This window comes from Phaseolus vulgaris, chromosome 10 (genome assembly GCF_000499845.2).
Source record: "Phaseolus vulgaris cultivar G19833 chromosome 10, P. vulgaris v2.0, whole genome shotgun sequence".
In the NCBI taxonomy this organism is placed as follows: Eukaryota; Viridiplantae; Streptophyta; class Magnoliopsida; order Fabales; family Fabaceae; genus Phaseolus; species Phaseolus vulgaris.
In genome coordinates this window covers 8,386,612-8,674,969 of record NC_023750.2, presented here as the reverse complement: position 1 = coordinate 8,674,969, position 288,358 = coordinate 8,386,612, and the positions used below count along the sequence as shown (strand labels likewise).

General features: G+C 35.8%; 9 protein-coding genes, 1 long non-coding RNA gene and 9 pseudogenes across 19 annotated transcripts; 7 read left to right on the top strand and 12 right to left on the bottom strand.

Annotated features, from left to right (window-relative positions):
* The first annotated feature begins 43,608 nt into the window (after window positions 1–43,608).
* Window positions 43,609–44,328, top strand: LOC137813889 (uncharacterized). Its single transcript, XM_068616359.1, has one exon. The coding sequence runs from the start codon at window positions 43,609–43,611 to the stop codon at window positions 44,326–44,328; it is 720 nt and encodes a 239-aa protein (XP_068472460.1).
* A 12,557-nt stretch (window positions 44,329–56,885) lies between these two features.
* On the bottom strand, window positions 56,886–66,253 carry LOC137813872 (disease resistance protein RPV1-like; annotated as a pseudogene).
* Window positions 66,254–67,417: 1,164 nt separating this feature from the next.
* LOC137819312 (disease resistance protein Roq1-like) lies at window positions 67,418–74,532 on the bottom strand. The gene is made up of 6 exons (XM_068623113.1): window positions 73,563–74,532; window positions 71,209–72,322; window positions 70,832–71,104; window positions 69,906–70,690; window positions 69,305–69,789; window positions 67,418–68,433 (listed from the first exon to the last, which is right to left on the bottom strand). Exons 1-6 carry the CDS (start codon window positions 74,114–74,116, stop codon window positions 68,336–68,338), a joined length of 3,309 nt encoding a protein of 1,102 aa, XP_068479214.1. The 5' UTR covers window positions 74,117–74,532; the 3' UTR covers window positions 67,418–68,335.
* Window positions 74,533–123,594: 49,062 nt separating this feature from the next.
* On the top strand, window positions 123,595–124,491 carry LOC137813864 (uncharacterized mitochondrial protein AtMg00810-like). Its single transcript, XM_068616325.1, has one exon. The coding sequence runs from the start codon at window positions 123,595–123,597 to the stop codon at window positions 124,489–124,491; it is 897 nt and encodes a 298-aa protein (XP_068472426.1).
* A 3,305-nt stretch (window positions 124,492–127,796) lies between these two features.
* Window positions 127,797–136,815, bottom strand: LOC137813860 (disease resistance protein RPV1-like; annotated as a pseudogene).
* Window positions 136,816–152,328: 15,513 nt separating this feature from the next.
* LOC137819310 (uncharacterized) lies at window positions 152,329–154,722 on the bottom strand. Its single transcript, XM_068623111.1, has 2 exons — window positions 154,065–154,722; window positions 152,329–153,866 (listed from the first exon to the last, which is right to left on the bottom strand). Exons 1-2 carry the CDS (start codon window positions 154,684–154,686, stop codon window positions 152,626–152,628), a joined length of 1,863 nt encoding a protein of 620 aa, XP_068479212.1. The 5' UTR covers window positions 154,687–154,722; the 3' UTR covers window positions 152,329–152,625.
* A 3,380-nt stretch (window positions 154,723–158,102) lies between these two features.
* On the bottom strand, window positions 158,103–162,320 carry LOC137819314 (disease resistance protein Roq1-like; annotated as a pseudogene).
* Window positions 162,321–165,123: 2,803 nt separating this feature from the next.
* Window positions 165,124–186,782, top strand: LOC137813853 (uncharacterized; annotated as a pseudogene).
* A 5,459-nt stretch (window positions 186,783–192,241) lies between these two features.
* On the bottom strand, window positions 192,242–196,569 carry LOC137819311 (toll/interleukin-1 receptor-like protein). The gene is made up of 3 exons (XM_068623112.1): window positions 195,295–196,569; window positions 194,520–194,615; window positions 192,242–192,936 (listed from the first exon to the last, which is right to left on the bottom strand). The coding sequence occupies exon 1, from the start codon at window positions 196,531–196,533 to the stop codon at window positions 196,018–196,020; it is 516 nt and encodes a 171-aa protein (XP_068479213.1). The 5' UTR covers window positions 196,534–196,569; the 3' UTR covers window positions 192,242–192,936; window positions 194,520–194,615; window positions 195,295–196,017.
* Window positions 196,570–199,343: 2,774 nt separating this feature from the next.
* LOC137818648 (uncharacterized) lies at window positions 199,344–217,400 on the bottom strand. 10 transcript variants are annotated; one of them, XR_011082114.1, is made up of 8 exons: window positions 204,089–205,697; window positions 202,754–202,949; window positions 201,428–201,654; window positions 201,277–201,311; window positions 201,118–201,167; window positions 200,403–200,536; window positions 200,179–200,295; window positions 199,535–199,956 (listed from the first exon to the last, which is right to left on the bottom strand). XR_011082114.1 is itself a non-coding variant. In XM_068622191.1 (3 exons), exon 3 carries the CDS (start codon window positions 214,919–214,921, stop codon window positions 212,789–212,791), a length of 2,133 nt encoding a protein of 710 aa, XP_068478292.1. In that variant the 5' UTR covers window positions 214,922–215,958; window positions 216,117–216,637; window positions 217,029–217,400; the 3' UTR covers window positions 212,643–212,788. The 10 variants fall into 10 exon arrangements, 1 of the variants encoding a protein (XP_068478292.1); XR_011082111.1 differs by lacking the exon at window positions 200,179–200,295 and having other exon boundaries at window positions 199,344–199,956; window positions 201,277–201,324; window positions 202,792–202,949; window positions 204,089–204,333; XR_011082112.1 differs by lacking the exons at window positions 200,179–200,295; window positions 204,089–205,697 and adding an exon at window positions 200,993–201,024 and having other exon boundaries at window positions 200,328–200,536; window positions 201,277–201,324; window positions 202,754–202,907.
* A 677-nt stretch (window positions 217,401–218,077) lies between these two features.
* Window positions 218,078–237,552, bottom strand: LOC137813844 (disease resistance protein RUN1-like; annotated as a pseudogene).
* LOC137819567 (uncharacterized) lies at window positions 231,721–234,451 on the top strand. The gene is made up of 8 exons (XR_011082333.1): window positions 231,721–231,903; window positions 231,978–232,526; window positions 232,608–233,264; window positions 233,349–233,584; window positions 233,661–233,828; window positions 233,907–234,011; window positions 234,115–234,155; window positions 234,230–234,451. It is a non-coding gene; the product is annotated as an uncharacterized lncRNA (long non-coding RNA).
* A 7,512-nt stretch (window positions 237,553–245,064) lies between the features above and the next one.
* Window positions 245,065–246,507, bottom strand: LOC137813834 (disease resistance-like protein DSC1; annotated as a pseudogene).
* A 109-nt stretch (window positions 246,508–246,616) lies between these two features.
* LOC137813825 (disease resistance protein RUN1-like) lies at window positions 246,617–250,354 on the bottom strand (annotated as a pseudogene).
* Window positions 250,355–253,011: 2,657 nt separating this feature from the next.
* On the top strand, window positions 253,012–253,665 carry LOC137813816 (uncharacterized mitochondrial protein AtMg00810-like). Its single transcript, XM_068616259.1, has one exon. The coding sequence runs from the start codon at window positions 253,012–253,014 to the stop codon at window positions 253,663–253,665; it is 654 nt and encodes a 217-aa protein (XP_068472360.1).
* A 5,627-nt stretch (window positions 253,666–259,292) lies between these two features.
* On the bottom strand, window positions 259,293–261,182 carry LOC137818599 (disease resistance protein Roq1-like; annotated as a pseudogene).
* A 3,550-nt stretch (window positions 261,183–264,732) lies between these two features.
* On the top strand, window positions 264,733–265,313 carry LOC137818600 (toll/interleukin-1 receptor-like protein). The gene has a single exon (XM_068622122.1). It carries the CDS (start codon window positions 264,798–264,800, stop codon window positions 265,311–265,313), a length of 516 nt encoding a protein of 171 aa, XP_068478223.1. The 5' UTR covers window positions 264,733–264,797.
* Window positions 265,314–269,395: 4,082 nt separating this feature from the next.
* Window positions 269,396–275,362, top strand: LOC137813809 (uncharacterized). Its single transcript, XM_068616245.1, has 9 exons — window positions 269,396–269,937; window positions 270,505–270,693; window positions 270,820–271,854; window positions 271,960–272,267; window positions 272,427–272,513; window positions 272,619–272,669; window positions 272,771–273,399; window positions 273,586–273,648; window positions 275,270–275,362. Exons 1-9 carry the CDS (start codon window positions 269,396–269,398, stop codon window positions 275,360–275,362), a joined length of 2,997 nt encoding a protein of 998 aa, XP_068472346.1.
* A 7,191-nt stretch (window positions 275,363–282,553) lies between these two features.
* The window catches only part of LOC137818598 (disease resistance protein RUN1-like), a 12,344-nt pseudogene continuing 6,539 nt past the window's right edge, over window positions 282,554–288,358 (bottom strand).

Sequence of the window (288,358 nt, the reverse complement as noted above, 5' to 3'; positions counted from 1 at the left end):
GGGATGAAGCTGGGCGGGGGCGATGTCGAGCTCAGTTAATAATTCCCTCTCGAAGCGAGTGAAGGGAAGTCAGAGCTTCACCTTCTTGAAGAACGTCGCGTAGAGGAAGCAAAACAACTCGCCGTTGTTTTCTTTATCGTCAGCACAGATTGGTTCATCCGGGTGGCAGGGCAGCACGACCATTTTGCGGTCATGCTCCTTATGGAATGAAAGATCAGATTGGTCCCCATTTCTTAGTCGGTGCACGCCCAACTCTGTGTTTATGGAAGAGGTTTCTTTCAACAGAGCTGAGGTGGCCCACGGGTAAAGCTTCTTGTAGTCTTGTGTGGCAACGGAGGCTCCTCCGGCGACTGGTGGAGTTGCCTGAGCGAGATTGGTGTGAGAAGTTGCAGGCCTCTCAGCCTGGGTAGAAGGAGCACCAGATGCTCGTGGTAGGTTATGTGGTTGGGGTGGAGGGTTTCGCAATGAAGGAGGAGGGTTCGCGGTGGTTTTCGTGCGAGCCATCGCAGGAACTGCAAAGGAAAAAGGAAAAAGGATGAACAAAGGTTACAGAGAACGACTCGATTGTGGACGAAGAATGGAGAACGAACGAACGGGAGTTCGTTGTGACGAATGTAATGGAAGACGAAGCCCTAAGTTACGAGAAGGAAGAAGAGGAGGAAACAACCCACAGCGTATGCACCAGACAGATAATGGATGATGCGAATCGGTTAAAATGCAGCAAATATCAACAGAGGAAGTAAAAGAGGTACTTTTTGATGATCAGATGAGCGTTGAAGGGAGTTGGAGATTGAGAGAGTTGAGGAGCGTCGTGGGTTTGCAGAGAAAACTCAGAGCGTTTTGAGAATGCAGAGAGATGATGAAACAGTGGAAATGAAGGGGTTTTAAGGGTTTTCCAAACGTTTTTGGAAGCGCAAACGACAGCTGAAGATGACCGTTGATGAAGCCACGTGTCGAGTGATTGGAAAAAGGGGTTTGGTGGAGCGTCAGAAAAGCAGAGGGTACGAACGTTTGGAATTCCGTGCCAGCGCCACGTAGATCGGCAGTGACGTGAGCTCTTAGTCTTTTCGCTGGACAAGTCTTCGCTTAAGACTGGGGGGCTTGTGTACCGCCCAGGTAGTCGGAATTGATGACGTGGCCGCAAGCAATAGTATAGGCGTGTTGAACGGGACACCTGGCTGGCAGAAGAAAAGGACGTCGGGGGGCTCGTGGGATCGCCAGTCGTTAAGTTGGCGTGCCCCGATCTCTAGCATACCTAAACCGGCGGTCACCAAGTTGTGTTGTAGTCGCCGGGTGTGAACCCAGGCGACAAGGCGATCGGAGATCGCCGAGAGGAGGACATCGCCGAAAGATCAGGAAAGCTTGTTCCAGGCTTTCCAAGCAAAGGATGAGGTCGTCAGATGGTCATTCCCTAGCTGGCCAGAGGTTGAGGTCGGGGAACAACTTACCCGAGCATGCACAGTGAAGTAAGTAAAGTAGAATATAATGGAGGCCGGCGAGACCACAGGGAAGGTGTGTATGAAGACACCCGTACTCGCCACGCAGAAGAGATCGCGCTCCAAGGCAGTTATACGCTGAGTTGATTCCTGCATAAGTAACTTAGTCGAAAAGCCTGAAAAGTAAGAGGTGACGCTCAAGTCAAGGATGCTTCAGATGGTGACACGTGTACAGCTGGATGCGAGCCACGTGTCCAGATGTGTAACTGTCAGGAGAGAGAAAGTGCACAGGTATATAAGGGATCCTAACGAACTTCTGAGGTACGCGCGTTTTAGAATACTTCTTTTACGCTTGCGAGAACTTGAGTACGCTGGGAGAGAACATTGCACGGTTCCTGAAGTTCTTAGTTTTCTCTTAGTATTTTGGTGGTTCAGTCGCTGACTTGGACGTCGGAGCGCGATCGGTCGCAGCGGCGCCATTTTGTCTTTTGCAGGTTCTTGAGGTGAATCAAGGCGAAGGACGGAAGCTAGCACGGTGCAAAGTCGATCCAGATTCGACGAGGCAAGGCTCTTGCGTTCTGGTCAACAGGCAGGATCAGTTACTAAATCTTTTTAGTAATGTTTTTTTAATACAACAGTAACATTATAAAAATATTATTAAAAGTTTTTAGTAACTTTTTTTAATAAATAAGTAACATTTTAAAAATGTTACTAAATCTTTTTAGTTATATTTTTTTTAAAAAAAGAAACATTATTTTTTTAGTAACTTTTTTTAATAAAGAAGTGACATTTAAAAAAGTTACTAAATTTTTTTAGTAATATTTTTTTAACAAAAAAGTAACATTATAAAAATGTAACTAAAAATCTTTAGGACGGTGCAAAGTCGATCCAGATTCGACGAGGCAAGGCTCTTGCGTTCTGGTCAACAGGCAGGATCAGTTACTAAATCTTTTTAGTAATGTTTTTTTAATACAACAGTAACATTATAAAAATATTATTAAAAGTTTTTAGTAACTTTTTTTAATAAATAAGTAACATTTTAAAAATGTTACTAAATCTTTTTAGTTATATTTTTTTTTTAAAAAAGAAACATTATTTTTTTAGTAACTTTTTTTAATAAAGAAGTGACATTTAAAAAATGTTACTAAATTTTTTTAGTAATATTTTTTTAACAAAAAAGTAACATTATAAAAATGTAACTAAAAATCTTTAGGAAATTTTTTTATTAGAAAATTATACAAATTACTTAAATTTAGATTTAGATTGTAAGATGTCAATTATATTTACATGTTTTTATTTTATAAACAAGCTAGTAATAAAAATCTATCAACACAAAGGCCAATAATTTCAATGGATTTTCAATCGTTGAAAATGAATTTAGAAATATTTTTTGAATACATTGTCACTTTTGTTTACCATCTAGCACACATAAAATTTCTAGTATGTACTATGACTAAAGTCTCACAATCACACAATCAGTTCATGGGAATGACAATGACAGTCATTCACCAATGGGATCAAATTTGGTGACACTGGATTTGTGACATTAGTCAGCAGATATCCAATCTGAAAGAAAAACAGAGGTAAATTAAAATATCAACTGAATTCAATGCAATACAGGATAAATACCAAGAATAGTTCTGAACCAACTAAACTCATAACATACATGTGCAGACATTTACTATAAGTTATTTAGATATTCTAAGAAAGAAACAAAGACAAAAATTCTAAAATTACACACTTCAAATATAGCTTGCGACTAGTCAACAGTTTATCTCATCTCAAATCCTAAGAAAGACAAATGAAGTGTTGATAGTCAGAACAACAACATTTTTAACATGATTTTCAAACCATGCTTGAAATGTAAGATATTGATATTTCGTCGTATTCCAATTTCTTGTTGAATATTCACAAGCATTACTAGAAAGAAATTCTTCATGTTCTCTGCAAAAATATAATTTTTTTTTAATAAGCTCACAAAAGTTAAAATCTCATACAAAAAGATAAAAATATGGATATTGTCTTACGTGACAAATGACTTGATGAGCTCACAATTAAACAACACATAACGGTGAGCTTGTTCCCACTCAAGAGGTTCCAAACTAGTCATCACTCCATTCCCTATTGGACCATCTAAATTCCTTGGCAGCTTGTTGAACTTTGTTTGGACATTATCATTCAAATATCTTGAGCAAAATGTCAAACACTCATCCGCCAAATACCCTTCAACAATTGAACCTTCCGGATAATTTCTGTTACGCACGTAAACCTTTAACCTATGGAGAAATCTATAAGAATATAAAACTATGATTAGGAATAAAATAGGAGAATATAACTTTACAAAAAAAAATAGTCAGTTAGTAAAAGAATTACCTTTCAATTGGATACATCCAACGGTAATGTACAGGTCCAACAATTTTAGCCTCATACGCTAAATGTATGGATAGATGAACCATTATGACAAAAAAAGATGGAGGAAAAATCCTCTCCAATTCACATAGAATTAAGGCAATTTCTGCATCCAATGAATCAAACTCCTCAATTATGATGACTTTAGAGCATAAAATTTTGAAGAAAGAACTTAACTTCATTAAAACTCTTGCAACTTCTTTTGGCAACACTTTTCGAATTGCTACTTTTAGCAAATCTTGCATCAATATATGGAAATCATGACTTTTTAGTCCAAGAAAATTTTGTTGTTCAAGATTAACACATCTAGAAACATTGGAACCATAACTTTCTAGAACTTTCACCCCTTTTAGAACACGACAGAAGATGTCTTTTTCTTTTATCGAAAGTGAAAATCTTGCATGTAGAAGGAATACCTTGTTTGGTCCTATATTTATAGGATGAAGGTCTTTCCTTATACCCATCTCTACCAAGTCAAGGCGGGTTCTCAGATGCTCCTTTGGTTTCCTCTCTATATTCAATAATGTTCTTATTACATTTTCACATATATTCTTTTCAATATGCATGACATCAAGATTGTGACGAAGCAGATTAGTCTCCCAATATGGCAAGTTAAAGAATATACTCTTTTTGGTCCATGGATCATGTTTCTTTCTTTTCTTTTTCTGAGTATTTCCAAATACATTTTTCTATCACCTAATATATCCAATATGTTAGACCCTGTTAATGGAGTAGGTATTCCTCTCAATTCTTGGTTACCATCAAAACACTTCTTATCTTTTCGCCACTTATGTTTTGAGTCTAACCATCTTCGATGACACATATAACACATCTTTTTACTATTGTTTAAGTACCTAGAGCATGTGTGGTAGTTACATACCGGGCATGCCAATTTTCCACTTGTACTCCAACCTGATAACATAGTATAAGCAGGCAAGTCACTAATAGTCCAAAGTAATGCAACATGTGCCTGAAAAAACTGTTTGCTAGAAGCATCATAAGTTTCAAACCCTTTCTCTCACAACTCCTTCAACTCATCAATAAGAGGTTCTAAATAAATATCAATACTACTTTTAGGGGAAGAAGGACCAGGAATTACTAATGACAACATTAAGTAAAGTTGTTTAATACAATCCCATGGAGCTAAATTATAAGTCATTAAAACCACAGGCCAAATACTATGTCCTTTGCCCATCATCTTAAATGGAGTAAATCCATCACTTGCTAACCCAAGCCTCACATTTCGAGGATCTGATGCAAAGTTAGGATGTAGAGAATCAAAGGTTTTCCAAGCAAGTGAATCAGCTGGATGTCTTAGCTTCCATCTTTAGTACGACCTTCATCATGCCATTTCATTGACATAGCAGTTTTTTATGACATAAATAACCTCTTTATCCTTTGTTTTAAAGGAAAGTACCTCAAAACCTTGGCTGGAATTGGACGTGAAGCAACCTTACAGGAAACTTTTCTTCTAGAATTTTTATGCTTCTTTTCTTTATATCTAGAAGAACCACATTTAGGACACCTAACTTCATTCTCATACTCCTTCCGAAATAAAACACAGTCATTAGGACATGCATCAATCTTTTCATAATTAAAACCCAAGTCCTTAATTATGAACTTGCAATCCTGGTATGATGATGGCAAACAAGAGTTTTCAGGAAGTAACTCTTCTAAAAATTTCAGCAACATATCAAATGAAACATTACTCCATCCATGGAGATTCTTAATATGTAGCAATCGAACAATGACTGATAACTTAGAGAAATATTTACAACCTGGGTATACTTCTTGATGAGCATCACGTATCAATTTGGTAAATCTAGTTGTTTCAGTATCAAGCTCTTCATTATCTTCATCTATAATATCATTGAATTCATTTTCTTCAAGATTTGTGGGCATCATACAAGTTTCCTCCAACAAACCATCCAGAACCTTAGACATACTATATTTCTCTCTATCAGCACCATATATCTTCTTTGAAGATCCACCCTCTCCATGAAAAACCCATCTAGTATAATTTCTATCAAATCCGTCACAAAATAAATGCTCATGCACATACTTTCGGTTACCCCAAGTACAATTATTACACTTTTTGCAGGGACATAATATCTCATTTCCTTGTGCAGCATTTTCAAATGCAAAATTTAGAAAAAAATTCCAAACCATTTAAATACCTAGTAGATGTTCTATGTGCTACCACCCAATTCTTGTCCATGCTTATATTGTCTTGAAGCTAAAAATGAAATACCTGATAAAAAATGAAAAATTATCTATTGATAACAAAATTATCTATGAACTTGAGAAATTAAAGGAGAGTAACTATTCAACAATTTAAATTCTAAGAATAAAAAAATATCAAAACTTGAATACAAGATACAACCAACATGATGTGAAATAACAATGAAGCATTGAAGGTAGGAAAAATGGTAGCCTCGCTAGAGGATAAGGAAGATAAAAAGCCTCTGTTTTACTCAATCCAATTAAACCATTCAATCTATTTTTGAGAATTAAGTAAAGTTTTGAGATTCATGAAAGGCGTTTTACATTTTTTTCCAATTCTTTTATTTTTGTAAACATGTTTCAAAAATTAGAAAATATAAGATATAATATTTTAAACTTTAATATTTAAAATTCAGTATATGTAAATTATGATGACACAATATTCCATTTCCATATATAATCATGGTTAGGTCGAGTTAGAATAGTTAAAAAGATCATAATATATCAACCTGTTTTTATAAAGATGAATGATTAGATATCCTTGTTGAAACAGAGGAAATACTTTGAAAGCCTATTACTGTGGTCGGCCTTAGATGCAATTTTCATGCTAAGTTTCTAACACTTCTACATATTTTAGACTTTGAAAAAGAAATACTTTTTCACGAAAGGTACCATGCATGTGCCTTTTTTTTATTCATTCAACAGGTTTTGCCAATTTATTTACTCCATAAAAATCATTTTCATTTGATATTTAAAACTGTTTCTCATATTTCACGCACATCTAATCCATTTTTTTGTCTGTACAGTTAAAATTTGCTCAATTACATATAAAGAATCAGATTTGGATTCACTTCATGGTAGTTATGAATTGATGTTAAATTAAACTTCACGTGATTATAATAATGTAACATGCTGCTACCAAATTATATTATTTAGTTACATCAACTGTGTTGTACCTAATTGTATTATATATGGCTTTTATATACAGTAACACTCTTCTTTTCATCCTTTTCTGTTGTTATCTTCTTCTCTAATTTCTTTCATCACTCCACATTCTCTTTATACGTACCAATTACACGTTTGCAATAATACAACTATATTTTTTTAGTCTATGATTTGTCACAGAAGCACTAAAATTGAGTTTAATTTGTCAAATTAATTTATGAGTATAGACATACTGGTAACGGTTAGGTATGCATAGTTGATAAAACCCCTTGAAATTTTTTTAAAAATTTGGGTCCTCTACTTATTCTGAATTATATGTATCCAATATAGTGGTTTGGTTGAGCTCTGTGACAAAGTTAAAATTCAGTTCCATGGTTATCAAAATTGACACACAGCAATAAAGGTTCCCCTCTCTTGATTACACCATCCACCGAATCTAAATAAGCATGTTACTTAGAATTCCATGGAGTGTTTTTTGCCAATGTTTCAAAAACTATTTCTATCAGTACTGGACATGCCACTGGTTTCGGTACTAGCTATCTAGGGTAGACTTTAATTTGCAGAACACAACACTGACTATAGGCACTGCAACGAGAAATTAATTGAGTCCCGATGTATACCAGCTAGCTAGGCTCATTATTTCACATGCATAACTCTCTTATTTGTTATGCAATCCTTAAATCCAACATGTTACATATTCCCTTTCATTAACAACATTATTTCTAGTTTTCCACAAAGACATCCTAATATTGAAAATCATTGAAAAGGCAGGGAAAACATGGAAAAAGAGGTTATACATAGCAACTGGAACAGTGATGTTCCGAGACATACCTTCAGCTGTATTCCTAAATAGAGATCCATAGTTATCACTTGAGCAAGAGCCGAAAATGGAGCAGAGTTAACTACATCGAGAAATAAATAAAAAGCAAATCAACAAAATCTCCAATTACCACTAGAAGAAAAGATCTATCAAATAAAAATAATTAATATTATCATAACACTGCCAAATCAGAATCAACACGTCTTGTACCAAATCAAGGAGAGAATCACTAATTATTAACATTTTAATACTAAAATCAAACACAAATTAATCATTGAAAATGAAACCGCAATAATCGCCTACTAAAGAAACACTAATCCAAGGTTGAAATGTGAGAAATAAAAACTGTAATGAGAAAGCGTTTGAACAATAGAGAAAATCTTTACCTCCGAAAGAATGAGACAACGCACGTAGCAGTGGCACACACGCACGTAGCAGTAGCAACGACACACACGCGCGCACGTAGCAGTAGTCGTTTGACCGAGCGAACGAGCAGGACGTAGATGAAGCACAGAGAACAGAGTGAAACCTGAGGAAGAGAAACAACGAGACTGAGAGAGTGACGAAGAGGAACGACGAGACTGAGAGAGTGACGAAGAGGAACGACGAGACTGAGAGAGTGACGAAGAGGAACGACGAGACTGAGAGAGTGACGAAGAGGAACGTGAGAGATTGAGATTGAGAGAGTAAGCAATGAGGACAAATCAGTGACTTCGAAAAAACACTATTGAGTGAGAAAGAAAAACAATTTGAGAGATTGAGAGTATATTTTGTATAAATTTAATTAAGTGTAATATTTAAAAACTTTACTAAGTTAAAAAATTTAAGAGATAGTAGTTTAAATTTCCAAATTATAATATTTATTTATAAAACGTTACTGTTTGTTTTGTGTATAGTGACATTTATATCAAAATTGTTACTATAATAATTAAAATTTGTATTTATTTTATTTATAGTGACATTTATGTAAAAAAGTGTTACTATAATAATTCAAATTAATATATGTAACATTTTAAATAAATGTTACTAGAAAAATGTTACCATAGATAGAAAATGGTGTAGTGCTTGAATGGCTTGCAGCAGCTCGGGTGCAATGGATTCACCTTTTTTGAGATCTTCGTCATCTTTGAAGACAATGATGCCTTTTGTACGGAGAGCCTGAAAGAGAAAACTAGTGAAGGTGTTGCGCGTGTCTTCACCGCGGAAGCTGACAAATAGGTCGTAGATGTGAGTTGCAAGAGACGAAGAAGAAGAGGTGTATTGGATAATGGCGTTAGAAGCCATTGGAGAAAGCAAAAGTTGTTGAGAGTGAGAGAGAGAGAAAACACGAGAAATAGAAATAAGTGTTGTGAGTGATGCTTCTCTTACTGAACTTTTGTAATAGAGAAATCCCGCGTGGATGTGGTTGTAGTATTATTACGACGTTGATCGTGTTTCATTTTTCCACCCTCTTTCTATCAAGTCATATTAATTATATAAATTTAATATCAATTATGACACTGAATTTAATATAAATTTATAAAAAAATAAAAACTTCTAAAATACAGAAAAAATTTCCTAAATAAAAAATAAATGCAACTCCTGGTAAAGTTGAATTGAAGGTGGTGGAGATGAAGAAGATCATAGGACTTATATCCTTTCTAACTACACTGTGAAAGAAGGTAGATTCTTAATATAAAAAAATTATCCACTTCAGTTAATATATCTTTATGAGAAAAATAAATATAGTATTGGTGTTAATTTGATTCAATGATGTAAAGGTTAATTGGCACTGTAAAAGATTAGATTGTTCGATTTATTCACAACTAGCTCTTAAATTCGTGTGATTTATTGTTATTTTTTATTCATGTTCATTGTTATTTGTTAGGGATATACACATATATAATTTGTAATGTATAGATGTTTCTTGAGTTGTTTTTATATTTTGTTTTTCTATATTTAACATTTCCTTTTATATACTTAATTGTTTCTGTTAATTTTTTTCTTCTAATGATGAATTTGTTTTATCGTTTAAAAGTTTTTAAACAATATAATATAATCTGTTTTAACGATAAAAATGTTAAATAACATGTTTATTAAAAATAAGTAACTTTAAAAAAAACAGAATTGCTCTTAGTCATCTACTAATGCAATATAGTCTTTAAATCGTTAATAATGTCTAAGAAAATATAGAAGAGGAAAATTGCTTTTGTGAAGTAGAAAATTAAATATATTTCATATGAGGAGGGTGATTTAATTCAAAAGAAAAAGGCAAATAAGACTTGACTCGATAAATATCATCTGAGTAAAAGACTAAGAGAGTCTTAATGAAACAAAGATTTTGAATATATTTAATAATTACATGTGTGTTTACACCTTTTAACTTTTCTAATTTTCAAAGGCAGAATTCATATAGAACAGAGCTTGTAAATTAAGTTAAAAATGTTATGATGAAAATTATTCAGTATTGAAATTTTCGACTAAAAAAATAGATAAAGATTGAGTATTAATAAAGAGATTGTAAATTTTTTTCTTAATTTTATAAAAAATTGTATAAAGTATTGAAAAAAGTGTTGGATATGAAGCCAGGACCAATTGGGTTGGGCTGACTAGACACATGTTTAGTGAGTGGGCTTAATTATTGTGTCCCTTTATTATCTCTATTTAAATACATGTGCTTGTAATTTTGTACGCAACAGGAAAGAAATAAAACTTAATAGTTGCTCATGTGGATGTAGGTTGCAGTTGGCAACCGAACCACGTTAAATCTTGTGTTGTTTATTTTCTGCAGTTGATTCGTGATTGTGTTTGTTGTTTCCGCGTGCGTTTTTACTATCAAGTGGTATCAAGAGCTTTGGTTCGTTCACACACTAGAGATCCGATCAGTAGAAATTAATCAACTAGACGTGAAAATTGGGACTGCAGTAGTGTTCCAAAGCTAGGGTTTCGCAGAGGCGGCAGCACATCCCAAAGCTAGGGTTTTGCAGGGGTTGCAGCAGCGTCCCAAGGCTTAGGGTTTCACAGCGGTGCAAGGAGAGGCTCCTAGATCTGCTTCACAACAGCGGTGACCAGTAACGGTGGTGGTGCGGAGCGCCAGTGCAGTGGGGACTACGACCAGGTATGTTGGTGAGTGATTTTGGGTGGTGCAATTTTTGTGTTCTTGATTTAAAAAAAAAAAAGATTGCCAAGATCTGAAATCAGTTGTACCGAGTATCTCGTCTAGTCATTTGAGATGACAGAAGAAGGGAGGTTCCGAATTGAAAAATTCGATGGTATAGATTTCAGTTGGTGGAAAATGCAAATTGAGGATTTGCTAGTTCAAAAAGATTTGGACGTGACTTTGGATGACAAGCCATAAAAGATGTCTGATGCAGAATGGGCAGGTTTGGATCGGAAAGCTATGTCTGTTATCCGACTCTCTTTGAGCAAGAATGTTGCATTCAAAATTTTGAAGGAGAAGACAGCGAAAGGTATCATGGAAGCATTGTCTAACATGTACGAGAAGCCATCTGCTGCAAACAAGGTGTTTCTGATTAGAGAATTGGTAAACACAAGGATGAAGGAAGACAGTTCAGTTACTTGAGCACATCAATAAAACGAATTCGATCTTAGCCAGACTTATGTCAGTGGGCATTAAGTTCGATGATGAAGTTCAAGCTTTACTACTTTTATCGTCTTTGCCTGATAGTTGGTCCAGAACGGTTACAGCAGTTACCAGTTCAGCGGGATCCGATGGATTCACTTTTGAGAAAATTCGTGATCTCATTCTTGGCGAGGATATCCGAAGAAGGAGTTCTGGGGAAATATCTAGTTAATCGCTATATGTCATGAGAGGTAAGAGAAATATCAGAGATAGTGGGAGCAAGAACAAAGGAAGGAGTCAGTCAAAGACTTGGGATTGCTCAAGTGTAACATGTTGGAACTGCAAGCAGGTGGGGCATTTCAGGAATCAATGCCCAAATGATAACAGGGACATGAAGTGAAGTTCGGAAATCAGCAGTGGAAGGTTGTCAAGGGAAATCTTGTCATGGCCTGCGGAAGAAAGAAAGGTTCGTTGTATATGGTCGGATTACCGTCTGAGAGTGACCATCCCAGTTCAGAAGATAAACAAAGTCCGGTTCACAGAATCTCGTGGGCAGAAGAGGGTTGTCTTTACAAGAGAGAAACCCAGAGCCACAGGTCAGATTCAGGATGAACGAGCATGGAAAGGTTCAGGTAGACGAGTCAGAGATACTTGTGGCAGTGGGAGCACGGGTCGTGCTTCAGCTAAAGTTCCTAGAAAATTTCTTGTTGAATATGGAAAATGTTTGTTCTCAGGTTGTTCCAAGATCTGACAGTTCCTGTAAGTGGGAGTCAGTAGGAACAGAAAACGAGAATAAGAAGAGTGTTTGTTCTTAGGTTGTTCCAGGATCCAGCAGTTCCTGTAAGTGGGAGTCGGTAGGAACAGAGAACAGGTCAGTGACTGACGTGTTGAAACTCAGGGGAGTTTTAACGAAGTCTTCAAAATGATTAAGAAGGCTGGTGGCAACTAGAGTTTCGTCGACAGATTACAGAAGTACATGTACACAGTTGAAGCGTAGGTTGAACATTGTTCCGTGGCTTCAAGTGGGAGATTGTTGGGTATGAAACCAGGACCAATTGGGTTGGGCTGACTAGACACATGTTTAGTGAGTGGGCTTAATTATTGTGTCCCTTGATTATCTCTATTTAAAGACATCATTGTGCTTGTAATTTTGTACGCAACAGGAAAGAAATAAAACCTAATAGTTGCTCATGTGGATGTAGGTTGCAGTTGGCGACCGAACCACGTTAAATCTTGTGTTGTTTATTTTCTGCAGTTGATTCGTGATTGTGTGTGTTGTTTCCGCGTGTGTTTTTACTATAAAAAAGTTTTAGATTTTGTATATAGGAACAAAGTAGAGAATAATATAAATAAAAAAAGAGTAGAGTGTAAATTAGTAAAGAAATGATGCAAATAGAAATGTAAGTAAGGAAAACATATCTCCTTTTTTTTTTGTTTTTTTTCTTCTAATTTTTGTATTGTTCATATTTTTCTTCATTATCTTATATTTATTGATTGATTTGGTGTTTTTTTTTATGTTTTTGTGCATTGAAATTGTTTGATGAATTGTTTGCATCATTTAGCTGTGGGATTGGAACGTGAAATTAAGCGGTTGAGAATTTTGCTGCTGAAATTGGTAAATGTAAACTTGAAGAAAATGAGAAATTGTATGAATCCTGCTGCTTGAATTTTTGAACAACAAATAGAGATGAAGATTGAATCAAAATTGATTCACATTAGAACAATTGGTGCATGTTAAAGTTTTGAGAAATTAATTTGGGTGAGTTTGAAAACTCAATTCAAATAGCAAATTGAATTCATGAGTTGATTTGTGAGATTGGAGAATCCTGGTGGGGCCGCGAAAATATAATTGCGTAAAATTGTTTTCATATGGTGGGGGCCATCAATATGAAGTTAAATTTGTGATTTGATGAGAATGTAATGAAGCAATCAACTTGTAAATTTCTTGACTTGACTCTCCGCAATTGAAGATTATTGGTGTGGGACCCGCGAGAATTGAATTGGAAAAATATCTTACAGACAAAAACAAATGTGCTGCAGCATAATTGAAGATTATTCGTGCATCATTGTGCACCATATCAATTCTATTCTAACATGCACCTTATCATTTTTCTATATTTCTAAAATTACTTTTATTTTGAATTTAAAAATTTGGCATAATAAATATAATTAATATATATATATATATATATATATATATATTGGATAAAAAAATCCGAAACACAAAATTAAAAATACATTTTGGATAGAAGAATTTGGAATTAAATTTTTTTGGAAAAAAGGTTCTCGAAGTAATTTAGGGACTACCTTTAGGGAAAACTATCTTAATACATCCTGTTCCAGGAGAGAGTTTAAGAGGGAGGGTTACCCCTCTAAATCCAGGTATTATGAGAGGAAGAAAGGGAAAGAGAAATAGAAAAGGAAAAAAATGTCTTTTTCTAGAACTAAACCAGATATTGATAACATTTTTTCTTTTATTAGAAAACCTTATTATGATGTGCTTGAAGAAAAAAATGTGTGTGGAGTTGAACCAAATATAGACATAAACTCTTCGTCCACATAAAAGCCAACTAAATAATTGATTGAAAAAAAAGAAGAGGAAACCAACAAAGAAGAATGACTCCCCTGCAAGCATAACTAAGAAAGAACCCTTAGAGAGGGATTACGATGCTTTGAACTCTTCTTTCCAAATATATAATGCTCATTCATTTTTCACAAAAATATCAAAAGCAACACTTTTTGATGTTGTTGCCCAACTTGGACAATGAACAACACAAAATGAACAAAAATACTTTTGAAAAATACCCTATTTTTTTTCTTACAAAACTTTTATAAAAATAATAAAAGGCCTTATTTTTGCTTTGTTTTCTTTTGATTTAATTTTTTTAATAAAAAAACTTATCTCATACTTGTTTGATGTCTATTATAGATTGACATATTATCCAAGAGAAAAGTAACAAATAAATAGAGGTTGCAGTCATTGAGCATCCTTCAGATTCGAGGACAGATCCTTATCAAGAGGGAGGAAATGATAAAAATCATCTGACCTTGAAACTTTCTATAATGAAGATAGATGAAGATTGAGCTTTAATGAAGAGATTATAAAGTATTTTTCTTCTTCTTATAGACTAGTTAGGAAGTTTTAGGCCATGTATTTTGGACAAAAGTATATAATGATGTAAATAGAAAAGGAAGTAAAGTGCAAAATAGTAATAAAACGGGTACAAAGAGAAATGTAGGCAAGGAAGACATAAAGTTCCACATGTCTTCTCCTCAATGGAGAGAATTTTATAATTTGGTAGATAACCTGTCAGTAATGTTGATTTACTTATGAGTTTTTTCTTTTACGTATGAATTTTTGTCGTAGGTAATACCGTTTTTTTCGTGTAGATTTCATAATTTTTATAAAATATCATGAATTTTAAAACCTTCCTAAAATTCATAGGTTTCAAACTATAAAAATTTATTTTTTTAATAATTTATCATTTAAGCATTCATGTACTCTTTTAATCATAATTATTAAATCTATTGTATTTATTTATCTTGTTTAATAAATAAAAAAATAATATAACAAATAAACCTGAATCACTCAGATCAATCTGGCCAACTTAGCTTTTCTAATAATTACCTTTCCAACCTTACGAAGGTCATATAAATTATATAAAATTGAAAAGTAAAAATTATATAGAAATTTTGAGTTCTTTTTATTTAAGATAGTAATTAAATATAATTTTTAATTTAAATATATTAAATTAATCAAAGATAAAAATTTATACTAAACGCATTATTTTACTGATAAAAATATGACTTTTCGCTTATATGAGAATATAAATTTCATTTTCTTTACAAAAGTAAACACAATTTGTATTTGAAACATTTTAAATAATTTATAATTTGAAACATTTTAAATTAGTTGATAATTTAGAATGAATGAAATAATTGGCACTGAATTTAATATAAATTTATACAAAAAAATAAAAAAGCTTCTAAAATACAGAAAAAAGTTCTAATTTATTTTAATCAAAATTTATGAATTCTTCGTTACTTCTAAATCTAGTCAATTCATATAAACTTAATTAATTTATAACAATAATTTATCTATTTCTTATCTTCTATGTTCTTTCTTTTCTTATGTGTGTTTGTGTGACTTGATTATTTCGTCAACATTTTATGTTTTCTATACTTGTTATTATTCTTAAATTTGTTATTATTCTTAAATTTGTCTTAGAAAAATGTAGAAAAAAAGCCTAAAGATGCATGGTGCATTTCCACCCTAAATAGACCGAAAGAATACTACTACAATAACATAAACAATTGGGTGCAATAAATTAGGATTGTTCAAAAAATCGACTCTATTTACGTCAGCTAAGGAAACGCTAGTTCAACAAGAAACGTGAGCCAAAGAAATAATTTTTAATGTAGTTAATTTTTAGGATGTAATGGTGAATAGGATTATTGTGTCTTCTTAACGCACACATAGTGATTTAATAAAATAAAAATTCTTTCACATTTAAAATTACTTTTATTTTTCTTTATCTTTCCAAATTCCTAGTGTTCTTCCAACTCCTCATCATTTTCTCAAATTTCTCATCATTTTCAAATTCGTTCTAAAGAAATATGTTTTATTAATATCTTCTGTTACTAACATATATTTGACCTCGCTTGTATAATATTAATTGACGTTACAGACGTGATATTTGGAGAGGATATGACACTGACTCTATATTATAATATATGATCTGTAACACACAAAATTGGTTACTCGTGTGTCTGTAAGTAGTTATTTATGTGACGCACGCAAAACTGGTTACTCGTGTGTGTAAGTGTACTTATGTGACGTTTATGAGCACTCACTTTTCATGAAAAAAATTCAATTTTTTTTAATAAGAATCATATATTACATCGGTTAGATGGTTTAACGAGTGTAATAACCCTACCAGAACTGGTTACCCAACCACAAGTTCCTCCGCATATACTGACACACGCAAAACTGGTTATCCGTGTGTCTGTAAGTGGTTACTTATGTGACGTTTATGGTCACCTACTTTTCATGAAAAAAATTATTTTTTTAATAAAAAACATATATTCCATTGGTTAGATGACTTAACCGATGTAAAAATCATGTTACATTGGTTAGATGACTTAATCAATGTAATAACCCTACCCGTGTGTCTCAAAGTGGTTACCCATGTGATCACTCTTTATGAAAAAAAAATCAATTTTTTTTAATATGGGTTAAATATTACATCAGTTAGATGACTTAACCAGTATAATCTGGGTTATTATGAGTAAAAAACAATATATTACACCGATTGTTACTAAGAACCGATGTAATATATTTTTTTTTATCCTATTTTGAAACTCGCACGCTCATTTGTACGCAATCTCACTCTGTCACGTTATTGCCACATGTCTGTAGCGTCAAATATGTGTTAATGTAAGAGAGTATCAATATATCAAAATTCTTAAATAAATTTTCGAACTCTTCATACGGTCAAGGAGACTGCAAAGACAGGAAGGGCCTCTACGTGATGGTGAAGTTCATCCTTCAAAATCGCAAGGCGAAGGGGAAGGTGGTGCTTTTCCTAGCTGCGCTATCATCACCATCGCGTTTGTCATCACTGCGTCGTCATACCCGCACGACTATCACTCGTAGATGCCAGTGTTCAGAACCGCGAAGTTTTCCTCCAACCGCCGTAGGTTGAAGTTCTCTGCTACAGGTTCTGGCGTGGGCGTGGTGTCTTCCTTTTGAGACGTTGATGAGTTAACGATGAGTTTTCGGGATTTGGAGAAAGCTTTGGCGAAGAGAGCGAAGGGAATGAGATTGAGAACTGGAGAGAGAAAGGTGTGGAGTAACAACTGGTGGAGAGAGAAAGCCATTGTCGAACACAAACAAGGTTTGACAAGGTTTCTACAAAATAAAGAATATTTGAATTAAATTAGATGTAATATATAATATATAAAGTAAGATAATAAAATGAAATTGTTACTGGAGGTTTTGGTATAATTCGAATGAGGTGTCTAGGCTAGGATATGAATGTTTAAAATGCATCAGCCACAGTTTTTACCTCATCTGAAGGTAGTGGAACATAAACATCAACTACTCGTACTCTTTCCACCATTACCTTCGCCACATATGGGGAGAAAGGAACGTTATGTAAGGTGGTGGCCTCTTGATAGACTTTTCCAATGGCCACCACCTAAGGAACCTTGTTGCCCTTTACCAGTAGCTCACATTGGCTCGTCTGACCAATGATATCCTCCACTGATGTTGTAGAAGCCGCACAACTCCCCTTTGTGCTCTTGGGAGCGGGACTAACAAGCGCCTCAACCGGCTCAACAGAAACTTGTTGCGATAGAAACTCATGTTGTAACTCTAATCGCATCCGATCAGCCTCCTTTTTCATCTCCTCCATTATTTCTTGACGTATCTTACTCGTCAATTCTGCTTTGGTCTCTATGGTGGGGGAGGAGGATGAGTGTCGTGGTGCAACTTCAAAATATAGTTTAATTCCAACCCCTTTTCCAACTGCACGAACACGATCACAATGCTTAGGTCGTCCAATTGCTTCAACCAGGATATCGCGACGACCTTTACAAACAAAATTACCTTGGGAGCTTTCCTCAACCAAGCAATCCTGCAAGAGACCAAAATCATATAAGTTTTTAATATAATTAATGTTTTAAAATAAATGCAAAAAAGGATAAAAATAACTTACAATTTTTTCTGAGACTATCTTTGATTGCTCAGAACTAAATGCATCTGACTTCTTAATTTCGGTCATCTTCCATTTTATGTGGCGCAAAGGTGGTGATGGAGGAGAAGTGACCCCTATTTCAATCTCAGATCCAGTCCCCTATCTGGATTGCTCCTTTCCCACCATCAGTGATTGCTCAAGCTTTCGATACCCCGAACGAGACAATATGTGCGGGGTAACATTCTTTAAAGCTATCTCTTCAGCTTTCTTTCGACGATCCTATCATAAATAAAGTAAACAAAGTAAATTAAATAATATCAAGTTATTAATATTATATAAATAAAAATAGTTAAGTAACTTCACTTACCTTCCAAGCTTCACATTCACGGCTTTGAACAAAAAGACGCCACGTCTCTTCATCAATATATTTGTTCTTTAAACAAGGATTTTCGCCTTTAAGCTTGCCAAAAATATATTCATTTGTTCGTGTTTAAACTGACGGAACTTATGTCTGATATTGGATATAATTTTTTATTGAAGCGGTTCCACATTAGGGATTTCAAAATTTACCTGCAAAATTTTATCATCAAATTAAAATTAATTAATGAATATTAAAATGCATTATACAATAACGATAATAATGTAAAGCTTACCCGAACGTCCTCCAAGAACATGTTCCGATAGACCTCTAACACTTCATCCTATGAATTAATCAAAATGGAAAGTCTCTCACAAGAAACAACTCCAAGATAGCTGTTAAACGTCTCAACATTAGGACCAGAAGCCACTCCAGTGTTGACGTTAATGTCAACACGTGTCTTCTCACCAGCAGCACGTCTTAATGAGAGACGCTTCAATCTAGTAGGTCCTCTGCTGCCTCATCCAGATCGGGGTCAGATTGGAGTCTGATAGTCTCCATATCTGTGTTAAAAAATTAGGTAACAAACATTAGTTAATCTGCATTGAAAGAAAATCATATAAAATAAATACATAAAATTCTAAATGCATATTATAAAAAAATATTTCTAAATTTATTACCATAGTGGGTTGAATGTTCATATGTAATTTCCTTCACTGTGGTATTTACCCTATCAACTACATCATCATATTTATTAATTATCATTGGCGTGAATGAACGGGGGTCACCATTTTCAATATCATTTATGGCCTCCCCTTATTTTTTTTCCCGTGTAAAACGACATACCAATGTTCTGACGTAGGATCTTTGATGTAGAAAACCTGAGATGCTTGTTAAACCATTATAAATGACTCATCTCGATACCCTATCTTTCGAAAGTCCACTAGTGTGAATCCTAATTCATCAATTTTAACCCCACTTTTATTGTCAACCCATTTACACCTGAAATTTGGAACGAAAAACTTAGTATAGTCAACCTCCTATATCTCTTCTATAAACCCATGGTATGCCATTGATCCAAGTACATGATTTGTATCTTTCGAAGTGGAAAACTACATTGATTCAGCTTCAAGAGTAACACTAGAATTATGAACTATACTCTTTTCATCCATAGAATTCGTGTAAAATATACAATTGTTCACTTTGTACGCTGACCAAACCTAGCCTTCCTGGAGGATGAATCAGAGCATGACTCATGATACAGGGCTAGGTCAGGATCCACCTCTAGCCAATGCTTCAACACCTAGCCTTCCCAGAGGATCACCAAGAGTAGAGCCCAGGCCATGGGAGTTGAGCATCAACTAGTGTCTTTATTTGTAATCTTAGTAGAATAGGTTTCTTTTAGCATAATAGGGGGGTGCTTATCATTTTAGCTTTTGCCTAGCCTTTTAGGGTAGGAAGTGACCTAACTCACTAGTACAAAAAGGTAGATTAACGACGGTTAAAATCAACATTTAAAAACGGTTCCAGAACCGTCGTCATTGCGGGCGTGGTTAAAAAGATGGGGTTTTTCACGACGGTTGAGGAATCGTCGTTAAAATTGAGACTTATAACAACGGTTGAACCGTCGTTAAAAGTGGCTTCTGATTATTATTTTTTTAAAAGTAATGGACTTTTGAAGACGGTTCCCATAGGAACCGTCGTTGTAAGTAGGTATTTTTAAAGACGGTTCCACGTGGAACCGTCGTTATATGTAGCCATTGAATTTTTTTTTTTGGCTTTTAAAAAATCTAAAACCTGCATAAAATTTTCAATTTCAGAAAATCAAAACATTTAAAATCATAATGTAAATATAAAAATTACTTACAACAAATTATAACATTATACAAAAAAGTTTTGCTAATATATGAAAAAGTTTGTCATTCTAATGATTTATCTATCCTAGGGGTGTTGGTCGTTGAAAAACTGTGACATTTGAAATTTTTTGAATTAGTGCATGAATAATAAATCGTAAATTTTAAAGTGTTTATTGTATTGAGGTATTACCTGATCCCAACCTTTCTTAATTTCAGCTTGCAAAATAGTCAATATCCACTGCATAACATAATAACCACACTAATAATTTCCAGATTGCCTGTTGGACTGCATGTGAAAATAAATGTATTAAATGAATGAGTGAAACACATTAAATTGAGTGAACAAATACACTTTAAATACCTTAAGGTACATCCAAGTGAGTTTTTGTGCGTTTGAAGTTCTCCTCCCACACAACATATTATATCCAGAGTAAGCACTAAAATAATAAGATTTCATGTTAGAATACATAACATTATATAATGTATAAATAATAATAAATGTTAAATGAAATTTTCGTACCTATCTATAATGTTTTTAAAATAGGTAGGAGGTTTTTTATGCAAGGAGCAAAACCATACAGATATGATCAATAGTTGTCAATGATGCCTGTATAATAAATCAGTTAATTAGTTTCTCTTATTTCAATAATTTATTAAAACTTATTTAGTAAATAAAAACTTACTCATGGATGTACAGAGCAAAATAAATGTGTTTTCCACCATTCTTTAAGGTAGTGGTGTTGTATGTTTGTGTTTCCGACTTCTTGTTTCCAATTGATTGAATGATTTGAGGGTCTAGAAACCCATATATACTGTGTTTCCCCTCATCAAAAAATAATCCAAAAAGATACCTAAATTTCAATAAATTAGTACTAATAGATTTAATAAATCAAAAGTATAAAGATTTTAATATTTAAACTTACATCATCCATAATTGCAGAACTGTTACGTTAATCTCTTGATCTCTGGCTGCAAGGTCCAACAAATCAGACATGTGAACGTACAACGGTAGACTACTATGCCTTCCAAAAACATTGGCATCCCATGGAACCTCTAAGACGGTTGTATCTAATTCTGTAGCAACTTCCACCAATGCCGCCACAGGATCATCAATGGAGAATATTTTCTTCTTTCGCAGAGGAAATTTTGTCTTAGGTTCCTGCTACTCATCAACAAACAAACAAATACTCAAATTAGTTAGAATATAATATATCTGATATATAATTCTATTAGTATTGGTGCAAAGATATACCATAGATTCTATAGGTCTAACGAGATGTTTAGGCCAAGCAACGAAAGTATGTAATGCCTCTGCTACAATTGTGACCTCAGATGTCGGCACAAGAACTGCAAGATCACCATAAAGGACCTTCTCCACCGTGACCTTCATGAAATTAGAAGGAAGAGACACATTGTGTAACATTGTGACCCCTTCATAACACTTACCCAAGGCAACGAATCTGGTCAAAGAATTACACTCAACATATAACTCGCATTGGCTAGTTGAGCCAAAGTCATCCCCCGATAGATCAACTGCCGAACAATTCCCTTTAGTGTTGACTTTTTTAATAGGAGGCGGAGTTGGTTCATCTTCTACCATAGTAGATGGTTGTTGAGAGAGTCCTAAACCCTCCCACCGCTTTTTGAACTCCATTTCCATTCGCACACTAAACTCCTCCATGAAGCTTTCTTTAAGCTCTTGAGTTACCTCAGCCTTTAACTGCTCGCATAATTGTAGTAAATACTCTTGGCTAGGTTGATTGGATGATTGTTCCTTGCTATGTGATGAAGGTCCAAAGTATGAGCGAATCCCAACCCCATATCCAGCTACACGAACACGTCCAGGGTGCTCAGGTCGTCCGAGAGCAACATTAAGAATATCATTGCGACCACATGGATTAAAAGTCCCCTGTGTCGATTGCTCAGCAAGAGAATCCTAAAACAAATGAAAAGAAATTGTCAAACTTCAACACATTGAACTTAAAATAACACATAGAAAGATATTTCTTACAATTCGTTCAACTCTTTGTTCTGTGGACTTCGAACTCCATGCCCCTAATGGGTTTATACGGGCACCCTTCTGTTGAACCTTGTGATATTCATGTTTTGAAGAATCCTTGAAGGATGTTGAAGCCTCTACTATGCTTGATGTTGTTGTGCTGGTTTAAGCTTTGTTCTCGGGTAGTTTATATGTTGTAATCCACACTGTGATTAAATATAAAGCATTAGCATTCTCAATCTTTGTGAAAGTAAAATGTTTTCAAACTAAGTTAAAACAACCAATTGTTTTGTCGAAACAACCAATTGTTTATACTTAGGTGTTTTGAGAAAAAGATTGAAAACTGTTTTGAATGGTTGAACTGTTATGTACGAAAACAACCGATTGATTCCAGGAAACAACCGATTCTTTATTTTGGGACCATAACAGAAAAACTGTTTTATCTTTGACTGAGCTTTAAATGATTTAACTGCTTACGCTCCAGTCATTAAATGCTTTAACCAATCTTTTAATGCAATTTAAAAGTTTGTTAAGATTTGATAACAAACTACATCTTTGAAAAAAAATTCAGAAAAACAGATTTGACAATTAAGAATCTTTGACAAAGTTTTTTTTTTTCAAGAGAGTTTTTCAAAGTGCTGAGATTGCTAAGAGTTTGTGATTGATCAAAGTGTTGGAATAAGATTATGCTTGTATTGATTTCAGATTATCTTCTGTAACAAGTGTAATCCTTGTATTCTGTTGAACAATTCGTTTTCTGTGTTTGCTGAGATTGGTTGTGTGTTCTTGAAGTGTTCAAGATCAACAATCTTAGTGTTGGCCAAGGAGAGTGTGTTTCTTGAGGAGTTCAAGGTCATTCTCTTGGTTGTTGTGTAAGTGATCAAGTGGTGATTGCTTAGTGGATATTCTCAGGGTTCTGAGAAGACTGGATGTAGCTCTGGATTTGGAGTGAACCAGTATAAACAACTGTGTACAATTTCTCTCCCTATCTTTTTAAATTCAGTTTTGTCAATTAATAACTGGTATAAACAACCGATTGTTTCGATAAAACAACCGATTGTTTTTCCAGTATTGTGCTTTTGCTTTATGTTTTGAAAAACTGAATTCTTAATCAAGGTTTTCTTGAAATATTTTTCATTCTAAGCTTAAAAGTTTACTAAAATCTTTCTTAAACAATTCACCCCCCCTCTCGTTTAAGGCCATATATTCTAACACCTTCCACATCTCATGTCGGGGTGGTGGGGATGGAGGCCTCAAAGAATCTACACTATTCATTTCCTCAATGGAAGTAGAGCGTGCTTTAATCTTTTCTTCAAGCATCTTCTGCTCTAACAACTTATAACCACCATGAGACAATAAGTGTGGGGTATCATTATGTGCCTGACTAGCTTTTGCTTTGTTCCGAACCTCCTATCATAACATTCAAAATTTAGTAATACGTTAATATAAATTATAATCAAATATAAAAGTGATATTAACCTGCCATTTTTCAATTTGTCGAATTTGCACAAACTGCTGCCAAGTTTCTTCATCAAGGGATGCATATTTTGTACAAGGATTTTCTTCATTCCTTTTACCATATATATAATTTGTTGTCAATTTTGATTTGAACTGACGAAATTTGACACCCACATCAGAAAGAACCTTCGCTTTCAAGGTTTCCACATTCAGGATCTTATAATGCATCTACATTATTTGAAAGAATTAGTTCATAAACAAGAACAAAGTATAAAAGAGCTTTAGATTGAACAAAGTAAACACAATTACATACCAGAATATCTTGCCAAATCATGTTTTTCTCATGGTCAGTCACGTGATCCCAGGACTCAGTTAGGATAGAGATCCTTTCATGAGACAGTACTCCGAGATAATTCTTATATTTATTTGCATATTTCCCAGTGGCCAGACAAGTGTGGATATCAATAGACGAAGGTATTTTGTCATCTTTATTTATCTTCTTAAACATATTTTTTAATCTTGTGGGTCCTCTACCAGTTTTTGAACAAGAAACTTTATCATCTGCCATGTTCCTGTAATCAAAAAAATATGATAAACATGAAGAATATGAAATATAATTAAAATTATATATTGTAAAACTAAACATGAATCACATGCACATACAAATATATATTCCTTCGTCATAATCATTTCGAGTTGCATGTACAACATCAACAACATCCTCGTACTCTTTATTGATGGTCATTCTTGTAAGTGATTCAGTCTCACAAATGTCATTGTTTGTATCTTCTGGGTCATTATGTTGTTTTTTTCCATGTAGCACAACAAACCAGTGGTCAGACGTAGGATTTTGGATATAGAAAACTTGGGAAGCTTGATGTGTCATTATGAATGGTTCGTCATGATATCCTATCTTTCGAAAGTCAACCAAAGTCATTCCTGATTCATCAACTTTGACACCAGTCTTATTGTCAACCCACTTGCATTTGAAAATAGGTACAATAAACTTGGTATAATTAACTTCCCAAATCTCTACTATGACACCATAATAAGGCATTGATCCCACAACAGGATTTTGATCCTTTGCAGTTGAAAACTGCATAGACTCTGCCTCCAAGGTGACTTCGCTATTTTGCATTGTACTCCTATCATCTCGAGACTTTGTGTAAAACAAACAACCATTTACTTCATAGCCAGAACAACATAAAACATCAAATTTGAGACCGTTTGCAAGCCATGTTAATGTTTCAGATGCTGATGGATCATTCATTATTTGTTGCTGAAATCATGACATGAAAGTTTTGTTATGCTTAACTAACACCCATTTTTCTGATTGTCTTGGATTTTTTATATTTGACAATGTCTTTGTGTGTATCTAAGTATGGTAAGACCTCATCAGTGTTATTCAAGATATACAAGTGTGCTTGCAGAACCTCTTCTCTTGATTTTCTTATGACATGTACACCTTTTGAAGATTTACTTATGAATTTACGAGAGTGCCAACCTTTTTCAGGAACTCCTATACATTTGGTTTTCGACATGTACTCAGAACAAAACTCAATAGATTCTTCTGAAATGTATCTTTCAATAATGGAAGCTTCCGGATGACATTGATTCTTCACATATCCCTTCAAAATCTTCATGTATCGTTCAACTGGATACATCCATCGCATATAAACTGGCCCACACAATCTGATTTCTCTTACAAGATGAACAACCAAGTGTACCATAATATCAAAAAAAGATGGAGGAAAAAACATCTCGAGTTGACACAAGATAAAAATTATTTCTTCTTCAAGTTCATCCAACTTTTGAGAGTCAATCTCTTTGTTACATATGGAATTGAAAAATGAACATAGTCGAGTGATTGTATGCCTAACATTTTTTGGCAATATTCCACGAATAGCCAACGGTAGTAATCGTTGCATTAGAACGTGACAATCATGTGACTTTAAGCCAATTAGTTTCAAATCATTCATAGATACAAGACTCTTCACATTTGAAGAGTAGCCTTGTGGTACCTTAACACCTTTAAGACATTCACAAAAACTTGTTTTCTCTTTCTTTGACAAAGTGTAACACGCTGCAGGCAAGTATGTACGTTTACCAACTTCTCTCGGTGCCAATTCCTCTCGTATATTCATCTCAATCAAATCCAGACGTGCATTCACACCATCCTTTGTTTTGCCTTTAATGTTCAGAAGTGTTCCTATTAGACTATCACACACATTCTTTTCTACATGCATTACATCTAGACAGTGTCTGACATCTAACTTACACCAATACGGAAGATAAAAAAAGATTGATCTCTTCTTCCATATTTCACTCACAGTTTGCTTCTTCTTCATTTTTCCAAAAGTCACATTAACATTTTTTTATTTTTTCCATAAATTTCAACACCACTTAAGGGAGTTGGACAAATGTCATGTTCTTGGTATCCGTTAAAAGCTTTTTTCAATCTACAGTACGGATGATATTTCTTTAGAAATCTACGATGCCCAAGATACACGGTTTTTCTTCCGTGTTTCAACTGCTCATAAGATGTCTTGTCTTGACATATTGGACATGCTCTATGACCTTTCACACTATAACCTGACAAGTTCCCATATGCAGGGAAGTCATTGATAGTACAAAATAACATTGCATGCAATCAGAAAGATTCATTCTTAAACGCGTCAAACACATCAACCCCTTCATTCCACAATAACTTCAAATCTTCAATCAGTGGATTAAGATAAACATCTATGTCATTTCCAAGTTGTTTTGGACCAGAGATCATCATAGATAACATCATGTATTTGCGCTTCATACACAAAGCAGGAGGTAAGTTGTAAATCACTAACAAACGGGCCATGAACTATGATTATTACTTAAGTTTCCAAAGGGATTCATTCCATCAGTTGCTAATCCAAGTCTTAAGTTTCTTGATTCTTTTCCAAATTCAGGAAATTCTTTATCAATATTCTTCCACTGCAAATAATCAGCAGGATGACGAAGTAGTCCATCACATTTTCTATTATCTGCATGCCACCTAAGGTCTTCTGCATTTGCAAACAAATGCTTAAGCCTTGGAATTATTGGAAGATACCAAACAACCTTAGTAGGAGGACCTTCCTTTGTGAATTCATCAATTTCATCATTCTGACCAACTTTAACCTAATAACGTGACAAACCACACCTGGGACATCTTGTTAAATCTTCATACTCATTTCAGTATAAAATACAATCGTTAGGACATGAATGTATTTTCCTATACTCCATACCCATTGGACAAAGTATTTTTTTTGCCTCATAATTTCGATTGGGCAAGGTATTTCCTTCTGGAAGCATGCCCTTAAGCAATTGAAGCAATTCTGTAAAACTTTTGTCGGTCCATCCATTCACTACCTTCAAATTCATCAACCTTAACACTTATGATAATCGTGTGAAATTAGTTGAACCAGGATATAAAGGAGTCTCTGCATCATTAGACATATTTTCGAAAACTGCATTAGCAAAAGATTATGCTCCCACATCACAAATCATGTCTTCTAATCTATCATCCATTGAGAAATGAACTTCCTCGGAACCTCCGTGCACACTTGGCAAGTCTAACAATTCACCATGCCACGTCCATGTTGTATAACTTTTCAAAAATCCATCACACAAAAGATGTTCTCTAATTTCAGAAACACTCAATATCCTTCCATTTAAATAATTGACACAAGGGCACCTTATCCTTACTCCATTCTTATAACTAACGACATTATGTTATGAGAATTGTATGAATTCTTCCACCCCTTTTTCGTAAGTATCACTTATTCGTGGTGTATTAATCCAACTCTGATCCATAGAACTGCTAAACTAAGAACCAATGTAGACTTAGATCCAATGCGTTCAATAAGTAATCATTAAAAAATAAATCAAAATTGTCGAAGGTCGGACACCTCCGGACTCAGAACCAGTGCGTTCAATATGTCAAAACAATATATAACCATTAAAAACTAAATCAAAATTGCCGAAGGTCGGATACCTTCGGACTCAGAATCAGTGCGCTTAGTATCTCAAAACAATATATAATCATTGAAAATTAAATCAAAATTGCCGAAGGTCGAACACCTTCGGACTCAGAATCAGTTCGTTTAATATATAGAATAAATATCTAACTCAAAACAAACACTTTTAAAATATAGTTAATAATATATAAAAATATACTAACCTTAGTAGAGGCACAACGACGTAGCTCGGCGGGCACGGTGGTCACAATGGCGCCGCTTTCAGGGCACGGTGTAGCGGCACGGAGGTCATTAGTCGTCGGACGGCAGGAGTACGGCGAATGCGGTGGGGTCGCGGTCGTGGGCGCGCGGACGGTTGGTCGATTGCGACTAGGGCGCACGATCGGCAGGGGGGTCCAGTCGCGGTTGCACAGTCGGCAAGCCAGTGTCGCGCAAGCGACGGTGCGGGTTCGTGCGAGCGGCAGTCACGGTCGCACGGTCGACGGTGCGGGGTCGCGCGGGCGGCGGTGCGGGTTCGCGGTTGTGGGGTCGCGATTCGCGCGCGGACGGTCGGCAGGGGCGCCAGTCGTAGTCGCACGGTCGGCGGAGCGGAGTTACGCAGGCGGTTGGGGCGGTTGCACTAGGTCGGCCGTTCGATGGTGCAGGGGTCGCGCGGGGACGTTCGGCGGTGCGGGGTTGGTCGACGACAGCTTCGGGCACAGTTTGTGAGAAAGAATGTAAGGTTTGTGAAAGAATTTGAGTGGGAAAGTCTAAAAAACTTAAGGGGGAGAAAGACTTTTAACGACGGTTCTAAAGAACCGTTATGGAAACCAAGCTTTTAACGACGGTTCTTGGCGCGAACCGTCGTTGTATCTTTACCGCCATCTTTTAACGATGGTTTTGGCGCGAACCGTCGTTAAAAGTCTAAAAAAATTTCAAAAAAAATTACAAGATTGCCACTGCGTCGTTTTTAACGATGGTTATCACCAAACCGTCTTTGAAGGGTGTCGTTATTGAAGAATTTTGTACTAGTGACTTATAGAAGAATGAGGTTTAGGGTGCGACCTTGACTTTGCCTTTTCTACCCTTGCTTCATCTTGTTTTCCAAGGCACTCATTCCTATAAATATGGTTCCTTACTCCATGCATTCTCATATTGAATTTTGATATAGAAGGAAAACTCTGCACAAATTATGTGTGACTTGTGTTCTCTTAGCTTAGGTCTTATCTTGTGAGAGTTGAGAGCTCTTCAAGTGGCGGCCCTCCACACTTATCTTGAAGAATCCACACTCCAAGTGGCGTGTTCTTCTCTTGTCCATCACCATAAGCTTTCTTTCCTTCATCTATTCTTCCATTGTTCCATTACATCTTTGTTCTTTATAATTGTGTTCTTTTTTTTGCTTCCCCTTTCTATTTCGGTTTCCTCCATTACATTTGTTTTCTTTCATGAGTTTCAATTCCGCAATATGCATCATTTTCACCATATAATGTGTTTTTCCTTTTGCCTTTGGAAGTGAACCTTCACACTTACTTAACTACTTGGTTAAGTTTGTTAGAATGTATGGCTTTAAACTAGAAAGGGGGGGGGGGTGAATGGTTTAAAGGGGGTTTTCGCAAACTTTTTAAGATAGAATGAAATTCTTTGCAAGAAACCAGATTTAGAAATTCAGTTTGCCAAGAACAAAGCTCAAATTAGAAAAGCAACAGAAAAACAATCGGTTGTTTCGCAGAAACAATCGGTTGTTTATACCAATAATATAACAACAACTAAAATTAAAGAGTTTAAGGAAGAGAGAAAATCAAAAACAGTTTAACTGGTTCACTCTTAACCCAAGAGCTACATCCAGTTTCCCAGAAACCACTGGGTCCACTAGGTAATCAAATCCAGATTACATACACACACCACCAAAGAAGTGACCTTGATCCCCTCAAGACACACACTTCCTTTGGCTCAGCACATACACCACCAAGAATGTTGATTTTGACAACCTCAAGAGCACACAACCCTTCTTGGCTTTACAACACCAGAATGTACACAAATCACAGAACGAATTACACTGTTACAGAATCAACTGCAATCAATACAGAGTAATCCTATTTCACTTCTCTTGAATAACCAAAGCTTAAGTTCAAACTCAAAATGCTTCAAAACTCTTTGAAAAACTCAAATATGTTTTTCTTTCTTGTTGTTTGTAATAAAATATTAACAAACTATTTATAGTATTCAAATCTTGCTCAAAGCATTTAAAGCAGGAGCGTATTCAGTTATGAAATCAATTAAAGCTCTTTTAACAAACAAAACTGTTTTCTGTTAGGATTCCAAACAAACAATAGGTTGAAATAGCGAATCAATCGGTTGTTTGGGTTTGATAGCAAGTCAACCATCCAAAACAGTTTTCAAACTTTTTAAAAAACACCTAAGTATAAAACAATCGGTTGTTTCGACAAAGCAACAAGTTGTTTTTTACTTAGTTTGAAAAATACTTTAATCTTAAAAGATTTGAAAACACTTAAGCTTTAGATTCAACAAAGAGTGGATTACAAATATAATCTACCCAGATCCTATTCTAAAGCACACCAGCAACAAAAAGCACCTCTGGCCTTCCATCAAACACAAAGGATTTGGATTTTTCAAAGCTTGAACACACTTGATTCAACAAAGTTCGTGTCCAGTGAGCATCTTCCCTAGGTCTCATCTTATATTTGCTAAAATCTAAACCATAAACAAAGTGTCACCCTTAAAATGGACAAATCTAAAATCAACTCACATCACTTTATGACCTTTAACACTATACCTTGATAAGTTACCATATGCCGGAAAGTTATTGATGGTGCAAAATAACATGACATATATCTTGAAAGTTTCATTAGCAAATCTGTCAAATACTTCAACACCCTGATCCGACATTAACTTCAAATCTCCAATTAGGGGACTTAGAAAAACATTCATGTAATTTCTTGGTTGTTTCAGATTGGATATCATCATAGACAACATCATGTATTTTTGGTTCATGCATAATCTAGGAGGTAAGTTGTAAATAACTAATAAAACAGGCCATGAACTGTGATTCGTACTCGTATAACCAAACATATTCATTCTGTCTGTAGCTAAACCAAGTCGGATATTTCTTGATTCTTTACCAAACTTTGGAAACTCATCATCAAATTTCTTCTATTGAATAGAATCAGCTGGATGTCAGTACATGTCATCACATTTCCTTTCATCTACATGCCATCTAAGATTCTTAGCATTGTTTGGGTCTGCAAACAAACGCTTTATCCTTGGAATGATGGGAAGATACCACATAACCTTCATTGGGGGTCCATGATTTTCTGTCTCTTCAATAGTATCATAATCTTTTTGTTTAAGCTTATAACGTGATAACCCACACCTCAGAGAAATTTTCGACAATTCAAAATCTTTCCTATATAATATACAATCATTAGGACATGCATGTATCTTTTTATACTCCATCCCCATTGGACAAAAAATCTTTTTGGTCTCATGATTACGATTAGGTAGAGTATTTCCCTCTGGAAACATATCCTTCAACAACTAAAGCAATTTCGTGAAGCTTTTATAAGTCCATCAACTTATTTCCTTCAAATTCATCAATCTTAACACCGCCGACAACCGTGTGAAGTTATTTGATCCAGGATACAATGAAGTCTCTGCAACACTTGACCTACTTCCATATCCATGCGCTTCTACAAAAGACTTAGCTCCCACATCACGAATCATGTCCTCCAATCGATCATCATCTACTTCATCATGTACTGCATCATCCATGGTGGACCCCACATATTCTTCAGTTACGGAAACACGTGGTAAATTTAATAATTCATCATGTCATGTCCAAGTTGTATAAGATTGAAGAAACCCATCACATAGAAGGGCTCCCTGATTTTATTAACATCCAGTATCCTTTCATTCAAACCGTTAACGCACAAACACCTAATCTTTGCACCATTGTAACCACTATTATTCGCGTTATGTTGTGCAAATTGAATAAATTCTTCTACTCCTCTTTCGTACTCATCACTTATGCAAACATAATTAATCCAATGTCAATCCATTATATTATGTAATAGTCATTCAGGTGTTTACTAATGAGTGTTCTATCTCAAGTTTGCCGAGGGTCGAACACCCTCGGACTTAATACCAACACGATAATTCTATTCTAACCTAACAACTAACATAATATAAATTAATAATAAATAAAAATTATAATAAATACTAAATATAAAAATTAAAAATCATTAAATTAATTATAAATATTAAATAATATAAATCTATCTACCATCTAATAATATAATAATTCTATTCTAACCTAAAAACAAAAATAATATAATTTTTTTTAAAAATTATAATAAATAAAAAATTAATAACATGAAAAAAAAAAAATCTTGCTACTTGATCTTGTTTTTGCAGATTTCTTTGACAACAAACTAACACTTATGATACTTGTTGTGGTTGTTCTAAAGCACATAACAAAGGATAAATGCTCTACTTCTTAAGCAAGAAAATCATGAGAAATATGGGACAACGACAAAGGTACTCTTGAAAATCAAGAAAAGTTTGGGTTAAAGAAGAAGTGCTCTGGTGAAAACTCATCAAAGTGATGTTTATTATTATGGTTCTGAAGCAACCTTACTCAGATTCTTGACAAGTCAAAAATTCATGACATATGTAAAGTAAGTTGCTTATGTTCATCCTGTGCTTTTGGCCTCATATGAGCAAATGAATTTCTAAACATGTTTCTTTTGGTTAAACTTGTTGAGGTTTTCTCTGTGCAAAGGTATGAATGTACTTAATTATGCATTTCCCATCACTTTGAAAGATTATTTGCTTTGAAAAACATTAAATTGATGTCACAAAAAAAGAATCGATTGTTTTCATGAAACAATAATTTATTTTTCCTTTTGCACATTTGAATAAAGCTGTTATGAATTCTTATGCATGATTACAACTGTTTTTTTTTTCTTTCAAAACCCATTGTGAGTCAAATATGCATTTATTATGCCTGTGAATAAGATATTTAAGGGATATATTCTTTGTTTTCTTGGAAATTCAAAGCTTTTTATGTATGTCAATCACATTGGTGGTCATGGGGTTGATGAATATTTGTGAATGTGATTACATTTGGAGTCTTCACCTTGCTTGGAGGTGGTGAATGAAAATGTATCTTTGAAACGATTGGAAGGTTTGCTCTTAGAATAAGAAAGAATATTTCTACCTCTTTGATGGAGATCAAGTAGAAGAGGATTTCACTAATGGAGGAAGAGACCATCCACCCAAGCATTTAAAGTTCTTCCTTCTAGTCTTCTAAAAAATGAAGAAGAAATTAAATAAAGAGAGGACCAAGCCTAAAAGAAGACTACAAGCATTCAAGAATGGGCTCCAATTAATATCTCTCTTTGTAATTTCTTTTGTATAAATTTGTAAATAAAATAGAAATAGCTTTAGGAAGGTGCTAAGAGGGAAACCAAAAAGACACTCCTTTTTTAAAGTACCTTAGGCGCTAGTTTTTAGGAAAAAGCTAGAAGAAGTGATTCTTCTTAATTCCTTCTCTTTAGGCTCTAGTTTGGGAAGGGACTAGAAGAATGACCTTTCAAGCTCCTTCTCTTATGTACATTTATGACTAGCCCTCTCTATTATAAAAGGGGTGCTTGGGTCTTTGAAATAACAAGTTGAAATTGATTTTTGAGAAGTAAAGAATCTCTACCAAATTGGTGAGTGAGTGTGAGAGACTTGTGTCTTCTCCTCTTCTAGTCTTATCTTGGGAGATCTTGGGCTCTCAAGTGGCGGAAAAACTTATCTTGAAGTCAATCCACCCCTTCAAGTGGCGTGCATAATTCCAAGTGCTTCATTCACATAAGTCCATTTTCCCCTTCACTTTCCAAATTACCCATTTTTGTTCTACTTATTTGTTTTCACTTTCAATCGGTGCAATCTCTTCCTTATGATGTCCTCTTTCATTTGCTGCACTTGTATTCAATTTTAATTGGTGCAAATTGGTTGTTCTTGTTGTTTTGTTTACGACCTCGATGGGTATAAATGCTATATGTTGTGTTCTTGAGTTTCTATCCATGGGTTTGTTGTTCTTGATGGGTTTCTAAGTGAGTTTGACTTGATTCTCGTGTTCTTGAATGGGTAAAGAATCTCGATCCAATTCTAAAGGTGCCTATTCTTGTTCCAACTCATGTTGAATTCATTACATATCCCTATCATGTTCTTGGAATCACATCATGTGGTATCATGAGTCTTAGGTGTGTTCTTGTGTATGTTTGAGTTATTTTGGTACTTTTAATTCAAGAACTTTAAATTCTTGTCTTTACTTTCTGTTTTAGGTTTATTTTTGGGTATTTCTTGCTGTTTTCTTGTTCTTAATACATTGTGTTTGTGTCATTTTGATTTTTGAATCTCTATAAGTTTTGTCAAAGTTTCTTTATAGTTTTTGGACTATGCCAAAGAATGATGGCATCAAACTCTTAAGGACATTGGTTATAACAAGAGGCCTCCCGTTGTCTCTTGGAATGATTTGAAAGAGTGTATGCGCGCGAGGTTTGTTCCTCCTCTTCTAGGAAGGAACACTTGTTGAAGTTCCAAAGGCTTCCTCAAGGACATAAGACGGTAGATGAATACTTTAAAGATTTTGAAACTACTTTGACTAAAATGAAAATGCATGCTAATGAAGAGTCAAAGATAAAATGGTTTGTACGTGGTTTAATAAGAGATATTAGAGATTTTGTAGAATTAAATGAGTACTCTTCTTTAAAGAAAGTGGTTCACCTAGCCATCAAGGTGTTATCATACCTTTTGAAAACAACTTTAAAAAATACTCATGATGATGATTTCTACAACTCTTCTAGGAAGGATGCAAACAAAATTTCTACTCAAATTTCTCCTTCCAATTTTCCCAAACAAACCACTTCTACAAAAAAAGTTTCTACTCCAAATCCTTCTACTCCTAAGTCACCTACCAAAACTTCAAATATAAAATGTTTTAAATGTTTAGGTTTTGGGCACATAGCTCTTCATTGTCCACAAAAACGAACCTTAATGATAAACAAGGTAAAACAAGACCTAACTCAACCATCTACAAAAAGTGAAAATTATAAGACAAAGAAGGCCAAGTTGACATGGGTCTTATCCTTTCACCTCCAAGGTGTTTTCCTTCCTTATCTTTTTTCCTTACCAAAGGTTCTTACTTCCCCACCATCTTGGTTAAAAAATGTTAGGGATGTTTTTTTCATACCTCCTAATGGTTTTCACCATTTTAAAGGACTTTTTCCAAAAAATACCATCATTCTCAAACAATTTTTTCCAACTTGGTCTGTCTATAGGACCTCCTTTTCTGAACTCCCACTGCTTACAAATTCTAAGTCATGTTTGTCTTTCTCTTATTCAACTTTTAATTTTGATAGTAAACTGACTTTGTTATATGCAGGGATTCAGAATTCGTGGACGAATTCTCTCCAACTCGGGGAGCATGATGGAGATCAAGTAGACGAGGATTTCACTAATGGAGGAAGAGGCCATCCACCCAAGCATTTAAATTTCTTCCTTCTAGTCTTCTCAAAAATAAAGAAGAAATTAAATAAAGAGAAGACCAAGCCTAAAAGAAGACTACAAGCATTCAAGAATGGGCTCCAATTAATATCTCTCTTTGTAATTTCTTTTGTATAAATTTGTAAATAAAATAGAAATAGCTTTAGGAAGGTGCTAAGAGGGAAACCAAAAAGACACCTCTTTTGTAAAGTACCTTAGGCGCTAGTGTTAGAATATATGGCCTTAAACGAGAGGGCGGGGGTGAATTGTTTAAGAGGGATTTTCGCAAACTTTGAAGGTATAATGAAAATCAATGCTGAATTACAGAGAAAAGAATCAAGGAAACAAATACCCAAAACTGTTTTAAGATGATAACAGAAAAACAATCAGTTGTTTTGTCGAAACAATCAGTTCTTTTTATCAGCAGTGTATAAAAACAACTTAAAAACAGAATTTAAAGAGTTAAGGGTAAGAGATAAGCACGCAAGGAATTATACTGGTTCACTCTTACACCAAGAGTTACATCCAGTCCCCAGAAACCACTGGGTATTCCACTATGCAATCAAAACCAGATTACAAACACCACACACCAAAGTAGTGACCTTGAACCCCTCAAGAAACACACTACCTTTGGCAAACCCACCAAGAATGTTGATCTTGAACACCTCAAGAACACACAACACTCCTTGGCAACACAACTACAAAAATATAGTAATCAACGAAGAAGAGAATATAATACACCTGGTATTACAAAGCTTAAAGATCAAAATTACAACCCAATCCTATTCCACACACTTAAGAATGATCCAAATCTCTTTCAAATCTTGGAAAAACTGTTTTGATAACTCTTTCTGTTACTCCAAGATTAGGATCGTAAAACCACCTTTATATAGACCAACCAAGTGGTAAAAAACATTTAATAAAGGAGCCAAGGTAGTTAGGATCATTTAAAACATATTAAAACCATTTAACAGAATTCTGTTAAGGTTTTCAGGAAAACAATCGGTTGTTTTGTCGAAACAATCGATTGTTTTGATTTGACAGCAAAGTCAACCAAATTTTTCAAAACCTTTTCAAAAACTGCTAAGGTAAAACAACCTGTTGAAATTTTGACAGCTTTTTAGAAAACACATCTTTTCAAAAGGTTAAAGATTCAAATGAACTTGGATCAACTTAAGGAATGAACTAACAAGTTTCAAACAACTAGACAACACACACACCCAGCAGCAAGGTCTTCAAGCTTTCCTCTTGGATTTGGAGACATCAAAGCATCTTGTTCAACAATTTTTTCTGGTTTTTCTGCTAATGTTCTATATCCAGAAAACTGGTTTGTGTGTCTTGTTATCTTGCTGCTATACTTGTTTTGTATATTCATCAACTCTGTGTTACAGGACCTTTCAAGTACATGTGCTATGATGAAGAATGATCAAAGTAATGCTTATGGTTGAATAGCATATACACCTAACTCATATTCTTGACAAGTCAAAATTCATGACCTATGTAAACAAACTTCAAGAATAAAGAGTCTGATCTGGTGTTGTTGATGGCTTATAACTGTGGAGGAGTCTGTCCATGTGGTGTTTGATGAAATCATTCATAGTGATCAAGGTTCTACAAAGGTTTATGCAGAAGAAGATGAGCATAACATCACCTTAGAGAAGCTGGAATCCTGTCCAGAAAAACAACCGATTGATTCTGCGAAACAACCGATTGAAATTCTGCAACAGGAAGAGTTGCCAAAGGAATGGAGAATTCCAAGCGATCTTTCAGTGGAGAACATCATTGGATGCAAATGGGTTTTCAGAAACAAGCTGGATGAATCTAGAGTAATTACAAGGAACAAGGCAAGGGTGGTGGCTAAAGGTTATAATCAAGAAGAAGACATAGATTATGATGAAACCTTTGCTCCATTTGCAAGATTAGAAGTTGTAAGGTTGTTGTTGGTCTTTGCTTGTTTGAGTGGATTCAAATTGTTTCAAATGGATTATAAGAGTGCTTTCCTCAATGGAATTATCAATGAGGAAGTTTATGTTGAACAACCACCGGGCTTTGAAGATCATCAACATCCTAACCATGTATGCAAGCTGAAAAAGGCCTTGTATGGGCATAAGCAAGCTCCAAGGCAGTGTGGTATGAGAGGCTTAGTAACTTGCATATGTTCATCCTTTGTAAAGTAAGTTGTATATGTTCATCCTATGCTTTTGGCTTCATAAGACCAAATGAGACTCTAAACATGCTTGAGGTAATGCAAAGGTATGAATGTATTTCATTATGCATTTCCTATCACTTTGATAAATGATTTGTTTTGAAAAATAACATTTTCTTGCTGTCTCAGAAAAACAACCGATTGTTTTCACGAAACAACCGATTGTTTTACCTCTGACACATTTGAATAAAGCTGTTATGATTTCTTATGCATGATTACAACTGTTTCTTTTCTTTCATAACCCATTATGAGTCAAATATGCATTCTTTGTGCCTCTGAATTAGATCATAAAGAGATGTATTCTTTGTTTTCCTTGAAATTCAAAACTTGTTATGAATTGCAACCACATTGGTGGTCATGGGGTTAATGAATATTTGTGAACGTATCATTGGAATGTCTGGAAGGTTTGCTCTTAACAGAAGAGAGAATATTTCTACCAAATCCGCCTCTTGAGCAATCATTTGACCAACTTGAATTGTTGGATGAAGAAAAGATAAGGGGAGAATTTGTGGTCTCCTTGCTAAAATTTATGGGGTCTATGGTTCTTTGATTCTGCTGCTGTCATAGCTTTGATACACCATAGATTTTGTTGCAATTCTGATATGGTATCAAAGGTTTGTTGCTGCAATGGTGCTGCTACACATACTGGTATTCTGGTTTTTCTTAATCTTGATTTTATCCCTTCTTTCATTCTATTTGAGAAGACAAATAGGGGGAGAATGGTGTGGTTTTATGTGTTGTGTTTCTGCTGCTACACTATGGTGTTATCTTGTTTTATCATGGTTTAAATTCTGTTGTTGCCATGCTCTTATTCACCATAGTTCTTCTGCACACGTCTCTTTTTGGCACTGGTTTTTATGGTTATTTGATTGGTTTTTCTACTTAAAGGCTTATGCAGAAAACTGGTTTTGTGTGTCTTGGTATCCTGTTGGTATACTTGCTTTGTATATGCACAAATTCTGTTTTTGCAGGACCTTTCAAGTTCAAAAACAACAACACAAACAAACCAGGGATTTGTCTTCATCAAATAGGGGGAGATTGTTAAACAAGATGCTTTGATGTCTCCAAATCCAAGAGGAAAGCTTGAAGACCTTGCTGCTGGGTGTGTGTGTTGTCTAGTTGTTTGAAACTTGTTAATTCACTCCTTAAGTCTTGAAAAGGTTTTGAAAAATTGGTTGACTTTGCTGTCAAACCAAAACAATCGATTGTTTCGACAAAACAACCGATTGTTTTCCTGAAAACCTTAACATAATTTTGTTAAGTGGTTTTAATATGTTTTAAATGATCCTAACTACCTTGGCTCCTTTATTAAATGCTTTTGACCACTTGGTTGGTCTATATAAAGGTGGTTTTACGCTCCTAATCTTGGAGTAACAGAAAGAGTTTATCAAAACAGTTTTTCCAAGATTTGAAAAAGCTTTGGATCATTCTTGTGTGGAATAGGATTGGGTTGTAATTTTGATCTCTAAACTTTGTAATACTTAGGTGTATTCTATTCCCTTCTTCCTTTATTACTATATTTATGTAGTTGTGTTGCCAAGGAGTGTTGTGTGTTCTTGAGGTGTTCAAGATCAACATTCTTGGTGTGGTTTGCCAAAGGTAGTGTGTTTCTCGACAAAACAACCTATTGTTTTTCTGATATCATCTTAAAACAGTTTTGTGTATTTGTTTCCTTGATTCTTTTCTCTGTAATTCAACATTGATTTTCATTATACCTTCAAAGTTTGTGAAAATCCCTCTTAAACAATTCACCCCCCTCTTGTTTAAGGCCATATATTCTAACAGCTAGTTTTTAGGAAAAAACAAGAAGAAGTGATTCTTCTTAATTCCTTCTCTTTAGGCTCTAGTTTGGGAAGGGACTAGAAGAATGACCTTTCAAGCTTGTTCTCTTTTGTACATTTGTGACTAGCCCTCTCTATTATAAAAGGGGTGCTTGGGTCTTTGAAATAACAAGTTGAAATTGATTTTTGAGAAGTAAAGAATCTCTACCAAATTGGTGAGTAGTGTGAGAGGCTTGTGTCTTCTCCTCTTCTAGTCTTATCTTGGGAGATCTTGGGCTCTCAAGTGGCGGCAACACTTATCTTGAAGTCAATCCACCTCTTCAAGTGGTGTGTACAATTCCAAGAGCTTCATCCACATAAGTCCATTTTCCCCTTCACTTTCCAAATTACCCATTTTTGTTCTACTTGTTTGTTTTCACTTTCAATCGGTGCAATCTGTTCCTTATGTTGTCCTTTTTCATTTGCTGCACTTATATTCAATTTTAATCGGTGCAAATTGGTTGTTCTTGCTGTTTTGGTCACGGCCTCCATGGGTATAAATGCTTTATGTTGTGCTCTTGAGTTTCTATCCATGGGTTTGTTGTTCTTGATGGGTTTCTAAGTGAGTTTGACTTGATTCTTGTGTTCTTGATTAAGTTCTTGAATGGGTAAAGAATCTTGATCCAATTCTAAAGTTGCCTATTCTTGTTCCAACTCATGTTGAATTCATTACATGTTCATATCATGCTATTGGGTTCACATCACTCTTGATCAAATTTAACAAGTTATCTCAATCAAGAATGGATACCTTTCTTGGGATGTAAAGGCTGAGAGCCCTACATTGTCAAACATAAATTTGGAATACTTGTTGGTTGTCTACTTGCAGTTGTTAGCAGTACAACCAAAAATGATAAGAACACCTTTCCGCAGAAGCTGGAATCCTATCAAGAAAAACAATAGGTTTATTATGAGAAACAATCAGTTGAAATTCTCTAACAAGATGATCTACTTAAAAAAGAAATAGAGAATATGAATTTAGATGGTGAGACCTACTTGAAGATGAACATTTTAAAGTGCTCTATTGTTGGTACTGCATATGGTGTGCACTATAGTGAGGTTGAACTTGCTACAACAAAGTAAATGGCTTCTGATATTGGGGACCAAGATGTAAGGTTTTATGTCAATGAAGGTCAACTTGTTCTTCTTGGGACTGCAGGTCAAACAATCTAAGGATGACATCTTTCTAATTCAAACCAAGTATTGCAAGGAGATCCTCAAAAAGTTTGAGATGGAAAGGTGTAAAAAGGCAACTACACCAATGTCCACAAGCTGCTACAAGGATGCTGATTTAGTTGGAACATTAGTGGATCAAAACAAATACAGGGGTTTGATTGTTTCCTTGCTTTATCTCACTGCTAGTAGGCCAATTATCATGTTTGCAGTGTGTCTTTGTGCGAGATTTCAATCCAATCCAAAGGAATCTCATTTTAAAGCTACCAAAAGAATATTGAAGTGTCTAAAGGGGACAACATTAGTTGGTTTATGGTATCTGATCCTGCCGGTTGACCAGAACGCAAGAGTCTTGCCACATCAAAGGTATTTTCCTCTGGATCGGCTTTGCACCACGCTAGCTTCCGTCCTTCACACCTCGATTCTCCTCAAGAACCTGGAAAAGACAGAGTGGCGCCGCTGCGGCCGATCGCGCTCCGACGCTCAAGTTAGTGACGGAATCATCTAAACTCTAAGAGAGAAAAGCTAAAACTCAAGGAACCGTGCAAAATCTCTCTCAGCGTACTCAAGTGTTCTCAAAGCGTAAAGAAGTGTTCTAAACGCGCGTACCTCAGAATCTGTTAAGAGTTCCTTATATACCTGTGCATTTTCTCTCTCCTGACGGTTACACCTCTGGACACGTGGCTTGCATCCAGCTGTACACGTGTCATCATCTGGAGCATCTTTTACTTGAGCGTCACTTCTACTCTCCAGGCTGTTCGACTAAGTTACTCAGGCGGGGAGTAACTCGGTGCATAGCTGCCTTGGAGCGCGATCTCTTCTAGTGGCGAGCACGGGGTGTCACCATGCACACCTTTTCTGTGGTCTCGCCTGCCGCTATCACGATCTGCTTTACTTGCTCATCGTGCATGTTCTGGTAAACTGTTCCCTTGCCTCAACCTCTGGCTAGGGAATGATCATCTGATAACTTCATCCTTCGTACTCGTGCCCTTTGAAAGCCTTGAACAAGCCTTCCTGATCTTTCGGCGATGTCCCCCTCTCGGCGATCTCTGACCACTTGGTCGCCTAAGCTCACATACGGCGACTATGACACAAGCCTGGTGACCGCCGGTTTAGATATGCTAGAGATCGGAGCACGCCAACTTAACGATTGGCGAATACACAGACTTCCCGATGTACTTCCCTTCTGTCAGCCAGGTGTTCCGCTCAACACGCCTATATTCTCGCTTACTGCCACGTCATCACTCCCGACTATCCGGTCGGTACACAAGCCCCCCAGTCTTAAGCGGAGACTTGTCCAGCGAAAAGACTAAGAGGTCACGTCACTGTCGATCTACGTGGCGCTGGTACGGATTTCCGTACGTCCGTACCCTCTGTCTTTCTGACGCTCCACCAAACCCCGTTTTTTAATCGCTCGACACGTGGCTTCATCAACGGTCGTCTTCAGTTGTCGTTTGCGCTTCCGAAAACGTTCGAAAAACCCTTAAACCCCTTGGGCTTCCATTGTTCCATCATCTTTCTGCACTCTCAAACGTTCTAAGTTTTTCTCTGCGAACCCACGAAGCTTCTCAACTCTCTCAATCTCCAACTCTCTTCAACGCTCATCCGATCACAAAAAGGTACCCCTTTTACTTCTTCTGTCGGTCTGTGCAGACGATAAGGGGAGCAACGGCGAGTTGTTCTGCTTCATCTACACCACCGTGTTCAAGAAGGTGAAGCTTAGGCTTCCTTTCACCCGCTTCGAGAGGGAGCTGCTCACCGAGCTCAATATCGCCCCCGCCCAGCTTCATCCCAACAGCTGGGCGTTTATAAGGGCATTCCAAATTCTTTGTGCACATCTGCTGTTACCGGCCTCAGTCGACGTCTTTCTCTTCTTATTTGAGGCAAAAAACCCTGGAGATCGCCTCTGGGTCAGTCTGAACGGGATTGCTGGGAGATCCATCTTCTCAATCTTCCAGCAGTTTTACAAAGACTGGAAGGGGAAGTTCGTGAAGGTGTGCCAAAACGACCAAGATCCTTCACTGCTCGACGACTTCCCTTTATATTGGGTACATAAGGGGGACAAGGACGCTAAGGACAGCTTCAGAAGACCAAGGAGTCCTGACAACATGGGGGAATTGGACAAGGACTTTTGCCTCTTCTGGAAGAGCGTAGCTGCCGCCAACATTACCTTCCCCACTGCCTCGATCATTCCCTACGAGTTCTTCGAAAGCCAACTCGAAATACACATAGGTTAGCTCCTACCTCCACACCAAGTCCTTCACTTCAAGTTAATACTTAACTTAGCGTCTTCCCCGCTCTGCTTTGGCATTCTATTACTCTGTGTTGACTCTGATCTTTCCATCAATGTATTGCTTGTGTCGTCCTTGCATAAATGTGCTTGTATTATCTGATTCTGTTTTGATTGCTCAACCGTGCTTTACCTCATGCAGATAACATGTTGGGAAAGGGGAAACTAGCAGAATTGAAGGCGATCGCCCGATCCCATAAACTAGCGGCGGGCTCCCAAACCGTGCCTAACCCGGTGGTGGCGATCGCCGCTACTCAAGACAAAACCCCGCCCCGAGGTGCAACCTCTTCCGGGGTACTACCCGCCCCTCAAAGGAAAAAGCTTGTCTTGAGGAAGCCAAAGAGGAAAACTCCTCAAGTGGTACAAGAAGAAGAAGATGACGAGGCGACTGAGGATGGCCTCGTCACCAAGAGGACAAGGGTGGCTCCCTCTTCACCACCTGCACTCCCAACTCCAACACCGCCCTCACCTCCAGCTCCAACACAACCAGTCCAAGCAGCGACCCCTGTGGTTGAAAGCAGCAACCCAAACTTTATTGAGAATCCTCCAAGCGCCTCCACGCCATTCGTATCTGCTGGAGAGGGTCCTCCTTCAACCACTTTTATCGCTGGGGCCGCACCAGGAGGAGATGAGGGTGGTCATAACTCGCCGATCCTGATAACAGAGTCTCCGACTTCACCTCCAGGCCAAGAAGCCCCCTCGCCCTTCAAACTCAAGAGGGTGGTGGTGAAAGTCAGCACCAAGCTCCCCCAGCGCCTCCTCCAGCAACAACCTCGAGCCTCCCATCCTCCATCGAAGAGGTCTGGGGACCCTTCACAGCCAAGCTGAAGATGATGGCAGAGGATCTCCCTTCAATTATATCGAAGGCTGTGAAGAACTCGAACAAGAAGCTCCAAGATGAGAATGCAGCGCTTAAGGAGTCAAACCGCTTGATAAGGATGGAGGCGGAGAAGCTCTCTTGCAACCTGATGATGGCGGAAATCGACCATTCAAGGCTGGAGGACGCCATGGATGCTGAACTAAGAGGCGCGCGCAAGGAGGCCTCCGATCTGCGCCAAAAACTGCACCTCCAAGCCCAAGAGAAAATCGAGCTGGAGAGCAAGCTTGTACCTTACAGGCTCAAGGTGGCCAACTTGGAGGCTGCAATGAAACTGGATGCAACCAAGGTGGAAAACCTTGAAAAGAGGTCAGCAGATCGGGAGGTGCTCCTCGGGAAAGTAGAAAAGGAGAGGGACGACACCGTGGCTGAGCTCGCCAAAGCTCGAGAGGAGGCCACGAAGATCGCTGTAGAGCTGGCTCAGGCTCGGGAGGAAAACAAAAAGGCTGCTGAGGAACTTGCTCGGGCTCGTGAAGAAACCGAAGAGCTGAAGAAACAAATTGACGAGCTGAAGAAACAAGCTCAAAAGCTCGAGCAAAGCTCCGCCCAAGTCCTTTCCGCTGGGTTCGACGCCGCTTTGGAGCAAGTCTCGTGCCAATATCCCGAGCTCGATCTCTCCATGGTATCAATCTGCAACGAGGTGGTGGATGGGAAGATCGTGCCCTCTGAAGATTAATCGCCTCCCTCCATCATCTTGTTTTTTGAAACTTGGCGCTTATTTCGGTTTGTAAGAACTTTATATGTAATTCTTCTTTGTATGTACTTGAACTGATATTTCTTTATATAACTTCTTCTGCTTAAGATGTTGTTTTCTAATATCGTGCCTCAAACGCCTCTTACTCGCTGTGTGGTTAACCAACATAACCGGTAGAACTCGCTTAAACAAATTAACTCAGCGATACTTGGGCTTAACCGTTTACTGCTTTGAACTTGAACAAACTGTTAATCTTATAACAATTCATCAAACTGTTAACTCAAAGCAAACTTGAGCAACTATTAACTCTCAAACGATGACATTTAATACAACTTGCAAACTTAAGGCAATAAACCTCAACATAATCTACTTACTAGGCAGCAGGTTTCAACTTAAACTGGTATCGCAATACAGTTTACCTGATCTGCCCGACAAGGTTAGCCTTTACTCCCGTCATCGCCTGGAATTCTTCTGATCGCCATAGGGTTCTAGCGATGTAAGCTTTCTTTGCCTTCATAACTTTGACTATTGTTCCCTCATCTGGGGGGTAGAGGCACCTTTCGGATCCTTCTCTACCTCCCTGAGTTTCAGAACAAAGAACTGGATAGCGAGGTGTTCTCTTTGAACCTACCTTAGCTATCTCTTAAACCTCTTTCACCCTTCACGCCATACCTGAACTCGTTCAGGACGAGAAAGATTTTATCTGCCCTCACGCCACCTACAAGCGTGGAAGTTTTCTCTGGTCTTACTAAGTTAATATTGATGTTTCACTTAAAGGGGGAAAGGCGTTTTCCTTCCCTTCCCGCCGTTTAAGGTCACGAACACCCCTGACTTTTCAGTTCATCTTGCCTGAACTCACTCTGAGGTGAGAAGGACTTTTTCTCGCCTGAACTCGCTCAACGGCGAGAAGGACTTTATCTTGCCTGAACTCGCTCAACGGCGAGAAGGACTTTCTCTGGCCTGAACTCGCTCAACGGCGAGAAGGACTTTATCTGGCCTGAACTCGCTCAAAGGCGAGAAGGACTTTTTCTTGCCTGAACTCGCTCAACGGCGAGAAGGACTTTATCTGGCCTGAACTCGCTCAAAGGCGAGAAGGACTTTATCTGGTGCCTCAACTTGCCCAGGGTGTACATCTCCTCCCCCCTGGATGCACTGAGGACTTTTTCTCTTTCTCGCCTGCACTCGCTCGAGGGCGAGGAGGTCTTTTACTCTTTCTCCCTCAAGACGCACGAGAGCGTTGAGGTCATTAATCATCATTGGTGCCTCCGATCGCCGAAAGACGATGAGGACTTTAAAACTTTTACTGATGCCGCCAATCGCCGAAAAACGATGGGGACGTTAAAACTTTTACTGATGCCGCCAATCGCCGAAAAACGATGGGGACTTTAAACTTTTACTTAGAAAGCATGCAGCATAACTTTAAACTTGCCTTGAACCACGTACGAGTGATAAGGTCTTTTTTCTAAAACTTTCGAAACAACAAGCATGCAATCTTAGAAGCTTTAAACTTTGAAAACTCTTCTTTATTGGGTGGCCTCATTAAAAACCCTCCTTAGGGAAAAAAGAGTGCCCCCTTCAAACTGTTTTAACAGAAATCTTGTAAATCTCTTCATGTTCGTTTTTACTTACAAAGCTTTAACTGTAATATAACTTGAGGTGTGTGGCGTTCCAGGTGCGAGGAATCGCCCCTCCTTCTAACGTCTCTAAGCGGTAGGCGTCGTTCTCGAGCGCCTCGGTTATTCTGAACGGTTCTGTCCACTTAGGCGATAACTTGTTTTCCATCTCGTACTGGTGGGCCTTCCTCATCACCAGGTCGCCCTCTCTAAACTGCCTTGGCATCACCTTCGAGTTATACCTTCGCTCAATCCTCCTTTTCACTGCCTCAGCCTTTACCCTTGCCTCCTCCCTGACCTCATCCAGTAAATCCAGATTCAACCTTCTCTCTTCGTTCGAGTCCTCTGCCAAGAAGTTTTGGAATCTCGGCGAGCTCTCCTGGATTTCAACTGGAATCATTGCATCACATCCATAGACCAAGCTGAACGGGGTCTCGTGGGTTCCTGACTGCTCGGTGGTATGGTACGCCCAAACTATGCGGGGTACCTCTTCAGCCCACAATCCCTTAGCTTTCTCTAGCCTTCTCTTCAAACCTCTTAGCAACACCCGACGGATGCAAACACCTACTGTATTCCCACCTCTTCGCACAACTTCTTCAGTAGGTGACTTGCAAACTGAGTCCCATTGTCTGACACTAGGCGCTTAGGCACACCAAACCGGCACACGATGTTCTTCCATACAAAACTCTCGATCTTGTGTGCGGTGATCTGGGCTACTGGTTCTGCTTCGATCCACTTGGTGAAGTATTCAATCGCCACCACCAAGTACTTCATCTGCCTGATCGCCAATGGGAAAGGTCCCAGAATGTCAATTCCCCACGTATGAAACGGCCAAGGGCTGTAAATTGACTTTAACTCTTCTGGAGGCGCCTTGTGCCAATCGGCGTGCTGCTGACATTGCTTGCAACACTGTGCATACTTCTTGCAGTCCTCCCTCGTCGTTGGCCAATAATAACCTGCACGGAGAGTTCTTGCAGCCAGAGCTCGAACCCCGACGTGACTTCCACATATACCTTCATGGAGCTCGGCCATAATTCTAGTGCATTTTTCTCCGTGCACACATTCTAGGAGTGGGTGTGTAAACCCAAACCTATACAGCTCGCCATCTATCATGGTGAACTTGCTGGAGTTCTTCTTTATCTTCCTAGCCTCCGTCGGATCCAACAGGAGAAGTCCATCTGCCAGGCAGCGCTGGTACTGTGTTATCCATGTGTCTGGCTCATGCGTAGCGCAGACATGCGTCATGTTCACCCTCTCCCCCGACATGTTCTTATTCTCGGCAATCTCAAGGTCTCCTGAGTCAAGGACCTGTGACTCCTCGCCGCTTTTTCCGTCGACTTGCTTATCTGAAGAACCAGGTGGTCTGCCACAAATGCTCTAGGCGTCTTCAGAGTTTCTTGGATCACTGTCCTCTGCCTACCCCCCTTGCCCGAACTGGCGAGCTTGGCTAGCAAGTCTGCTCGGGCATTCTGCTCTCTGGGCACATGCACTACTTCAAATGAGACAAAGGAACTTTTCAACTCCTGCACATACTCCAAGTAAGCCGCCATTTGTGGATCCTTGGCCTGGAACTCGCCTGTTACTTGTCCCGTGACTAATAACGAGTCACTCTTGGCCATCAGCACCCTAGCCCCCATCTTCTTGGCCAGCAAGCTTCCAGCGATCAACGCTTCATACTCTGCTTGATTGTTGCTGGCTTTGAAGGCAAACCTCAGGGACTGCTCTATCAGCACGCCGTTGGGCCCTTCTAGAATGACTCCAGCACCGCTACCCTGCTGGTTAGACGATCCGTCCACCGAAAGCACCCAACGAAAGTCGTCCCCTTCAACTCGTGCTGCTTTTAACGAGAGCTCGACCACAAAATCAGCGAAAATCTGCCCCTTGATCGGTCCTCGGGGCTCATACCTGATGTCGAACTCCGACAGCTCCACCGCCCACTTCACCATTCTCCCAGCTACATCAGGCTTCTTAAGGACCTTCTGGATGGGCAGGTCGGTCATCACCAACACTGTAAAACTGTGAAAATAGTGGCGCAACCTCCTTGCCGATAATACTACAGCCAGTGCAGCTTTCTCCAAGGCCTGATACCTTACCTTCGGGCCTTGCAACACTTTGCTGATGAAATAAATAGGCTTCTGAGCCTAGTCTTGATCTTGGGCGAGCACCGCACTCACCGCCCTCTCAGTCACAGCAAAATACAACCTGAGAGGGGTTCCTACTAAGGTTTGCACAAAACCGGCGGGCTCGCCAGGTACTCTTTAAGCTTCACGAAGGCTTCTTCACACTCCTTCGACCAGACAAACTTGTTGTTTTGCCTCAAACATTGGAAATACGGATGGCCCTTCTCTCCACTAGCTGATACAAAACGAGACAGGGCGGCCATCCGACCTGTAAGTTGCTGCACCTCCTTCACGGTAGTCGGGCTCCTCATCGCCAAAATGGCAGCGCACTTATCAGGATTTGCCTCTATCCCCACGGTGGCAATGTCAGCAGCACGCCGATAGATTCAGACGTCGAAACCTTCACAAAAACCTGCAATCTCACCACGAACCTACCGCTTCTCCAGCAAAACTCTCGATTCACCGATCAGAAACGCGAACGAACGGTAAAACTTCGAATCAACCGATCGAAAACCGCACAAACAGCGAGAAACTTCAAGAAACCGATCGAAAGCTCGAACGAACGGTGGAAAACTTCAATTCACTGAACAGAAGCTTGAACGAACGGTGCAAAACTTCAACTCACCGAACAGAAGCTCGAACGAACGGTGAAAAATGGTTGCACCAGCACACAACCACACAGAAACTGCAGAAACTTCAAGAACTCACGTTGTGGATGGGGACAGGTTTTACACGGCCCCACGGTGGGCGCCTGATGATCCTGCCGGTTGACCAGAACGCAAGAGTCTTGCCACGTCAAAGGTATTTTCCTCTGGATCGGCTTTGCACCACGCTAGCTTTCGTCCTTCACACCTCGATTCTCCTCAAGAACCTGAAAAAGACAGAGTGGCGCCGCTGCAGTCGATCGCGCTCCGACGCTCAAGTCAGTGACGGAGTCACCAAAACTCTAAGAGAGAAAAGCTAAAACTCAAGGAACCGTGCAAAATCTCTCTCAGCGTACTCAAGTGTTCTCAAAGCGTAAAGAAGTGTTCTAAACGCGCGTACCTCAGAATCTGTTAAGAGTTCCTTATATACCTGTGCATTTTCTCTCTCCTGACGGTTACACCTCTGGACACGTGGCTCGCATCCAGCTGTACACGTGTCATCATCTGGAGCGTCTTTTACTTGAGCGCACTTCTACTCTCCAGGTTGTTCGACTAAGTTACTCAGGCGGGGAGTAACTCGGTGCATAGCTGCCTTGGAGCGCGATCTCTTCTAGTGGCGAGCACGGGGTGTCACCATGCACACCTTTTCTGTGGTCTCGCCTGCCGCTATCACGATCTGCTTTACTTGCTCATCGTGCATGTTCTGGTAAACTGTTCCCTTGCCTTAACCTCTAGCTAGGGAATGATCATCTGATAACTTCATCCTTCGTACTCGTGCCCTTTGAAAGCCTTGAACAAGCCTTCCTGATCTTTCGGCGATGTCCCCCTCTCGGCGATCTCTGACCACTTGGTCGCCTAAGCTCACATACGACGACTATGACACAAGCCTGGTGACCGCCGGTTTAGATATGCTAGAGATCGGAGCACGCCAACTTAACGATTGGCGACTACACAGACTTCCCGATGTACTTCCCTTTTGTCAGCCAGGTGTTCCGCTCAACACACCTATATTCTCTCTTACTGCCACGTCATCACTCCCGACTACCCGGTCGGTACAGTATCCTTCTCATTTTCCTATACATCTAGTTGGATACTCTGATTTTGATTTTGCAGGGTGCGAATTGTATAGAAAAAGCACAAGTGGGACTTGTCATCTTCTTCGCTCAAGTGTCATTTCTTGGCACAACAAAAAGCAAGCTTGTGTGGCCCTTTCAACTGCTGAAGCTGAATACACTGCTGCTGGAAGCTGTTGTGCACAGATTCTTTGGATTAAACAACAACTAGAAGATTTTGGGTTGAAGGTTAACAAGGTACCTTTGTTGTGTGACAACACAAGTGCTATAGATCTTGCCAAAAATCATATTCAGCTCTCTAGAACAAAGCACATAGAGATCTGTCATAATTTTATAAGGGATCATGTCAGTAATGGAGATTGTGATGTGAAATTCATTGAAATAGCAAAGCAACTAGCATACATTTTCACGAAACCTTTGCCAAAGGACAAGTTATTTCTCTTAAGAAATACTTGGCCTTAAACGAGAGGGGGGGTGAATTGTTTAAAGGGGTTTTTTGAAAACTTTTTCAGCTAGAACAAAATCCTTTGTACGAAACTCAATCAAAAATTCAGTTAGCCAAGATATAAAGCACAAAATAGCAAAGCACCAGAAAAACAATCGGTTGTTTCTTCGAAACAATCGATTGTTTATACCAGCAAAGCAATAACAACTAAATTTAAATGAGTTTAAGGCAAGAAAGAAATACACAAACAGTTTATACTAGTTCACTCTTAAATCAAGAGTTACATCCAGTCCCCAGAAACCACTGGGCAATCCACTAAGCAATCAATACAGATTACACACAAACCACCAAAGAAGTGACCTTGAACCCTTCAAGAAACACACTTCCTTTCGCACAACACACACCAAAAATGTTGATCTTGACAACCTCAAGAGCTCACAACACTCCTTGGCAACAACACCAAAATTTACAAAGTATTCAGAACGAATTACACTTGTTTACAGAACAATCTGAAATCAATACAAATGTAATCCTATTCCACTCTCTTGAGAAAACCAAAGCGGAAATGTGAATGTTCAAAACTTGAAAACAATCTTTCACAATTGAAAAACTCAAATATGTTTTTCTTATTTGTTATAAAACATAAACAAACTATTTATAGCTTTCAAAGATTGGTCAAAGCATTTAATACAAGAGCGTATTGAGTTGAAAATCATTTAAAGCACACTCAACTAACAAAACATATTTTTGTTAGGATTTTCAAACAAATAATCGATTGTTTTGGTTTGATAACAAGTCAACCAACCAAAACAGTTTTCAACTTTTTCAAACACACCTAAGAGTAAAACAATCGGTTGTTTCGACAAAACAACAGATTGTTTTTCACTTAGTTTGAAAAACACTTTAATCTTAAAAGGTTTTAAAAACACTTTAGCTTTAGATTCAACAAAGAGTGGATTACACAAATAAACTACCTAGATCCTATCCTAAACACAACAGCAACTATAGTCTTGCATCAAACACTTGGATTTGGATTCGTCAAAGCCTTTGATCACTATTGATCAACAATCTCCCCCTATTTGATGAAGACAAATCCCTGGTTACTTGTGTTGGACTTGTTTGAATCTAAAGCAGTTCCTGCAAAACAAAGTTTAAGCAATACACAACATCTATAATAGCAGGTTGGAATAGCACATTTAACTTGTTTTCTGCATAACCATTACAACAAAGAAAACCAGCCAAAAAGGCAAACCATAAAGCATCAGCAGAATTAAAAATCACTTAAACAGATAGAGTTTGTAAAGTTTTAGACAACACAACACAAAATTTTTCCCCTATTTGTCTTCACAAATAGACTATAAGAAGAGATAAAACAGAAATTGTTCCAGATAAAACAAAATATAAAAAGAAAGAGCAATAAAACTTCTACAGAGCAAAAACAATCGGTTGTTTTGAGCATTCAATCCGTTATTTTTCTTCAGTAATCCTTGCCATACTGCAGCTCAAAGATCTGGTTCTGAACAACTTCAATATGTTCATCCAGGGTCTGAAAGCGAGTGTCCATGCTCTGGAATCTGTTGTCAATGTTCTGGAAATTTGTAACACAAAGATCATGGAGGTTTCTTAGATTTTCAGCAAAGCCATCAAGTCTATCCACCATGAATCTTTCAAAAGAAGACATTGAGGGAATCCCATCCCCTTGATGTCCAACACTTGTTCCAGCATTAAAGTTAGTTGCAGGCTGTTCTTCATTGTGAATATCCATATCAACAGCTTGATCTTCTTCATCAATATCAGCAGCTGCAGCACTTGAGGAACCACCATGATCACCATCTTTGCTTACCCATATTCCATTTATCTTGGTGAAACCCATTTTGCTTAGTGAACCATTGTTCACTTTTTGTGTTGATTTTACCAACTCGGAGGTTTCGTCTTCAAGATTCACTTCAAAATAGAGTAGAAATTTAGAAATTAAAACAGCATAGGGATAATGGTAGTCACTTAACCTCATAGACTTTTACATATGCTCTTTGATGATATGAATCTAATTGATCTTGACTTTCTTCATGATGCAGTAGATATAGACAAGATCTTCTTCTGTTAAAACAGAATGGTTGCTCCCCCTTGGAGTTAGAATCCAAGTGACAATGAGAGCCAACACCCTCTCATCTAACTTCAATCCTCCAACTGAACAAGTTCTTACTTGAGCTTGTGGATTCTTCAAACAACTTTTGTAGTATTGAATCTTGTTGAAATCTTCCACAACACCAATATTTCCTTTATTGATTCTAAGACCAACATATTTCAACCCAGTTACAGAAGCCCATACATCATGGGTAATCTCCATGTCTACACCTTTAACATGTGAAACAAGATTGGTTCCTTCAAACTTTAGATTTGTGTAGAACACCCGAATTAAATATGGATAAATGTTCGCCTTCATCTCCAAGAATCTTTTCAGCAACTGATCCTTGAGAAGACTTCTCACATTGTCTAGCTTTTGGCTTTTCAACCAATCAAAGGAGATAACTTTTGGATTGTTGATCACTTTTGTACTTGTCTCAAAGCGATACCTCTCAATTAATTCATTATCTCCTGAAAACCAGCCCTCAAGCCTTCCTCCTGACCTCACAACCCTCGTTTTGATCCTCTTGGATGTAGGTGGAGTGGGATCCATGACAGCAGAATGAGACATAGGCACACACACAAGGAGAGAAAGAGATGTTGCAAAAGATGATCAAATTGGTTGTTTTTGTGAAGGAAAACAACTTCAACAAATTTTATAGGAAATCAGAAACCTTCTTTGATCCTTTGGTGATTGTGGGTTTCAGTCTTTAAGACAGAAAACTGGTCCAAGCTCTGCACAGAGAACGTCAGAAAAGAACAGAAAAATACATGGTCAGCACATGTGACCTTTGACTAGACATAAAGGCTCTTGAATTTCCAAGATATGGAATATATTCCTTTATGACATCTTGTAACTTCCTCCAGAACCAAATCAGGCTTTCAAGACTACTTTATTGACTCAAGATCCTTTCATTATTCAGATCTTTAACAGACAGAATGTATAGAGAAATTAATTCAATTCTTCACAGTGCTGTCAGAGAAGAAACAATCGGTTGTTTCGAGGAAACAATCGGTTGATTTTCTGCAGCAGTTTAACAGAATGTGATTTTCAAGCATAGACTAAGAAAGGTTCAAAACAGATGTAATTGCTTATTTGAAAAAGAAATTAATCATGAATCAGTAATTAAAAAGCAAAGATAAGGAAGGTCTTGTCCTTTTATGAAGTCCCTTCAATGAGTCATTGTTAGTGATCAAGAATGCTTCTTTTGGTTTTTGAAATAGCTTGGACTGGTATACACCCTCAATTCAGTTCCAGTCTCAATCCTTTTCTTCCAAGAACCTGATCATATGACTCAGAGCTTCATGTTCCTCTAGTATCCCTCTAGTAAAATGAATTCAAGCAACAAGATTTGGGCCCCTTACAAATGTGGGTCCATTTGATTTATTTTTGTCATTTGAAACCTCACAACCTTTGGGAATCCATTTCATGAAACCTCTGGGAACAGAATATTTCCTTATTTTAAAGAATCTGACTGAATGGCCTCTTTTCATGCAATAAAAGCATGTAACAACCGATTGTTTTCTTGGCAGTTTTGAAAAAGTCTTTGAAAAAGTCTTTGAAAACTTATCTTGCTTGTTTTGTGGATTAAAACCTAATCCAGCTCTTCCAAAAACACAATTTTGAGATGCCAAGACATTCTCAAAGTTGAATTTACCCTTTGAAAGTTTATCCACAGTTCTAACAAGATAATGAACTTTCTTTTCAAGATTTTCACAATTTTCACAAGCAAGAGAGTCACACACATGAGAAGAGTTTTTGCAATGTTTTTCAAAATCATTTTTTGAATTTTCCAGCTCTTCTTCAAGTGTCTTAACCCTCTTTTCAAGCCAATTCTTCAGCCCTTTCAATCAGTTGTTTGAGAGAACCAATCAGTTAGCTTCTTCATGAGTTTCTTGAAAAGCTTGAAGCATTTTACTATAATTTTCAGCACTTAGGGAAGCACATGAACTTACACTGCTTGAGCTGCTTGACTCATCATCTCCTTCTGCAATTAAGCATATGTTTGCTTTTTCATCTTCACTTGATGAGGAGCTTGACGAGGAGACTTAATTTTCATCCCAAGCAATATATGCTCTTCTTGATTTTCCCTTCTTCTCCTTGTAGCTTGATTTCTTTTCATTGCTTTCTTTATTTGGGCAATCAGCTTTTATATGCCCATGTTCACCACAACCAAATCAATTATAATTGTTATATTGAAATCACTAGTTTTCTTGTTGCCATACCTTTCTTTGTTGGCTTCTTTGTTGCGATTTATCTTCAAGAATCTACTAAACTTTTTGGACAGCAAGCTAAGGTTTTCTTCTTCACTTTCATTACTTGAATCTTGTTTGCTTTTGTGCTTGGCAACTTTCAAGGCAATGCTTCTCACATGTTTGTCTTCACTTTCTTGAACATTGAGTCTATTCATTTCTAACTCATGTTCTCTAAGCTTACCAAACAATGAAGTCGTTGTCAAGGATGTCAAATCTTTTGATTCAGAAATTGTTGTTACCTTAGGTTGCCAAGATCTATCAAGGCACTTGAAAATCTTGATGTTTAGTTCTTCTTTATCAAAGGTTTTCCCAAGGCTCATTAGATGGTTGATGATGTGAGTGAACCTCTTTTGCACTTCAGCAATAGATTCTCCCTTAAGCATTTTGAACATCTCATACTCTTGTATTAGAGTATGTTTCCTTGCTCTCTTCACATCATTTGTTCCTTCATGGGTGACTTCCAAAGTGTCCCACATCTCCTTGGTCGATGAACATTGTGATATCCTGAAAAATTCATCCGAATTCAAAGCAGATGTTATGATATTCTTGGCAATACAATCAAACTTGGGCTTTTTATTTTCAGCATCAGTCCATTGGGACCAAGGTTTTTCAATAGAAGATCCATCCTTTTCAAATTTAGGAATAAAAGGGTCATTTTCAATTGTATCCCAAATTCCTTTATCAAGAGATTCACCAAAGATTTTCATTCTAACTTTCTAGAATTGATAATTCAAACCACAGAACAGAGGTGGTTTGTTAATTGAGGCACCCTCCCCAAAAGGTAGTTTTTCAGACATTGAAAAAAGATTTTAGGATCAAACTTGAGTATTTTTCAAGTACCAAGCTCTTGATGCCAATTGTTAGAATATTTGGCCTTAAACGAGAGGGGGGAGGGGGGTGAATTGTTTAAAGGGGTTTTTGAAAACTTTTTCAGCTAAAACAAAATCCTTTGTATGAAACTCAATCAGAAATTCAGTTAGCCAAAATATAAAGCACAAAACAGCAAAGCACCAGAAAAACAATCTGTTGTTTCTTCGAAACAATCGGTTGTTTATACCAGCAAAGCAATAACCACTGAATTTAAATGAGTTTAAGGGAAGAAAGAGATACACAAACAGTTTATACTAGTTCACTCTTAAATCAAGAGCTACATCCAATCCCTAGAAGCCACTGGGCAATCCACTAAGCAATCAATACAAATTACACACAAACCACCAAAGAAGTTACCTTGAACCCTTCAAGAAACACACTTCCTTTGGCACAATGCACACCAAGAATGTTGATCTTGACAACCTCAAGAGCACACAACACTCCTTGGCTACGACACCAGAAATTACAAAGTATTCAGAACGAATTACACTTGTTTACAGAACAATCTGAAATCAATACAAATGTAATCCTATTTCACTCTCTCTTGAGAAAACCAAAGCTGAAATGTGAATGTTCAAAACTTGAAAGCAATCTTTCACAACTGAAAAACTCAAATATGTTTTTCTTGTTTGTTATAAAACATAAACAAACTATTTATAGCTTTCAAAGATTGGTCAAAGCATTTAATACAGGAGCGTATTGAGTTGAAATCATTTAAAGCACACTCAACTAACAAAACACAATTCTGTTAAGATTTTCAAACAAACAATCGATTGAAATCATGAAGCAATCGATTGTTTTGGTTTGACAACAAGTCAACCAACCAAAACAGTTTTCAACCTTTTCAAAAACACCTAAGAGTAAAAGAATCGGTTGTTTCGACAAAACAACAGGTTGTTTTTCACTTAGTTTTAAAACACTTTAATCTTAAAAGGTTTTAAAAACATTTTAGCTTTAGATTCAACAAATAGTGGATTACACAAATAAACTACCCAGATCCTATCCTAAACACAGCAACAACTCCAACCTTGCATCAAGCACTTAGATTTGGATTCTTCAAAGCCTTTGATTAGTCTTGATAAACATTGTCAAATTCAAAAAAAAAAACATCCCGAGAAAACCAAGGATTTGTCTTCATGGGAGATTAAGTTCACGCAAACAAGTGAGAGAACAAGGAAGAGTAGGAGAGGAGGGCAATAACAAATCTGAAGGCCACAACAACATTTTTTTATGAAAGAGGATGTTGACTGGGAAAGAATAGGAGCTTCAACTAAACAATGCTTCTTCAAATGCTCTTTGTTTATTCGTTCTTCTAATAACTCATTATTATACAGTTTTGAACAGCCAAAGACATTCAAATATTTAAGAGAATTCAGGCCCAATATGATATTGGGTAAGCTTACTAGGTTTTTGCAGTTTTTCAAATTCAAAAGAACAAGCTTTTTCAAAAGACCAATCGATGCATTGATTTTTTAAGCATTATGCATCCTTCAAGTTCTATCCTTTCAAGATTTAGGGCCTCTCTAACATTCAGCAACTCAACTAAATTTTAGGAGTAAGATAGATACAAAAGCTTCAAATTATGCAATGGCTACAATGATTGAAAAATAAAAGACAAAATTAATAATGAAATTTGGGTTTTCATTAATTAGTTAAAATAAATAAATTAAAGATCGTGTGAGGCATTTAACTGATTTATTTAAAAAAAACATAAAAAATTAATATACATTACCTTTGTGCCTTTCCATAGTCTTTTAATATTGCTCCGAACAAGGTGTAACTCAACTAGTTTTTCTGGGTGAAAACTTTGAGGCAAACATTTAAAAAAATATTTGCTCCAATTAAGATATGCTAGTTCATTCGAAAGATGATTGAGACTTCCTGAAAAGTTCGCACCCACAAGACTAAGCAAGTTAAGGTGTCTAATTTTTTATAGACCATCTGCCCTCACAGTCCCCAAAAGTAAATCACATTCAATATAAATGACATCAAGATTTTCAGTTGCCTACAACATTGTAAAGAAAGAATAACATTATTATACTTTTCGAAGGGTTTTCATATTCTAGAAAAAATGGCAATGTAAGATTTATACTCAATAAATTATTTTTACCTCATTGTTTAACATAGCTTTCTCGAAATCTTCGTAATCCCACAACTTACTCCACTTTAGAGGCTCCTTAGGTGAATTTTCTCTAACAATACTCTGTCCCAAATCCATCAACAACCTATGCATACAAATATTCCCATGTTCACATTTTATTAGAGATTTCTCAATCAAAGCTGGTATGCCATTTTTGTAATCAAATCCACGAAAGCTTAAAATTTCCTCCATGTCAAAATGTGTCATACAACCAACGACCTGGAGGAAGCATGCAATATCAAGAAATATTTCTTTTTCTTCTTCTTCCAACTGATCAAAACTTATACGTAAAGCATCCACAATATTTCTATCTTTATTATATCTTAGCTTACCCAATTCACTTCTCCATTGTGAGACATTTCGATCAAACAAAGATGACCCAATTACTTCAATTGCTAAGGGATGGCCTTGAGCATGAAAAAGTACCTCGCGCGCCAACTTTTCATAATCTCCCAATATATAATTAACTTTGAAAGCATGTATACAAAACAATTCTACAACATTTTTCCCAGGCAACGGGTGGACTTGATAAACATCATCCACTCCATGTGTCATCAATATATGTTCATCCCTTGAAATTATTATGATTCTGCTTCCTCCACCTACGCATCTACGTATATCTCTATTCCCTACGAACAACTTAAGTTGTAGACCTTGATCAACATTGTCAAAAACTATAAGTGTTTTGTCATTGTGCAGCCTAGTCCACACTAAATATGTTCCATCAATAGCTTTACAAATTTCAAGATTTTTCTCATTCAAAGATTGAGAAATTAGCTGCTTTTGTACACCTAATGATCTAGATTCTTGATAAGTTTTGCTTACATCATCAGTAAAACAACGAAAATCATATTGATGATAGATTCTTTCATATAAAGCTCGAGCAAGAGTTGTTTTTCCTATGCCACCCATTCCACTAATTCCAACAACTCAAACATCGTTGACTGACCCTAAACTTAGAAGATTTGTTAATTCTTCAACCTGAGACTCTATCCCAACCAATTCTTCCTTCGGAATTCTTGACATTTTGGGACCCAAAATATTTATTATGCTTTCAACAATTTTTTCCATTTGTTCATACTATGACCTGGAAATTTAATATTTACAGAAAAAAATAACAACTTAAAGATTCTAACTTTGAAAATATTATTTTCATAACAAGTATACATTTAGTTTCAATTAAATAAATTGAGGTATATAACTCACTGCATGATAAATATATAATTGTGATGAATCTTGAAACGATTACTCACTTGTTTCGGATATCCCAACCAGAGAGATTGGCGACTTGTGTGAGAGCTTGTCTCCATCTCTGAACTTCCTCCATCTTAACTTAATCTTCTCTCAATCTCTTTTCATATTCTGCAAATGCTTTCTCATAACATCCACTCTGTTTGCGCACCACAGAAGGATCAACATCATAAAAAATAGGTTTAATACACGTTTTTCAACGCAGTTACGTATCTCCGCCAGTTGACGCAAGCACCAAGTGGAGGAAGCATAGTTCTGTTAGAAGACAACAATGAAAAGTCGAGAGGTTCGAATGATGTTAATACTTCTTTAGTGAAGTCGTCACTGACCTCCACGACTTCAATGTTGATGATGAAGTAGAAATGGATAAATGATTACTTTGATGCAAGAATTAGTCGGTATTAAGTTAGATCAATGTAAGTGTGGAATGACAAGAAAATTCAAATATATATTTAGCTAATTTTTTGATTTTAACTAATAATATATACTCAACATAGTGGGTTGATTGATATTTCAAAATACCCTCATAATTTAAAAAAAAAATGTTAAAAGTGAAGTCATGTCTCACCCGCACTCACACGACTTTACCATTAATATTAAAGTCGTGTAAGTAAAAAATTATTTCACTTAAGGAGTATAAAATCGTATTTAGATAATACGATTTTTTAGCAATAAAAGTCATGTAGGTATGAATTATCTATATTTGTAATTTTTTAAACATTTGTTCATTGTTATAAATTCGAAATCAAATTGCACTACTTGGGTAAAAAGAAAGTCAATTAATGCGATGTCATCCTTATAAAAAAATGATGTGAATGCTTTAATTTTTCTGATTATGCTATTAATGTGTATTTGAAATTCCTATACAATGAAATGTATGCAGTGGGATCCTCCAACCTTAGAAAATTTGTCTCAAGATATGGTGGATCAATACTTCTTTCCTCTTAGTGAGTCTGAACCTGATCTAGAGCTGCCCACAAAAACTCGTGAAGCATTTTTTTAGTTTGTTTCCCTTGAACATCTGCATATAATACACACCATTGGTATTTTGCCAAGACTATCTTATCCTTGTACCTTTTGAACATATGATGGTAGCTTCTAGTGGTTTACCACAATAATATGTAGTTTGTTCCACCTATGGATTTTGAAACAACTTTTTGTCTTTTCAAATAATTAGTAAATGAGATTATGGTTAAATATAACCGATTTATAAAGTGATGTTAATATTAATAATATTATTAATATTAATTAATATTATTCATATTATTAATATTTATTAATGTTATAATTAATATTATTATTAACATTATATTCATATTATTAATATTTATTAATATTATTATTAATATTATTATTAATATTATTATTAACATTATTATTAATATTAATATTATTAATATTATTAATATTATTATTATTAGTATTAATATTCATATTATTATTAATATTATTAGTATTAATATTATTAGTATTAATATTCATATTATTAATATTATATTCATATTATCAATATTATATTCATATTATTAATATTATATTCATATTATCAATATTATATTCATATTATCAATATTATATTCATATTATTAATATTAATTTTGATATAAATATACATTTAGATATTTATTGTGTGTGTATAGTAGTTTTATTTGACTTGAGTAATATTACTTTTATCCGGATATAGATAGATAGAGAGAAAAAGGAAGAAATTATATAATATTAATATAACTTTAATACTATAAATACATATATATATATTGATTAATATATTTCTTTATTTAATCATTAATTTTTTAAAACTCATGGTTAAATTTAAATTTACTTCAATATTATATATATATATATATTAATATAAAATTATTTGATATCTTATTTTCAAATATAGGTTATTATAGGTAGTTGTGAAGTTTTTGTTAGATGGCTATATAGGTGCTTGTATCTTACACTTCTTTTCTGATTTGAGATTCTTGTATAAGGATTGAAATATCCTTAAAATGTTTTGTTTAATTTTTTTTATTCTTTGTCGATAAAAAAAATCTTATTTTCAAATATTTACTTACATAGATTAAAATTGATATAATGTATAATTTTTAAAATATTTTAAATTATAAATTATTTAATCACTTTGTCAGTATGATTTATATATTAGTAGAAAGGGTTATTTAGTAACAACTTTTTACATAGATTTATGGAATAATTAATATAGTTTAAACTATAATGATATGCTAACTAGTAATCTGTATTAGAGATTTAATTAATAGTTAATGTAAAAGTCATCATTTTATGTTAAAAGATAATATTGTTTGTTGACAATATTCTTTACTATAACACACAAGTAAAACCAACTACCTATAATGAACTTAATTAAGTCAATATGATCGTAAAATAATAATTAATATGATAGTTGATTTTAATGTAATAGGTAATATGATGACTATGAGTATGACATATATTAAATTTGATTCATACTAATAGATAATATAATAAATTATGTTTAGATTCAAGTAGATTATAGATAAATTAAATGTGATTCATATGTTAGTATCATTAATATTGTTAGTATCATTAATATTGTTAGTATCATTATTATTGTTAGTATTATTAATATTTTTAGTATTGTTAGTATTGTTACTATTGTTACTATTGTTACTATTGTTACTATTGTTACTATTGTTACTATTGTTACTATTGTTACTATTGTTACTATTGTTACTATTGTTACTATTGTTACTATTGTTACTATTGTTACTATTGTTACTATTGTTACTATTGTTACTATTGTTACTATTGTTACTATTGTTAATATTGTTACTATTGTTAATATTGTTAATATTGTTAATATTGTTAATATTGTTAATATTGTTAATATTGTTAATATTATTAATAATAATAAGTATAATAAAAATCATAATAAAATTAAAGAATTTGCTTAGTGTAGTGGTTAAATTTTACTTGGTTGTTGAAGGATTGCTGAAGGAACCTGGCTTCGATTCCCATTATTCACTGCTAATTTTACACTGCTAATTTTATTTTATGGTGCTAATATTTACATACGGAGATCCGTATGTAATAATCTGTATGTAATTCGCGTTTTTCTTGTAGTGATAAATTTTATATAACCGATGATGTTTGTAACTTAGTTATATATTATAGTTTGACTATATTTTTGGTTGATATGGATATTCAATAATAACTTTGATCTTTTGACAGAAGAAATAATTATTGAGAAAAGTTCTATAGTGCATTGTGGAGTTAAATCTTAACTCAATCAAGATTTCTATTGAAAACTATTGTTGTCTTTTAGAAATTAAAATTGGATTGATTAAGTTACACCATCAAAAAGTCAATACTTTAACCAATCTAAGTAGTTAAATTATGTGACTTTTAAAATGTTATGGGTTAATGTTGTTTTAATCAATTAATGGTATTAACTCCTTATTTTATTTTTCAAGGTAAAATTTTAAATTTAGAGAAGTTAAATTTAGAATTTAACGTTATTTCATTTATGTGACTGAATTCACCAATTTACATAATCCAATCATATATTAATGCGTCAATTTTATTTATTTTAAAAATATTTGCATGCTTTATTATATTATCATTGTAATTTGTGTTTGTAATTAATGTACAATAGTGATTTATGGTGTGTACATTTAGAATTATTATTTTCTAATATGAGATGTAGTTATGAACTTACAATGCGTTGAGAAATCTGTAATGATTCCTGAGATGTCATCTCACCCCGGGTTTAATTCTAACTAACTTCCATTTGTCACATCGACCAGGAAGGGATGCATGAGAGATATCTTCAGCAGAACCTGATTCCATCACTTTTACTATTCTTTTCTCAAGCAAGTCATAACCTCCCCGAGAAAGCCTGCGAGGGGTAGTATTTTTTCTGCAATCATCTTAGCTTTATTCCTCGTTTCCTATCCGTACATGATACACATATAAATTATCAATTTCATGATAAGATAAAATAATATATATATATATAATGAAATGTTCACCAACCTCCCATTTCGTATCCGTTCGACTTTGAACAAATTCACACCATCTTTCACAAGGAGACCTGTCCTTGTATTTACCATAGATGTAACCAACCTCCCCGAGAAAGCACATTCAACCACCAAAACAGAATTCTGTTAGGATTTTCAAAGAAACAATCGATTGAAACCACGAAACAACTGATTGTTTGGTTTGACAGTTAAGTCAACCAAACTTACACAGTTTTCAACCTTTTCAAAAACTCCTTAAAGTAAAACAACCGGTTGATTCGACAAAACAACAAGTTGTTTTTCACTTAGTTGGAAAAACACTTTATTTCAAAAAGGATTTAAAACACATTAGCTTTAGATTCAACAAAGGAGCCGATTACAAATAAAACTACCCAGATCCCTCCCAAAACACAACAGCAACATAGCCTTGCATCAAACACAAAGGATTTGGATTCTTCAAAGTACAATTTGAATTCTTCAAGGCACTTGATCAATTTTGATCAACAATTCCAACTGCAGGCACATAACAATCATGACTATTCGTAACCGTGTCATCAGTAGGGATTTATGCGAAACCCTTTTCAACTAGACTAATATCACCATGTCCTAAGTCATCACGGTGGTCCATTATCTGCATCAAACAAGTACTCAGTGGCCAACATGAAGTCCATTATCAAAACAATTACACTTCAGTCAATTACTTAATGTAATGTTTGAGTTTTATTAAAGAACTGCATGTAGCGAGGTATATAAAATAACATGGCATATTGTGGATATGGAAGTTTATGTTGACATTCAGAAAATTTTGTCAAGTTTATTAAAGAACTACATGCAGCAACGTATAAAAAAGAACATGGCATATTGTAATATGGAATTTAATGTTGACATTTAGAAAATGTTATGAACTAAGTATGAGTTGAGGATCACATTTGAATACTAACTTTCACTAACTCACATTTAATTATTAACCGATTGAAGCTAATGTAGGAGAAATGAGTGTAAATGAGGTAACTCACATTTAATACATTTCTTCGATGTGTTCACCAACAATGTTACCTAGCATTGAATGAATGTATTTCTTGGTGGCCTTCACAAATGTTGTTCGCAAGCATTGAAGGAATGGGTGCAGTGCACTCTTTGATTTTTCCACAAAGTAAAACTTTTGGTGTGGGCAACGTTAAAGCTCATTCCACACCTCAAATAATTTTTTTAATTGTTCATTTCGCTGCTAATAAAAATAACTTTTAACATGTCTTCTTCCTTTTATTACAAAATGAAAGGTGACCAAAATGGATACATGGGACGAACTCGATATTGACACTAGCGATCTTGCTGCCTTTGTACAATGTTGCAACACAAATTGAATCGCGAACTTACTTCCAAGACTGATTGGCAATGCTCAAGCTACTATACTAAACCACAAAACACACAACAATTTATGAACGAAATTGCTGACACAAATCATCAACGTGATTTCACTAGCAATCCATGGCGTTGGCAGAACAATTATTCAATTTCATGGTCAACATAAATTAATTTCAAATAAAAATATAGTGAAGTCTTTTTATATTATCCATGAAAACTTGGTTTTATATAGGGTTGTTAGCGAAACATAACATTGATGGTCTTTCAACATTAATCTCCTTGAAAAGTACACAAGTATTGTCATTGATCACTTGTATTGTAAAAGCCTGTCAACCCAATGACCTAGGAGACATGACAATAACTATCAAGGTTATAAACTCTACATCTATATAAACCTCAAAATACTACAAATAATATACATGTTAATGGAGAAATGGCAATACATGATCCAATCTAAATTTGTAAACCCAGTGTTCATCACAAAGTGATGCTAGATAATGAAATTGGACCTGAAATTGCAATTGGGTTTGTCTTAATCTCGAAAAAGGTTATTTTCAATTACATTTCCTTGTGCTTGTGCAAGTTTTTTTCTTCAAAATGAACAAAATTTTATAAACAATTTTCTGGAATCACAGGTTGTCGTTTTCAGTCCCAACAACATCACACACTATGTCAACATCACAGTAAACACAATAGTGAAGGTACACACTACTAATGCAACAAATTGACAACAATATGAACAACAATTTCAAATAAATTTGTATATGTAAAATACATTTAGGTATTGAAAAGTGACATTGGTTCATAAATCAAATAAACTAGCAGCAGGTTCAAATATGAACAACAATTTCAAATAAACCAGTAGCAGGTTCATAAATCATTCTCTCATCACTAAAGTTCAACACCTACAAATAACACAAACTTAATTGTCTTTTTATGTCTCTGCAGATCCTAAATTGATGGTAATGTTCAATGAGGAAAACAATTGATGCCCATGTCCAATAACGACAACAATGAAAATTAATTATGATTACTTAGGTCTTGTTGTATTGTACTCTCGAAGTACTTCTAAACTTATGTAATTAACCAGACATACACCATTAAGAATGCTTTCATCTTTTACGGGAATAAGCAATACAAGGTGTTATACGTCGCTCTCTAGGTTCATACTCCCTTCGCATGTACATATTACTTCTTTCATTCACCGCGTAGATGAATCTTCCATTTCATTGCAACAATTCTCTTCATCGTTACAGAACTTCGCATTGGAAAATTCCACTGCAAATTGGTTCATACATTGCACACATTAGGTTCATAAAGTTTATGGCATTTTTGTCTCTCCGTTAAGACTTTTTGCAAACGGCTAACAACTTTCTCTAGCGTCCCAATGACTACTGCTTGATGATCAAGTGCATGACTCAAGACCTCTTTTTCTTTAAGAATTTATGCAAGTTGACACTTTTTTCATGTTGCGCTTCTTTCCAGTCAAGCGTTCTTTTAACACCTCTTTCACAACTTGTTGATGAAGCTCTTCCTTTGTCAGAGCGACCTCAACAATAACCTGTTCATGACCAACATAATGAACTCACTAAATTTTTCTTCAAAGCAAAACCAAGTTTACTATCAAGAAATTTGACATCCTTCCAAAACAAAATTCGGGGAAATTTGTCACTCCTACTTTGGCCTTTCGTGTTTGCGAATAACACATACTCCAACGCCCACATCTACATCATTTAAAAATAATGCCAAAATAATCATCACACCTTAAACATTAATTATAATACAATGGTTCCATTAAGTATAAAATATGATACGGTGACTATACCTGCAACAAGTAAACACAACCAACAATGCAAAAATAATTTGAATGTCCTTTGCTGGCAATCCACATTGAAGCACGACAAAAACTACCAACCAAATAGTCATAAACTACCCCACCCCAATCATACTGAGGAAGACACTTAATGTTATCGACTATCTTAAACAACCCTAAAAACACCATCCCCATTTTAATTGGCAACAAAAAATCTAACAAAGTGTAGAGGTGTGTATTTAGGTGAGATCAATTCTTACTTACAAGCCACTTATGTTGTGGAGTTAAATCTTAACTCATCCCATGAGGTTCAAGATTTATATTAATGTCTTTCACAAATTAAAATTGCATTGATTAAGTTAGACCATCCAAAAATCAATACTTCAACCAATCCCAATAGTTAAATTATGTGATTTTTTAAAATGTTACAACTTAATGATAGATTACACATCTTGAATTGTATTTTTGGATCTGAAAAATACCTTTCAGAGTGTATTATAATCTACAATGTATTAATACATTCTTGATTGCACAATCTAGAAATACACTTCGAAATGCACATCTCGAATGTATTTCTAGATAAAAAATGTATTTCGAAATGTGCATTATAGTAATATATTATGAAATGTGCAATCCATAACGTATTAATACATTTTGAAATGCACATTTTGGATTGCATATTCTAGAATGAATTTTTGAATCAAAATGTGCATTCCGAAATTTATTTCCGAACATGAAAATACATTCCATAGTATATATTTATGAAGGGTATAAATTCAATTTTTATGGAGGTGCAACATCAATATATGTGGGTGCAGAATGCAATGGTTGGTTTAAGGTGATATTTCCAATCTAAAAATAAAAATAATATGTTGAATTCAACTAATCATCGTTTAGCTTCAAATATCAACAAATGTTCCATCCAAATCATTGTCGTATTATGTTGATATGTACAAAACTTATCGTCCACCACAAAGACAATGTTATGGTGTGAATTGTCATTGTTTTAGGATCAAATTGATGGTGATTTTGATGTGAATCATTTTTGTATAGTGTAGTGTTTTTAGTTCACTTGGGTTTCTTCTATTTTCCTCTCTTTATCCACCTATATTCATTGAACATCCAACTAGATTCAAGATTATTGTATAGACATATAACTGCTCACAAAACAATAAAAAAAATTAGTAATATCAAAAGAAATTGTAAATAAACATTTAAGTTGTCTAAACTTTGTAAAACTAAAATCGTAAGCTAAAATTAAGGGTGAAAAACATATTATCCATACAATTCTATGAACATCTATCTTAAACATGATTACCTGATTCCAACCTCTTTCTTTATCTCGTACAATAGTTTCTATCAACCACATTACATAATAGTCACACCCCACCCTCCTGATTATTTATTTCACTACATTTCAATATTACCAACCTAATTAAGATATTTATTTTACAAACAAAACAAGCAATGAAAGTATTTAATGAAATTATTAATAACCTCAAAAGATGCAACCATGTCAGCTTCTGGATCCTTGCACTTGGTCGACTCTTCAAAAAGTTATATCTAGTGTAGGAACTATTAATAAAAAAACACTAGTTAGGGGATGCTTAAGTAATGTAGATACATAAGTTTTTGTTAATTACAAATCCACTATTTGTTTGGGATATGCGTGTGACTTCTTGTGCAATGAGCATAACCATGCAATAGTATGATCAGTTAGGGATATCACAAGTAACTGTCCATGACGTCTGATACTTTGGCTACACAATAAACAACATTTTCATTAACTTACATCTACAAATGCATTTACAGATAAATAAAAATCAATAACTAGAAATTATTTTCTCACCAAAGGTCTCACAAGGTGTCTAAGTCAAGCTACAAATGTCTAAAATGTTTGTGCCACATTAATTACCTCATCTATTGGCATAGGAACTGCAACATCACCAATGTGAACTTTCTCGACCATGAACTTGACCTTATAAGGGGCAAGAGCCACATTATGTAACATAGTGACCCCTTCAAAGACATTCCATAAGGCCAATAATCAAGAAATAGAACATTCATCCACATATGAATCGCATTGGCTTATGGAGCCAATGTTATCCCCTCATGGATTTTCAATTGAACAACTTCTCTTTGTGCTAACTCTAATTGTGGGAGGCACAAAGGTCTTCTGTGTAGGAGTCGTGTTGTGAAAGACTTAAGGTCTTTAGGTGTTGCTTAAACTCTTGCCTCACCTTTTTGAGTAACCTCCTTCCATACCTCCTATGTGATCTACTGCATCAATTGCAAAATAGTTTCTTGGCTAGATGCCTTAGAGGAGTACTCATGTGAAGATGTTCCAAAGAACTGTGTGATGTCCACCCTTGTTCCTGCAACATGCACACGACCAAGGTGCTAAGTCTAGGAAGTAACTAGTAAATTAGTGATTTAAAATAGACTACAAATTATCAAACGAATTCATTCCATTTGTAGTTAAACCAACTTTTTAGAAATTGATCATTTAAAAGTCACTGTCTTTTTTGTTTTCTTTTTATCAACAGTCCATTCAAAAATTGTCCTTCTTTAATTTATTTCACCATTTTTAGCAACGATTCGGATTAAAATCATTGTTGAAACTTTGACTTATTCATCGCTTTGCCATCACGTCTTCTTTTACGGCGAATAGCCAAAAATTGTCGTTATTAACAATCGTCGTTACCCAATTTTGCACTAGTGTATGAGATAAACTAGTATAAAAATAACATCATAAATCTTCTTTCCTTTATCTTTGTTCATTTCATATTATGTTACTGCACTAACTAAAAGAATGAGAGTTTTATGAACCAAGTGATGACGAGGCTTTCCTCTGCAATGTTATAAGTCCTTTATACTTGAGCAATTAGAAAGGTAAGATTTTGTCTCTCATTACATAATGATAATACCTCACATACCTTCATCAACAATTTTTTTAGCATGTTGATTAATATAGGAAGCCAAAAAAAGCAAACATGGAAAGGCTCCACACTTAGCATGGTGCAACTACGATGATCTTATAGAGTATTTCATGTTGGTTTTATTTAGAATCTTATTATTGAAATAGATTTTGTTGGTATTTGAGCTCTTACTAAATAGTGAAGTTAGTAACTCCCTCACAGTTGTAGCACAAGATAATAACTTTGTACATCAAAATCTCAAATGAATTTGTAATACATGAAAGAAGAAAACAAAATTATAACTACTCTATATATTAATATTAAGTACCTGAGTTTGGTAGTTGTCGATCTTTCTCATATACCCTGCGATACCCATATTTCTTCACATACACATTAACATATCGGTCTTTGTCCTTCCGGAATTCACTCCATTCCATCACCAGTCTTCTAAATTCCACACTTATAACACCATTATAAGATTTGTACCATCTGAAATCATAATGTCCTCCACCAAACTCTTGACGAGACAAATAAAATAGCCACATATGATCTGAATGGTCAATGACTTGATCTGTTCTCAAATCGACTGGAGGAATTCTAGCACTATGATCTATGCTTGTATAATCAATGATCTCGCTTTCATTGCCCACATGGAATATTGCACAACACACAACACCAATCCAATTATTTTCATGCATAACAAGAGAGGTATCAATCTTTATTGAATTATCCATGCTCACAAACTGATTGTTGAACCACCTCGGTATTTCACTTCCCGGGATAAGACTTCCAACACATGGTTTGATTTGACTACTAAGCGCATTTTCTAAGAACCTTGCCTCGTAAGACTACAGAGTTATGCATTAGTATCAATTTTTTGACAAAAAAAATAGATTAAAAGAATGAAAGAGGAAGGAGGGAGCATCCACACCTGAACAATTTGTATCATCCACGAAAAAATCAAGCTAGTACAAAGTTCCCTCTCAACTAATTTTGGGCAGTTGTAAATGATTAATCCTACCAGTTTTTCATCTGTGAAACATGAGAGTGGAAGCTTGCAAAATTCTGAGGAGTAGTCGGTTTGCAAAGGGAGAACAGGCAATCGTTTGAATTTTTTGCAATGTTGTAAGTTTAAATGATATAATCTGAAAAGGTTCTGGAGGTTAGGAAGTGTAGTAAAATTGTTTCCCTTCAAATTTAGCCTTTCTAGGCAACTTAACTTTCCAATGACATCAGGGATTCGAACTAATTTACAGAAGCTTAGATCGAGTTCACGCAAACAAGTGAGAGAACAAGGAAGAGTAGGAGAGGAGGGAAACAACAAATCTGAAGGTTGCAAGAACATTTTTTTTATGAAAGAGGGTGTTGATTGGGAAAGAATATGAGCTTCAACTAAACAAAGCTTTTTCAAATGATCCTTGTTCCTTCGTTCATCTAATAACTCATTATTATACAATTTTGAACAGCCAGAGACATTCAGATATTCAAGAGAATTCAAGTCCAATATGGTATGGGGTAAGCTTACTAGGTTTTTGCAATTTCCCAAATTCAAAAAAGCAAGCTTTTTCAAAAGACCGATCGATGGATTGATTTTTCGGAGCTTTATGCATCCTTTAAGTTCTATCTTTTCAAGATTTAGGGCGTCTCTAACATCAGGCATCTCAACTAAATCTTCGGAGTAAGAGAGATCCAAAAACTTCAAATTTTGCAATGGCTACAATGATTAGCAAATAAAAGACAAAATTAATAATGAAATTTGGTTTTTCTTTAATTAACTAAAGAAAAAAGGAAATTAAAAGACATATTTGTCATTGAATTGGTTTATTTAAAAAATAGAAAACTAATAATACACTACCTTTGTTCCTTCCCATAGTTGTTTAATACTGCTCCCAACAAGGTATAACTCAACTAGTTTTTCTGGCTGAAAACTTTGAGGCAAGCATTTAAAAGGATATCCACTCCATTGAAGATATGCTAGTTCATTCGAAAGATGATTGAGGCTTCCTGAAAAGCTCACGTTCATAAATTTAAGGAGCTTAAGGTGTCTAATTTTCGATAGACCATCTGCCTTAACAGTCCCCCTATGCCAACCAGGTTTAATATATATGACTTCAAGATTTTCAGTAGCCTACAACATTATGGAGAAAGAATAACAATGTTATACTTTTCAAAGGCTTTTCATATCTAGAAAAAATGACAATGTAAGATTTATACTAAATCAATTATTTTTACCTCATTGTCTAACATAGCTTTCTTGAAATCTTCGTAATCCCACAACCTACTCCACTTTAGAGGCTCCTTAGGTGATTTTTCTCTAACAATACTCTGTCCCAAATCCATCAACAACCTATGCATATAAATAACCCCATCTTCACATGTTATTAGAGATTTCTCAATCAGAGCTGGTATGCCATTTTCATAATCAAATCCACGAAATCTTAGAAATTTCTCCACTTCATCCTTTGAATAACCGCATTTGTAGAGGAAGCATGCAATATCAAGAAATATTTCTTTTTCTTCTTCTTTCAATTGATCAAAACTTATTCGTAAAACATCCATAATATTTCTATCTTTATTATATCTTAGCTTACTCAATGCACTTCTCCATTGTGAGACATTTCGACCAAACAAAGATGATCCAATTATTTCAATTGCTAAGGGATGACCTTGAGCATGCGAAAGTACCTCACGTGCCAACTCTTCATAATCATCCAATATATAATTAACTTTGAAAGCATTTCTACAAAACAACTGCACAGCATTTTCCCAACTCAACAACTGAACTTGATAAACATCATCCACTCCATGTGTCTTCAATATATGTTCATCTCTTGAAATTATGACGACTCTGCTCCCTTCACCTACACATCCACGAATATCTCTATTTGCTGTGAACATCTTAAGTTGTTCACCTTGATCAACATTGTCAAGAACTAGAAGTGTTCTTGCATTGTGCAGCCTAGTCCACACCCAATATGTTCCATCAATAGCATTACAAATTTCAAGATTTTTCACATTTAGAGACTGGGAAATTAACTGCTTTTGTACACCTAATAAACCAGAATCTCGATAAATCTTGCTCACATCATCAATAAAACAACGACGATCATATTGATGATAAATTCTTTCATATAAAGCCCGAGCAAGAGTTGTCTTTCCTATGCCACCCATCCCACTAATCCCAACAACTCGAACATCATTAATTGAATCCAAACGTAGAGTATTTGTTAATTCTCTAACTCGAGACTCTATCCCAACCAGTTCATCCTTCGGAAGTTTTGACATTTTGGGGCCCACAATATTTATTATGTTTTGAACAATTTCTTCGATCGGTTCACACTGTGATCTGAAAATTTAACATTTACAGGAGACAATAACTACAAATTTTAACTTTGAAAATATTATTTTCATTAAACAAGTATACATTGGGACTCAATTTGCATGTGTTTTCTACTTTTTCCTAAATTCCTAACATCTCTTAATTGTAATTTAGAAAGGAGTAAATAAATTGACGAGTATAAAACTCGGATATTTCACCAAAATGGTGCAGTTTTTTTTCATATTTACGTAAATGGGCAAATGCAGAAAAAATTATAGAAATGGATAATTTTTTGTCAAAGTTGTCAATGGCGTAGACAACATCAATTAAATTTATTAATCCACCAACTTTTTATTTTGTAATTAAAGTTTCTAACTGGATTGACAATTTCAATTTAAATAAAATTGGACATTGGGTTGACAATTTCCCTTTACAACCTCTACCATGACCCCCCATATGCCTACAATCCAATGTCATTCATGCAGTATTATCAACCAACAATGTCTTCACAAGTGTCTGAAAATCAAAATGATGATAATGAAGTCGAAGGTACTGAGGATGACATTCCACCTCCATCCCCTCCTACCCTTCCATCCGAACAACAATCACAACAACGACCACGAAGACAACAAAGAAGACCACCATATGGTACAGCTTCGCATAGATGACAACTTTTCCAAAATCTCTATTTTATAATCATGTATAAATTGTACATATTTATCATTTTATAAATATTGCTTAAACGCTACCCTATTTAATTTTAACATTATTTAAAAAGTACTAAATATTTTACATTTATTACACAACCTACTTTTAATCCAACTTAATTTTGGATAACTTTATTTATTGTAAAAACAAAATTTAATTTTAACTTTTTTTTAATTTTAATTTAAAAAATTATTATAATATAAACTTTTTATTTTAAAAAATATTAATTATTTAAAAAAATCAACTAAACTTGTCAACCGAATTGACAATTTTAATTTAATATCCAATTTTATTTAAACTAAAATTGTGAAACCAGTTAAAAACTTTAATTAAAAAAATTAAAAATTAAAAAATTTTAATTAAAAAATAAAAAATAGATGGATTAATAAATTTAATTGATGTTACATACTGTTAACAACTTTTACGTATATAATTTTTTCTACATTTTGCCCATAAATATGAAAAAAAAACTGCACCATTTTGATGAAATATCCATAAAACTCACTGCATCATAAGTATATAACTGTGATGAATCTTGAAACGAGAAACGATTACTTACTTATTTCGGATATCCCAACCAGAGAGATTGGCGACTTGTGTGAGAGCTTGTCTCCATCTCTGAACTTCCTCCATCTTCACTTCATCTTCTCCGAATCTCTTTTCGTGTTCTGCAAATGCTTTCTCATAACATCCACCCTGTTTGCGCACCACCGAAGGATCAACATCATAAAATATAGGTATAATAACACGTCTTTCAATGCAGTTACGTATCTCTGCCAGTTCACGCAAGCACCAAGTGGAGGAAGCATAGTTCTGTGAGAAGACAACAATGAAAAGTCGAGAGGCTTGAATGGCTTGCAGCAGCTCGGGTGCAATGGATTCACCCTTTTTCAGATCTTCATCATCTTTGAAGACAATGATGCCTTTTGTACGGAGAGCCTGAAAGAGAAAACTAGTGAAGGTGTTGCGCGTGTCTTCACCGCGGAAGCTGACAAATACGTCGTAGATGTGAGTTGCAAGAGACGAAGAAGAAGAGGTGTATTGGATGATGGCGTTAGAAGCCATGGGAGAAAGAAAAAGTTGTTGAGAGAGTAGACGTTGATCGTGTTTCATTTTTCCACCCTCTTTCTATCAAGTTATATTAATTATATAAATTTAATATCAATTATGACACTTAATTTAATATAAATTTATAAAAAAATAAAAAACTTCTAAAATACAGAAAAAGTTTCCTAAATAAAAAATAAATGCAACTCCTGCTAAATTTCAAGGTGGTGGAGATGAAGAAGATGATAGGACTTATTTCCTTTCTAACTACACTGTGAAAGAAGGTAGATCCTTAATATAAAAAAATTATCCCCTTCAGTTAATATATCTTTATGAGAAAAATAAATATAGTATTGGTGTTAATTTGATTCAATGATGTAAAGGTTAATTGGCACTGTAAAAGATTAGATTGTTCGTTTTATTCACAACTAGCTCTTAAATTCGTGTGATTTATTGTTATATTTGTTAGGGATATACACATATATAATTTGTAATGTATAGATGTTTCTTGAGTTGTTTTTATATTTTTTTTTCTATATTTAACATTTCCTTTTATATACTTAATTGTTTCTGTTACTTTTTTTCTTCTAATGATGAATTTTTTTTTATCGTTTAAAAGTTTTTCAACAATATAATATAATCTGTTTTAACGATAAAAATGTTAAATAGCATATTTATTAAAAATAAGTAACTTTAAAAAAAAAACAGAATTGCTCTTAGTCATCTACTAATGCAATATAGTCTTTAAATCGTTAATAATGTCTAAGAAAATATAGAAGAGGAAAATTGCTTTTGTGAAGTAGAAAATTAAATATATTTCATATGAGGAGGGTGTGATTTAATTTGAAAGAAAAAGACATATAAGACTTAGTACAAGGCCAAGAGAGTGTTAATGAAACAAAGATTTCTTTGAATATATTTAATAATTACATGTGTTTTACACCTTTTAACTTTTCTAATTTTCAAAGGTAGAATTCATATAGAACAGAACTTGTAAATTAAGTTAAAAATGTTAAGATGAAAATTATTCAGTATTGGAATTTGTGACTAAAAAAATAGATAAAGATTGAGTGTTAAGGAAGAGATTGTAAATTTTTTTTTCTTAATTTTATAAAAATTGTATAAAGTATTGAAAAAGTTTTAGATTTTGTATATTGAGGCAAAGTAGAGAATAATATAAATAAATAAAAAATAGAGTGTAAATTAATAAAGAAATTATGCAAATAGAAATGTAAGTAAGGAAAACATGATGCTCCATTTTTTTTTCTTCTAATTTTTGTATTGTTCATATTTTTCTTCATTATCTTATATTTATTGATTGATTTGGTGTTTTTTTTTATGTTTTTGTGCATTGAAATTGTTTGATGAATTGTTTGCATCATTTAGCTGTGGGATTGGAACGTGAAATTAAGCGGTTGAGAATTTTGCTGCTGAAATTGGTAAATGTAAACTTGAAGAAAATGAGAAATTGTATGAATCCTGCTGCTTGAATTTTTGAACAACAAATAGAGATGAAGATTGAATCAAAATTGATTCACATTAGAACAATTGGTGCATGTTAAAGTTTTGAGAAATTAATTTGGGTGAGTTTGAAAACTCAATTCAAATAGCAAATTGAATTCATGAGTTGATTTGTGAGATTGGAGAATCCTGGTGGGGCCGCGAAAATATAATTGCGTAAAATTGTTTTCATATGGTGGGGGCCATCAATATGAAGTTAAATTTGTGATTTGATGAGAATGTAATGAAGCAATCAACTTGTAAATTTCTTGACTTGACTCTCCGCAATTGAAGATTATTGGTGTGGGACCCGCGAGAATTGAATTGGAAAAATATCTTACAGACAAAAACAAATGTGCTGCAGCATAATTGAAGATTATTCGTGCATCATTGTGCACCATATCAATTCTATTCTAACATGCACCTTATCATTTTTCTATATTTCTAAAATTACTTTTATTTTGAATTTAAAAATTTGGCATAATAAATATAATTAATATATATATATATGATAAAAAAATTTGGAATTCAAAAATTCTGGAAAAAAGATTATGGAAGTAATTTTTATTTATACCCTTCTTTTATTTAAGGTTATTTTCGTTATTTTGGAGGGATATTTTGTCATTTTCTATAAAAAGTTGGGTGCATGTTGCAATTGATATGATAAGGGAGTATTTGTCTTGAAAATTGTGGTCCATCTTTTTATTCTTAGTCTTTATTTTTTTTTTTAATTTTGAAATTCATTCTAATGTCTATCTCTATAAACTTTATTGGTCCATTTTTTATTCTTAGTCTTTATTTTTTTTAATTTTGAAATTCATTTTAATGTCTATCTTTAGAAACTTTATTTGTGTGACTACTACTTTGGTTTTTAATTTTTGAGTTTTTAAAATTACTTTTTAAAGTTGTCACAATTCCTAATATCTTGAGTTTAGCTTTATTAATTTTGAGTTTTTTTATTTTATTTTGAATTTTATTGACTTCTTGTGATGAAAATTATCTTTTAGTGTGATCTTTGAAAAATGTTGACTAACATTGCTAGATAGCATATTGGAGAAGAAAAAGATCAAAGCTAAGGATGACCATTCTTGAGAGAATCAACAAGTACAAGTTCAAAAGGAAGATTTAAAAACTAGAGTTCAAAGAAAAATGCAAACACCGGGAGGATTTTTAATTTTGTTTTAATTCCTTTGTAATTCATTGATACTAATAAATATTGAAATGAATAATGCATCTAGACGGTGAGTGTGTCTCAAAGGTCCATAGGTGTCAATGAACCTCACCTAGGGTTTGTCTAGTTTTAATTTAATCTTAATACACTTAGACAATGAATGTGTCTCACAGGTGCTTTTAAGCCTCACTTAGGATTAGTGTCTTAGTGTCTTTGCAATGTTTAACTTTCTTTTTAAGAAAAAATAATTGGATTTTCCATTAAGGAAGACGGGTGAAAGCTAACTGAGGGAACTCTGGCTAGGAAAAACTTGATACTTAAGTAGTCATAGTGACTCACCTCTCTTTTATAGGAGTGAACATAAAAACACTTTAACCTTTCAACCTTCTTGTAAACTGTTTTTTTTAAATAAACTAAAAATAAAATGAGGGCTAAGGTGATATGATTCCAATAGCAAGATGTAGATGATTCTTTGACATTTTATGGAATCAACTTGAGTTGGAGAATGAATAGGCACTTTTAATAGAATTGGATCAATGTTCTATGTTTCAAGAACTCACCAAAACTTGCACCAAACACCAAACTCACATGGAAGATCCATTTCTTGCCAATTGAACCGATTAAAAGAGGTAAGAATACAAAAACACCGATTAAAAAGCTTAGAAACTGAAATGCACCGAACAAATTAAGAGAAAATGAAGAAGAACCAAATGAAACTAGCCAAAGAGAAGAAGAACCGAACCATAACTAGAAATAAGCTAAAGCACCGAATGAACTTGCAAGAATAGGAACCTAAGACATGTTTATGCTTCGTAATAACATGGAGATGAAATGAAAAGATGGAGAAGAGAGGAACTTATGAGAATGAAGAGCTTGGTTGATGGTCACGCCACTTGAAGTGTGAAGACTCCAAGATAAGTGAGCAAATGCCGCTACTTGAGAGAACCAAGGCACTCAAGATGAGACAAGGAAGAGGAGAAGACAAGTTCTCACACACTCAATCACCAATTTGGGAGAGTTTTGCTACTATAATTCTCAAATCTGATTTATGAAGGACCTAAGCCCTCCTTTTATAGGAGCAAGGGCCGGTCATTTGCTTACAAAGCTTATTCCATAAGCTACCCAAAAGACTCCTAAGCTCACACCCCTACTAAGCTCACTCCCCAAGCTTCTAGAATTTTCTAAACTAAAGCCTAAAGATGCTTTTACAAAAGAGGTGTCTAATGTTTCCCTCTAAGCACCTTTTAAACACTATTTTATATTATTTACAAATTAATACAAAAGAAACTATAAAGAGAGATATTTAAATGAAGCCTATTCTTGAAAGCTTGTAGACTTCTTTGGCTTTAGGCTTTATCCTCTCTTTATTTTATGTCTTCTTTTAATTTTGAGAAGACTAGAAGGAAGAACTTCAAATGTGTTGGTGAATGATCTCTTCCTTCATTAATAAAAGCCTCCTTTATTTGATTCTCATCATAAGGAAATATCCCTGGAAGAGTTAAGAACCATGTTTGCTCAATACATGCAAAATCGAGAAAAAATTAGGAGCAGACATCATGAAGAGTATAAACAAGAAAGAGTCATGACTTTAGAGAGAAATCTAAGGGGTGGTATAGTCCTTACTATAATGAAGACCTTTACGAACCACATCCTAGAGATCAACAGAAGCCTAAATACGAAACTTTTCCAAGAGAACAAAGGATCCTTTTTATGGTAGAGATAATGCACTACAAGAAAATCATGAAATAGAAACCAATTTTAGAGACAAAAAATAATTAGGTGCTATAGTGACTAAATTAGAGACCATTTTTTAGACTAAAATTTTTTTTGGTTTCTAAATTAGTTTATATTATTGTTAAATACTTTCTAAATTGGTATCTAATTAACTACCTAGGTTTTAACTACCAATTATTTATATTCTAAATTTGGTAACAAAAACCTTGGTAACTAATTAGATATCAATTTAGAAACCATTTAACAATAATAGAAACTAATTTAGAAACCAAAAGTTTTTTTTTTAGTTTTTAAAATGGTCTCTAATTTAGTCACTATAGCAACTAATTATTTTTTGTTTCTAAAGTTGGTTTCTATTTCATGATTTTTTTGTAGTGATGTAGAAGAATTTCTAGAATGGAAGATGAAGGTAGAGAAAATATTTGACTGCCATCGGGTTGATTATGAAAGAAGAATATCCTTGGTTCCACTTAGCTTTAAGGGACTAACTATGAAATGGTGGACAACTTTAGAAAACCCTGTGAGTCTTCATAACTCTCGAATAGAGATTGGAATAAACTTCGGGTCGCCCTCAAAAAACACCATGTGCCTTATGACTATGGAAATAAGTTTATGCATTAATTCCAAACACTCCAATTGAAGGATAAAACTATAGAGGAATACAAACAAAAAATGGAGTTACTAATGTTTAGAGTTGGTGTAAAGGAAGAACCAATGAGTATTACCATTGCTAGATTCAATAATGGTTTAAACCTTGAGATTCAGGATAAGGTTGAATTTTTTCCCTTTAATTACTTTAAAGATTTGAATGAAATAGTTCAACAATGTGTTAGGATAGAACAACGAATTACAAAAAGGACTACCTTTAGGGAAAACTATCTTAATACATCCTGTTCCAGGAGAGAGTTTAAGAGGGAGAGTTACCCCTCTAAATCCAGGTATTATGAGAGGAAGAAAGCGAAAGAGAAATAGAAAAGGAAAAAAAAAGTCTTTTTCTAGAACTAAACCAGATATTGATAACATTTTTCCTTCTATTAGAAAACCTTATTATGATGTGCTTGAAGAAAAAATTGTGTGTGGAGTTGAACCAAATATAGACATAAACTCTTTGTCCACATAAAAGACAACTAAATAATTGATTGAAAAAAAAGAAGAGGAAACCAACAAAGAAGAATGACTCCCCTGCAAGCATAACTAAGAAAGAATCCTAAGAGAGGGATTACGATGCTTTGAACTCTTCTTTCCAAATATATAATGCTCATTCCTTTTTCACAAAAATATCAAAAGCAACACTTTTTTGATGTTGTTGCCCAACTTGGACAATGAACAACACAAAATGAACAAAAATACTTTTGAAAAATACCCTATTTTTTTTCTTACAAAACTTTTATAAAAATAATAAAAGGCCTTATTTTGCTTTGTTTTCTTTTGGTTTAATTTTTTTAATAAAAAAACTTATCTCATACTTGTTTGATGTCTATTATAGATTGACATATTATCCAAGAGAAAAATAACAAATAAATAGAGGTTGCAGTCATTGAACATCCTTCAGATTCGAGGTCAGATCCTTATCAAGAGGGAGGAAATGATAAAAATCATCCGACCTTGAAACTTTCTATAATGAAGATAGATGAAGATTGAGCTTTAATGAAGAGATTATAAAGTATTTTTCTTCTTCTTATAGACTAGTTAGGAAGTTTTAGGCCATGTATTTTGGACCAAAGTAGATAATGATGTAAATAGAAAAGGAAGTAAAGTGTAGAATAGTAATAAAACGGGTACAAATAGAAATGTAGGCAAGGAAGACATAAAGTTCCACATGTCTTCTCCTCAATGGAGAGAATTTTATAATTTGGTAGATAACCTGTCAGTAATGTTGATTTACTTATGAGTTTTTTCTTTTACGTATGAATTTTTGTCGTAGGTAATACCGTTTTTTTCGTGTAGATTTCAGAATTTTTATAAAATATCATGAATTTTAAAACCTTCCTAAAATTCATAGGTTTCAAACTATAAAAATTTATTTTTTTAATAATTTATCATTTAAGCATTCATGTACTCTTTTAATCATAATTATTAAATCTATTGTATTTATTTATCTTTTTTAATAAATAAAAAAATAATATAACAAATAAACCTGAATCACTCAGATCAATCTGGCCAACTTAACTTTTCTAATAATTACCTTTCCAACCTTACGAAGGTCATATAAATTATATAAAATTGAAAAGTAAAAATTTGTTCCGTCCGATTGACCTGGGACGTCTTCGTGCGCGATCTCAACCGTCAGTTAGGGACTCCTTCCCACTGGTTACCTGTGGATTCCTGCAAAGAAGGACAAAAGGGCGCCCTAGCGGCCGTTTGCACTCCGACGCTCAAGTCAGCCAGCAAGAAACACCAAAAACTATGCACCTCCGTATCGGAGCACCGTGTATGGCACTCTGAAGGTGGTAAAAAGGAAACTGTGTCTAGTGTATATTTTCTCCTTCTGGCCAAAATCCTTCCCTAGTCCCTTGTACGTAACCTCAAGGCTCGAGCAAGCAACTAGAGTGTCTCTGGAAAATTAGCCAAAAGTCCAACCCCGTTTCCAACATTCAAGGCGCTATTTAAGCTACTCCCGCATTCAAAGTGCCTTAAAGCGCATTTAATTATAAAACGTAGTGCATTTAAGACGTTTAAACCAATTGGGAGCATTTATAGTACCTTAAACGTTCGAAACGAAAACTGTATTAAATAACTTTAATTACCTTGTACCTGAAAAAATGGCGTTTCTATTCTGACCTGGCTGCTGTACACGTGGAGGGCCTCACAACGCCGTGACCCCATCTGGGGGCATTTCTTTGTGTGAGTCCTCTTACCTGGGAGTACATCTGCGCTAGAGGTGACTTTTCGGGTGCCAACTCATGCCCCCAAACATCTAGTCACTCACTTTGAGAGCGTATCTGCCTTCCTCTCGTACCCTGCACCTGGCTACCCTGGGCGTGACCCTCCTGTTGAGTCGTATCTATCCCAAGGGCGTCTCTGGGGCGGCAGGGGCACTTCACGAGTCAGGCTGCCCTACACTGGCGCTATCACTATGGCCTTGAAGCCACCTTTCTCTTCTCTTTATTACTACCCCGGATTATCGGGATTTGAGGCCTTCCCACGGCGTCTCTCCCTCCATGGTCTTTCCTACCCATGGGTATCGGGGAACCACACTGTGATTGCCTTGCCTTTGTGACATTTGACCTTGGCAACGCCCTGGTTGGGCGATGCCTTAACTGGGCGATGCCTTAACTAGGCGACGCCTTGACCTTGGCGACGCTTCCTCTTGGCGTCTCTTCACCTAGGCGACGCCTTATGTTGACTTTGACCCCAAACGTTGACTTTGACCTTGACTTCGTCAACGCCCGGATATGGGACGGTACACAAGCCCCCCAGTCTTAAGCTGAAGACTTGTCTTTAGTGCAAAGACTAAGGCCTCGCCCACGCCGCCCACGTGTCACCCTGGTGACGTGTCATTCCCTGCTGACTCAACACTTCTCGAATTATTGACGTGACACTCTCTGAACCATAGGGGTGCCCTTAATAGCTGATTGGACATCCTCTGAAGCGGGGAAAGTAACACCTTTTGGGGCCACGCTTAATCGCGTGCCACGTGGCTCATCACACGGCCAGCCTCTAGAGTCCCTTGCGCTCCCCTTGAGCGCTTAATCCTTTGACACGCGGCACGATCACACGGTCCCCGATTAGCGCCTCTTGGGTTGCAAATGTAACGTTCAAGTTACCCAAAACCCCGCGCTCAAACTACTGTTTCATCCATTCTCTCTGCCTTTCTGCACTGTTCATCGTCTTCGAGCCCTTCCTCTACAATCACTGCTCCCTCCTTCGCACTTCCCTTCCCTCCACACCTCGACACCAAAGGTATGATTTTTCCACCTCCATTACTCTTCTTCTTCGTTGCATTGCATCGCTGCGTATTGAACTGCCTGAGACTGTTTATGTTTCTGCATTTCTGTGTTCTTCCGCTCATCTGTTCTTCTCCGTTCCCTTCTCCTTCTTTCTGGGTTTTCTCGCGTGGGTGGCATTTTTCTAGGGTTTTATCCCCTTTTCTGTCTTGACATCACTTGTTAAAACCCTTTTCCTTTCCTCTTTCTCCAGTTATTTATCCGCATCATGGTGCGCTCGAACTCAAAGTGATGTGATTCCACTAGCCATATAGAGAAAGGTTCTTGACCTTCTTAGGAATCACCTTGAGTTGGACATTATAGAGGCACTTTTCTTAGAGTTGGATCATTGTTCTAAGACAAGAACTCACCAAAAACTAGTACCAAATCCCAAACTCATTTGGATGAACCAATTATAGTCAAATTGAACCGAACAAATGAGCAAGAAAAGCAAAGGAACAAGATGAATGGACAGAATTATAAAACTGTTGAACCAAAAACTCATAAAAACAGCAAGAACATCTAACCAAAACTCAAGAACACAAGCTAACACAAACAATAGAAAGAGGAGAAAGGAAGGAGAGAAGAATTGCTCATGAAGATGGAAGGAGGATGGATGATCTCGCCACTAGAAGTGTGGAATGCTCCTAGATGAGAGTGATGCCGCCACTTGAGGACTCCATTGATCCATCAAGATAAGACTAGAGAAGAAGGCTCAAAGCTCTCCAAAGTTCACTCAAAATTTGAGTAGAGTTTTCTTAGATTAATTCCAATCTGAATTTTACAAAGGAAGCACCTCTATTTATAGCCTAAGGTGCTGAAAAATAGGTGGGAAATTTCAAATAAACTCATTTGAAATTCCCACCAAAAACAAGTCACATGGGAGGTGTGACCTTTTTCTACTATGACACCTCCCAAAAACTACACCTACACCACTCTCCTAAGTCACATGGACAATATGACTTTATTTTACATTTTCACACACCTTTATTTAATAACCACACCTCCTAAAACTATACAAGAGTATTTCAAAGCTTGGCCTTGCCCCTCATGGGATGGACATGGGCTCTTTGGGCTTGGGCTTGGGCTTTGGGCTTGGGCCTCATCTTTATTTTATGTCTTCTTTTAATTTTGAGAAGACTAGAAGGAAGAACTTCAAATGTGAGGGTGGATGTCCTCTTCCTCCATTAATAAAAGCCTCCTTTATTTGATTCTCATCATACTCCTCGAGTTGGAGAGAATTCGTCCACGAATTCTGAATCCCTGCATATAACAAAGTCAGTTTAGTTTTACAATTAAAAGTGGAAGAAAAATGTAAACATGACTTAGCATTTGTAAATAAATGGATTTCAGAAAAGGAGGTTCTATAAATCGACCAAGTTGGAAAAATTTGTTTGGGAATGATGTGATGTTTTGGAAAAAGACCTCTTAAATGGTGACAACCATTAGGAGGTATGAACAAATCATCCCTAACATTTTTTAACCAAGATGGTGGTGAAATAGGAACCTTGGGTAATGAAAAAGATAAGGAAGGAAAACACCTTGGAGGTGAAAGGATAAGACCCATGTCAACTTGGCCTTCTTTGTCTTTTTCTTGTTTACTTGTGGTAGGTGGGTGAGTTAGGTCTTGTTTTACCTTGTTGATCTTTAAGATTTGCTTTTGTGGACAATGAAGAGCTATGTGCCCAAAACTTAAACATTTAAAACATTTGGTATTTGAAGTTTTGGTAGGCGACTTAGGAGTAGAAGGTTTTGTAGTAGAAACGTTTTTTGGAAATATGGTTTGTTTGAAAAAATTGGAAGGAGAATTTTGAGTAGACATTTTGTTGGCATCCTTCCTAGAAGAGTTGTAGAAATCATCATCATGAGTATTTTTGAAAGTTGTTTTCAAAAGATAGGATTCCACCTTGATGGCTTGGCGAAACACTTTCTTTAAAGAAGAGTACTCATTTAATTCTACAATTTCTCTAATATCTCTTCTCAAACCACGTACAAACCATTTTATCTTTGACTCTTCATTAGCATGCATATTCATTTTAGTCAAAGTTGTTTCAAAATCTTTAAAGTATTCTTCTACCATCCTATGTCCTTGAGGAAGCCTTTGGAACTTCAACAAGTGTTCCTTCCTAGAAGGAGGAACAAACCTCGCGCGCATACACTCTTTCAAAGCATTCCAAGAAACCACGGGAGGTTTCTTGCGATACATAATGTCCATTACAATTTTATGCCACCATTCTTTGGCATAGCCCAAAAAGGATAAAGAAACTAATCTAAGTTTTTGGTCATTTTGGACCTTATACACATGAAAATAATGGTCAACCTTAGTCTCCCATTCTAAATACACATTAGGATCACTATCACCATTAAAACTAGGGACTTTTTTACAAGCAATGTTGAACACTTGGTGATATCTTTGGTCACGGTTATAGCTCTCTTCATGAGAATGATGGTGATGCCACCTTCTTCTATGTTCTTCTTCACCAAGGACTGAAACTTTGGAAGGAGAATGCTGCTTGTAATATGCACCACTAGAATAGCCAGCCATTTTGCAAATAAAAAACAACAAACACACAAAAACAGCAAACAAGTTAAGAAACAAAATTAGCAAAACCAGTGAGCTTGGCAATGAAACTGCCGAAGTGAAATGAGGCTGAAAAAAGAGATCACTCTCAAAGAAATAATGTTCTTGCACCAATCTGATCTTGAGGCCTTGGAATCCTCAAATGAAATATGTGAAAGCAAGCACACCAATCTCAAGAGCAACCACCACAAAACCAATGAAACAATAAAGACAAACAAGAAAAGGTATAAGCAAGGAAAGGTAATTGCAAAAGGAAAACTATGTGTAAGACAAACTCAAAGAGTAAGAAAGAAAGACAATCAAGAAAATAAAGAACTCAATGAGAAAGTAGGCACACAAAAGAATACTTAAGGAAAAGCACTAGAGTAGATGAAGAAAACAAAAAAATTTAGCTACTGGAAATTTTTTTTTTTAATGCAAACTGTGCTTGATATTCACTGATTTAACTGGAATGATGTAGAGCGAACTGGATTATTAAATTTAAACCACAGAAACTTCAAGATGTTAACTCAATAATGGCACTGGAATCAATTAAAAACAGTAAGCCAATTGAGAGAAATAAATTTTTCAAAATCGCTGCCAGATTACTGTATTTTTTTCGGCAGAAATGTACACTTTTTTTATTTTATTTATCATTTTTTGTGTACTTCGTATTTTTGAATGATTCTTTTTTCTAATCTTTTCTAAGACTTTGAATATCACAAATCCAGAATTTCAGAATTTTCCAGTGAGTAAATCAATTGCAATAAGAAAAAACAGTAAGCACTTTTTTTCAGAAACAAAGGAATCCTAATAGGAACAAAAAACAGAATTATGAACTAGCAAAGACATAATGGAAAATGATGTATTGGAACTTGTATAGGTCTAGAATACAAGTATGAACTCAATTCTAAAAAGAAAATGCACAAAGGATCAACATCAATTCAGAAAATTATATGACACCAAAGCAAGAAACAATCAAAACAATAAAAGTACTACTAGAAGTAATGACAAATATGGAATAACATGACTAAGACAAAACTTGACATGATTACAAAATTAAAAGACACATCACAAATTTTAACAAGTGAAAGGAAGCTTAAGGTAAACTCTAGGAAGGATAATGTCATTCCAAAAGAGCAACCATACTCATAAGAAGAATGAGTGCCATAAACCTTTTCACAAACACTTGGTGTAAAAGAAAAACAGCAAGAATACTCAATTAAAATTCTAAAACAGAAACTTAAATTGCAAGAAAATTAAAGAGCTCTTGAAATAAAGTGCACACAACTCAACAATTAAACAAGAATGAACCTAAGACTCATGATACCACATGATGTGATTCCACTAGCCATATAGAGAAAGGTTCTTGACCTTCTTAGGAATCACCTTGAGTTGGACATTATAGAGGCACTTTTCTTAGAGTTGGATCATTGTTCTAAGACAAGAACTCACCAAAAACTAGTACCAAATCCCAAACTCATTTGGATGAACCAATTATAGTCAAATTGAACCGAACAAATGAGCAAGAAAAGCAAAGGAACAAGATGAATGGACAGAATTATAAAACTGTTGAACCAAAAACTCATAAAAACAGCAAGAACATCTAACCAAAACTCAAGAACACAAGCTAACACAAACAATAGAAAGAGGAGAAAGGAAGGAGAGAAGAATTGCTCATGAAGATGGAAGGAGGATGGATGATCTCGCCACTAGAAGTGTGGAATGCTCCTAGATGAGAGTGATGCCGCCACTTGAGGACTCCATTGATCCATCAAGATAAGACTAGAGAAGAAGGCTCAAAGCTCTCCAAAGTTCACTCAAAATTTGAGTAGAGTTTTCTTAGATTAATTCCAATCTGAATTTTACAAAGGAAGCACCTCTATTTATAGCCTAAGGTGCTGAAAAATAGGTGGGAAATTTCAAATAAACTCATTTGAAATTCCCACCAAAAACAAGTCACATGGGAGGTGTGACCTTTTTCTACTATGACACCTCCCAAAAACTACACCTACACCACTCTCCTAAGTCACATGGACAATATGACTTTATTTTACATTTTCACACACCTTTATTTAATAACCACACCTCCTAAAACTATACAAGAGTATTTCAAAGCTTGGCCTTGCCCCTCATGGGATGGACATGGGCTCTTTGGGCTTTGGCCTTCTTGGGCTTGGGCTTGGGCTTTGGGCTTGGGCCTCATCTTTATTTTATGTCTTCTTTTAATTTTGAGAAGACTAGAAGGAAGAACTTCAAATGTGAGGGTGGATGTCCTCTTCCTCCATTAATAAAAGCCTCCTTTATTTGATTCTCATCACAAAGTCTGGTTCTCCCCCCAAGTCCCCCAAGACCAACTATAAAGCCTTCTATTCATGGGCCCCCGACGAGCTTTTAAGCGAATGCACCACTCTGACAACCATTCAGGACCTGGAGAACCATCGCGGTGATCCCCGACGAGCTTTTAAGCGAATGCACCACTCTGACGCGCACATTTCTGTTCGTCCCGGCAGACCTGGGGAACCTGTTTGCGTAGATGACAGACCCAGGAAAGGGGATCCTTTCTTCTTCATGTACCAAACGGTATTTAAACACATCGGGGTGCGCCTTCCGTTCACGCTCTTCGAGAGGGAACTTCTCACAGAGATCAACACAGCCCCCGCCCAGCTCCACCCCAACAGCTGGGCTTTCGTAAGGGGTTTTCAAATTCTTTGCGGATATCTAGGCATCCTTCCCTCTGTGGATGTCTTCTTACATTTCTTCGAGGTGAAGAAATAGGGGAAAAGCTTTTGGGTAAGCTTCTCGGGGATCGCAGGTAGGATCCTTCTCTCTCTTTTCCAGAACTCGTACAAGGGCTGGAAGGGAAAATTCTTCAGGGTATGTTGCGCCAAGCATGACCCTACAGCCTTGGATGGCTTTCCTATGTACTGGACAGAGCACCCCAAACTGCTCAAGGCCAAGGCCCTAGATGAGCTATCCCCTGCTGATAGGGAGGTATGCAAGGCCTTGGCTGGCCTGGGGATTGTCTTCGACACGCTGAAGCTCATCGCAAGCGAGTACAATGCCCACTCCTTGACCACCTACTTTGGTAGGGAGACTCCTCTCTTACTGTCTTTTGTTATCTGTGTTTTACTTGCTTCACGCTTGCTCTACTGGCCTCTTCCACCTGTTTTCCCTTGTGCTATGTGCCTTATGTCTCATTCATCTACGCGTTTTGTGGGTTTGTATAACTGCTTTGGCTTTAACTTCAGCTATTTGGTTTATCTGAATGTAGGATCGGTGATGGATGCCTCCAAGAGGATGGTTTTGGCGAAAGCGATGAAGGCCGCTCGTGCTGCCAAGGCTGGCGCCTCCTCCGCCCCTGCTGCTGGCCCAAACCCCTCATTAACCCTGCCTTTACCACCACCAACCACTACCGAAGCCCCACTAGGCTCATCTTCACCATCCTTACATAGCCCCGAGGCGCTTCAAACACCCGGCTCTCCTTCGCCCATCGCCGCCGTCCCTCTGGCTGTGGCTTCATTACCGGCTCCAACCCCCCTTGACAAAGGAAAACGGGTCTTGGAGATTATATCCGATGATGAGGACTCTGATGGCGTGGCACCCTTCAAGAGGAGGAAGGCTGCGAGGGTTCCCATCCTACCAGTGGCATCGCCCCAGGGGGGAATTCCTTTAGGGATAACCCTCCAAGTGCCACTTCTCTTCCTCCCACAATGGTCCAAGAGGAAACAGGCGAAGGGGCCGAATCCGCTCCACCCCCACCACCGCCAGAGGTCTCCGTTGCTCCCGCCTCCATCGCCGCCGCCCCAGATCTTATTGCCATCTCTCCTCCAATTATGCATCTGATGAGGGGCTTCAGTGGGGGATCAATGCCAGAAGGCTCCGACAGGAAGGAGGGAATGCCCTTCTACTTGGGAGCCTTCTTGGCCGTGGCCCTTGAATGGCGTGCCCAAGCTAGAAACGCTGTTTTGCAGACTCAAACCCTCAAGGCTTTGGAAACAAGGGTAGCTGCCCTGGAGGAGGAAAAGAAAACTTTGGGATGCCAAAACGAGGCCTACCAAACCACTCTGAAGCTGGCACAAGAGGCCAAGGAGGAGGCTGAAAAACAACTGGTAGAGGCGGTGGAGCTTCACGCTGACTTTTACGCTTGGGAAGTCACCCTCCAAGTTCAGGTAACGAGCCTCCAAGACATAGTCGAAGCTTACGAAGAAGTTCAAAAGGACTTGAAGGACCGATGCTGTGGGCAGGCTGACGAACTGGAGCGGATGGAGGGGGAGATGGCTACTCAGGCCAAGGCTTTGGGCTTTCTCCAGGTTGACTACGACAAACTGCAGATCGAGGTCAGCCAGCTCCGTGTGGAGAAGGAGGCTTTGGAGAAGCAGGTAGCTTCTGGGGACGCCACCATTGAGGAGTTGGAGAAGGACAAGAAAACCCTTATCAATGACATGGCGGGCACCTTCGAGGAGGGGTTCAAAGAGGCTCTGGCCCAGGCCGTCTGTGAGAACCCAGGAATCGACGTTTCCAACTGCGATTCCACTCATCACATCGTTGATGGGAAGGTCGTGCCCCTGGAGCTGGATGACTGAACCGCCGCCCTCGACTACCACCTTACTCCTTCGCGCTTTGTCTTGTTTTTGCCCCTCTTTGATAAACTTGTAATTCTTTGAACTATTTGCACCTTCGTCACAACTGTGGGTTTTGCATGACAATTTTTGTACCTTTGAGTTATCGAATTCCGCCTGTATGATTTTACCTTCATTTTTTCGCCTTCATGTGCTTCGACTGTTTTGCCTGTTCTCTACCCCTTTCTTTCGCTGTGTTGGGCGACCCTGTATGTCCGGTGCATATGCCTCGTGAAGGCGTCAGTGCTCTACTATTGCCGCAACGCAGAGGTTGAGACCTACTCCGGGTCCTAAACACTTGGGACAAGGTCACGCGTCGATGCCCACGCCCATGGAGAGGCTTGCCTAACGGAGCCGTATCGTCCATGGGGTGTCTCAGACACCAAAGCGATCTGTCCCTTGATTCTTGGTGCCCGGCGCCCACGCCTAAGGAGAGGCCTGCTACAGCAGCGCCGTATCGTCCCCAGGGTGTCTAAAAACGCCGAGTGCTGGGAAATCTCGGAGCCCTCCAGGGGGTCGTTCCCTCCATGGTCTTTCCTTCCCATGGGTGTCGGGGGACAACCTTCCCATGGGTGTCACCTCCACAGTCTTTCCTACCTGTGGGCATCGGGGAGGCGACGCCGCCAGCAACTAGTTTCGACTTCTTCGATTTCATCTCCCTCCACAGTCTTTCCTACCTGCGGGTATCGGGGAGGTGACACTGCTGATACTTGGGTTGGCGACGCCCTCTGCGCCTCATGCCGGCGATGCTTTGGGCGTTTCACGCTGGCGTCGCCTTGGGCGTTTAACTTTACCTTGGCATTGACTCTAACCTAGGTCCTGGTCGACGCCTGGGGATAGCGAAGAGCTCAAGGTTTCGCCTGTGCTATCCACGTGGCGCTTCTCGTATGGCTGATGGGACATTCAGCCACTTGACTTGGTCCTGACATTTCCTGTGCCTCTGACCCACTCTCAACGGCGTATCGTACACTCGGGCATTCTGTCGATACGACGTTTTCTGAGTGTTAACTAGTGGTGCCAGGGTCATCCTCCCATCCTCTGCCACGTGGCTCGATCGCACGGTGCATCCATTTGCGTCGTTTGGCGCTATAACTGCAACACTTCCATTTGCGTCGTTTGGCGCTCTAACCGCAATATTTAGTTCTTCCAAATCTTGAACCTGTCCTCATCATTCCTGCGCCTTTCGTAACCTACTTGCACCCTTTCTCTTCTCGCGAAGAGCTCTTTTAGTGTTCGTTCCAACCAGCGTTTTACCCTTGCGTTACCAGTAGGCCACTCTCCTCCAAACCTCCCAGATTCTGTTCAGGCATGTCTTCTCGTGTTCCTCCCCCCAGGGTTAACCCCAAGGACCTGTATACTTGGGCCTCGAGCGAGCTCCTTGACGAGTGCTCGTGCCTGCTTTCTACTCGGGCCATAAGGGAACACAAGGGGGATTCATGCTCCTATGATCACCGTGCCTTCGCGAAGAGGCACGACGACGATATTGCTGTGCTCCCTTGCACTCTAGGGGAGCCAATATGCGGAGACGAACGGGCCAACGACGGGGTCCCCTTCTTTTACTCTTATCAGGTGGTTTTCAAGACCATCGGCATGCGCATGCCCTTCTCCAGGTTTGAGAGGGAACTGCTGACAGAGATCAATGCTGCTCCGGCCCAGTTATATCCTAATAGCTGGGCTTTCGTCAAGGCTTTTGACATCCTTTTCGGTTTTCTGGGTTGTGCACCCTCGATTGATATCTTTCTTCACTTCTTTGAGGTGAAGAGGCAAAGGAATAACCTCTGGGTGACCCTCAGTAACGTACCTGGCAGGGTTCTCCTGACCCCTTTCCAAAACTCCTTCACTGGGTGGAAGGGCAGGTTCTTCAAAATCTGTTGTTCTGATCTCGTTCCCTCCGCCCTAGATGGTTTTCCACTGTACTGGGTGAGGGAGACGAGGGCCCTCAAATCCAAACCCTTCAAGAAGCTAGCCCCGAATGACCAGGTGGTTTGCCAGATCCTTGCTGAGGCGGGAGGTTTCGACTCCGCCACCTTGATCAGTTTGGAGTTCAACGCCGGAACCCTAGAGAAGTATATATGTATGAGTCACTGCCCTAGAAACTTCCGCCTTTGGTGCTTTCTAACTGTGTGTGTTTTGCTTCATGGTGTCTCTGACACGTTCATCTCCCTTGGTGCAGGTTCGAAGATAAACCAAGAGCGGAGGTCACGACTTACCCGGGCTCTGCGGACTGAGAGCGGGGCTTCGTCTTCCTCCCGTGCTGACTCTGGCGGCCACTGAAGAGTGGTTCGTTTGTGTTTTTTGTATGAGCACAGGGCTTGTAATGTTTGCCCTATTCGCATTACTCCCATTTATCTCGAACACTGCTTGTAAATTTAATTCTACTGTACCATGTTTCCGTAACGCCGCTTTACTTTTGCACACACCTCATATACTGTGCGTTTTTCCACCGTCATGTTTCTTAGCGGCGCCTGCGCTTGGGCGACGCCTTCTACCTTGGCGACACTTTCTTCTTGGCGACGCTTTCTCTTGGTGACGCTTTCTCTTGGCGACGCCTCCTCTTGGCGACGCTTTCTCTTGGCAACGCCTTCACTTGGCGATGCCTTCTTTCTTGGCGACGCCTATCGCCGCTTCAAACGGGGAAAAGATAAAGACTAAAAACCAAGGCAAGGTTTTTCCCAAACTTGTTTTTTCTTTTATTTGGGTGACCTCATTAAAAAACCCCCGAAAGGGAAAAAGAGCGTCCCCTTTTACAAGACTGTTACATCGCTGCTTACATAAATCAACTAAATTAAAACTTCAAGTTGGCTGCATTCCAACTGCGCGGGATGGGCCCCCCTCCAAGGACTCTAGGTTGTACGAACCGTTTCCCTTAGCCTCAGTAATTTTGAAGGTTCCGGTCCACTTGGGAGACAGCTTATTCTCCAGTTCGTATGGATGAGCCTTCCTCATAACTAGGTCGCCAATCTGAAACTGTCGTGGCTTTACCTTAGAGCTATATTGTCGCTCTACTCTTCTCTTTACCGCTTGGGCTTTTATTCTGGCTTCCTCCCTGGCTTCGTCTAGTAGATCCAGGTTCACCCGCCTTTCTTCGTTGGATTCTTCAACCACAAAGTTTTGAAAACGTGGCGAGCTTTCGTGTATTTCTACCGGGATCATCGCATCCGACCCATACACCAAACTGAAAGGCGTCTCCATGGTAGAAGATTGGGGTGTGGTATGTTATGCCCATACGATCCTTGGTACTTCCTCCGCCCACGCCCCTTTGGCCTTCTCTAGCCTTCTCTTTAGTCCCCTCAGCAAAACTCTGTTTGCTGACTCTACTTGCCCGTTAGTCTGAGGGTGTTCGACTGATGCGAACACTTGCTTGATGCCTACCTCAGCACACATGTTTCTCAACTGCTGACTAGCGAACTGGGTTCCATTATCGGATATCAGTCGCCTAGGTACGCCAAAACGGCACACAATGTTCTTCCACACAAAGTGTTGCACCTTGTGCGTAGTGATCTAGGCCACGGGCTCCGCCTCTATCCACTTGGTGAAGTACTCGATGGCAACGATCAAGTACTTCATCTGCCTTATCGCCAGTGGGAACGGACCTAGGATGTCAATCCCCCAGGTATGAAAAGGCCACGGGCTGTATATGGATCGCAGCTCTACTGGCGGCGCCTTGTGTCAGTCAGCGTGTTTTTGACATTGCTTGCAGCGCTGGGCGTGTCGCGCGCAATCCTCTTTTACCGTTGGCCAGAAGAAGCCTGCGCGTATCACCTTGGAGGCTAAGGACCTTCCCCCTACGTGGCTCCCGCAAAGGCCTTCATGGAGCTCCGCCATTATTCTGGTACACTCGTCGCCACTTACGCACGTTAAGATAGGGTGAGTGAACCCGTGCCTGAACAACACTTCGTCCACTACAGTGTATCTTGTGGCATTTCTCTTGACCTTCTTGCCCTCTTCAGGCTCCACTGGGAGAGCCCCATCCGCCAGGTACCGTCTGTATGGCGTCATCCAGGTGTCTCCTTCGGCTAGGGCACATACCTGCCTCTGCCTTCCTTCTTCGGGCGTGTCCGCGTATGTGCTGATGCGGGGCGTCTTCAGCGTATCTTGGGTCAAAGAGCGATGACTCCTTGGACTCCCTCTTGATGTACAGATCTGGAGGACATCCACCCTGTTATCTTCCACGAATTTACGCGGAGCTTTGAGCGTCTCTTGGATCACTGTCCTCTGTCTACCCCCCTTGTCTGAGCTGGCCAGCTTGGCAAGCAGGTCGGCTCTAGCATTCTGCTCCCTTGGGACATGTATCAGCTCAAGAGCGTTAAATGCTCTCTTCAATAGTTGGACGTATTTCAGATACGCCGCCATCTGCGGGTCTTTCGCCTGGAACTCACCCGACACCTGCCCAGTAATCAACTGGGAATCACTTTTCACCAAGAGGTTCTGCGCGCCCATCTCCTTGGCCAGGAGCATTCCTGCGATCAGAGCTTCGTATTCAGCCTGATTATTACTTGCCTTAAAGGCGAAGCGTAGAGCTTGCTCAATCAGCACGCCATTGGGTCCCTCTAAGACTATTCCCGCACCACTCCCTTGTTGGTTGGAAGAGCCATCAACTGAGAGCAACCACTGTGAGCCCACCTCCACCTCTTGTTCACCTCCGGGCGAGAGCTCTGCCACAAAATCTGCATACACTTGCCCTTTGATGGATCCTCTAGGCTCATACTGGATGTCGAATTCTGACAACTCCACCGCCCAGCGCACCATTCTTCCAGCCATGTCAGGCTTCTGCAGCACCTTTTGTATAGGGAGGTTTGTCATCACTACCACTGTAAAGCTGTGGATGTAATGACGGAGCCTCCTGGCTGAAAACACCACTGCTAACGCTGCCTTCTCCAGCGCCTGGTATCTCGTATCCGCACCTTGTAATGCCTTGCTCACGAAATAGATGGGCTTTTGACTCTGGTCCTGCTCCTGGACCAGTACAGAGCTGATAGCCCGCTCTGTCACCGTGAAGTACAGCCGGAGGGGCACGCCTGTTACCGGTTTGCAGAGGACCGGTGGCGTCGCCAGGTATTCTTTCAACTTAATGAAAGCCGCTTCGCATTCGTCAGTTCATGCAAAGCGACTATTTCTCTTGAGGCACTGGAAATATGGGTGCCCCTTCTCTCCCCCGGCACAAACAAACCTTGAGAGTGCCGCCATCCGCCCTGTCAGCTGCTGCACTTCCTTTACTGACGTCGGGCTTCGCATGGCGATAATCGCTGCGCATTTGTCGGGGTTCGCCTCTATTCCCCTCTCCGTGAGCATGAAACCTAGGAACTTACCGGCCTCTACCCAGAAGACACACTTCTCAGGGTTTAGTTGAGGCGATATTTGGATATAGTGACGAACAACTCCTCTAGGTCTGCCACATGTTGTTCCCTATCCTGCGACGCCACTACCATGTCGTCCACGTAGGCGTATACATTCCTTCCTAACATGGGCGCTAGGACACATCAGCCTTTGGTAGGTGGCGCCCGCGTTTTTCAGCCCAAAAGGCATCACCTTGTAACAGTAACTGCAAGTCTCTATCATGAATGCAGTTTTGCTCTCATCTCTCGGGTGCATTTTGATCTGGTTGTATCCCGAGAATGCATCCAGGAAGCTTAGCACCTTGCAGCTGGATGCACTATCCACCAACGCGTCGATGCTGGGTAGTGGGTACGAGTCCTTCGGGCACGCCTTATTTAAGTCTGTGAAGTCCACGCACATCCTCCACTTCCCATTCGCCTTCTTTACCAAGACGACGTTGGCTAGCCACTCAAGGTATTCAATCTCCCTGATGTGGCCAGCCCTCAGCAGCTTCTGCGTTTCCTCCTTTACCACCAGCTGCCTCTCTTCGTTAAACTTTCTCCTTCTTTGGCGCACGGGGTGGACCGTGGCGTCCATGCTGAGGTGATGACATAGGAAATCCGGGTTGATGTCGAGCATATCCGAGGCAGACCATGCGAAGGCATCCAAGTGGCGTGAAATCACCTCTGCCACCCCCTCCTGCTCTTCTTGGCTCAGCAAACGCCCTAACTTAAACGTTTTGCCGCCAATCTCCCTCTCCACGGCGTTAGCCGCTTGTTGATCCCTGTTATTATCCTGAATGGGCGCCGCCTCTTCCACGGGCGCCGTATCGTCAGATCCCTCCTCCATGAGTGTATCTACCTCGGGCGTCGCCCTCGCGGGTGTGGCCTCGTTAGGCGTTGTCCCGGCGGGCGTCGCCTCAATCATCGATGTGTCCACACTGGGCGGACGCTCAAACACCATGAACACGCTTTTCTTCGTTTTGAGGCTGTTTTCATAACACTTCCGCGCCTCCTCCTGATCCGACTTGATAACTATCACCTTGCCGCTGAGGTCCGACAGCTTCATCTTCATATGGCGCGTGGAGGCTACTGCGTTCAGCCTATTCAACGTCGGTCTGCCCAACAAAATGTTGTAGGCGGAGTGGGCGTTTACGACCAAGTACCGGATGCTTTCGGTACGCGAGGCCTCTCCATCCGTGAACGTAGTCCTCAACTCCAGGTAGCCTCGGACTTCCACCTGGTTATCCGCAAACCCATATAGGCACCCTGTGTAGGGCCTCAAAAGGTCGGGAGACAACCGTAACTTGTTGAATGTCAACCAGAACATGACGTCTGCTGAACTTCCCTGGTCGACAAGAACCTTGTGCACCTTTCTTCCAGCCGTGACAACCGAAATGACCACGGGGTCATTGTCATGCGGCACCACGTCTCGAAGATCCCCTCTCGTGAACACGAGGTCCGATTCCCACGGCTCACCCGAGATCCTTTCTTCGATCGAGTTGACCCCCCTCGCGTATTTCTTTCGCTGGGAGGCGGTGGGTCCTCCGCCGGAAAAACCTCCAGCAATGGTGTGAACCTCGCCGAGAACGGGCATCTCGTGCGCTTGCTCCTCTGTTGGCGCCGACAGGGCGACGGTCGCGGCGGGTTCTGCGATGTAATCCTTCAGAAACCCGCTTCTCACCAGCTCATCAAGCTGGTAACCTAACGAGAGGCAGTTGTCAATGTGATGACCAAAGGCCTCGTGGAACTCGCACCAAGAGTCTTTCCGTGGCCCTAACACCTTGTCAGTCTTCGCCGGTCGCCTCAACCTCTCAGCTATATTAGGCACGGCGATCAGGTCCTTCAACTCCACTACAAAGTTGTATCTCGCCGGCCTTAGCCGGGCGATCGCCTCCTGCTGGACCCCGGGGCTGGGGTTTTCTGGCTTCATAGGGGCGTCTCCCCTCTGACTTCTTCCTTCCCGTCGTGGTCTCGTTGACCCTGACGGGCTGAACCCGCGTGTGCGCCCTCGGGCGTGAGGGTACGACGGTGGTGCGCTTCTCGCACACTTCTCCTTCGGAGGCGATGTGTTCCACCGCCCGACGCCGTATTTCAGCAAAAGTCCTTGGGCGGTTGCGAATAATAGATTCGCAAAAAGGGCCGGGACACACGCCTTTCCTGAAGGCATACACAATCATGGGCTCCTCCGACGTGCCCACTTTCACCACTTGGGACCCGAAGCGGTTGATATACTCCTTCAAACTCTCCCCTTGGTATTGCTTCACATCAAACAGATCGTAGGAGACCGACGGCGGGGCCCTGTTCGCCAAGTATTGCTCTCTGAACAACTGGGACAACTGCTGAAAAGAGGTGATATGGCCGCTAGGAAGGCTGATAAACCAATCCATGGCCATTCATGTCAAAGTGCGCATGAAGAGCTTGCATCTTGCGGCATCAGAGCCGCCTACTAACACCATTTGTGTGTGGAACGCCGTGAGATGCGCCTCGGGGTCCTCCATCCCGGTGAAAATCGCCTTGGGCCCTGCGAAGGTGTTGGGGATCGCCGCATCTAGGATCTCCTGCGAGAAGGGAGTGGAAAACTCTCTTGGTGGGGTGAGATGCTCCATCTCTTCGTTCTCGCGTTGCCCCTGGTTGTTCCTCAGACCCCGGTGCAACTCCTCATTAACGCGACGGAGCTCTTCGTTCCTCACATGCGAGGCATCGAGATCCGCCTACATGCGTTCTTGTTCTATCTTCGACTCCGCCATATCATCCTGCAGCCCCCTCATTATCTCCAGGACCTGCTGCATGGACATTTCTTCTCCCGCAGCGCGTGCGGTACCTCGTCTAGTGGTGGCCATTCTTCACTGTTTTCTCAATCGTTATCGTGACCTGATAGATCCTTTCAAACTTGCGATGGGACCAATGTTTTATATCGGCCCCACGGTGGGCGCCAAATGTTCCGTCCGGTTGACCTGGGACGTCTTCGTGCGCGACCTCAACCGTCAGTTAGGGACACCTTTCTCTTCTCTTTATTCCTACCCCGGATTATCGGGATTTGAGGCCTTCCCACGGCGTCGCTCCCTCCATGGTCTTTCCTACCCATGGGTATCGGGGAATCACACTGTGATTGCCTTGCCTTTGTGACATTTGACCTTGGCGACGCCCTGGTTGGGCGACGCCTTAACTGGGCGATGCCTTAACTAGGCGACGCCTTGACCTTGGCGACGCTTCCTCTTCACAACGCTGACACTTGGCGTCTCTTCACCTAGGCGACGCCTTATGTTGACTTTGACCCCAGACGTTGACTTTGACCTTGACTTCGTCAACGCCCGGATACGGGACGGTACAAAATTATATAGAAATTTTGAGTTCTTTTTATTTAAGATAGTAATTAAATATAATTTTTAATTGAAATATATTAAATTAATCAAAGATAAATATTTATACATTATTTTACTGATAAAAATATGACTTTTCGCTTATATGAGAATATAAATTTCATTTTCTTTACAAAAGTAAACACAATTTGTATTTGAAACATTTTAAATAATTTATAATTTGAAACATTTTAAATTAGTTGATAATTTAGATGAATGAAATAATTGGCACTGAATTTAATATAAATTTATACAAAAAAATAAAAAAGCTTCTAAAATACAGAAAAAAGTTCTAATTTATTTTAATCAAAATTTATGAATTCTTCGTTACTTCTAAATCTAGTCAATTCATATAAACTTAATTAATTTATAACAATAATTTATCTATTTCTTATCTTCTATGTTCTTTCTTTTCTTATGTGTGTTTGTGTGACTTGATTATTTCGTCAACATTTTATGTTTTCTATACTTGTTATTATTCTTAAATTTGTTATTATTCTTAAATTTGTTATTATTCTTAAATTTGTTATTATTCTTAAATTTGTTATTATTCTTAAATTTGTCTTAGAAAAATGTAGAAAAAAAGCCTAAAGATGCATGGTGCATTTCCACCCTAAATAGACCGAAAGAATACTACTACAATAACATAAACAATTGGGTGCAATAAATTAGGATTGTTCAAAAAATCGACTCTATTTACGTCAGCTAAGGAAACGCTAGTTCAACAAGAAACGTGAGCCAAAGAAATAATTTTTAATGTAGTTAATTTTTAGGATGTAATGGTGAATAGGATTATTGTGTCTGCTTAACGCACACATAGTGATTTAATAAAATAAAAATTCTTTCACATTTAAAATTACTTTTATTTTTCTTTATCTTTCCAAATTCCTAGTGTTCTTCCAACTCCTCATCATTTTCTCAAATTTCTCATCATTTTCAAATTCGTTCTAAAGAAATATGTTTTATTAATATCTTCTGTTACTAACATATATTTGACCTCGCTTGTATAATATTAATTGACGTTACAGACGTGATATTTGGAGAGGATATGACACTGACTCTATATTATAATATATGATCTGTAACACACAAAATTGGTTACTCGTGTGTCTGTAAGTAGTTATTTATGTGACGCACGCAAAACTGGTTACTCGTGTGTGTAAGTGTACTTATGTGACGTTTATGGCCACCCACTTTTCATGAAAAAAATTCAATTTTTTTTAATAAGAATCATATATTACATCGGTGTTTAATGAGTGTAATAACCCTATCAGAACTGGTTACCCAACCACAAGTTTCTCCACATATACTGACACACGCAAAATTGGTTATCCGTGTGTCTGTAAGTGGTTACTTATGTGACATTTATGGTCACCTACTTTTCATGAAAAAAATTATTTTTTTAATAAAAAACATATATTCCATTGGTTAGATGACTTAACCGATGTAAAAATCATGTTACATTGGTTAGATGACTTAATAATGTAATAACCCTACCCGTGTGTCTCGAAGTGGTTACCCATGTGATCACTCTTTATGAAAAAAAAATCAATTTTTTCTAATATGTGTTAAATATTACATCAGTTAAATGACTTAACCAGTATATCTGGGTTTTTTTTTTTTTGATCAGCAATGAATTAATGAATTAAATGGGACACTTGAGGGGTGTTCCAACCCTTATACAAAGATAAACAACTAAGATACACAAAACAAAGGAAAGCTAGAAAAAAAGAAAAACAACAACACCCTGCCAAAAACGGTTCAAACATTCTTACACCGAATGTATCATAGAAAGAACTAACCGCCTACAAAGAAAAGTCCAGCAGCATGTGTTGTCACTAACAAAACATATGGCCACATTTACAACAACCCAAAAACCCCACTTAAGACATACCCCTTTGCCACCATCACCTAACTCTTTGCCACTTTGGACATTAAATACTCTCCCCCCAGCATACCAATTCCTTTTAGAACACCAACAGGACCCCCTCATAAAACCCCTTACACCATACCTGCGTCATATAGAGACCAACTCATGGCTAAGGGTGCACAACAGTTGCTCTTGGCTATAAGGTAGACAAAAGTTAGTCCCTCACACCTATGTGCCAGTTCCAATTCCATATTTGTATGCCTAGTTTAGAAGAATGACACATTTCCTTTGCCTTCCATTCAGCACTGTATCAGCATCGGCAACACTGCTTCTCTTAATGCAGTGCCCTCCCACACCTTACTTTTATTCCTTTTGCCTTACAACAGCTCACACACACTCATTACCAGTACATCCCTTCCAAAGATAGCATCGCCTATCTCCCACCCTTCAAACACCTACCTTTATACCTTCCATTCTACACCTTTCACCTTGCAATGAGTCCCTCTATTGAGTCGCAGATATCCATCCAATCCAGATGCCTCCATCTATTCCTCTGATCGGATTTACTATACCTTAGCAGCCCTATATCCTACCCAGCTAAGAAGTTCCTGCTGCTAACATGTTTTAACAGGAATAAGTAACATAGCATCATCACAGCTGGACGAACAGATTTGTTCCTTGAACCGCCTACAGGTTGTTTTCCTTCATCACAAGGTTACCCTTCACAGCCTCTATATCACCCCTTCAGCATAGGTAGTGTTAGCTCTTTATACAATGGATTGGGTTCATATACCATTCCGCTAATGAGTAGTTAAAGCACCTCAGCCTATGTTTCAACCACAACCACGCTTTGGTTTGTGCCAAGTGTAATATTTCATCATCATCCACTACTCCTTGGTTAAAGATAATATTATTTCTCTGTTCCCAAATGCATCTCACCACCGCTACCCACATGCCTTTCCACAACAAGTTCTGATTGTGATTAAAGATAGGGAAGTGGAACTGCTCGAAGTGATACATCAATTCTCTGTGCTGGACAAAAGCTATTCCCATCCATCTGAGAAATCTATTCCATACACGTTGCGCAACTGTACAATCCAAGACCAAGTGTTGTGCTGACTCAATTCCGCACCACACATCACACATGGTTGGCTATTAATCATCACCCCTCTAGTCATTAAGTTTGCCTTAGTTGGAAGTCTGTCTAGTAAGGCCCTCCATGCAGTTACCAACACATTGGGAGACGCTTTAACCTGCCAAAGAAGCTTAAAGATTACATTTGGCCTACCTCTGGTAGATTTTGCAAGGCATTCATACGCTGTTTTCACCGAATACACTCCAGATGCATCCCCTCCCCACGTCTGGATATCTGTAGTGTCCCTTCTCGGTTTGATCCTGTCTATCACTCTTAGCAACTCATCTAGTAATTCAGACTCCCATTGAAACCTTGACCTTCTCCAACTCAACTTCCAGGACCATTCTTCCTCCTCCCATTCCCCCACCTCGACCACCTTTGATCCATGATTCAGCGATATTGAGTAAAGCCTCGGATAGATGTCTCTTAAGGCCCTGCTGCTAGCCCATGTATATCTGGGTTATTATGAGTAAAAAACAATATATTACACCGATTGTTACTAAGAACCGATGTAATATATTTTTTTTATCTTATTTTGAAACTCGCACGCTCATTTGTACGCAATCTCACTCTGTCACGTTATTAGCGTCAAATATGTGTTAGTGTAAGAGAGTATCAATATATCAAGACTCTTAAATAAATTTTCGAACTCTTCATACGGTTAAGGAGACTGCAAAGACAGGAAGGGCCTCTACGTGATGGTGAAGTTCATCCTTTAAAATTGCAAGGCGAAAGGGACGGTGGTGCTTTTCCTAGCTGCGCTATCATCAGCATCGCGTTTGTCATCACTGCGTCGTCATACTCGCACGACTATCACTCGTAGATGCCAGTGTTCAGAACCGCGAATTTTTCCTCCAACCGCCGTAGGTTGAAGTTCTCTGCTACGGGTTCTGGCGTGGGCGCGTGGTGTCTTCCTTTTGAGACGTTGATGAGTTAACGATGAGTTTTCGGGATTTGGAGAAAGCTTTGGCGAAGAGAGCGAAGGGAATGAGATTGAGAACTGGAGAGAGAAAGGTGTGGAGTAACAACTGGTGGAGAGAGAAAGCCATTGTTAGTTGAAAGGTAAAGCCAGCTGTGAGAGAGGGTTGGTTCTTCCTCTTGGATTTTTTTTAAGTATCTTCTTGTTCCAATAACAATTTTCTTCTGCCATCCCCTCATTCCAGCTTTACTATACTTTTAATTTTTTTTCCATTTCGTGCTCTCATTCAACAGAAGATATGATTGTTAGGAATTTTCATTATTTTTTTAGATTGATTCTGTTTTTTATGTAAATTTTTTTGAATTTGGTTTAAATGATAGAGGAAATTGTTTTGCTTCGGAATGGTAGATGTTGGTTGGTAAATGATAATACATTGTAGTTATTTTGGGATGGAAGAGTAATATTGATTTTTTTAACATTCGTGCATTTTGTGTAGGGTTAAGTGACGCATTTTTAAAATATAATATAAATTTGGTGTCAGTTTAGTCAACGCAAAATTTATTATTTGTGTAGATTTTTAATCGTTCTGGCTGACACTATTTTTGCGTCACCAAATAAGGTCGAGGATAATTCATTTGTGTCAATATATTTAGCGTCTCCTGTAATTTGGATATAAAACCCACGTTACAATGAATTTAACGTCCAATCTTTTATTCTAGCGTCTGTGTATGACCTACGTTTAAAGCCTTCCATTGAGCTTGAAGGTTGCTTTGAGATTTGTGAGTTCCTTTGGCATGTCTAAAGTCTAAACAATTCCTAATTTGTTTGCTCTTATAAGAAATCATATTTATACTCTATATTTATATTTAGGTGCAGAAAGATTAAAAGAGGACGACTATTTTTACTTTATAATGATGACTTTTTAGTCGTATTTGATATACATGTAGTCTTATGTCTAACAAAAAAAAAAGACGACTATTTAACCACATTCTTAAATGATGATTTATAAGAGGTACTATGGTAAATAATTGCATTTTTATATGCTTCAAAATGATTTATAAAAGATATGGATGTATAATGCATTTAAGAATGTGACTATTGACCGTAGTTGTCCTTATAAATTGCATTTAAGAATGTGACTATTTACCATAGTCGTCCTAATAAATGCATTTAAGAATGTGGCTATTTACCATAGTCGCTCTTATAAATCTTTGCATTGTATATAAGAATGCGGCTATGGTAAATAGTTGCTATTGTATATGATTATTTTTTAGTACATTTTTTTAAAGCTAATTCTCATCTAAATTGACATGTTCAATTATAACCCAGTCAGACAAATACATAAATTTAGAGAATCAAATTATATATATTAATAAAACTGTGTTATAAACACTAATAATATATCTGTCTATCAATCTAATTCCTATTTATCTATTTAATTCCCACACTATTCATTAGCTATCCTAGATTTATAAAAATTTAGGAAATATGTGGATCAAGAATGTCTCACATATGCTATGACTTCCGAAGACATTGCTCACTCATTCGTGAAGAGCTGCATTACAAAATAAGGTTCTCATAAATTAGTGTTAAGATACACATGTGTTAAAGAATTATAAAAATAATTTACCATCATGTTAATATAAGGGCATAAATAAATTTGTTTTCCCTCTTTTTCCAGGGTGTTAGTGATATATGATTGGATTTCAATTTTCTTTGTTCCAATGGGATTAGTATATGAGGAATCTAAGAATCCATACACATCTTCATCAGTGGTATCCATGCAAAAATCTACAAGTTATTAGTTAAAACATAATCAATAATAATTTAATATAAATTAAATTGAAATATAGGTAAAGATATTTAATCATAAAATAATGAATTATATTTATATTGAGCTCCTGATCCCCTCTACAAATTCTAACAAACCTGACATGTATATTTACAGTGGCATGTCAGTTTTTATTTCAAAAAACGTATTATCCCACAAAACTTTCAAAGGGTTTCGGCCAATCCCTCTAGCAGCTGTAGCTAAGGAAACTATAGGATCGTCAATCGGAACCTCATGCCTCTTTCTCAGACTTGGTTTTTGACAAGGTTTCTACAAAATAAAGAATATTAGAATTAAATTAGATGTAATATATAATATATAAAGTAAGATAATAAAATGAAATTATTACTGGAGGTTTTGGTATAATTCGAATGAGGTGTCTGGGCTAGGATATGAATGTTTAAAATGCATCAGCCATAGTTTTTACCTCATCTGAAGGTAGTGGAACACAAACATCAACTACTCGTACTCTTTCCACCATTACCTTCGCCACATAAGGGGAGAAAGGAACGTTATGTAAGGTGGTGGCCTCTTGATAGACTTTTCCAATGGCCACCACCTAAGGAAGCATGTTGCCCTTTACCAGTAGCTCACATTGGCTCGTCTGACCAATGATATCCTCCCCTGATGTTGTAGAAGCCACACAACTCCCCTTTGTGCTCTTGGGAGCGGGACTAACAAGCGCCTCAACCGGCTCAACAGAAACTTGTTGCGATAGAAACTCATATTGTAACTCTAATCGCATCCGATCACCCTCATTTTTCATCTCCTCCATTATTTCTTGACGTATCTTACTCGTCAATTCTTCTTTGGTCTCTATGGTGGGGGAGGAGGATGAGTGTCGTGGTGCAACTTCAAAATATAGTTTAATTCCAACCCCTTTTCCAACTGCACGAACACGATCACAATGCTTAGGTCGTCCAATTGCTTCAACCAGGATATCGCGACGACCTTTACAAACAAAATTACCTTGGGAGCTTTCCTCAACCAAGCAATCCTGCAAGAGACCAAAATCATATAAGTTTTTAATATAATTAATGTTTTAAAATAAATGCAAAAAAGGATAAAAATAACTTACAATTTTTTCTGAGACTATCTTTGATTGCTCAGAACTAAATGCATCTGACTTCTTAATTTGGGTCATCTTCCATTTTACGTGGCGCAAAGGTGGTGATGGAGGAGAAGTGACCCCTGTTTCAATCTCAGATCCAGTCCCTTGTCTGGATTGCTCTTTTCCCACAATCAGTGATTGCTCAAGCTTTCGATACCCCGAACGAGACAATATGTGCGGGGTAACATTCTTTAAAGCTATCTCTTGAGCTTTCTTTCGACGATCCTATCATAAATAAAGTAAACAAAGTAAATTAATGAATATCAAGTTATTAATATTATATAAATAAAAATAGTTAAGTAACTTCACTTACCTTCCAAGCTTCACATTCACGGCTTTGAACAAAAAGACGCCATGTCTCTTCATCAATATATTTGTTCTTTAAACAAGGATTTTCGCCTTTAAGCTTGCCAAAAATATATTCAGTCGTTCGTGTTTAAACTAACGGAACTTAAGTCTGATATTGGATATAATTTTTTATTGAAGCGGTTCCACATTAGGGATTTCAAAATTTACCTGCAAAATTTTATCATCAAATTAAAATTAATCAATGAATATTAAAATGCATTATACAATAACGATAATAATGTAAAGCTTACCCGAACGTCCTCCAATAACATGTTCCGATCGACCTCTAACACTTCATCCTATGAATTAATCAAAATGGAAAGTCTCTCACAAGAAACAACTCCAAGATAGCTATTAAACGTCTCAACATTAGGACCAGAAGCCACTCCAGTGTTGACGTTAATGTCAACACGTGTCTTCTCACCAGCAGCACGTCTTAATGAGAGACGCTTCAATCTAGTAGGTCCTCTGCTGCCTCGTCCAGATCGGGGTTTGATTGGAGTCTGATCGTCTCTATATCTGTGTTAAAAAATTAGGTAACAAACATTAGTTAATCTGCATTGAAAGAAAATCATATAAAATAAATACATAAAATTCTAAATGCATATTATAAAAAAATATTTCTAAATTTATTACCATAGTGGGTTGAATGTTCATATGTAATTTCCTTCACTGTGGTCTTTACCCTATCAACTACATCATCATATTTATTAATTATCATTGGCGTGAATGAACGGGGGTCACCATTTTCAATATCATCTATGGCCTCCCCTTATTTTTTTCCCGTGTAAAACGACATACCAATGTTCTGACGTAGGATCTTTGATGTAGAAAACCGGAGATGCTTGTTAAACCATTATAAATGGCTCATCTCGATACCCTATCTTTCGAAAGTCCACTAGTGTGAATCCTAATTCATCAATTTTAACCCCACTTTTATTGTCAACCCATTTACACTTGAAAATTGGAACGAAAAACATAGTATAGTCAACCTCCTATATCTCTTCTATAAACCCATGATATGCCATTGATCCAAGTACATGATTTGTATCTTTCGAAGTGGAAAACTACATTGATTCAGCTTCAAGAGTAACACTAGAATTATGAACTATACTCTTTTCATCCATAGAATTCGTGTAAAATATACAATTGTTCACTTTGTATGCTGACCAAACCTAGCCTTCCTGGAGGATGAATCAGAGCATGACTCATGATACAGGGCTAGGTTAGGATCCATCTCTAGCCAATGCTTCAACACCTAGCCTTCCCCAGAGGATCACCAAGAGTAGATCCCAGGGCATGGGAGTTGAGCATCAACTAGTGTCTTTATTTGTAATCTTAGTAGAATAGGTTTCTTTTAGCATAAAGGGGGGTGCTTATCATTTTAGCTTTTGCCTAGCCTTTTAGGGTAGGAAGTGACCTAACTCACTAGTACAAAAAGGTAGATTAACGACGGTTAAAAACAACATTTAAAGACGGTTCCAGAACCGTCGTCATTGCGGGCGTGGTTAAAAAGATGGGGTTTTTCACGACGGTTGAGGAATCGTCGTTAAAATTGAGACTTATAACGACGGTTTCAACCGTCGTTGTAAGTAGGTATTTTTTGGAATCGTCGTAAAATGTAGCCATTGAATTTTTTTTTTTTGGTTTTTAAAAAATCTAAAACCTGCATAAAATTTTCAATTTCAGAAAATCAAAACATTTAAAATCATAATTTAAATATAAAAATTACTTACAACAAATTATAACATTATACAAAAAAGTTTTGGTAATATATGAAAAAGTTTGTCATTCTAATGATTTATCTATCCTAGGGGTGTTGGTCGTTGAAAAGCTGTGACATTTGAAATTTTTTGAATTAGTGCATGAATAATAAATCCTAATTTTTAAAGTGTTTATTGTATTGAGGTATTACCTGATCCCAACCTTTCTTAATTTCAGCTTGCAAAATAGTCAATATCCACTGCATAACATAATAACCACACTCATAATTTCCAGATTGCCTGTTGGACTGCATGTGAAAATAAATGTATTAAATGAATGAGTGAAACACATTAAATTGAGTGAACAAATACACTTTAAATACCTTAAGTGAGTTTTTGTGCGTTTGAAGTCCTCCTCCCACACAACATATTATATCCAGAGTAAGCACTAAAATAATAAGATTTCATGTTAGAATACATAACATTATATAATATATAAATAATAATAAATGTTAAATGAAACTGTCGTACCTATCTATAATGTTTTTAAAAATAGGTAGGAGGTTTTTTATGCAAGGAGCAAAACCATGCAGCGGTATGATCTTGAACAAATATGATCAATAGTTGTCAATGACGCCTGTATAATAAATCAGTTAATTAGTTTATCTTATTTCAATAATTTATTAAAACTTATTTAACAAATAAGAACTTACTCATGGATGTACGGAACAAAATAAATGTGTTTACCACCATTCTTTAAGGTAGTGGTGTTGTATGTTTGTGTTTCCGACTTCTTGTTTCCAATTGATTGAATGATTTGAGGGTCTAAAAACCCATATATACTGTGTTTCCCCTCATCAAAACATAATCCAAAAAGATACCTAAATTTCAATAAGTTAGTAATAATATATTTAATAAATAAAAAGTATAAAGATTTTAATATTTAAACTTACATCATCCATAATTGCAGAACTGTTACGTTAATCTCTTGATCTCTGGCTGCAAGGTCCAACAAATCAGACATGTGAACGTACAACGGTAGACTACTATGCCTTCCAAAAACATTGGCATCCCATGGAACCTCTAAGACCGTATCTAATTCTGTAGCAACTTCCACCAATGCCGCCACAAGATCATCAATGGAGAATATTTTCTTCTTTCGCAGAGGAAATTTTGTCTTAGGTTCCTGCTACTCATCAACAAACAAACAAATACTTAAATTAGTTAGAATATAATATATCTGATATATAATTCTATTAGTATTAGTGCAAAGATATACCATAGATTCTATAGGTCTAACGAGATGTCTAGGCCAAGCAACGAAAGTATGTAATGCCTCTTCTACAATTGTGACCTCAGATGTCGGCACAAGAACTGCAAGATCACCATAAAGGACCTTCTCCACCGTGACCTTCATGAAATAAGAAGGAAGAGACACATTGTGTAACATTGTGACCCCTTCATAACACTTACCCAAGGCAACGAATCAGGTCAAAGAATTACACTCAACATATAACTCGCATTGGCTAGTTGAGCCAAAGTCATCCCCCGATAGATCAACCGTCGAACAACTCCCTTTAGTGCTGACTTTTTTAATAGGAGGCGGAGCTGGTTCATCTTCTACCATAGTAGATGGTTGTTGAGAGAGTCCTAAACCCTCCCACCGCTTTTTGAACTCCATTTCCATTCGCACACTAAACTCCTCCATGAAGCTTTCTTTAAGCTCTTGAGTTACCTCAGCCTTTAACTGCTCACGTAATTGTAGTAAAGACTCTTGGCTAGGTTGATTGGATGATTGTTCCTTGCTATGTGATGAAGGTCCAAAGTATGAGCGAATCCCAACCCCATATCCAGCTACACGAACACGTCCAGGGTGCTCAGGTCGTCCGAGAGCAACATTAAGAATATCATTGCGACCACATGGATTAAAAGTCCCCTGTGTCGATTGCGCAGCAAGAGAATCCTAAAACAAATGAAAAGAAATTGTCAAACTTCAACACATTGAATTTAAAATAACACATAGAAAGATATTTCTTACAATTCGTTCAACTGTTTGTTCTGTGGACTTCGAACTCCATGCCCCTAATGGGTTTATACGGGCACCCTTCTGTTGAACCTTGTGATGTTCATGTTTTGAAGAATCCAAATCCTTGAAGGATGTTGAAGCCTCTACTATGCTTGATGTTGCTGTGCTGGTTTAAGCTTTGTTCTGGGGTAGTTTATATGTTGTAATCCACACTGTGATTAAATCTAAAGCATTAGCATTCTCAATCTCTGTGAAAGTAAAATGTTTTCAAACTAAGTTAAAACAACCGCTTGTTTTGTCGAAACAACCGATTGTTTATACTTAGGTGTTTTGAGAAAAAGATTGAAAACTGTTTTGAATGGTTGAACTGTTAAGTACCAAAACAACCGATTGATTCGAGGAAACAACCGATTGTTTGTTTTGGGACCATAACAGAAAAACTGTTTTATCTTTGACTGAGCTTTAAATGATTTAACTGCTTAGGCTCCAGTCATTAAATGCTTTGACCAATCTTTTAATGCAATTTAAGAATTTGTTAAGATTTGATAACAAACTACATCTTTGAAAAAAAATTCAGAAAAACAGATTTGACAATTAAGAATCTTTGACAAAGTTTTTTTTTTCAAGAGAGTTTTTCAAAGTGCTGAGATTGCTAAGAGTTTGTGATTGATCAAAGTGTTGGAATAGGATTCTGCTTGTATTGATTTCAGATTATCTTCTGTAACAAGTGTAATCCTTGTACTCTGTTGAACAATTCGTTTTCTGTGTTTGCTGAGATTGGCTGTGTGTTCTTGAAGTGTTCAAGATCAACAATCTTAGTGTTGGCCAAGGAGAGTGTGTTTCTTGAGGTGTTCAAGGTCATTCTCTTGGTTGTTGTGTAAGTGATCAAGTGGTGATTGCTTAGTGGATATCCTCAGGGTTCTGAGAAGACTGGATGTAGCTCTGGATTTGGAGTGAACCAGTATAAACAACTGTGTACAATTTCTCTATCTCTATCTCTTTAAATTCAGTTTTGTCAATTAATAACTGGTATAAACAACCGATTGTTTCGGTAAAACAACCGATTGTTTTTCCAGTATTGTGCTTTTGCTTTATGTTTTGAAAAACTGAATTCTTAATCAAGGTTTTCTTGAAGTATTTTCCATTCTAAGCTTAAAAGTTTACTAAAATCTTTCTTAAACAATTCACCCCCCCTCTCGTTTAAGGCCATATATTCTAACACCTTCCACATCTCATGTCGGGGTGGTGGGGATGGAGGCCTCAAAGAATCTACACTATTCATTTCCTCAATGGAAGTAGAGCGTGCTTTAATCTTTTCTTCAAGCATCTTCTGCTCTAACAACTTATAATCACCACGAGACAATAAGTGTGGAGTATCATTATGTGCCTGACTAGCTTTTGCTTTGTTCCGAACCTCCTATCATAACATTCAAAATTTAGTAATACGTTAATATAAATTATAATCAAATATAAAAGTGATATTAACCTTCCATTTTTCAGTTTGTCGAATTTGCACAAACTGCTGCCAAGTTTCTTCATCAAGGGATGTATATTTTGTACAAGGATTTTCTTCATTCCTTTTACCATATATATAATTTGTTGTCAATTTTGATTTGAACTGACGAAATTTGACACCCACATCAGAAAGAACCTTCACTTTCAAGGTTTCCACATTCGGGATCTTATAATGCGTCTACATTATTTGAAAGAATTAGTTCATAAACAAGAACAAAGTATAAAAGAGCTTTAAATTGAACAAAGTAAAAACAATTACATACCAGAATATCTTGCCAAATCATGTTTTTCTCATGGCCAGTCACGTGATCCAAGGACTCAGTTAAGATAGAGATCCTTTCATGAGACAGTACTCCGAGATAACTCTTATATTTCTTTGCATATTTCCCAGTGGCCACACAAGTGTGGATATCAATAGACGAAGATATTTTGTCATCTTTATTTATCTTCTTAAACATATTTTTTTAATCTTGTGGATCCTCTACCAGTTTTTGAACGAGAAACTTTATCATCTGCCATGTTCTTGTAATAAAAAAAATATGATAAGCATGAAGAATATGAAATATAATTAAAATTATATATTGTAAAACTAAACATGAATCACATGCACATACAAATATATATTCCTTCGTCATAATCATTTCGAGTTGCATGTACAACATCAGCAACATCCTCGTACTCTTTATTGATGGTCATTCTTGTAAGTGATTCAGTCTCACAAATGTCATTGTTTGTATCTTGTGGGGTCGGTCGACGGCAGCTTCGGGCACAGTTTGTGAGAAAGAATGTAAGGTTTGTGAAAGAATTTGAGTGGGAAAGTCTAAAATACTGAAGGGGGAGAAAGACTTTTAACGACGGTTCTAAAGAACCGTCATGGAAACCAAGCTTTTAACGACGGTTCTTGGCGCGAACCGTCGTTGTATCTTTACCGCCATCTTTTAACGATGGTTTTGGCGCGAACCGTCGTTAAAAGTCTAAAAAAATTTCAAAAAAATTACAAGATTGCCACTGCGTCGTTTTTAACGATGGTTATCACCAAACCATCAGTTACTCATGGTTTTTACCCTTGCTTCATCTTGTTTTCCAAGGCACTCATTCCTATAAATATGGTTCCTTACTCCATGCATTCTCATGTTGAATTTTGATATAGAAGGAAAACTCTGCACAAATTATGTGTGACTTGTGTTCTCTTAGCTTAGGTCTTATCTTGTGAGAGTTGAGAGCTCTTCAAGTGGCGGCCCTCCACACTTATCTTGGAGAATCTACACTCCAAGTGGCGTGTTCTTCTCTTGTCCATCACCATAAGCTTTCTTTTCTTCATCTATTCTTCCATTGTTCCATTACATCTTTGTTCTTTATAATTGTGTTCTTTTTTTGCTTCTTGCTTCCCCTTTCTATTTCGGTTTCCTCCATTACATTTGTTTTCTTTCATGAGTTTCAACTCCGCAATATGCATCATTTTCACCATATAATGTGTTTTTCCTTTTGCCTTTGGAAGTGAACCTTCACACTTACTTAACCACTTGGTTAAGTTTGTTAGAATGTATGGCTTTAAAATAGAGGGGGGGGGGGTGAATGGTTTAAAGGGGGTTTTCGCAAACATTTTAAGATAGAATGAAATTCTTTGCAAGAAACCAGATTTAGAAATTCAGTTTGCCAAGAACAAAGCTCAAAACAGAAAAGCAACAGAAAAACAATCGGTTGTTTCGCAGAAACAATCGGTTGTTTATACCAATAATATAAAAACAACTGAAATTAAAGAGTTTAAGGAAGAGAGAAATGCACAAACAGTTTAACTGGTTCACTCTTAACCTAAGAGCTACATCAAGTTTCCCAGAAACCACTGGGTAATCCACTAGGTAATCAAATCCATATTACATACACACGCCACCAAAGAAGTGACATTGATCTCCTCAAGACACACACTTCCTTTGGCTCAGCACATACACCACCAAAAATGTTGATTTTGACAACCTCAAGAGCACACAACCCTTCTTGGCTTTACAACACCAGAATGTACACAAATCACATAACGAATTACACTGTTACAGAATCAACTGCAATCAATACAGAGTAATCCTATTCCACTTCTCTCTTGAATAACCAAAGCTTAAGTTCAAACTCAAAATGCTTCAAAACTCTTTGAAAAACTCAAATATGTTTTTCTTTCTTGTTGTTTGTAATAAAATATTAACAAACTATTTATAGTATTCAAATCTTGGTCAAAGCATTTAAAGCAGAAGCGTATTCAGTTATGAAATCAATTAAAGCTCTTTTAACAAAAAAAGCTGTTTTCTGTTAGGATTCCAAACAAACAATAGGTTGAAATAGCGAATCAATCGATTGTTTGGGTTTGATAGCAAGTCAACCATCCAAAACAATTTTCAAACTTTTTAAAAAACACCTAAGTATAAAACAATCGGTTGTTTCGACAAAGCAACAAGTTGTTTTTTACTTAGTTTGAAAAATACTTTAATCTTAAAAGATTTGAAAACACTTAAGCTTTAGATTCAACAAAGAGTGGATTACAAATATAATCTACCCCAGATCCTATTCTAAAGCACACCAGCAATAAAAAGCACCTCTGGCCTTCCATCAAACACAAAGGATTTGGATTTTTCAAAGCTTGAACACACTTGATTCAACAAAGTTCGTGTCCAGTGAGGATCTTCCCTAAGTCTCATCTTATATTTGCTAAAGTCCAAACCATAAACAAAGTGTCACCCTTAAAATGGACAAATCTAAAATCAACTCCCATCACTTTATGACCCTTAACACTATACCTGGATAAGTTACCATATGCCGGAAAGTTATTGATGGTGCAAAATAACATGGCATATATCTTGAAAGTTTCATTAGCAAATATGTCAAATACTTCAACACCCTGATCCGGCATTAACTTCAAATCTCCAATTAGGGGACTAAGAAAAACATTCATGTCATTTCTTGGTTGTTTCAGACTGGATATCATCATAGACAACATCATGTATTTTTGGTTCATGCATAATCTAGGAGGTAAGTTGTAAATAACTAATAAAACAGGCCATGAACTGTGATTCGTACTCGTATAACCAAACATATTCATTCTGTCTGTAGCTAAACCAAGTCGGATATTTCTTGATTCTTTACCAAACTTTGGAAACTCATCATCAAATTTCTTCTATTGAATAGAATCAGCTGGATGTCAGTACATGTCATCACATTTCCTTTCATCTACATGCCATCTTAGATTCTTATCATTGTTTGGGTCTGCAAACAAACGCTTTATCCTTGGAATGATGGGAAGATACCACATAACCTTCCTTGGGGGTCCATGATTTTCTGTCTCTTCAATAGTATCATAATCTTTTTGTTTAAGCTTATAACGTGATAACCCACACCTCAGAGAAATTTTCGACAATTCAAAATCTTTCCTATATAATATACAATCATTAGGACATGCATGTATCTTTTTATACTCCATCCCCATTGGACAAAAAATCTTTTTGGTCTCATAATTACGATTAGGTAGAGTATTTCCCTCTGGAAACATATCCTTCAACAACTAAAGCAATTTCGTGAAGCTTTTATAAGTCCATCCACTTATTGCCTTCAAATTCATCAATCTTAACACCGCCGACAACCGTGTGAAGTTATTTGATCCAGGATACAATGAAGTCTCTGCAACACTTGATCTACTTCCATATCCATGCGCTTCTGCAAAAGATTTAGCTCCCACATCACGAATCATGTCCTCCAATCAATCATCATCTACTTCATCATGTACTGCATCATCCATAGTGGACCCCACATATTCTTAAGTTACGGAAACACGTGGTAAATTTAATAATTCATCATGTCATGTCCAAGTTGTATAAGATTGAAGAAACCCATCACATAGAAGGGCTCCTTGATTTTATTAACATCCAGTATCCTTTCATTCAAACCGTTAACGCACAAACACCTAATCTTTGCACCATCGTAACCACTATTATTCGCGTTATGTTGTGCAAATTGAATAAATTCTTCTACTCCTCTTTCGTACTCATCACTTATGCAAACATAATTAATCCAATGTCAATCCATTATATTATGTAATAGTCATTCAGGTGTTTACTAATGAGTGTTCTATCTCACGTTTGCCGAGGGTCGAACACCCTCGGACTTAATACCAACACGATAATTTTATTCTAACCTAACAACTAACATAATATAAATTAATAATAAATAAAAATTATAATAAATACTAAATATAAAAATTAAAAATCATTAAATTAATTATAAATATTAAATAATATAAATCTATCTACCATTTAATAATTTAATAATTCTATTCTAACCTAAAAAAAAATATATATAATTTAAAAAAAAAATTATAATAAATAAAAAATTAATAACATGAAAAAAAAAATCTTGCTACTTGATCTTGTTTTTGCAGATTTCTTTGACAACAAACTAGCCCTTATGATACTTGTTGTGGTTGTTCTAAAGCACATAACAAAGGATAAATGCTCTACTTCTTAAGCAAGAAGATCATTAGAAATATGGGACAACGACAAAGGTACTCTTGAAAATCAAGAAAAGTTTGGGTTAAAGAAGAAGTGCTCTGGTGAAAACTCATCAAAGTGATGTTTATTATTATGGTTCTGAAGCAACCTTACTCAGATTCTTGACAAGTCAAAAATTCATGACATATGTAAAGTAAGTTGCTTATGTTCATCCTGTGCTTTTGGCCTCATATGAGCAAATGAATTTCTAAACATGTTTCTTTTGGTTAAACTTGTTGAGGTTTTCTCTGTGCAAAGGTATGAATGTACTTAATTATGCATTTCCCATCACTTTGAAAGATTATTTGCTTTGAAAAACATTATATTGATGTCACAGAAAAAGAATCGATTGTTTTCACGAAACAATCATTTATTTTTCCTTTGGCACATTTGAATAAAGCTGTTATGAATTCTTATGCATGATTAGAACTGCTTTTTTTTTCTTTCAAACCCATTGTGAGTCAAATATGCATTTATTATGCTTGTGAATAAGATAATCAAGGGATATATTCTTTGTTTTCTTGGAAATTCAAAGCTTTTTATGTATGTCAATCACATTGGTGGTCATGGGGTTGATGAATATTTGTGAATGTGATTACATTTGGAGTCTTCACCTTGCTTGGAGGTGGTGAATGAAAATGTATCTTTGAAACGATTGGAAGGTTTGCTCTTAGAATAAGAAAGAATATTTCTACCTCCTTGATGGAGATCAAGTAGAAGAGGATTTCACTAATGGAGGAAGAGACCATCCACCCAAGCATTTAAAGTTTTTCCTTCTAGTCTTCTAAAAAATGAAGAAGAAATTAAATAAAGAGAGGACCAAGCCTAAAAGAAGACTACAAGCATTCAAGAATGGGCTCCAATTAATATCTCTCTTTGTAATTTCTTTTGTATAAATTTGTAAATAAAATAGAAATAGCTTTAGGAAGGTGCTAAGAGGGAAACCAAAAAGACACTCCTTTTTTAAAGTACCTTAGGCGTTAGTTTTTAGGAAAAAGCTAGAAGAAGTAATTCTTCTTAATTCCTTCTCTTTAGGCTCTAGTTTGGGAAGGGACTAGAAGAATGACCTTTAAAGCTCCTTCTCTTATGTACATTTGTGACTAGCCCTCTCTATTATAAAAGGGGTGCTTGGGTCTTTGAAATAACAAGTTGAAATTGATTTTTGAGAAGTAAAGAATCTCTACCAAATTGGTGAGTGAGTGTGAGAGACTTGTGTCTTCTCCTCTTCTAGTCTTATCTTGGGAGATCTTGGGCTCTCAAGTGGTGGCAACACTTATCTTGAAGTCAATCCACCCCTTCAAGTGGCGTGCATAATTCCAAGTGCTTCATCCACATAAGTCCATTTTCCCCTTCACTTTCCAAATTACCCATTTTTGTTCTACTTATTTGTTTTCACTTTCAATCGGTGCAATCTCTTCCTTATGATGTCCTCTTTCATTTGCTGCACTTGTATTCAATTTTAATTGGTGCAAATTGGTTGTTCTTGTTGTTTTGTTTACGACCTCGATGGGTATAAATGCTATATGTTGTGTTCTTGAGTTTCTATCCATGGGTTTGTTGTTCTTGATGGGTTTCTAAGTGAGTTTGACTTGATTCTCGTGTTCTTGAATGGGTAAAGAATCTCGATCCAATTCTAAAGGTGCCTATTCTTGTTCCAACTCATGTTGAATTCATTACATATCCCTATCATGTTCTTGGAATCACATCATGTGGTATCATGAGTCTTAGGTGTGTTCTTGTGTATGTTTGAGTGGTTTTGGTACTTTTAATTCAAGAACTTTACATTCTTGTCTTTACTTTCTGTTTTAGGTTTATTTTTGGGTATTTCTTGTTGTTTTCTTGTTCTTAATACATTGTGTTTGTGTCATTTTGATTTTTGAATCTCTATAAGTTTTGTCAAAGTTTCTTTATAGTTTTTGGACTATGCCAAAGAATGATGGCATCAAACTCTTAAGGACATTGGTTATAACAAGAGGCCTCCCGTTGTCTCTTGGAATGATTTGAAAGAGTGTATGTGCGCGAGGTTTATTCCTCCTCTTCTAGGAAGGAACACTTGTTGAAGTTCCAAAGGCTTCCTCAAGGACATAAGACGGTAGATGAATACTTTAAAGATTTTGAAACTACTTTGACTAAAATGAAAATGCATGCTAATGAAGAGTCAAAGATAAAATGGTTTGTACGTGGTTTAATAAGAGATATTAGAGATTTTGTAGAATTAAATGAGTACTCTTCTTTAAAGAAAGTGGTTCACCTAGCCATCAAGGTGGAATCATACCTTTTGAAAACAACTTTCAAAAATACTCATGATGATGATTTCTACAACTCTTCTAGGAAGAATGCAAACAAAATTTCTACTCAAATTTCTCCTTCCAATTTTCCCAAACAAACCACTTCTACAAAAAAAGTTTCTACTCCAAATCCTTCTACTCCTAAGTCACCTACCAAAACTTCAAATATAAAATGTTTTAAATGTTTAGGTTTTGGGCACATAGCTCTTCATTGTCCACAAAAACGAACCTTAATGATAAACAAGATAAAACAAGACCTAACTCAACCATATACAAAAAGTGAAAATGACAAAGACAAAGAAGGCCAAGTTGACATGGGTCTTATCCTTTCACCTCCAAGGTTTTTTCCTTCCTTATCTTTTTCCTTACCAAAGGTTCTTACTTCCCCACCATCTTGGTTAAAAAATGTTACGGATGTTTTTTTCATACCTCCTAATGGTTTTCACCATTTAAAAGGACTTTTTCCAAAAAATACCATCATTCCCAAACAATTTTTTCCAACTTGGTCTGTCTATAGGACCTCCTTTTCTGAACTCCCACTGCTTACAAATTCTAAGTCATGTTTGTCTTTCTCTTATTCAACTTTTAATTTTGATAGTAAACTGACTTTGTTACATGCAGGGATTCAGAATTCGTGGACGAATTCTCTCCAACTCGGGGAGCATGATGGAGATCAAGTAGACGAGGATTTCACTAATGGAGGAAGAGGCCATCCACCCAAGCATTTAAAGTTCTTCCTTCTAGTCTTCTAAAAAATAAAGAAGAAATTAAATAAAGAGAAGACCAAGCCTAAAAGAAGACTACAAGCATTCAAGAATGGGCTCCAATTAATATCTCTCTTTGTAATTTCTTTTGTATAAATTTGTAAATAAAATAGAAATAGCTTTAGGAAGGTGCTAAGAGGGAAACCAAAAAGACACCTCTTTTGTAAAGTACCTTAGGCGCTAGTGTTAGAATATATGGCCTTAAACGAGAGGGGGGGGTGAATTGTTTAAGAGGGATTTTCGCAAACTTTGAAGGTATAATGAAAATCAATGTTGAATTACAGAGAAAAGAATCAAGGAAACAAATACCCAAAACTGTTTTAAGATGATAACAGAAAAACAATCGGTTGTTTTGTCGAAACAATCGGTTCTTTTTATCAGCAGTTTATAAAAACAACTTAAAAACAGAATTTAAAGAGTTAAGGGTAAGAGATAAGCACGCAAACAATTTATACTGGTTCACTCTTACACCAAGAGTTACATCCAGTCCCCAGAAACCACTGGGTATTCCACTATGAAATCAAAACCAGATTACAAACACCACACACCAAAGTAGTGACCTTGAACCCCTCAAGAAACACACTACCTTTGGCAATCCCACCAAGAATGTTGATCTTGAACACCTCAAGAACACACAACACTCCTTGGCAACACAACTACAGAAATATAGTAATCAACGAAGAAGGGAATATAATACACCTGGTATTACAAAGCTTAAAGATCAGAATTACAACCCAATCCTATTCCACACACTTAAGAATGATCCAAAGCTCTTTCAAATCTTGGAAAAATTGTTTTGATAACTCTTTCTGTTACTCCAAGATTAGGATCGTAAAACCACCTTTATATAGACCAACCAAGTGGTAAAAAAAATTATTAAAGGAGCCAAGGTAGTTAGGATCATTTAAAACATATTAAAACCATTTAACAGAATTCTGTTAAGGTTTTCAGGAAAACAATCGGTTGTTTTGTCGAAACAATCGATTGTTTTGGTTTGACAGCAAAGTCAACCAAGTTTTTCAAAACCTTTTCAAAAACTGCTAAGGTAAAACAACCTGTTGAAATTTTGACAGCTTTTTAGAAAACACATCTTTTCAAATGAACTTGGATCAACTTAAGGAGTGAATTAACAAGTTTCAAACAACTAGACAACACACACACACCCAGCAGCAAGGTCTTCAAGCTTTCCTCTTGGATTTGGAGACATCAAAGCATCTTGTTCAACAATTTTTTCTGGTTTTTCTGCTAATGTTGTATATGCAGAAAACTGGTTTGTGTGTGTCTTGTTATCTTGCTGCTATACTTGTTTTGTATATTCATCAACTCTGTGTTACAAGACCTTTCAAGTACATGTGCTATGATGAAGAATGATCAAAGTAATGCTTATGGTTTAATAGCATATACACCTAACTCATATTCTTGACAAGTCAAAATTCATGACCTATGTAAACAAACTTCAAGAATAAAGAGTCTGATCTGGTGTTGTTGATGGCTTATAACTGTGGAGGAGTCTGTCCATGTGGTGTTTGATGAAATCATTCATAGTGATCAAGGTTCTACAAAGGTTTATGCAGAAGAAGATGAGCATAACATCACCTTAGAGAAGCTGGAATCCTGTCCAGAAAAACAACTGATTGATTCTGCGAAACAACCGATTGAAATTCTGCAACAGGAAGAGTTGCCAAAGGAATGGAGAATTCCAAGCGATCTTTCAGTGGAGAACATCATTGGATGCAAATGGGTTTTCAGAAACAAGCTGGATGAATCTGGAGTAATTACAAGGAATAAGGCAAGGGTGGTGGCTAAAGGTTATAATAAAGAAGAAGACATAGATTATGATGAAACCTTTGATCCATTTGCAAGATTAGAAGTTGTAAGGTTGTTGTTGGTTTTTGCTTGTTTGAGTGGATTCAAATTGTTTTAAATGGATTATAAGAGTGCTTTCCTCAATGGAATTATCAATGAGGAAGTTTATGTTGAACAACCACCGGGCTTTGAAGATCATCAACATCCTAACCATGTATGCAAGCTGAAAAAGGCCTTGTATGGGCTTAAGCAAGCTCCAAGGCAGTGTGGTATGAGAGGCTTAGTAACTTGCATATGTTCATCCTTTGTAAAGTAAGTTGTATATGTTCATCCTATGCTTTTGGCTTCATAAGACCAAATGAGATTCTAAACATGCTTGAGGTAATGCAAAGGTATGAATGTATTTCATTATGCATTTCCCATCACTTTGAAAAATGATTTGTTTTGAAAAATAACATTTTCTTGCTGTCTCAGAAAAACAACCGATTGTTTTCACGAAACAACCGATTTTTTTTACCTCTGACACATTTGAATAAAGCTATTATGATTTCTTATGCATGATTACAACTGTTTCTTTTCTTTCATAACCCATTATGAGTCAAATATGCATTCTTTGTGCCTCTGAATTAGATCATAAAGAGATGTATTCTTTGTTTTCCTTGAAATTCAAAACTTTTATGAATTGCAACCACATTGGTGGTCATGGGGTTAATGAATATTTGTGAATGTATCATTGGAATATCTGGAAGGTTTGCTCTTAACAGAAGAGAGAATATTTCTACCAAATCCACCTCTTGAGCAATCATTTGACCAACTTGAATTGTTGGATGAAGAAAAGATAAGGGGAGAAATTGTGGTCTCCTTGCTAAAATTTATGGGGTTTATGGTTCTTTGATTCTACTGCTGTCATAGCTCTGATACACCATAGATTTTGTTGCAATTTTGATATGGTATCAAAGGTTTGTTGCTGCAATGGTGCTGCTTCACATACTGGTATTCTGGTTTTTCTTAATCCTGATTTTATCCCTTCTTTCATTCTATTTGAGAAGACAAATAGGGGGAGAATGGTGTGGTTTTATGTGTTGTGTTGCTGCTGCTACACTATGGTGTTATTTGGTTTTATCATGGTTTAAATTATGTTGTTGCCATGCTCTTATTCACCATAGTTCTTCTGCACACAAGTCTCTTTTTGGCACTGGTTTTTATGGTTATTTGACTGGTTTTTCTACTTAAAAGCTTATGCAGAAAACTGGTTTTGTGTGCCTTGGTATCCTGCTGGTATACTTGCTTTGTATATGCACAAATTCTGTTTTTGCAGGACCTTTCAAGTTCAAAAACAACAACACAAACAAACCAGGGATTTGTCTTCATCAAATAGGGGGAGATTGTTGAACAAGATGCTTTGATGTCTCCAAATCCAAGAGAAAAGCTTGAAGACCTTGCTGCTGGGTGTGTGTGTGTTGTCTAGTTGTTTGAAACTTGTTAATTCACTCCTTAAGACTTGAAAAGGTTTTGAAAAATTGGTTGACTTTGCTGTCAAACCAAAACAATCGATTGTTTCGACAAAACAACCGATTGTTTTCCTGAAAACCTTAACATAATTTTTTTAAGTGGTTTTAATATGTTTTAAATGATCCTAACTACCTTGGCTCCTTTATTAAATGCTTTTGACCACTTGGTTGGTCTACATAAAGGTGGTTTTACGCTCCTAATCTTGGAGTAACATAAAGAGTTTATCAAAACAGTTTTTCCAAGATTTGAAAAAGCTTTGGATCATTCTTAAGTGTGTGGAATAGGATTGGGTTGTAATTTTGATCTTTAAGCTTTGTAATACCTAGGTGTATTCTATTCCCTTCTTCCTTGATTACTATATTTCTGTAGTTGTGTTGCCAAGGAGTGTTGTGTGTTCTTTAGGTGTTCAAGATCAACATTCTTGATGTGGTTTGCCAAAGGTAGTGTGTTTCTTGAGGGGTTCAAGGTCACTACTTTGGTGTGTGGTGTTTGTAATCTGGTTTTGATTGCATAGTGGAATACCAGTGGTTTCTGGGAATTGGATGTAGCTCTTGGTGTAAGAGTGAACCAGTATAAATTGTTTGCGTGCTTATCTCTTACCCTTAAATTTTTAAATTTTGTTTTTCAAGTTGTTTTTATAAACTGCTGATAAAAACAACCGATTGTTTCGAGAAAACAACCTATTGTTTTTCTGATATCATCTTAAAACAATTTTGGGTATTTGTTTCCTTGATTCTTTTCTCTGTAATTCAACATTGATTTTCATTATACCTTCAAAGTTTGCGAAAATCCCTCTTAAACAATTCACCCCCCCTCTTGTTTAAGGCCATATATTCTAACAGCTAGTTTTTAGGAAAAAGCTAGAAGAAGTGATTCTTCTTAATTCCTTCTCTTTAGGCTCTAGTTTGGGAAGGGACTAGAAGAATGACCTTTCAAGCTCCTTCTCTTTTGTACATTTGTGACTAGCCCTCTCTATTATAAAAGGGGTGCTTGGGTCTTTGAAATAACAAGTTGAAATTGATTTTTGAGAAGTAAAGAATCTCTACCAAATTGGTGAGTAGTGTGAGAGGCTTGTGTCTTCTCCTCTTCTAGTCTTATCTTGGGAGATCTTGGGCTCTCAAGTGGCCGCAACACTTATCTTGAAGTCAATCCACCCCTTCAAGTGGTGTGTACAATTCCAAGAGCTTCATCCACATAAGTCCATTTTCCCCTTCACTTTCCAAATTACCCATTTTTGTTCTACTTGTTTGTTTTCACTTTCAATCGGTGCAATCTGTTCCTTATGTTGTCCTCTTTCATTTGCTGCACTTACATTCAATTTTAATCGGTGCAAATTGGTTGTTCTTGCTGTTTTGGTCACGGCCTCCATGGGTATAAATGCTTTATGTTGTGCTCTTGAGTTTCTATCCATGGGTTTGTTGTTCTTGATGAGTTTCTAAGTGAGTTTGACTTGATTCTTGTGTTCTTGATTAAGTTCTTGAATGGGTAAAGAATCTTGATCCAATTCTAAAGGTGCCTATTCTTGTTCCAACTCATGTTGAATTCATTACATGTTCATATCATGTTATTGGGTTCACATCACTCTCGATCAAATTTAACAAGTTATCTCAATCAAGAATGGATACCTTTCTTGGGATGTAAAGGCTGAGAGCCCTACATTGTCAAACATAAATTTGGAATACTTGTTGGTTGTCTACTTGCAGTTGTTAGCAGTACAACCAAAGATGATAAGAAGACCTTTCCGCAGAAGCTGGAATCCTATCAAGAAAAACAACAGGTTGATTATGAGAAACAATCAGTTGAAATTCTCTAACAAGATGATCTACTTAAAAAAGAAATAGAGAATATGAATTTAGATGGTGAGACCTACTTGAAGATGAACATTTTAAAGTGCTCTATTGTTGGTACTGCATATGGTGTGCACTATAGTGAGGTTGAACTTGCTACAACAAAGTAAATGGCTTCTGATATTGGGGACCAAGATGTAAGGTTTTATGTCAATGAAGGTCAACTTGTTCTTCTTGGGACTGCAGGTCAAACAATCTAAGGATGACATCTTTCTAATTCAAACCAAGTATTGCAAGGAGATCCTCAAAAAGTTTGAGATGGAAAGGTGTAAAAAGGCAACTACACCAATGTCCACAAGCTGCTACATGGATGCTGATTTAGTTGGAACATCAGTGGATCAAAACAAATACAGGGGTTTGATTGTTTCCTTGCTTTATCTCACTGCTAGTAGGCCGATTATTATGTTTGCAGTGTGTCTTTGTGCGAGATTTCAATCCAATCCAAAGGAATCTCATTTTAAAGCTACCAAAAGAATATTGAAGTGTCTAAAGGGGACAACATTAGTTGGTTTATGGTATCCTTCTCATTTTCCTATACATCTAGTTGGATACTCAGATTTTGATTTTGCAGGGTGCGAATTGGATAGAAAAAGCACAAGTGGGACTTGTCATCTTCTTGGCTCAAGTGTCATTTCTTGGCACAGCAAAAAGCAAGCTTGTGTGGCCCTTTCAACTGCTGAAGCTGAATACACTGCTGTTGGAAGCTGTTGTGCACAAATTCTTTGGAGTAAACAACAACTAGAAGATTTTGGGTTGAAGGTTAATAAGGTACCTTTGTTGTGTGACAACACAAGTGCTATAGATCTTGCCAAAAATCATATTCAGCACTCTAGAACCAAGCACATAGAGATCTGTCATAATTTTATAAGGGATCATGTCAGTAATGGAGATTGTGATGTGAAATTCATTGAAATAGCAAACCAACTAGCATACATTTTCATGAAACCTTTGCCAAAAGACAAGTTATTTCTCTTAAGAGAAATATTTGGCCTTAAACGAGAGGGGGGGGTGAATTGTTTACAGGGGTTTTTTGAAAACTTTTTCAGCTAGAACAAAATCTTTTGTATGAAACTCAATCAAAAATTCAGTTAGCTAAGATATAAAGCACAAAATAGCAAAGCACCAGAAAAACAATCGGTTGTTTCTTCGAAACAATCGGTTGTTTATACCAGCAAAGCAATAAAAACTAAATTTAAATGAGTTTAAGGGAAGAAAGAGATACACAAACAGTTTATACTGGTTCACTCTTAAATCAAGAGTTACATCCAGTCCCCAGAAACCACTGGGCAATCCACTAAGCAATCAATACAGATTACACACAAACCACCAAAGAAGTGACCTTGAACCCTTCAAGAAACACACTTCCTTTCGCACAACACACACCAAAAATGTTGATCTTGACAACCTCAAGAGCTCACAACACTCCTTGGCAACAACACCAAAATTTACAAAGTATTCAGAACGAATTACACTTGTTTACAGAACAATCTGAAATCAATACAAATGTAATCATATTCCACTCTCTTGAGAAAATCAAAGCTGAAATGTGAATGTTCAAAACTTGAAAACAATCTTTCACAATTGAAAAACTCAAATATGTTTTTCTTATTTGTTATAAAACATAAACAAACTATTTATAGCTTTCAAAGATTGGTCAAAGCATTTAATACAAGAATGTATTGAGTTGAAAATCATTTAAAGCACATTCAACTAACAAAACATAATTCTGTTAGGATTTTCAAAAAAATAATCGATTGTTTTGGTTTGATAGCAAGTCAACCAACCAAAACAGTTTTCAACTTTTTCAAAAACACCTAAGAGTAAAACAATCGGTTGTTTCGACAAAGCAACAGATTGTTTTTCACTTAGTTTGAAAAACACTTTAATCTTAAAAGGTTTTAAAAACACTTGAGCTTTAGATTCAACAAAGAGTGGATTACACAAATAAACTACCCAGATCCTATCCTAAACACAACAGCAACTCTAGTCTTGCATCAAACACTTGGATTTGGATTCTTCAAAGCCTTTGATCACTATTGATCAACAATCTCCCCCTATTTGATGAAGACAAATCCCTGGTTACTTGTGTTGGACTTGTTTGAATCTGAAGCAGTTCCTGCAAAACAAAGTTTAAGCAATACACAACATCTATAATAGCAGGTTAGAATAGCACATTTAACTTGTTTTCTGCATAACCATTACAACAGAGAAAACCAGCCAAAAAGGCAAACCATAAAGCATCAACAGCAGCAGCAGAATTAAAAATCACTTGTAAAGTTTTAGACAACACAACACAAAATTCTCCCCCTATTTGTCTTCACAAATAGACTATAAGAAGAGATAAAACAGAAATTGTTCCAGATAAAACAAAATATAAAAAGAAAGAGCAATAAAACTTCTACAGAGCAAAAACAATCGGTTGTTTTGAGCATTCAATCGGTTATTTTTCTTCAGTAATCCTTGCCATACTGCAGCTCAAAGATCTAGTTCTGAACAACTTCAATATGTTCATCCAGGGTCTGAAAGCGAGTGTCCATGCTCTGGAATCTGTTGTCAATGTTCTGGAAATTTGTAACACAAAGATCATGGAGGTTTCTTTGATTTTCAGCAAAGCCATCATGTCTATCCACCATGAATCTTTCAAAAGAAGACATTGAGGGAATCCCATCCCCTTGATGTCCAACACTTGTTCCAGCATTAAAGTTAGTTGCAGGCTGTTCTTCATTGTGAATATCCATATCAACAGCTTGATCTTCTTCATCAAAATCAGCAGCTGCAGCACTTGAGGAACCACCATGATCACCATCTTTGCTTACCCATATTTCATTTATCTTGGTGAAAACCATTTTGCATAGTGAACCATTGTTCACTTTTTGTGTTGATTTTACCAACTCGGAGGTTTCATCTTCAAGATTCACTTCAAAATAGAGTAGAAATTTAGAAATTAATGGTAGTCACTTAATGGTAGTCACTTAACCTCATAGACTTTTGCATATGCTCTTTGATGATATGAATCTAATTGATCTTGACTTTCTTCATGATGCAGTAGATATAGACAAGATCTTCTTCTGTTAAAACAGAATGGTTGCTCCCCCTTGGAGTTAGAATCCAAGTGACAATGAGAGCCAACACCCTCTCATCTAACTTCAATCCTCCAACTGAACAAGTTCTTACTTGAGCTTGTGGATTCTTCAAACAGCTTTTGTAGTATTGAATCATGTTGAAATCTTCCACAACACCAATATTTCCTTTATTGATTCTAAGACCAGCATATTTCAACCCAGTTACAGAAGCCCATACATCATGGGTAATCTCCATGTCTACACCTTTAACATGTGAAACAAGATTGTTTCCTTCAAACTTTAGATTTGTGTAGAACACCCGAATTAAATCTGGATAAATGTTCCCCTTCATCTCCAAGAATCTTTTCAGCAACTGATCCTTGAGAAGACTTCTCCCATTGTATAGCATTTGCCTTTTCAACCAATCAAATGAGACAACTTTTGGATTGTTGATCACTTTTGTACTTGTCTCAAAGCGATACCTCTCAATTAATTCATTATCTCCTGAAAACCAGCCCTCAAGCCTTCCTCCTGACCTCACAACCCTCGTTTTGATCCTCTTGGATGTAGGTGGAGTGGGATCCATGACAGCAGAATGAGACATAGGCACACACACAAGGAGAGAAAGAGATGTTGCAAGAGATGATCCAATTGGTTGTTTTTGTGAAGGAAAACAACTTCAACAAATTTTATAGCAAATCATAAACCTTCTTTGACCCTTTGGTGATTGTGGGTTTCAGTCTTTAAGACAGAAAACTGGTCCAAGCTCTGCACAGAGAACGTCAGAAAAGAACAGAAAAATACATGGTCAGCACATGTGACCTTTGACTAGACATAAAGGCTCTTGAATTTCCAAGATATGGAATATGTTCCTTTATGACATCTTGTAACTTCCTCCAGAACCAAATCAGGCTTTCAAGACTACTTTATTGACTCAAGATCCTTTCATTATTGAGATCTTTAACAAACAGAATGTATAGAGAAATTAATTCAATTCTTCACAGTGCTGTCAGAGAAGAAACAATCGATTGTTTCGAGGAAACAATCGGTTGATTTTCTGCAGCAGTTTAACAGAATGTGATTTTCAAGCATAGACTGAGAAAGGTTCAAAACAGATGTAATTGCTTATTTGAAAAAGAAATTAATCATGAATCAGTAATTAAAAAGCAAAGATAAGGAAGGTCTTATCCTTTTATGAAGTCCCTTCAATGAGTCATTGTTTGTGATCAAGAATGCTTCTTTTGGTTTTTGAAATAGCTTGGACTGGTATACACCCTCAATTCAGTTCCAGTCTCAATCCTTTTCTTCCAAGAACCTGATCATATGACTCAGAGCTTCATGTTCCTTTAGTATCCCTGCAATAAAATGAATTCAAGCAACAAGATTTGGGCCCCTTACAAATGTGGGTCCATTTGATTTATTTTTGTCATTTGAAACCTCACAACCTTTGGGAATCCATTTCATGAAACCTCTGGGAACAGAATATTTCCTTATTTTACAGAATCTGACTGAATGGCCTCTTTTCATGCAATAAAAGCATGTAACAACCGGTTGTTTTCTTGACAGTTTTGAAAACGTCTTTGAAAACTTATCTTGCTTGTTTTGTGGATTAAAACCTAATCCAGCTCTTCCAAAAACACAATTTTGAGATGCCAAGACATTCTCAAAGTTGGATTTGCCCTTTGAAAGTTTATCCACAGTTCTAACAAGATAATGAACTTTCTTTTCAAGATTTTCACAATTTTCACAAGCAAGAGAGTCACACACATGAGAAGAGTTTTTGCAATGTTTTTCAAAATCATTTTTTGATTTTTCCAGCTCTTCTTCAAGTGTCTTAACCCTCTTTTGAAGCCAATTGTTCAGCCCTTTCAATCAGTTGTTTGAGAGAATCAATCAGTTAGTTTCTTCATGAGTTTCTTGAAAAGCTTGAAGCATTTTACTATAATTTTCAGCACTTAGGAAAGCACATGAACTTACACTGCTTTAGCTGCTTGACTCATCATCTCCTTCTGCAATTAAGCATATGTTTGCTTTTCATCTTCACTTGATGAAGAGCTTGACGAGGAGACTTAATTTTCATCCCAAGCAATATATGCTCTTCTTGATTTTCCCTTCTTCTCCTTGTAGCTTGATTTTTTTCATTGCTTTCTTTATTTGGGCAATCAGCTTTTATATGCCCATGTTCACCACAACCAAATCAAGTATAATTGTTATATTGAAATAACTAGTTTTCTTGTTGCCATACCTTTCTTTGTTGGCTTCTTTGTTGCGATTTCTTTTCAAGAATCTACTAAACTTTTTGGACAACAAGCTAAGGTTTTCTTCTTCACCTTCATTACTTGAATCTTGTTTGCTTTTGTGCTTGGCAACTTTCAAGGCAATGCTTCTCACATGTTTGTCTTCACTTTCTTGAACATTGAGTCTATTCATTTCTAACTCATGTTCTCTAAGCTTACCAAACAATGAAGTCGTTATCAAGGATGTCAAATCTTTTGATTCAGAAATTGTTGTTACCTTAGGTTGCCAAGATCTATCAAGGCACTTGAGAATCTTGATGTTTAGTTCTTCTTTATCAAAGGTTTTCCCAAGGCTCATTAGATGGTTGATGATGTGAGTGAACCTCTTTTGCACTTCATCAATAGATTCTCCCTTAAGCATTTTGAACATCTCATACTCTTGTATTAGAGTATGTTTCCTTGCTCTCTTCACATCATTTGTTCCTTCATGGGTGACTTCCAAAGTGTCCCACATCTCCTTGGCCGATGAACATTGTGATATCCTGAAAAATTCATCTGAATTCAAAGCAGATGTTATGATATTCTTGGCAATACAATCAAACTTGGCCTTTTTATTTTCAGCATCAATCCATTGGGACCAAGGTTTTTCAATAGAAGATCCATTCTTTTTCAAATTTAGGAATAAAAGGGTCATTTTCAATTGCATCCCAAATTCCTTTATCAAGAGATTCACCAAAGATTTTCATTCTAACTTTCCAGAATTGATAATTCAAACCACAGAACAGAGGTGGTCTGTTAATTGAGGCACCCTCCCCAAAAGGTAGTTTTTCAGCCATTGAAAAAAGATTTTAGGATCAAACTTGAGTATTTTTCAAGTACCAAGCTCTTGATGCCAATTGTTAGAATATTTGGCCTTAAACGAGAGGGGGGAGGGGGGTGAATTGTTTAAAGGGGTTTTTGAAAAAAATTTCAGCTAGAACAAAATCCTTTGTATGAAACTCAATCAGAAATTCAGTTAGCCAAAATATAAAGCACAAAACAGCAAAGCACCCGAAAAACAATCGGTTGTTTATACCAGCAAAGCAATAACCACTGAATTTAAATGAGTTTAAGGGAAGAAAGAGATGCACAAACATGTTATACTAGTTCACTCTTAAACCAATAGCTACATCCAATCCCTAGAAGCCACTGGGCAATCCACTAAGCAATCAATACAGATTACACACAAACCACCAAAGAAGTTACCTTGAACCCTTCAAGAAACACACTTCCTTTGGCACAATGCACACCAAGAATGTAGATCTTGACAACCTCAAGAGCACACAACACTCCTTGGCTACAACACCAAAAATTACAAAGTATTCAGAACGAATTACACTTGTTTACAGAACAATCTGAAATTAATACAGATGTAATCCTATTTCACTCTCTCTTGAGAAAACCAAAGCTGAAATGTGAATGTTCAAAACTTGAAAGCAATCTTTCACAACTGAAAAACTCAAATCTGTTTTTCTTGTTTGTTATAAAACATAAACAAACTATTTATAGCTTTCAAAGATTGGTCAAAGCATTTAATACATGAGCGTATTGAGTTGAAATCATTTAAAGCACACTCAACTAACAAAACACAATTCTGTTAGGATTTTCAAACAAACAATCGATTGAAATCATGAAGCAATCGATTGTTTTGGTTTGACAACAAGTCAACCAACCAAAACAGTTTTCAACCTTTTCAAAAACACCTAAGAGTAAAAGAATCGGTTGTTTCGACAAAACAACAGGTTGTTTTTCACTTAGTTTGAAAACACTTTAATCTTAAAAGGTTTTAAAAACATTTTAGCTTTAGATTCAACAAATAGTGGATTACACAAATAAACTACCCAGATCCTATCCTAAACACAGCAACAACTCCAACCTTGCATCAAACACTTAGATTTGGATTCTTCAAAGCCTTTGATTAGTTTTGATAAACATTGTCAAATTAAAAAAAAAAACATCCCGAGAAAACCAAGGATTTGTCTTGATGGGAGTTTAAGTTCACGCAAACAAGTGAGAGAACAAGAGTAGGAGAGGAGGGCAACAACAAATCTGAAGGCCACAACAACATTTTTTTATGAAAGAGGATGTTGACTGGGAAAGAATAGGAGCTTCAACTAAACAATGCTTCTTCAAATGCTCTTTGTTTATTCGTTCTTCTAATAACTTATTATTATACAGTTTTGAACAGCCAAAGACATTCAAATATTTAAGAGAATTCAGGCCCAATATGATATTGGGTAAGCTTACTAGGTTTTTGCAGTTTTTCAAATTCAAAAGAACAAGCTTTTTCAAAAGACCAATCGATGCATTGATTTTTTAAGCATTATGCATCCTTCAAGTTCTATCCTTTCAAGATTTAGGGCCTCTCTAACATTCAGCAACTCAACTAAATTTTAGGAGTAAGATAGATACAAAAGCTTCAAATTATGCAATGGCTACAATGATTGAAAAATAAAAGACAAAATTAATAATGAAATTTGGGTTTTCATTAATTAGTTAAAATAAATAAATTAAAGATCGTGTGAGGCATTTAACTGATTTATTTAAAAAAAACATAAAAAATTAATATACATTACCTTTGTGCCTTTCCATAGTCTTTTAATATTGCTCCGAACAAGGTGTAACTCAACTAGTTTTTCTGGGTGAAAACTTTGAGGCAAACATTTAAAAAAATATTTGCTCCAATTAAGATATGCTAGTTCATTCGAAAGATGATTGAGACTTCCTGAAAAGTTCGCACCCACAAGACTAAGCAAGTTAAGGTGTCTAATTTTTTATAGACCATCTGCCCTCACAGTCCCCAAAAGTAAATCACATTCAATATAAATGACATCAAGATTTTCAGTTGCCTACAACATTGTAAAGAAAGAATAACATTATTATACTTTTCGAAGGGTTTTCATATTCTAGAAAAAATGGCAATGTAAGATTTATACTCAATAAATTATTTTTACCTCATTGTTTAACATAGCTTTCTCGAAATCTTCGTAATCCCACAACTTACTCCACTTTAGAGGCTCCTTAGGTGAATTTTCTCTAACAATACTCTGTCCCAAATCCATCAACAACCTATGCATACAAATATTCCCATGTTCACATTTTATTAGAGATTTCTCAATCAAAGCTGGTATGCCATTTTTGTAATCAAATCCACGAAAGCTTAAAATTTCCTCCATGTCAAAATGTGTCATACAACCAACGACCTGGAGGAAGCATGCAATATCAAGAAATATTTCTTTTTCTTCTTCTTCCAACTGATCAAAACTTATACGTAAAGCATCCACAATATTTCTATCTTTATTATATCTTAGCTTACCCAATTCACTTCTCCATTGTGAGACATTTCGATCAAACAAAGATGACCCAATTACTTCAATTGCTAAGGGATGGCCTTGAGCATGAAAAAGTACCTCGCGCGCCAACTTTTCATAATCTCCCAATATATAATTAACTTTGAAAGCATGTATACAAAACAATTCTACAACATTTTTCCCAGGCAACGGGTGGACTTGATAAACATCATCCACTCCATGTGTCATCAATATATGTTCATCCCTTGAAATTATTATGATTCTGCTTCCTCCACCTACGCATCTACGTATATCTCTATTCCCTACGAACAACTTAAGTTGTAGACCTTGATCAACATTGTCAAGAACTATAAGTGTTTTGTCATTGTGCAGCCTAGTCCACACTAAATATGTTCCATCAATAGCTTTACAAATTTCAAGATTTTTCTCATTCAAAGATTGAGAAATTAGCTGCTTTTGTACACCTAATGATCTAGATTCTTGATAAGTTTTGCTTACATCATCAGTAAAACAACGAAAATCATATTGATGATAGATTCTTTCATATAAAGCTCGAGCAAGAGTTGTTTTTCCTATGCCACCCATTCCACTAATTCCAACAACTCAAACATCGTTGACTGACCCTAAACTTAGAAGATTTGTTAATTCTTCAACCTGAGACTCTATCCCAACCAATTCTTCCTTCGGAATTCTTGACATTTTGGGACCCAAAATATTTATTATGCTTTCAACAATTTTTTCCATTTGTTCATACTATGACCTGGAAATTTAATATTTACAGAAAAAAATAACAACTTAAAGATTCTAACTTTGAAAATATTATTTTCATAACAAGTATACATTTAGTTTCAATTAAATAAATTGAGGTATATAACTCACTGCATGATAAATATATAATTGTGATGAATCTTGAAACGATTACTCACTTGTTTCGGATATCCCAACCAGAGAGATTGGCGACTTGTGTGAGAGCTTGTCTCCATCTCTGAACTTCCTCCATCTTAACTTAATCTTCTCTCAATCTCTTTTCATATTCTGCAAATGCTTTCTCATAACATCCACTCTGTTTGCGCACCACAGAAGGATCAACATCATAAAAAATAGGTTTAATACACGTTTTTCAACGCAGTTACGTATCTCCGCCAGTTGACGCAAGCACCAAGTGGAGGAAGCATAGTTCTGTTAGAAGACAACAATGAAAAGTCGAGAGGTTCGAATGATGTTAATACTTCTTTAGTGAAGTCGTCACTGACCTCCACGACTTCAATGTTGATGATGAAGTAGAAATGGATAAATGATTACTTTGATGCAAGAATTAGTCGGTATTAAGTTAGATCAATGTAAGTGTGGAATGACAAGAAAATTCAAATATATATTTAGCTAATTTTTTGATTTTAACTAATAATATATACTCAACATAGTGGGTTGATTGATATTTCAAAATACCCTCATAATTTAAAAAAAAAATGTTAAAAGTGAAGTCATGTCTCACCCGCACTCACACGACTTTACCATTAATATTAAAGTCGTGTAAGTAAAAAATTATTTCACTTAAGGAGTATAAAATCGTATTTAGATAATACGATTTTTTAGCAATAAAAGTCATGTAGGTATGAATTATCTATATTTGTAATTTTTTAAACATTTGTTCATTGTTATAAATTCGAAATCAAATTGCACTACTTGGGTAAAAAGAAAGTCAATTAATGCGATGTCATCCTTATAAAAAAATGATGTGAATGCTTTAATTTTTCTGATTATGCTATTAATGTGTATTTGAAATTCCTATACAATGAAATGTATGCAGTGGGATCCTCCAACCTTAGAAAATTTGTCTCAAGATATGGTGGATCAATACTTCTTTCCTCTTAGTGAGTCTGAACCTGATCTAGAGCTGCCCACAAAAACTCGTGAAGCATTTTTTTAGTTTGTTTCCCTTGAACATCTGCATATAATACACACCATTGGTATTTTGCCAAGACTATCTTATCCTTGTACCTTTTGAACATATGATGGTAGCTTCTAGTGGTTTACCACAATAATATGTAGTTTGTTCCACCTATGGATTTTGAAACAACTTTTTGTCTTTTCAAATAATTAGTAAATGAGATTATGGTTAAATATAACCGATTTATAAAGTGATGTTAATATTAATAATATTATTAATATTAATTAATATTATTCATATTATTAATATTTATTAATGTTATAATTAATATTATTATTAACATTATATTCATATTATTAATATTTATTAATATTATTATTAATATTATTATTAATATTATTATTAACATTATTATTAATATTAATATTATTAATATTATTAATATTATTATTATTAGTATTAATATTCATATTATTATTAATATTATTAGTATTAATATTATTAGTATTAATATTCATATTATTAATATTATATTCATATTATCAATATTATATTCATATTATTAATATTATATTCATATTATCAATATTATATTCATATTATCAATATTATATTCATATTATTAATATTAATTTTGATATAAATATACATTTAGATATTTATTGTGTGTGTATAGTAGTTTTATTTGACTTGAGTAATATTACTTTTATCCGGATATAGATAGATAGAGAGAAAAAGGAAGAAATTATATAATATTAATATAACTTTAATACTATAAATACATATATATATATTGATTAATATATTTCTTTATTTAATCATTAATTTTTTAAAACTCATGGTTAAATTTAAATTTACTTCAATATTATATATATATATATATTAATATAAAATTATTTGATATCTTATTTTCAAATATAGGTTATTATAGGTAGTTGTGAAGTTTTTGTTAGATGGCTATATAGGTGCTTGTATCTTACACTTCTTTTCTGATTTGAGATTCTTGTATAAGGATTGAAATATCCTTAAAATGTTTTGTTTAATTTTTTTTATTCTTTGTCGATAAAAAAAATCTTATTTTCAAATATTTACTTACATAGATTAAAATTGATATAATGTATAATTTTTAAAATATTTTAAATTATAAATTATTTAATCACTTTGTCAGTATGATTTATATATTAGTAGAAAGGGTTATTTAGTAACAACTTTTTACATAGATTTATGGAATAATTAATATAGTTTAAACTATAATGATATGCTAACTAGTAATCTGTATTAGAGATTTAATTAATAGTTAATGTAAAAGTCATCATTTTATGTTAAAAGATAATATTGTTTGTTGACAATATTCTTTACTATAACACACAAGTAAAACCAACTACCTATAATGAACTTAATTAAGTCAATATGATCGTAAAATAATAATTAATATGATAGTTGATTTTAATGTAATAGGTAATATGATGACTATGAGTATGACATATATTAAATTTGATTCATACTAATAGATAATATAATAAATTATGTTTAGATTCAAGTAGATTATAGATAAATTAAATGTGATTCATATGTTAGTATCATTAATATTGTTAGTATCATTAATATTGTTAGTATCATTATTATTGTTAGTATTATTAATATTTTTAGTATTGTTAGTATTGTTACTATTGTTACTATTGTTACTATTGTTACTATTGTTACTATTGTTACTATTGTTACTATTGTTACTATTGTTACTATTGTTACTATTGTTACTATTGTTACTATTGTTACTATTGTTACTATTGTTACTATTGTTACTATTGTTACTATTGTTAATATTGTTACTATTGTTAATATTGTTAATATTGTTAATATTGTTAATATTGTTAATATTGTTAATATTATTAATAATAATAAGTATAATAAAAATCATAATAAAATTAAAGAATTTGCTTAGTGTAGTGGTTAAATTTTACTTGGTTGTTGAAGGATTGCTGAAGGAACCTGGCTTCGATTCCCATTATTCACTGCTAATTTTACACTGCTAATTTTATTTTATGGTGCTAATATTTACATACGGAGATCCGTATGTAATAATCTGTATGTAATTCGCGTTTTTCTTGTAGTGATAAATTTTATATAACCGATGATGTTTGTAACTTAGTTATATATTATAGTTTGACTATATTTTTGGTTGATATGGATATTCAATAATAACTTTGATCTTTTGACAGAAGAAATAATTATTGAGAAAAGTTCTATAGTGCATTGTGGAGTTAAATCTTAACTCAATCAAGATTTCTATTGAAAACTATTGTTGTCTTTTAGAAATTAAAATTGGATTGATTAAGTTACACCATCAAAAAGTCAATACTTTAACCAATCTAAGTAGTTAAATTATGTGACTTTTAAAATGTTATGGGTTAATGTTGTTTTAATCAATTAATGGTATTAACTCCTTATTTTATTTTTCAAGGTAAAATTTTAAATTTAGAGAAGTTAAATTTAGAATTTAACGTTATTTCATTTATGTGACTGAATTCACCAATTTACATAATCCAATCATATATTAATGCGTCAATTTTATTTATTTTAAAAATATTTGCATGCTTTATTATATTATCATTGTAATTTGTGTTTGTAATTAATGTACAATAGTGATTTATGGTGTGTACATTTAGAATTATTATTTTCTAATATGAGATGTAGTTATGAACTTACAATGCGTTGAGAAATCTGTAATGATTCCTGAGATGTCATCTCACCCCGGGTTTAATTCTAACTAACTTCCATTTGTCACATCGACCAGGAAGGGATGCATGAGAGATATCTTCAGCAGAACCTGATTCCATCACTTTTACTATTCTTTTCTCAAGCAAGTCATAACCTCCCCGAGAAAGCCTGCGAGGGGTAGTATTTTTTCTGCAATCATCTTAGCTTTATTCCTCGTTTCCTATCCGTACATGATACACATATAAATTATCAATTTCATGATAAGATAAAATAATATATATATATATAATGAAATGTTCACCAACCTCCCATTTCGTATCCGTTCGACTTTGAACAAATTCACACCATCTTTCACAAGGAGACCTGTCCTTGTATTTACCATAGATGTAACCAACCTCCCCGAGAAAGCACATTCAACCACCAAAACAGAATTCTGTTAGGATTTTCAAAGAAACAATCGATTGAAACCACGAAACAACTGATTGTTTGGTTTGACAGTTAAGTCAACCAAACTTACACAGTTTTCAACCTTTTCAAAAACTCCTTAAAGTAAAACAACCGGTTGATTCGACAAAACAACAAGTTGTTTTTCACTTAGTTGGAAAAACACTTTATTTCAAAAAGGATTTAAAACACATTAGCTTTAGATTCAACAAAGGAGCCGATTACAAATAAAACTACCCAGATCCCTCCCAAAACACAACAGCAACATAGCCTTGCATCAAACACAAAGGATTTGGATTCTTCAAAGTACAATTTGAATTCTTCAAGGCACTTGATCAATTTTGATCAACAATTCCAACTGCAGGCACATAACAATCATGACTATTCGTAACCGTGTCATCAGTAGGGATTTATGCGAAACCCTTTTCAACTAGACTAATATCACCATGTCCTAAGTCATCACGGTGGTCCATTATCTGCATCAAACAAGTACTCAGTGGCCAACATGAAGTCCATTATCAAAACAATTACACTTCAGTCAATTACTTAATGTAATGTTTGAGTTTTATTAAAGAACTGCATGTAGCGAGGTATATAAAATAACATGGCATATTGTGGATATGGAAGTTTATGTTGACATTCAGAAAATTTTGTCAAGTTTATTAAAGAACTACATGCAGCAACGTATAAAAAAGAACATGGCATATTGTAATATGGAATTTAATGTTGACATTTAGAAAATGTTATGAACTAAGTATGAGTTGAGGATCACATTTGAATACTAACTTTCACTAACTCACATTTAATTATTAACCGATTGAAGCTAATGTAGGAGAAATGAGTGTAAATGAGGTAACTCACATTTAATACATTTCTTCGATGTGTTCACCAACAATGTTACCTAGCATTGAATGAATGTATTTCTTGGTGGCCTTCACAAATGTTGTTCGCAAGCATTGAAGGAATGGGTGCAGTGCACTCTTTGATTTTTCCACAAAGTAAAACTTTTGGTGTGGGCAACGTTAAAGCTCATTCCACACCTCAAATAATTTTTTTAATTGTTCATTTCGCTGCTAATAAAAATAACTTTTAACATGTCTTCTTCCTTTTATTACAAAATGAAAGGTGACCAAAATGGATACATGGGACGAACTCGATATTGACACTAGCGATCTTGCTGCCTTTGTACAATGTTGCAACACAAATTGAATCGCGAACTTACTTCCAAGACTGATTGGCAATGCTCAAGCTACTATACTAAACCACAAAACACACAACAATTTATGAACGAAATTGCTGACACAAATCATCAACGTGATTTCACTAGCAATCCATGGCGTTGGCAGAACAATTATTCAATTTCATGGTCAACATAAATTAATTTCAAATAAAAATATAGTGAAGTCTTTTTATATTATCCATGAAAACTTGGTTTTATATAGGGTTGTTAGCGAAACATAACATTGATGGTCTTTCAACATTAATCTCCTTGAAAAGTACACAAGTATTGTCATTGATCACTTGTATTGTAAAAGCCTGTCAACCCAATGACCTAGGAGACATGACAATAACTATCAAGGTTATAAACTCTACATCTATATAAACCTCAAAATACTACAAATAATATACATGTTAATGGAGAAATGGCAATACATGATCCAATCTAAATTTGTAAACCCAGTGTTCATCACAAAGTGATGCTAGATAATGAAATTGGACCTGAAATTGCAATTGGGTTTGTCTTAATCTCGAAAAAGGTTATTTTCAATTACATTTCCTTGTGCTTGTGCAAGTTTTTTTCTTCAAAATGAACAAAATTTTATAAACAATTTTCTGGAATCACAGGTTGTCGTTTTCAGTCCCAACAACATCACACACTATGTCAACATCACAGTAAACACAATAGTGAAGGTACACACTACTAATGCAACAAATTGACAACAATATGAACAACAATTTCAAATAAATTTGTATATGTAAAATACATTTAGGTATTGAAAAGTGACATTGGTTCATAAATCAAATAAACTAGCAGCAGGTTCAAATATGAACAACAATTTCAAATAAACCAGTAGCAGGTTCATAAATCATTCTCTCATCACTAAAGTTCAACACCTACAAATAACACAAACTTAATTGTCTTTTTATGTCTCTGCAGATCCTAAATTGATGGTAATGTTCAATGAGGAAAACAATTGATGCCCATGTCCAATAACGACAACAATGAAAATTAATTATGATTACTTAGGTCTTGTTGTATTGTACTCTCGAAGTACTTCTAAACTTATGTAATTAACCAGACATACACCATTAAGAATGCTTTCATCTTTTACGGGAATAAGCAATACAAGGTGTTATACGTCGCTCTCTAGGTTCATACTCCCTTCGCATGTACATATTACTTCTTTCATTCACCACGTAGATGAATCTTCCATTTCATTGCAACAATTCTCTTCATCGTTACAGAACTTCGCATTGGAAAATTCCACTGCAAATTGGTTCATACATTGCACACATTAGGTTCATAAAGTTTATGGCATTTTTGTCTCTCCGTTAAGACTTTTTGCAAACGGCTAACAACTTTCTCTAGCGTCCCAATGACTACTGCTTGATGATCAAGTGCATGACTCAAGACCTCTTTTTCTTTAAGAATTTATGCAAGTTGACACTTTTTTCATGTTGCGCTTCTTTCCAATCAATACTTCAACCAATCTGAGTAGTTAAATTATGTGATTTTGTTTAGATGTTATGGATTATTTTTTTTTTAATTAATCAATGGTAATAACTCCTTATTTTATCTTTCAAGGTAAAATTTTCAATTTAGAGAAGTGAAATTTAAAATTTAACACCATTTCATTTTAAGTTATTGAACTCACCAATTTACACAATCCAATCATATATAATCAATGAAGCGGTTAATGCGTCATATTTCTTTTTGTAATTTTATTTTTTAGAATTTTTGAATGATTTATTATAATATATTGTAATTTGTTTTTGTAATTAGTGTAAAAGAGTGATTTATGGGCGTGTACATTTAGAGTTATCATTTTCTAAACTATATTTTATTACTTTGATTTTTTTTTCAAGTTTGAGAGGATTAACCAAACCCCTATTTTGAATACATCCTGAATTGTATCTTTTATTCTGAAAATATGTTTCAAAATTTATAATCTATAATGTATTAATACAAATTCATAAATTTATTTCGGAATGTGCATTTTGTTGGTTATTAATTCTGATTTTATTATTATTAATTCTGATTTTATTACTCTTAAACTATTTTACCGTATTATTGAAGTAAATCAAAATGAATGAGAATCAGTTCAACAGTTTTGCAATCTTGTGCAATTACCTTCAATCAGTTTCTACAACCTTTTGTCTTCTCTTATTTTTTTCAATTAGTTCCTACAACTGGTATCAAGAGTCAGTCTGTTATCATGAATTCTACCCAATTATCAGTCCCTATCCTTGATGGAAAAAATTACAATCGGTGGTGTGTGCAGATGAAAGTTTTGTTTGATTATCATGAGTTATGGGATGTCGTTGAGAGTAGAGTGTCTGCATTAGCTGCTAATGCAACTGAGGCACAACGAGTAGCGCATCGTGATCAGAAGAAGAAGGACAATAAGGCTTTGTATCTCATCCATCAAGGGATGAATGACGAGACGTTTGAGCAAATAGAAGGAGCAACAACTGCAAGTGATGTTTGGACAATTTTGTCAACCAATTATAAAGATGATGACAAGATCAAGAGGGTGCGTCTTCAAACCCTAAGACGCCAATATGAACTGCTACAAATGGAAACCACATAGACTGTTGATGTCTATATAAATAAAGTTCTTGCCTTAACAAATTAGATGAAGACCAATGGAGAAACACATTAGGAGCAAACAAAGGTGGAGAAGATTTTGAGATCTTTAACTCCCAGATTTGAAGAACATGTTGTTGCCGCAATTGAAGATGCCAATGACATTTCAAAAATGACAGTAAGGTTATTGTCTGGTTCCCTACGAGCGCATGAGCAACGGATGAATGAGAATAAGATTGAAAAACCAATTGAACAGGCTTTACAAGCACAAGCCTCAATTGGTAGCTCTTATCATAAACATGGTACTTATTGTAGTAAAGGTTGTGGTGGCCAAAATCATGGAGGTGCTGAGCAAAATAAATTGGTTCCAATCACAATCCAAGTTCAAATAACTCTTGGCGCGGAGGACGATGAGGCATGTATAATAAATCAAATGTGGAGTGTTATAACTGCCATAAACACAACCAATATGCAAATGAGTGCTGATCAAAAGGTGATAATCATGCTGCCAATTGTGCTCAAGAAGATAGTAATCACGAACACGATGAAGAGGATCATGCAGTACTAATGGCGGCCACATCAAATGAAACTACAAACAATCAGACTTGGTATTTGGATACAGGTTGCATGAATCATATGTGTGGTCAGAAGGAGCTTTTTGTAGATTTGGATGACTCATTTCGCACAAAAGTGAAATTCGGCGATGGCAGGTTCGTTCCGGTGACTGGAAAATGGCGAATTCTTATCACATTGAAGAATGGTGATCACTGGTACATCTACGATGTTTTCTATGTACCTGATATGAAAAGTAATTTGTTGAGTATGAGACAGCTGGCCGAAAAAAGGTTATGTGATGCACATAGTTGAAAATAAATTCTCACTTTTTGATAAAAAAAAAGTAATTTGATTCTTAAAACCTTTTTATCTAAAAACTGCATGTTTTCAGTAGATCTTCATATGGGTGATTTCAAGTGCTTGAATGCAATAGTGAATAATGAATCGTGGTTATGACATTTATGCTTTGGACACTTAAATTTTCAGAGTTTGGAAAATCTCTCCAAACGAAAGTTAGTCAATGGTTAACCCCATATCCATCACCCTGATCAATTGTGTGAGGCTTGCATTTTTGGAAAGAATCACAGGATACCATTTGTTAAGGAGCCTTGGTGTGCAAAATTTCCTTTGGAGCTTGTTCATACAGATGTTTGTGGCCCGATGAACATATCATCAATTAGAAGTAATAAGTATTTTTTAACCTTTATTTATGATTTTTCTAGGAAAACCTGGATTTATCAATCGAAAAGAAAGGACGAGGTATTCCACTACTTTAAAATATTTAAAGCATTTATTGAAAGACAGAGTGGCAGACAAATTAAGATGGTGCGTAGTGATGGAGGGGGTGAGTACAATTCTAATGAGTTCAAGATGCACTGTGAAGAACTTGGGTTGTAGCATAACATAATCTGTCCCTACACACCTCAACACAATGGAGTTGCCGAGAGAAAGAATAGAACAATCACGGACATGGCGAGGAGCATGCTTAAATCAAAAGGTATGCCAAATTATTTTTGGGTTGAGGCCGTAACATGTGCGGTATATTTGATAAACAGATCACCCACTCGGAGTGTTCCTAACACAAATCCGATTGAGGCATGGAGCGGATTCAAACCCAATGTGCAGCACTTGAAGGTATTTGGGTCAATTACTTATGCTCATGTCCCCAAGGCAGCAAGATCGAAGTTGGATGATAGGGCAGTGAAGACCATTTTCATTGGATATAAGCATGGAGGATACAAACTATACAATCCAATGACAAAGAAGGTGATTATCAGTCGTGATGTTACATTTGCCGAAGATGAGGAATGGCAATGGAATGCAACAACTGAAATGGATTCAAAAAAATGATATATTTACGTTTTGAACGATGATGTGGAAGATGGAGTCACTCTTGAAACACCTGCAGTTCAACCTGAAGTTGTAATTCAACCTGAAGTTGCAACTCCTATTGCAACTATGATGGTGCAACCAAGAAGGCAGCAACGACAACCTGTACACCTTCAAGATTGCGAAGTAAATCTTGATGATGAAGTTGATGAAAATGGAGATTTAGTTCACTTTGTTTTTCTTGCAGAATCAGAACCCGTGAGACTTGTAGATGTCATTCAACACCCTAAATGGCAAGAGGCTATGAATGAAGAATTGATGGCGATTGAGAAAAACAATATAATGACTCAAATTGGTTTTAATCTAGATGTTCCAATTAAGATTTATGTTGACAATGTCCCTGAAATTAATCTTGCAAAGAATCCAGTTTTTCATCAAAGAAGTAAACACATTGATATTCGATATCACTTCCTGCGAGACCAAGTTGGGAAGAACATGATCAAATTGGAATACTGCAGATCAGATTGCAGATATTTTCACTAAGCCATTGAAGATCAATTCTTTCATCAAGTTAAGAGATTTGTTGGGGCAGGAAGGTTGTTCCAAATCAGAATTAAGGGAGGATGTTGGTTATTAATTCAGATTTTATTATTATTAATTCTGATTTTATTACCCTTAAACTTATTTTACCGTATTATTGCATTAATGTCAGTTTAGAGGCATGTTAGTATTCCTATTTTATAGCTTCTAGTAATTGTAATTTTATTATATATATTATTGAAGTAAATCAAAATGAATGAGAATCAATTTTGCAATCTTGTGCAATTACCTTCCATCAGTTTCTACAACATTTACCTTCTCTTATTTTCTTCAATTAGTTCTGTACCGATCAGGTAGTCGGAAGTAATGACGTGGCTACAAGCGATAATATAGGCGTGTTGAGCGGAACACTTGGCTGACAGAAGGGAAGCACATCGGGAAGTTTGTGTAGTCGCCAATTGTTAGCTTGGCGTTCTCCGATCTCTGGTGTGTTTAACCGGCGGTCACCAGGCTCGTGTCATAGTCGCCGTATGTGAGTTTTAGGCGACCAAGTGGTTAGAGACCGCCGAAAGGGGCACATCGCCGAAAGATCAAGAAGGCTTGCTTAAAGCTTTTATAAAGTACGAGCACGAAGGATGAAGTTATCAGATGATCATTCCCTAGTCAGAGGTCGAGGCAAGGGAACAGTTTACCAGAACATGCACGATGTGCAAGTGAAGCAGATCGTGATAGCGGCAGGCGAGACCACAGAGAAGGTGTGCATGGTGACACCCCGTACTCGCCACTTAGAAGAGATCGCGCTCCAAGGAAGCTGTAGTTACTCCTCGCATGGGTAACTTAGTCGAATAGCTTGAAGAGTAGAGGTGACGCTCAAGTAGAAGGTGGCTCCAGATGGTGACACGTGTACAGCTGGATGCGAGCCACATGTCCAGAGGTGTAACCGTCAGGAGAGAGAAAGTGTCCAGGTATATAAGGAACTCTAACGAACTTCTGAGGTACGCGTGTTTAGAACACTTCTTTACGCTTTTGAGAACACTTGAGTACGCTGAGAGAGCACTTGCAAAGTTCCTTGAGTTTAGCTTTTCTCTCTTAGTATTTGGTGATTTAGTCACTGACTTGAGCGTCGGAGCGCGATCGGCTGCAGCGGCACCATTCTGTGTGTTTGTTTTCTTCAGGTTCTCGCGAAGAATTGAGACGTGAAGATCGAAGGCTAGCGTGGTGCGAAGCTGATCGAGAGAAGATACCTTTGACGTGGCAAGACTCTTGCACTCGAGTCAACCGGCAGGATCATCAGGCTCCCACCGTGGGGCCGTGTAAAGCGTGTTTCCCATCCACAGCGTGAGTTCTTGAAGTTTCTGAGATTCTTGTGTGGTTGTGTGCTGGTGCAACCATTTTCGGCGTTTTCCACCGTTCGTTTGAGTTTTCATTCAGTGTATCGGCGTTTTTCACCGTTCGTTCGAGCTTTCGATCGGTAGTTTGAGGTTTTCCACCGTTTGTTCGAGTTTTGTTCGGCGAATTGAAGTTTTTCTCCGTTCGTTTGGGTTCTTGTTCGGTGAGTTGAAGTTTTTCACCGTTTGTGCGAGTTTCAATCGGTGAAATTGAAGTTTTTACCGTTCGTTCGTGTTTCTGACCGGTGAATCGGGAGTTCTGGTAGAGAAGCGTTAAGTTCGTGTTGAGATTGCAAGTTTTTGTGGGGGTTTTGGCATCCGAATCTATCGGCGTGTTGTTGTGGTTGCGTTCTTGGAAGTTCTTTGGAGTTTGAGAGTTTTTGACCGATTGATTGCTGGATCGATCGTTTCGCTGGTGAAGGTTTTGTTCGCTGAAACTTGATTCGTTGTTTTTTCATGAGAAAGATGAGAAGTACGCGTTCCAGTCCGGTTGTGCCAGCTGCTGCAGAAGGCGCCATGACCATGGCGCAAATGATGGAGATCATGCGCGCATTGCAAGAAAATGTGGAGGCAACGCGCATAGAGCTGGCGAAGATGCATGAAGACCTGGTCGCCTCTTAGGCCAGGAATGAGGAGCTTAGCAAGGTCACAGAGGAATTGCGTCAAGCTCTTCAGGAGCAGAGAGGACACACAGTTGTTGAAGAAGTTGCGCCGTCATCGCCACAGCGCGTTTTCCCAATGCCGTTTGCTCAGGCGATCACGGACACGCCGATCCCTGCGAGCGTGGTACCTGTGAAAGCCTCTTTCACCGGCGTGGAGGATCCTAAAGCACATCTCACTACGTTCCACACGCAGATGATGCTGTCAAGAGGCTCAGATGCTGTATATTGCAAGATGTTTGTGAGCACGCTCCAGGGAACAACACTTGAATGGTTTGTTAGCCTGCCTACAGGTCACATAACCAATTTCCAGCAGTTTTCGAAGCTTTTCGTCGACCAGTACATTGTGAACAAGGCGCCACCTAGGGTGTCTTGTGATTTGTTCGACGTAAGGCAGTATCAGGGAGAGTCCCTCAGGGACTATCTGAATCGTTTTGGGGTACAGATGGTCCGCTCGCCTGCCAAAGATGAGGAGATGTTGGTATACGCCTTCAAAAAGGGCGTGCTGCCGGGACCTTTTTGTGAGGCGCTGATTAGGGCCCACCCCGGCACGTTTGCTGAAGTTAGGCGACTTGTTGTGGCCCACATCGTCGACGAGAGTGAGGTCACCGAGAAGAGAGGGAGCGTGGCTCCTGCTAGGCCACGAGCCCAGACTAGAATCCAGCCGCAGAGGGTGCTGGAGACGATGGCAGCTAAGAAGGATCAGAGGACTCGCCATCCTTATGATCCAAAGAAAAACAAGGGAAGGGGCCCAGGGCGCCCCAGGCAGTTCAATCGCCCACCAAGGTACAAGTTTGTCATGGGATTGGCGGACCTGATCGCCATTCCCAACATAGCTGCCAGGCTTAAAGCGCCTAAGAAAGTTGGCGACAAGGTGTTAGGACCAAAGCCAAACGCCTGGTGTGAGTTCCACCAGAGTTTTGGTCACACCCTTGATTCGTGTTTGACCCTGGGTTACCAGCTCGACGACCTAGTCAAGAGCGGCTTCTTGAATGATTACTTGCTGGACAAGAGGATGGGGGGTGCGTCGAGCTCTCAGCCAGCGAGTGGTGAGGGTCAGCAACATGAGATGCCCACTCATGGCGAGATCCACACCATCGCCGGTGGTTTCTCAGGTGGTGGGTGCACTGCATCACAGCGGAAGAAGTATGCAAGGTCTGTGATGGCAGTAGATGTGTTTGAAGATCACTCGCCAGATGTGGACATTACGTTCACAAAGGAGGATCTCAGGGACGTTGTGCCTCATGACAACGATCCCATAGTTGTCTCGCTGATCACGGCGGGAAGGAAGGTCCATCGGGTGCTGGTGGACCAAGGAAGCTCGGCAGATGTGATGTTCTGGCCGACTTTCACCAAGTTGCAACTACCCCTTGACCAGCTAAGACCCTATGGAGGATGCTTATATGGGTTCGGTGGCGATCAGGTGGAGGTCAGGGGATACATTGAGCTGAGAACAACGTTCACGGATGAGGTGGCCTCGAGGACGGAGAAAATCAAGTACCTCGTCGTGAATGCCCCCTCAGCGTATAACATTCTGTTGGGAAGGCCAACCCTCAACAGAATAGGAGCTGTGACCTCAACCAGGCACATGAAGGTTAAGTTTCCCTCAATGGAGGGGGTGGTGATCACCATCAGATCTGACCAGAAGGAGGCGAAGAAGTTCTATGAAAATAGCCTCAAGAATAAAAGGTCAGTAAGTTACATCACCACGACGCCGCCTCCTGGTGTGAAGCCCAGGCCAACAGAATGGCGAGTTTTCGATGCAGCGATGGAGGTGGCCGCCGGAGGCGATGTCACCATGATAGACGCTGAGGTTGAGGGAAAGAGCGCCGGACGGGAAGAAGAAGCGAGAAACCGCCTAGAGGAAGCGAGGGAGTCGGGAATCGCCAGGGCGGTGATCGCCAGGGAAACCAGACCCAAACCCGTCGAGGAGTGGCTCGAGAGGGAGATCGGGGGCAAGGTCTTCAAGTTGGGAAGATCTTTGGAAGGTGAGCTCCAAGACCAGATCGCCAAGGTGATAGAACGGCATCTGGATGCTTTTGCATGGTCTGCTTCAGACATGCCGGGAATTGACCCTGACTTCTTGTGTCACCATTTGGCAATGGACACACAGGTCAGACCAGTGCGACAGAGAAAAAGGAAGTTTAATGAGGAGAGGAGATAGGCGATCAAGGATGAAACGCAGAAGCTCCTCGCCGCAGGCCATATCAGGGAGGTCCAGTACCCTGAATGGTTAGCTAATGTCGTACTGGTGAAGAAGAGCAACGGGAAGTGGCGCATGTGCGTCGACTTCACAGACCTGAACAAGGCTTGTCCAAAGGATTCATACCCTTTGCCAAGCATAGATGCCCTGGTCGTCAGTGCAGCAGGGTGCAAGTTGCTGAGTTTTCTAGACGCCTTCTCGGGGTACAACCAGATAAAGATGCATCCCATGGATGAAGAGAAAACTGCCTTCATGACTGAGAGGTCGTGCTACTGTTACAAGGTGATGCTCTTCGGGCTGAAGAACGCGGGGGCCACGTACCAAAGGCTGATGGATAAGGTACTTGCACCAATGCTGGGAAGGAATGTGCAAGCGTACGTAGATGATATGGTCGTGACCTCGTTAGAGAAAAGCAAGCACGTCTCAGATCTGGAGGAGCTATTTACCACGATTGCCAAGTTCAGATTAAAGCTAAACCCCGAGAAGTGCATTTTTGGGTTGGAGGCGGGGAAGTTCTTAGGTTTCCTCTTAACTGGAAGGGCAATAGAGGCAAATCCTGATAAATGTGTTGCCATCTTGGCGATTAGGAGCCCGGCTACCGTGAAGGAGGTGCAGTAGCTTACAGGTCGGATGGCCGCCCTGTCTCGTTTCGTATCAGCTAGTGGAGAGAAGGGCCATCCGTATTTCTAATGCTTAAGGCGAAACAACAAGTTTGTCTGGTCGAAGGAATGCGAAGAAGCCTTTGTGAAGCTTAAAGAATACCTGGCAAGCCCGTCGGTTTTATGCAAACCTTTGGTGGGAACCCCTCTTAGGTTGTATTTTTCTGTAACTGAGAGAGCGGTGAGTGCGGTGCTCGCCCAAGATCAAGATCAGGCCCAGAAGCCTATTTATTTCGTCAGCAAGGTGTTGCAAGGCCCAGAAGTAAGGTATCAGGCCTTGGAGAAAGCTGCACTGGCTGTAGTATTTTCGACGAGGAGGTTGCGCCACTATTTCCACAGTTTTACAGTGCTGGTGATGATCGACCTGCCCATCCAGAAAGTCTTGAAGAAGCCTGATGTAGCTGGGAGAATGGTGAAGTGGGCAGTGGAGCTGTCAGAGTTCGACATCAAATATGAGCCCCGAGGACCGATGCAGATTTTCACTGATTTCGTGGTCGAGCTCTCGTCGGAAGCGACACGAGTTGAGGGGGACAACTTTCGTTGGGTACTTTCGGTGGACGGATCGTCCAACCAGCAGGGTAGCGGTGCTGGAATCATTCTGGAAGGGCCCAACGGCGTGCTGATAGAACAGTCCCTAAGATTTGCTTTTAAAGCCAGCAAAAATCAAGCAGAATATGAGGCGTTGATCGCAGGCATTTTGTTGGCTAAGGAGATGGGGGCTAGGGTGTTAATGGCGAAGAGTGACTCATTGTTAGTCACGGGACAAGTAACAGGCGAGTTCCAGGCCAAGGATCCACAAATGGCGGCTTACTTGGAGTATGTCCAGGAGTTGAAGAGTTCCTTTGTCTCATTTGAAGTAGTGCATGTGCCCAGAGAGCAAAATGCCCGAGCTGACTTGCTAGCCAAGCTCGCCAGTTCGGGCAAGGGGGGTAGACAGAGGACAGTTATCCAAGAAACTCTGAAGACGCCTAGAGCGTTTGTGGCAGACCACCTGGTTCTTCAGATAAGAAAGTCGACGGAGAAAGCGGCGAGGAGTCACAGGTCCTTGACCTAGGAGACCTTGAGATCGCCGAGAATAAGAGCATGTCGGGGGGAGAGGGTGAACATGACGCAGGCCTGCGCTACGCATAAGCCAGACACATGGATAACGCAATACCAGCACTGCCTGGCAGATGGCCTTTTCCCGTTGGATCCGACGGAGGCTAGGAAGATAAAGAAGAACTCCAGCAAGTTCACCATGATCGATGGCGAGCTGTACAGGTTTGGGTTTACACACCTACTCCTAGAATGTGTGCACGGAGAAAAATGCACTAGAATTATGGCCGAGCTCCATGAAGGAATATGTGGGAGTCACGTCGGGGGTCGAGCTCTGGCTGCAAGAACTCTCCGTGCAGGTTATTACTGGCCAACGATGAGGGAGGACTGCAAGAAGTATGCACAATGTTGCAAGCCATGTCAACAGCACGCCGATTGGCACAAGGCGCCTCCAGAAGAGCTGAAGTCGATTTACAGCCCTTGGCCGTTTCATACTTGGGGAATTGACATTCTGGGACCTTTCCCATTGGCGGTCAGGCAGATGAAGTACTTGGTGGTGGCGATTGAATACTTCACCAAGTGGATCGAAGCGGAGCCAGTAGCCCAGATCATAAGATCGAAGGTTTTGTGTGGAAAAATCTCGTGTGCCGGTTTGGTGTGCCTAAGCGCCTGGTGTCGGACAATGGAACTCAGTTTGCAAGTCACCTATTGAAGAAGCTATGCGAAGAGGTGGGAATACAGCAGGTGTTTGCATCCGTCGAGCACCCACAGACAAATGGCCAAGTACAGTCTGCAAATCGGGTGTTGCTGAGAGGTTTAAAGAGAAGGCTGGAGAAAGCTAAGGGATCGTGGGCTGAAGAGGTACCTCGCATAGTTTGGGCGTACCATACCACTGAGCAGTCAGGAACCCACGAGACCCCGTTTAGCTTGGTTTATGGATGTGATGCAATGATTCCAGTTGAAATCCAGGAGAGCTCGCCGAGATTCCAGAACTTTGTGGCGGAAGACTCGAATGAAGAAAGAAGGTTGAATCTGGATTTACTGGATGAGGTCAGGGAGGAGGCAAGAGTAAAAGCCGAGGCAGTAAAAAGGAGGATCGAGCGAAGATACAACTCCAGGGTAATGCCAAGGCAGTTTAGAGAGGGCGACCTGGTGATGAGGAAGGCCCATCAGTACGAGATGGAGAACAAGTTATCGCCTAAGTGGACAGGACCGTTCAGAATAACCGAGGTGCTCGCGAACGGCGCCTACCGCTTAGAGACGTTAGAAGGAGGGGCGATTCCTCGCACCTGGAACGCCACACACCTCAAGTTATATTACAGTTAAAGCTTTGTAAGTAAAAACGAACATGAAGAGATTTACAAGCTTTCTGTTAAAACAGTTTTGAAGGGGCCACTCTTTTTTCCCTAAGGAGGGTTTTTAATGAGGCCACCCAATAAAGAAGAGTTTCCAAGCTTAAGTTTCTGAGTTTGCATGCCTTTTATGTTGAAATTTTTTAGAATCTAAAAAAGACCTTATCACTCGTGCGTGATTTAAGGCAAGTTCAAAGTTATATCGCATGCTCTCAGTTAAAAGTTTTAAAGTCCCCATCGTCTTTCGGCGATTGGCGGCACCAGTTAAAAGTTTTAAAGTCCCCATCGCTTTTCGGCGATTGGCGGCACCAGTTAAAAGTTTTAAAGACACCATCGTTTTTCGGCGATCGGCGGCAGTAGTTAAAGTTTTAAAGTCCTCATCGTCTTTCGGCGATCGGAGGCACCAGTGATAATTAAAGACCTCAACCCTCTCGTGCGTCCTGAGGCAAGAAGAGAAAAAGACCTCCTCGCCCTCGAGCGAGTGCAGGCGAGAAGAGAAAAAGACCTCCTCGCCCTCGAGCGAGTGAGGCAAGAAGAGAAAAAGACCTCCTCGCCCTCAAGCGAGTGCAGGCGAGAAGAGAAAAAGGCCTCCTCGCCCTCGAGCGAGTGCAGGCGAGAAAGAGAAAAAGTCCTCCTCGACTTGAGCGAGTGCAGGCAAGAGAAAGTCCTCTTCGACTTTGAGCGAGTGCAGGCAAGAGAAAGTCCTCCTCGACTTTGAGCGAGTGCAGGCAAGAAAAAGTCCTCTTCGCCTTTGAGCGAGTGCAGGCAAGAGCAGAAGAAGACCTCCTCGCTGTTGAGCGAGAGCAGGCGAGAATAGAAGAAGTCCTCCTCGCCTTTGAGCGAGTGCAGGCAAGAATAGATTGAAAGACCTCTCTGCACCAGCAGATAAAGGCAAGATTAAAAGTCCTCAGTACATCCAGGAGGGAGGAGATGTACACCCTGGGCAAGTTGAGGCACCAGGAAAAGTCCTTCTCACCTCAGAGTGAGTTCAGGCAAGATGAACTGAAAAGTCAGGGGTGTTCGTGACCTTAAACGGTGGGGAAGGAAGGAAATGCCTTCCCCCCTTTAAGTGAAACATCAATATTGACCCAGTAAGACCAGAGAAAGCTTCCACGCTTGTAGGCGATGCGAAGACAGATAAAATCCTTCTCGTCTTGAACGAGTTCAGGTACGGCGTGAAGGGTGAAAGAAGTTAAAAAGATAGGTAAGGTAGGTTCAAAGAGAACACCTCACTATCCAGCTCATTGCTCTGAAACTCAGGGAGGTAGAGAAGGATCCGAAAGGCGCCTCTACCTCCCAGATGAGGGAACAATGGTCAAGTTATGAAGGCAAGAGAGTTCACATCGCCAAAACCCTATGACGATCAGAAGAATTCCAGGTGATGACAGGAATATGGGCTCACTTTGCTGGGCAGATCAGGTAAACTGTATTGTGATACTAGTTTAAGTTAAAACCTGCTGCGTAGTAAGTAACTTATGTTAAAGTTTGTTGCCTTAAGTTCACAAGTTATATTAAATGTCATCGCTTGAAAGTTAATAGTTGCTCAAGTTCTACTTTGAGTTAACCGTTTGATAAATTGTTATGAAGTTAACAGTTTATTCAAGTTTGAAGCAGTGTGTGAAAGCAAGTAAAAGTAAGAAGCATTTAAAAGAGAAGTATTAGAAAACAACTTTTCAGCATTAAAAGTTATACAAAAGTGGTTGTTCAAGTTTGAACACGAATGTGATCAAGTACATAAGCAGAAGAATTACATATAAAGTTCTTACAAAAGGAAAGGTGATGGAGGAAGGCAGCTAGTCTTCAGAGGGTACGATCTTCCCATCCACCACCTCGTTGCAAATTGACACCATAGAGAGGTCGAGCTCGGGGTATTGGCATGCAACCTGCTCCAGAGCGGCGTCGAACCCGGCGGTGAGGACTTGGGCGGTGCTTTGCTCGAGCTCTTGTGCTTGTTTCTTCAGCTCTTTTCCTCACAAGCTCGAGCTAGGTCTTCAACAGCCTTTTTGCCCTCGTCCCGAGCCTGGGCCAACTCTGCAGCAATCTTTGCGGCCTCCTCTCGAGCTTTGGCGAGCTCAGCAATGGCGTCGTCCCTCTCCTTTTCAACCTTCCCAAGGAGCACCTCCCGATCCGTCGACCTTTTTTCAAGGTTTTCCACCTTGGTCGCATCCGCTTTCTTTGCAGCCTCCAAGTCCACCACCTTGAGCCTGTAGGGGACAAGCTTGCTTTCCAAGTCGATCTTCTCTTGGACTTGGAGGTGCAGTTTCTGGCGCAGTTCAGAGGCCTCCTTGCGCATGCTCCTTAGCTCAACATCCATGGCGTCCTCCAGCCTTGAGTGCTCCAACTCGGTCATCAGCAGGTTGCACGAGAGTTTTTCAGCCTCAGCCCTTGTAATCAGATTCGACTTCTTCAGTGCGGAGTTCTCATCTTGGAGTTTCTTGAGTGCGTCCTCCACAGCTTTTGATACTATAGAGGGAAGATCCTCCGCCATCATCTTCAGTTTAGCTGTGAAGGGCCCCAAGATCTCTTCGAAGGAGGTTGGGAGGCTTGAGGTTGATGCTAGTGGAGGTGCTGGAGGAGCTTGGTGCTGACTTTCACCACCACCCTCTTGAGTTTGAAGGGCAAGGGGGGCTTCTTGGCGTGGTGGTGAGGTCGGAGATTCTGTTATGAGTATTGGCGAGTTGTGAGCACCCTCATCTCCTCCTGGTGCGGCCCCAGCAATAGAGGTGGTTGAAGGAGGACCTTCTCCAGCAGATACGAATGGCGTGGAGGCGCTTGGAGGGTTCTCTATGAAGTTTGGGTCGCTGCTCTTGACCACTGGGGGCGCGGCGGCTAAGGGCGTCGCTTGGACTGGTGGTAGAAGAGCTGGAGGTGAGGGCGGTGTTGGTGTTTGGATTGCAGGTGGTGAAGAGGGGGCCACCCTTGTCCTCTTGGTAACAAGGCCATCCTCGGTGGTTTCTTCATCCTCTTCTTCTTCTTGCACCACTTGAGGAACTTTCCTTTTTGGTTTCCTCAAGATCAGCTTTTTCCTTTGAGGGGCGGGTAGTACCCCGGAAGAGGTTGCACCTCGGGGAGGAGTCTTGCCTTGAGCAGCGGCGATCTCCACCACTGAGTTGGGCACAGTTTGGGAGCCCACCGCGAGTTTATGAGACCAGTTGATCGCCCTTAGTTCTGCCAATTTCCCTTTGCCCAACATATTATCTGCGCAAGATAAAGAACAGATGAGCAACCAAGGCAGAAGCAAAACACACAAGCATATTTATGCAGAGACAACACAAGCAATACATGGATGAAAGATCGGAGTCAACACAGAATAATGAAATGCCAAAATATAGTGGTGAAGACGCTAAGTTAATGTTAACTCGAAGTGAAAGACTTGGTGCTGGGGCAGGAGCTAACCTATGTGAGCTTCGAGTTGGTCCTCAAGGAACTCGAAGGTGATTATGGAGGCGGTGGGGAGGGTGATGTTGGCAGCAGCCACACTCTTCCAGAAGAGGCAGAGATCTTTGTCTAACTCCCCCATATTGTCAGGACTCCTTGCCCTCCTGAAGCTTTCTTTAGAGTCTTTGTTCCCCTTGTGTACCCAGTACAAGGGGAAGCCGTCGAGCAGGGAAGGGTCTTGGTCGTTTTGGCACACCTTGACGAACTTCCCCTTCCAGTCTTTGTAAGATTGCTGGAAGATCGAGAGGATTGACCTCCCAGCAATCCCGTTCAAGCTAATCCAGAGGCGATCTCCGGGATTCTTGGCCTCGAACAGGAAAAGAAAGACATCCACTGAAGCCGGCAGCCCCAGGTGTGCGCAGATGATTTGGAACGCCCTCACGAACGCCCAGCTGTTGGGATGAAGCTGGGCAGGGGCGACGTTGAGCTCGGTCAGTAGCTCTCTCTCGAAGCGGGTAAAAGGAAGCCTAAGCTTCACTTTCTTGAAGAATGTCGTGTAGATAAAGCAGAACAACTCGCCGTTGTTCCCCTTATTATCCGCACAGATCGGTTCCCCGGGGAGGCAGGGCAGCACGGTCATTTTGCTATCGTGCTCTTTGTGGAAGGAGAGGTCGGATTGGTCTCCTTTTCGCAGTCGGTGCACGCCCAACTCGGTGTTTATTGAGGAGGTCTCTTTTAGCAAAGTTGGGGCGGCCCAAGGGTAGAGTTCCTTGTAGTCTTGTGGAGGTAGGGAGGCTCCTCCGGCGACCGGCGGAGTTGCCTGAGTAGGATTGGCATGAGAAGAAGTAGGCCTCTCAGCCTGATTAGAAGGAGCACCAGAGGCTCGTGATGGATTGCGCGCTAGTGGAGGATTTGCCCCAGGGGCAACCCTACGCGCTTGGGGTGGAGGGTTTCGCGATGAAGGAGGAGGGTTCGCGGTGGACTTCGTGTGAGCCATCGCAGGAACTGCAAAGGAAAGAGAAAGGGATGAAATGACGATACAGAGAACGACTCGATTGAGGACGGAGAAGACAGAGCGAACGAATAAGGGTTCGCTGGGATAAACGTTATGAAGGACGAAGCCCTAAGTTACGAGAAAATGAGAAAAGGAAAAAACAGTCCACAACGTATGCTTCAGACAGATAATGGATGATGCAAACCGATTAAAATGCAGCAAATATCCATAGAAGGAGTAAAAGGGTTACCTTTTTGTGATCGGATGAGCGTTGAAGAAAGTTGGAGATTGAGAGTGACGAGAAGCTTCGTGGTTCGCAGAGAAAATACTTAGAACGCTTGAGAGTGAATAAAGATCATGGAACAGTGGAAGCGCAAAGGGTTTAAGGGTTTTTCGAACGTTTTCGGAAGCGCAAACGACAGTTGAAGACGACCGTTGATGAAACCACGTGTTGAGTGATGGAAAAAGAGGTTGGTGGAGCGTCAGAAAAGCAGAGGGTACGGACGTACGTAAATCTGCACCAGTGCCACGTAGATCGACGATGACGTGACCTCTTAGTTTTTTCGCTGGTCAAGTCTCAGCTTAAGACTGGGGGGCTTGTGTACCGATCAGGTAGTCGGAAGTAATGACGTGGCAGCAAGCGATAATATAGGCGTGTTGAGCGGAACACTTGGCTGACAGAAGGGAAGCACATCGGGAAGTTTGTGTAGTCGCCAATTGTTAGCTTGGCGTTCTCCGATCTCTGGTGTGTTTAACCGGCGGTCACCAGGCTCGCGTCATAGTCGCCGTATGTGAGTTTTAGGCGACCAAGTGGTGAGAGACCGCCGAAAGGGGCACATCACCGAAAGACCAAGAAGGCTTGCTTAAAGCTTTCATGAAGTACGAGCACGAAGGATGAAGTTATCAGATGATCATTCCCTAGTCAGAGGTCGAGGCAAGGGAACAGTTTACCAGAACATGCACGATGTGCAAGTGAAGCAGATCGTGATAGCGGCATGCGAGACCACAGAGAAGGTGTGCATGGTGACACCCCGTACTCGCCACTTAGAAGAGATCGCGCTCCAAGGAAGCTGTAGTTACTCCTCGCATGGGTAACTTAGTCGAATAGCTTGAAGAGTAGAGGTGACGCTCAAGTAGAAGGTGGCTCCAGATGGTGACACGTGTACAGCTGGATGCGAGCCACGTGTCCAGAGGTGTAACCGTCAGGAGAGAGAAAGTGCCCAGGTATATAAGGAACTCTAACGAACTTCTGAGGTACGCGCGTTTAGAACACTTCTTTACGCTTTTGAGAACACTTGAGTACGCTGAGAGAGCACTTGCACGGTTCCTTGAGTTTAGCTTTTCTCTCTTAGTATTTGGTGATTCAGTCACTGACTTGAGCGTCGGAGCGCGATCGGCCGCAGCGACGCCATTTTGTGTCTTTGTTTTCTTCAGGTTCTCGCGAAGAATTGAGACGTGAAGATCGAAGACTAGCGTGGTGCGAAGCTGATCGAGAGAAGATACCTTTGACGTGGCAAGACTCTTGCACTCGAGTCAACCGGCAGGATCAAGGTCGTACACATTTTAGTAATATATTCTCTGGAATGTGCAATTTTATAATGTATGAATACATTTTGGAATGTATACTCCAGAATTTATTTTTAATCTCAAAATTTATTTTAAAATGTGCACTCTATAATGTATTTTCAAATATGAAAATATATTCCAAAATATATATATATATATAAAGGGTGATATTTTCAATCCAAAAATAAAAATGATACGTTAAATTCAACTCATCGTCATTTAGCTTAAAAAATTGACGACAATTACATCTAAATCACCGTCATATTCTGTTGATATGGACAAAACTTACCGTTCACTACAAAAACGACGTTCTGGTATGAATTGTCATCGTTTTTGGGTCAAAATTGACAGCAGTTGTGATGTGAACCATTATTATATTTTGTGCATTTTTAGTTCACTTGGGCTTGTTCTAGTTTCCTCTCTTTATCTATTTGTATTCATTAAACCACCAACCAGATTCAAGAATATCGTTTAAAAACATATAAATGCTCATAAAATAATAAAAAATTAACAATGTCAAAAGAAATTATAAATAAATATTTAAATTGTCAAAACTTTGTAAAACTAAAACCATAAGCAGTAAAATACATAATATGAACACAACTCTAAGAACATTTATCCTAGAGTGTTGTGCAAGTTGAGTGTTTGTCTCACATAATCAATGGATTTAGAATCGAACAGTTGTACGTCCATAAAATACTGCATCACACAATAAGTTGAAATTAGTCCATAAACTAGATATAGTTTGTATCATAAAGAATTAGTTAAACATGATTACCTGGTCTCAACCTTATCCGACATCGGCATGTACAATGATTTCCATCCATTGCATTACATAATAGTCACACTCTAACTCTCCTATTTGTTTATTACACTACAATTGAATATTACCAACCTAATTAAGATATTTATTTTACAAACAAAACAAGCAATAAAAGTATTTAATGAAATTACTAATAACCTCAAGATGCAACCATGTCAGCTTCTAGGACCTTGCAGTTGGTCGATCCTTCAAAAACTTATATCTAGTGTGGGAAATAATAATAAGAAAAACACTAGTTAAGGGACGCTTAAGTAATGTACATACATAAGTTGTTACTAATTACCAATTCACTTTTTTTTTAGATATGCAGGTGACTTATGGTGCAATGAGCAGAACCATGCAATAGTGTGATCAGTTAGGGATATTAAAAGTAATTGTTAGTGATGTTTGCATTGAAAACAATTATTACTATAGCTATAAATGATGAAGTACTAATAATTGATGACTTAAAAATTGTACTTACTCATGAATATAATGGGATGTCATTGTTCCTGAAGAAACTATAGCATCCCACGGAACCACCACTGGATTTCTATGTATGATTATAACAATCTTTGATAATGCAACTATAGGATTATCAGTAAATTGCTCATTTCTTTGATGAATTTTTTTTATCACTTTAGCTACACAATAAACAACATTTTCATTAACTTACATCTACAAATTTATTTATACATAAATAAAAATTAATAATTACAAATAATTTTCTTACCGAACTTCTATAATAGGTCTCACAAGATCTTTAGGCCAGACTACAAATATCTGAAATGTCCGTATCACATTAATTACCTCTTTGATTGCCACGAGAACTGCAACATCACCAATGCTAACTTTCTTGATCATGAACTTGAACATCAACAATTTGTGTAGCATATTGATTAGTCTAGGAAGCTAGGAAAAGCAAACATGGAAAGGCTCCACACTCAGCATGGCACAACTATAATATCTTAAAGAGTATTTTTGGTTGGTTTTCTTTGGAATCTTATTACTAAAATAGACTTTGTTGGTATTTGAGCTTTTTTTAAATAGTGAAATTAGTAACTCTCTCGCATGTTGCAGCACAGGACAATAACTTTGTGGATCAAAATCTCATATGCATTTGTAAGACACGAAATAAGAAAACAAAAATAAAACGAATCTGTATAGTAATATTAAGTACCTGAGTTTGGTAGTTTTCGATCTTGCTCATATACCCAACGATACCCATATTTATTCAGATATACCTTAACATATTGGTTTTCTTTCTTCCAAATTTTAGTCCAGTTCGCCATCAGTTTTGAAAATTTCACTGTAGTAACACCTTTATAAGTTGTGTACCATCTGCAATTATAACATAGTCTATGAAACTCTTGGAGAGACAAATAAAATAGCCACATATGATCTGACTTGGCAATGACTAGATCTCTTCTCAAATCGACTGGAGGAATTCTAGGATTATCTTTTATGGATCCATTACCAGTGATGTCCTTTTCAATGCCAATGTGGAATATGCACAACACACAACACCAATCCAATTATTGACATGCATAATAGGTGAGGCATCAATCCTTATTGAATTGTCCATGCTCACAAACTGATTGTTGAACCACCTCGGTATTTCACTTCCCGGGATAACACTTCCGGCACTTGGACATAAATTAGGACTATCCGTGTTTCTTGAGCACCTCGCCTCGTAAGACTACAAACTTATGCATTAGTTGTTGTTTTTCGAAAAAAAAAAGATTAAAAGAAGGGAAGAGCAAGGAATAAGCATACTCACCTGAAAAATTTGTATCACCCACGAAAAAATCCTGCTACTACAGTCTTCACTCACAACTAATTCTGGACAATCGTAAATTAGTAATCCTAACTGATATTCTGTGATATAAGAGAGTCGAAACTTGTAAAGTTGAAGGTAAGTCGGTTTGCGAAGGGAGAACAGGCAAGCGTTTGAATGGCTTGCAATGTTGTAAGTTTAAATGATACAGTCTGAAAAGGTTCTGGAGGTTGGGAAGTGTAGTAAAATTGTTTCCCTTCAAATTTAGTCGTTCAAGGCACCTTAACTTCCCAATGGCATCAGGGATTCGAACTAAGTTACAAAAGCTTAGATCGAGTTCAAGCAAACAAGTGAGTGAACAAGGGCAAGTAGGAATGGAGGGCAACAACAAAACTAATGGCTGCAACAACATTTTTTTTTATGAAAGAGGATGTTGACTGGAAAAGAATAGGAGCTTCAACTAAACAAAGCTTCTTCAAATGCTCTGTGTTCCTTCATTCATCTAATAACTCATTATTATACAGTTTTGAACATCCAGACACATTCAGATATTCAAGAGAATTCAAGCTCAATATGATATTGGGTAAGCTCATGAGGTTTTTGCAAATTCTCAAATTCAAAAAAGCAAGCTTTCTCAAAAGACCGATCGATGGATGGACTTTTCTGAGCTTTATGCATTTTTCAAGTTCTATCTTTTCAAGATTTAGAGTTTCTCTAACATCTGGCATCTCAACTAAATCTTCAGAGTAAGAGAGATTCACAAACCTCAAATTGTTCAATGACTACATTGATTAACAAATAGAAGACAAAATTAATAATAAAATTTGGTTTTTCTTTAATTAATTAAAGAAAAAAAGAAATTAAAGACAGTGTTTGTCATTTAACGAATTTATTTAAAAAACATAGAAAATTAAGATACATGACCTTTGTGCCTTTCCATAGTCGTTTAATACTGCTCCGAACAAGGCGTAATTCAACTAGTTTTTCCGGCTGAAAACTTTGAGGCAAACATTTAAAAGGATATTTTCTCCAATTAAGATATGCTAGTTCATTCGAAAGATGATTGAGACTTCCTGAAAAGTTCACACCCTCAAGTTTAAGCAAGTTAAGGTGTCTAATTTTTTATAGACCATCTGCCCTCACAGTCCCCGAAAGCAAATTGCATTCAATATATATGACTTCAAGATTTTCAGTTGCCTACAACATTATGGAGAAATAATAACATTGTTATACTTTTCAAAGGATTTTCATATTGTAGAAAAAATTGCAATTTAAGAATTACACGCAATCAATTATTTTTACCTCGTTGTCTAACATAGATTTCTCAAAATCTTCGTACTCCCACAACCTACTCCACTTTAGAGGTTCCTTAGGTGATTTTTCTCTAACAATACTCTGTCCCAAATCCATCAACAACCTATGCATATGAATATACCCATATTCACACGTTATTAGAAATTTCTCAATCAGAGTTGGTATGCCATTTTTGTAATCAAATCCACGGAAGCTCAAAATTTTCTCCGCTTCATCCTTTGAATAACCCATACCCTCATGATCACTGTTGAGGAAACATGGAATATCAAGAAATATTTCTTTTTCTTCTTCTTCCAACTGATTAAAACTTATACGTAAAACATCCATAATATTTCTATCTTTGTTATATTTTAGCCTACCCAATGCAATTTTCCATTGTGAGACATTTCGACCAGACAAAGATGACCCAATTACTTCAATTGCCAAGGGATGACCTTGAGCATGAAAAAGTACCTCGCTTGCTAACTCTTCATAATCGTCCAATATATAATTAACTTTGAAAGCATTTCTACAAAACAACTGCACAACATTTTTCCAACTCAACGGATGGACTTGATAAACATAATTCACTTCATGTGTCTTCAATATATGTTCATCCCTTGAAATTATAATGATTCTACTCCCTCCACTAATGCATGTACGTATATCTCTGTTTCCTGTAAGCAGCTTAAGTTGTTCACCTTGATCAACATTGTCAAGAACTATAAGTGTTCTTGCATTATGCAACTTAGTCCACACCCAATATGTTCCATCAATAACATTACAAAGTTCAAGACTTTTCTCATTTAGAGACTGAGAAATTAGCTGCTTTTGTACACCTAATGAACCAGAATCTCGATAAATATTGCTTACATCATCAATAAAACAACCAAAATCATATTGATGATAGATTCTTTCATATAATGCCCGAGCAAGAGTTGTCTTTCCTATGCCATGCATCCCACTAATTCCAACAACTCGAACATCATTAACCGGCTCTAAACATAGAAGATTTTTTAATTCTTCAACCCGAGACTCTATCGCAATCAATTCATCCTTTGGAAGTCTTGACATTTTTGGGCCCAAAATTTTTATTATCTTTTGAACAATTTCTTTGATTTGTTCACACTGTGACCTGAGAATTTAACATTTACAGGAAAAAACAATAATGTATAAATTTTAACTTTGAAAAAATTATTTTCATAAACAAGTATACTTAAATAAATTGAGGGATATATAACTCACTGCATGATAAATATATAACTGTGATGAATGTTGAAACGAGAGAGGGTAACTCACTTATTTCGGATATCCCAACCAGAGATATTGGCGACTTGTGTGAGAGCTTGTCTCCATCTCTGAACTTCCTCCATCTTCACTTCATCTTCTCTCAATCTCTTTTCGTATTCTGTAAATGCTTTCTCATAACATCCACTCTGTTTGCGCACCACCGAAGGTTCAACATCATAAAATATAGGTATAATAACACTTTTTCAACGCAGTTACGTATCTCTGCCAGTTCACGCAAGCACCAAGTGGAGGAAGCATAGTTCTGTGAGAAGACAACAATGAAAAGTCAAGAGGCTTGAATGGCTTGCAGCAGCTCGGGTGCAATGGATTCACCCTTTTTGAGATCTTCATCATCTTTGAACACATTGATGCCTTTTGTACGGAGAGCCTGAAAGAGAAAACTAGTGAAGGTGTTGCGCGTGTCTTCACCGCGAAAGCTGACAAAGACGTCGTAGATGTAAGTTGCAGGAGATGAAGAAGAAGAGGTGTATTGGATGATGGCGTTAGAAGGCATTGGTGAAAGCAAAAGTTGTTGAGAGAGAGAGAAGAGTATTACCAGAAAGAATGGCTGTGAAAGTCGAAAGAAAACAGTGAATAAATAGAAACCCAGCCAAGTGAAGTTGCTGTGAGTGTTTTTTCATTTTATTTTTCTAATAGTTGCCGCGTCGTTGTGGAAAATTCTACAGTTCCAACCTCTTTCTAGAAGCTCATATATAAATTTCGAGTAAAGATTGTTTGACACGGTACACAGTAAATCTATACATAATACAAATAGAGAGAACTCTCAGGGTAAGTTTAAACACGTGTCATCTCCAGAAAATTTTGAAAAAAAAACTAAAAAGATTTAATACCAAAAGTAGTAAAACTTCAACCAATCAACACAACACACCTGAACAAACAAAAATGTGACACGTGTCACGTTTTAAAACACACTTTCCCGTTTGGTTTCCCCATTCTTCCTCATTTCGCTTTCTTTTTGTTCTCTTTCTTTAACACTCTTTTTCTCTTTCATCCTATTTTTCTCTGAAACCCTAAACTCCTCTTCATCTTTTGCCCCCTTCTCTCCTTTTTTTCCTTTACTCTTTTCACCATTTCGGAAACTGAAGAGGTGCTCTATTGGAAAGTAGTTTTGCCTAAAAACAGCATTTCTCATCTTCAGAAATAGCGCCTTCTTTTGAAATTTGAAATGGTAATGACACTTTCTTTTTCACTATATATTGTGTTGTATCCAACGCTTTTTCATTTTTGTTTCGTTTTCTTCTCTTCATTCTCCATGGACCAGGTAATGCTTTCTATTTTTTGTTCGTCTCATTATCACCTCTATGTTCTATTTTTAGGGTTTTGTGATTAAAAGATATTTTCTTTTTACGGTTAATTTTTAGTTTGTTGCAAATCCACCATATATTCATTCATCGATTGAAATTTTTTTTCCTTTTTTGCATTCTAGGGTTTTCGATGGTTTAATCGTTAATGACGTTGTTGTTTTTTCTGTTGTTTTTTCAGTATGTGGTTTTATGGTTGAAAACCTCAAGATTAACAAAGCACGTAAAAGGTAATGTTTTTGACCTCCTCTTTTAGTTTTTTGTTGTGTCCTCTTCTGATTCCATCTCTTCTGATTCCATGTTTCATCAAAGGATATCTGCTTTTTACAGTTATATTCAGTCACCGATTGAAGATTTGTCCTTTTTTCGATTTTAGGGTTTTCGAGGGTTTAATCTTAAAAGGTACTGAGTTTTTACCTCCTCTTTCGATGTTATTTTCATTTTTATTCTGTCCTCTTTCTTATTGATGTTCATAAACATTTATTGGTAACCTCTAATATTTATGCCAAGGCATTTTTTGTTTATTTGTTTCTAGGTTTCTCGGTTCAAAATTTCTAGGTTTGTTTCCTGCTATTTTGATTGCATTTTTAATTTAATTCATATTGATGTTCATTCTGATTTTCTTCTCTTTCATATTGCTCTTGATATTGATTATGGTAAGAATGTTATATGCTTATGGGATGTGAATTTCTTTTCGCCTTCTTGATGCATTTAACTACTTCCACAGTCTTTATTATCTGTTTCTTATTATTTTTTGAGTTTTGTTGATATGAAGGTTCTTCTTCTGCAGTTCTTCTTCTGTTTCTTGCTATTCTGATTGCATTGTTAATTTAATGCATATTGATTTTCATTCTGATTTTCTTCTCTTTCATATTGATGTTGATATTGATTATGGTAAGAATGTTATATGCTTATGGGATGTGAAATTTGTTTTTGCCTTCTTGATGCATTTAACTACTTCCACAATCTTTGTTATGTTTCTTATTATTTTTTGAGTTTTCTTGATATGAAGGTTCTTCTTCTGCAGTTCTTCTTCTGTTTCACATTTCTCAGATATACACTGCCTTCAACATATTAATTTATTTTTTCAATGCTGTTTTTTTAAATATTTCTTGCAGTAAGTAATCATTATGCGAACATTAAAGTAAAGAGATTCTGATAAATTTTATTTTTTTATATATTATTTTATACTGACACCGTTTGTATTCTTTGTTCTTTGTCAAGTAATCATTATCATATATTATTATTGTTATTAATTATATTCTGGATGCTTCTCTTTTCTTTATAGTAATTTTTAATATATACTGTGCCCATTTTGGTTTTCCCATATATTGTGACAGTATTGTGCTTTATACACTACTTTCAAGATCATAATATCTTCTTTCCAGATTTACTGCAACAAGTAATCATTATTTGTTATATTATATTATATATTGTAACCTTTTTGTATTCTTTAAACCCTGATTTAAAGCCATTCATTTATTATTCAAAGTCCTACTTTCTTTCCCACTTCCTTACTTCTGTTGTTCTATTATTCACTGTCATGGCGCCCACTGCTGAAGAAATTGTTAAACTTGACACACGAGGTCTTTTTTGTTCAATGAACATCCGCGGTGAAGTATATATTTTTTGTCGGTATTTTCTTAACTTTTTACTTTTATACATTTTCTACAGTTGCTTAATTTATTTCTTTTTTTCAAAATTTCTAGCTTGGGTATGTTGATCGGGCATTTGCTATTGAGTTTCAAAAAGAACTTGGTGAAGAGTGGACCCTTGCAGATAGCGCAGGGAATGTACATATAGTAGAATATAACCAAGATTTGTTGTCGCCAGAAATCATGACAGGGTGGTGGATTTTGGCTAATTTTTATGGGTTTGAAGGGGATCACACTATCTTATTCCGTTATGTAGGCCAAAACACTTTTCATATAACCGTTTATATGGAAGATGTCCCTGAAATTTATTTCAATCGTTATTTGGAAGAAGTTGAAGGGAGGGAACCGTTGACCATTGGTCCCTTTCACCATTTTTCCATGAATTTGACTCCGGTAGACTTAAATTCAAGTTCTCTGGTGAGTTTATCATTGATTTTTTTGACATGACTACTATATTGTATTCTTTTTGTTTACTTACTATTTTGATTTTATTGAAGGGTATACTTCCTGGATTTTCTGAATATCTTCGCCAAGGTAGATTCAAAACGGTTATGCTTCAAGGACTATTGAAGGATGTTGAATGCAAGGTTTTAAAAGGAAGGTTTCCTTATAGAACCATCAAAATTGGTAGCGGCTGGAAGAATTTTTGTCGTCGTCATTCTTTTCGTTAAGGCCAGAAAATTATCTTTGAATGCGATAGCAGGAACCCATCTTCTCATATCAGGGTTTTGCTGTTGATGACAAGTTTTGAGGACAATTTTTTATGTTAACATGTCTTTTAAGTTTTTTGTTATGCTTTTAGGCTAAACCTTTCTAGTCGTTGTTTTTAAACGAAGACAAATATTTAATTTTGTTTGTTAATTGTTAAGTATTTGTTAATTATTACTTAATTTTTCTTAATTTACTTTATTTTTCGTTGTATTCGTTCACTACAGGATGCACGTCTTAGATTGTTCATTCATTATCCCAAATTAATTATTTAACAAAGTTGAAAATAACAATATTCCATTTTTTAAATGAATTCAAATACAAATTATATTTTTTTACTTTATTTAAAAAAATACAAATTGAAAAATGTTGAAAAGCATGAAATATTGATTTATCAATTTTGAAAATCGCAATATTCCATTTTTTTAATATTTAAAATAATGAAAAATGGAGTATAATAATATATGAATAATATCAAATAATATCAACATATAGAATATAGAATATTAAACTTGACAATGAATTCAAATAGAAAATATTGTAAAATAAGACAAATTGAAAATTGTTTAGTAGTATTAAATAATTATTTAACAAAGTTAAAAATAACAATATTCCATTTTTTAAATTAATTAATGAAAATATTAAACTTGAAAATGAATTCAAATACAAAAAATAATATAATAATATTAATAATATATATGAATAATATCAAATAATATCAACATCAACATATAGAATATTTAACTTGAAAATGAATTCAAATAGAAATATTGTAAAATAAGACATTGAAAATTGTTTAATAGTATTAAATAATTAAATAATTATTTAATAAAGTTAAAAATAGCAATATTCCATTTTTTAAATTAATGAAAATATTAAACTTGAAAATGAATTCAAATAAAAAAAATAATATCAAATAATATCAACATCAACCTATAGAATATTTAACTTGAAAATGAATTCAAATAGAAATATTGTAAAATAAGACAAATTGAAAATTGTTTAATAGTATTAAATAATTATTTAACAAAGTTAAAAATAGCAATATTCCATTTTAATAATTAATGAAAATATTAAACTTGAAAATGAATTCAAATACAAAAAATAATGTAATTGTAATGCTATTTAAACAAATGAAGGATTAAGTCTGTAAAGTTAATTTCAAATCAATTTTGTCTAAAAGTCCATCAAAAATCAAGTTTGTCCATCAACAATTAAGTTTGAGGAGGGAGGGATTGTTTTTGTTGTTTCTTTCCATGATTTTGACAGTGGGAGACTGGATGAGGGAGAGGGTGTAAGGTTTTTTTCATTCTTCACAAATGACCTATTTTTTTCATTTTTAAATTATTTTACACAGGTTCTATTATACTTTACACAGGTTCTATAATAAAAAAATTTATAATAAATTCTTTAATAATATTTTAAAAATATTAATGAAATTTAAAGAATTGATTTTTATTGCAGCTGATACAAGGATTTTCTTAAAAGATGCAATTACCTAAACTCACAACCTCTCTTCCATTTTGTATTATTTTTTCATCACATTTGCTTTGCTCCATCACATATGCTCTGCCCCAGCCACCGCTACTTTGATAGGTTTTCCTTTTTTTTCCATGTTTGCGAATCTCAATCCACGATATATGAACCCCAAGGTAAGATTTTTTCGTTCTTTTGTATGCATGGGAAATCAATACTGTATCATGAAATGAAATTGGTAAGAACTTCGTCCTTTCCTAAACCCCACGTTACCTTTTGTTGGAATTTTTACTGTGAATGTTTTGCTTAGCATACTGATTTTTTCCCAAACTGTGTTAAACCTTTTCATAGGGTTCCCTTTTTTCCATGTTTTTGAAACTGATTGCAAGTTATATGAACCCCCAGGTACGATTTTTTCGTTCTTTTGTACGATTATGTATAGATTTATGACATTTTACCTTCTTCATGAAACTTACATTCTCAATCTTCGTAGTATCAATTTTGTAAGCTTTCAATCTGTGTTTTATAGATAGGTTTTCAAAGCAAGGGTTCCTTTTTTTTGTAAACCAGAAAAGGTCTTTTTCAAATCTGCAAAAAAAAGCATGTGAAGTTCCTATTTTTGGAACATCTTTATGTAAATGGACCAATTTTTGAACTTTGGTTTTCATCTGTTTTACATATTGCATGTACGTCGGTTTGTATAACGTCATTTTTTATAGATAGATGTCTGTGAAAGTCTCTTCGCAACATTTTTCTCTTTCTAAAGTCAAACAACATTTTCATTAATTTTAATGCTTAAAGTAGAATGATGTTCTTTTGAGTGGAAAAGCAATTTTGTTTCCTAGACCTAAAAGTTAAGAATTTTATCACAATGTTAACGTTATCGTATGTATTAGACTATTTTATGGTTTGATTATTTCAAAAATCTTTTCCTTTTCGTGAAACATTGTATAAATCAATCATCATTGATTCTTTTTCTTACTATTCGTACTCATTTTGAAATCTATACTTTACTTATTTTTTACTTTTTCAAAATAATTAAGCACCAATCCTTCTCTATAAATAGATGCGTGGTATGTTGGAATCTCATTTAGCATCAGCATTTGCAGTCTGCATTTTCCTTCTTCTTAAAAGGAATATCTTACAATGTCTTTGTTAAGACAAAATACAAATTCAATCAAAGATATCAATCCAGAGAATGAAAATTGGATTCTAATAGCAAAAGTGATTCGATTGTGGTTTGTGTCGGACTTCAAGAAAAGCAAGTTTCCATTCTCAATGGAAATGGTGATTCAAGATAAAGAGGTGAACTGTTTTATCATTTTCTTTCGTTATTGGTTTGATCTAAATATTAATATCAATTATTCTAATCATGTTTAATCTTGATTCTTCTTTTCCAGGGTGATAGAATTCATGTTTCTGTTAGAAAAACACTAATTTATAAATTTCAAAATCATATTTTTTGAGGATAAGGTTTATTCTTTCAATTTCTTTAGTGTGACAACTAATTCATGATCTTATAGAACAACCCGTCACAAGTACAAGATTAATTTCCAGTTTGGAACTAAGGTAACCTATGTAGGAAATGAACTGGTATCATGTGCAATACCTCGGTACACCCCAATGTCTGTGATAAGAGCCCCTGGTTTTGATACTGATTATTTAGTTGGTAAGTTTACTTATAATGGTTTTGGTTCAACATATTTGTTTCCATATGTGCTTACATAATTTTCTTCTTCCAGATGTTATTGGTTTACTGACTGGTGTAGGCACTGAGAGGGAGATTAATAGAACAGGCTCATCAACTAAGTTAAATGTGATTTCCATTGAAGCTAATGGGTAAGCTAAAATTTTGTAGTTCAACCATTCGAAAATTTGTTTTAAACAATTCAAATTTTATTTACAACAGCTTGCGCATGGAGTGTACTTTATTTGGCAATTACGTTGATGAGCTGAATGCCTTTTTGTCATCTGGAGAGTTGCAAAATGTGGTCATCAGTGTGCAATTTGCTAAAGTCAAGATTTTCCAGGGTATGTTTACTCATGCAACTGTAACTTATTTTTTTTATTATTCTACTTAAATTTATGTACTTATAACCTAATGTATTTTATTTTGATTGTAGACAAGGTTTGCCTACAAAACTGCTTGGATTGTACGAAATTAAAATTTAACTTTTAGTCTAAAGAAGCAAACGAACTTAAGAAAAGGTTACTTCAATACGTACTTTTGTCACTCATTACTTGAAAATTATGACACATTCTAACTACAAGTTTAACATTTGTAGGATGATGGAAAATACAAATTCTCCTACTCAAGGACTCAGTCAGTTGTGTGATTCTGCAAAACAGAATGTTGATGATGAATTTATCCACTTCATTCCAAGAAACACTATTCAAGGCCTGAAAGATTGCAAGGAGGTATAATTATATTTTTTTAGCAAAATTTAATTAAATCAATTATGTATTCTTAACTGCAGAACCTGTTTTTGTTTTCAGGAAAGCACTTTTGTTGTTTTAGCTACTATAAAACATATTGTAGCTAATGATGAATGGTGGTACACGGCTTGATTATGCAATAAAGCCGTTTACCCGGATTCAAAGATGTTTTTTGTGTGAAAAATGTAATAAGCATGTTATGAAAGTGCAACCAAGGTATTCTTTGTAAACGCCATAATTTTCTGTTCATTACTTTCTATATTAGTAAAATCTATTATATTATATTTCTTAATGTTTTCTTTATATTTTATATTTCAGGTATAAGCTGAAGGTGCGAGTAATGGATGAAACAGACTCCACCACTTTTGTTCTTTTTGACAGAGATGCAACTACACTGATAAATAAATCTTGTGCGGAATTATTTGAAAGTAATGACAAGGTAATTTTCCAATAGTGCTTATGTTATGTCTATTGATGCATATATGAAAATGTTATTGTATAAATTAATATAGTAATATTTTACTCTTCTTTTTAATTTCTAGAACACTGACTCTGGTGTACTACCCAAAGAATTTGGTCTTTTGATAGACAAAATTGTGTTGTTTAAAGTTGGTTGTGTTAAAGATCAATCTAACAGGTTTGATCAATCATTCCATGTCAAAAAAATTTGTATTGATGACAGTATTATCCAAATATTTTCTAATGGTGGTTCTGAAAGTTCGGTATGTATTTTTATTTTATTTTATTATATTTTGTGTTGCATTTTATTTCTAAAAGAATTATTTATATCTTTTACTTTAATTTTTATGTTGTCAAGGAACTTCAATCTCAGAAGAAAAGACTATGCAGTATTAAAGATGTCGAACAAGACGATTCCTTTGTAGAAGTTCCTCAGGCATTTAATATTTAAATAATTAGTTTAAAAATAAAAAATCTTACTAATATTTGTACTTCATGTTGCAGGATTTGTTTAAAAAATTTGCCAATGAAGTTGTTGAATTGTATTCTGAAATTGTTGACATAGCGAGTGACAGTCAGTTAAGTGTTGAAGTCGTTCCTCCTGGACTTAAAAGAGATTTTGCTTCACCATCACACACAGCCGATGATGATGTTCCATTAAGGGTATTAAGGAAAAATATCAAGATCGAAAAGGGAGTTTTATGAATGATGATTTTTTTTGATGTATTTCTATCAGTGTTGGACATTTCTATGACTATTTTTAATTTCTATTCAGAATATTTTATGATGTATCAGTACATTTTGAGTCTGTTTATTTAATATTGTTGAATTCATTATTCGACGTTATCCTTCTGTTACGTAATTACGTTACGTTATAGTTAAAAAATGTTAAACAGTTTTTGTGTAATTACTATAATGACTTATTTTTTGGAAGAATGTTCGGCACAAAACTTACAGGTTTGTGAATTATTTTATAAATTTATAATTATTCCAGATATTACTTATCAACTTCTATATTTGATCTGTTTCTTCTATTTCTTTTGAAGTTTATTGCAATAATTTTTTGCTTTCAGAGGATGTATTATTACAAGTATGTATATTTTATAAACACCCTTTTTATATATGTTGTTTTAATAGTTTTTTTTTTTTGAGAAGTCATATCATTTTAGGTTTTTTAAACCATATAATATAATATATTTCTCATTCTACTCATCTAAATTTGTTTAAACTAACTTATTTTTAATTAATAAGGTCTATTAAATAGCTGTCAGAATTGTGGCCTTTATCTATCTCTTATACACTCTTTTCAATGTTGTCTTTTAATCTTCCTAGGTATTTCTCTTAGATATGGCAGCAATTTATTATTTCAATATAATATATAATATAATATATATAATATATACAGGTAATTTTTTTATCTTTTATTCATGATTCAGTATTTTTTTTCCTTTCTAAATAATCAATTTTTTATTATTATTTAGTATTATTATTCATTATTAATTATTAATTATCTATTCCTCTCTTTATTATTAAATATATTGTTTCAACTGAAACGTCATGTTGTTTGAGACAATGGATATAAAAGGGTCAATGGATATCAAAGGGTCACGACTGATATTTGGCTATAAATACGTAAGACACTTGGCTTTTGTTCACTCAGAATCCTACTCTTTTGTTCTTTCTACGTTCCTATCTTACTATTCCCTACTTCCTTCATTGTCCACTATCTATTATTCACTTCGATGGATTTTTGTGCTGAAGAAATTATGAAACTTGATACACGAGCTCTTTTTTCATCAATGTACATCCGCGGGAAAGTAAGAAGTTCATTTCTTTTCTTCAATACCTACTCTTTTTTTTATCAATGCATTTTATTGACTTTTATTTTTCATAATGGATAGAATGGTTATGTTGATCGTGCATTCGCTGTTGAGTTTCAATCAGAACTTTCTAAGGAGTGGACCCTCGCAGATAGTGCAGGGAACTTGCATAAAGTATATTATAACAAGGATATACTGTCTCCCCAGATATTGGATGGATGGTCGACTTTGAGTTCCATTTATGGCTTTAAAGGCAACCATTTTATACTCTTCCGTTACGCGAGTCAAAGTTTTTTCAAAATAATTGTTTTTATGGGAGAGATCTGTGAAATTGGTGTTAATAGTTATTTGAAGGATGTTCAAGGAAGGGAACCGCTGACCAAGGGTCCCTTTGAAAATTTTTACATGGAGTTGTCTTCTTTTTAGATCAAAAGAAATTATGTGGTCAGTTTAAGAATCTTTTATTTTAAATCTTTGTTTTATATTGTATTGCTTTTTTTTCAATACTGTCTCATGTTGTTGAAGGATTTGCGTGGTGGACTTGCGGAATATCTTCGGCAAACGAGATTCAAATACGTTATGCTACATGGACCAGTACACGATGTTAAATGCAAAGTCCTAAGAGCAAGATTTCCTTGCACAAACATCAAGCTTGGCAGGGGCTGGAAAATTTTTTGCAGTCTTCATTCCTTCCGTGAAGATGATAAAATTATATTTGAATGTCATATGATGATGTCTCTTTCTAATATTAGGGTTCTGCAAGTCAAGATATGTCACTACAAAAGACAGACCACACTCTATAATTAGATTTGTTAATGGTTTGGGATACTACTTTCTGTTGTTTTGAAAGGATAAGAACTATTTACTTTTTGTTGTTTAGTTAACATTTTTACTTTTTATCTTTCCAAGTTGGTTTTAAGGTTTCTCTTTTTTGGACACCAGAACAATTTGTTGTTATTAATGTTTATGTTTATTTGGATTTTATTATGTTTATGCTTTATCTGATTTGTTTCATTTTTATTTGTTTTATGTTTTACTTTAAACTTTCATTCATTATCAGGCTTGTGTATAATGTGTTAGCATTGTTACATATGCTTACCACTAAAACAGTTGCCAGTACATTAAACTCACAAAACTTTCATTCTTTTTTACCTGTTATTCATTTTTTTTAATATATTGTGGAATGATGATTTTGATTATATTGTTCATTATTAATTATTAAATCCTAAGATCGTTTTGAATTGTCTTGGCATACATTTTGACTTCTCTTATATGGTTTTTTAAATTTCTTTTTCTATGTATAAGCACTATTTCATTGTATTAATATTAATATTTGTCCATTTGTCATTATATATTTCATATATTTGATTTGATTTCAAATTATTTCAAAGAAGGTGGTTGCATAATTTAATATGTTTTTCACCTAAAACATGTTTCTGTTAAGAAACACACATTTCCCTTTTATGAGTTTTACTTTAAATTTATTTTTATTTCTATTTCTATTATGTCATTAGTTATACTTTTTACATACTTTTATGAAGTTGGAGAAAGAAGTGCATGATCTTTTAAGTGAAGTTGTACCTACATGGTGAAGTTTGTGGCAACAATCCAATTTAATTATATCATTTTCATTGTAATCTCAAATTAGGAAATTGCTGTAATGTAAATGTTATATGGGGACAATAAATTAGTTCTTTTTTTCTTTTACAGTACCTGTATTGTTTACATTGTAAGCTAATGTTGTCTAATCATCAATTTTTTAATGTTTATATACTATATTTAATTTGAATTTCAATTATTCACATTTGAAGTCAAATTGTCTTTATCAACTATTTGTAATATATCTTAATTTTAATTGTTATTATGATTATTAAATATAGTAAATTGTGTAAGAAATGTTATTGTTTAAATCTTGAATTATTGTCTGAAATTCGAATTTGAATTAGATGAAGAAATTAGTTTTTAAATTTATTTCCAAAATTTATAATAATTTATAATAATATTATAGAAGTATAAAAATTATCAAAACTTACCATCAACATCAAATCAAAATTAATACAATTTTCTAATTTTAAAATTAAAATAGAATTAATCTCTAACTTATTTCACTTAAAATAATAATAATAATAAAACGTTAAGACCTTAGAACTATGGAACTCTCTGGAAACAAAAAATAAACTAAGGGTCGGTCTCCTAAGCCTAATTCCTAATTTTTTTGTTCAGTTTTCATTTCTTGGAATGTCCATATTCAATGCAAAGTTTTTTTTTTTCCAACAGAAAAAGACACTTAGTTGCAAACGTCTGTGCTTTCAGTGCTTTCATCATTTTCTTCAGATTGCTTTACTTCCTTTCTCCATTTTGGCAGAATCTGGAGAGTTTTATTTTTCATATGTACTTTCTTATTTCTTTATTCTTGAGATCTAGAACATAAGAAGTATATTTCTCTTTTATTCACATGAGAATAAGGAATTTAGTATTCATACCTACTTTAGAGGGATTCATGATTTCGGAAATGAAATTAATTTTCCTTCTTTGTTGATTATTCACAGAAATGATAATTAAAGTTATGCTTTTGACATGCATTTAGGTCATAGATTTCAGGTTAAAGCATTTTATTAAAAAAATCATCCATATTTTATTTACGATTTACTTATCAATTATTTTTGTTTGTTGATATCTCTTTTCTGGAATTAGTCATTACAGACAATGAATGCACATTCATGGAAACCGACAATGTAAGTAAAAGGTGAGCTTTTGTGGATCGTTGACAAATTTTAGGGTTTCTTGCACGACTTCCTTTTCTTATTATTATTTTATAATTAGGTTATATTTGGAAATGATGGACAAGAATGCAACAATTTTTTTCCCTTTGAAAGGTACCTTTTTTTAATAATTATAATAATATAGGATTTGTATGCACAAAAATAGTTTGTTCTCAGTACAATACTCTCTGAAGTTATGGAGGAAGTGATGCCAAAGGTTACTACAAGAAACGAATTTGGTTCCCATTCTCAGTCAAACGGTAATGTATCAAGAAATTCATCTATCTTTTTATTTATGGTTCTTGAGTCATATATGTTCTTCATTGGCTTTCTGAAAATGCACTTGAGCGTAGTTCTTATTCGTAAATATTATTTGTTAGCCACAATAATGAACAAACAATTTATGATACATAATACTTGAAACATTCCTGTATGCTGTTGTTCTGTTTTCCCTAAATAAATCCAACTTATTTTAAATTATAACATCATAAATTGTACTTCTGTTGTTATTTCCACCTCATGTCATTCAAAATGGAATACCATTAATTCGAATAACCATTTTAGCTTGAAAAAGGAGTACTATGAAAGATGAATTTTGATGTATTTCTTTACTCTTGCACATTTTTAGTTTGTATTTGTAATTTTGTTAACCCTTTCTAATTTCTATTCACAACATTGTTTATTTCATCATTGTACCTTATCTTTAATGTACGTAATTACTTTATGGTTAAGTTTGCCTTCTACTTAAGAATTTCAGTTAGTTTGTGTCTAATTAATATAATGATTTATTTTTTGGAAGAATGTTAGGTAGATAATCCTACAGGTTTGTCAATTATGTTATAATGTTATAATTATTTAAGATATTACTTATCAAATTGTATATCATATTTGTTCTTCCATTTTTTTTAAGATTATTACAATAATATTTTGCTTTCAGATGAGTTATTATTACAGGTATGTATATTGATTTACAACAGTTATTTATTTATACGTGGTTCAAAATTATTGTTCCCATTCAATTATTTTTCACATTTATGTTTGATATGTGGTTTTTAATATTTATTTTTTTGTGATAAATCATAATGATTTTACCCTTTTTAATCCTTATTTTATATTTCTGATTGTACTAACCTTTTTGTGTAAACTATTTTATTTTTAATTAATAATGTTCATTAAATAAGTGTCAGAACTGTGATTGTTCTCTATCCCTTCTACACTCTTCTCAATGTAGACTTTTAGTCTTCCTAGGGATTTCTCTTAGATATGGCAACAAGTAATGATTTCAATATATAGATAAATTTGGTAAAAATTATAAGTCTATTCATTTTACTATTAAATTATTAGATATGTCAAAATTATATAGATATATTATTATTTTGAATTATGTTAATTGTTTGTTTTTTTTCATATAAATATTAATTATTAGTAAATAAAATTATACTATTTACTAATATTATTATCATTTGTTATAAAAATTAGAAAATTGTAATAATTATTATTTCAATATTTGTTTAATAAGATACTTGAAACACAAGTATTCTGTTGTATAATGCAGTGGAAAGTTGAAAGGTCATCAAATACAATGGTGTAGCAATAATTACAGTTCACATACTTATCTTATTTTCTATTCATGATTGACTATTTTATTATTTTTAAATATTTAAATAATGATTATTTTTATGTACTCTTATTATTTTTAAATAATGATTTCTTATTTTTCTTGAACTGAAACAATATGTTGTTTGAGACAATGGATATGAAAGTGTGACGACTCATATTTGGCTATAAATACGTAAGAAACTTGCCTTTTCATTACTCAGAATCCTACTCTTTTCTTTTATCTACGTTTCTATACTAGCTTTTCCTAAGTCATTCAATCTCCACTTTTTATTATTAACTTAGATGGCTTTTTCTGCTGAAGAAATTAATGAACTTGATACACGAGGTCTTTTTTGTTCAATGTACATTTGCGGGCAAGTATGTAGTTTATTTTTGTTCTCTTCAATACCTACTTTTTTCATCAATGCATTTTGTTTACTTTTTTTATTTTTCACAATGTATAGTATGGTTATGTTGATCGTGCTTTCGCTGTTGAGTTTCAAGGAGAACTTTCTAAGGAGTGGACCCTCGTAGATAGTGCAGGGAACGTCCACAAAGTATATTATAACCAGGATATATTGTCTCCCGAAATTTTGGATGGATGGTCGACTTTGAGTTCCGTTTATGGCTTTAAAGGTGACCACTCTATACTCTTCCGTTATGGGGGTCAAAGTTGTTTCACAATAACTGTTTTTATGGGAGAGATATGTGAAATTGGTGTTAATCGTTATTTGAAGGAAGTTCAAGGAAGGGAACCGCTGACCAAGGGTCCCTTTGAACATTTTTATATGGAGTTATCTTCTTTTAATATCAAAAGAAATTATCTGGTAACTTTAAGAATCCTTTCTTTTAAATTCTTTGTTTATATTCTATTGCTTTTCTTTAATACTTACTCTTATTTTGTTGAAGGATCTCCGGGGTGGATTTGCGGAATATCTTTTGAAAACGAAATTCAGAAATGTTACGCTACATGGACTGCTACATGATGTTAAATGCAGAGTGTTGAGAGGAAGGTTTCCTTCCACTAACATCAAGCTTGGGAGTGGCTGGAAAAAATTTTGTAGTTTTCATTCCTTCCGTGAAGACGACAAAATTATATTTGAATGTCATATGCTGATGCCTTCTTCTGATATCAGGGTTTTGCTACTCATGAAAAGTCACTATAAAAGACAGCCCAAACTCTATAATTAAATCTCTTAATGTTTTTTGGATAAATCCTGTCTTTTGTTTTCAAAGGAGAAAAAAGTTACCTTTTGTGGTTTACTTAAGTTTCCCTTTGTTGAAAACCAGAACAGTTTATTATTATTAATGTTTAGGGTTATTTTATTGTTATTATGTTTAATGTTTATCTGAATATATTTGTTTTTATTTGTTCTAGGTTTTACTTCAAACTTTCATTCATTATGAGGTGTGTTTATAATGTGTTAGCATTGTTACATATGATGCTTAACACTATAACCATTGCCCGTACATTAAACTCATAAATCTTTCATTCTTTTTCATTCTTTTTTATCTGTTATTCAATAGGTTTTAATATATTCTGCAATAGGTTTTTTTTATTATATTGTTCATTATTAACCACTCAGTAATGTATTATATTTTGATATTTTTTTACCTGTTTTGGCATACAATTAGACTTATGTTATATGAACTTTTAAATTTATTTTCTTTGTCTGAGCACTATATGTTTTAATTAATATTTCATCCTTTGTCATTATATATATTTCATATATTTGATTTTAATTTCTAGTAAGCAGGTTGTCGCATAATTCAATATGCTTCATACCTAAACCATGTTCCTTAAGGAACAAACATATTCTTTTATACTATTTACTTTAAATATGTTTCTATAATGTAATTAATTATATTTTTTACATAATTTTTTTTAATTGCAGATATTAGTTCAAGATCTTTTTGGAGATGTACCAACATGGTGAAGTTCGTGGACAACAATCAAATTTACGTATATTATTTTTATTGGATCTCAAAAACTTTTGAAAGACCATCATTGTAATTATAATTTAAATGTTTTGGGGACAATTAATTAGTTCCTCTTTTTGTTTTATAATAATTGTACTATTTACAATGCAAACTAATGTAATTTGCTCATGAATGCTTTAATGTTTATCTACTATATTTAATATTTATTTTGAATTTGAATGATTCACATTTGAAGTTAATTTGTCTTTATTAACAATTTGTAATTTATATTAATTATTATAATTATAATAATGAAAATTAAATATAGTAAATTGTCTATTAAATTTTAGTTTAACTTTTTTTATCTATGAAATTTTATATACCATCGAAGTATTGTACGAAATTTCGAAATATTTGAATAAATCACTTTTTAAATTTATTTGCCAAAATTAAAATAATATTACAGACACTTTAAAAAGTCCAAAAAACAATCATCAAAATCAAACTGAATAAAATTTCCAAATTTTCAAATTAAAATTAAATCAATTTTAAAAGTATTTTACGTAGAATAATAATGATATATAAAAAAGTTAGGCACTGGAACTTTCTGACACAGCAAATAAACCATTGGGTTTCCTAATCTTACTTCCCAATTCATTATTCACTTTTTATCTCTTTCAATTTCTATCTTCAAAGCAAAGCCATGTTTTTTCCAGCAGAGAAACAAACTTTGTTGCAAACGTCTGCTGTTCCATCCTTTGTTTCAGATTGGCTTTCTTCCTTTCTCCATATTAGCATAATCTGGTGGGTTTTGTGTTTTACATTTCTAATTTGTTAATGCTTTTATTATTAAGCTCTACAACATAAGACCATATTTCTCTTTTATTTTGCCATAGCCACTTTAAAGGAATGCATCGTTTCTGAAGTGAAAGTAAATTTCTTTGTTTGTTGATTATGCATACAAATTATAATGAAAGTTCTATGTTTTACAAGCATTCAGTTCACAGAGTGAAGGTTAAAGCATTTCATTCAAAAATCAACCCTATTTTATTAAGAGTTTACTTATGCATGATTTTTGTTTGTTCATTTATCTTTTTCATGGAATTAGGCATTAGAACACATTGAACCGACAATGTAAGAAAATGGGAGATTTTTTGGGTCGTTGACAAATTTTAGGGTTTCTTGCAAGGTTTCCTTTTTTGTGTTAAATAGAAGACCGTTTTTTGATTTGTGCAGAACAAACATACATAAAGTTTTCCTTTTTTTGCTTACTACGATTCTCTAAATAATGCTATCCATGTTTAAATGTTGTGCTTTCATCTTTTTGACCACTAAATTGGACATTTTTTAAGGTTATTCTTTACAAATAATTGCTACTTTAAATTTGTTCTGTATTCAACCTGACAAATATATTTACTTGCAGGTAGGTTCTTTCTAAAGTCAAACAAGAATTTCATTAATGACAATGCTTAAAATAGAAAGACATTCTTTTGAATAGAAAAGAAAATTTGTTTCCACATTTAAAAAGTTAAGATCCCATTTTGGATATCCATTGCATTCATGCATTCCATTCTCTTCATTGAAAACTTATACTGCCTAAATTGCTAATTCAGTTTATTGTTGTGATTATAAGTTTTTAATTAGGTTATATTTCCAAATGATGGACAAGACTACAGCTTCGTTCCCTAGTGAAAGGTAACTTTTTAAAGGAGTTGTCTGTTTAACCTTTTTTTATTAATGACCAATGACATCGAATATTATATTTGATTTTAGGTATTACTTATACTCAATTAAATGTTTAATTGATTTTTGGTTTTAACTTCATATCCTTTAAAAATTTATTAACTTCTTACTTTGACATTTATATAATTTTGCACAGTAACAAATAAGATAAGTATTTTTATTAAATGTATTATGGAAAAAGTAATGAGAAATAAGGAACTAGTGTTCCTCCAAATCTGTAAAAGAATTTGGCGACAAAAGAAAGATAGTGTAGACACTAAGTATTTATAACAATAGGATTTCTATACCTGAAAATAGTTATTTCTGAGTACAAAACTCTCTGAAGTTATGGAGCAACTGAGGCCAAAGTTTACTACAACAAATGGAGTTGGTTCCCATTCTCAAGCAAACGGTAATGAATCATGAAATACAACTATATTTATATTTACGTTTCTTGAGTCATATATGTTCTCCATTGTTTTTCTGAACATTCACATCATTGTAGTTTGAATTCGTAAATATTATTTGTTAGCCAAAATAATGAGAAAATATTCTTATATGTTTTTTTTCTGTTTCCGTCAAATAAATCCAGTTTTTTTTTAATTATAGCATGAGAAATTGTAAATGGAATAGCATTAACTCAGATAAGAATTTCAGCTTGAATTGAATCTATGCTATTTTATTTCATATTCACATATATGTATATAATATAATTTATATAATTTATTACTATTTGCAGAACAAGTCATTCCAAACAGAGAACCGTTAATTGAGATAAGTAAAGGTAAATTGATTTTATTTTTTGTTTTGCTTTAAATGAGAAATCTTAGTGTAAATTTTTTTACTTTATTTTCTAATTTATTTTGTTTAGGTTGTTGTCCTGAAAAAGCAAGAAATGCAAGAACAACAAAATCTTATCATCAAAGTCAGAAAACAATATCCTTATCTGGGAGAAGCCATGGTAAACTTAATTTTATCTGTTTTTTTACTTCAAACTACCATATGTTATATATATATATATATATATATTACTAATTACTTATTTTTTAGTTTTGGATATTGATGATGCAAACTCTGCCACAAGAAAACGAAAAAATATACAGTCTGAATTGGACAATACAAATATCAAAAGAAGAGGTACTCTACCTCTCTTTATAATCGAAGTACAGTTAAAATTATTGTTCAACTAAATTGAATTTTGTAAAAGAACAATTAGTTTAAACCATAGAATCAATTTATTTGTAACAATGACATTTCGTTTTTTATTTAACTAACACACTATGTCATTGAATGTAATCATCTCCTAAGTTTTTTAATTACATTATGTTCTTACAATGAATTGTGTACTAATTATATTACTACAGTACTGAAGATAATTCAAATAACTGATTTGAAATTAATTTTTGTAGGTCAAAATACTGTCAAGTCAATTCATTATGTTTCTTCTCAATCATCGGTTATTACGGGAAGAGATTACGCAGTTTCTGAAAACATGACTGCAAACAAAGAAGTCAACACCATGCATTCAACTACGAAAGTAGTGTCATCAATGGGAACAATTACTAAAGGACAAAATAACCTTACAGAATACCTTCATGGTGAGTTCACAACTCCTCATGTAATTAGGTTCATTAAAATTGATACTAATAATACAGAGTGGAACATTTACTAATATAGATAAATGTTAAATGTTATTTTGTTTATATTAATCCAGATGAGGCCAAAAATACAGGAGGAAATACCAAAAACTTAATTGGTAGATTGCGGGAAAAATATCATCCACGAAGAGGTACTATAATTATAAATTTAAAAAATTACTATTTTTGATACATTTATGACAAAAAGTAATTACAAATTGATATTGACTTTGTAACTTAACAAATGTTTTAATACTTATTAAATGCACTTTTCTACAGGTAATTACAATCGTGGAAGTGTAATTAATAAAACAATAAGCTTAGATAACAGGTTCAGTGCATACAGTGATGAAATCCTGCAATCAGTGACTAAGAGATTGAATTTTGAAGATCTGCAAAATGAAGCAAATAATGGTAATAACACAATGTTGGTAGATAAAAGTTGCAGTACATACAGTGCTCAAATCCTGCAATTAGTTACTAAGACCTTGAATTTTGAAGAAGATGAGGAAAAAATAATAATGGTGATAAAAATAGTTTAAATGTTATTTTTAATTTAGTTAATTGCTTCTAAAGCACTTTGATTTACTTTGTTTCGTGTTCAGATGAGAGCATAGAAGTTTACGCTTCTGAATTGTATTCAAAAGCTGAAAATGAAGGTGCATGTCTCTAACTTTAACTTTTGTATTCAAATTAAATTCATTAATGTAAATGTAATATATAACCTTATTTATTATTTCAATATAGATATTGTTTCATTTGGACAACCCAATATACAATGTGAATATTGTTTTTTCGAGGTGTGGTATGAAGAAAGATCCTTCAAAACAAAGAGTTTCCTAAAGGTTGATTTTTCTATATGTTGCCAAATAGGAAAAGTACATCTACCTTTCCTACAACAACATCCTAAATTGATTCTAGAGTTATTAAATGATCAAGATCAACGAAGCCAACACTATTTAGAACATATCAGAAGTTACAATAGTATGTTTTCATTTACTTCAATTGGAGGAAAAGTTCACTCTTCCGTAAATGATGGTTTTGGGCCTCCTCAATTTATTCTGCATGGACAAAACTACCATAGGATTGGAAGCTTACTACCTCACAGTGGAGAAATGCCCAAGTTCGCACAACTTTACATATATGATACACAAAATGAACTCTTAAACAGAGTATCTCACTTTGGGTATGTGTTACATTAGGTTAGTTTCTTTTCAGCAGATTCATTTATAAGATTATTTTGAATTAATATTTATTTAAATTTTATTTAGGTCCAATTTCAAAGAGTTGAAGTTTGATAAATCATTGATTCAAGATCTTACCAAGATGATTGATGATAACAATGTCCTGGCAAAAAGTTTTAGAAGAGTCAAAGATTTTGTAAATTCTGATGTACATTCAGATTTTGGATTGAGGTTATTTAGACATCGTTCAAAAGATCCAAGGGTGTACAATACCCCTACAATTGATGAGATAGCAGCGTTAATTGTGGGTGATATGAGCAACATGGATGTAGGACGAGATATCATAGTGAAAAAAATTTCTAGACAATTGTTTAGGTTGCATGAGACACATATAGCCTTCATCCCATTACAATATCCTTTAATATTACCCTTTGGAGAAGATGGTTATCAAGAAGATATTCCAGTACGCAATAGCAAAGAACGTAAAAGAAGTCGTATATCGTTAAGAGAATTCATTGCATTTAGAATTCAAGAAAGAAGTGTTGAGTTTGGAAATATAGTTCATTCACGTTGTCTGTTTCAACAATTCTTGGTTGATGCATATACTATGGTTGAATCTCAAAGATTGTCGTTCATAAGAGCAAACCAAAAAACAATACGTTGTGATATTCTCAACGGTGTACAAGAGGCAATGAATAGAGGAGAAACAAATTCTTCTGCAGTTGGGAAGCGTATAGTTTTACCTGCATCATTCACGGGAGGAATGAGATATATGTTCAACAATTGCCAAGATGCAATGGCAATTTGTAAAAGGTTTGGATATTCTGATTTATTTATCACAATTACTTGCAACGTAAATTGGTCTAAAATACGTGAGTTTGTTACATCAAGAGGATTAACTGCTGCTGATAGGCCAGATATAGTTTGCAGAGTATTCAAGATGAAATTAGATCAAATGATGGTTGACTTCAAAAAAGATGAATATTTTGGCAAAGTTAATGCAGGTAATGATTAATCCATATTTTAAAATTATGTTCAGATTTTCTGCATTATAATTAAATCAATTTCTATCTTATTATAGGTATGTACACTGTGGAATTTCAAAAAAGGGGTTTGCCTCATGCCCACATATTATTGTGGTTGGATGGAGATAAAAAGTTAAGAACTCCAACAGACATTGATGGAGTGATTTCAGCTGAATTACCGCAGGCAGATTTATATCCTAAATTGTCAAAGGCAGTTGCAACGTACATGATACATGGGCCATGCGGAGCAGCTCAGTTTTCCTCACCTTGCATGACTAACGGTAAATGTTCAAAATTTTACCCAAAGAAATTTAAATTGTTGACTACTATTGATGAGGATGGATATCCATGTTACAGACGTCGAGATAAAGGAATATTCATTCTTAAAAATGGAACTAAGTTAGACAATGGGAATGTTGTCCCATATAGCCCATTGCTACTACTGAGGTATCAGGCTCATGTTAACACAGAATATTGCAACAAATCAAATTCAATCAAATATTTGTTTAAATATGTCAACAAAGGTCCAGATAGAGCAAATTTGAAAATTACTAATCCTCAGAAAGACTCTACTGAGACACCGTTTATAGATGAAATTAAACAGTATTATGATTGTAGATATATATCTCCCTGTGAAGCTGTTTGGAGAATACTTGCCTTTGACATTCATCATAGATGGCCACCAGTTCAAAGGCTGACTTTTCATCTGTTAAAAGAGCAACCCATTCTATTTAAGGACAATGAAGATATTGATGAAATATTGCATACAAATTAACATAAAAGAACAATGTTTTTAGCTTGGTTTGAAGCTAATAAAATCTATCCAGAGGGGAAAAATTTGACTTATTCTCAATACCCTAACCATTTTGTGTGGATGTCAGAACAAAGAGAATGGAAACCAAGGAAAAAGGGAGTTAGTATTGGAAGGCTAACATATATTCCTCCTTGCACAGGAGAATTATATTATCTCAGGTTATTGTTGAATTTTAAAAAGGGTTGTTCTATTTATGATAACATCAGGACTATTAATGGTGTTATTTACAAAACTTATAAAGAGGCTTGCTATGCCATGGGGCTGTTGGCAGAGGATAAAGAATTTATTGATGCCATTATAGAGGCCAGCACCCTTGCTTCAGGAACTCAATTGAGAAGATTGTTTGTTACACTGCTACTCATGAATACTATGTCTAGACCTGAGGAAGTTTGGAACAAAACTTGGAAATTGTTATCTGATGACATTGTATACCAAAAAAGGAAAGAGTTTAACCTACCAGGTATAACTTTCTGTTTTCTTCAAACATTATAACATATTATTTTGTTCAAAATATGAAATGTTGTTCTTTTGCTAGGTCTTACAATTGAAGATGATCAAATACAAAACCTTTGTCTTCTACAACTAGAAGAATTATTGATTTTTAATGGTAAATCTTTAAAAGACTTTAACAGTCTTCCACAACCTATTCATATTGATGAATTAAATTATGACAAGATACAAATGTCTGAAATTCATTCTTCTCTTTTTCAATCTCTAACTGCGGAGCAATTGGTTGTGTATGAGAATATAATGACAGCAGTACTGTCACAAGTTGGAGGTTTTTTTTCCTATACGGTTATGGTGGCACTGGAAAAACCTTTATGTGGAAAACTCTGTCTACTGCAATTAGATCAAAAGGGTTGATTGTGTTAAATGTAGCTTCTAGTGGTATAGCTTCTTTTTTACTACCTGGAGGAAAAACAGCTCATTCTACATTTTGCATTCCTTTGTTAATAAATGAACATTCAACCTGCAACATACCTCAAGAAAGTTTTCGGGCCAAATTGTTGATTGAAACTAATTTAATTATATGGGATGAAGCTCCAATGATGAATAGGTTCAGTTTTGAATCTCTGGATAGAAGTCTAAGGGATAACATGAGGGCTGTAAGTGAAGAAAATGCCCTTAAACCTTTTGGTGGCAAAGTCATTGTCTTGGGAGGTGATTTTAGACAAATATTGCCTGTTGTAAAAAAAGGGATCAAGATATGATATTGTGAAAGCAACAGTGAACTACTCATAATTGTGGAAACAGTGCAAAGTCTTCAAACTTACTGAAAATATGAGATTAAACAGTGAAAAATCAAAGCAAACTGCATCAGAAATAAAAGATTTTGCAGATTGGATACTTCACATTGGAGATGGAGATATGGAATTAAATGAGTTGGGACAAGCAACTATTGAAATACCACAAGACATTCTAATTCTAAATGTTGAACAACCTTTATTGCACTTGGTTGAATTTGTTTATCCAGGGTACATACAGAATCTCAACTTTGATGCATTTTTTGATGATGGTGCAATATTGTGTCCTACTACAGAATGTGTGGACCAAGTGAATGACTTCATTATAACCTTAATCCCCGGAGAAGAAGTTACTTATTTAAGTTCAGACTCCCCTTGCCAATCTGAAGAACAAGAAAATGCTCAAGCTGAGTGGTTTACAACTGAATTTTTGAACGATATCAAATGTTCTGGAATTCCTAATCACAATGTTAAATTAAAAGTAGGAGTTCCAATAATGTTTCTAAGGAACATTGATCAAGCCAATGGACTTTGCAATGGAACCAAATTACAAGTAATTCACTTGGGGAAAAATGTGATTGCTGCCAAAGTTATTACCGGAACAAATATTGGTGATAACATATTAATTCCTAGAATGAATTTGACTCCTTCTGACTCAGGCTTGCCTTTAAAGTTCCAGAGAAGACAATTCCCAATATCTTTGTGCATTGTTATGACAATAAACAAAAGCCAAGGACAAAACCTGAATAAAGTTGGTTTATATTTACCACGTCCAGTGTTTACACATGGACAGTTATATGTTGCTATTTCCAGAGTAAAATCCAAGAAAGGGTTGAAAATATTAATTTTGGATGATGATGGAAATACCACTAATCCAACTACTAATGTGGTTTACAGAGAAATATTTGAAAATATTGTTACAGCAATACTTATCAGGTATGAAAATTCTTTAATACAAAACTATTTTCATTTCTCATATTTTTCTTCTAATATATCTTCTAATATAGCAAAAGTAAACTAATATTTTTTTGGTATTTACAGGTTTCCTCTTAATTTCCATAGTAGATCTTTCATGACTATAATGCATTACAAAGAAAGGTATTCATCTATTTCTTCTTAATAAATTTCATAATTAAAATTGTGTATAATTTTGTTTTGATGAATTTGTTTCTTCGGAGGTTTTTAATACAGGAACTCCATTGTAATTATTGAGAAAGAAGGGGATATTTAGTACAGAAAATAGGAAGCTATTATACTTTACACAGGTTCTATATTATAATATTTTACACATGTGTTATTACATAATTCTTCCTAAATAAAGTGATGAAACTTCAGCTGTATTCAGATAGGTATATGGTTCTTTGTTTACAAAAACAAGCTGCATAATCATCAAAAGTCCATAAAACTTTTGCTAATTAAATTTATTTTATCATATTATTTTATCTTATTTGTTTCATAACTATTAACTTCAACAGTACATTTCTTTAAACTACTGAAACAAAAACCTAAGACAGGTACAAATTCATTCTTATTCATTTTTAATATTTACATAATTCTATTAATTGTCCATTCTTTTATTGACATTTCTCTTTTATTTATTATTTTTTGCAATGCTGCAATTAACATCAGATGCGAAATGAGATGTGTTGACATTGAATACAATATTGATCAACCCTCATATATAGCACCCAAAGAAAAGCAACTATGTAGTCCATTTGTATTATTTTTAGTATGTTTTGTTCTCTTACTGAGTATATTTTCTGTTATAAAACTTTGAATTTAAAAATACATCTTATTTCTTTTGTTATCGAATTTATTTACATTTCTCATGAAATTATTGTTCTCTGAATTCAGCCTTAAATACACTTGGCCATAAGTAATGAAGTTCATATTTATTTTATAATAGTATTTCCTATAATTAATGAGATATTACATTATGTTACAATTTATTATGTCAAAAGTCTTTATTTAATAATATGAAAACAGAATACAGTGACTTACAATAATGTGTTTACCATTTTCTATGTGGTTAACATCTACAAGACAGCTATATGAATATATGACTTATAAAATTATGAATATATGACTACCTCATGGATATTGTATCTAAAAGATTCTGTATGTTTTATATTTTGCAGCTACAAAACACTCTTGCGAATTTGATGAACAAGAAAATGCTCAGCTACAAAACACCCATTGCAAATTTCAAAAAGAAAATGCTCAAGCACAGTTATTCACAACAAAACTTTACTATTTATGGAAACCTGCCTTCCTTTTAAATTTAAGAAAACATCTATCTAAATATATTTATACATTGCTATGACAATAAATATAATACACTGAGTCAATTTTTTATTTTTTTTTATTTTTTTTATGTATTCCTAATTGTTTACTAATAATTGAATAATTGATTGATTTGATTTTTCTTAATTCTTTACTAATACTTCAATAATTGATGTAATTTTTATTTATAATTTTAATTTTCTCTAAAATAATTCTTAATTTTGATATATAGATTTATTATTATAATATTTTTATTTAAATAATAAATATTATAAATATTCTCGTGCATTGCACGGTCCATTAGTAATACACATTCAACAACTCTATATAATAATATTATAATATTTTAAGTTAAAATTTAAAATAAATATAATTAAAATATTTCTTTTTGTTGTTATAAGGATGTTTTTACGTCAACTTATCACGATTCATAAATTTATTAAAAAAATCTCTTCTACACTCTTTCAAAAATTAACAACCCCCTTTAATACTATAATAATTAAAATTTAAATTAAAAAGTAAAATAAATATTATTATTTAAGGATGTCAACTTGTCAAGTGATAATTTATTTTATGGGTGTTAATGTGTCCTCGTCCAATTTATGAATTTTTTATAAACATATTCAACGACTTATTAATATTTGGTTGTTATGAGGATGTTTTTACGTCAACTTATCACGATTCATAAATTTATTAAAAATATTTTTTCTACGCTCTTACAAAAAGTTAACAAACCATTTAATAATATATTAAATATATAATAGAATTTTAAATTAAAAGTATAAATATTATTACAAAAATTATTATTTCTGGATGTCATGTGAGCATTTTTTTATTTGATGGATATTATGTGTTATATAATTTATTATGACGTTGAGCGCGTTTTATTTTTCCACCATAATGTAGTAGTTTGATGTAGATGGTCTTGCAATGTAGTAATACTAAGGGGGTTGAGGGTTATGGTTAGAATTATATGGATGGACTTTTGGATTGTTTTGTTAAGTCGTTATAAGTATATATTTTTCAAATATTTTTTATTTATTTATTTTATTCTTTGTTAATAAAAAAGTTATATAAAATTTATAAGTAAAAATTGTATAAAAATTTATTGAGTTTTTTTTATTTAAGATAGTAATTAAATATAATTTTTAATTACTTGATAATTTGGAATAAATAAAATAATTGACACTGTATTTAATATAAATTTATAAAAAAAAAATACAGAAAACGTTTTTATTTCTCTCGTCCAAAATTTATGAATAAGTTGTAAGTCTAGTCAATTCATATAAATTTGTTATAATATAAATTTGATTAATTTATAACTTATTGATTTATCTATTTTTTTTAAATAATTGCAATCAATGCACTATACTTTTTCAGAAAGGATATTTTACATCAATTATTCTTGATTATTTGATTAACATAGTTTTCTCACATTTACACTATTATAAAAAGGTATATAGATACAATTTTAAAAGACTTACCACGATGACTTTCAAATAATTGTTTATAGAGTCAAATGAAATTTCAATTTAAGAAGAGAAGTTGAATGAAGTTTAAACTCAATTTGGAAGTATTAACTAATTGAAAATAATGTCTAAATAAGAGTACAATGAGAGAAGTAGATTGAAATGCACATTAGTTCTTTTTCTTCTTCTAATATGAACATTGCAACTTTAATTTTCTTGATTTGATATTTTGTTCAAATATGTCATGTTGATCTTCATCTTTGGAGGATAAAGGCACAACCATCGGCTCATATCATAGCTTGAAGGATGTTGGAAGATAAGATTACATCTAAAGGGAATTTGGAGAGAAAGGAGATAAGTATGGTAAGCAACATATGTAGTATGTGTAGGGAGGAAGTGGAAACAACGTCTCACTTTTTTTGTACCTATAGAGTAGCTTGGCTTGTTTGGTTTAAGTGTTACGAGTGGGTAGGTTTGGCATCAACGGTCCAACAGGAGCCAAAAATGCATTTCCCACAGTTTAAGATGACTGATGTTAATGAAGTTGTCAATCAGATATGGAGTTGTGTGTGGATAACAGTAATAGGAGAATTGTGGAAACTAAGGAATAACAAGATTTTTAAAACTGGTTGTATAGACCACATTGAAATTTTCACAATGGTGCAATTGTAGGTATCGTCATGGGTAACTTCAAAAATACGTTTAACATGTTTTTCTTACTCAGATTGGTGCCTTAAGCCGCTGGTATACATGAAATCTATTAAAAAGTATCAAGTGAGTAAGTAGACGATGTGGTTAGGTAAGGAAGAAAGTAGTGCTTAGGTGCTATAGTGTTTTTTTGTAGTTTTATGTTGTTTAGTTCGCCTATTACTTGCTCTTCAAATACCTTCTTTATCAAATACCTTCTTTATCTGTAAATATTCTAATGTTGAAGCTTTAATCTTCCAGATATAATAGATTTTCCACATTTATCATGCAGTAGACGCGTTCTGATGCAATTTGCACATCCTTGAATCATTATCCTTTAGAAATATTTCTTTAACTGTATTAAATTTGAACGTAGGCTTTAATTAATTATGACTCAATGAATTTTTCTTGTGTATTGTTCAAGTATGTTCAAAATGAAAATATTTATTTTGATGACATGTATTTAAATTTTAAATACTATCCCATAACATTAAACATCTTTGGTCTTGAATTTTTCCAATCTAGCATCATCATCTTCTCTTTCATATTAGACATTGAATAGGAAAAAGTTCATAGATGTGTCTTTAATGCTTTTCTTTTCCTAATGATTCATTTAAATGTTGACAATATAAATTTTGCTACAACTTTAACTTGAATATTTAATGTCCTTGACAATTTATGGGAACAAATTATTAGTGAATAATATAATTTTCAAAATTAAATCATGAATATCATTTAAATAATATCTGATAATATATGTGAATCATTTAAACTTTCTTCTCATAAAGACTTTGCATATTTAATTCTTTTTCAAAATATTTCCATTACCCTTGTTATTTTCATTTTCCTTTGCTGTATCTGTAATAATAAAAGTGGTCATGACTCTGTGAATCCAAAATTGTTGTTGTATATGTTGTCTTGAATGAAAGTTGATTAAACAGTATTTGATAAGTGCATGGGAAACAAACATTATTGATAGATGGTGATTTTTGTATGGAGAGACTAGACCCTTGTAAAGATGTTATAGCTTTGGTATAGAAATTCTTACGTCAAGAATGAAGGTTATTGATGATGCAAGAACAGTCAACAAAAATGTTTTTTCAACCATCTAACAACTGCTTAAGCATCAATGAACTTGCTTCTTTGTTAGAAATGAAAATTGTTCGCACAATACCTAGAGTTACCATATCAGAAGATGATCTTCTAGCGGCAGCTTCAGGTTCAATCATTCATCAATTCTCCTTTTTTTTTTTGTCTCAAAAGATTAACCATGTCTTTTTTTGTATCTAAGTTTGCAAAGTTTGACTTTACAAAATAACATTTACTTTAATATGAGAAAAAATATATATATTAAAGAACGATACTTACTTTATAATGTAAAGTCAAGAATAAAATAATCTATAATTAAAATCTAAACTATTGAAGTGGGGTTTGAGAATTACTTTTAATGTGTACATATCAAATAGTTCTCTCTTCATATTCATATATACACAGATATATATAAACTATTGTAATATCTGGGGATATCTCTGAGGTATAACTATTTTTTATCTCTGCAAACAAAACCAAACTTTCTTCTGTTTAAATACAAGAGTTAATTTTAATTCATTTTAGGGAGTCAGGGCACGCGTGGTGGACAAGGACCTTGCATGTAGTTTGATGGTAGCTCTAGTGGTTTACGACAATAATATGTAATTTGTTCCACTTATGGATTTTGAGACAACTTTTTGTCTCTTTTCAAGTAATTAATAAATGAGTTATGGTATAAAGTGATGTTTGTAACTTGTTTATATATATATATATTATATATTTTTTGTTGAGATAGATCTTCAATAATAATTTTGATCTTTTGTGAGAAGAAATAACTATTGAGAAAAAGTCTCTTCCATGGAAAAGAGTCCAGAGGTGTAGAGGTTAGATCAACTCTTACTTACAAGCCACTTATTTTGTGGAGTTAAATTTTAACTCATCCCAGATTTAATGTTTAGGTTTAATACTCTAGATAGCGTGAACTTAATGCTCTAATACCATTTGATGCAATCTTAGCTTGTATATCTATGAGTCTTTTGTTTTGTATTTTGGGGTGTAGAATTTGGTGCGATTGGGTGCTAAAATGAGTGAAAGAAATTGTGAAGTATTGGTATATGGAGAATGATAATGAAGCTTATGAGAGGTTAGACCAACTCCTAAGAAGTTCCTTGTTAAACCACTTAGATATTAGGCTAGCAAAGAGTGAGCTAAGAAACTAGTTGAGGCAGAAATTCAATAGTCTATTCAAAGCTAATTTAAAGGAGGCTAGCACTTGTATTTATAGTGCTATGGGAAGCCAATGTGCAAACTTTAAGCCTAAAAACTCTCCATTCATAAGAAGGACAAGTGACTATCTCCAATTGGAGCAAATCCTCACAAATTAGAGGTTGACAGGTGTCCTCCTCTAATTAGAGAGAATCCTCTCCATTCCCATGAAGACAAATGTCCTTATGGCATTGGTTGGAATCCTCTCCATTAAGGAGATGACATGTGGACCTTCATTTCTTCCTCGCCACTCCATGCTTTGTATTTGCACTCTAGTAATTTATTTGTGCACCCTAGATGGTCTAGAGTTGCATTGGGTCCAAGAAGACCAAATTGTAACTCTAGCTAGATTATTTCTTTTTTCTATTTACACCCTACTCTAATTGACTCAATACATAGCCCATGAAAATTGGTCCAAAACATGGCCCAAGATAATGGCCGAAATACAAGCTCCAAATAAAGTCTATACTACTTTGTACAATTTTATAAGACTAGGAAATTTGGAAGAAAAGTTAAAAATTAATTCTTCATAAAAATAGAATTTTCTAAACTCCTTCTTCTTCTTCTTCCATTCTTCTAGTCATGGCCCTAGTTAAAGGTCCAATATTGTGTCCTTCCGGATGGTCCTCTATCATCATCCGCATAACTTCACTACAAATACAATAAAAATTTGGTTAAATTAAAATTGTGTCATCTTTGCACAATTTCAATGTAAATGAAAAAGATGTTGAATTGTTGAACTGAAGTCATGTCCCTCCTACACGACTTTACAGTAATAAAATAAAAATAATTGAGGATTATCAAACTTATGATTGGCTCACGTTACTTTACCATCAATACTAAAGTCATGTAGGAAAAAAATGATTTCACTTAAGGAGCATCAAAGTCGTGTTTAGGTAATAATATTTAGTAACTTTTAAAAAAATTTCTCATTGACATAAATTCGAAATCAAATTGCGCTACTTTTGTAAAAAAAAAGCCAATTAATGCAATGTCTTCCTTGCTAAAAAATATTATATGAATGCTTTAATTTTGTTTTTATGCTATAAAATATAAATCTGTATTTGAAATTCCTATACACTGAAATGTATGCAGTGGAATCCTCCAACCTTAGAAAATGTGTCTCAAGATAAGGATTTTAAGACACGGCCTTTTGTCTTTCCAAATAATTAGTAAATGAGTTTATGGTTAAATAAATTTTATATAACCAATTTATAAATTTATAAAGTAGATGTTTGTAATTTATTTATATATTATATTTTGACAATATATTTTTGGTTGGGATGGATCTTCAATAATAACTTTGATCTTTTGTTAGAGGAAATAACTATTAAGAAAAATTTTATTCTCTAGAAAAGTCCAGAGGTGTAGAGGTTAGATTAATTCTTACTTACAAGCCACTTATTTTGTGGAGTTAAATTTGAACTCATCCCAGGTTTAAGATTTTTACTGTTGTCTTTCAGAAAATAAAATTGAATTGATTAAGTTACACCATCCAAAAATCAATAGTTCAACCATTAATATAAGTAGTTAAATTATGTAATGTTTTTAAATGTTATGGTTTTTTTTAATTATTCAATGGTAATAACTCCTTATGTTATCTTTCAAGGTTAAATTTTCAATTTAGAGAAGTAAAATTTAAAATTTAACGCCATTTCATTCAAGTGACTGAACTCACCCATTTATACAATCCAATAATATATACTCAAGTAGGTTAATGTGTCAGATTTTTTTTTAATAATTTTTTAAAATATTTGAATAATTTATTATATTATCATTGTAATTTGTGTTTGTAATTAGTGTAAAAGAGTGATTTATGGTGTGTACATTTAGAGTTATCATTTTCTAAACTATATTTTTATTAATTTGATTTTTTTTTTCAAGTTTGAGAAGATTAATCAAACCCCTTTCCTAGATATTAGAATTGGGACATTGTATTCTCCACACACCCATGACGGGGTGAAATGATAAATCTATATTGAAAAAAAAAATTGAACTGTACGTCCTGAATTCTGAAAATATGTTTCAAAATTAAGGGTAAAAAATATATCATGAATAAAATTCTAAGAAAATTTATCCTAGAGTGTTGTACAAGTTGATATAAGTTGCACATGCCTATTTCACATAAATAATGAATTTATACATCCATAAAATACTGCATCACACAATAAGTTGAAATTAGTCCTTAAATTGAACATAGTTTGTGGCATAAAGAATTAGTTAAACATGATTACCTGGTCTCAACCTCTTTCGATATCGGCTCGTACAATAGTTTTCATCCATTGCATTAGATAATAGTCACACTCTAACTCTCCTGTTTGTTTGTTACACTACAATTCAATATTACCAACCTAATTAAGATATTTATTTAACAACCAAAACAAGCAATGAAAGTATTTACTGAAATTACTAATATCCTCAAGATGCAACCATGTCAGCTTTTGGGAACTTGCCGTTAGTCGACCCTTCAGAAAAGTTATATCTAATGTAGGAACTAATAATAAAAATGTACTAGCTAGGGGATGCTTAATTAATGTACATACATAAGTTGTTGTTAATTACCAATCCATTATTTGCTTGAGATATGCAAGTTACTTCTTGTGCAATAAGCAGAACCATGCAATAGTGTGATTATATCACAAGAAACTGTCAGTGACATCAGCATTGAAAACAACTATTACTATAACTATAAATGATGAAGTATTAACCATTTGTGTAGCATGTTGATTAATCTAGGAATCTGGGAAGAGTAGACATGGAAAGACTCCACACTCACATGGTGCAACTATTTGATCTTAAAGAGTATTTATAGTTGGTTTTCTTTAGAATCTTATTATTGAAATAGACTTTGTTGGTATTTGAGGTCTAGTTAAATAGTGAAGTTAGAAACTCATTCACATGTTGCAACATAGGACAATAACTTTGTGATGAAAATCTCAAATGCATTTATAAGACATGAAATAAGAAAACAAAAATAAAACGAATCTATATAGTAATGATATTAAGTACCTGAGTTTGGTAGTTGTCGATCTTTCTCATATACCCATCGATACCCATATTTATTCATATGGACCTTAACATATTGGCTTTCTTCCCCGAATTTGCTCCAGTTCACATCCAGTTTGTGAAATGTGAGAGTAATAACACCTTTATGAGATGTGTACCATAGGCAATTATAACATAGTCCATGAAACGCTTGGCGAGACAAATAAAATAACCACATATGATCTGACAGGTCAATAAATAGACCTCTTCTCAAATTGATTGGAGGAATTCTAAGTTTTTGTTCTACGGATGTATAACCAGTCTTGTCCTTTTCAACGCCAATGTGGAGTATTGCACAACACACAACACCAATCCAATTATTGTCATGCATAACATGAGAGGCATCAATCCTTATTGAATTGTGCATGCTCACAAACTGATTGTTGAACCACCTCGGTATTTCACTTCCCGGGATAACACATCTAAGAATGTCACCTAATTTATGACTATACATGTTTCCTGAGCACTTCGCCTTGTAAGACTACAAAGTTATACGTTAGTAGCTGTTTTTGTCAAACAAGTATACATTGGAACTCAATTTGAATGTGTTTTGTACATTTTCCTAACTTCAAAACATCTCTGAATTGTAGTTTAGAAAGGAGTAAATAAATTGAGGGGTATATAACTCACTGCATGATAAATATATAACTGTGATGAATCTTGAAACGAGAAACAAGAAACGATTACTTACTTATTTCGGATATCCCAACCAGAGATATTGGCGACTTGTGTGAGAGCTTGTCTCCATCTCTGAACTTCCTCCATCTTCACTTCATCTTCTCCGAATCTCTTTTCGTGTTCTGCAAATGCTTTCTCATAACGTCCACTCTGTTTGCGAACCACCGAAGGATCAACGTCATAAAATATAGGTATAATAACACTTGGCGAAGTTTCACAGCAGTTACATATCTCTGCCAGTTCACGCAAGCACCAAGTGGAGGAAGCATAGTTTTCTGAGAAGACAACAATGAAAAGCCTTGAGACTTGAATGGCTTGCAGCAGCTCGGGTGCAATGGATTCACCCTTTTTGAGATCTTCATCATCTTTGAACACATTGATGCCTTTTGTACGGAGAGAATGAAAGAGAAAATCAGTGAAGGTGTTGCGCGTGTCTTCACCGCGGAAGCTGACAAAGACGTCGTAGATGTGAGTTGGAAGAGATGAAGAAGAAGAGGTGTATTGGATGATGGCGTTAGAAGCCATTAGTGAAAGCAAAAGTTGTTGAGAGAAAAGTATTATGAGAATGGCGGTGACAGTGGCAAGCAAACACTGAAGAAATAGAAACAGGGTGGTCATACTTCAAATTTTTATTTTTTAATATAAAATATTATTATATTGTTATAATTGGAGAGCAAACACTGAGAAATAGAAATAAGTGTTGTGAGTGTTTCTTCATTGAAGCTTCTTCCAGTTAGCTTTTCTAATAATTTAATTTATGTGTTTTGTAATTTTCCACAGTCTTTCTACGAAGGTCATAACAATTATATAATATCACAGTAAAAATTATATAAAATTGCCGCGTGGTGGAAATTATTTAAAATATTGCCGCGTGATTGTGGAAATTCTACTTTCCAGCCTCTTTCTACGAAGGTCATATATATTTTTTTTTGAGTTCTTTTTATTGAAGATAGTAATTAAATATATTTTTTAATTTGTGATCCGGTCGGTCATCTGTAGTCGATGACGTCAGCAGCAGATAACCACGTGAACCACTCGCAGGGTGACACGTGGATCAGGTGGCAGAGAAATCAGGGAGGAGATCACCCAAAACGGTGATCGGTGGTCAGTAACCGAGTGGCCACCGACAGATCAGTTCCAAGATAAACACCCGGGGGGAGAACGCGAGAAGCAATAGAGCACCGATCAGTTATCGGGTGCATGGTCATCGGGGTTTCGTGTTACACGTAGTTAAACTGGGACTGAGATTCCCAGCGAGAGCGTTACGCATGGACCTCGCATGATCATATCTCAGAGAAAGAGGAGCTACTCGCCGGTAGAATCGTGCACGAGAGTGGCCTGAGGGAGTTAGTAAACCGGTCAGTGATTGGTTACTCTCTTAACCCATTACGTGCATGACATCGTGAAGGGGAAATCGTTTATGCAGAGAGCAATGCTTGGTGAGTGTGCCTAGTCCAGCCACACCTGGCGTTCTCCTGGGAGTGTGCGATTCACCCAGATGGAAGAAACGCGCTAAGTTACTCCGCAAGGGAATAACTTAGGCGCACAAAGAGATGCGCTAGAGCCCTTCAGGTAGTGGCACGTGTACGGTTAGATGTGAGTTGCATGCCTCCACGTGTCACCATCTGAGAGGGGCGCGGCCAAGATAAAGGTGCACTCCGCGTCGTGAAAGGTACACAGAAAACACACACACCCACGTTTTTACTCATTGTGGTACGTTTTCGCACAGTAGCGTAACAGAATTCTAACACACGCAGAGGATAGCGTAACAGAATTCTGTTAAGCACATACACAGAGAGAGAGAAAAGAGAGAATCAGAAAGAGATTCAGTGAGATTTTTGTTGGTGGTTCTGTGACCTAACTTGAGCGTCGGAGTGCAAACGGCCGCTAGAGGCGCCGTCTGTGTGTTTTGCAGGTTGCGTTTGAAGTTCCCGGGAAAGGTTCTAAGAGCATTCTTGCAGATAGCACAGTTGCATAGGCGGGGTAAGGAAGCGACAAAGCAATTCCTCCACGCTTGAGTTGGCGACATGATCAATTTAAATATATTAAATTAATCGAACATAAATATTTATATTAAACACATTATTTTACTGATAAAAATATGGTTTTCCCTTATATCAGAATAATTTCATTGTCTTTATATAACGTAAACATAATTTGTATTTCAAACATTTTAAATAATTTATAATTTGAATCGTTTTTAATTACTTGATAATTTGGAATAAATAAAATAATTGACACTGAATTTAATTAAATTTATTAAAAAAAACTTCTAAAATACAGAAAATATTTTGTAAATCAAAGTAATTTCAGAAATAAAAAAATATAAATTCAAAAATTCATAAAATTTAGATGAACAATTAAATATATAGAATCAGATATAAATGTAGTACAGAACTAAAGAACGAGGAATGTAAATGTAAATAGATAATTACGAAAGATAAAAAAAAATGTAAAAGAAATCATAAAATTTTGAGATCAAGTATACATACTTAATTTTTTTTATTGTGATTTTTCAGGTTTACAAAATTTCGATATAATGTTATTTTAAACTCTCTAATTACAAGTAAAAATTTCCTTATGTAAAAAAATATTTTCAAGTAATTGTCCTTTGTTACAATTATTTGTGGAAGAAAATGATTGAAGATACATTTATCATCTTTTTTGAAATCATACATTAAACATTTATCATCCTTTTTGACATGACCCTTTAAATATGTCTGTCTAATCCTTCTATTTCTTCACATAATGTCTTTATAAATACATAACTGAATAACTTCTCTCTATATATTTGATAAGTAATGTCTCTATATAAGTTTATGTGCATTTTTTTAAACTTTGAACTTTAAAGAGTATATCATAAGCTTCTGTACTCTTCTTAACTAAGTGTATCATGATTGATAAATTATTTTGATATTATTTTTATTATATAAATAGTCTATCAAATAATTTCTCTCTACCAAATTTTACGAATCCTTGTTCCTTTTAAGTTTAGTCAATTCATATAAACTTCATTAATTTATAAATTATAACCTATTGATTTATCTATTTCTTGCAAATAATTCCGATCAATACACTTCAAAAAGGACATTTTATCTTAATTATTTATGATTATTTTATCAACATAATTTGTTCACACTTACACTATTGTAAGAAGGTGTATAGATGATATATTTTCGCATTGGCATGTGGAGCCAATGTCAGCTCTTGTTGGGTGCCTTAGAGCACTACTGTCGTGAACAAATCAAATGACGAATGCCAACCCATCATCTTGTAGCACGCACACAACCTAACCAGGATGTTCCGGTCATCTTTTCTTTTTTATCAGTAATGAATAAATTAATCTGGTGATACTTCAGGAGTATCCCAACTCACATAGATTAACTACATGGTTACTCCTCAGTATGGCTTAGAGCAAAACAACCATTATGGCTTAAACTACATAATACACACCCAAAAAACATACACAGAACTACATCAGCACTTTGGTAGCACCTACACCCAAAAAGCAGTACACACTTGAAAGTGGAGCAAAGAATGTAATTATATCCGCTTGGAACAACATTCAAATGGTGCACCATCATGACATGAGACCTTAAAAGGGTTGTGGCAGCAACCAGACCAGCAACCATACCAGAAAATCTATTCTGCATCACTTAAGTTGCCAAACAAATACTACATCATCATTCTAACAGCAACCAAACCTTCAACTTTGTACATTTCAAAAACGTAATCCATCAGGATTACTATGTATCAGGGGCAAACTCACTCCAGCTTTGCCAGCCTCTTGGAATCCGCCGAGCCAGCATTATGTGTTCTTAAGAAACTCAAGCCTTATCTCTCTACCTTACCCTTACACACAACCAAACTACAGCCTCGAGCCTGTACTCAGGTCTGCTATGGCACCCTCTAAGAAACGTGTTTGACATCCATAATCCACAAAGCAAACTGCATCAAGCCAAGCAAACTGCTCAGGTCATCTAATTGCAACAAGAAGTATGTCGTGATGACCATGAGCAATAAAGGCACCTTGGTATATATAATATTTGGTAATATTTGGTATTATGTTCCAATAATATCTAAAATATAATGATAAGAAAGTATCTTACAATGTTTTCTAAGACTATTGTGAAAGTACATGAGTAATGTACATAAGTTGTTGTTAATTACCAATCCACTATTTGTTTGAGATATGCATGTGATTTCTTGTGCAATGAGCAGAATCATACAATAGTATGATCTGTTAGGGATATCACAAGTAACTGTCCATGATGTCTGACACTTTGGCTACACAATTAACAACATTTCCATTAACTTACATCTCCAATTTCTGTGTAGGAGTTGTGTTGTGAAAGACTTAAGGTCTCTAGGTGCTGCTTAAACTCTTGCCTCACCTTTTGAGTAACCTCCTTTGTTACCTCTTGCGTGATCTACTGGATCAATTGCAAAATAGCTTCTTAGCTAGATGCCTTAGAGGAGTACTCGTTTGAAGATGTTCCAAAGAACTGTGGGATGTCCACCCTTGATCCTGTAACATGCACACGTCCAAGGTGCTCAATCTAGGAAGTTGTAAATAACTAACAAATTAGTGATTTAAAACAGACTATGAATTGTGGTTTGTACTCAAATTATCAAACAAATTCATTCCATTTGTGGTTAAACCAACTTTTTAAAAATTGATAATCTAAAAGTCATCATCTTTTTTGTTTTTTCATTGACAATCCATTCAAAAATCGTATTTGTTTAATTTATTTCACCATTTTTAGCAACGGTTTAGATTAAAACTTTTGTCAAAATTTTGACTCATTCACCACTCTGCCACTGTGTCTTTTTTTACGGCAAATAGCCAAAATCTATTGTTATTAACCGTCGTGTTCGCTAATTTTGCACTAGTGTACGAGATAAACTAGTATAAAAATCACAGCATAAATTTTTTTCCTTTACCTTAGTTCATTTCATATTATCTTATTGCACTTTACCTTACCTTTACGAACCAAGTGACGGCGAGGCATTCCTCTACAATGTTATAAATGTTATAAGTCCTTTGTACCCGAGTAATTGAAAAGCTAAGATTTTATATCTCATGGCATAATGATAATACTCACGTACCTTCATCAACGATTTGTGTACCACAATGAAGATTGTCTTGTGAAGCTTCCCTGAAAACAAAGTGATGTTAGCAGTGATGATGATCTTCAGCTTCAAAGATTCAAACACCTCGCACAGTTTCACCATTGTGTCTGTTCTTTTGCTACATGTCAAACTCACCACGACAGTTTTCTCCCCATGTAGGTAACGCTCAGCTGCATCCACCACCTTAAAATCAATTCAAAATTCAAAATGAATAAGAACAAAAAACGCACAATACCCCACATCATTTTTATAGTATCAATAATACAAGAGAGAGAAGGGGGTTCACATCAAGGACTTCAATTGGGGAGTTTCTTGAATTGAATGAATCGTATATCTGCTCAGTTCTCTTCCTTTTGGACCTCAGACAGAAAGTTGTTCCTGCTCAAAGTCATAACTACTCTTTTTTGGCATCCCAGATTCAAGTTCCAGTATCTCAGCTTAGATTATCTTCTTTTGCATGTGCAAAAGTTGGATGTATTCAATAGCATCCTTAATAATTGAAGCCTTATCCATCTGCAACAAACAAACGTCACTCATCATTCTATAACAGACATAAATTCACAAACATGAAACATGCCTCCCCCTCTTTTTCTTCTCTCTTTTGTTTTATCCTCAACACTCCCAATTACCCTATTCAAAGTTATAAATGTGTACACCGAATAAACAGTGTTCGCTAGTAATATGTTATGTTTTTTTATCAGCCAAATTAGCATTGAGACAATAGAAAGATAATTAAACATGTATAATTGAAAGAAAACACTGAAATTTCATTATTAACTAAGGGAAACAAAAGGAATATTGATAAAACCGTTCTAAAGTTTACTAAAATACATCAACTAAACTCATGAATACTCAATATTTGAAGGATTATTTACATTACTTTAGGGGTTACTTAAGAGAGGGGTAATACTTGAACTTTCACAACTTGCACACTCACCAATCCAAAACTAACTTCAAGTGATGCACAAGAAAGATATAATACCAGTGACCTGAAGATCAAATAACAAACTAGAACAATCACAGACCAAACAGGAAAAATAAAAACATTGAATTATCTAGTATAACTTTCAATATAAAAAAATTGAGGGTGAATAGAAGAAAGCACATAATCTAACCTATAAGCACCAGCATCATTATTCCTCACATGACATGTTGGTTTTTATAGATTATAAAAATAACTTGTTCTTTCTCTTATCTTATAACTATTTTTGGAAAATTGAACAAAGCGTAAGGTTTCTTGACCTTACACCACCACCCATGATGTAAATATGCGGCACTTTTTCTTCAAGTGTGGATTATTCATACGAAAAATAACAATGTTTGTTTGCACCCCCATCACAATCAAAGTTATGGGACCTGCAGATATTTTTGAGGTAGATGAGCATGTGGTTTAATGCTGATAGCCTTTCTTTATTGATTTATTTGCTATGAATAAATGCTAGTTGACATCTTTGGCAATACAAATAGATAATCCAAACAGAGCATGGTAGTAGAAGTGTTTCAAATAAAAAAATATGATCAAAAGTAATAAATAGGCATTAAGAAGAATTAAGATATCCTGGGACGAAAAATCCCCCAATCTTAATAAAAAAGATATGTAGGATATGTATACCTTAAAGTCAATTGCCAAGTACAGAGAGTCATAAGTACCTCGGTGATTCTCATCAATTGCAGCAAGTAACATCTTTGTTTGACTCACATCTAATTTCTATTGCTATAGATGATCCAAGGACAGATTCAGATGCTTCTAAGATTTGGCCTTTGAACTTCTCGGCAGTAGATTTGGTCAAATGAGAACTAAACATTAGCTGTAACATAAACGATAAAATATAGATAACTAATGAATGTTGATGAAAGTAAAAATAAAAGAAACAGGAGCAATATCATAAAAACATTAACCAAGACGCGAAAGGTCAACAGGTACAATGGAAAAATAAATATTAACAAGAAAAAGACATCATCTAATATGCACAAGAACAGAGTGAAATAAAATCACTTGAAAGATAAAGCTCATAGTAACTTTTAGTAAGGTAGTATCATAGTATGTGCTTCAGACTAACCTCTCTTAACTTTATTATAAATTCTAAAACAAACACTGATGCCAAGACCAATTTTTCAGTCCACTAAGAGTAATAGTAATAAAATACCACCAGGTTGACAATACTATATTTAAAATAATCACATACAAAGTCAACTTATCCCCTAATTATTCCCAACCTGAAATTCACATTCAACCTCACAGATAGTGGAATTGAGAAAGATTTGGACAATGCAAGCAGCAGTAATAAAGAAAATAATGCACCCTCACATGGAGAAAATTCTGAACAGAGGTGGAGTAAAAATGCAGATATGAAAATTCTGCAACACTTGTGATAAATCATCAGTTTCTCAAGTGTTTCATTTCAAGACAATAAAAGAGACTAATGATGCGAGAACTAAATGAGAAAAGTGGTATTACTTGGCATGATTTTTTTCCAAAATTAAGCTTAAGCTAAATTACAACCAACTTAAATTACAATCAAAGACTTTGTTCTGTTTGCTATTTGGTCTTATTACTATCCAACCAAAACAATAAAATATAAATAATTCCTAAGTTAAAAATCTCAAGTCACCAACCATGTGCCCAGTACTAGGCTCATATTTCAAGACTTTTTTAACAACTTTTGCATAGTAGACATTCAACTACTACTTTGATTTGCAGCAAAGGTCCCAAATTTGCTAAATTATGGTAAAATATATAGTATTCTTTTATACTTACATTTCTAAATATGGTTGATAGGTTAGGTAGAACACAACCAAGAATCTTATGTTATGAACAAAACAAGTCTCTGCCATGTGAACTAATGGATAGACAAAGACATAGTAAATCCAACCACAAAGCACAAGAAACTATGTTCAAACTAAGATCACCAACTCAACAACGATTTCGGTGTACTTTTTTCCATACCTCTTGATAAATCAACTCTCTAACATCATCTTTGGTCAATTTTCTCCTCTCAAACTCAAATCACGGTCCACATTTGACAAACCATAGAAATAAGAGTTGTTCCCGCCGGTTGACCGGGATTGTCTTTGCGCGTGGCTTGTCCTCGCGAGCTAGGGCACCTTCGTTTTGCTCCGTCTATGAGTACCTGAAAAAGAAGTGAACAAAGGAGCGCCCTCGCGACCGTTTGCACTCTGACGATCAAGTCCGCTAGCGAGAAACATCAAAAGGTGACACACCCTCTGAAGGTGGTCGAGAACTATACTGAATGACTGAAACTATGTAACTAGAACTGCGTTGCCCTAATTGCCTCGTGCTCACAGCTGGGTGCGCCGTCAAGAACAATTAGGGTTTGTGCTCTATGTGACTATGAGAATTAGGTCAAAACTCTCTCCCTTTCAAATGCTCCCAAGGTCCCTTTTTATACATCTCTCATCGTTAAAGAGCATTAAAGCGCATTGAAAGCGTATAAAAACATTCCTTGGAATACACGAATCTTAACTTACTTAACGCGTACCTTGACAAACTTCCCCTGAAACCTTTAATGAGTACGTGGGCACTGCCACGTGCCCCTCTGACTTGATCGTTATTCTGTGGAGAGGGTCCCACATCGCCGCCACTCAACTTAGGGTTATTCCATCGTGTGAGGCCTCTTTTCTACGAAGTGCTTCTGTCACGTGGGTTGACTTTTTTGGGTGCCAACTCATGCACCCCAATCACTGATCACTTGCCCTGGGGGTGTATCTTCCTTTCTCTCGTACCATGCACGTGGTTCTCCCCTGGTTATGGCCCTCTCATGGTCGTATCTATTCCAGGGTCTCCCAGCGGTGGCGTGGATACTTCACGAGTCAGGATATCCCCTACTGGTCCTAGAACTTGTGGTCTTGAAGCCACCTTTCCCTTCACTTTGCTACTGTTCTGGACTGTCGAGGCCCGACGTCTCTCTTGGGCGATGTCTTTCTTTAGGGCGACATCTTTCTTTAGGGCGACGTCTTACTTTAGGGCGACGTCTTACTTTGGCGACGTCGCGAGCAGTCGACCTGTTGACTTTTCCTTCCTTGGGTCCCTTGAGGGGTCCCACCATGCGTGTGACCTTGACTTCTGGTCGACGCCCGGGGACGGGACGGTACACAAGCCCCCCAGTCTTGAGCTGGCACTTGTTTCAGCGAGAAGACTAATTCCTCGCCCCTATTGTCTTCGCGGCATTTTGATGACATGTAACTCCCTGACCGGTTGACGTGACATTTTCTGCACCACCGGCGCGGTGTACCCTCAAGGACTCTGACGATGTGATATTCTCTGAGCGAGAAAGGTGACACTTCGGGTCGTACCTTAATCTCGTGACACGTGGCCCAATCACACGGTGCTCATTTAGCGTCCTTTGGCGCTTCAATTGTAACGCTCGAGTCTTTGAAGACCCTGCACTTTAACTCATTGTTTCTACTCTTTCACATCTTATCCGTACTGTTCATCTTCCTTCCAAAGAACTTTCCCCGCGTTCTTTCCTCGTCGACTATTTCCTTCTACTCTACTGCTGAACCCTTCTTCTTCGATCTTTAGTTCCTTTATTGACAGTACGTGCTAAGATGACTGCCGACCCTCCTTCCTCTAGGGTTAATCATAGGGATCTTTATGCATGGGCCTCAGACAAACTACTTGACGAGTGCTCGAGCCTAGTTTCCACCAGAGCTTGGAGGGACCATGTAGGGGACCCGAGTATCTATGACCACCGTGCCTTTGCGAAAAGGCACGACGATGATATCGCAGTGCTTCCTTGCACTCTAGGGGAGCCGGTGTGCGGGGATGAGCGGGCCAACAACGGGGTCCCCTTTTTTTATTTCTATCAGGTGGTCTTCAAGTGGCGTGCGTCTGCCTTTCTCCAGGTTCGAGAGGGAACTGCTAACGGAGATCAATGTTGCCCCAGCCCAGTTGTACCCTAACAGTTGGGCCTTTGTCAAAGCCTTCGACATACTGTTTGGTTTCCTAGGGTGTGCACCTTCGGTTGACATCTTCCTTCACTTCTTCGAAGTGAAGAGGCAAAGGAATAATCTCTAGGTGACTCTCAGCAACGTTCCCGGTAGGGTCCTCTTAACCCTATTCCAGCACTCCTTCACGGGGTGGAAAGGCAAGTTCTTCAAGGTTTGATGCTCCGACCTCGTACCCTCTGCCCTTGACGGCTTCCCCCTGTATTGGGTGAAGGAGGTAAGAGCCCTGAAGTCCAGGTCTCTTAAGAGGCTGCCTTCGAACGATCGAGAGGCTTGCCGGATCTTGGCTGGTGCGGGGGGCTTTGACGCTGCCGCCTTGATAAGCCTGGAATACAACGCTGAGGCTCTGGAAAAATACATAGGTATGAGAGATTCCCCTTATAACCTCCCGTTCCTTGCTTTTGCTGGATTCTTGCATGATTTATCTTGTAGTGCCTTAGTTTGTACCCGTCTTTTACCATGCTTGTCCCTTTTGGCGCAGGTTCGAAGATAAACAGGCAACGAAGGTCGCTGTTGGCCCAGGCGTTGAGGCCCGAGGATGGGGCTTGAGCATCACCCAGCTCAAACTCCGGAGGCCTCTAAAGAGTGGCCTGACTTTGTTTTTCGTATGAATATTGGATGTGTATATGATTGTCTCTTGTTCAATTTGCAACTATCATGAACTTTATCTGTAATCGTAACTCTTGATTTACGCTTGATTTATGTTTAAACGCTACGCGCTTTATCTTTGCATGTTTGTGTCTGCTTCTGCTTTCTTTGCTATACCGTGTGCGTTACTTTCAATACCCCCCTCCATCGTGTTGGACCTTAACTCTTTAGGTAGCACGTGCTCTTCCCTCCTATTCTCCATTCTTTCCTTTTGAGTTACGGTATATACCCTTCTCTTGATCTCTTCACTCATAGCTTCGCTTGGCCTTCGTACCTGCGAGGGATTCTCATGCGCTCGAACTTCCTCGCCTGAGACCCCGACAGCTTTTATCTGGGTTTACTGGGAGAACCGGCAATTTGCTTTCCGCGGCGATGTCAGACCACCTGATCTTTTGTTTCGGCGATGGCACAACCTGCCGACGCCTGATTACGTATGTTGCAGAGCGCCACCTCCACAAACGACGACTATGTACACTTCTTGACCACCCACCTTTCTCTTGTCCCTGTCATCACACCCGATGACCTAATCGGTACATAAGCCGTGATTCGTCCGGCGAGAAGACTAAGAAGTTGAAACTTCAGCGATCTACGTGGCTTCGCGCGCTAACGCCCACTCCATTTACTGATTTGACACTTCACCAACCCCTTCCTGTTAACTGACACGTGGACTTATCAACGACCATCATTTCCTACCGTTTGCGCTTCTTGTAATGTTCGAAACTCTTAAAATTCTCGCGCCACTTCACTGTTCCATTATTTTCTTCTTCATTCTCAAACTTTTCGAAACGCCTCAGCGAATGCTTTGACTCCCTCAATCACCATCTTACGAAACGCTTTTCTGACTATCAAAAGGTAACTTTTCTATCCCTCCCACTGATATTTGCTACATTTTAATCGGTTTGCATCATCCATTAACTGTCTGGAGCATACGTTGTGGGCTGTTTGTTCTCTGTTTTGCTTTTCCTGTGCTTAGGTTTTTCCTTTCCTTTAGTAAGGAACATGACGACAAGGTGGCCATTCTTCCTTGTCTTCCTGGGGAACCTGTCTGTACTGACGATGCAGGAAACAACGACCACCCCTTCTGCTTCGTCTACACAACCGCATTCAAGAAGTTCAAGCTCAGATTCCCTTTTACTCACTTTGAGAGGGAACTTCTAATCGAGCTTGACATTGCCCCCGCCCAGCTGCACCCCAACGGCTGGGCGTTCATCAGGGCATATCAAATTATCTGCGCACACATAGGCCACCCAGCCTCTGTAGACGTATTCCTATTTTTGTTCGAGGCCAAGAACCCGGGGGATCGTCTGTGGGTGAGCCTTAATGGGATTGCTGGGAGGTCCATCCTCTCAATCTTCTTGCAATCCTACAAAGACTGGAAGAGCAAGTTTGTCTGCGTGTGCTGTAATGATCGGGATCCTACCCTTCTCGATGGATTCCCCTTGTACTGGGTTAACAAGGGGAAGAAGGAGTCCAAGGACACCTTTCGGAAGGCTAGGAGTCCAGAAAAAATGGGGGAGCTTGGCAAAGACTTGTGCAGCTTCTGGAAAGAAGTGGCCTCCTCCAACACCATTTTGGCCACCTCCTCGATCATCAAGTTTGAATTCGCTGAAAGTCAACTGGACTTCCACATAGGTCTGCCCTCCCTTCTTCTCTGAATTTCTCTTTCCTATGTCAAGTCCCCTTTACTCGTCATCCATTTTGCTTGCTTTACACCGATCTGTACCCATTCTTGGCTGTTTGATCCATGCATTAGTGTTCCCATCACTTGCTCTCCTTTGCATTATTAACTGCCTGAACTGGATTGATTTGCAAGCATCGATCTTTTTGTGTAGATACAATGTTAGGGAAAGATCACATGGCCAGGCTGCGCTCCATAGTCAAACGTCACAAACTCGACGCGGTTTCCCAAACCGTTCCAAATTCAATTGCAGGAGCTGCTGCTGCCCTGGGTAAGTCCCCCCAAGTGGACCCACCTTCCCTTGCCACTCTTCCTTCCCCTGAGAGGAAAAAACTACCACCAAAAAGGGCCAAGAGGAAGACTCCTACAGTGGTATCGGACGAAGAAGAGGATGAAAGCACTGAGGATGGGCTTGTTTGCAAAAGGAACAGAGCGACCACAACTGAGCCACCAGTAATCGAAAGCGCAGGCCCAAACTATGCAGAGAATCCCCCCACCGCTTCCACACCCTTTGAGAGCGCTGGGGATGCTCTCCCATCAAACACCTCAGCTGCTGGAGGCGCTCAAGAGCAACTTGTGGACGCTCAATCACCCCCCCAACCTGTAGTGGAGCCAACCGTCTCACCACCACGCTCTGATGCTCCTCTCGCCACCCAAGCTTGCGAGGGTGGTGGCGAGAACCAACCCCCAACACCTCCTCCAATCCTTGCTCTCCCCACCCCCGTTGAGGAAGTCTTGAAGGCCCACGCCGCTCATCTCAGCGCCATAACTACTGAGTGCGTGGAGAAACGTCTTCACAAGATGATGGGCGAGGCTCTAAGGGACTCCTTGTGCCAATACGAGTTCGAAGCTAGCACTGCGAGGGCCCAAGTCCAAAAACTTAAGTGTGATATTACGATGCGGGGACTGGAGTTTTCACAGCTAGAGAATGCCCTACGGGACGAGCTGCGGAGCGAACGTAGAAGTAGCACTGAGCTACGCGAAAAGCTCAATGTCAAACTCTTAGAGGCCGTCGATCTCGAGAGTAAACTCGTGCCTCATAGGGAAAAGATAGCCAACTTGGAGGGGGCCCTCAAGGCTAACAAGGCCTATGTGGATAAGCTCGAGGCCAAGTCAATCGAGAGGGAGGACCTTCTGGGCAAAGTTGAAGCTGACAGGGACCAAAAAGCTAAGGAACTGAGCGAGAAAAACAAGGAGTTGAGCGAGTCTGCAGCAAAGCTTGCCCATGCGCTTGAGGAGAACGAAAAGTTAAAGACACAGATCGAAGAGCTCGACCTCAACGTCGCAAACGTCCTGACTTCAGGGTTTGGCGCGGCCTTGGAGCAGTTCGCTTGCGCTTACCCGACTTGGACCTCTCTCAGTTCTCGATTTGCCATGAAGTGGTAGATGGCAAAATTGTACCTTCAGATTAATATTTCCATCTGCCACTTTGACTTGAAACATTCTGAAAAACTTATATATTGAACCTTTGTTTATGTGCAATGAATTTATTCGTAATGACCTTTTCTTCATCCCAACTGTTTTAATACATATAAATATGCACATGGCTTCGCCTTTATCTGTTGTGTAATCATTTGTTCTTCTTGTCTTAAAGAGATCAACCTAGCACCAACCGATGCTTGATTCCGTGAAAATCAACTTAACTGAACAAACCATTAGTTCGTAGCAATAACATTTAATTCAAGATCACTTACTGGGCAGTAGGCTTGGGTCAACCTTATTGTCTGAAATATCGTTCGCCTGAATCGCTAAGTGTCATGCACATTTCTATATCACCGCCTAAAAACTCTGCTCACTTAGTCCTCGCCGTGTATCTCTTCGTTCGAGTTTCAACCACAAAGCCATAGGCTTTCGGCGACACTATTTTCTTTTTAATTAAAACACCTTTTCTTGACTGGAAGAAGAGCTGGCTTTTGGATCTCCCTCTATCTTGCCTGAGTTTTGGAACAATGATTTAGGTGGTGAGATGTCCTTTGCGAATCTTCCCCAGCCACCCACCCCTGACCTTTCAATTTCATCTTGCCTGAACTCACTCGAGGGTGAGAATGACTTTTTCTGGTGCCTCAAATTGCCCAGGGGTTACATCTCCTCTTCCCCTGGATGCGTTGGGGACTTCTAAGCTGTTCTTACCTGAACTCGCTCAAGGCGAGGAGGACTTTCTCTGGTGCCTCTACTTTGCCCAGGGGTCACATCTCCTCTTCCCCCAGATGCACTGAGGACTTTGCAATCTGCTCTTGCATGGACTCGCTCAAGGCGAGGAGGACTTTCTCTGGTGCCTCTACTTTGCCCAGGGATCACATCTCCTCTTCCCCCGGATGCACTGAGGACTTTGCAATCTGCTCTTGCATGGACTCGCTCAAGGCGAGGAGGACTTTCTCTGGTGCCTCTACTTTGCCCAGGGATCACATCTCCTCTTCCCCCGGATGCACTGAGGACTTTGCAATCTGCTCTTGCCTGGACTCGCTCAAGGCGATGAGGACTTTCTCTGGTGCCTCTACTTTGCCCAGGGATCACATCTCCTCTTCCCCCGAATGCACTGAGGACTTTGCAATCTGCTCTTGCCTGGACTCGCTCAAGGCGATGAGGACTTTCTCTGGTGCCTCTACTTTGCCCAGGGATCACATCTCCTCTTCCCCCGAATGCACTGAGGACTTTGCAATCTGCTCTTGCCTGGACTCGCTCAAGGCGAGGAGGACTTTCTCTGGTGCCTCTACTTTGCCTAGGGATCACATCTCCTCTTCCCCGGATGCACTGAGGACTTTGCAATCTGCTCTTGCATGGACTCGCTCAAGGCGAGGAGGACTTTCTCTGGTGCCTCTACTTTGCCCAGGGATCACATCTCCTCTTCCCCCGGATGCACTGAGGACTTTGCAATCTGCTCTTGCCTGGACTCGCTCAAGGCGAGGAGGACTTTCTCTGGTGCCTCTACTTTGTCGAGGGATCACATCTCCTCTTCCCCGGATGCACTGAGGACTTTGCAATCTGCTCTTGCCTGAACTCACTCGAGGGTGAGAAGGACTTTCTCTCTTCTCGCCTACACTCGCTTGAGGCGAGGAGGTCCTTTTAAATAGTTTCTCGTCGAACGGTGGTGAGAACTGAAAACTTTATACTCGTGCCTCCAATCGTCAGATGACGATGAGGACTTAAAAACTTTATGTTGATGCCTCCGATCGCCAGACGGCGATGAGGACTTAAAACTTAACTCTTACCTCTTTAAAACTTTATACTCTAAGATTTTGTGTTGGATGCATACAATCTGAATTCACCATTGCTTTAAATTACACAAAGGCGATGAAATCTCTTTCCGAAACTTAAAAAACGAATAGTATGCAAACTTAATGAGCTTGGAAACTTTGATAAACTTCAAAACCTTCTTTATTGGGTGACCTCGTTAAAAAACCCTCTTTAGGGAAAAAGAGTGCCCCCTTGAAAAACTGTTTTATTGCTACTTACAATGCTTTAACTGTAATAAAACTTGAGGTGGGTGGCGTTCCAAGTGCGAGGAATCGCCCCTCCTTCCATTGTTTCCAAGCGGTAGGCGCCGTTCCCGAGTGCTTCGGTTATTCTAAACGGTCATGTCCACTTGGGCGACAATTTGTTCTGCATCTCATACTGGTGGGCCTTCCTCATCACCAGGTCGCCATCTCTGAATTGTCTTGGTTTCATTCTGGAGTTGTACTTGTGTTCAACTCTTCTCTTTACTGCTTCAGCCTTCACCCTTGCTTCTTCCTTGACCTCATCCAGCTAATCCAGGTTCATTCTCCTTTCTGCGTTCGAGTCTTCCGTTACGAAGTTCTGGAATCTTGGCGAGCTTTCCTGGATTTCAACTGGGATCATCGCATCGCACCCATACACCAAGCTAAACGGGGTTTCATGAGTTCCCGATTGCTCAGTGGTATGATATGCCCATATTATACGGGGAACCTCTTCCGCCCAAGATCCCTTTGCCTTCTCCAACCTCCTCTTCAAGCCTCTCAACAACACCCGATTAGCTGACTCCACTTGCCCATTCGTTTGCGGATGCTCAACAGAAGCAAACACCTGTTGTGTTCCAATATCCTCGCACAGATTCTTCAACAGGTGACTTGCAAACTGAGTCCCATTATCTGATACCAAACTCTTGGGCACACCAAAGCGACACACGATGTTCTTCCACACGAAACTCTGAATCTTGTGCGCGGTGATCTGGGCTACCGATTCTGCTTCAATCCACTTCGTGAAGTACTCGATTGCCACAACCAAATACTTCATTTGCCTGATCGCCAACGGAAAAGGTCCCAGAATATCGATTCCCCACATATGGAACGGCCAGGGGCTGTAGATTGACTTTAGCTCTTCTGGGGGGGCCTTGTGCTAATCGGCGTGTTGCTGGCATTGCTTGCACCGCTGGGCGTATCTTTTGCAATCTTCCCTTATGGTTGGCCAATAATAACCTGCACGGAGAGTTCTTATTGTCAGGGCTCGACCTCCGATGTGACTCCCACAAATCCCCTCATGGAGCTCAGCCATAATTCTCATGCACTTTTCTCCATGCACACATACTAACAGGGGGTGTGTAAACCCAAACCTGTACAACTCACCATCGATTAGGGTGAACTTGCTGGAGTTCTTCTTTACCTTTCTGGCCTCCGTCAGATCCACTTGGAGAACGCTATCTGCCATGTACCGCTGGTATGGCGTTATCCATGTATCTGGTTCGTGGATAGCGCAAACTTGCGTCATCTTCGCCTCTCCTACTGGATGCGCTCTAACTCTCGACGTCCTCAAAGTCTCTTGAGTTAAAGATTTGTGACTCCTCGTCATCCCTTTCATCGACTTGCAAACTTGAAGAACCTGGTGGTCTGCTACAAATGCTCGAGGTGTCTTCAGAGTTTCTTGTGTAACAGTCCTCTGCCTGCCACCCTTGCCTGAACTGGCGAGCTTGGCTAGCAAGTCAGCTCGGGCATTTTGTTCCTCATGGTTCTGTGTCTCGCCATCTAGGGTCTTCCCCAGCTTAAATGTTTTTCCGTCGATCTTCTTCTCAAGCCAATCCTCAACCGGCCGAGGCCTCTTCTCGTTGGCGATTAGCGCTCTCACAATACCTAACTCTCTGGCGATCTCCGGGCAGTTTCTCTCTTCCTCCACCCGAGCGGCGCTCTCGGACCTCGCCTCGACATCCTCCATTATCACATCGCCCTCGGCGGCCACCTCCAACACTGTATCCACAACTCGCCGGTCTTCCTGCTCAGGCTCCACGCCAGGTGGCGGCGTTGTGGTTACGTGGCATATCGATCTCTTGTTCTTGAGGCTGTTTTCATAGCACTTCTTTGCCTTCTTTTGATCATAGCGAATGGTGATGACCACCCCCTCCATTGAAGGTAACTTTACCTTCATGTGCCTCGTGGAGGGCACAACTCCTATCTTGTTGAGTGTCGACCTTCCCAACAGGATATTGTATGTCGAAGGAGCGTTCACGACGAGGTATCTGATCTTCTCTGTGCGCGAGGCCGCTCCGTCTGTGAACGTCGTCCTTAACTCAATGTACCCTCTGACCTCCACTTGATCACCAGCGAAACCGTATAAGTAGCCCCCATATGGCCTCAGCTGGTTTGGAGATAGCCGTAAATTTTCGAAAGTCGGCCAAAACATCACATCTGCCGAGCTCCCCTGGTCGACCAACGCTCGATGGACCATCCTTCCCGCCATAACAAACGAGATTACAATGGGATCGTTGTCGTGGGGCACAACATCCCTGAGGTCTTCTTTGGTCAACGTGATGTCCACATCGGGTGAGTGATCCTCAAAAGCTTCTACTGACATCACGGACCTTGCATACCTCTTGCGTTGTGACGCGGTACACCCACCGCCCGAGAACCCACCAACTATGGTGTGGACCTCGTCGTGAATGGGTACCTCGTGCTGCTGTCTCTCACTTCTCTCCGGTTGTGAACCTGACGATTGTCCCGTCTGCTTCTCCACCAAGTAGTCCTTCAAGAAGCCATTCTTTACAAGTTCATCCAACTGGTAGCCCAACGCCAAACAGTTGTTAATATGGTGCCCGAATGCTTCGTGGAATTCGCACCATGATTCCTTGTGAGGTCCCAGCACCTTGTCAGATTTTACCGGTGGCCTCAACCTTTCAGCTATGTTGGGCACAACGATGAGGTCTTTGAGCTCCACCACAAAGTTGTGCCTTAGTGGCCTACTTCCCTCTCTCCTTCCTTCTGCTCGACCCCTAGGTTGGGTCCTCCTTGTCTCGTAGATGCGCTTCCTGTCTGGGTTCTTTCTTTCTGTGGCAACTTCGTGAACCCTAGCAGGTTGCGTGCGTATCTGCGCCATTGGTCGCGCAGGTGCAGCAGGCATGCACTTCTCGTATGCCTCGCCCTTTGAGACAATGTGCTCTACCACTTGTCGCCTTACTTTAGAAAAGGTTTTGGGAAGCTTGCAGTTAAGCGACTTACCAAAAGACCTGGGTCGTACCCCCTTCCTGAATGTGTACACAATCATGGGTTCATCGGTGGTACCCACCTTCACCACTTGTGCCCCAAAGCGGCTTATGTATTCCTTAAGGGTCTCACCTTGAAATTGCTTCACGTCGAAAAGGTCGTACGAGACTGGGGCTGGGGCCTTGTTGGCTAAATACTGCTCTCTGAATAGTCGCGAGAGCTGGGCGAAAGACGTGATGTGACCCTCTGGGAGGCTGATGAACTAATCCATAGCCATCCCAGTTAGAGTGCTCATAAAGAGCTTGCACCTTACGGCATCAGAACCGCCAACCAACAACATCTGTGAGTGGAACGCAGTGAGGTGTGCCTCAGGATCCTCCATCCCTGTGAAGGTTACCTTGGGCCCTGTGAACGTATTCGTGATCGCTGTCTCCAGGATCGCCTGTGAGAATGGTGTTGTGAATTCTCTAGGTGGGCAGGCAGCCTCAGGCTCGTCTCCGCCACGCCATCCACGGCGTAACTCCTCGTTGGCACGGTGGAGCTCATCGTTTCTCGCCTGAGAAGCTGGGAGATCCGCCTGCATGCGCTCCTGCTCCGCTTTCGACGCTGCCATTGCTTCATGCAGCCCTTGCATCATGCCCATGAGTTGTTGCATGGTCATCTCTTCACTCCTGGCGCGTGCAAGTCTAGTTGCCATGACTTTCCGGAAACCCTCCTACTTGTCTGGGTTTTGAGAACTGGAACTGAAAAAGGTGTGCAGTGGGAGTGATGTTTATATCGGCCCCACGGTGGGCGCCAAATGTTCCCGCCGGTTGACCGGGATCGTCTTTGCGCGTGGCTTGTCCTCGCAAGCTAGGGCACCTTCGTTTTGCTTCGTCTATGGGTACCTAAAAACGAAGTGAACAAAGGGGCGCCCTCGCGGCCGTTTGCACTTCGACAATCAAGTCAGCTAGCAAGAAACATCAAGAGGTGACACACCCTCTGAAGGTGGTCGAGAACTATACTGAATGACTGAAATTGTGTAACTAGAACTGCGTTGCCCTAATTGCCTCGTGCTCACAGTTGGGTGCCCCGTCAAGAACAATTAGGGTTTGTGCTCTGTGTGATTATGAGAATTAGGTCAAAACTCTCTCCCTTTCAAATGCTCCCAAGGTCCCTTTTTATACATCTTTCATCGTTAAAGCGCATTAAAGCGCATTGAAAGCGTATAAAAACATTCCTTGGAATACACGAATCTTAACTTACTTAACGCGTACCTTGACAAACTTCCCTTGAAACCTTTAATGAGTACGTGGGCACTGCCACGTGTCCCTCTGACTTGATCGTTATTCTGTGCAGAGGGTCCCATAGTGCCGCCACCCAACTTAGGGTTATTCCATCGTGTGAGCCCTCTTTTCTACGAAGTGCTTCTGTCACGTGGGTTGACTTTTTTGGGTGCCAACTCATGTACCCCAATCACTGATCACTTGCCCTGGTGGTGTAACTTCCTTTCTCTCGTACCATGCACGTGTGGTCTTGAAGCCACCTTTCTCTTCACTTTGCTACTGTTCTGGACTGTCGAGGCCCGACGTCTCTCTTGGGCGATGTCTTTCTTTAGGGCGACATCTTTCTTTAGGGTGACGTCTTACTTTAGGGCGACGTCTTACTTTGGCGACGTCGTGAGTGGTCGACCTGTTGACTTTTCCTTCCTTGGGTCCCTTGAGGGGTCCCACCATGCGTGTGACCTTGACTTCTGGTCAACGCCCGGGGACGGGATGGTACAAGAGTCACTTAGTGCCTGCAATCACAGGCACAACAAAGAAGAAGTGAGGAACTTCAGAAATTATCTGCATAATTGTGTTAAAGAGGTTCATTTGGTACGTTAAACGAAATTTCCTCTTTGGTAGCTATCTAGGTATACCATCGGTTTTCAACAGCAGAGCATTCCAACCTTTAAATCCCTGATCATTATTCAATTAACTTAATAAAAAAATTATAATGACCTCTCTTTTGTATCATTCTCGTTACCGAAAAATAAGCATGCACCGTTTCTTTGAATCTATACCCTTGCAAGTAAACATGAACCCATTTCCCTCAAATAAAATCCTCACGAACAAAGACAAGTCAAACAAAAACGCAAGATATAAAAAATCTGATCAAATTGGCAACTTCTTAAAATTGAAACATACCAACAATTCCATGGATAGAGACTCAACCTTGGATTCGGAAAGGGAATCGTGGAGGCAAGGGGTTTTGGGGTTTCCGATGAAACCAGCACCGTGGTTAACCAAATTCAAAGGCCACATCACATAACTCTTATCGAAAACCCTCTCATTCTCATGATGTCCCTTCGCACTCTTCCTGGCATGCAACACCGTCATTATCTTCTTCCCGAGATCTGTGCAACAACATTCTGCCTCAGCTACTTGTTCTTGGAGCTTCGTGATTGTCTCCTTCCCTTAACCCTCCGAGTCTTTTTCTTCTCCATTCTCTTGCTCCCCACACTCAACCCAACCAAGAAGAGAAAGAATATAGTCGGTAAATGATGGTGGTGGTGAGGTGGAAGGTGAAAATAGAAGGAGAGGGAAAGAAGAAAAACGGGCCACTGAATAAACCTCTACTAAAATTATAATTTTTTTTATTTGGTAAAAAAATTATATAAAATTTATAAGTAAAAATTGTATAAAAATTTATTGAGTTTTCTTTTATTTATGATAGTAATTAAATATAATTTTTAATTACTTGATAATTTGGAATAAGTAAAACAATTGACATTGAATTTAATATAAATTTATTAAAAAAAGAATTAAAATACAGAAAACGTTTTTATTTCTCTCAACCAAAATTTATTAATCCTTGATTATTTGTAAGTCTAGCCAATTCATATAAATTTGATTAATTTATAACTGATTGATTTATTTTTTTTAAAATAATTGCAATCGATGCACTACACTATTCCAAAAAGGGTATTTTTATAGAATTTTTACAAAAGCTAGAGTCACACTTGTAAGAAGAGTTCTTGTAAATCATTTAAAGGTTTTCAAAATCAGTTTTTGAATGTCTCAACTCTTCTTCCAAGGTCTTGACTATGTTTTCCAACCAATTATTTAAGCCTTTCACGCGGTTGTTCAAAAGGGTCAATATATTAACTTCTTTATGAGTCTTTTTGAAAGCATCAAGAAGTTTGTTATAATTTTCAAAGTTTAGGGAAGTGTCAAAACTTACACTACTTGTTTTTTTATTCTTCCTTTACCATAAAACACAGATTTTCCTGTTCATCTTCCTTTAATGATGAGCTTGAGGAAGAATCATCATTATATTGCGAAGTCAGGTAGGCTCTTTTTGCTTTGCCCTTCCTTTCAATCTTCTTGCTTGCCCCTCTCTCCTTACTCTCAATATTTGGAAAAATGGCTTTGATATGACCCTGTTTACCACATCCAAAACAAGTATAGTATGTAGAATTGAATTTATTCACTTTCTTACTATTATACATGTTTGAAGATTGGTTCTTGTCCCGATTGTTCTTTTTAAAGAATTTGCTAAACTTTCTTGTGAGCAAGTTGGGGGTCTCACCATCATTGTCCTCACTTCAGTCTTGACCATCTTTATGACCAACAACTCTTAAAGCAATGCTTCTCACATGCTTTTCTTCATGTTCTTGGTCATTCAGTCAGTTCATCTCAAGTTCGTGCTCTCTTAGCTTACCAAAAAGGAGGTTGTGGTCAAGGTTGTGAAATCCTTTGATTCAGAAATTGCAGTGACCTTTGGTTGCCATGATCTATCCAAGCATTTGAGGATCTTGATGTTCAGCTCCTCCCTTTCAAAGATCCTGCCAAGGCTGATGAGAAGATTCACAATGTGGGTGAATCTTTTCTGCACATCTGAGATGGTTTCCCCCTTTAACATTCTGAACATTTCATATTCTTGGGTCAAGGCATGCTTCCTTGCCCTCTTCACATTAGTGGTGCCTTCATGGGTAACCTCAAGGATGTCCCACATCTCTTTTGTAGAAGCACATTGTGATACCCTGAAAAACTCATAAGAATTTAAGACAGAGGTGATGTTCTTGGCAATGCAATAATATTGAGCCTTTTTATTTTCAAGCTCAGTCCATTGGAACCAAGGTTTTCCAATGAAAACATCATCTTTTCATGCTTAGGTACAAAAGGATCATTTACAATAGCATCCCAGATTCCTCTATCAATTGATTCAACAAAGATTTTCATTCTAACCTTCCAAAATTGATAATTCAATCCACAAAACAGAGGTGGCCTGTTAATAGAAGCACCCTCCCCAAAGGGTAGTTTTTCAGCCATTTTAAAAAGGTTTTAGGATTGAAACTTTAGTAACTTTCAAGAACTCAACTCTTAATGTCAATTGTTAGAATTAAAGGCCTTTAAAAAGAGGGGGATGAATTATTTTTGAAATATTTTTGCAAGTATTGAAGGTAGAGTGAAAGACTATGAAGAATCAACCAATTAGAAAACTGTTCAACCAAAAAGAAAACTGTTTTTAGTTTGATTCCAGAAAATCAACGAGTTGTTTTTACGAAACAACCGGTTGTTTATATCAGGAGTTTAGAAAATCAAAGCTAAAGCAGTTTAATGAGTGTAAGGATAGAGAGATTCACACAAGATGTTTATACTGGTTCACTCTTTACCAAAATCTACATCCAGTTCTTAGCTAACTAGTGAGAATTCACTATGTAATAAACCCTAGATTACAAACAACACACCAAGAATGATAATCTTGAACCCTTCAAGAACACACCACTCTTGGCAAACCACACAGTTTCCATAACACACTTTTTGAAACTGCACCACACCAGAACACATGCAAATACAATGTTTAAGGAAGAAGGGAATAGAATATACCTGGGTAAATCAAAGATTACAATTCAGAATTACAAGACAATCATATTCCACACTTGAGATGATCCAAAAGCTCTTTGAAATCTTGAAAATTGATTTTGATTTATCTCTCTTTCTGAGTTAATGACCAGGAGCATAAAACAACCTTACTCCAATCATATGGTCAAAGAATTTAATTCAAGAACCAAAAGCAGTTTGAATCATTTAAAACAGATTGGTACAACTTAACAGAAATCTGTTACGGTTTTCAAAAAAACAACCAGTTGAATTAGTTTGACAACAAAATCAAACAAAGCCAAGCTTTTCAAACTCTCTTCAAAATCCACTAAGCGTCAAACAACAGGTTGAATCGACATTTCAACAGGTTGAAATTTCACACTCTTTAGAAAACTCATCTTTTTAAAAAGGAATAAGATTTAATTAACCTTGGATCATCTTAAAGAGTGGATTAACAAATTCAAAGACTTCTAGACACACACACAACCAACAACAAGGTCTTCAAGCATTCCTCTTGGATATGGAGACATCAAAGCACCTTGTTCAACATCTTTGCGCTAACTGTAATTGTGGGAGGCACAAAGGTCTTCTGTGCAAGAGTTGTGTTGTGAAAGACTTAAGGTCTCTAGGTGCTACATAAGCTCTTGCCTCACCTCTTGAGTAACCTCCCATGTTAACTCCTACGTGATCTACTACCTCAATTTTAAATTAGCTTCTTGGCTAAATGCCTTAGAAAAGTACTCGTGTCAAGATGTTCCAAAGAATTGTGGGAAGTCCACCCTTGATTTTGCAATATGCACACGACCAAGGTGTTCAATCTAGGAAGTAAGTTATAAATAACTAGTAAATTGGTGATTGAAAACAGACTACGAATTGTGATTAGTACACAAATTATCAAACAAATTCATTCCATTTGTAGTTAAACGAACTTGTTAGAAATTGATCATCTAAAAGTCATTACCTTTTTTGTTTTTTCATCGACAATCCATTCAAAAATCGTCTTTCTTTAATTTATTTCACCATTTTTAGCAACGATTTAGATTAAAATCGTTGTTGAAACTTTGATTTATTCACCACTCTGCCAAGACATCTTCTTTTACGGTGATTAACCAAAAACTATCATTATTAACCATCGTCATTCGCCAATTTGCACTAGTGTATGAGATAAACTATTATAAAAATCACAATAGACACCTTTTTTCCTTAATCTTTGTTCATTTCAGATTATCTCACTGCACTAACTAAAACAATGAATTTTACAAAACAAGGGATAATGAGGCATTCCTCTGCAATGTTATAAGTCCTTTGTACTCGAGTAATTGAAAAGGTAAGATTTGGTCTCTCATGACATAATGATAATACCTCACGTACCTTCATCAACGATTTTTGTAGCATGTTGATTAATCTAGGAAGCTAGGAAAAACAGACATGAAAAGGCTCCACACTCAGCATGGAGCAAGTATGATGATCTTAAAGAGTATTTTTGGTTCATTTTCTTTATAATCTTATTACTAAAATAGACTTTGTTGTTATTTGAGCTCTTATTAAATAGTGAAGTTAGTAACTCCCTCACATGTTGCAGCACAGGACAATAACTTTGTGGATCCAAATCTCAAATGCATTGTAAGACACAATAGAAGAAAACAAAAATAAAATGAATCTATGTAGTAATAATAAGTACCTGTGTTTGGTAGTTGTTGATCTTTCTCATATACCCACCGATACCCATATTTATTTATATAGGCCTTAACATATTGCTTTTCTATCGAGCCGATTTGGCTCCAGTCCCTGATCAATTCCCTAAATTCCATACCAATAACACCATTATGAAATGAGTACCATCTCCAATTACAATGTTCTGCAAAAAACTCTTGACGAGACAAATAAAATAGCCACAAATGATATGACTGGTCAATGACTAGATCTCCTCTCAAATCGACTGGAGGAATTTTAGCTTTATGATATATAACTTTATCATAACTCCCACCAAAGTCAATATGGAATATTGCACAACAGATAACACCAATACAATTATTATCATGCATAAGAGGAGAGACATCAATCCTTATTGAATTGTCCATGCTCACCACAAACTGATTGTTGAACCACCTCGGTATTTCACTTCCTGGGATAACACTTCCAACACATGGAGTCCTGAAATTAAATTGCCTATTTTCGAAGCACCTCGCCTCAAAAGACTACAAACTTAAGCGTCAGTATCTGTTTTCGGAAAAAAAAGATTAAAAGAAGGGAAGAGGAAGGAAGGAGCATGCACACCTGAAAAATTTGAATCATCCACGAAAAAATAAAGCTAGTACAGTGTTCCCTCTCAACTAATTTTGGGCAGTTGTAAATCATTAATCCTACCAGATCTTCATCTTTGTAATATGATAGTGGAAGCTTGAAAATTTCTGAGGAACATTCGGTTTGCAAAGGGAGAACGGGCAAGTGTGTGAATTGTTTGCAATGTTGTAAGTTTAAATGATACAATCTGACAAGGTTATGCAGGTTAGGAAGTTTAGTAAAATTGTTTCCCTTCAAATTTAGCCGTTCAAGGCACCTTAACTTCCCAATGGCATCAGGGATTCGAATTAAGTTACAGAAGCTTAGATCGAGTTCACGCAAACAAGTGAGCAAACAAGGGAAAGTAGGAATGGAAGGCAACAACAAATTTGAAGGCCGCAACAACATTTTGTTTATGAAAAAGGATGTTGACTGGGAAAGAATAGGAGCTTCTGCTAAACAAAGCTTCTTCAAATGCCTTGTGTTCCTTTGTTCATCTAATAACTCATTATTATACAGTTTTGAACATCCAGAGACATTCAAATATTCAAGAGAATACAGCCCCAATATGGTATTGGATAAGCTTACTAGGTTTTTGCAGTTTCTCAAATTCAAAATAGCAAGACTTCTCAAAAGACCGATCAATGGATTTAGTTTTTCGAGCTTTATGCATCCTTCAAGATATATCCTTTCAAGATTTAGGGCCTCTCTAACATCCGACATCTCAACTAGATATTTGTTGAAAGAGAGATTCAAAAGCTTTAAATTGTGCAATGGCTACAGTGATTAGCAAATATAAGACAAAATTAATAATGAAATTTGGATTTTCTTTAATTAGTTAAAGAAAAAAGGAAACTAAAAGACATTGTTTGTCATTTATTTGGTTTATTTAAAAAAAATAGAAAAATTAATACACATTACCTTTATGCCTTTCCATAGTTGTTTGATACTGCTCCCAAAAAGGTGTAACTCGACTAGTTTTTCTGGTTGAAAACTTTGAGGCAAACATTTAAAAGAATATTCCCTCCAATTAAAATATGCTAGTTCATTCAAAAGATGATTGAGACTTCTTGAAAATTTCACATCCCTAAGATGAAGCAAGTTAAGGTGTCTAATTTTTTATAGACCATCTGCCCTCACACTCTCTTCATGCCAATACTTTTCAATATATATGACTTCAAGATTTTCAGTTGCCTACAACATTACAGAGAAAGAATAACATTATAATACTTTTCGAAGAGTTTTCATATTCTAGAAAAAATGGCAATGTAAGATTTATACTGACTCAATTAATTTTACCTAATTCTCTAACATAGTTTTCTCGAAATCTTTGTAATCCCACAACCTACTCCACTTTAGAGGCTTGTTAGGTGATTTTTTCTAACAACACTCTTCCCCAAATCCATCAACAACCTATGCATACAAATATCCCCATATTCACATGTTATTAGAGATTTCTCAATTACAGCTAGTATGCCATTTGCGTAATCAAATCCATGAAAGCTTAAGAATTTCTCCACATCACCCTTACCATGAATATTATCAGCAATGAAGCATGCAATATCTAAAAATATTTCTTTTTTGTCTTCTTCTAGGTGATCAAAACTTATACGTAAAACATCCACAATATTTCTATCCTTGTTATGTCTTAGCCTATCCAATGCACTTCTCCATTGTGAGACATTTCGACCAAACAAAGATGACCCAATTACTTCAATTGCCAAGGGATGGCCTTGAGCATGAAAAAGTACGTCACATGCCAAGTTTACATAATCACCCAATATATAATTAACTTTGAAAGCATTTTTACAAAACAACTGCATAGCATTTTTTTCCCTCAACGGTTGGACTTGATAAACATCATCCACTTTATGTGTCTTCAATATATGTTCATCCCTTGAGATTATGATGATTCTGCTCCCTCCACCTACACATCTACGTATATCTCTGTTCCCTGTGAACAACTAGAAATTGAGAGAGGTGAAAGCGAAAAAAGGGATGGGAGACATTCCTTTAGGACAGTAAGAGGGAGAAGAGAATAAATAAAGGGAAGGGAGAAAAGGAGATGTTTTAGAAGAGTGAGTGAGAAATGTAGGTAAATTAATGGTGAGGAAGAAGTTCGGTAAAAAGGAAGTTGGGTGCAAAAGAAGTTGGGTGAAGAAGGTGAAGAATTAATGGAGACCCAAGTCTCTGTTGAACAATTTGGTTTCTGATTTTCTGCACTAGTTATGTTTTGTTTCCTGTTTGTAATAGAACTTTATGTTGTTTTATGTTGAACTATCATGTATGGCTATGGTGTGTTTCTTTTCTTCCATGCTCCCATTCTGTTTGATGAATCCAAATTGGAAGGAAAATAGCTTGATATAGGTTATGATAGTTGAAGAATAGCTCATGTATGTTGATGTGGTTCAAGTATTAAACCTTCAAGGAGGTATAACAATACTCAAATATGTTATGTTCTGTTTTACATCTAACAGTTTTTTATGCATATACTGGAACCTAGTGCAGTACAGGTATTGATCATGACTTTCCTTGAAAGCTATGCAAAGCAAAAGGGATTTGTCTCCATCAAACAGGGGGGGATTGTTGAAGATGGATGAAGTTTCTTCTCTACATAGTCTTAGTGTGAGTTTGTTGTAGAAAATAGTTAGTTTGCTTTGAAGATTGTAATGTGTTTTAGTTGATCTTGTTTTTAGGCTAGTGTGGGTTTCAGGTTGCCTTTTGCTACATGACCTATCCTAGATGCCTAATCAAGGGGGAAAGATCAAGCACATGAAGTGGTTAAATGTTTTTCAAAAAGCTTTTTAGAGTTTTCTCAAGAATCAGAATACTGCAAAAAAATAAATCTATTTGCTTGAAAAACAATAGGTTTAATTTTGTTCTGCTGAAAGGATTTTCGAAATTCTGTTAGGGAACCAAAAGTACAAATCAGTTAATTATTTTGGTTAAGCTTAGCTAGCAGTTTTCCTAAAAAATTAATTTGTTAGTTTTAAATTCAATTTGTTGTTTTTATAACAGCTTTTTAACTGTTTTATGAAAAGTTGTTAGAAACTTATTTCTATATAATGAAAAGCTTTTCTCACATGAAAGGTTGTTGAGCAATCACAGTCTTAACAAAGATTAAACATTTTCTGTGTGAGAAAAAGGATTGGAATGCGTTTTTGAAAGGTTTTTCAAAGAGATCTTCAAGTGTGCTTGTTCTAGGAAAACCTTGATCTTGGTGAAGGTGTTGGTACTGTTTTTGCTGCAATTGGGACAACTAGTTTTTGTTTTTGCATCTTCTTTCAGGTGTTATCCTTCCTTTAATTCTTGTTTGTAAAGGTGGTTGTGTTAGTCAGTCCTTGATAGGGTTTCTTGGAGTAACCAATCTGGTTTTGTCAACCTTTCCTGTTTGATCGCAGTCTTAATATGAATAAGTTCTGATTGTGTTAAAGTGTTTTGAAGAATCAATTTGTTCCTTTTAAAATCAAATTGTTCATTTTCTCTTGATATATTGTAAACCAGTGTGTATTGTGAAAATTTTATAGCTTCAATTCACCCCTCCCCTTTTGAACTTAGACACTAATAAACCCAACAATAGGTATCAAGAGCTAGGACTTGTATTTTACTCAAGTGTGTGCATTATGTCTAAGTTTAATGCCTTTTGCTGAAGGTGCGTCTATTAATAGACCTCTAATATTTGGTGGTGTGAATTATGCATTCTGGAAAATTAGAATGAAAATCTTCATGGAATCTATTGACATGGGTATTTGGGATGCAGTGGTCAGTGGACCTTTTGTGCCTATGCAGGTTATCAAAGAAGAAACAGTAATGAAGCCTTAGTCTGATTGGAGTGAAAGTGAAAAGAAGAAGGCTCAATATGACTCCCTAGCCAAGAACATAATTACCTCTGCATTGAATATGGATGAATTCTTTAGAGTATCTCAATGCAACTCGGCCAAGGAGATGTGGGAAGTACTAGAAGTAACTCATGAGGGCACGGATGATGTGAAACAAGCAAGGAAGCACTCACTCATTCAAGAATATGAACTTTTCAGGATGCAATTAGAAGAGAGCATTGCAGATGTGCATAAATAGTTTATACATATTGTAAATCATCTCACTGGTCTTGGTAAGGTCTTTAACAAGGAAGAGCTCAACATAAAGGTGCTGAAATGCCTTGATAGGAGTTGGCAGCCAAAGGTAACAACAATCTCTGAATCCAGAGATTTATCCAAGATGTCCACTGCTGCATTGTTTGGAAAATTGATGGAGCATGAGTTAGAACTCAAAAGATTGAAAAAACAAGAAACAATGGAGAAAAGAGCCAAAGGAATTACCTTGAAGACTACAATGGAACATGATACAAGTGAGGAAGAGGAGAATCCTGAACATGATGAGACCTTGAGTCTGCTTATCAGAAAATTCAATAGATTTCTTAAAAGGATGAACCGAGATAGAATTCAACAAAGAAAAAGGTACTCAAAATCCAATTACTCAAATTCTTCTAGTTATACTTGCTTTGGTTGTGGTAAACCAGGTCACATAAAGATTGATTGTCCAAACAATCAAAACAAAGAAAAACCAGCAAATAAGAAGAGTGAAAGAGGCAAAGGAAAAATAACATATATCTTTTGGGAAGAAAATGAAGTATCCTCAACAAGTGACTCCTCAACTGGAAGTGAAGAAGCAAATATGTTCTTTATGGTGAATGATGAAGGATCAATCTCTAATTCGGTGAGTGACTTTTCCACTAATTCTGAAAGTTATGATCAGCTGTTAATTGCCTTTAAGGAAACACATGATGAAGCAAACAGATTGGCTGTCATATGTAACAAACTGAACAAAGTAAATAGGGTACTTGAACCTAAGGTTAAGTCACTTAAGGAAGAATTACATAAAGCTAAAACTAATTTGGTTAGACTTGAATTGACATGTTTGCATGCATCTATAAAAACCTGTGAAAATTGTAAGAAGTTGGAAAAACAAGTTGAATATTTGCTGAAAACCTTATCAAATTTCACCAAAGGTAGAGAAAATTTTGAAACATTATTGGGATCTCAAAATGCTGTTTTTAATAAAATGGGCTAGGATATAATCCTGGAATAAAGAACAATGTGAAAAAGCTGTCCAGTTTTTTTGTTCCTTCCGAAACAGGTTTTTCTTCTTTTAACCGTTCAAATATAATGCATACTGCACCTTGCTTTTACAGTATGGAATTTGGACATATCTCTAGAACATGTAAAGCTAGAAGGTACCTTTTTCCTAAAGGATTGGTCAAATGGCTTCCTAAGGAAAGGCATTAATCATGCTGGACCCTAGACTAAAGAGGGGTACCATATGTGTTAAATCTGTTTTGCAGAAAAACAGCAGGAAAAACCAGTGGTACTTGGATAGCGGATGTTCAAAGCATATGACTTGTGATTTGGCTCAATTCACAAGTCTGAAACTTAAAGCTGAGGGGCATGTCACATATGGAGACAACAATAGAGGAAGAATTCTCGGAAGAGGAAATGTTGGTACTAAAGATTCAACCACAATTGAGAATGTGTTATATGTGGAAGGACTAAAGCATAGTCTTCTAAGTATTAGCCAACTGCGTCACAAGGGCTACAAGGTTAATTTTGAAGCCAACACCTATACAATTTCAAGCGAAACCTTTGGTAAGGTGTTGTTCACGGGTAGAAGGGTAAACAACATCTATCTCTTAGATATTATGAATAGTTGCTCTGAAAATGAATGTTTGCTATCAAAAAGTGATGAGTCTTGGTTGTGGCATAGGAGGTTAGCTCATATCCATACTAATCACTTGAATAAGTTGAAGTCTAAGGATATTGTTTCTGGTTTACCAAATATAAAGTTTCAAAATAACAGATTGTGTGATGCATGGGTAAAGAGTAAACAAATAAGAACTTCTTTTAAAACAAAGGATGTGGTTTCTACAAATAAAGCTTTTGATGTTCAACATATGGATTTGTTTGGACCTTCTAGGACTGCTAGTTTAGCTGGAAACTTCTATGCTTTGGTAATTGTTGATGATTTCTCAAGATATACATGGACTCTCTTTCTTGCTTCTAAAAATGATGCATATAAAGCTTTTAAGAAAATGGCTAAGGTTCTGCATAATGAAAATGAAAAAAACATAAAATAGATTCGTAGTGATCATAGGGGAGAGTTTCAAAATGCAAAGTTTGATAGGTTCTGTGAAAAACATGGGGTCATACATAGTTATTCTGCTCCTAGGACACCCCAACAAAATGGTGTAATTGAAAGGAAGAATAGATCACTAGAGGAATTAGCTAGGACCATGTTAAATGAATCTAATCTACCTAAATATTTCTGGGCAGATGCAATATACACTGTTTCTTATGTGCTTAACAGAACTTTTAATAGACTTATTCTTAAGAAAACTCCATATGAACTGTATAAAGGTAGGAAGCCTAGCATTAGTCATCTTAGGGTCTTTGGTTGCAAATATTTTATTCTGAATAATGGAAAAGATAATCTGGGCAAATTTGATCCTAAATCTGATGAAGGGATACATATTAGCTATGCTATTAATGGACATGCTTACAGAGTGTATAACAAAAGATTGCTTACTGTGGAAGAGTATATGCATGTGGTGTTTGATGAATCTGATTGTATTGTGCCTAAATCTGTTTTGGATGAACCTGGTGTGGATGATTTAAGAACTATTCTACAAAAGAATCAATCTATTGATCCTGATGCAACTAATTCAAGTGCTGGCAAAGAATAAGTTGTGAATGCAGGATTTCCTAAAGAGTGGAAGACTCCTAGGGATCTCACACTTGACAATGTAATTGGGAAAATTGAGAAAGGAGACTCAACAAGGAATTCTCTTAACAATTTCTGCAAGACAATGACCTTTGTTTCACAAGTAGAGCCTAAAAATCTGGAGGAAGCACTACAAGACAGCAACTGGATAGCAGCTATGCAAGAAGAGTTAAATCAGTTTGAATACAATGAAGTATGGTCCTTAGTTCCAAGAACACATGCAATGAATATCATAGGAACCAAATGGATGTACAGGAACAAGATGGATGAACATGGGGCTATCACCAGAAATAAAGCAAGGCTGCTTGCTAAAGGCTACAACCAAGAAGAGGGAATAGATTTTGGTGAAACCTATGCACCAATAGCACGACTTGAAGCTATCATATTACTCTTAGCATTTTCAAGCATAAAAGGATTCAGGTTATTCCAAATAGATGTTAAGAGTGCATTCTTGAATGGATATATTAATGAAGAAGTGTTTGTCTCTCAGCCTCCAGGATTTGAAGACTACAAAAATCTGGAGCATGTGTACAAGCTCAAGAAGGCACTTATGGTTTAAAGCAGACACCTAGACAATGGTATGAGAGGCTAAGTGAGTTTCTGCTTTCTCAAAGTTATGACTGTGGCACCTATGACAAAACCTTGTTCATAAAGAAGAAAAGAGAAGACATTATACTTGTGCAAGTCTATGTTGATGATATCATCTTTGGATCAACAAATGAAGAAATGTGTGAAGCTTTTGTAGAAGCAATGAAAAGTGAATTTGAGATGTCAATGTTAGGAGAAATGAATTTCTTCCATAGATTGCAAGTGAAACAACTCAAGGATGGAATTTTCATAAATCAAGCAAAGTACTGCAAGGAGTTGCTTAGGAAGTTTGATATGGATCAATGCAAAGCAATCAACACTCCAATCTCAACAAGCTGCCAACTGGATCAAGATTGTGCAGGAAAATCAGTGGATCAATCAAAATACAGAGGTTTAATTGGTTCCTTATTATACTTAATTGCTAATAGGCCTAACATTATATTTGTTGTATGTTTATGTGCTAGATATCAATCTGATCCAAAGGAATCACATTACAATGCAGCTAAGAGGATTCTGAAATACTTGCAAGGGACTAAAGATGTTGGACTATGTTATCCAAACAATGTTTCCTTAAACTTGACTGGTTTTCAGATTCTGATTTTGCAGGTTGCAAGGTTGATAGGAAGAGCACAAGTGGAACTTGTCACATGCTAGGGTCAAGTATAATCTTATGGCATTGCAAGAAACAAGCATGTGTTTCTCTTTCTATAGCAGAGGCAGAATATATAGCAGCTGGAAGTTGTTGAGCTCAAACACTATGGCTAAGGCAACATCTAAGTGACTTTGGAATTCTTTTAAATAAGATACCTATCAACTGTGATAATACTAGTACTATAAATCTGTCTAAGAATCCTGCTATTCATTCAAGAACTAAACATATTGAAATTAGACATCATTTCCTAAGAGAGCATATAGCTAATGGAACTTGTGATATTAAATTCATTGGTAATGAATTCAATTAGCTGATTTGTTTACTAAATCTCTTGCTAAAGATAGATTTTATTTTCTATTAAAAGAATTGGGTATCAATAGCTTAAATTGTCCACTGCAGTAAAGATTTAAATATGTTATCTTATGCTTTAACATGTTGTTTTTCCTGTTTCAGAATCACAACTATGACTAGGAAAGAGAAATAATTACTTTTCTCTCTCTCCTTAACCATTGACTACTTTTATGATTATTGACCAGCAGATTTATGACATTCATGTGTGGAAATCCTAATTGATTTGATACTTTAATTATGCAACAAATTTGATTTGCTAAGCAGAAACATGTTTCCAATATATTCTTGCATCATTCAAAACTGCACCTGTTGTACTACATAAGAATTAAATATGTACTGCATCTGTTTTTCTTGATCTTGCTTTCAAAACCCGTGATCTTTGAAATTTGATTTGTGCTCTATATAAATCTGGCTTATATCAATTGTATCTCATACTTTCTCTTCCTTGCTACAAGCTGTCCAGGTTCAAATATGATGTTTTATTAGTTTTGGTTCCTCTGTTGACTATCATATGAATTATGTACTAAGTTTCTTTCTAGCTGGAACTGTCTATTGGTGAATAGGTGCAGGTAACAACAGATTAAGCAATGGCATCCTCTTCACACAAAAAGAAGAAGTTCAAAGAGCAACCTAACAGCAACCAAGGCATTTTGGAAAATTGGTTTGCTAGAGATTCTGAAGTTATGACAAGGTTCATACATGAGACAAGCAGAAAGAAAATCAATGTACCTAAGGTGTTGTAATTCTCATGGCTAAGGGATGAAAATTTGACAGAAGCAAAAACTCTGCTCAAGCATCAAAAAATGAAAAGCTTTTTGGAAATGTCTAGAAATGTCTATCCAGACCTAGTGAAGGTGTTCTATAGCAACCTTGTACAAGATGGAAAGAATTTTGTCTCCTATGTGAAAGGAGTAAAGCTAAAAATCACTAGAGAAATCTGGAGCAATGTTGGTGGAATCAAATACTCAGGGCTGAAAGTGAGCAAAGGGAACACTGTTGCAATTCAAGGGTTCAACAAAATGCAGTTTTATAGAAGTTGTGTGAGGAATCCTACTGAACCAGTGGCTAGGTTTCATGCAGATAATTTGACTTTAATTCCAAGACTCTTAACTCACATTATTGCTTGGCAACTCACTCCTAGAAGAATCAATCATGATGTTCTTGATATTGCTTTACTGCATAATGAATCAGCTCAAGGTAAATTGGGTGAGTACCATGGTAGAACACATGCTCAAATCCACAAGGGTCCCTAATTATCGTTTTCCATATGTAATATTTGTGTCCAAAATAATTGACTATTTTGAAGTGGATACTACAAATGAAAGAAATGATACTATCAAAGCAGCAAGTGAAATAGACAATTCCCGTGCTGCTGGTGAGAAGACACGTGTTGACATTGACGTCAACACTGGAGTGGCTTTTGGTCCTAAAGCAGATGAGTTTATGAGCTATCTTGGAGTTGTTTCTCGTGAGAGGCTCTCCATTCTGATTAATTCATGGGATGAGGTGTCAGAGGTCGACCGGAATATGATCTGGGAGGATGTTCTGGTAAGCTTAACATTTTGATATAATGCTTTTTAATATTCATTGATTAATTTTAATTTGCTGATGTTATTTTGCAGGCAAACTTTGAAATTCCTGATGTGGAACCGCTTCGATCAAAGATTATATCCAATATCGGAATTAAATTTCGTACCTTTAAGTCAAGACTGACTTCGAGATACGGTCTTTGCGACCTTAAAGACGAAAATCCATGTTTAAAGTACAAACATATTGATGAAGAGACATGACGTTTTTTTAAAGAATGTCGTTAAAATGAGGATTGGATGGTTAACATTTTTTGTTTATATAACATTAATAAGTTTATCTTATTTACTTCACTTTGTTTATTTCAATTATGACAGAATTGTCGGAAGAAAGCTCAAGAGATAGCTTTGAAGAATGTTACCTCGCACATTATGTCTCGTTCGGGGTATCGAAAACTTGAGCAAGCACTGATGGTGGAAAATGAGAATGAGCAATCTAAACAGGGGACGTTTTCTGAGAATGTGGAAACAGGGGTCACTTCTCCTCCATCACCACCTTTTCGCCATGTAAAATGGAAGAGGGCCCGAATTAAAAAGTCGGGTGCACCAAGTTCTGAGTAATCCGGGGTTATCATCGAAAAAATTGTAAGCTATTTTTGTTATTTTCATTTATTTTAAAGCATTAATTATATTAAAAATTGATATGATTTTTGTCTACTCTTGTAGGATTCCTTGGAATCCGACGATAAATTTGTTGTTGAAGGTCATCACAATATCCTGGTTGAAGCAATTGGACGACCTGAGCACTGTGGTCGTGTTCGTACAGCTGGACAAGGGGTTGGAATTAAACTATATTTTGGAGTTTCAGAACGACAGTCATCCTCCTCCTCCAAAGAGAACGAAACTCAATTGAAGACTAAGATACGTGAAGAATTAATGGAGGAGATGAGAAAGGAGATTGATTTGATGCAGCTAGAGATGAAAAAGGAGAATGATCGAATGTGACAAGAGTTTCTATCGCAACAACTTTGTGCTGAGCTGATTGAACCCCTTGTTAGTCGCACTCCTAAGAGCACAAAGGGGAGTTGTGCGGCTCCTCCAACATCAGGGGATGATATCATTGGGCAGACGAAGGATTGTGAGCTACTAGTAGTGGGCGGCAAACTTCCTCGGGTGGTGGCCCTTGGAAAAGTCTATCAAGACGCCACCACCTTACATAACGTTCCTCTCTCCCCTGATGTGGCGAAGGTAACAGTTGAAAAAGTACGATTTCCTGATGCTCGTGTTCCACTACCTTCAGATGAGGTAACCACTGTGACCGATGCATTTCAGACATTCGTTGCCTGGCCCAGAGACCTCATTCGATTTATGCCTGAACCTCATGTAATAATTTCATTTCATTATATTATTTTTTATTTATATTTCTATGTTACATATAATTTAATACAAATGTTCTTTATCTTGTAGAAACCTTTTCGGGCACCAAGTTCGGAGAAGAAGCGTGAGGTTCCAATTGACAATCTTATAGCTTCATTAGGTCTCATTGCTAGTTAGATTGGTAATGAACCTTTTCCTGTTCCGTGGGATGATACATTTTCTCAAATAAACACTGAACGGCCACTGATGATGTACAACACAGATTTATTAGAATTTATACCTGGGAATCAGGAGCTCAATATAAGTATAATTCAATTTTTTATTATGTAAGTATCTTTACCTATTATTCAATTTACTTTATGTTAAATTATTATTGATTATGTTTTAACTAAAAACTTGTAGGTTTTTGCATAGAGTCTGTATCACTGAGGGGAAGGAAAATGTGTATGGATTCTTAGATCCTGCATATACTAATCCCGTTGGACCAAACTCAACTGAGACTCAAGCATACATCACTAACACCCTGGAAAAAGAGGGAAAACAAATTTATTTATGCCCTTATATTAATGAGTAAGTTTAATTATATGTCATCAATTATTACTATTTCATGTTTTAAATATTTACTAACTCTTTTCATGGATGATATAGGTATCATTGGCAGTTTCTTGTCTTATCAATGGTTGATAAGACTACTGTGTGGTTCTATTCCCTACACAAGAAGATTCCCACAAAATTTAAGGATATCATTGATATGTAAGTACAGTATAAATTTAACTTTGTTTGTTACTAATTAACCATCTACTAATGAGGTTTTTTGTATTAACCAATTCATGGCGTGGATATAACATCCTAAAAGGTCGATCCAATTCAAATAATTTGAACTACATAAGAATAAAGGTTTGTAATTTTTTTCTTTCTATATTATCATTGTTTATCAATATACTAACATATTACTTTTTATTGAATTATAGTGTAATAAACAACCAGGAAGCTATGAGTGTGGCTATTACATTATGCAATGGATGATTACCATTATAAGACTAGGTGTTAAAACTGGTTGGAAAGAGGTAATAACATGATATGTTAAATCATTTTTATAATTCTTGAAATATATATATATATATATATAAACTAATTTAAGTAAACTATATTTTGCAATGCAATTATTCACGGAAGAAACACCAATGAATTTGGAAGGCATTTCATATGTTAGAGATTCTTGGTCCACATATTTCATAAATTTTTATAACTCTAGCATAGTTAATCAATAATGTAGGTTTTATTATGTAATTTGATTACTTGTAAATGTACATTTTGATTCTCTCAATTTATCTCTATATTTTTGTATTTGTCTGGCTGGGTTTGATCATTGTGCAGGTTAATTTATATGGTTTAGGGACAATACAAATTGCACTTTAAAAAAAAACACTATTTACAAATGCGGTTATTTACCAAAGCCGCATTTGTAAATCAAAAAACAAGATTTACAAATGCAGCTATTACCAAAGCCGCATTTGTAAATGTGATTTACGAATGCGGCTATTACCAAAGCTGCATTTGTAAATGTGATTTACGAATGCGGCTATTACCAAAGCCGCATTTGTAAATGTGATTTACGAATGCGGCTATTACCAGAGCCGCATTCGTAAATCTTAAACCTCTAAAACCCTCAGCTCATTTAGAAGAATATACAAATGCGGCTATTTGAAATAACCGCATTCGTAAATCACATTTACAAATGCGGCTCTATAGCCGCATTTGTAGCTCTCTGATTTACGAATGCGTGCTGATCAAATGTGGCTCTATAGCCGCATTTGTAAATGTAAAATAGCTGCATTTGATTAACATTTTTGCGCTAGTGATAAGGTGTCTAATTTTTGATACACCATCTATCCTCGCAATCCTCCCAACTTGCAAATCATATCCAAGATATATGTCCCAAATCTTTCAACAACCCATGCATATAAATGATCCCATCTTCACATGTTATTAGAGATTTCTCAACCAAAGCTTGTATGTCATTTTCATAATCAAATCCATAGATGCTTAAAATCTTCTCCATACTATCCTTAGAATAAATATCCACTACAAGAAAATCATAGAATAAAAACCAATTTTAGAAACAAAAAATAATTAGTTGCTATATTGACTAAATTAAAAACCATTTTTAGAGACTAAAAAAATTTTGGTTTCTAAATTAGTTTCTATTATTGATAAACAGTTTCTAAATTGATATCTAACTAACTACTAAAGTTTTTGCTACCAATTTTAGAATCTAAATAATTGGTAGTTAAAACCTTGGTAGCTAATTAGATATCAATTTAGAAATTATTTATAAAAAATAGAAACTACTTTAAAAAATAATAATTTTTTTAGTCTCCAAAATGGTTTCTAATTTAATCACTATAACTACTAATTATTTTTTGTCTCTAAAATTGATTTCTATTTATTGATTTTATTGTATAAGCACAGAATATCAAGAAATATTTCTTTTCCTTCTTCTTCCACCAGATCAAAACATCTATAGTGTTTCCACATTTTTTATATTATCCAATAACCTTCTCCACTGTGAGACATTTTGACCACACAAAAATGATCCAATTGTTTCAATTGTCCAAGGATGACATGTGAAAGTAGCATGTGAAAGTAGCTCACATGCCACCTTCAAGTAATCGTCCAATTTATAATTAACTTCATCTTTGAAAGCATTTTTACAAAACAACAGCGCAGCATTTTTCCTACTCAACGGCAGAACTTCATAAACATCATTCACTCCATGTGTCTTCAATATAAGTTCATTCCTAGAAATGATGATGATTTTGCTCCCTTCACCTATGCATGTACGTATATCTCTGTTCCCTGTAAGCAGCTTAAGTTGTTCACCTTTATCAACATTGTCAAGAACTATAAGTGTTCTTGCTTTGTGCAGTCTATTCCACACCCAATATGCTCCATCAATAGCATTAAAAATTTTAAGATTTTTCTCATTTAGAAACTGGGAAATTAGTTGTTTTTGTACACCTAATGAACCACTATCTCTATAAATATTGCTCACATCATCAATAAAACAACCAAAATCATACTGATGATAGATTCTTTCATATAAATCCCGAGCAAGAGTTGTCTTTCCAATACCATCCGTTCCACTAATTCCAACAACTCGAACATCATTAACTGGCTCTAAATGTAGAAGATTTGTTCATTCTTCAACCCGATACTTTATTCCAACCAGTTCATCATTCGGAAGTCTTGACAATTTTGGTCCCAAAATTTTTATTATCTTTTGAACAATTTCTTCTATCTGTTCACACTGTAACCTGAAAATTTAATATTTACAGGAAAAAAAAACAATAAACAATATAGTTTCAAAATATTATTTTGATTAAACAATATATAATTGGGATTCAATTTGCATGTGCTTTTGTACTGTTTCCGAAATTCCTAACATCTCTGAATTGTAGTTTAGAAAGGAGTAAATAAATTCAAACTGTGATGAATGTTGAAACGAGAGAGGATTACTCACTTATTTCGGATATCCCAACCAGAGAGATTGGCGACTTGTGTGAGAGCTTGTCTCCATCTCTGAACTTCTTCCATCTTCACTTCATCTTCTCTCAATCTCTTTTCGTGTTCTGCAAATGCTTTCTTATAACATGCATTCTGTTTGCGCACCACTGAAGGACGAACATCATAAAAAATAGGTATAATAACACGTCTTGGCGAAGTTTCAAAGCAGTTACATATCTCTGCGAGTTCACGCAAGCACCAAGTGGAGGAAGCATAGTTCTGTGAGAAGACAACAATGAAAAGTCGAGAGGCTTGAATGGCTTGCAGCAGCTCTGGTGCAATGGATTCACCCTTTTTGAGATCTTCAACATCTTTGAACACATTGATGCCTTTTGTACCGAGAGCCTGAAAGAGAAAACCAGTGAAGCTGTTGCGCGTGTCTTCACCGCGGAAGCTGACAAATACGTCGTAGATGTCTGTTGCAAGAGATGAAGAAGAAGAAGAAGAAGCCATTAGAGAAAGCAAAAGTTGCTGAGAGAGAGAATGGGTGTGAAAGTGGAGAGCAATCACTGAATGAATAAATAGAAATTCAAGTGAAGAATGGGTATTTATTATCACGTTGGCGCGTTTCATTATTCCACCTTCTTTCTACGAATGGTCGTATAAAATGAGTGTGAAAGTGGAAGCAAACACTGAGAAATAGAAATAAGTGTTGTGAGTGTTTTTTCATTGAAGCTTCTCCCACTTAGCTTTTGTAATAATTGCCGCGTGGTTGTGGAATTGCAGAACTAAACTAAATAATTGTAATGTATGGATGTTAACAAAGTTTTTGTATCAAATTTTGGAAATCAAATAATTGAATGTTAAAAGTATTAACTAATTAGATATCAATTTAAAAACTATTTATCAATAATAAAATTAATTTAAAAATTAATAATTTTTTATTCTCTAATTTACTCAGTCACTATAGTAATTAGTTATTTTTTTAATATAAAATTAGTTGGCTCTTAAATGGTGTGATTTATTGTTATTTTTATTCATATTCATTGTTATTTGTTAGGGATATACACATAATTTGTAATATATATAGATGTTCTTGAGTTGTTTATATATTTTGTTTTTCTATATTTCACATGTTTTTTTATATACTTAATTGTTTCTGTTATTTTTTTCTCTCTTATTATGAAAAATATTTTTTATTGTTTAAAAGTGTTTAAACAATATAATATAATCTGAAATGTGTATAAAGTGTTTAAAGTTATATCCTGTTATTTTATTATAGATATGGTCATTCTAATTTTTTATTATTTTAATTTTCTATTTTACAAAAGCAATTTTTTTCTTCTATATTTTCATGAGGAGGGTGATTTAATTCATTATTCATGACATATCATGGTAGTAAGTAAAGAAAAAGTCATACAAGACTTGACTTGACAAGTATCATCTGATTAAAAGATTAAGAGAGTGTTAATGAAACAAATGTATTTTTTAATATATTTAACAATTACGATGTGTTTTATACTTTTTAACTTTTCTAATTTTTAAAGGTAGAATATATATACAACAGAGCTTCCAAATTAAGTTTGAAAATCTTAGTCGAAGAAAATTATTCAATCTCAAAACTTTCTGTTAAAAAGATATACAAGAGCTAGTCTTATAATAAAGAGATTGTAAAGTTTTTTTTTTTTTTTTAGGTTTGTAAAAATATATAAAGTAGTTATAAAGTTTTAGTTCTTTTATTTTTTATTAAAATAAAGAATGATGTAAATAGAACAGAAAGTAGAGTAATAGTAAAAGAACAAAGCAAATAAAAATGTAGACAACGAATAAAAATGTAGATAACGAAGACATGAGACTTCACATTTCCTCTCTTTTTTCAAATTTTTTTTTCTTCTAACTTTGTGTTTTTTCATATTTTTTTATGCATTGAAATTGTTTGATGAATTGTTTGCATCATTTAGTTGAATTCAGTCTTTGGTGTTTCTTTTGGTACAATTTCAAATCACCGTGCGAACTTTCTCGACCATAAACTTGACCATATCAGGGGGATTCACATTATGTAACATAGTGACCCCTTCAAAGACATTCCCTAAGACCATCAAGCGAAGAACATAATTATTATCCATATATGACTTGCACTAGCTTATGGAGCCAATGTCATCCCCTTATGTTTGTTTATTGCACTACAATTCAATATTACCAACCTAATTAAGATATTTATTTTACAAACAAAACAAGCAATGAATTATTTAATCAAATTACTAAAAACCTCAAGATGCAACCATCAGCTTTTGGAACCTCGTAATTGGTCGATCCTTCAAAATGGTATATCTAGTGTAGTGATAATTGTCGTTTTGTTGTCAAATTAAAATGATTCCAACGTAGACATGTTTAATGCTAGAGAGATGATAGTATAATTGTGGTCAGATGATCCCAAGTTTTCTCCCAACGAATACAATAGTGAAATCAGTAAATCAATGTTTAGAATCTATCTGCAAGTAAGAAAAGTTAGTAATAACAATAATGATAAAAAGGGAGTTGAGATACTTGTGCAGAAAACATAAAAAAGGTATAATTACCTTATATGTCCCTATATTTAGGGTCAGTATTCAATTTAGTACAGTGGTTTTTTAAAACAAATCAATTTGACCCTTATGTTTTTTAAAAAATATCCAAATTGGTCCATTCCGTTAAGTTTTCACCAACAACGTTAACTATTGATGACGTGGCGCACACACTGATATTGGTCTGCACACGTGGCGCACTGAGACTAGAGTCTTGGGTCTCCATTAATTCTTCACCTTCTTCACCAAACTTCTTTTGCACCCAACTTCTTTTTTACCAAACTTCTTCCTCACCATTAAGTTTTAAAAATAAATTACTAAATAAATAAATTATAATTTTTTATGCTCAACATAAAAATAAAAATAATTTTTTTTATTTTTTATTTCTTTTTTTAAATAAACATCGCTACTAAATTATAACTAGTTGTCACAATTTTAATAAAATAGTTATACAATTTCTTAATTTATTCATTTATTTTTATTCACATAATAAATGTATGTATAAATTATTTAAAAAGATTTAGAAGACATAAGGCTATTGTCCCGACCAGTCCTCGGTCATCAGCCCATAGACTGACCTCAGACATCGCGCACCGATGCTTGGTGATGGAAGGAGGCCACGTGAGGTGGGCCCCAGACGCACCTACCAGGGAATTGGTTAGTCTTTGATATTTGTATCCTAAGCCCCGATGTTGGAGATCGATATCGAACCCCACCAGTAAGGGAAGAAGATCGAACATCGGTCGTTAGGACGTTGTACAGGGCCACGTAAAGTGGGCCCAATGAGATAACGGTTTAAGAGAAGATATATGTGGGAAGCCTAAGAGGAGGGATCCATGCATGTGGTGTGTATGACGCACGAAGGCGCAGCACGTGTGGATAATCCTAGGAGGCGTTAAGGCTCATTAGGGTTAGGCTTTCCAGGGAAAGCCGCATGCATATCACGTGAATACTTAATGATAGCTTGAGCTCTTCAACTTGCGGTTTTTGTGGTAGAATTTGTTGAAGCTTCAATGGATTATTGATGGAACAAGGCTCTCCTAAGAGTTGTGGTAGCCTTGGAGGTGCATGAAGAGTAGGAGAGTGAGAGAGGTTCGGCCAACTCTCTTTGTAGGTGAAAGGTTTGAAGATTAGAGACCTAAATCTTAAGCGATTTTAGGCAAGGGCGTAAGAATGACACATTTTGGCAGCATTTCATTACTCAAATTAATCTTGTGAAAACATGAGGTAGGCTCCTCCTTATATAGCCTTGGAGGACCGGAAATGAAAAGGTAATGAAAAGGAAATGCTAGCCAAATGACATGTAAATGTGGTATCTAGGAAGTCACATGGTAAGCATGAACCAATGGTGACCTTTGGTGCGCCTAAGCTTACCATGACCCGCCTAAGTTAGCTTAGTAGCTTCTAGAAACCGTAAGCTAACTTAGGTTGGCTTTTAGAAACCAACATTTATCCTAATTCCAATTTAAACAATTTTATAAAAGAGAAATCCTATGCTACTTTGACTAGAAAGTAAAAAGCTATTACACACTAGAGTTTATGGCATGTAAAATGTGTCCTTTTGACCCCTCTTTGACTATGACTCTAGTGGTTGCCTCAATGTAGCATTTTGGTGGCCTCTCCAAGGGTTGGTGCTGGGGCCTCTTAGGTGAGGCTTCTTAGACACTTTGAGCCTTTGAAGACACACCGTCTAATCGTGATTAATCCACTAATTAACAAAAGTGAAATGTAATTACAACTCAAGAAATGCAAAGAAATTGAATTGCACAAATTTAATTTCAGCTTGCTAAGCTATGCACTCCTTAGGCTTGTTTTTTCTCTTCTTTGTTGTGCTCTTCAAAGTGTATGGTGTGTTTTTGGTATTTGTATTTGTTGTTGGTCCTTGCCTTGAACCACTTATGATTTAAGCAATTAAATTCTCCAAAACAGTACATACTAAGTAGAGCTAGACTCTCCTCAAGTCAATTTCTACTCAACAAGCACCAATTGAAATTTATCCACCAACAATATAGAGGTCAAGAAAAGAAAACAAGAAACAATTAAATTTTTAAAAACAGCACCACTGCAATTGGATTTAATGATATGACACAACTAGAAAGAGTTCAGAATGATATTGGAAAATCAAATAAAAAATGGGCACTCAACAAAGGACAACACACAAAAGGAACCTAAGGAATGACACTAAAATTGATTTGAAAAACCAAAACAGCACTACTGAAAAATTATGGTTCCGAAAGCGTGACTTCAAATATTTATGTTGATCTGGATATTTTGAATTTGCTTTTGAAAATTTAAACACAAATGATTCAGAATCTTAGCAAACTTTTGGCGCTAGAATTACACCAAAAGCATGCACCAATTAATTATGATAAATTTTTCAAAATTAATGTCTAATTACCGCCAGTTTTAGTGCCAAAATGCACACTTTTTTGTGTGATTTATCTTCTTTTTTTCTATTTTTCCTTTTCGACTGATTTTTTTTTTCTTCTTTTTCTAACACATCAAACCACTGAAATCCAGAATTTCATAATTTTCTCTCAACGTATTCAATTTTCATAACACAAAACAGCCAGAACAAAAATTGTAAAAACAGAGGATTCCTAATTCTGGAATTAAAAACAGAATGAGAAACTACAAAAACACAATGGAATGAATGTTATAGGAATTTGTATGGATCTATCATACAAATATGAACTCAAACTAAAAGGAAAAATGCACCAAAGGAACAAATCAAGTCAGAATTCAAATTAAACACTCAAATCAAAACAAGAAACAAATGAATCAAGAAAAGTACTACTAAGATTTGTTGACATTCTTGGAATTACATGACTAGACAAAACATATAGATTCAGAAAATAAAATGACTCAAGAACATCATATGAACCGAACAGAAATTCAAACAAGACTCAAGTAACCTAAAATCAAAACAGCAACACAATTCACCATAGATTCCTACACAAAAATTGAAAATAAGGTGCTCAAGAACAATTTGAACAATTTCTACCGATTGAAATGCTTAGAACAACATCTAAATCAAAGTAAAAATGTAAAAACAGCAAGACAACATGAACAAGAGATGAACAACATGAAAATAAGAAGAACTCAAATAGAAAAAATGAAAATAGAAACTTATCTCTTGAAGACCATAGCTTTAGATACCAAATGATAGCTTGAGCTCTTCAACTTGCGGTTTTTGTGGTAGAATTTGCGAAAGCTTCAATGGATTGTTGATGGAACAAGGCTCTCCTAAGAGTTGTGGTAGCCTTGGAGGTGCATGAAGAGTAGGAGAGTGAGAGAGTTTCGGCCAACTCTCTTTGTAGGTGAAAGGTTTGAAGATTAGAGACCTAAATCTTAAGCGATTTTAGGCAAGGGGGTAAGAATGACACATTTTGGCAGCATTTCATTACTCAAATTAATCTTGTGAAAACATGAGGTAGGCTCCTCCTTATATAGCCTTGGAGGACCGGAAATGAAAAGGTAATGAAAAGGAAATGCTAGCCAAATGACATGTAAATGTGGTATCTAGGAAGTCACATGGTAAGCATGAACCAATGGTGACCTTTGGTGCGCCTAAGCTTACCATGACCGACCTAAGTTAGCTTAGTAGCTTCTAGAAACCGTAAGCTAACTTAGGTTGGCTTTTAGAAACCAACATTTATCCTAATTACAATTTAAACAATTTTACAAAAGAGAAATCATATGCTACTTTGACTAGAAAGTAAAAAGCTATTACACACTAGAGTTTATGACATGTAAAATGTGTCCTTTTGACCCCTCTTTGACTATGACTCTAGTGGTTGCCTCAATGTAGCATTTTGGTGGCCTCTCTAAGGGTTGGGGTTGGGGCCTCTTCCATCACTTAGGGCACCCACGAAGCAGATGGTGCTAGAGATTAGGTGCACAAGTTGGTACCCAAGCAGCCATTCTGACATTCGTTGCACTCCAATTAAGGGAGGGTTCATGTGCCAGATACGTTAAGATTCTATGAATAGCGGCGCAAGGACATTCTCCAAGGAAACCTAGTCAGGGATAACTACACAAAGGTAAACCCTAGTTTTAGCCTATATAAAGGGTGCCCAAAACCCTAGTAAGGTACGTATTTTCTAAGACTGAAGCTAATATACACACTTGGTGTTTCTTTGCCCTAATACTGACTTGAGCGTCAGAATGCTAATGGCCGCTAGGGCGCCCCTTAGACTTTGCAGGTGAGAGGTTTCTTGATCAAGAAGGCACGTTTCTCAGGCAAGACTGAAGGGCGACAGGAGTCAACTGGCGAAGCAAGTCAACCGGTAGGAACAACTATAATTCATGAAGAGTAGTTAATATGATATTAAACTTTCGAAGATGAAAAATAAAAATGGAAATAATTTTTAAAAAAACTCTAATACTAGAAAAAGAGTACATATTTTATTTTATAAAAATAAGAATATTATGATATGTTTGCATCAGTTTTACAATTCATACCAAATATAACCTCACTCGTAAATTTCCACTGGTACTTTTACATAGTCAATTTTATAATGGTTTTTTTTTTCACTTCCGTAGTTTTTAAAATAACCATTTTATTCTTCTTAAGATGACTTTTAAATTATTTGTTATAGAAATTTTTCAAAACAAGCATTTTAAAATTTTTGAAACATGATATTTGGAACAAAATTTCTCAAATGTAATATATAGAGAATTTCTCAAAAATTAGCATTGCATAATCTTCATTGGGTTTGTATGCAACCATAGAATTCTTAGTAAGTTGCTCATTTATTTGAGAACTTTGTTTTTATACTTTGACTAAACAATAAACAACATTTTCAATAACTTATGTCTACAAATGTATTTATAAATTATTTTTTTATTGACTGTAATAGGTCTCATAAGGTGTCTAGGCCAAACTATAAATGTTTGACATGTCTGTGTCAAATTAATTGTCTTATTTGATGTCATAGGAACTGCAACATCACCAATGTGAACTTTCTCAACCATAAATTTGACCATATTGGGGGGATCCACATTGTGTAACATAGTGGCCCTTTCAACGAATTTCCCTTAGACCATTAAATGAGGAATAAAATTGTTATCCACATATGACTCGCATTGACTTATGGAGCCAATATCATCCCCTCATGTTTGTTTATTGCTCTACAATTCAATATTACCAACCTAATTAAGATATTTGTTTTACAAACAAAACAAACAATGAAAGTATTTAATCAAATTACTAATAACCTCAAGATGCAACCATCAGCTTCTAGAACCTTGCAATTGGTCAACTCTGCAAAAAGATATATCTAGTGTAGTGATAACTGTCGTTTTGCTGTCAAATTAAAATGATTTCGACATAGACATGTCTAATGCTAGAGAGATGATGATATAATTGTGGTCAGACTCCAGTCGTCTCCCAACGAATCCAATAGTGAAATCAATAAATCAGTGTTTAGAATCTATCTGAAAGCAATAAAAGTTAACAATAACAACAATGATAAAAAGGGAGTTGAGATATTTGTGGAGAAAATATAAAAAAAAAATTAAAACAACAAATGAAAAACGATTGATACCCAAGTTCTTTCACTAATGAATTATTTGAGCTCTTGTTAAATGATGAAGTTAGTAACTTCCTCACATGTTGTATCATAGGACAATAACTTTGTGGATCAAAATCTCAAATGCATGTGTAAGACATGAATGAAGAAAACAAAAATATAATAAATAGTAAGTACCTGAGTTTGGTAGTTGTAGCTTGCTCATATATCCAATGATATCCATATTTCTTCACATACACCTTCACATATTGATTTTCTATTTGTGAATGAACTCCAGTCCGTGATCAATTTTGTAATAACATACTTATAATGTTCGTTCCATCTGCAACCATAAGCACTTCTACGAAACTCTTTATCATCCAAATAAAATAGCCACATATGATCTGACTTGTCAATGACTAGATCTTTTCTCAAATTGATTGGAGGAATTCTAGCTTTATGAATGAATGTGTTAAAAGTCTTCTCCTTTTCGTTGCCCATGTGGAATATTGCACAACACATAACACCAATACAACTATAGTCATGCTGAACAGGAGAGGCATAATTTTTTATTGAATTGTCCATGCTCACAAACTGATTGTTGAACCACCTCGGTATTTCACTTCTTGGGATAACACTTTCAAAAGTTGGACACCTATAAGTACGATACCTGACTTTTAAGCATATTGCCTCGTAAGACTACATAGTTATGCGTTAGAAACCGTTTTCCAATAAATAAAAAATATTATAAGAATGAAAGAGGACAAAAAGAGCATGCACATGTATCATCCACGAAAAAATCATGCTACTACATTGTTCCCTCTCAACTAATTTTGGCCAATTGTAAATTATTAATCCTACAACATTTTCATCTTTGAAATATGAGGATTGCCGCTTCAAAATTATTGAGAGCAAGTTGGTTTGCGTAGGGAGATTAAGCAACCATTTTAATTGCTTGCAATGTTGTAAGTTTAAACAATACAATTTGGAAAGGTTCTTGAGGTTGGGAAGTGTAGTAAAATTGTTTCCCTTCAAATTTAGTCATTCAAGGCACCTTAACTTCCCAATGACATCAGGGATTCGAACTAAGTTATAGAAGCTTAGATCAAGTTGTTGCAAAAGAGTGAGTAGGAGAGAAGGGCAAGAAACAACTGACTGAGTCTCTTCGTGCTCTGGAATACAACAAATCTAAAGGCCACAACAATATTTTTTTCTTCAAATGGTTTGTATTCCTTCGTCCATCTAATAACTCATTATTATACAGTTTTGTACAACTGGAGACATTCATAAATTTAAGAGAATTGAGGCCCAATATGGTATTGGGTAAGCTTACCAGGCTTTTGCAGTTTTTCAAATTCAAGAAAGTAAGCTTTCTCAAAAGACCAATCGATGGATCGATTTTTTTGAGCTTTATGCATCCTATAAGTTTTATCTCTTCAAGTTTTAGGGCCTCTCTGGCATCTCAACTAAATCTTCGGAATAAGAGAGATCCAAAAGCTTCAAATTGTGCAATGGCTATAGTGATTAGCAAATAAAAGACAAAATTAATAATGAAATTAGGGTTTTCTTAAATTAAACAAAGAAATTAAAGACAATGTTTGTCATTTGATTGATTTATTTAAAAAAACAAAAAAATTTATATACACTACCTTTGCACCTTTCCATAATCGTTTAATGCTACTCTCATCAAGTTGTAACTCAACTAGTTTTTCCGGATGAAAACTTTGAGGCAAAGATTTAAAAAGATATTTTCTCCAACTAAGATACATTAGTTCATTCGAAAGATGATTGAGACTTCCTGAAAAGTTCACACCATCAAGACTAAGCAAGTTAAGGTATCTAATTTTCGATAGACCTTCTGCACTTAGAGTCCCCGAAAGAAAATTATGTTCAATATATATGACTTCAAGATTTTCAGTTGCCTACAACATTATGGAGAAAGAATAACATTGTAATAATTTTCGAAGGGTTTTCATATTCTAGAAAAAATGACAATGTAAGATTTATACTCAATCAATTATTTTTACCTGATTGTCTAACATAGCTTTCTCGAAATCTTCGTAATCCCACAACCTACTCCACTTTAGAGGCTCCTTAGGTGATTTTTCTCAAACAATACTGTGTCCCAGATCCATCAACAACGCATGCATATAAATATTCTCATTCTCACATGTTATTAGAGATTTTTCGATCAGAGCTAGTATGCCATTTTCATAATCAAATCCACGGATGCTTAAAATTTCCTCCACAGTTTTGTCAAAATGAATCATAGAACCTTCTTCGACTTGGAGGAAGCATGCAATATCAAGAAATATTTCTTTTTCTTCTTCTTTCAACTGATCAAAACTTATTCGTGAAACATTCATAATATTTCTATCTTTATTATATCTTAGCTTACCCAATGCACTTCTCTATTGTGAGACATTTGGACAAACTAAGATGACCCAATTACTTCAATTGCCAAGGGATGGCCTTCAGCATGTGAAAGTACCTCATATGCCAACTCTTCATAATCGCCCAATATATAATTAACTTTGAAAGCATTTCTACAAAACAATTGTATAGCATTTTTTTCACCCAACGGCTGGACTTGATAAACATCATCCACTCCATGTGTCTTCACTATATGTTCATCCATTGAGATTATGATGATTCTGCTCCCTCCACCTATGCATCTACGTATATCTTTGTTCCGTGTGAACAACTTAAGTTGTTCACCTTGATCAACATTGTCAAAAACTATAATGATTTAGAATCTCGATAAGTTTTGCTTAAATCAATAAAACAACAAAAATAGTATTGATGATAGATTCTTTCATATAAAGCCCTAACAAGAATTATTTTTCCTATGCCACCCATCCCACTAATTCCAACAACTCGAACATCGTTAACATCAAGATTTGTTAATTCTTACACCCGAGACTCTATCCCAACCAGTTCATCCTTCGGAACTCTTGAGATTTTGGGACCCAAAATATTTATTATGCTTCCAACAATTTTTTCAATCTGTTCGCACTCTGACCTGAAAATTTAACATTTACAGAAAAAAAAAATAATAACGTAAAGATTCTATGTTTGAAAATATTATTTTCATAAACAAGTATACATTTGGTTTCAATTTAATAAATTGACGGGTATATAACTCATCGCATAATAAATATATAACTGTGATGAATCTTGTTTTGGATATCCCAACCAGAGAGATCGGCCACTTGTGTGAAAGCTGGTCTCCATCTCTGAACTTCCTCCATCTTCACTTCATCTTCTCTTAATCTCTTTTCGTGTTCTGCAAATGCTTTCTCATAACATCCACTCTATTTGCACACCACCAAAGGATCAACATCATAAAAGATAAGTATAATAACACATCTTTCAACGCAGTTACATATCTCCGCCAGTTCACGCAAGTACCAGGTGAAGGAAGCATAGTTCTGTGAGAAGACAACAACGAAAAGTAGAGAGGCTTGAATGGCTTGCAGCAGCTCGGGTGCAATGGATTCACCCTTTTTGAGATCTTCATCATCTTTGAACACATTGATGCCTTTTGTACGAAGAGCCTGAAAGAGAAAAGCAGTGAAGTTGTTGAGCGTGTTTTCACCGCGGAAGCTGACAAATACGTCGTAGATGTGAGTTGGAAGAGAAGAAGAAGAAGAGGTGTATTGGATAGAAGCCATTGGTGAAAGCAAAAGTTGTTGAGAGAGAAGGTGACTGTGACAGTGGAAAGCAAACACGGAAGAAATAGTAACAGGGTGGTGATACTTTAAACTTTTTATTTTTTAATATAACATATTATTATATTCTTATAATTAGTTTTATTTCAGTATTTTTTATTGAAGCTTACTTAGTTTTTCTAATAATTTAATTTATATGCGTTTTCTACTTTTCCACCTTGTTTCTACGAAGGTCATATATAAATGGGTTTGATATTTTGATACATTGCTGCACCTACTTCCATAATAAATATTAATATTTGTAATAAAAATTAAAAAGGAAAAAATTTCTAAATAAAAATAATGCAAAATATTTTAAAGTAAAAAAAATTATAAATTTTTATTAATAATTAAAATATTAATATTTATTAATATAGGGTGAAGATGAAATATGGATGACAAATATTTTTTTATATAAATTTATAGCGTTTCACTTTTCCACCGTCTTTCTACGAAGGTCAAAACAATTATATAATATCATAGTAAAAGTTAAATAAAATAGCCGCGTGATTGTGGAAATTATATAAAAAAATTGCCGCGTATTGTGAAAATTCTACTTTTCAGCCTCTTTCTACAATGGTCATATATAATTTTTTTTGAGTTCTTTATATGGAAGATAGTAATTAAACATAATTTTTAATTTAAATATATTAAATTAATCAAACATAAATATTTATACTAAACACATTATTTTTCTGATAAAAATATGGGTTTTCGCTTATATCAGAATATAAATTTCATTGTGTTTATATAACGTAAACACAATTTGAATTTGAAACATTTTACATAATTGATAATTGAAACATTTTAATTGGTTGATAATTTAGAATAAATAAAGTAATTGAAATTGAATTTAATATAAATTTGTAAAAAAAATAAATAAATAAAAAGCTTCTACAATATAGAATTTTTTTTTGTAAATCAAAGTAATTTCAGAAATAAAAAAAAATATAAATTCAAAAATTGATAAACATAAAATGTAAAAGAACAATTAATATATAAGATGAGATATAAATGTAGTACAGAACTAAAGAACTAGAAATGTAAATAGATAATTACGAAAGATAAAAAAAAATGTAAAGAGATACACTACACATGAAGGTGTACAGTACATATAATCTTTTTAGAAATGACACGTTCAACATATGTCTTCATGTCTTTATAAATACTAATTGAATAACTTCCCAAAAATAATGTCTATCAAAGTTTATATGTTGTTTTTCAAACTTTGAACTTTGAACAGTATATGAACAACTTCTTGAGTCTTGTTAACTCACGGTGTCATATTTATGGTTAATAAATTTTTTTTTCTTTTTATCAGTGAAAATAATGAATAAATATTAAACGTTTTAAAGATGTTCCAACATTATGATATCAAAATAATCTCTTAAAAAATTTCAAAGCATTACATAAAACATATTTTAGATTATTAAAGGATATGATACAAACGTAATAGAAAAATGTTAATATTAATTGTGTCTTCTCAAATTTTTAGTTGTTTTTCTTTATAGAGATAAATAACCTTTATTTTTTTCTTTGTCTGTTATGATTCTAGTATTTATTGATTGATTATGTCTTTCTTTAGTTAGACCTAGAATGAGTGTACAACTTGTATAAATTCAGACTATTCGTTCTAATTCCAAAATAATAAAAGAAATATTCATTTTTATAGCATTTGCCTTCCTTATACTCTTTTGTTCATATTTGTTCTATTTTATAATATGGTATCAGAACTCTGGTTGCTACATTTATATATGGGTGAAGTTGTTGATCCCTCACAAAATCTTTGTTCACCTTACCATGTTATTTATCAGATAATTCATCCTTGAATAAAGTTTGTTTTCTCGTTACACAACAAGAGAGACAATTTTTCTTTTGGTAATCAATACAAGACATTGATTGCTACTAGCAAAGGAGGTTGTAAAGACAATGCTACGACCTATGACATAGGTGGTGGATATGGAAGAGGAAGCTATGGAAGAAAATATATTTACAAAATTTGCAGTCATCGTGGAAAGACAAGACATACCATTGATACATGCTATAAAAAACATGGCTTTCCACCTGATTTCAAATTTAAAAATCAGAACCCTGATCAGAGTAATGCAGTTTTTCAGAATACAAATTTTAATAATAATGTGCAGAATCATGAAGGCTCAAAGTTAGAAGTGGAGTCTCAACAAATTGGTTTTACTCCTGAGCAGTATCAAACATTGTTAGGTCTTTTACAATAGCTCAAATCATAGTGGTGTTACTGATCACATTTGTTCATCCTTAACTTATTTCGTTTCATAACAACAAATTCATCCTATTTCTATTAAATTACCAAATGGTAATCAAGTCATTGCCAATTATTCTGGAAGTGTTTTTCTCAATCAAGAACATGTCATAGACAATGTTTTATATATTCTTTGCTTCATCTTTAATCTTCTTTCAGTAACAAAATTGATTGATAAACTATCTTGTGTTCTTACCTTTGATTTTAATGGCAGTCACATCCAAGACAAAAACTCCTTGAAAATAATTGGTTCTGCTAAGATGCAAGATAGACTTTATATACTCAGGATCCAATCTTACCATAAACTTCAAATTAAACCCATCAAATCTACACACATCATCAATACTGTTAATGTCAGTGCTAGTGATCTAGAAACCCTTTGGTATTTTTGATTAGGTCATATTTCAAATAAATGTATTGATGTTATCAAGATAAATTTATTTTTGTTAAATATAAAAAATCTTTTGTTTATGATGTTTGTCATTTTGCAAAGCAAAAAAAGACTTTCTTTTCCTATTAGTACATCTAAATCAAAAAATGTTTTGATTTGATTCATGTAGATATTTGGGGACCATCTTCAATACCATCAATTCATGGCCATAAATATTTCTTGACCATAGTTGATGACTATTCGAGGTACACATGGATTTTTCCTTTAAAACCAAAATTTGAAGTTGTCAAGGTTTTGGAAAATTTTGTTGTTTTTGTTCAAACACAATTTGAGACAACAATAAAAATAATAAGAAGTGATAATGGAACTGAATTTTTCATGACTAATTTCTTTGTCAATAAAGGAATAGTACATCAAACATCATGTGTCAATACTCCACAACAAAATGGTATAGTTGAAAGGAAACATGGTCATTTATTAAATGTAGCAAGAGCTCCCATGATACAATCTCATTTACCCAAAATTTATTGGTCATATTCTGTGATACATGTTGCTTATATTATAAACATGCTTCCCACACCTGTTTTAAACTATTCTTCTCCTCATGAAATGCTTTACAAAACTTAAGTAGATTTTACTGGATTTAAGGTGTTTGGTTCTTTATGTTATGCTAGTACTTTGTCAACCAATAGAAAAAAAAATTGATCCAAGGGCATCAAAATGTGTTTTTATTTGTTTTAAAAGGGGGACAAAAGTATATATTTTGTTGAATATTCAATCAAGAGAAATATTTTTGTCTAGGGATGTTGTCTTTTACGAACATGTTTTTCCATATCAAAAGGTTCAAGATACTAGCAATGAAACTAACAGTCCTGACATTTATGATCAAATTTTGTTTGCTGAAGATCAACCTGTATTGAGACGGCCATCACAAGCCATTCTTGAACCTTGTGATAATGCAACTTGTGATAATGCACCTTGTGATAATGTTGAAAATAATAGTGATAATAAATGTGAGTCACACATTGAGGTTTCAGAAGAAGTTTGTTCCCATATAGACCAAAATCTCAATGAAGATCATGAAATAGGACAAAATTCTGAATCAGATCCATCTGTCCGAATGAGTACAAGAATAAAAAGACCACCTGAGTATTTAAAGGGTTATCATTGCAATCTTAATGTTTCCAATACATCTTCAAGAGTTAAATATCCTTTGAATTATTTTTTGTCTTATAACAGTTTATCGCCTTCTTACAAATCTTTTGTTATGTCTATTTCTTCACATGTTGAGCCAAACACTTATTTTGAAGCTGTGAAACATGACTGTCGGAGAAAAGCTATGCAATGTGAGATATCTGCTTTAGAGTCAAATCAAACTTGGGAGACTACTCTTCTGCTTAAGGACAAAGCTGCCATAGGTTGCAAATGAGTATTCAAAATAAAATATAAGGCTGATGGGACAATTGAAAGGTATAAAGAAAGGTTAGTAGCATAGGGATACACACAAACAGAAGGCGTTGACTACCTTGATACTTTCTCTCCAGTAGCAAAGATGACCACCATAAGGTTGGTTCTTTCTCTAGCTTCTATCTATAATTAGGAATTGAAACAATTAGAGATAAACAATGCCTTTTTACATGGAGATTTGAAAGAATATGTATACAGGGTTGCTCCTCCTGGATTGACTTCTATTCTACCAGAAAAATTTTGTAAACTAAAAAAAGGCTTTATATGGCCTTAAGCAAGCCAACAGAGAGTGGTTTTCCAAACTGTCATCCTTTTCGCTTTCTATGGGATATACTCAATCTATGACTGATCATTCCATGTTCATTAATTCTTCTGAAGGATCTTTTACAGCATTATTGGTGTATGTGGATGATATAATATTGGCAGGAAATGATAAAGAAGAGATTGCTCGAATTAAACAAGCCTTGAATCACACATTCAAGATTAAGGATCTTGGGGATTTAAGATATTTTCTTGGTCTAGAAGTAGCAAGAAGTAAAGAAGGAATAATGGTGAATCAAATGAAATATGCATTGGAATTGTTAACAGATACAAGTCTTTTAGCCTGCAAACCTGCATCCACTCCTATTGATAATCATGAAAAAATTTCTTCTAGTGGAGGTATTCCTTTCATAGATATTCAAGCCTACAGAAGATTGATTGGAAGACTTATGTATCTCACTAATACCCGACCTGACATAACATTTTCTGTGCAACAACTTTCTCAGTTTCTTGTTAAGCCTACAATTTCTCACTATACTACAACGATTAGAATTCTCAGATATATTAAAGGAGCTCCAAGTCTTGGTTTCTTTTTCTCTTCCAACACTTTTGCTCATCTAAAAGCCTTTTGTCATAGTGATTGGGACACCCGTAGTGATTCAAGACAATCAGTGACTGGTTTTAGTGTGTATCTTGGGAATTCTCTCATATCCTAGAAATCAAAGAAGCAAGGCACGATATCAAAGAGTTCTTGTGAAGTTGAATACAGGACAATGAACACGGTTACATGTGAAATTCAATGGCTAACTTATCTTCTTCAAGATTTTAAAGTTTCTTTTGAGCAACCATCTCTTTTATATTGTGACAATGACTCAACAAGATAAATTGCAGCAAATCCAGTGTTTCACAAGCGTACGAAACATATAGAAATAGATTGTCACGTTGTTAGGGAAAAATTAAAGAAGAGTCTCATCCATTTACTTCCCATTTCCACCATAGAGCAACTGGTTGACATTTATACCAAAGCTTTAAGTCCTCAATCTTTCAAGAGTATTTGTTAAGCTGGGTCTCATTAATATTTGCTCCCCAGATTGAATGGGGATATTAAAGGATATGGACACAAACGTTATAGAAAAATGTTAATATTAATTGTGTCTTCTCTAATTCTTAGTTGTTTCTCTTTATAGAGGTAAATAACTGTTCTCGCCAGCTCGAAGTCGGTCGGAATCCGGATGAGCTCCTGACGGCCTCCCTTCAAGCTTTAGTAGATCAGCTTCTAGAGAACGAATGAGGGCTCCTCCTACGATTACACTTCGACGCTCAAGTCAGTAAGAGCATAAAATTTTGTATATCTAGTGAGTATAATGTAAAAAAGCAAGTTGAAATACTCCCTGGGGTGATCATTTATTTATAAGGCCTCACGGGCCTCCTCTTTGGATCCCGACTTTCTCAGGTATTAACATGTCATATTAAGGTAACTTTCCCTAAAATCTCAATTTAAACAATGTAATCATGGATATTGAGCGAATCAAATTATTTAGCGGTATAAATAAGAATATTGTGCAAATCAATTAGAGTATTTAAGCGGTATAATTAAGGATATTGTGCAAGTAAATCAGAGTATTTAAGCGGTATAATTAAGGATATTGTGCAAGTAAATCAGAGTATTTAAGCGATATAATCAGGGATGTTGCGCCAACGAATCAGAGTATTTATTAGATTTGGCAAAGCCGTTTTACGATGTTTATTTTGCTAAGACTTTCGGATTGGGCTTAGGTCTGGAAAATGTTAAGACTCGGAAAAATCTGGAGCAGATTGGAATGTTAAGACGTGTGATTTTTCGATCGTTTTTGCTGTATTTTTTTTTAAATTGCAAGGACGTTTTGCCTTGTACTCCACCCTTTGCCTTAATGTTTTATCTGCGTATTGTAAACTTTTCGGCGTTTTGAGCCATGGTGACTCTATATTTATATATGTATCAATTTTTTTCTAAATTGGTCATTGCGCTTTATGTAAGAGACTTTCGAGAGACTCTGACTCGAAAGTCACCAGGTCGACCTCCTAGGTCCGAAGACGCTGTACTTTTTGGGTTACCTTGATCGTATTCGATTGTGTGATAAAATCACGACTCCCAATTCTGGGTTACTCTTAATCGCATTCGATCGTGTGAGTATGTGTCTTTAAGTACTTGAATAAGAAATCATAAAGCGCATAAACTAAACAAGGTGTTTTGATCGGATTCGGTCATCTGAGTATGTCACAACTCCCTATTTTGAGTTGTTTTTAATCGAATTCGGTCATCCGAGTATGTCACAACTCCCTGTTTTGAGTTGTTTTTTATCGAATTCGATCAGCCAAGTATGTCACAACTCCCTGTTCTGAGTTGTTTTTGATCGGATTTGGTCATCCGAGTATGTGTTTTTAAGTATTTTGAATCAGAAATCATAAAGCGCGTAAACTAAACAAGGTATTCGAAAATGCAGTTTTATTAGAGTGCGACCTCGTTAAAAACCTTTGAGAAATTTTTAAAAAAACTCCAGGGAAAATAGTGTCGCGTTGAAAAATGGGGAACAAATTACACTTAGCTGAAGTAGAAGCGAAGCCTCGAAGCATTCCATTAAAATGTTCTCGCCGGCTCGAAGTCGGCCGGATTGCGGATGAGCTCTTCTTGGTCTCCCTTCTGGTACTCAGTCGGCCAACTGGATGAGGCGCTGGTACTCAGTCAGCATTTGGGCTTGGAAGGCCTTTAAGTGAGTCTCGGGGTCTTCCAAGCCTGAGAAAGAGGGCATTTTTGGCATCATGTAGTGCGGGGGAATTGGTTCTTCCATATTGGCCTGAGAGAAAGGACGGGGGTCCCTCCGCCATCTCCCTTGAGCTCGGTCCGCGGGTCCTGCATCTGTCCTCCCTTGGAATGTCCTCTTTAGATCCTCATTAACTTTTTGCAGCTCCTCGTGTGCCCGAATGGAATCCTCCATCAATCGTCTGGAGGCTTCGGCCTCGTCTCATAAACTTTGTTGTTCGGCTGCAGACTTTTCCTGGAGGAGTTCCTGAGCGGCTTGGAACTCCTCAACTTGTCTTCTTGACTCCTTGTTCTCGCATTGTAACATGCGCATTGTCTCCATTACCTGTTGTAATGTGACCACCTTTTCGGCTTCAGGTGTTGGTGTCTGTCTGGTCCTCATAACTTGTATCTTTCTGATATATTGGGAATGGTTGTGGGAACCGTTTTATCAGGCCCCACGGTGGGCGCCAAATGTTCTCACCGGCTTGAAGTCGGTCGGAATCCGGATGAGCTCCTAACGGCCTCCCTTCAAGCTTTAGTAGATCAGCTTCTAGAGAACGAATGGGGGCTCCTCCTGCGATTACACTCCGATGCTTAAGTCAGTAAGAGCATAAAATTTTGTATATCTAGTGAGTATAATGTAAAAAAGCAAGTTGAAATACTCCTTGGGGGTGATCGCTTATTTATAAGGCCTCACGGGCCTCCTCTTTGGATCCCGACTTTCTCAGGTATTAACGTGTCATATTAAGGTATCTTTCCCAAAAATCTCAATTTAAACAATGTAATCATGGATATTGAGCGAATCAAAGTATTTAGCGGTATAATTAAGGATATTGTGCAAGTAAATAAGAGTATTTAAGCGGTATAATTAAGGATATTGTGCAAGTAAATCAGAGTATTTAAGCGGTATAATTAAGGATATTGTGCAAGTAAATCAGAGTATTTAAGAGATATAATCAAGGATATTGCGCCAACGAATCATAATATTTATTAGATTTGGCGAAGCCGTTTTACGATGTTTATTTCGCTATGACTTTCGGATTGGGCTTAGGCCTGCCTTTTCTGCCAATCGGTCCAATACCTGGCAAACCTAATCGGCCCAATTCCTGGCAGTATCGGGACGGTACAATAACCTTTATTTTGTCTTTGTCTGTTATGATTCTAGTATTTATTGATTGATTATTTCTTTCTTTAGTTAGACTTAGAATGAGTGTGCAACTTGTTCTATTTTATAATATGCACGAAGTGGACTTTAAGCCTAACTCAACCCTTAAACTGACTCATGAGGTGAGGTTTGCACCCTTGTATACAATGAAATGTATACCATATTACAAAGTGGATTTTAAGCCTAACTCAACCCCATAAAACCGGCTCATGAATTGAGGTTTGCATCCACTTATATACAATGAAATGTCTTAATCTCTAGTCGATGTGAGATCTCCAACATAGATCTTTGCTAAACTTGTCTTTACCTCTTGGCATAATGCAAACAACCGATCATTAATAGTTTTAACTAAGTATATATAAAAAATCAAACTAATAACGTATTTAAAAAAACATCGAACAGCTAGTTCAAAAAAACAATTCAAGAATCCAACAATAGAGTTAGACAAACAGATTTTTACTAAACCAGAATTAGGGAGGTTGATAAATTATTTTTATGTTATTTTTATTATATAAATACTCAATCCAATAATTTCTTTCAACCAAAAATTAGGAATGTTTCGTTACTTCTATATCTAGTCAATTCATATAAATTGATTAATTTATAACTTATGGATTTATCTATTTCTTGCAATCAATGCACTACACTACTCCAAAAATGACATTTTTACATCAGTTATTTATGATTATTTGATTAACATATAGTTTTCTCACACTTGCACAACTATAAAAAAAGGTGTATAGATAACAATTTTAAAAGACTTATCGTGACAACTTCCAAATAATTGTATATAGAGATATCATTAAAAATATTAAATTTAGACGATGGTTTAACTCATCGTCTATATAACAAAAAATTGCGTTGTTATGACTCTACATTTATGATGTTTTCGGTCAAACCATAGTCCTAATTATTAATTAAACAAAAAAAAATATGCACAAAATATACGACAATAGAATTAAAGTGATTGTCTGTTAGCCCACATAGATGACGGTTGTAATAATAACCGTCATGATGATAATTCGTTGATATTATAATCCCTTTTAGTTCAGTTTATTTGTTAAATTTTACGAATTTATTAACATATACACGTTAAACCAATCAGACTAAACAATATCATATAAAAATATAAATAATATACAAAATAGTTACTAACATATCAAATCAAATTGTAAATTAATATGTAATATTTAGAACAAATTTTTTAAAATGTAATATCCAGAGAACTTTTGCTATAGGATTTTAAAAATAAGTTCTCCATAACATATGAAATATGAAATAGATTGTAAAGCATGACATTTTAAAACAAAATCTTTGAATCAAGTTTTTAGAATAAATTTTTTTAAATATATGAAATACTTTTGGAATGAGTTTTTTTTAATAAAATTTCTAGACTAATTTTTCATAAAGTAAATAATGTCTAGAATAGGTTTTTTAAAATAAGTTTTTCAAAACAACTCTTTTTCTGTTGTTTTTCTTCTCTAAGAATGCAACAACGTATGATGGAAAATGGAAGTGTAAAACGATGGTAATGGCACTGTGCACATAGAAATTTAAAATCTGTTCCATATGTGATATAGGCAAGTTTGTGAGTTCATTAATATATTATTTTAAAATTTATACATTATCTATTTTAAAATATATACATTAAAATTGATTTATTAAAATTTAAGTAAAAAGATATAATTTAAATTACTATAATTTTTGTAATATTAAAAATATAATAAAACTATTTTAACTTAAATAATCAATATTTAAAAATTAAATTTTAATAAATGATTATAATTGAGTAATTAAAAAGATATCCTTTCCAATCAAGATACATTAGTTCATTCTAAAGATGATTAAAATTTCCTGAAAAATCCACATTAATTTAATAAGGAGTCTAATTTTCAATACACCATATGACCTCGCAATCCTCACAACTTGCAAATCATATCCAAGATATATGTCCCAAATCTTTCAACAACCCATGCATATAAATGATCCCATCTTCACATGTTATTAGAAATTTCTCAATCAAAGCTTGTATGTCATTTTCATAATCAAATCTATGGATGCTTAAAATCTTCTCCACACTATCCTTAGAATAAATATTCATTACAAGAAAATCATTCATTGAATAGAAACCAATTTTAGAAAAAAAAATAATTAGTTGTTATATTGACTAAATTAAAGACCATTTTAGAGACTACAAAAAAAATTTGGTTTCTAAATTAGTTTCTATTATTGATAAATAGTTTCTAAATTGGTATTTAATTAGTTACCAAAGTTTTTGCTACCAAATTTAGAAGTTAAATAATTGGTAGTTAAAACCTTGTTAACTAATTAGATACCAATTTAGAAACTATTTATCAAAGATAAAAACTACTTTGAAAAGTAATAATTTTTTTAGTCTCTAAAATGATTTTTTATTTAGTCACTATAACAACTAATTATTTTTTGTCTCTAAATTTAGTTTCTATTTAGTGATTTTCTTGAATAAGGATTTAATATCAAGAAATATTTCTTTTCCTTCTTCTTCCAACCGATCAAAACATGTACTTATATCACGAAATATTTCTTTTCCTTCTTCTTCCAATTGATCAAAACATCTACTTATGTCAAGAAATATTTCTTTTCTTTCATCTTTCAACCGATTAAAACGTCTCCTAAAATCAAGAAATATTTCTTTTCCTTCTTCTTCGAACTCATCACAATATCTACTTAAAACATCTATAATATTTCCACGTTTTTCACGTCTTAGATTATCCAATAAGCGTCTCCACTGTGAGACATCTTGACCACACAAAAATGATCCCATTAATTCAATTGCCACAGGATGACCTTCAGCATGTGAAAGTAGCTCACGTGCCACCTCCAAGTAATTTTCGAATTTATAATGAACTTCATCTTCATCTTCATCTTTGAAAGCATTTCTATAAAACAACAGCGCAGCACTATTCCTACTCAACGGCAGGACTTCATAAACATCTTTCACTCCATGTGTCTTCAATATAAGTTCATCCCTAGAAATGATGATGATTCTGCTCCCTCCACCTATGCATGTACGTATATCTCTGTTCCTGTAAACAGCTTAAGTTGTTCACCTTTATCAACATTGTCAAGAACTATAAGTGCTCTTGCTTTGTGCAGTCTATTCCACACCCAATATGCTCCATCAATAGCATTAAAAATTTTAAGATTTTTCTCATTTAGAAACTGGGAAATTAGCTGCTTTTGTACGCCTAATGAACCAGTATCTCCATAAATATTGCTCATATCATCAATAAAACAACGAAAATCATACTGATGAGAGATTCTTTCATATAAAGCCCGAGCAAGAGTTGTCTTTCCTATGCCATCCCTTCCACTAATTCCAATAACTCGAACATCATTAACTGACTCTAAATGCAGAAGATTTGTTAATTCTTTAACCCGAAACTCTATTCCAACCAGTTCATCTTTAGGAAGTCTTGACAATTTTGGTCCCAAAATTTTTATTATCCTTTCAACAATTTCTTCAATCTGTTCACAGTGTAACCTGAAAATTTAACATATTTTAAGTTTGAAAATATTATTTTGATTAAACAAGTATAGATTTGGATTCAATTTGCATGTGTTTTGTACTGTTTCCGAAATTCCTAACATCTCTGAATTGTAGGTTAGAAAGGAGTAAATAAATTCAAACTGTGAATGTTGAAACGAGAAAGGATTACTCACTTGTTTCGGATATCCCAACCAGAGAGATTGGCGACTTGTGTGAGAGCTTGTCTCCATCTCTGAACTTCCTCCATCTTCACTTCATCTTCTCTGAATCTCTTTTCGTATTCTGCAAATGCTTTCTCATAAGATCCACTCTGTTTGCGCACCACCGAAGGATCAACATCATAAAAGATAGGTATAATAACACGTCTTTCATCGCAGTTACGTATCTCCGCCAGTTCACGCAAGCACCAAGTGGAGGAAGCATAGTTCTCTGAGAAGACAATAATGAAAACTTGAGAGGCTTGAATGGCTTGCAGTAGTTCGGGTGCAATGGATTCACCCTTTTTGAGATCTTCAACATCTTTGAACACATTGATGCCTTTTGTACCGAGAGCCTGAAAGAGAAAACCAATGAAGCTGTTGCGCGTGTCTTCACCGCGGAAGCTCACAAATACGTCGTAGGTGTCTGTTGCAAGAGATGAAGAAGAAGAAGAAGAAGAAGAAGTCATTAGAGAAAACAAAAGTTGTTGAGAGAGAGAGAATGGGTGTGAAAGTGGAGAGCAATCACTGAATGAATAAATAGAAATTCAAGTGAAGAATGGGTATTTATTATCACGTTGGCGCGTTTCATTATTCCACCCTCTTTCTACGAATGGTCGTTTTTATGGAAGCTTCTCCCACTTAGCTTTTCTAATAATTGCCGCGTGGTTATGGAATTGCAGAACTAAATTTTTTAAATAAGCTTTTTAGAATAAATTTTTTAAAATATATGAAATACTTTTGGAATGAATTTTTTATAATAAGAATTTTATTAAGAAGAAGAGGTGTATTGGATGATGGCGATAGAAGCCATTAGAGAAAGGAAAAGTTGTTGAGAGAATGGCAAACTCTGAATAAATAGAAACAGGGTGGTGATACTTCAAAACCCCCCATATTTCACATTCCAATAAATTATTATTTTAATTATATTTATTTTATTTTTTAATATAAAATATTATTCTATTATTGTAATTGGTTTTCAAAGTTACGTACGTTGTTTACTATTTCAGTTTTTTTCATTGAAGCTTCTTCCACTTAGCTTTTCTAATAATTTATGCGTTTTCTACTTCCCCACCCTTTTCTACGAAGGTCAAATATAAATTTATTATAACGCTGAACGCGTTTGACTATTCCACCCTTTTCTACGAAGATCATATTAATTATATAATGTCATAAGTAAAAATTATATAAAATAGCCGCCTGATTGTGGAAATTCTACTTTCCAGTCTCTTTCTTTCTACGAAGGTTGTGAATGTATAACTCAAAAAAGAAAATGTGAGAATCATACAATACAATAGAGGTAACAATGCGGGGCCCACACTTGACTCCCAAAAAGTAAGTTGGGTTGGCTTTGTGGGTTGATTTTTCTAACCTGTCTTGCATAAATGTTGCCCTCCGGACTTGCGTGTTAGCTTGCATAAGAAATATTTATTAAAAAAAATAATTTTTTAAATAAAATTTTTGAATTATTTTATTTAGATGCATTAGGTAAATTGTCTCATAATATTATTTTCATGAAACATGCATAACAAGATGTTATTAAAAATTTCGGAATGTAAGGCTACATGAAGAAAATATGGGGTGTTGAAAAAAAATTATACATTTTAAAGTTATGCGGTTTATGCGGGTCAACCCGCCCCGCTTCGCACTTGGCCCACGCGGGCTACAGATTATGCAGGGTGGGCCTAAGCGGGTCAGCGAGTTGAAATAAGCAACCTGTCCCACGTTTTTTTTTTCAGTGGGTCGCGGGCCGGCCCGCACGACCCGCCCCACTTTGCCACCCCTACAATACAATGCAGGGATTAAATGATGAATATAGTAATATTCGGTCTCATATCTTACTAATGGAACCTATTCCACCCATATTTCTTTGTTGTGAAACAAGAAAGACAAGTAGTTATTGTTGTTCATGTCTCCACCATTAATCGTGTTAATACTATCCGTAATGTTGTCCTTAATACCATTGATGGAGGACCATCCCGAAAGACACATATTGGACCTTTAAATAGGGTTATGGCTAAAAGAATGGAAGAAGAAGAAGGAGTTCAGAAAACTCTATTTTTATGGAGAATTAATTTTTAACTCTTTCTTCCAAATTTCCTAGTCTTATAAATTTGTACAAAGTAGTATAGGCTTTATTTTGGGTTTATATTTCAGTCATTATCTTGGATCATGTTTTACGCCAATTTTATCAATTAGAGTAAGGTGTAAATAGAAAAAGAAAGAGTCTAGTTAGAGTTACAATTGAGCCTCCTTGGACCCAATACAACTCTAGACCATCTGAAGAGTTTATTAGGGTTAAAGCTTGCACCTTGGTTGCTCATAGTACTATAAATACAAGTGTTAACCCCCTTGTAAATGAGTTTTGAATTGATAATGAAATGATGTCCAAGTTGCTAACTCATTTCTCTTCAAATTCTCACTTTCAAGTTTGTACTTCTATTAGTGTTTTGTTTAAATTTTCTTAGGAGTTGGCCTAATCTCTCTTAAACTTAATTATTTCACAATTTCTTTCAATCATTTTAACCACACACTCCCATCAAATTCCGTACCCAAAAAACAAAACAAAATTTAAGTAAAAAGATATAATTTAAATTACTATAATTTTTGTAATATTAAAAATATTTTTAACTTAAATAATCAGTATTTAAAAATTAAATTTTAATTAATTAATGATTATAATTGAGTATTTAATTTAGTATATAAAATTTCTCATTATCTCAATTAATAATTAAATATATTCATTAACATGTGAAGAAAGGGTGGAATTAAAAAAGATTGGATTAATCTTTCACTGCCTTCTTTTATTACCCAGTGTGTTATTTATAGTTACGGGAATTTCTACACTTGTGGATCAGTCACATAAAAAAAAATATGAACATTGTCACATATCATCACCGAAATATAACATATGGTGACACATATATATTCAAAATTATATATATTATTTAAATTGAAAATAAATGTTTATATATTCAAAATTATACATAAACAAACAATTGTTTGGTATCGCTTAGCATAATATAAAAAATAATGAACATTTTTTTTTATACTTTTCAAACAGGGAAGTGTACTTTAATAATAATGGAGGTTTTAAAAAAATTAATAATATTTTTTTATTTGGTGACATAATTATTGAAATTTGAAATTTGAATTTAGTTAAGATATCAAATTTGATAATGATGTTTAATACGATAATTTTTTTATAAAAAAGAGATGATTAAATAGACTATCTCAAAAGTTAAGGTAATTTCAATAAAACAGTTGTTTTAACTGTGCATCCTTATTATAATGGAAGTGTTAAATTTTAGGAAAATATGTTTTGACAACTCTTTTAAAAGTTATATACAAATTTTTTTTATATGATGAGTTTAAAAACAAATATATATATATATATAATAAAAAATAAATTTATAATTAAATGATATAAAAAAGTATTAAGAATTATAGTATTAAGAATTATAATGTGATTATATAAAAATTATGAGTTATTAATTTATATTGATCTAAATTTTATCAATCTATTAATTTTACTTCATTCTCTAACATAGCTTTTTGAAAATATTCGTAATCTCACATCATATTACACTTTATGCACTCTTAAAGTTAATCTCACATCCTATTACACTTTATGGACTCTTAAAGTTGATTTTTTTTAACAATACTCTTTTCCAAATCTCTCAACAAACTATATATATAAATATATTAATATTATTATTTTTTAATATTTTTATTTTTATAAATATAAATATAAATATATTAATATTATTATAATTTATTTTATTAGTATAGTATATTATTATAATAAATTATATTATAAAATTAAAATACATAATGAACTACTAAATTATATAATTATTATGTATACAAATCTATCATATAATGAATTATTATAATCGATTATGTATTGGAATTTTATATTTTATTTCTATTAATATGACATGACGCTGCCATTATGATTCATGTATAAATTCATACCAAGTCATCATCAGTGACAGTTTGACTGTTTCATGAGTACATAATTTCAACGCTGCAGTTATCAGAAAACCTAATTTGAAATACTCACGACACTTATCTCTATTTATCAGTGTTTTTGCTTTCCACTTTCACAGCTATTCTGATACCAAAAACTTTTCTTTTCTCTCTCTCTCTCTCAACAACTTTTGCTTTCACTAATGGCTTCTAACGCCATCATCCAACACGACTCCTCTTCTTCATCTCATGCAACTCACACCTACGACGTCTTTGTCAGCTTCCACGGCGTGGACACGCGCAACACCTTCACTGATTTTCTCTTTAATTCTCTCCGTACAAAAGACATCAATGTGTTCAAAGAAGATAAAGATCTCAAAAGAGGTGAATCCATTGCACCCAAGCTGCTGCAAGCCATTCAAGCCTCTCGACTTTTCATTGTTGTCTTCTCACAAAACTATGCTTCCTCCACTTGGTGCTTGCGTGAACTGGCAGAGATATGTAACTGCCGTGAAACTTCGCCAAGTGTTATTATACCTATATTTTATGACGTTGATCCTTCGGTGGTGCGCAAACAGAGTGGATGTTATGAGAAAGCATTTGCAGAACACGAAAAGAGATTCGGAGAAGATGAAGTGAAGATGGAGGAAGTTCAGAGATGGAGACAAGCTCTCACACAAGTCGCCAATATCTCTGGTTGGGATATCCGAAATAAGTGAGTAATCCTCTCTCGTTTCAACATTCATCACAGTTTGAATTTATTTACTCCTTTCTAAACTACAATTCTCAGATGTTAGGAATTTCGAAAACAGTAGAAAACACATGCAAATTGAATCCAAATGTATGCTTGTTTAATCAAAATAATATTTTCAAACTTAAATATTTTTTCCTGTAAATGAGTATACCCTTTTTTTTTTCTGTTTCATGAAGTTTTGCCTTCATTTCATTTAAATTTTCAGGTCACAATGTGAACAGATTGAAAAAATTGTTCAAGAGATAATAAATATTTTGTGTTCCAAAAGACTTCCGAAGGAGGAACTGGTTCGGATTGGTGGAACTATTACTGAGATTTTCAGTGAAAGATTCGATCAAAAATATAAATTTCCTGATTTTATTGATGATGCAAGCAAAATTCTTAAAGGAAAGAAGAATTTAGTGAAATATTTAGTGGGCCGAATCACTTCAAAAATTAATTTTAAAAAAAATAATTAATTATTATAATAATTAAATTAAATACTATTTTAAAGACTAAAAAAAATTATTGGTATCTAAACTAGTTTATATTATTGATAAATAGTTTATAAATTTGTATTTTATTAGCTACCAAAATTTTAGTTACCAACTTTAGAATTTAAATAATTGGTAACTAAAACTTTAGTATCTAATTATATACAAATTTAAAACTATTTATCTAAAACTACTTTAGATACTAATAGTTTTTTAGTATTTAAAATATTATCTAATTTAGTTAATGTAATAATTAATTTTTTTTTTATAAAATTAGTTTTTATTCAATAATAAATGCAAGAATATTTATAGTTATGGAGAATGTTGATCTATAAGTAGTAGGTGAAGGAGCATAATGATAATAATTTCTAGGGATGAAAGTAGTCATGACTCTGAGTCGAAAATTGTTGTTGTATATTGTTGAGAAGATTCATAAGGGAAAATAAAATTAGGGGTACAAAATGTTTTGAATTTGTGGCCATTGACTTATTAAAAGTTTTTGGTGAGTTGGAAAGATAAATGAGGAGTTAGATATGAACTTTTTATGTTGAAGTTATTTGGAGTTCCATATTATTTACAATATTTTCTTTTATTCCTATCCTATAGTTTGTTCTTGCTATTCAAAAGAATCATAGAGTAAGGTGCAAACGATTTGTTTTCGAGTCATATCTTTTGAGATTTACTATTTCATAGTAAAATGGCACCACCCTATTGTCTCAACATCTTATTAAATAACTTTCTCCAATTTTCTTTATGTCAAAAGATAAATAAAATAATCATTTTCTTAAAAAAAATCAACATTTAAGCACTTTATTACAAATTTAGGAAAAAAACACATGTAAGAACTATTTAGGGAAAAGACACATGTAAGAGATTTTGCACTATGGTAGTACATCTTTTATTCAAAAATTACAATTTGGTAAAAGAAAAATTGTACGAAAATTATACCATGAAAATTGGTCTGACCATTAGTAAACGCAAGTATGGATGACAAATTTGTATTCGAAATTCCTATACCATGAAATAAATGCAGTATGAATTTTTAACAAATTATTTTGAAAAATAATAGATTAAATTTTAAGCAAGATTTACAGTTAAAAGTTTTAAAACTGTTTAATCAAAAATCAATTTATCAAAATTAATTTCATTGTTTTGCAGATTAATAAATTACTTTTGTAATGAAGAAATAATGTTAGAGAAATTTAAACATGTTAAACCTAGAAACAACTAATTGTCATTTTAATACTTTTTTTCCAACATATACAAAACAAATGAGCACAATTAGCAATAAAGGGAAAAAGAATTTTACAGTTAATATGATAGATGCAAATCTCAAAAAAACAATCAATGTTTAATAAAACAATTGATTGTATTAAGATGAATGCAATTTTATTAGACTGTTTATGTTTCAAATAATTGTGTTAATAAGTAACTGAAACACATTGCAACACAATATATGATGATTCAATGTAATAATTAATATCAATTATCTTAATAATTTTAGTTATTACAGAAAATCAATACAGTCTGAAAAAAATTAAAACAACAGATTGATTATATCATAACAGATTATTATGTAGATAATTTGTAAAAAAGAATAAAGAACACAGAAAAATACAAAAAAATTTATACTTGTTCACTAATATACAGAGCTACAAATAGTTTCACCTCACACCAATGTGATTTTCACTAAAAACACAATTCTTTACAAGATAATACACTAAACTATTCTTGAACACTACAAAAACTAAAACACACACCAAAATACCATGTTATAACAAAAACAACCACCAAGAAATCCTATCTTGCTAAAGATTCAATACAGAAATACAAGACAATAAAGAATAGAACGAATTAACCTCAATTGTGAAACAAGAAACACAATTGGATTTCTTAATTTCACAACAACAATAAAATATCTCTAGCTTCAATAAGATGATGAAAATTTTGCTCCAAGAAACCTCAAAGATCTTTCAAAAACAGTTTCTCACAAAAACTTGATTCGCAAAAAGCTCTCTCACAAATGTAAACATTGCAAGAGTATGAGTTACCTTTTTTCTGATACAATGCAAACCTTTATTTTTATAGATTTTTAACTAAAGCGAATTTATTAAAAGGGTACAAGAAAATCATTAAATATAAACTAATTTTAGAGACAAAAATAATTAGTTATTATATGATATATTAGAGACCATTTTATAAACTAAAAAAAATTATTAGTATCTAAAGTAGTTTCTATTATTAATAAAATTTATAAGTTTCTATATTGATATCTAACTATTAGTTACCAAGATTTTAGCTACTAAAACCTAAATAGATAATTTAGATACCAATTTAAAAATAATTTAAATTTTTTTATTAATAATAATAATTTGAGTGAATGAACACGATGGCAGCATCACATAACAAAGAAATTTGGAAGCGCCAAATGACCAGTAAGCAGGGCGAGAAACAAGCATTGAGGGAGTGGCCCAGGCTTGGTCCGCTGGTGAGTGGGGTTTAATGGGTATGGTTGAGGAACTTTGTGCATTAAATAAGGAGAGAGAACAAGTGCAGAGAGTTGAGGAAAATTGTGCTTTAAATAAGGAGAGAGAACATGTGGAGGGAGTTGAGGAACTTTGTGTTTTTTTTTTGTTTCAAGGGTTTTGAGGGTGGGGAGGGATGAATGGTTTTTTTCACTCTTCACAAAATGAAGAGATTTATAGGGATTGACGTGAATTATTATATTTTTACTAAAATATCTTTTTACATTCATTTTATTATAATATATAAAATTTAATATTATATAAATTTATTTATTATTTATAATTTCAAAAATACTTAATTATATTATTAATAACAACATATAATTATAAATAATAAAAATAAAATTATAATATCAACAACATATATAATTATATAAAGTAACAAATAAATATAATAATAAATATTATTTTCATAAATTTTAATATATTTAATAAATTTTTTTCAATTTAACACAAAAATATTTTCATTATATTTTTTATTAAAAAATATAAATAATTATGAATATTATATATTAAAAATATTTAATTAATTTAAACTTACAAAAAAATTCATAATTCATTATTTAAATATTTTTTAATAATAAGAATAAAGTTGTAAATTTACAATAAACCATCATCATCCCTCAATCCAAATAAGCTCACACATTCTCTCTAATTCTCACAAATTCACTCCCTCTCCTCCTCATAAATCCCCTCCTCAATCCAAAGATAGCCTAAATAAGGAGAGAGAACATGTGGAGGGAAATTCTCGAGGTGCAGGTGGAGGGGTTGAATAACTCATCTATAAGCATAGGAGAGAGGAATGAGCTTGTGAGTGGGGCTTTGATGGCACGCGGGTCCCTATTTAATGAGGGGACCTTCTCTCACCTACTTAGTAATAATGTAGAGCATGCAAGCCATCAAGCATTAAATGCAGTTTCCTCAAAATCACAACTGGAGGAGAATGAAGAGTTTCTTTTGGAACTAGCCCAGTTCTTGAGCAGGAACACTCTGACACGTGGGAGGCAGCAAAAATTGGAGGGGCAAGTCCACGGTGTGGAAGCTTGGTGATGACGGAGGTGGTCAGCCCTCCAAGCGGCGTCGACGGGCAGAGAGTGGTTCACGTCTCCGGGCATGGGGAGCGGCGGGAGATTGCTTGGGTGTCAGTGGGGGAGCGTGAGAGAACAAGCCCTTCTGCAGGGGTGGCCATGGTGGAGCCCATGGAAGCAAGTATTGATTTACAGGGAACGGAGGTTAGGTTGGCGGGCCAAGAAGAACAGAGTATTCGAGAACCGGAGTTGGGCCTCTTACAGAGGGAGGGTCAGAGTGATGTTTTGTTGGTGTTGGAAAGGAAAGGTATTGGCATCTCTTCAAGGCCTTCTTTAGGGGTGGTGAATAATATGTCTATTACTTCAAGGGACAAAGCGGTGAGGGTAAAGGAGGTCGTAAGTTTTTTGGAGGTAAAGGAACTTAATCGTTCCGTGATCCTAGCATCTAGGAAAGTAACGGGAGTAGAAGAAGTTAAGTCCGATGTTGCAGTTTTACCGCGTGTTGATCATAATTTGGTGGATGTGAGGGTGGACAAAGCAGTTTTTTTGTCCAGCAATCTGATGTGAGAAATGATACTCTTTGTTTATCCGATAGTGGTATTGAAAATTGCAAAAGATTTTTTTTGGGCGAAAAACGACTTAAATGTTGCTAAAGAAGCAGGGTATTCTCACCCCGGACAAGAAGAGGTTGTCATTAATAGTTTACATGCTTTGTCTTTCTGGGAAGGTAGTGAGGGGAGGAAGGCAAGGGGGGAGATCAGAAAAGTTTGTCAATGAAAATAATTAGTCCGAATGTTAGAGGTTTAGGAGGTACCTTGAAGAGAAAGTACTTAAGTGATTTGGTTAGTAAGGAACAGGTGGATATGATGTGCCTACAAGAGACAAAATGTTCTGAGGTTAGTAGGGAGAAAGTCTGCCTTATCTGGGGAAGTAATGAAGTTGATTGGGTCGTAAATAAAGCAAACAATAGTGATGGTGGGGTCCTTACGATTTGGAATAAAAAGTCTTTTCAGATGTCCAATAATGTTAATGGAAGGAATTTCACGATTATAGAGGGTTTTTGGAAGGTTGGTATTGGGGTACATGTAACAATTGTGAATGTTTTATTGCTCTGGCTCTTTACGGGAAAGGAAAGAAGTTTGGGATGAGATTAGTGGTTTTAGGCTGACTCAACTTTCGAAGGCATGGTGTGTTATCGGAGATTTTAACTCAATCAGACGCCAAGAGGAGAGGAAAAGTTTGATCTCAGAGTCAGATTATTCTAGAGAAATAAAAGGATTCAATGAATTCATTGAAAAATCAGAGTTAGAAGATATCCCGTTAGTTGGCAGGAAGTTTACTTGGTATAAACCAAATGGAATGGTGAAAAGTAGAATTGACAGGGTTCTTGTGTCAAAATAATGGCTCGATGCTTGGCCCCATTGTCAACAGTTTGTCCTAAACAGATCTATCTCGGACCACTGTGCAGTTGTTCTTAAAGAAGTGTCTGTTGACTGGGGTCCGAGACCTTTTAGGTGCTTAGATGTTTGGCATAAAGATAGTACATTTAAAGATTTTGTGAGGACAAAATGGGCTAGCTATGATGTACAAGGACGTGGAATTTTTATTTTCAAAGAGAAATTGAAAAAGCTTAAAGCGGATTTAAAAGTCTGGAACAAAGAGGTTTTTGGGGATGTCAACCTTGCTAGTGAGGAGTTGCAAAAGAGGATCAACGTGTTAGATATAAAAGATGATGATAGAGGCTTGGATGAATCAGAAAGGGAGGAAAGAAGATCTTTGTTAGCTAACCTTAATAAAGTTATGTTTAAACAAGAGGCAATCATGTCCCAAAAAGCAAGACAAAAGTGGTTGAAACAAGGAGATCTTAACACAAAGTTCTTTCACTTGTCTGTGAAGTGGAGAAGGGCGAGGAACGAGTTACATGGGATGTTTGTTAACGGCCGGTGGTGTGAGGATAAGGAGGTGATCAAGGACAAGGTCCGTGTTTACTTTGAGGATAGGTTTGCCAGAAAAGAAGGGTGTCAGGTAAGGTTGGATAATGTTAGGTTCAACTCTATTTCGGAGGAGGACAATGAGTTGTTGATTGCAGACTTCTCTGAAGATGAAATAAGGGGTGCGGTATGGAATTGTGATAGCTCTAAGAGTCCTGGCCCTGATGGCTTTAATTTTGGTTTCTTAAAGCATTATTGGGAAATTATAAAGTTGGATGTGTTGTCAGCAGTGAAGGATTTTGCGTCTAAGAGTAATTGGCCTAGAGGCTCAAATGCTTCATTCCTATGTTTAGTTCCAAAAGTCGAAAATCCCCAGCAACTTGGCGAATTCAGGCCTATTTCGTTAGTTGGATGTCTCTATAAGATTATCTCCAAAGCATTGTCTTTACGCCTGAAAAAGGTGATAAGTAAAGTTATTGATTTTAGACAGTCAGCTTTCCTGGAAGGTAGGGGCTTGTTAGACAGTGTGTTAGTGGCTAATGAGGTGTTGTAAGAATATAAAAGGAAAAGGAAGAGTTGTGTTTTCTTCAAAGTTGACTACGAGAAGGCATATGACTCGGTAAGTTGGGATTTTCTTTATTATATGCTTGAAAGGCTGGGCTTTTGTGTCCAATGGATTTGCTGGATAAAAGGTTGCCTAGAATCTGCTTTAGTCTCTGTGCTTGTGAACAGTAGCCCAACTAGGGAGTTTATTCCTAGGAAGGGACTTCGTCAAGGCGATCCGCTTGCCCCGTTCCTTTTTCTTATAGTTGCAGAAGGATTGACTGGGGTTTCTAGGATGGCAGAAGAGAAGAGTTTGATTGACAGTTTGGTGGTTGGCAAGGCTAATGTGAAAGTAAATATGTTACAATATGCTGACGACACCTTATTCTTTTGTGAAGCTAATACAAAAAGTGTATTCAGTATTAAGGCGATTCTACTCTGCTTCGAGCTCGCCTCTGGGCTTAAGGTGAATTTTTTGAAAAGTAGAATTGGCGGGTTGGGGTTGAGTCAGAGCTTGCTTCAACATTTTGCGTCTATTCTTAATTGTAAAGTGATGGTGACCTCGTTTGTTTATTTAGGATTGCCGGTAGGAGGAAGTCACAAGCGTGGTGCTTTTTGGAGCGGGGTGTTAGAGAGAGTTCAGGGTAAACTTTCAAGGTGGAGAGGTAGGTGTTTATCTTTGGCTGGGAGGATTTGTTTGATAAAGTCTGTTCTGTCCTCAATTCCGCTATTTTTTATGTCACTATTCAAGTTACCGTCTGTGGTGGCAGAGAAGCTAGTTCGGCTACAAAGGAATTTCCTTTGGGGGTGGGGTTCTGATGGTAGGAAGATCGCTTGGGTCTCCTGGAAAAAAGTTTGTGAGCCTCGTGATTATGGGGCCTTGGTGTTATTGACCTTAGGAAGTTTAATCTGGCTTTGTTAGGTAAGTGGATTTGGAGGTTGGGTACGGATAAAGGAGGTTTGTGGAAAGAAATCCTTGTTTCTAAATATGGTGGTTGGAGAAATTTGAGAGAGGTGGGTAAAATCAGAAAGGGTTCCCTTTGGTGGAAAGATTTGATGGAGGTGTGGGCTTCAGAGGGTTGGGGAAGAAGTTTTGAAGATGGTTTTCAGTGGGATGTTGGTGATGGGAAGGGTATCTCTTTCTGGGAGGACAGTTGGCTGAGTTGTGGAGCTTTGAAGGTCGTTTTCCCGAGACTGTTTTCCCTTAGTTTGGCTAAAGATACAAAGGTGGTTGAGCTTGGGAATTGGATTGATGGTGTTTGGGTGTGGCACTTTGTTTGGCGTAGATCTTTTTTCGAATGGGAGAAGCCTCTGGAGGAGCAGTTGGTTCAGCTGTTGCAAGGGGCGAAGTTGGAACTGGGGAAGGAAGATTGTTGGATTTGGAAGGCTGGGGGGTTCAAAACTTTTACGGTTAACTCAACCTATGTTCAAGTTAGGAAGGATACAGTTGGGGAGGTCCCTCCAGTTTACAGTAAGTTGTGGAGGTGCAAAGCCTTGCCTTCTGCTTTGTTCACAGCTTGGAGGGTGATAGAGAATAAGGTTGCTACTAGGGTAAATCTGGAAAGACGCGAGGTGGTGATTGAGAATCCTTTGTGTTGTCTGTGTGGGATGGTGGAAGAGTCGTCCAGTCATCTGTTTTTCGTCTACGATTTCGCTTGGCGTGTTTGGTGTCTTTGTTTTAAGTGGCTAGGCGTATCCTTCGTTATTCATAAGGATCCTTTGGCAAACTTTCTACAGTTCAGGTTAAGTCAGGCTTCAGATTCGGTTAATGACGTTTGGGGTGCAATTTGGGTTGGAGTTGTGAGTGGTATTTGGAATCATAGGAATTGTGTGTCCTTTGATAGGGGGGGGGGGGGTGGTATATGCGCTCGAAGTATTCGCCTTGGTACAGGTAAAAGTTTGGTCGTGGATTTACGCAAAATCTCATTGTGCTTCCTTCGGGTACTCTAATTGGGTTTTGAACCCAGTGAATTGTATGAGGATGATAATTTAATGTTTTCCTATAGTTAGTTTGGTTGTTCCTTAGATATTCAGGTAGGTGTTTAGTGGTAGGAGTATGGTAAGATGTTTTGCTCTTTATGTATAAGGGTTGAACCACCCCTGAAGTGGTTCCCATTTATTTATTTTTTATTGCCGATAAAAAAAAATAAAATAAAAATATAAAGTTTGGAAATGCAAACCGTGTAAATAAAAATACAATATATTTTGTAAATATTAAATATATATTACATTGATTATGTGAAAAATAGGTGTAAAATATAAACTCTAACATGATAAAAAAAAATTAATTTTTATTTTACATCATATATTACCGGTGTAGTATATATTAGTTTTGACCAAAATAAAAATAATTTAAAGAATTAAATTTTCGGGTAATATATCACATCGTTATTATGTTCAATGGATATAATATGTGTACTACTTTGTTTTAAGTAAATCAATTTAAAAAATTTGACGAATGTAATGTAGTTGTAAAATATATTATTTGTTAATAGTCATTTCTCTTTATCAGTTCAACTTTTTTACTAGCTTTGATATGGAAAAGTAAGGTATATGGTTCCTTCCACCATTACGTTTCTTCTATTTTCAATTTGAAAAATACATAGCAATAATATTTCTACTATAAGTTCAGTTGATGGATTGATTGTTATTATTAGCTAGTTTCCACGTAGAAAATTCTGCAATATATAGTAGAAATACACAAGTGTATGCTATAAAGTATTTGTGTTTTTTCATTGAAGCTTCTCCCACCTAGCTTTTTTAATAATTGCCTTTCCAACCTTACAAAGGTCGTATAAATTATATAAAATGGATAAGTAAAAATTACATAGAAATTTGAAGTTCTTTTTATTTAAGATAGTAATTAAATATAATTTTTAATTTAAATATATTAAATTAATCAAAGAGAAATATTTATACTAAACGTATTATTTTAGTGATAAAAATATGGTTTTTCGCTTATATAAGAATATAAATTTCATTGTCTTTATATAAAGTAAACACAATTTGTATTTGAAACATTTTAAATAATTTATAATTTGAAACATTTTAATTAGTTGATAATTTAGAATAAATGAAATAATTGACGCTGAATTTAATATAAATTTATACAAAAATAAAAAAGCTACTAAAATACAGAAAAAAGTTTTAATTTCTCTGAACCAAAATTTATAATCCTTCATTACTTCTAAGTCAAGTCAATTCATATAAACTTGATTAATTTATAACTTATTGATTTATCTATTCTCTAATTTTAATTAATTCTTTGCTGATAAAAAAAAATAGTTGTCTACAGAACCATATGGAAGGAGCAAATTTCTTGCATGTCTTTTCTTTTCTCATGTGTGTTTGTGTGTGGCTTGACTATTTGGTGAACATTTTATGTTTTCTATATTTTTTATTATTCTTAAATCTGTCTTAGGAAAATGCAGCAAGAGAAACAAAAGATGCATGGTGCATTTCCATTCAGCTTGAAGGTTGCCTTGAGATGTGTGAGTTCCTTTGGCATGTCTAAAGTCTAAACAATTCCTAATTTATTTGCTCTTATAAGAAATCACATTTATAGTGTATTTCATCTACTTGACAAAGAATATACAAGAAAACACTATCATGTCCCTAAAACTAATGAAATTCAAATAAATCTGCAAGCACTATATTAACAACGATCCTTTATTTAGTGCGGTTTTGCGCTTAAACGCATTTGTAAAAAACGCGGTGGCATTTTTGTAATTAAATTGATTTACAAATGCGGTTCTAGGGTAAGACCGCATTTGTAAATCAATTAAAATGATTTACAAATGCGGTCTTTACTATGACCGCATTTGTAAATCAATCTGAATTGAATTACAAATGCGGTCTTTAGTATGACCGCATTTGTAAATCAATTCAGAATGATTTACAAATGCGGGCATAGTAAAGACCGCATTTGTAATTCATTTTAATTTATTTACAAATGCGGTCTTACCCTAGAACCGCATTTGTAAATCAATTTTATCCTAAAAATTGAAGTGCGCCACTAGTTTTCACTTTCACTTTCGTCTTCTTCGCTCTTCGTTTCAATGTTCTGTTTCAGTTCCCTTTGCATTGTAAGTTTCAGCTCTCTCCGCTTCAACGTTTGTTTTCGTTTTCGTTTTTGTCATTGTCATTATTCACTTCCTTGGCATTGTCATTTCGTTTCCTAACTCGTTTTTGGCATATAGCTGGTTACTGTTCTATTGGGTTCGCTGGTTTTTTCTGCTCCGCCACTGCCACAACTTCCGCCACCGCCACAACTTCCGCCACCGCCTTCGTCTTCGTCTTCGTCTTGTGCCTCTGCCACTCCGATCACCATCAACCTAAAGGTTGGTGTTGTATTTAATATTTATTTAATATTTTGAATTTATATTTAATATTTTGAATTTTTATTTAATATTTTGAATTTTTATTTTTCTGTATTATAATATATATTTAATTAATAACTAATACAACTTGGAATTTATAACTAATAACTAATAATTTATATATTTGTGTGTATTTTGAATTTTTGTATTATATAATTTCTATTTTCTTAAATTTATATTATATATTTAGTTAGTTGTTAATTACATTTTAATAAAAGTTTTATGTTATGTTAGTTATTGTTACTTTTAGAATAGAAATATCGTGTTTGGATTGAGTCCGGGGGTGTTCGACCCTCGGCAAATGTGTGAGATTGAATAGAATACTAATTATTAGAAAATCCTAACTATATTCCAGAATATATAATGGATCAAAGTTGGATTAATGTTGTTCGTATAAGTGATGAGTACGAAAGGGGAGTAGAGGAATTTATACAATTTGCGCAGCATAACGTGATTATTAGTGGTCATGATGGAGCAAAGATCAGGTGTCCGTGCGTTAACTGTTTGAATGGAAGGATACTAGATGTGAATATCATGAGGGAACACCTGCTGTGTGATGGGTTTCTTCGATCTTATACAACTTGGACATGGCATGGTGAATTATTAAATTTACCACGTGTTTCCGTAACTGAGGAATATGTGGGTTCTACCATGGATGAAGCAGTACACGATGATGGAGATGATGATCGATTGGAGGACATGATTCGTGATGTGGGAGCTGAGTGTTTTGCAAAAGCGCATGGATATGAAAGTATGTCAAAAGATGCAGAAACTCCTTTGTATCCTGGATCAACTAACTTCACACGGTTGTCGGCGGTGTTAAGATTGATGAATTTGAAGGAAATAAACGGATGGACTGATAAAAGCTTCACGGAATTGCTCCAGCTGTTGAAGGATATGCTTCCAGAGGGAAATAGTCTACCTAATCATAATTACAAGGCCAAAAAGATTCTTTGTCCAATGGGTATGGAGTACAAAAAGATACATGCATGTCCTAATGATTGTATATTATACCGGAAAGATTTTGAATTGTTGAAAAGTTGTCCGAGGTGTGGGTTATCACGTTATAAGTTGAAACAAAAAGATGATGATTCTATTGATGACATGGAAAAGCATGGACCCCCAATGAAGGTTATGTGGTATCTTCCCATCATTCCAAGGATGAAGCGTTTGTTTGCAAACCCAGATGATGCTAAGAATCTTAGATGGCATGCAGATGAGAGGAAATGCGATGGCATGTACCGACATCCAGCTGATTCTATTCAATGGAAGAAATTTGATGATGACTTTCCAGAATTTGGTAAAGAATCAAGAAATATCCGACTTGGTTTAGCTACAGACGGAATGAATCTGTTTGGTAATATGAGTACAAATCACAGTTCATGGCCTGTATTACTAGTTATTTACAACTTACCTCCTGGATTGTGCATGAAGCGAAAATACATGATGTTGTCTATGATGATATCCGGTCCGAAACAACCAGGGAATGATATTGATGTTTATCTAAGTCCCCTAATTGAAGATTTGAAGTTAATGTGGGACCAGGGTGTCGAAGTATTTGACGGATTTGTTAATGAAACTTTCAAGCTTCATGCCATGTTATTTTGCACCATCAATGACTTTCCGGCATATGGTAACTTATCAGGTTATAGTGTTAAGGGTCACAAAGTGTGTCCAATATGCGAAGAAGACACTACTACTTCTCAACAATTGAAACATGGAAGGAAAACAGTATATCTTCGGCATCGGAGGTTTCTTAGAAGTCATCATCCTTACCGGAGGTTGAAAAAAGCCTTTAATGGACACTAAGAGGGTAGTGGTCCACCAACTCCATTAACCGGTGTTGAGGTTTACGAAAAGGTAAATAACATAGACCACACCTTCGGTAAGTCCAAAAAAAAGTCATATGTGACAAATATTTGGAAGAAGAAATCAATCTTCTTTGATCTTCCGTACTGGTCGAGGTTAGAAGTCAGACATTGTATAGATGTAATGCATGTTGAGAAGAATGTGTGTGATAGCTTAATTGGTACACTTCTTAACATTAACGGGAAGACGAAGGATGGTCTAAATGCTCGTTTAGATTTGATTGAGATGAACATACGCGGTGAGTTGGCACCCATAGAAATGGGTAAGCGTACATATTTGCCCCCAGCCTGTTACACAATGTCAAAAGATGAAAAAATTAGTTTTTGTCAATGTCTAAAGGGTGTGAAAGTGCCACAAGGACATTCCTCAAATGTGAAGAGCCTAGTGTCAATGCAAGATTTGAAGTTAATTGGGTTGAAGTCTCATGATTGTCACATCTTGATGCAACAGTTGTTGCCGGTAGCTATCCGTGGGATCTTACCAAAAAATGTTAGACACACCATAACCCGTTTGTGCTCATTCTTCTCTTCCATCTGTTGTAAAGTCATTGATCCCTCAAAACTAGATGAACTTCAAAATGAAATTGTTGTTATCTTGTGTGAATTGGAAATGTTTTTTCCTCCGTCTTTTTTTGACATCATGGTTCATCTAGTGGTGCATCTGGTAAGAGAGGTTAGATTGTGTGGACCAGTGTACTTAAGATGGATGTATCCTGTTGAGCGGTATATGAAAATTTTGAAAGGTTATGTGAAAAATCATTATCGTCCAGAGGCTTCAATGATTGAAAGGTACATAGCTGAAGAAAGTATTGAATTTTGTTCAGAGTACATGACAAAAGCAAATCCAATAGGTGTTCCAGCTAATTCATGGCACCACAGGCGTTCTACAACTAAATGTTTACGTGGTGTGAATATTGTAAGCAAATCTCGATCAGAAGTCTTGCAAGCACATTTGTACATATTGAATAACACAGATGAAGTTGTACCTTACATAGAAGCTCATAAAGCCATTGTGAAGGCAAATAACCCAAGACAAGCAGAGAAATGGGTCTTGATGGAACATAATAGAACTTTCATGCCTTGGTTTAAAGATGAGGTGTTCAAGGATTCAACGGCATCAGAGACCTTGACTTGGTTGGCTGCTGGATTGAAGTTTGATGTCATCTCATGTACAGCGTACGAAGTGAATAATTGTATATTTTACACGAAGTCCATGGATGAAAAGAGTACAATTCAAAATTCTGGTGTTACTCTTGAAGCCGAGTCAATGCAGTTTTCGACTTCGAAAGATACAAATCCAGTACTTGGATCAATGACATACTATGGGTTTATAGAAGAGATATGGGAGATTGACTACACTAAGTTTTCCGTTCCAGTTTTCAAGTGTAAATGGGTTGACAATAAAAGTGGGGTTAAAATTGATGAATCAGGATTCACACTAGTGGACTTTCGAAAGATAGGGTATCGAGATGAGCCATTTATAATGGTTCAACAAGCATCTCAGGTTTTCTATGTGAAAGATCCTACGTCAGAACATTGGTATGTCGTTTTACACGGGAAAAAACAAGGGGAAGCCATAGATGATATTGAATATGGCGAAACTCGTTCATTCACACCAATGATAACTAATAAAGATGACGATGTACTTGATGATGTACATGCAACCCGTAAAGACCACAGTGAAGGAATTTACATACAAACATTCAACCCACATGCAACATGTAAATAAACATTTAGAATTTTTTGTATTATTTTTATATGATTTCAATTCGATGCACATTAACTAATGTTTGTTACCTAATTTTTTTAACAGAGACATGGATGACGACCAGACTCCAGACAGACCTCGATCTGGACGAGGCAGTAGAGGACCTACTAGATTGAAGCGTCTTGCATTGAGACGTGCTGCTGGTGAGAAGACACATGTTGACATTGACGTCAACACTGGAGTGGCTTTTGGTCCTAAGGCAGATGAGTTTATGAGCTATCTTGGAGTTGTTTCTCGTGAGAGGCTCTCCATTTTGATTAATTCATGGGATGAGGTTTCAGAGGTTGATCGGAACATGCTATGGGAGGATGTTCTGGTAAGCTTTACATTATTATTGTTATCATATAATGCTTTTTAATATTGATTAATTAATTTTAATTTGATGATTTTATTTTCCAGGCAAACTTTGACATTCCTGATGTGGAACCGCTTCGATCAAAGATATTATCCAATATCGCACTTAAATTTCGTACCTTTAAGTCAAGACTGACTTCGAGATACATTTTTGGCGACCTTAAAGACGAAAATCCATGTTTAAAGTACCAACATATTGATGAAGAGACATGGCGTCTTTTTAGAGAAAGCCGTGAAAATGAGGCTTGGATGGTAAGTGAAGTAACTTTTTTGTTTATATAACATTAATAAGTTTATCTTATTTACTTCAGTTTGTTTATTTCAATTATGACAGGATCGTCGGAAGAAAGCTCAAGAGATAGCTTTGAAGAATCTTACCTATGTCTCGTTCGGGGTATAGAAAACTTGAGCAAACACTGATGGTGGAAAAGGAGAAATCTCAACAGGGAACGTTGTCTGAGAATGTGGAAACAGGGGTCACTTCTCCTCCATCACCACCTTTTCGCCATGTAAAATGGAAGAGGGCCCGAATTAAGAAGTCGGGTGCACCAAGTTCTGAGCAATCCGGGGTTATAATCGAAAAAATTGTAAGTTATTTTTGTTATTTTCAATTTTTTTAAAGCATTAATTATATTAATGATTGAAAATATGATTTTTGTGTACTCTTGCAGGATTCCTTGGAATCCGATGGTAAATTTGTTGCTGAAGGTCGTCACGATATCCTGGTTGAAGCAATTGGACGACCTGAACACTCTGGTCGTGTTCGTGCCGCTGGACAAGGGGTCGGAATTAAACTTTATTTTGGAGTTTCAGAACGACAACCATCCTCCTCCTCCAAGAAGGAAACTCAAATGAAGAGTAAGTTACGTGAAGAAATAATGGAGGAGATGAGAAAGGAGACTGATTTGATGTGGCTGGAGATGAAAAAGGAGAATGATCGAATGCGACAAGAGTTTCTATCGCAACAAGTTTGTGCTGAGCCGATTGAACCCCTTGTTAGTCCCACTCCAAAGAGCACAAAGGGGAGTTGTGCGGCTCCTCCAACATCAGGGGATGATATCAATGGGCAAACAGAGGATTGTGAGCTACTGGTAGTGGGCGGCAAACTTCCTCGGGTGGTGGCACTTGGAAAAGTCTATAAAAACGCCACCACCTTACATAACGTTCCTCTCTCCCCTGATGTGGCGAAGGTAACAGTTGAAAAAGTACGATTTCCTGATGCTCGTGTTCCACTACCTTCAGATGAGGTAACCACTGTGGCCGATGCATTTCAGACATTCGTTGCCTGGCCCAGAGAGCTCATTCGATCTATGCCCGAACCTCATGTAATAATTTCGTTTCATTATATTATTTTTTATTTATATTTATATATTACATATAATTTAATACAAATGTTGTTTATCTTGTAGAAACCTTTTCAGCCACCAAGTCCGAAAAAGAAGCGTGAGGTTCCAGTTGACGATCCTATGGCTTCCCTACGTCTCATTGCTAGTCAGATTGGCAATGATCCTTTTCCAATTCCGTGGGATAATACATTTTTTCAAATCAACACTGAACTGCCACTGATGATTTACAACACAGATTTATCAGAATTTATATCTGGGAAAAAGGAGCTCAATATAAGTATAATTCAATTTTTTATGATGTAAGTATCTTTACCTATTATTCAATTTACTTTATGTTAAATTATTATTGATTATGCTTTAACTAAAAACTTGTAGGTTTTTGCATAGAGTCTGTATCACTGAGGGGAAGGAAAATATGTATGGATTCTTAGATCCTGCATATACTAATCCCGTTGGACCAAACTCAACTGAGACTCAAGCATACATCACTAACATCCTGGAAAAAGAGGGAAAACAAATTTATTTATGCCCTTATATTAATGAGTAAGTTTAATTATATGTCATCAATTATTATTATTTCATGTTTTAAATATTTACTAACTCTTTTCAATGATCATATAGGCATCATTGGTAGTTACTTGTCTTATCAATGGTTGATAAGACTGCTGTGTGGTTTTGTTCCCTACACAAGAAGATGCCCACAAAATTTAAGGATATCATTGATACGTAAGTATAGTCAGTGTGTCAGAGACCGAATGCCTTGCAACAACCGAGGCCGAAACTGATAATTGGATGACACCCATCATCCAATACTTAGAGGACGACACATGCAAGCCAGAGAAAGAAAAAATAATGAAGCAATAGTGTGCCCGGTATACAATGATCAAGGATGATCTATACCGAAGAGGGTACTCGACCCCCATACTTAAGTGCATCACCAGCAAGCAAGCCGAGTACTTCCTGACCGAGATCCACGAAGGAGTCTGCGGAAACCACTCAAAACCAGCAGAAATATAAGGCTTACTTAAACATCCATACACATTATAGAGTTTTGCAGAATTAAACGAAAACAACACACAACATAAATCTCCCCCTATTTGTCTTTACAAATAGACAAAAAGAAGAGATAAAAAGATAATTATTTCAGATAATACAGAATTAAAGAGCAGAAGCAGAAATACTGATACAAGACCAAAAACAATCGGTTGTTCCGTGACATCAACTGGTTGTTTTTCTTCTAATCTTCATTTCCATACTGGAGTTCAAAGATTTGATTCTGAACAGCTTTTATTTGTTTATCCAAGGTCATAAGGCGTGTGTCCATGTTGTTGAACCTGTTATCTATGCTTTGGAAGTTGCTTACACACAAATCTTTGAGATTTCTTTGATTCTCCGCAAATCCATCAAGGCTATTGACCATGTATCTTTCAAAATAAGACATGGATGGCATTTCATCTCCCTAATTCCCTGCACTGGTTCTAGCACCTTGATATGTTTCAGGTTGCTCTTCATGGTGAAAATCCGTGTCAGCAGCATGCTCTTCTTCATCAAGATCAGCAACAACACTTGATGAGGCACCATGGTCACCATCTTTGCTCACCCATTTGCCACCTATTTTGGTGAATCCCATCTTGCTAAGAGAGCCATTGTTCATCTCTTGAGTTGACTTAACCAACTCAAATGTCTCATTTTCCAGATTCACTTCAAAATATAGCAAAAATTTAGAAATCAAAACAGCATATGGATAGTGATAATCACTTAACCTCATGGCCTTTTGTATGTGTTCCTTGATGATGTGGATCCAATTGATTCTGATCTTTTTCATTATGCAGTAGATATACACAAGGTCTTCTTCTGTAGGGACAAAATGATTGCTCCCCCTTGGAGTTAGAATCCAAGTTACAATAAGGGCCAACAACCTTTCATCAAGCCTTAAGCCTCCAACCGAACAAGTCCTCACTTGAGCATTTTGATTCTTCAAGCAACTCTTGTAGTTTTGGACTTTGTTGAAATCCTCTAGTACTCCAAGGTTTCCCTTGTTGATTCTAAGGCCAGCATACTTCAGACCCACAACTGCAATCCACACATCATAGGTGATCTCCATATCAACTCCCTTCACATGAGAGACAAGGTTGTTTCCCTCAAACTTGAGATTGGTATAGAACACCCTAATCAAGTCTGGGTAGATGTTCTCCTTCATCTCCAAGAACTTTCTGAGAGATTGATCTATGAGCAGCCTCCTCACATTATCTAGCTTTTGGCTTTTCAACCAATCAAAGGAAACAACTTTGGGGTTGTTTATCACCTTTGTGTTAGTTTCAAATCTATATCTTTCAATGAGGTCATTGTCTCCAGAAAACCAGCCTTCTAATCTCCCTCCAGGCCTTACTGCTCTGGTTTTAACTCTCTTTGAAGTGAGAGGTGTTGATTCCATGATAGCAAAAAAAGGAGCAGAGAAAGCTAACACAAGAAGAGCAAGAGATATTGCAAGAGATGGCTCAATTGGTTATTCTTGTGAGAGAGAACAACTGCAACAGATTTTAAAGCAAAAACAGAACCAAACAGCATTCAATGACGTGAGTGGGTTTCACATTTAAAAGAGAAAAGACTTGACCAAGACCTGCACAGAAAACGTCAGAAAAAGCAGAAAATCACATGGTCATCACATGTGATCTTTGACTAGTCATAAAAGCTCTTAAATTTTCAAGATAGTGGAATATATTCCTTTATGACTTGTTGTAACTTCTTTCTGAACGTGATCATCTTTCAATACATCTTCATTGACCAAGGATTCTTTCATAAATGTTATATGCAACAGACAAAAATTCAAAAAGAATTAAATCCATTCTTTTCACAGTGTTGTCAGACACAAAACAATCGGTTGTTTCGAGGAAACAATCAGTTGTTTTTTTGCAGTAGTAAAACTGATTTTGAATTTTTAATCATGAGCAGAAAGGATTCAAAGCAGATGAATTTCATCACTTTAAAAGAGATATTTAAGCATGAATATGAACTTAAACAGGAATTAAAGATAAAGATAAGGAAGGTCTTATCCTTTATGATGTTCCTTCAATGAGCCATATGCTTTTGATCAAGAAGCCTCTTTTGACTATTAAGAGCCTTTGGACAGATACAGAACATTGATTCAGCTTCAATATTAAACTTTTTCTTCCAAGAACTTGATCAGATGACTCAGTCCCTCGTATTTCTCTAGATTTCCTGCATAAACATGAATTCAAGCAACAAGGTTTGGTCCCCTTACAAATGTGGGTTCATTTGGTTTCTTTTTCTCATTTGAAACCTCACAACCTTTAGGAATCCATTTCATGAAGCCTTTGGGAACTGAAAACTTTCTTATTTTGCAGAATCTAACCGAATGGCCTTTCTTCATGCAGTAAAAGCATGTAACAACCGGTTGTTTCGACTTAACAATCAGTTGTTTTACTGGCTTTCTTGAATTTTTTTTGAAAACTTATCTTGTTTGTTTTGTGGATTAAAACCTAAACCAGTTTTTCCAAAAACACAGTTTTGAGATGCGAAGACATTCTCAAAGTTAGATTTTCCTTTCGAAAGCTTATCCACAATATTAACAAGATAATGCACTTTCTTTTCAAGGTTTTCACAATTTTCACAAATGAGAGTGTCACACTTGCAAGAAGAGTTTTTGCAATGTGTTTCTAATTTTTCAAAATCCCTTTTAGATTTTTTTAGCTTTTCTTCAAGTGTCTTCACTCTCTTTTCAAATCAACTGTTAAGTTCTTTCAATCGGTTGTTTGAAAGAACCAATCGATTAGCTTCATCATGTGTTTCTTGAAAAGCTTCAAGCAATTCACTATAATTTTGTTCATTTAAAGAAGCACATGAACTTACTTCACTTGATCTGCAAGACTCATCATCTCCTTCAGCAATCAAGCATATATTTTCACTTTCTTCTTCACTAGATGATGAGCTTGATGAGGATACTTCATTCTCATCCCAAGCTATGTAGGCCCTTTTAGTCTTTCCCTTCTTTTCCTTGTAGCTAGACTTTTTATCCTTGCTTTCTTGGTTTGGGCAATCTGCCTTTATGTGCCCTTACTCACCACAACCAAAAGAAGTATAGTTATTGGAATTAAAATCATTGGATTTTTTGTTTCCATACCTTTCTTTGTTGTTGTCTTTGTTGCGGTTCCTTTTCAAGAATTTGCTAAACTTTCTGGATAGCAAACTAAGGTTCTCTTCATCACTATCATCACTGGATTCTTGCTTGCCTTTGTGCTTGACAGCTTTTAAGGCAATACTCTTTACATGCTTGTCTTCACTTTCTTGAACATTGAGTCGATTCATCTCTAACTCATGTTCCCTAAGCTTTCCAAACAAAGAAGCCACACTCAATGATGTTAGATCTTTAGATTCAGATATTGTAGTTACCTTAGGTTGCCAAGATCTATCAAGACATTTGAGAATCTTGATGTTTAGCTCTTCCTTTTCAAAGGTCTTGTCAAGGCTCATGAGATGATTGATGACGTGTGTGAATCTTTTCTGGACTTCCGCACTTATCTCACCCTTGAGCATTCTGAACATTTTATACTCTTGGATTGGAGTATGCTTTTTAGCTCTCTTCACCTCATTGGTACCTTCATGAGTTACCTCCAATGTGTCACACATTTCCTTTGCTGATTTGCATTGAGAGACCCTGAAAAACTCATCTGAATTCAAGGCAGAGGTTATTATGTTTTTAGCAATGCAATCAAATTTGGCCTTCTTGCTTTCAGAATCAGTCCATTGAGACCAATGCTTTTCAATGGAAGATTCATCTTTTTCAAATTTTGGGACAAAAGGACCATTTTCAAATGCATCCCAAATACCTTTGTCAAGTGATTCCACAAAGATATTTATTTTGAATTTCCAAAAATGGTAGTTCAAACCACAAAACAGAGGTGGTCTGTTTATTGAAGCACCTTCCCCAAAAGGTAGTCTATCAGCCATTTAAAAAACAGTTTTAGGATCACACTTGAATAAATTTCAAGAACCAAGCTCTTGATGCCAATTGTTAGAATGTATGGCTTTAAACTAGACGGGGGGTGAATGGTTTAAAGAGGGTTTTCGCAAACTTTTAAGTCAAGAATGAAATTACTTCGAGAATAACTTAATTAAGAAATCAGTTTGCCAAACACAAAGAAAATAAGCACAACACCAGAAAAACAATCGGTTGTTTCGTAGAAACAATCGATTGTTTATACCAATTTACAAATATAAAACTGAAATTAAAGAGTTAAAGGATTGAGAGAATCCACACAGAGGTTTATATTGGTTCACTCTTAACCAAGAGCTACATCCAGTCTTCCCAAAAATCACTGGGGAATCTGTTAGAATATATGGCTTTAAACTAGAGGGGGGTGAATTGTTTAAAGAGAGTTTTCGCAAACTTTTAAGCCTTGAATGAAAATACTTCGCGAATACCTTGATTGAGAAATTAGTTTTTCAAAACACAAAGCAAAAAGCACAGTAACATTAAAACAATCAGTTGTTTCGCAGAAACAATCGGTTGTTTATACCAATTAACAAAAATCAAAACTGAATTTAAAGAGTTAGGGGTAGAGAGAATGTACACAGATGTTTATACTGGTTCACTCCAAACAGAAAGCTACATCCAGTCTTCTCAGAAACCTCTGAGGAAATCCACTAAGCAATCACACCTTGATCACTTACACCACAACCAAGAAAGTGACCTTGATCCCCTCAAGACACACACTTCTCTTGGTCAACACACCAACACTAAGATTGCTGATCTTGATCCCCTCAAGAACACACAACAAATCTCAGCAAACACACAAACGAAACTTGTTTAACAAAGTACAAGGATTACACTTGTTACAAAAGATAATCTGAAATCAATACAAGCCAAAATCCTATTCCACACACTTTGATCAATCACAAACTCTAAACAATCTCTACTATTTGAAAAACTCAAAATCTCTATTCAAAAACTTGTTACTCAAATCTGTTTTTCTGAATATATTCAAAGATGTTGTTTGTTATCAAATCTTAACAAACTATTAATTGCATTTAAAGGATTGGTCAAAGCATTTAAAGATTAGAGCGTAAGCATTTAAAAACATTTAAAGCTCAGTCAAAGATAAAACAGTTTTTCTGTTATGGTACCAAAACAAACAATCGGTTGTTTCCTCGAATCAATTGGTTGTTTTGGTTTTAACAGCTTAACCATTTGAAAAAACAGTTTTCAATCTTTTCTAAAAACATCTAAGTATAAACAATCGGTTCTTTTGACAAAACAATCGGTTGTTTCTAACTTAGTTTGAAAAACATTTTCTTTCAAAAAGATTGAGAATGCCTATACTTTGGGTTCAATCAAGAGGTGCATTACAATACTCAAACTACCCCAGATCCTAACTAAAACAGCTCAGCAACAGCAAGCACAGCCAATGCTTCAACATCCTTCAAAGAGTTTGGATTCTTCAAAGCTTGAACACCACTTGGTTCAACAGAATCCACTAAGCAATCAACCCTAGATTACTTACAACACAACCAAAGAGGTGACCTTGATCCCCTCAAGACACACACTTCCTTTGGTCCAACACAACACCACTAAGAATGCTGATGTTGATCCCCTCAAGAACCCACAACACTTCTCAGCAATACACACAGAGTTTCTTTCAAGGTACAAAGGATTACACTTGTTACAGAAAAGATTTGAAATCAATACAAGATGAAAATCCTATCTCACACTCTTTGATCAATGCAAAATCTAAGCATTTCTCAACTTTTCAAAAGCTCAATCTATGAAAAACTCAA

What these genes read in the sequence shown, in the direction of transcription:
- LOC137813889 (XM_068616359.1), top strand. Translation starts at nt 43,609, where the DNA reads ATGGCAGAGGATCTCCCTTCAATTATATCGAAGGCTGTGAAGAACTCG.
- LOC137819312 (XM_068623113.1), bottom strand. Translation starts at nt 74,116, where the DNA reads ATGAAACACGATCAACGTCTACTCTCTCAACAACTTTTTCTTTCTCCC. An exon ending in AAGCTATGTTAGACAATGAG is followed by an intron (nt 71,105 to 71,208) that starts GTAAAAATAATT and finishes ATAATGTTGTAG; the next exon opens with GCTACTGAAAATCTTGAAGT. An exon ending in AACTATGGGAAGGAACAAAG is followed by an intron (nt 70,691 to 70,831) that starts GTAGTGTATTAT and finishes TAATCATTGTAG; the next exon opens with CCATTGCAAAATTTGAAGTT.
- LOC137813864 (XM_068616325.1), top strand. Translation starts at nt 123,595, where the DNA reads ATGAAGGTCAACTTGTTCTTCTTGGGACTGCAGGTCAAACAATCTAAG.
- LOC137819310 (XM_068623111.1), bottom strand. Translation starts at nt 154,686, where the DNA reads ATGACCGTGCTGCCCTGCCTCCCCGGGGAACCGATCTGTGCGGATAAT. An exon ending in CCAACTCGAAGCTCACATAG is followed by an intron (nt 153,867 to 154,064) that starts GTTAGCTCCTGC and finishes TATCTTGCGCAG; the next exon opens with ATAATATGTTGGGCAAAGGG.
- LOC137819311 (XM_068623112.1), bottom strand. Translation starts at nt 196,533, where the DNA reads ATGGCTTCTAACGCCATCATCCAATACACCTCTTCTTCTTCATCTCTT.
- LOC137818648 (XM_068622191.1), bottom strand. Translation starts at nt 214,921, where the DNA reads ATGATTGTGTACACATTCAGGAAGGGGGTACGACCCAGGTCTTTTGGT.
- LOC137813816 (XM_068616259.1), top strand. Translation starts at nt 253,012, where the DNA reads ATGGGATATACTCAATCTATGACTGATCATTCCATGTTCATTAATTCT.
- LOC137818600 (XM_068622122.1), top strand. Translation starts at nt 264,798, where the DNA reads ATGGCTTCTAACGCCATCATCCAACACGACTCCTCTTCTTCATCTCAT.
- LOC137813809 (XM_068616245.1), top strand. Translation starts at nt 269,396, where the DNA reads ATGACGGAGGTGGTCAGCCCTCCAAGCGGCGTCGACGGGCAGAGAGTG. An exon ending in TTAGTGGCTAATGAGGTGTT is followed by an intron (nt 271,855 to 271,959) that starts GTAAGAATATAA and finishes TATGCTTGAAAG; the next exon opens with GCTGGGCTTTTGTGTCCAAT. An exon ending in TAATACAAAAAGTGTATTCA is followed by an intron (nt 272,268 to 272,426) that starts GTATTAAGGCGA and finishes TTGTTTATTTAG; the next exon opens with GATTGCCGGTAGGAGGAAGT.